The sequence below is a fragment of the Puma concolor genome, chromosome E2, assembly GCF_028749965.1.
Source record: "Puma concolor isolate L17-30 chromosome E2, mPumCon1.1.hap2, whole genome shotgun sequence".
NCBI lineage: Eukaryota > Metazoa > Chordata > Mammalia > Carnivora > Felidae > Puma > Puma concolor.
This window is the reverse complement of record NC_141681.1, coordinates 50,063,387-50,319,796: the sequence shown is the minus strand read 5'-3', so window position 1 is coordinate 50,319,796 and position 256,410 is coordinate 50,063,387. Positions and strand designations below refer to the sequence as shown.

General features: G+C 51.5%; 14 protein-coding genes, 2 long non-coding RNA genes and 1 other non-coding gene across 44 annotated transcripts; 10 read left to right on the top strand and 7 right to left on the bottom strand.

Moving 5' to 3' along the window:
* Positions 1–3,287: 3,287 nt before the first annotated feature.
* Positions 3,288–18,582, bottom strand: LOC147573640 (uncharacterized). Its single transcript, XM_086688537.1, has 9 exons — positions 18,528–18,582; positions 16,380–16,481; positions 15,968–16,111; positions 12,596–12,739; positions 9,157–9,297; positions 7,346–7,477; positions 5,698–5,862; positions 5,284–5,430; positions 3,288–3,797 (listed from the first exon to the last, which is right to left on the bottom strand). The coding sequence occupies exons 1-9, from the start codon at positions 18,580–18,582 to the stop codon at positions 3,565–3,567; spliced, it is 1,263 nt and encodes a 420-aa protein (XP_086544663.1). The 3' UTR covers positions 3,288–3,564.
* Positions 18,583–27,958: 9,376 nt separating this feature from the next.
* On the top strand, positions 27,959–42,164 carry PLAUR (plasminogen activator, urokinase receptor). Of its 3 annotated transcripts, none has more exons than XM_086689991.1 (7): positions 27,959–28,271; positions 30,221–30,331; positions 31,778–31,918; positions 38,154–38,312; positions 38,879–39,013; positions 40,140–40,286; positions 41,601–42,164. In XM_086689991.1, exons 1-7 carry the CDS (start codon positions 28,214–28,216, stop codon positions 41,852–41,854), a joined length of 1,005 nt encoding a protein of 334 aa, XP_086546117.1. In that variant the 5' UTR covers positions 27,959–28,213; the 3' UTR covers positions 41,855–42,164. The 3 variants fall into 3 exon arrangements, with proteins under 3 accessions (XP_086546117.1, XP_086546116.1, XP_086546118.1); XM_086689990.1 differs by having other exon boundaries at positions 27,963–28,271; positions 31,775–31,918; XM_086689992.1 differs by lacking the exon at positions 27,959–28,271 and adding an exon at positions 29,793–29,913 and having other exon boundaries at positions 31,775–31,918.
* Positions 42,165–49,213: 7,049 nt separating this feature from the next.
* Positions 49,214–64,022, top strand: CADM4 (cell adhesion molecule 4). 2 transcript variants are annotated; one of them, XM_086689987.1, is made up of 9 exons: positions 49,214–49,331; positions 59,186–59,332; positions 59,657–59,809; positions 60,051–60,185; positions 60,566–60,730; positions 60,859–60,949; positions 61,324–61,496; positions 62,312–62,440; positions 62,984–64,022. In XM_086689987.1, exons 1-9 carry the CDS (start codon positions 49,268–49,270, stop codon positions 63,091–63,093), a joined length of 1,167 nt encoding a protein of 388 aa, XP_086546113.1. In that variant the 5' UTR covers positions 49,214–49,267; the 3' UTR covers positions 63,094–64,022. The 2 variants fall into 2 exon arrangements, with proteins under 2 accessions (XP_086546113.1, XP_086546114.1); XM_086689988.1 differs by lacking the exons at positions 62,312–62,440; positions 62,984–64,022 and adding an exon at positions 61,658–61,794.
* A 1,999-nt stretch (positions 64,023–66,021) lies between these two features.
* ZNF428 (zinc finger protein 428) lies at positions 66,022–74,158 on the top strand. 2 transcript variants are annotated; one of them, XM_025914955.2, is made up of 3 exons: positions 66,022–66,333; positions 68,859–69,063; positions 73,489–74,158. In XM_025914955.2, exons 2-3 carry the CDS (start codon positions 68,988–68,990, stop codon positions 73,989–73,991), a joined length of 579 nt encoding a protein of 192 aa, XP_025770740.1. In that variant the 5' UTR covers positions 66,022–66,333; positions 68,859–68,987; the 3' UTR covers positions 73,992–74,158. The 2 variants fall into 2 exon arrangements, with proteins under 2 accessions (XP_025770740.1, XP_086546115.1); XM_086689989.1 differs by lacking the exon at positions 66,022–66,333 and adding an exon at positions 66,445–66,784.
* A 988-nt stretch (positions 74,159–75,146) lies between these two features.
* On the top strand, positions 75,147–77,324 carry LOC147573639 (uncharacterized). The gene is made up of 2 exons (XR_015244925.1): positions 75,147–75,707; positions 76,683–77,324. It is a non-coding gene; the product is annotated as an uncharacterized LOC147573639 (long non-coding RNA).
* A 3,749-nt stretch (positions 77,325–81,073) lies between these two features.
* Positions 81,074–84,263, bottom strand: ZNF576 (zinc finger protein 576). 3 transcript variants are annotated; one of them, XM_086689985.1, is made up of 3 exons: positions 84,124–84,263; positions 83,233–83,333; positions 81,074–81,800 (listed from the first exon to the last, which is right to left on the bottom strand). In XM_086689985.1, the coding sequence occupies exons 2-3, from the start codon at positions 83,315–83,317 to the stop codon at positions 81,373–81,375; spliced, it is 513 nt and encodes a 170-aa protein (XP_086546111.1). In that variant the 5' UTR covers positions 83,318–83,333; positions 84,124–84,263; the 3' UTR covers positions 81,074–81,372. The 3 variants fall into 3 exon arrangements, with proteins under 3 accessions (XP_086546111.1, XP_086546112.1, XP_025770741.2); XM_086689986.1 differs by lacking the exon at positions 84,124–84,263 and adding an exon at positions 83,803–84,096; XM_025914956.2 differs by lacking the exon at positions 84,124–84,263 and adding an exon at positions 83,558–83,795.
* Positions 84,086–89,263, top strand: IRGQ (immunity related GTPase Q). Of its 2 annotated transcripts, none has more exons than XM_086689972.1 (3): positions 84,086–84,318; positions 84,769–85,300; positions 86,536–89,263. In XM_086689972.1, exons 1-3 carry the CDS (start codon positions 84,102–84,104, stop codon positions 87,893–87,895), a joined length of 2,109 nt encoding a protein of 702 aa, XP_086546098.1. In that variant the 5' UTR covers positions 84,086–84,101; the 3' UTR covers positions 87,896–89,263. The 2 variants fall into 2 exon arrangements, with proteins under 2 accessions (XP_086546098.1, XP_086546099.1); XM_086689973.1 differs by lacking the exon at positions 84,086–84,318 and adding an exon at positions 84,325–84,467.
* Positions 89,264–94,346: 5,083 nt separating this feature from the next.
* PINLYP (phospholipase A2 inhibitor and LY6/PLAUR domain containing) lies at positions 94,347–99,078 on the bottom strand. The gene is made up of 6 exons (XM_086689984.1): positions 98,713–99,078; positions 98,191–98,337; positions 97,094–97,210; positions 95,138–95,290; positions 94,773–94,916; positions 94,347–94,591 (listed from the first exon to the last, which is right to left on the bottom strand). Exons 2-6 carry the CDS (start codon positions 98,258–98,260, stop codon positions 94,437–94,439), a joined length of 639 nt encoding a protein of 212 aa, XP_086546110.1. The 5' UTR covers positions 98,261–98,337; positions 98,713–99,078; the 3' UTR covers positions 94,347–94,436.
* Positions 99,079–99,472: 394 nt separating this feature from the next.
* On the top strand, positions 99,473–125,430 carry XRCC1 (X-ray repair cross complementing 1). Of its 4 annotated transcripts, XM_086689975.1 has the most exons (17): positions 99,477–99,690; positions 100,041–100,133; positions 108,942–109,052; positions 119,258–119,416; positions 120,287–120,361; positions 120,457–120,562; positions 120,780–120,889; positions 120,965–121,076; positions 121,266–121,524; positions 121,828–121,944; positions 122,506–122,599; positions 122,734–122,866; positions 123,168–123,222; positions 123,315–123,454; positions 124,558–124,648; positions 125,036–125,111; positions 125,217–125,430. In XM_086689975.1, exons 1-17 carry the CDS (start codon positions 99,640–99,642, stop codon positions 125,328–125,330), a joined length of 1,896 nt encoding a protein of 631 aa, XP_086546101.1. In that variant the 5' UTR covers positions 99,477–99,639; the 3' UTR covers positions 125,331–125,430. The 4 variants fall into 4 exon arrangements, with proteins under 4 accessions (XP_086546100.1, XP_086546102.1, XP_086546101.1 ...); XM_086689974.1 differs by having other exon boundaries at positions 99,473–99,690; positions 120,780–121,076; XM_086689976.1 differs by lacking the exon at positions 108,942–109,052 and having other exon boundaries at positions 99,476–99,690.
* A 3,933-nt stretch (positions 125,431–129,363) lies between these two features.
* ZNF575 (zinc finger protein 575) lies at positions 129,364–133,249 on the bottom strand. 8 transcript variants are annotated; one of them, XR_015244923.1, is made up of 4 exons: positions 132,749–133,249; positions 132,354–132,468; positions 131,779–131,976; positions 129,364–129,863 (listed from the first exon to the last, which is right to left on the bottom strand). XR_015244923.1 is itself a non-coding variant. In XM_086689978.1 (4 exons), the coding sequence occupies exons 3-4, from the start codon at positions 131,858–131,860 to the stop codon at positions 130,647–130,649; spliced, it is 741 nt and encodes a 246-aa protein (XP_086546104.1). In that variant the 5' UTR covers positions 131,861–131,976; positions 132,354–132,468; positions 132,749–132,893; the 3' UTR covers positions 130,259–130,646. The 8 variants fall into 8 exon arrangements, 7 of the variants coding, with proteins under 7 accessions (XP_086546104.1, XP_025770737.1, XP_086546107.1 ...); XM_086689978.1 differs by lacking the exon at positions 129,364–129,863 and adding an exon at positions 130,259–131,305 and having other exon boundaries at positions 132,749–132,893; XM_025914952.2 differs by lacking the exon at positions 129,364–129,863 and adding an exon at positions 130,259–131,305 and having other exon boundaries at positions 131,779–131,935; positions 132,749–132,893.
* Positions 133,250–138,522: 5,273 nt separating this feature from the next.
* Positions 138,523–156,113, top strand: ETHE1 (ETHE1 persulfide dioxygenase). 2 transcript variants are annotated; one of them, XM_086689970.1, is made up of 7 exons: positions 138,523–138,679; positions 139,049–139,193; positions 139,303–139,451; positions 153,124–153,253; positions 155,155–155,244; positions 155,646–155,762; positions 155,928–156,113. In XM_086689970.1, exons 1-7 carry the CDS (start codon positions 138,599–138,601, stop codon positions 155,978–155,980), a joined length of 765 nt encoding a protein of 254 aa, XP_086546096.1. In that variant the 5' UTR covers positions 138,523–138,598; the 3' UTR covers positions 155,981–156,113. The 2 variants fall into 2 exon arrangements, with proteins under 2 accessions (XP_086546096.1, XP_086546097.1); XM_086689971.1 differs by lacking the exon at positions 139,303–139,451.
* On the bottom strand, positions 154,092–154,197 carry LOC112851432 (U6 spliceosomal RNA). Its single transcript, XR_015245186.1, has one exon. It is a non-coding gene; the product is annotated as a U6 spliceosomal RNA (small nuclear RNA).
* Positions 156,114–157,485: 1,372 nt separating the features above from the next.
* Positions 157,486–180,749, top strand: PHLDB3 (pleckstrin homology like domain family B member 3). The gene is made up of 16 exons (XM_086689969.1): positions 157,486–157,638; positions 158,149–158,546; positions 159,219–159,401; positions 159,622–159,759; positions 161,108–161,236; positions 161,474–161,635; positions 162,382–162,492; positions 162,654–162,737; positions 163,096–163,206; positions 172,798–172,897; positions 173,065–173,155; positions 173,238–173,325; positions 173,655–173,711; positions 178,155–178,374; positions 178,992–179,077; positions 180,324–180,749. The coding sequence occupies exons 2-16, from the start codon at positions 158,286–158,288 to the stop codon at positions 180,456–180,458; spliced, it is 1,956 nt and encodes a 651-aa protein (XP_086546095.1). The 5' UTR covers positions 157,486–157,638; positions 158,149–158,285; the 3' UTR covers positions 180,459–180,749.
* A 5,470-nt stretch (positions 180,750–186,219) lies between these two features.
* LYPD3 (LY6/PLAUR domain containing 3) lies at positions 186,220–231,032 on the top strand. Of its 3 annotated transcripts, none has more exons than XM_086689966.1 (6): positions 186,220–186,412; positions 186,980–187,111; positions 187,855–188,025; positions 188,315–188,476; positions 214,945–215,113; positions 215,476–215,592. In XM_086689966.1, exons 1-5 carry the CDS (start codon positions 186,328–186,330, stop codon positions 215,082–215,084), a joined length of 690 nt encoding a protein of 229 aa, XP_086546092.1. In that variant the 5' UTR covers positions 186,220–186,327; the 3' UTR covers positions 215,085–215,113; positions 215,476–215,592. The 3 variants fall into 3 exon arrangements, 2 of the variants coding, with proteins under 2 accessions (XP_086546092.1, XP_086546091.1); XR_015244919.1 differs by lacking the exon at positions 214,945–215,113 and adding an exon at positions 231,015–231,032 and having other exon boundaries at positions 186,222–186,412; positions 215,476–215,591; XM_086689965.1 differs by lacking the exons at positions 214,945–215,113; positions 215,476–215,592 and adding an exon at positions 189,296–190,352 and having other exon boundaries at positions 186,248–186,412.
* On the bottom strand, positions 228,184–231,744 carry TEX101 (testis expressed 101). 2 transcript variants are annotated; one of them, XM_086689967.1, is made up of 6 exons: positions 231,634–231,744; positions 231,013–231,208; positions 230,745–230,888; positions 230,433–230,627; positions 228,733–228,861; positions 228,184–228,574 (listed from the first exon to the last, which is right to left on the bottom strand). In XM_086689967.1, the coding sequence occupies exons 2-6, from the start codon at positions 231,074–231,076 to the stop codon at positions 228,441–228,443; spliced, it is 666 nt and encodes a 221-aa protein (XP_086546093.1). In that variant the 5' UTR covers positions 231,077–231,208; positions 231,634–231,744; the 3' UTR covers positions 228,184–228,440. The 2 variants fall into 2 exon arrangements, with proteins under 2 accessions (XP_086546093.1, XP_086546094.1); XM_086689968.1 differs by having other exon boundaries at positions 228,184–228,493.
* Positions 231,712–250,526, top strand: CD177 (CD177 molecule). 7 transcript variants are annotated; one of them, XM_086689962.1, is made up of 12 exons: positions 231,712–231,870; positions 232,457–232,531; positions 239,019–239,205; positions 243,986–244,099; positions 244,713–244,853; positions 245,292–245,477; positions 246,415–246,534; positions 246,731–246,847; positions 248,544–248,681; positions 249,349–249,534; positions 249,668–249,802; positions 250,056–250,526. In XM_086689962.1, the coding sequence occupies exons 4-12, from the start codon at positions 244,063–244,065 to the stop codon at positions 250,274–250,276; spliced, it is 1,281 nt and encodes a 426-aa protein (XP_086546088.1). In that variant the 5' UTR covers positions 231,712–231,870; positions 232,457–232,531; positions 239,019–239,205; positions 243,986–244,062; the 3' UTR covers positions 250,277–250,526. The 7 variants fall into 7 exon arrangements, with proteins under 7 accessions (XP_086546088.1, XP_086546087.1, XP_086546086.1 ...); XM_086689961.1 differs by having other exon boundaries at positions 232,457–232,535; XM_086689960.1 differs by having other exon boundaries at positions 232,201–232,531.
* LOC147573638 (uncharacterized) lies at positions 243,196–244,992 on the bottom strand. The gene is made up of 2 exons (XR_015244920.1): positions 244,657–244,992; positions 243,196–243,770 (listed from the first exon to the last, which is right to left on the bottom strand). It is a non-coding gene; the product is annotated as an uncharacterized LOC147573638 (long non-coding RNA).
* Positions 250,527–256,410: the final 5,884 nt, after the last annotated feature.

Sequence of the window (256,410 nt, the reverse complement as noted above, 5' to 3'; positions counted from 1 at the left end):
CCACATCTCCCAGGCTCCTTTGCCACCTGACTTCTGCAAACGGGAAGCACTCCAGGTCAGGGGGTAAAACAGGCCTTCCCCCACCCCTGCTTCTGGCAGCATCCATGGATCTGGCTGGGATGCCTCCTGTGTGGCCCCAGCCCTGGCCACACAGCACCCCCCCCCCCCAATCCGTGGTTCCGGGACAAGCCGCCCGCAGTACAGCAGCAAGGGGGCTCCTCACTTGTGCTAAGACCACCTGCTCCCTTTGGCTTCCCCAGCCCTGGACGTGGGAGCTGCTTCCTGCATTTGCTAGTCTCTGGGGCGCTTCCTATGGAAATTGCAATTCTCAAAAAAAAAAAAAAAAAAAAAAAAAGACCACGCCAGTATCTATATGCTCTTTCAGAACCTTGTGACTGTCACTTGCCGTGGAATCTTGTGACTGTCACTCGCCATCAAGAGTGGACGCTGTCTCCTCTTCCCTTGAACCTGGACGAATACAGCATAGCAGAAGGGGTGCTTTTCGACCTCAGAGCCTAGGTCATAGTGGGCAGCACGGTTTCTCTCTCTTGGGATGCTCACCCAGGGGCATCTATGGCTGAGTAACAAATCACCCCAGATTGATCCACTTAAAATAGTGCCCGTTAAGAATCTCACAGTTCTGGAGGTCAAAAGTAGGGGTGGGCTCAGCTGGGTTCTCTGCTTAGGACCTCGCAAGGCTGAAAGCAAGGTCTTGGCTGGGCTGGGCTCTTATCTGGGGCTTGGGATCCTCTTCGGGCTCACTCGGTTCTTGGCGGAATCCAGTTCCTTGCGTTCGTAGGACCGAGGTCCCCATGTTCTTGCTGGCTCTCGGCTGGGGGTCACTCTTGGCCCCTGGGGGCTGCTCCTGGGTCCTTTCCACATAACCCCCTCCAACTTTAAACCAGCAATGCCACATCATCCTTTTCATGCTTCAAATCTGACTTCTGCTACCAGCCAGCGAAAACTCTCTGCTTTTCAAGGGCTTATGTGAGTAGATGAAGCACCACCCCCCCATCACCTCTTTGATGATCTCAAAATCAACTCATCTGCAAATCTAATTACATCTGCAAATCCCTTTTGGCATATCACATATTGTCACACGTGTTGAATCTCATCACCTTCACGGTCCCAGGGATTAGGGTGGAAATTGGTGGGGGCGGGGGGGGGGGGGCTTAGAATTCTACCTCCCGCAAGCCAAGACCGCATGTTGTGAGCAAGTCCAAGCCATGCAGCGAAGCCCCCTGGAGGTGTCCAGCTATATATAGCCCCCCAAAGGTCTCAGCCAGCAGCCCGCATCAACCGTCAAAGTTGTGAGTGGATGCGCCTCCAGATGGCCTCAAACCACCCCAGCCAATGCACATCGTGCAGCAGACACAGGCCATCCCCAAACTCCTACTCCTGAGTTGTTTTATGCCGGTTGGTGTTGGAGTGATTTGCGCCTGGAATATCTTCCTTTCTTCCTCACTGCTCTCCAGCTCCCCTTCCTTCCCTCTTTTGCTGTCCTGGTCCTTCCAGCATTATGTACTCAACCCCCCTTATTGAGCCCCTGTTGAAACACCTAGGTTGCTTTTCTTTTCCTCGCTGACCCCTGTTCGTCTATCCCCCGATTCTTCTTTGCTAACAGAACCCTAGTTTGTGCAGAATCTGGGGGCAGCCATGTACCTAATGAGGGGGCTGGGGGCTCTGTCAACCTCACAGACTGAATCTTGATTAGACAAAGGCAACTGGGATTGCCGTCACCTTGACAGGGATTGGCTGGCTCCGTTCTGGACAACGGACACGGGGAAAGTCTGCCAGGGGACGGGGTTTCTGGGAAGACAAGAACGGAGGCCACCTCTTCCAGCTTTGGATATGGTTGCACGAGGGCATGATGCTGCAGCTACAGCCATCATCGTGCAGACACCCACATACTGAGGGCGGCAGGGCAGCAAGATGGGTCTTCAGTGGCTCCTCTGACCTGTGGAATGAATGACCCCTGGGTACCCCTACCTCCATTCTCTGTTCAGTTGTGTATTAGGTATTCCTTAGTGCTCCTTCCTCGGGGCCTCTGCCCTTACAGCTCCCTCTGCCTGGGGTGCCCCCATCCACACCCCACACATCCGCATGGCCCTCTGCTCAGATGTCGCCTTCCTGAGACCTCTCAAAAAACAAACAAACAAACAAACAAACAAAAACACACCCCTTCTACAGCCCTCCCATTTCTCTTCCCTGCACTGTGTTTATTATCTTTCTCTGCCACTGAAACATAAACCCTCCTGAGAGCAGAGAGCTTTCTTTACTATGCACCCTCAGTGTCTAGAACCGGGCTTGATGTGTATCGCCTGTGATCAATAAATATTTGTCCAATTCATGCCATGCGAATGCTCTGAGTTCTTTTTGTTGGACTTTGTATTACGTTCAGCCAAAAGCAAATGGTTCCTGCCCTCCCCCCACCCCCATCTTCACCTCACAGCTAAATCCTTTGGGTCCAATGCTTGCTCTAAAATGACACTCACGGGGCACCTGGGGGGGCTCAGTCAGTTAAGCCTCCCACTTCTGCTCAGGTCATGACCTTGCAGTTCACAAGTTCAAGCCCCGAGTTGGACTCTGGGCTGACAGCCCAGAGCCTGGAGCCTGCTTCGGATTCTGTGTCTCCTTCTCTCTCTGCTCCTCCTCTACTCACACTCTCTCTCTCAAAAAGAAAGAAACATTAAAAAAGAAAGAAATGCAGATTCTCAGGTCCTACTCCAGATTACATTTAGATAAGATAAGATGTAAAATAAAAAATAAAATAAAATAAAATAAAATAAAATAAAATAAAATAAAAACACTCCAGACTGAGCATTTGCTCTCACGCCCACCTTGGCTGCTAGACACGGTCATCTTCAGGTCCCCTCAGGTCCCAGAATCCCCAGAGGAGAGAGAGTAGACCACATCAAGGCCCTGTTTGAGGCTTCGGAAGTCAGAAGAAGGAAACCCAAGCCACTTGGTATTGTGGGATGCGGTTCATTCAGATTTGGTTACAGAGGGGAGGCTGAACCCAGATAGAAGAGGGCCCCTGGTGGGGATAGAATGGGCTGCTCTACAAGCCTGGGAAGGGGGTGTATTTGCTCCTTAAGCCCATCTTGGCTGCCCAGGACTTTGCTAAACCCTAAAGAGGAAGACAGAAGGGGCTGTTTCCCAATGTTCAGGAAAACAGACACAGCCCTAGTCTAAGGGAATGGCCAGGTGTTGGAGACCCCCTAGTTTGAGGAAAGAGGCTTAGTCTTTGCACCCCCCCCCCCCATATGAAGATTGTGTGTCCGCAGAGGCCTCTCTAGTCTGAGGTCTGAGAAGTACAGCCTAGTAGGAGGGAGGAGCTACATCCTTTGGGACCCTGGTGTTAAGAAAGAGGACTTGCCTTGGGGAAGCCCTTAGTCTGAGGGAGGAGGCTCAGTCCTTCTGACTTTTCTCACCAGAAGCTTCCAGGCCTAGAAACGTGGAAGGGGAGGGGAGCCAGGGCGCCCTCTAGCGAGGTGGGAAGCAAGCGGGGTTGAGTGGCTGCGGGGCGAGGGTGGTGGAGGGTTAGAGTGGAGGCGGGACTGCTCAGGAGAGGGCCAGGAAGCCCAGGGCCACCAGCAGCACGGACCGGGCGAGGCGGAGGCCAGGCGGCGTGCCAGAGGAGCACTCGGATTCCAGGATGGCGCGCCGGGTGGTGCTGCAGTGGGGCTGGTGGGCCAGCCGGTGGCCGGGGAACGTCAGCAGCGCCTTGGCGGTGGCGGCGGAGACCCCGCACAGGTTTTGGGAGCCGCAGCCGCGCAGGGTCACGTTCTGGCCGCCTGCGGGGACGCGGGTGAGGACGCAGGTGAGGATGAGCGGGCAGGTGTTCTCCGTGCCCACGTGCGCCTGCCACCGCGAGCCACCCCGGCCACCCCCCTCCCGTCCCCGCACCCGGCCTTCCGGGCTCCCAGAATAAGCCCACTTCCCGGCAACTCCCTCCAGCCCCGTGGGATCTGCCTGCGTCGCCAGGGTTTCCTAAAAGACCAGACTGTCACATCCGACAGGACACATGGCAGCGGGCCAGCCCTGAGGGATGACAGACCCTCGGATCCATGTCTTTGGGGAAAACTCACCGGAAATGTTGGGATCCTCAACCTGGGGTCTGGTCACGGCTGTGCCTTTCATTGTTTTTTGTTTTTTGTTTTTTTAAATTATTTTAAGTTTATTTATTTATTTTGAGAGAGAAAGAGAGAGAGCGAGTGGGCATGCAGGCAGAGAGAGAGAGAGAGAGGAAGAGAGAGAGTCCCAAGCAGGCTCTGCACTGTCAGCACAGAGCCCGATGCAGGGCTGGAACCCACAAACTGTGAGATCATGACCTGAGCGGAAATCAAGGGTCCGCCGCTCAACTGCCTGAGCCCCCCAGGGGCCCCATTAAGTCTTTCTCTTTTAAAGAAATGTCTGGAGGGGCGCCCGGGTGGCTCGGTGGGTTGAGCATGGGACTTCGGCTCAGGTCATGAGCTCACGGTTCAGTGCGTGAGTGACACGTTAGCCTCCCAGCACAGTCTGTATTTTGTCTCAGGGTGCCCTGAACTGGAGTATATTTCCTCACAGAGAGCCATGATGGTCTTAGATTCACTGAAACGCCGTATATAGCACTTACTATCTCGAATTTTCAATCCAGTAGCCACTAGCCCCATATGGCTGTTGAGCGCTAGACATGTGGCCGGTTTGAACCGAAACGTGCTGTGAATATAAAATCCACACCAGATTCCAAAGGCTTAGTAGCCAAAAAAAAAAAAAAAAAAAAAAAGAATGTAACCTGTCTCATTTATAATTTCTTACATCGATCGCATAGCGTGTTGCAATGACAGCTGTTGAATACGGTGGGGCGCACAAAAAATATTACCAAATTAATGTCATCTCCGACTCGTTGCTTTTTAATGTGGCTACTCGGAAAATTTAAATGCTGCACGTGGCTTACCCCGTATTCCTTTTGGACAGCACTCATCCAGAAGTCTCATGGATTATCTTATTTAATTCCCACAACAGTCTTCTTTAAAAGTTTATTTATTTTTGAGAGAGAGAGCTCGTACGTGCGGCCCGGAGGATCCCAAGCAGGCTCCCGCTGACAGCAGCGAGCCCGAGGAGGGGCTCCCACCCACGAGCTGAGCGGTGAGAGCATGAGCCGAGCCACCCAGGCGCCCCTAATTCCCACAGCCGTCCTATAAGTTAGAGACCCCAAACCCAAGCAATGCCCGAATCCAAAACCTGTGCACTCAGGCTTACTCACGGGCACACGCATGCACGTACACACGTGTATATTACCTTCTATAGACAGCAGGTCCAGCTGGACACACTCAGTCTCCCCGACGGGACACTGCACATAGAAGGAGGAATTGCAGGACCCCGGGTGGCCGTTAGGACATGTAGGACACAGGAACCCGCTCAGGGGGTGTGAGGCTGGCACCCCTTCTGTAAAGGGGAGGCTGACAGTCAGGACCTCTCAGGACCTCCAGGACCCTCTGTGCACTTAGGCTCTCCCGCAGGGGAATGACCTTATTGACATTTGCCCAATTAGCTGGGGTCAGGGTGACTTCAGGCAGCCCGGCTGTGGAACTGGGCGGGTGGGGCGGGGGCTCCCGCCTGCCTGCCTTCCTCGACTCAGGACAAACTCTCCTCCAGAGCACCCCACCACTTCCGTGGCCACCCCCTGATGGCTTTCCGGTGGCGGCGGCATACCGGGAGGAGTGAGTGCTTGGCAGTTGCCTTGGCAACAGGTGGAGTTGATCTGGAAGCCAAAGTCCACGCTGGAGGTGAAGGCAGAGACAGAGCTGCCAAATAGGCAGTCCCTGAGGGCCACACAGGAGCCGCTTCTCCAGACGACAGAGTCACCTTTCCCTAAGGCTGAGAGATGTGGGGGGCAGGCTTACGGGAAAGGCAACCATAAGCCACCCCCTCACTGGAAGCTCCCAAATCCCTCTGGGTGCCATTGTTGGCATTCACTTCGCCTGACGGTCCGCCCTAATACACTCAAAGCCTGTCACCGGTCATCAAGACACATGGCTCAAAAGCCTTCCTTCCTCTGCCTTGTCCAGTTAGGGCTCCAATGAACAGGACGTCTCTGTACCTGTGATGTCTCCCAACCTGTCTATGAGAACCTCGAGGGCTTAGCCAGAAAGTTCTCAAGGATCCTAGAACTGTTCACGCGGTACACTACCCTTACCAACCCCACTTACGTAGCTAAAAGACAGAGAAAAGCAGGTTTCCAGTTCAATGCCCCTTCCCAATGACGGAAGGGTCTAGTTTTTCCCTTTATGGGGCAGACGGACAGGGGCCTTAGCAGGCTCCTTGCCCAGAATGTTGACATAGAAACCAAGATGGCTGCAACGGTCTCTCCCACCCCACATGCATCTCTGTATCTTCACTTACCACTCCCACATCAAGAGGTGGAATCCGTTTCCTCACCCCTTAACCTGGAGCTGGCCTTGTGACTTGCTCTGATCAATAGACCCGTGGCAGGAGCGACACTGTGTCAGTTCTGGGCTCCTCTCTTACGAAGCCCGTGGCTTCTACCTCTTCCTTCTCGGAAGCCAGCCACCATATTGGAAAGAGGCTCAGCAAGGCTACTGACTGATGACAGACCACACGGACAGAGGCCCCGGAAAGCAGGAGGCCGTACTGAACATTCCAGCCCCAGCCGGGTTCCCAGCGGAATGCAGCCACAGGGGGAACCTCACCCCTTGGAGGAGGAGACCTGCCCAGCTGGGCCTCGTCAACCCACAGAATAGTGAGAAGTAATAAATCATGGTTTTTTGTAGCCACAACGCGTTTTTTTTCATTGCGCCCTCCCCACCCCCCCAAAAAAAACCCACATAATAAAAAATGTACCCTCCTAGGCCTTTGTAAGTGTACTCTGAGTGGTATTAACTATATTTACATTGTTAGGTAACAGGTCTCTAGAACGCTTTCATTTTGCAATCCTAAATTACTTAAAAATTTTTATTAATGTTTATGTATTTTTGAGACAGAGAGACAGGGACAGAGCATGAGCAGGGAAGAGACAGAGAGAGACAGAGACACAGAATCCAAAGCAGTCTCCAGGTTCTGAGCTGGAAGCACAGAGCCTGACACAGGGCTCGAACTCACGGAGCGTGAGATCATGACCTGAGCTGAAGTCAGACGCTTGACCCACTGAGCCACCCAGGCCCCCCCTGTGTGACATCACATCTTCAATTCACATACTCTGCTGCAACCAGCCTCTGTCCTCCACCACCGGGAAAAGGCCGCCATGGCCGGAGTCAGGGCGGCGAACACGGAGGGCAAGGAGAGATCTTGGTGAGCCTCGTTTCTGCCACCCCCACCCAATCCTGTCTCCGGGGACACTCACCTAGGATGCCTGCTGTCTGAAGGCAGTAGTTCCGATCTGCTGGGCAGAGGACAGGGTCACAACGATTGAGTCCTGAGCAGGTGACACAGACAGTGACCCTATCCGTGGTCAGAGACGTGTTTGCAGGGGGACCTAGGGAGAAAGGAAGATGAGCAGGCTGGAGAGCAACCTGTGCGTGTGTGTGTGTGTGTGTGCGTGTGTGTGTGTGTATTTCTGGGCACATCAGTGTATGTGCACCTCTATAACGATGTAGTTTGTGTGCCCAAGCCTGTTTCCCTGTGTACACATGGGGCTGTGTGTGCCTGTGTTGAACTCTGTTTGTTTTGGAACCGTCGGCAGAGGGTGGGGGCGTTTGTGTGTGGCATCCCTGTGTGAGAAGGTGTCTACATCTCTGCGTGAACAGAGCACATGTTTATGTGTATATACAAAAGGCTGACTTTGTGGGTCTGGATGTGTCTGTGTTCCCAGCAAGGTTTAGGGTGCTTGGATATATATTTGGAGTACAGATGTGAATGTCTGTGAATGTTAGAGTGTTTCGGCACGTCTGTGTATATTTTGTACTTTCGTATATTTGTGTGTTGGTGCCTGTCCATGCACACGGATCTGACAACTGACGAGCCCCCCTGCATGGATCTGTTACACGTCCAGAGGAACTGTATATGCAAAAATTCCATGTCTTGTGTTCCAGTTGTTGGCTAGCCTACTTAGTCCTTTCTCCTTCCATATTTTTTTTTAAAGTTTATTTATTTTTGAGAGAGAGAGAGAGATAGAAACAGAGCACAAGCAAGGGAGGGTCAGAGAGAGAGGGGGACACAGAATCTGAAGCAGGCTCCAGGCTCTGAGCTGTCAGCACAGAGCCCAACGATGCGGGGCTCGAACTCAGGAACCGTGAGATCATGACCTGAGCTGAAGTCGGATGCTCAACCGACTGAGCCATCCAGGCACCCCTCTCCTTCCATATTGTAAATTTTGAGCTCCTGGGTCTTTTTCTTTCCTCTATCGTGATCATTCATTGAACCCACTGTTTAATTTTTTAAAGTAAAACTCCCCCAGGGGCTCCTGGGTGGCTCAGTCAGTTCAGTGTCCGACTCTCGTTTCGGCTCAGGTCATGATCTCACGGTTGGTGGGAATGAGCCCTTCGTCGAGCTCCACACTGAGCGTGGAACCTGCTTAAGATTGAGCCTTCCACATCCCTGGAGCCGAGGGAAGGCCGCTCTACCCACATTTGAAAATTGCCTCTCTCCCCTCTGAAACGTCTGTGATTCTGTTCTGTTGTCTCGCTCAAAAAAAGCTGTTGCCCTGGTCAGTGCTATCTCAATTAGCATCTCTCTTTTCTGGAAGACAAAACTTATTGTCCTTGTTCTTTGTTAGGCCAGAAGAAGACTTTTGGCAAACCTGTCTTCTTACACAAGCAAGGAAGTGAAGGAAAGAAAGAAAGAAAGAGACTTCTTATTTCAACAGAGTTTGTATCTCTAATCTCATTTACATGACAGGATGCTTGTGTTTAGAAATGTGTGCTCCTCTGTACGTGTGTTTGGGGTGCTGGGATACAGATGGGGATGGTTGTGGATGTGATGTGTGGGTGTGTGCCAGTTGGATTTTCTGCTTCTAGGAGTGTTAACTGATTTGTGGGTGTGCACGCGCACGTGTGCACACACGCGCGTCTGTGAGCTTATAAGGGTAACTGCATTCCCTGAGAGCATATTGGGAGGGGGAGGGGATACCCTGGAAACACATAGGATTGGGAAGGGCATGTGGGATCTAGGAAGGGCAGAGAAAGTAGAATCTCAGGAAGTCAGAGTTCCAAGTACCTGGCAGGGTGGGTGTAACCACATAGTTGCATTCAGGCTGGCTGACGAGACGAAATCCAGACGCTTCTGGGCCCAGGGTGGTGTTCACTTGCAGGTGGCAGACATTTGGGGTAGCACAGCCCTTCAGGATTTGGGGACCCCCTGCAGAAACAGGGGGAAGCGGCAGGGGGAGACTCAAAGCCAGAGCCTTCCCACCTTACTGACTTTGTCTAGGTCTGAAAGTTCCCATCTCTGTTGACAGTTCTATATGATTCATTGTCAAATCTGCCTGGTCATTTCGTACAACCTTTTGATGCCTGCTCATTTTTGTGATTCTAATTTTATTCTTTCAGATATACCACATATGGTTACGTTCTGTAGCTGATCATTACAATAGCTCCTCGTGAGTCGAATCTCGTGTTTGTGGCTTTTGCTCTCACTCATGGTAGCTTGTTCCCTTGTGCATTTTGTGAGCTCTGATTGTGAGCTCATATTTGGTTGATGTTGATCTTGGGGGGGGCGGGGTATCCTGAGGGCTTTTCGGGTGGAGAGGATTTGCCTTTGCCTGTACTGAAAACTAGGAGGTACTGCCAACCTGGGATCATTTCAGTCTCCTTCCGAGGTTCCCGCTTATGTGGAGCACTAAGAGTCAGCTCCCCAGCCATGCCACGGACCCAAGACCTAGTCACCCAAAGCAGGGTGTCTTCAGCATTTGCTCTCAGGGCCACTCTGCCTTTTATGTTTGCTTACTGCTCTTGTTCTGAATTCCGCTCACATTTTTATTTTGTTTGGGGATCCTTGGAAATTTCCCTAACTTCCTATAAGCCCCCCAAAGCATGAAGAAATAATTTTGTACATCTAGTTCGTCTGTAAATAATGGCATACCAAGAGGGATGATAATGGGAACAGGCTATAAGGGGTGTATTGTCCATAGAACATTTATTTATTTATTTATTTATTTATTTATTTATTTATAATTGTTTATTTATTTTTGAGAAGGAGAGAGAGAGTGCAAGCAGGAGAGGGGCAGAGAGAGAGAGAGAGAGACACAGAATCCAAAGCAGGCTCCAGGCTCTGAGCTGTCAGCACAGAGCCCGATGCTGGGCTCGAACCCACGAACCGCGAGATCATGACCTGAGCTGAAGTTGGATGCTGGGTTGGATGCAGGAGCCCCTCTGTAGAGCACTTCAAAGCAATAATAAAACTAGGGGAGACTGGCCGGCTCAGTCTGTAGAGCATGGGACTCTTGATATTGGGGAGCTGAGTTTAACCTCCACAGTAGGCGTAGAGCTTACTTTAAAAAAAAATGGGGCACCTGGGTGGCTCAATTGGTTAAGCATCCGACTCGTGATTTCAACTCAGGTCATGATCTCACAGTTTGTGCGATCAAGCCTTGTGTTGGGCTCTGCACTGACAGTGCGGAGCCTGCTTGGAATTCTCTCTCCCTCTCTTTCTGCCCCCTCCCTCGCTCAAGCTCTCTCTCTCTCAAAATAAATAAATAAGCATTTAAAATAATAATAATTATTATTATTATAGTAAAACTGACTAAACATCAACCTGATTCTTTTTATCACCCTATTCCAGCATTTCCAAACAATGGCAGTAATAAAGTACCCCTCCCCCCAGGGTGGACCACTCCCACCACTCATGTCCCTCCTCCCTTACCTCACACCTTCCCAGTATACCACTGTTTGTAGCAGGAAGACCTTCCAGAGGTCCAGTCTACCAGGAGCAGAAGCCCGGACTCTTCCTTCCTGTCGCTTTGTTTGCCTAATAGTTAGACTATGTTCTATTCTAAGCCTTTTGCTCAAAAAGCCTCTGCTCCAACCGTTTGCAAACGCATAGGGGTGATTTTAAAATACGCCTGCAAATTCTTTGACACATCAAGAAGCGAGGGTACTAGGCTTCCTCCTCTTGAAACTGATGAGGGAAACAAAGGCAAGAGAAATGTAGCTTAAATTAAATCTCCTCACAGTTTGTAGCCCACTGATAGACACCTGAAACATGCCATGTGACTTTCCTCAAGGAACTCATGGCTGCCTTAGTGCCTTCATGTTTACATTTTATTAAAAGTAACCTTATCTTGGGGCGCCTGGGTTGCTCAGTCGGTTGAGCACTGACTTTGGCTCAGGTCATGATCTCACAGTTCATGAGTTCAAGCCTGGCATCGGGCTGTGTGCTGACAGCTCGGAGCCTGGAGCCTGCCTCAGATTCTGTGTCTCCCTCTCTCTCTGCTCCTCCCCTGCTCGTGCTCTGTCTCTGTCTCTCTCTGTCTCAAAAATAAATAATAATAAACATTAAAAAAAAAAAAAGTAACTTAATAGCAGCTAGCCCCTCAAGGTCCTGGAAGCCATGCTTCCAAATTCCTTAGAGACTTACTTTGCTTCTATACCCCTCCCTTCACAAACATAAAAATATAAAATCAGTCACCCCAGTGCAGCTCTTCCTGCCCACGGGTCCTGTCCCCGTGCTTTAATATAATCACCTTTTTGCACCAAAGACGTCTTAAGGATTCTTTCTTAGCCGTTTGCTCAAGGACCACATCAAAACCAGATGGATTTTGTGATTGTTTGAACCAACAAAGCATGGTAAAATGACATCATGTGACCTCCAAGGCTAGCTCATGTAAAAGTGGGCAGCTGCCATTTTGTTTGCTGGAATACTCGCCCTTAAAGTCTTCAGTCACCACGCAAAGGTGGTGGCAGCCATGATGTGGGGAAGCCCAATCTAACCAACGTGGAGCAACAACATAGAGAGGCCCTAAGATTACGTGAAGAGAGAGAGAGAGAGAGAGAGAGAGATGCCTAACTAGCCCCGGCCCCTGCCCTGTTTGCTGAGCTAGTCAGTACTGAGATCTTCAGCCAACATATAATGAGCCCTGAGGCGGCCATGCTGTGAGGAAGCCGAGTCTAACCAATGTGGAAAACCCACCCTGGAGAGGCCCAGAGTCTACGTGTGTGAGATGCTCAGCAAACCCCCAGTTGCCCAGTTCCAGCTCCGGCCACACTCTGACTGTGATCCCGTGAGAGACTCAGAACCATCCGGGTGGGCCTTCCACAATTCCCAACCCACAGAAACTGTAAGAGTTAACAAAATGGGGCACCTGGGTGGCTCAGTGGGTTAAGCATCTGGCTTTGGCTCAGGTCATGATGATCTCATGGCTCGTGAGTTCAAGCCCCATGTCGGGCTCTATGCTGTCAAAGTTGAGCCTGCTTCAAATCCTCTGTCCCCCCCCCCCCCGCCCCTCCCCTGCTCTCTCTGTCTCTCTCAAACATAAATAAACATTAAAAAAAAAGAGTTAATAAAATGATGGCTATTATTTTAAGCTGCTACATTTGTGAGCGATTTGCTAATAGCAACAGGTGACCAGAACACCATGCAAATGAACCTCAACACTTGTTTGTGCGTGTCGGAGGCAGGCCCACCACACAAGTGCCTCCAGAAGGGAAGGAACCCTTACCTCCATTCCACGTCCCGTTGAGGGTGAGACACATAGTCTGGTCCCCTTTGCAGTTCATGACCGAAAGGGAGTCACAGGAGGCTGACTCGTCCCCAGAACAGTAGGGACATTGCACTCCGTTGAGCTGGGCTTCAGATCCTGCCTCTGGGAGGAGTGGGTGTGGTTGGTGTGGGGTGAAGGCTGAGAAACACGCCCCCCCCACCCTCATTCCCCCACCAGCCCTCTGTTCCCACCACCACCCCCCAACCACAATCCAGAGCATTTCCTCCAAAGTGGGACCAGCCTGGTCTCAGCCACCTCCTTCCAAACCGTGAAGATATACTCTGAAGAGCAGCAGAGCCGAAGGTGGGGCCACCCCACACCGGTGCTTCGTCTTAAAACCTTCGGGCTAGATCCTGTGGGTTCCTTTACTCATTCCACAAACATTTCTTGAGCACCCACTGTGCCAGGCCACGTTCTGGAGATCCAGTCCTGACCGCACAGAGAAAAGCCCTCCCTTGAACCCACTTAATTCCAAAAGTGATTAAAAAGTAACCCTGAGGGGCGCCTGGGTGGCTCAGTCGGTTAGCTGTCTGACTCTGGCCCAGGTCATGATCTCACAGTTTGTGAGTTCAAGCCCTGCATGGGGTTCTGTGCTGACAGCTCAGAGCCGGGAGCCTGTTTCAGATCCTGTGTCTCCCTCTCTCTCTCTTCCCCTCCCCCACTCATTCTCTCTCCCTCTCTCTCTCTCAAAATTAAAATAAACTTAAAAAAAACTAATCCTGAAAAAAAGATTAATCCTGTTTTTTAGGTTTTAAGATACTGTGGTGTTCTAGCCTCCGGGCTCTTTACCATTTGATCAATTTCAGAGCTTTCTTAGAGGTCTGAAACATTTAAGAGGAAGCTGCTTAAGCAGATTTTTTTCCTGAGTCAAAGCTAAGCCATGACTCGTTCTAAATGTGATTTATGTTGCACTATTGGCAAATACTGAAAAGTAGACCAAAGAAAACATGACCACAGAACTGTGTTGGCTAATACATGGCCCCTGTGCACCTGTAGCTGTTGAGCTCTTGAAATGTGGCCAGTTCTGGGGCGCCTGGGTGGCGCAGTCGGTTAAGCGTCCGACTTCAGCCAGGTCACGATCTCGCGGTCCGGGAGTTCGAGCCCCGCGTCGGGCTCTGGGCTGATGGCTCGGAGCCTGGAACCTGTTTCCGATTCTGTGTCTCCCTCTCTCTCTGCCCCTCCCCCGTTCATGCTCTGTCTCTCTCTCTGTCCCAAAAATAAAATAAATAAACGTTGAAAAAAAAAAATTAAAAAAAAAAAAAAGAAATGTGGCCAGTTCCCCTCGTGCGCTGTTGGTGGGAACACAAACTGGGGCAGCCACTGTGGAAAACAGTATGGAGGTTCCTCAAAAAATTAAAAGTAGAAATACCATGTGATCCAGAGATTTGACTACTGGGTATTTACCCAAAGAAAACAAAAACGCTAATTTGAAAAGATAGTGGTACCCCTATGTTTATTGCAGCATTATTTACAAAGGTCAAGATACGGAGACAAGCCAAGTATCCATCCATAGATGAATGGATAAAGAGGGTGTGGCATATATATATGGTTAACAAAGGGGAAATGGGGGTGCCTGGGTGGCTCAGTCAGTTGGGCAACCGACTCTTGATCTTGGCTCAGGTCATGATCACAGGGTCATGGGATCAAGGCCCACATTGGGCTGTGTGCTAAGCCCGGAGCCTGCTTGGGATTCTCTCTCTCTCTCTCTCTCTCTCTCTCTCCATCTTCCCCTCTCCCCAGCTTGTGCTCTCTCTCTCCCTCTCTAAAACAAAAAATATATAAATAAATAATAAATAAATTTTTAAAAGGGGGGGTGGGTGGAGGGTGGACAAAATGGGTGAAGGGGAGTGGGAGATTAAAAAAAAAAGAAACGGGGGCGCCTGGGTGGCTCAGTCGGTTGACCGTCCGGCTTCGGCTCAGGTCATGATCTCTTGGTTTGTGGGTTCATGCCCTGTGTCAGACTCTGTACTGACAGCTCAGAGCCTGCAGCTTGCTTCAGATTCTGTCTCCCTCTCTCGGCCCCTCCCCTATTCGCACTCTGTCTCTCTCTCTCAAAAATAGATAAACGTTAAAAAAAAATGTGGTAGGTTCCCTTTGAGATGTGCTGTGAGTATAAAATAACCCTAGATTTCAGAAGCTTAGTTTGAAAAAATAAAATACCTCATCAATAATTTTATATTGATTATGTAAAATCAATATGCTTTTTAAATTTTTATTTATTTTTGAGAGAGAGAGCAAGTCGGGAAGAGAGAGAGAGAGAGAGAGAGAGAGACAGAATCCGAAGCCAGCTCCAGGCTCCGAGCTGTCCGCACAGAGCCCGACGCAAGGCTCGAACTCATGAACCATGAGATCATGACCTGAGCCAAAGTCAGATGCTTAACTGACTGAGCCACCCAGGCCCCCCGTGATTTTTAAAATTCAAAAATCGTTACATGTCGAAATAATATTTTAGACATGTTACCTTAAATGAGATACATTATTAGAATTAATTTTGCCTGGTTTCTTGCACTTTTTCACGTGGCTACTAGCAAAGCTTTCATTCCATCTGTGGTTCCCATTACATTTCTCCTGGGGCTGCTATAGATTGCCCACCAGCAGACAATTACTCCAAGTATTTCAAGACAGTCCCTTTGATCTTTCTCTACACACAGGAATGTTTGTTTAACACAGTTATAATCATAATTGGCATTTACAGGCTGAATGGCGTGCCCACCTCTCAGCTTGGGACGGGCTGTTTTATTTGGGGAGAAGTAACAATTTTTAGGAGGAGTCAAACCCCAGTTGTTTGAAAGTCTGGCTCGTAGCCCCCGAGGTGGAGCTGTCCGGGGTCTCCCCGTGGCTACACCTGCCAAATACAAATTCCTTCTTTGGAAAAATAACCAAGCAACAAAGTGATCTTTATCACTGCTCAGAGCCAGGTCTGGAGGAAGGCCAGCGAGGAGGCGCTCACTCTCAAGGGCGCACAAGTGCAGAGTCAGCGCCCGGAAGTAAATGCCTCCTTAAAATTCGCACCCTGGGGCCTCGCTGGCCTCACCCTAGAACCGGGCCCATCGCTACCTGTACATTTCTTGCTCTGCTTGGCTAACCCTCAAGGGGAGCTTCTCTCCTAAGGAGAAATAAAATTCTGGGGCTCCTCTCCAGCCGCCCGATAACTCAGTGAGTACAACTACAATTTCCGTAGTGCCTGCTACCTGCCAGCCTTGTGCTCCAAAGCACCCCCTGCAAAGCCTCTTTCACACCCATTTGGTCAGCCAGGCAGAGCTGGCAAGCAAGGCCAAGTCCCCACAACACCCCACCTGGCGGCCCGACCCCCAAGTGCTGCCAACAAACCTTGTCTGGCGGCCCTGCCGCAGCCGTTTACACAGCAGTCTGTGCTGACCCAGAGGCTCGAGTGGGGGCCGTAGGTCAGGGTGTAGACACCTTCCCGGCATTCCGAGACTACACACGACCCGTTCCTGATGAGGGTCCCATTTTCTAGGGATAGACATTGAGGAGGGGGAGATTAGGGACTCTCACCGCCCTCCCCGGACCTCTGTTCCCCTCTGTAGCAATCCCCAGAGGTCAGTCTGGGACCTCAGCTGGGATTGAAGCCACCCCAGCCCCCCTTCCCCAGCAGCACCGAGCTGAGCGAGTCAAAACTTTGCGACCTTCAGTCCCAGGGTGGTTCTTCCACGCCCCTCTCCCCCACCCCGTGCCCACCCGCTTTGTTGGGCCTCCGCCCAGCCCCCGTCTGGTCCCCCACCCAGCTGCATCTGGCCAAACACGCAGGCTTCCTTGGTGGGAGGACAGGTCATCTCGGTGCAGTTTCCCAGCAAAGAGCAGACTGGACACGTCTTGGAGGTCCCTGCGGGGAGAGAGGAGTGATCAGACCCTGTAATTTGAGGAGAGAACACAGGCGTGTGCACACACACAGGGTTCACAAATAGAATCAAGGGCGGGGGGCGCCTGGATGGTTCAGCAGGCTAAGCGTCCGACTCTGGACTTCAGCTCAGGTCGTGACCTCGCAGCTCATGGGTTCGAGCCCCATGCTGGACTCCGTGCTGACCATGCAAAGCCTGCTTGCGATTCTCTCTCCCCTCTCTCTCTGCCGCTTGCTCACTCTCTCTCTCTCTCTCTCTCTCTCTCTCTTAAAACTAAATAAACTTTTGGTGTGCCTGGGTGGCTCAGTCGGTGAAGCGTCCGACTTCAGCCAGGTCACAATCTCGCGGTCCGTGAGTTCGAGCCCCGCGTCGGGCTCTGGGCTGATGGCTCAGATTCTGGAGCCTGTTTCTGATTCTGTGCCTCCCTCTCTCTCTGCCCCTCCCCCGTTCATTCTCTGTCTCTGTCTGTCTCAAAAATAAATAAACGTTAAAAAAAATTTATAAAAAAAAAAACAACTAAATAAACTTTCAAAAAATTGGATTAAGGGCTGGGGGGCAGGGCGCAGGGAACGGCTGTTGGGAGATCAAGGAACATTTTCCCGGAGGGTGTGTAACTGGCATTCAGGGCGGCAAAACGGCAAAAAGTTTGGAGGCAGAAATCAGCATCTCCAAGCTGAAGATGCTATTGATCCCCATCTGATCTACCGGTTCTCGCCAGGCAACTCTCCCCAAACACCTCCATCGGGAGCCCACAGTTGAACGTATAAAAGTAGAATGTCCCATAGGGCGCCTGGGTGGCTCCGCCGGTTAAGCATCCAACTGGTTTCGGCTCAGGTCGTGCTCTCACGGTTCGTGAGTTCAAGCCTCAAATCAGGCTCCACACTGATAGTGTGGACTTGGGATTCTCTCTCTCCCTCTCTCTCTCTCTGCCGTTCCCCACTCATTCTCTCTCTCTCTGTCTCACTCTCAAAATAAATAAATAAACTTTAAAGAAAAAAAAATTTTTTTAATGGAATGTCCCTTCTTAGTGTAGGCTGGGGAGAATTGTATCCATCCAGGAAGCTGTCTTCTTCTTCTTCTTCTTCTTCTTCTTCTTCTTCTTTTTTAATGTTTATTTATTCTTGAAAGAGAGAGAGACAGAGCACGAGCAGGGGAGGGGCACAGAGAAGGAGACACAGAATCTGAAGCAGGTTCCAGACTCCGAGCTGTCAGCACACAGCCCGACTCGGGGCTCAGACTCAGGAGCTTCAAGATCATGACCTGAGCCGAAGTCGGACACTTAACCGACTGAGCCACCCAGGCGCCCCATGGCAGCCTTCTTCTTCACTTGCAGAGAGGCACCTGGGGCTCTTCCGAGAATCCACAGGCTCGAAGTAGCCCGGTCTGAAGACTGCAAACCGTGCCTCATACCTGCCTCTTATACATGAATAGGAGAGGAGACAGAACACAGATGGGTTTAGAGTCTCACTCGGGGTCACACAGTGCGATCCTGGCTAAGTGCTGGGCCACTTAATCCCCAACCTGGGCCCAAGGTGCAGGTTTAGAACCAAAGAGGAGACAGGCAGGCAAGATAAAGGAATAATAATAACTGCTCCTGGGGCGCCTGGGCGGCTCAGGAGGTTGAGTATCTGACTCTCGGTTTCCACCCAGGTCATGATCTCACAGTTTGTGGTTTCGAGTCCCACGTCAGGCTCTGCGCTGACAGTGTGGAGCCTGCTTGGGATTCTCTCCCTCTCTCTCTGCCCCTCCCCATTCTCAAAATAAATAAAAAAAAAAAAAAGAAAGAAAAAAGAGAATTAAGGTCACAAAGCTAAGAACGGGCAGAGCCAAGATGTGAACGCTGGCAGGCTGGGTCCAGAACTATGTTCTCAAACACAGTTCAGCTGCCTCTGCTAGACAGAAAGCTGAGGGAGAGAGGGAGCCGGACCCCAGAGTCTGAAGCTGGATTCCCACCCCGCATGTGAACACGGACTGTCTCTCTCGCTCTTTCTCTCGTTCCTGCTCTCAGGGACCACACGTAAAGTGCCTACCGGCTGGGGTGGCCAGCGCTCCCAAGAGCGCCAGACTGGTGAGGAGCTGGAGCATGATCCAGGCTGGAGGGGAGGAAGCAGGACACAGGTGACCTGGCCTTTTATGCAAGGGCTAGACTGGCAGACCTAGAAGAGAGAGAGCAAACAGGTGAGGGAGATAGCGGCCCCACCCTCCATCCTGGCCACTGGGACACCTGGCAGTGGGGGGGGGGGGGGGCAGGCAGGGGCGTTAGGGAGGAGCATGGAGATGGGGAAACTGAGTCCTGAGAGGCAAGAGGGAGAAAAAGTCATGAGGCCAAAGAAAGAAGGGCAGGCTGGCATTACCATTGCTATTACGAACGCGTTCCTGATCATTCCATAGAGACGTTAGCTCACTGAATCCCTACCATAGTCTGCAAGCCATTACCCTTAATCCTAGAAGGGATACAGTATTCCGATATTTGACCGTCTATCGGTACAGGTCAGCCTCTGTGACAGTAACCACGAGGCCTGCTGGCCTCCACAGACCTGGTGTTGCTAGAACATGGGGGTGCCCGGGAGGACCCGGGCATGCCACAGGGGCGCTCGGGGTCTCGGGACAGCTAGCAGATTTCTACCAACCAAATCTGGAAGTATTTCCATAGTTTGACGGCTGGTACAGTTTAAATGAGCCCCGAATTTCCCGCATTTTATAGGGAAAGAAACTAAGTCTCAGAGCCATTAAGGCCCTTCTCCAGAGACACCAAGCGAGGACATTGGCATAACCAGGATCTGAACACAGGCCTCTCTGACCTGACTGTTGAGCCTCACAGAGAGGGAAGAGGGAAGACAGCCCTCCACCCTCACCTAGAAAATGGCCTGCCTCAGCCGGATGAGGCCTGCATTTCTCTTCTGCCCCTGCCTCTGACTGGGCAGCCTTGATTTGCACATCTGTTTAATGGGAATAAGGTCGATCTCAAGGACCCCACAAGAGGCCCGCAGCCCCAATGCTTGGTCTCCGTCAGAGTCACCTCTTCATTGCCTCGCCTCCCCACCTGCCTCTCCTTTGACTTATATCTCTGGGGATATCCCATCCTTGGTTTCAGTCCTCATTGCGTCCGTCCACTAAATTGGCACACTCCACCCTCTCCTGCTGACGCTGGGCACATGGTGACCGTGTTCCCATTGGGAGGATTCTGCTCGCGATGTTCCGGCTCTAAGGAAAGCACACACGCTTCCAGAAGAGCATGAGCACTTTGGATCCAGATCGCCTGGGTTCAAGTTCCCGTCCTGCCGCTTCAAGCTCAGTGGCCTCGGGCAAGTCACGTCACCTGCTAGGGCCTCAGTTCCTCTTTCTCAGATGAGGACAGGAGAGGGGCACTTGGGTGGCTCAGTCCATTGGGCACCTGACTCTTGATCTCGGCTCAGGTCATGATCTCATTGTTTGTGGGATTGAGCCCCAGGTCAAGCTCTGCGCTGACAGCTCGGAGCCTGTTTGGGATTCTCTCTCTCTCTCCCTCTCTCTCTGCTCCTCCCCTGCTCACACTCCCTCTCTCTTTCAAAATAAATAAATAAATATTAAAAAAAAAAAAAGGAGAGGAGGGGGACCTATGTCAAGGCCTGCCATGAAGGATTAAATGAGTCAATGTATGTAGAACACTGAGGACAGTAAGCACTGTGTATTGTCATCATCATTTAGCAGTGTGCCCTACAAGGCTGGGGCTGGCCTCTCCCCTTGGCTCAGAGGAGAGATCCCAAACAAGAAAAAGAGCCAGTCCAAGGTCAGCCGCAGGCCTGTTGGGCTCCCCAGAGTCCAGGTGGGGCCCTCAATCAGCAGGTATAATCAAGGAGCTTGAGGGGCGCCTGGGTGGCTCAGTCGGTTCAGTGTCTGACTTTGGCTCAGGTCATGAAGTCACAGTTCATGAGTTTGAGCCCCAAGTCGGGCTGTGTGCGGACAGCTCAGAGCCTGGAGCCTGCTTCGGATTCTGTGACTCCCTCTCTCTCTCTGCCCCTCTCCCACTCGCACTCTGTCTCTCCCTCAAAGATAAATAAACATTAAAAAATTAAAAAAAAAAAAAAAAAAAAGCAGCTTGGGCCTAAGGGAGGAGGGAGCCTGACGGGGTGCTGTGGCAGGGAGAAGCTTCTGGAGGAGGTCTACCGCCTTCTCAGTGGACCCAGAACCCTTTGGTCCAGGAGAAGTGGGAAGAAGGGAGAACAGGTGCCCCAGTCTGGAGTCTGGAGTCCGGGAGGAGGGACTTTTGTCCCTCTGGTGCTTTGTGACTACAAACCTATCTCCTATCTCCTCAAAGGTTAGCTGATAACTCAGGCTCCGCAAACGGGCCTGGAGTTGCGCAAACACGAGGTAAAGTGTGTGAAGGACAGGCAGGCAGGCAAAGGACATGTTCTTGCCCTTACTTTGAAACCTGGAGGTGAGAGGCACCTGGGGGGCTCAGTCAGTTGAGCACCCGACTCTTGATTTTGGCTCGGGCCATGATCTCACGGTTCGTGGGGTGGACCCCCACATCGGGCTCTGCGTTGGCAATGCGGAGCCTGCTTAGGATTCTCTCTCTCTCCTCCTCTCTCTCTGCCCCTCCCCCACTCACACACGCACTCTCCCTCTCTCAATATAAATAAATAAACTTTAAAAATATATATATATTCAGGGGCGCCTGGGTGGCGCAGTCGGTTAAGCGTCCGACTTCAGCCAGGTCACGATCTCGCGGTCCGTGAGTTCGAGCCCCGCGTCAGGCTCTGGGCTGATGGCTCGGAGCCTGGAGCCTGTTTCCGATGCCGTGTCTCCCTCTCTCTCTGCCCCTCCCCCGTTCATGCTCTGTTTCTCTCTGTCCCAAAAATAAATAAAAAACGTTGAAAAAAAAATTAAAAAAAAAAAAAAATATATATATATATATATTCAAAAAAAATGAAACCCAGAGGCGAGGGGACATAGGAGGAATTATGTAATGTCCACACAAGCCTGTGGACCCACGCACACCCCCCTTCAATGCTCAAACCACAGAGTAAACTGAAGCACCGTCCCATCCCTAAAATTCTCCACCTGAAAATAATGTAACCAGAGTTACAGCTTCTTCTTTCCTTCTTTTCTTCCATTCGATAAGTGGACCTTCGTACAGTTCTGTATTTTCCCTCAGTTTGGGATTACAAACTCTGTTGCAGCAAAGAACTTTGCACCACGATCATTTCACACACGCGCCAAGTTCCCCCAAGCGGTAAGTGGTTTGTGTCAAAAGGTTTGTCTCCATTTGTCATTTTGAGAACAATTGCAAAATCACCCTTCCTGGGATTGTACCAATTTATGCTCACACCAGCTGCGTCAGGGAGTGTCGGCTTCCGCACAGATTCACCGACTCTGTGTATCATCACTCAGTTTTATTTTTGCCAGCGTGTAGGGGAAAGGGCCGTGGCAGGAGGGAAATGGCCATGAACTCTGAGTCTACCTGGGCGGCTCCGTCGGTTAAGCGTCCGACGTCGGCTCAGGTCACGATCTCGCAGTTTGTGAGTTCGAGCCCTACGTCGGGCTCTGTGGTGACAGTTCAGAGCCCGGAGCCTGCCTCGGAGTCTGTGTCTCCCTCTTCGTCTCTCTCTCAAAAATAAATAAACATTAAAAAACAGAGAGAGAGAGATGGAGTCTACCGTATGCTAATGGGAATTTAAATAAAAACTTGAAAAAAAAAAAGAGAGAGAGAGAGAGAGAGATGGAGTCTATCTCCCTCTCGTCCACTCTGAGCCAATCTCAGAACTTGCTTTGACCATAGAAGGTGGCAGAAGCCACGTTGCATGAGTTGAGTCTTGGCCTCGGGAGAGTTTGCAGCTTCTGTTGTCAGCGTCTTGCTGCTGCGACCCCTTTGCCACTGTACCAAAGAGCTCCCCTCCTGCAAGGGCGGAGACCACTCAGAGGAAGGCTCCGGGCCTCCCAGCCCGCCCAGCCAGCACCTACGAATGAGGCCATCCAAGACCAGTCAGGCCCGGCCGAGCCAGCCCGGACCAGCTGGGCCCGGCCAACCCGCAGAACCTTCGAGTATAATATGTGCTGTTTTAAGCCACCACATTTTGGGGTGGTGCAACACAGCAAAAGCGAACAGATGCGAATCGCATCATAGTATCGCTTTCATGCTTCCTCTCCGGTCCTCTGCTAATTTTCTGCTGGTTCTTGGGAGCCATTGTTAGTTTCCTGAGGCTGCGGCAACCAGGAGCCTCGGACAGGATGACTCAGAATCACAGAAGTGCCCAGCCGACCCTGCATCGGGCTCCACACGGAGCCTGCTTGGGATTCTCTCTCCCTCTGTCTCTCTACCCCTCCCCCACTCGCTCTCTATCTCTCTTCCCCCCGCCAAAAAAAGAATTAAAAAAAAAAAAAAGTGCCAGGACTAGCTGCTGTAGCCCTAGAGGGCATTACTCTTAATCAGGGAAAAAAACAAAAAAACAAAAACAAAAACCCAGAAATGTGCTGTCTCACAATTCTGGAGGCTGGAAACTGAAATTGGAAACCCAAAAGCAAGGTGTCAGCAGGCCTGCTTTACTCTGAGACCCTCTTGGGTGAGTCCTTCCTGCCTCTTGCCAGCTTCTATTGGTTTGCTGGCAATCTTTGGTATTCCTTGGTTTGCAGCTCCCTGACTCCAGTCTCTGCTCCCTTTATCCCATGGCCTTCTCCCTGTGTCTCTGTCTTCATGCGACAATCTTCCCATGAAGACACCAGCCGCTTTGGATTAGGGGCCCCGCCTCCTCCCCTATGACACCATCTTCACAAATTACATCAACAACAGCCCTATTTCCAAATAAGGTCACATTCTGAGTACTAGAAGTTAGGATTTCAATAGATCTCTTTCTTTCTTTATGGGGGGAGGGGGACTGGAGAGGCCAAGGAAGGAAGACACAGTCAACCCTCAATCAGGGCTCTTTATCTATTAGCAACATTAGCCCTTGAAGTACAATGATTATTTCTGCGGTTGCAACTTAGTGGTGTTACTTGAGCTGCAAGGTGCTAGACATGGGGAAATTGTCTTTGTTGCACTAACTCAGCAGATCTTTTCTCCCCTCCCCAAGTCAGTCCTGCCCCAGAAGCCAGGGGAAGGCGCGGCCAAGAACACCAGTGGAGGACCGATGGAAAGAGGCTGGGGGCTTCTGGCTCCTGGTTCTTGTCCCCTCCTAGAGCGGCAACGTTCACCGTGATGGTTTTGCACGTGGGCCCTGGAGCCAGGCAGTTTGGGTCCAAATCCTGACTCTGTGCCCACAGGCCGTTACAGGCAAGTGACAGCCTCTGGTATTAGTTTCCTGTTGGCTCTGTAACAAATTAGCATCAATTTAGCAGCTTAAAACAACAGAAATGTACTCTCTTACAGCCCTGGAGATCTGAAATCTAAAACCAGTCTTTTTTTTTTTTTTTTTTTAATTTTTTTTTTTCAACACTTATTTATTTTTCGGACAGAGAGAGACAGAGCATGAACGGGGGAGGGGCAGAGAGAGAGGGAGACACACAGAATCGGAAACAGGCTCCAGGCTCCGAGCCGTCAGCCCAGAGCCCGACGCGGGGCTCGAACTCACGGACCGCGAGATCGTGACCTGGCTGAAGTCGGACGCTCAACCGACTGCGCCACCCAGGCGCCCCTAAAACCAGTCTTAAAGGGACAAAATCAAGCCCGTTGAGTGTCTGACTCTTGATTTCAGCTCAGGTCATGATCTTGTGGGTTCGTGAGATCGATCCCCGTGTGGGGCTCTGTGTTGATGGTGCAGGGCCTGCTTGGGATTCTCTTTCTCCCTCTCCCTCTGCCTCTCCCCTGCTCATGCTCTCTAAATGAATGAATGAATGAATGAATAAATAAATAAATAAATAAATACCAGCAGCAAAGTGTCTTTTCTCTCTGACCCTGCTTTCCTCCCCTCTGTGTATAGTCAAATGTCCATGTGCCTCCCTCTGTAAGGACACTTGTGATTACATCAAGGGCCCACGAGGGTCATCTAGATAATGTTTCCATCTTGAGATCCTTAACTTAATCACATCCACGAAGACCCCTTTTACGCAGACGGTAACACTCACAGATTCCAGGGTTTAGGACCTGGAGATTTGTGGCTGCCATTATTCAGCCAATCATGCCTTTTTATTTATTTATTTATTTATTTATTTATTTATTTATTTATTAAAAAAATTTTTTTTAACATTTATTTATTTTTGAGAGACAGAGAGAGACAGAGCATGAGCAGGGGAGGGGCAGGGAGAGAGGGAGACACACAGAATCCGAAGCAGGCTCCAGGCTCCGAGGCATCAGCACAGAGCCTGACGCAGGGCTCGAACTCATGAACCACGAGATCGTGACCTGAGCCAAAGTCGGACACTTAATGGATTGAGCCACCCAGGACTTTTTAAACTTTAGTTCCCCCAACTACAAAACAGGATCCTGTGAGGATTCACCAAGTTATAAAGATAAAGCCCTCAGTGGGGTTCCTGGGTAGCTCGGTCGGTTAAGCGTCTGACTTTGGCTCAGGTCACGATCTCACAGTTTGTGGGTTCAAGCCCCGCATCAGGCTCTGTGCTAGAAGCTCGGAGCCTGGAGCCTGCTTCAGATTCTGTGTCTCCCTCCTTCTTTCTGTCCCTCCCCTGCTCACACTCTGTCTCTCTCTCTCAAAAATAAATAAACATTAAAATTTCTTTTAAATAAATAAAAAATAAATAAACATTAGAACGATTTTTTAAATAAATAAAGTCTCTCCTTTATGCCTCAGTTTCTCTGCCTGGAAAATGGGGAAAGAGGGGTGTGGAGTTCAGGAGTTTCCCAGCTCTTTCACTTCCTGGGGTGGGTGGGTGGGTGGGTGGGGTTCCTCTTTCATTCCCCATTTTTGCAGAGGGAGGCCCTGACAGGTGATGTCACCACATCTGGGAGGTGGCCAGGCCGGGATGGGAAAGCCACATTAGCGTCCCCTGGAGCCACAGCCATGCCCCCACTGACAGCCAGGTCAGGGGCTTCGGGCTGGTGGCAAGAAGCTGAGGGGGTCGTGGGTGTGCACTCACACACGTGGTCTCTGTGTCTTCCCTTGCTCTCTCTGAAGGAACTGGGTGTCGTTCTCTCCAACTCCCTCTGCTTCTGCCTCTGTGTCTGCCTCTCTGTCTCTGTGCCTCTATTTCTCTCCGTCTCTGTCCTCTCAGGTGAAGAGATCTCTCTCCCTGTCTGGCTGCCCCTGAATCAGTCTGTCCATGGCCCCTCTCCTCTCCTCCCCGCCATCTGTCACTCTGTCTCTCTCACCGTCTCTCCCTCTCTGTGTCTCTGTCTCTCACGGTCTTTCTCCCTGACTCTGCATGAGAGTCTCCTCTCCTCAGCTGGGGGAAGCCCCCGAAACCTGCAGGCCTCCCTCAGGGCCCAGCGGTCAGGGAGGAGAGGGGCGAGGCCCAGGTGAGTCAGGAGGAGGAAGGAGCTGACATTCCTGGAGCTTCTCTGGGGTTGTACACGGACCCAGCCTCCTGCCCGCCCCCTCTCATGACACGTCACTGGACCTCACAGGTGTGTGTCACTTGAGAACGAGTCACAGAGAGAAAGAGGCCGAGAGATAGAAAGAAAGGCAGGCATGGAGGGGCGCCTGGGTGGCTCAGCAGGACCAGTGCCTGACTTCGGCTCAGGTCATGATCTCGCGGTTCTTGAGTTCGAGCCCCGCGTCGGGCTCTGTGCTGACAGCTCGGAGCCTGGAGCCTGCTTCGGATTCTGTGCCCCCCTCTCTCTCTGCCCCTCCCCCACGTGTACTGTGTCTCACCCTGTCTCTCAAAAATAAATAAATGTGAACAAAACAAACACTAGGCTCTACTGCCTCTTAGAAGATAGGATTTTGGGGTGACTCTTCTTACTTTACCTTAAAATCATTACCTTAAGGCTTCAATGAATTAGTAAGAATAATAATGCAATACCTGTTATTAGAGCAGTAGAGGGAGTGCTACTTACTCATTGCCTCCTCCTCTTTCCCTCCCTTATTCTGTTCCAGCCACACTGGCCACTCTCCTGTTCTTGATCCCACCAGGACACTCCCACCTCAGGACCTTTGCACTGCCTGCGGCCCCTCCCTGGAACTCTTCCTGGACCATCTACCCAGCTTCTGCCCTCACCACATTCAGCCTCTGCTCACAGGCCACCTGCTCAGGGAAGCTCTTCCGCATGACCCCACTTAAACTAACCGTGCCTCACTTGTACCTTGCACTTCCTTCACCACGGTTCGCTTTCCACCTTCCTTATCACTGCCTGACAACCGTAGATTAAACAACACATGTTTACTCCCCATTGGCAAGGGTAGGGACTTTGCTTTGTTTCCTGCTGTGTCCCCAGTTCCCAGACCAGTGCCTGGTACGAAGTAGGTCCTTGGTAAATGTTGAAGGAGTTTGTTGAGACTTCCTTGGGGACCAGCAACTACTTTAGACATTCCACCTGCATTAAATTGCTCTGATTGGTCGGTCAGAAGCACCCCGAGATGGAGAGACTAGACTGTTTCATCTTTTACATGTGATTTTATTTAAAAAAACATTTTTTTAACATTTAATTATTATTGAGAGAGAGAGAGAGAGAGAGCATGAGCATGGGAGAGGCAGAGAGGAGACCCAGAATCCAAAGCAGGCTCCAGGCTCTGAGCTGTCAGCACAGAGTCCGACGCCGGGCTCGAACCCACGAACTGGGAGATCATGACCTGAGCCGAAGTCGGACGCCCAACCAACTGAGCCACCCAGGCACCCCTATTTTGCTTTTTAAAAAAATCTATTAAAGGGGCGCCTGGGTGGCGCAGTCGGTTAAGCGTCCGACTTCAGCCAGGTCACGATCTCGCGGTCCATGAGTTCGAGCCCCGCGTCGGGGTCTGGGCTGATGGCTCAGAGCCTGGAGCCTGTTTCCGATTCTGTGTCTCCCTCTCTCTCTGCCCCTCCCCCGTTCATGCTCTGTCTCTCTCTGTCCCAAAAATAAATAAAAAACGTTGAAAAAAAAATTTTTTTAAAAATCTATTAGGGACCATTACAAACACACAGAAAAGGAGACAGAATGGCAAGTCAGTTACCCTGGTTACCCTGATATAATTGATACAAGTATTCTGCCTTTCTTGTTTCCTACAGCATTTTAAAGTAAACTCAGACATCAATGACATTCACCTCTAAATATTTAAGTCAGCGTCTCTCAAAACTAAGAACAATTTCTCGCATAACCGCAAAACCATTTTCATAACAGCAAGATCTACTTTTTTGGCTCAAGTGTTTTAAGGCAAATTAGAGACGTTACATTATTCCACCTCCAAATATTCCCGCGTGCATCTCTAATGATAAAGACATTTCCCCACATAACCACAACACCATTATCCCTTCTCACAAAACTAACAGAAATCGTCAACAGTAACTGATGATCAAATGTCCCATCAGGAGTTTTAAGCGGCCCGCTGAGGTCCTTCGCTCGAGGCCCCATAGCAGGAAGCAGGAGAATTGGAATTTGCACCTCGGCTGACTGGAGACGGCCCGTGACCACTACACATGAGTCAGAGCAGAGCCAGCCCCCCTACTCCTGGCCGGCCGCGCCCTGGCAAAGGAAGTTTTTGAGGAGGAGGGGTGTGGGGGGAGGAGAGGGAGTCACCCACGCATCTGGGGCTGACTCGCTCTTTCGCAAAATCTCTGGGAGGAGCCCCGGGGCCACAAAACTGTCTCCTTCCCCAGGCCAGACTGAGAGGTGCAGGGAGGCCGCCGACAGGACCTGCTGCCACCAGACATGGGCCGCCCGCTGCTGCTGTCGCTGCTGCTGCTGCTGTTTCAGACCTGCATTCCAGGTAGGGACTGGATGCCGGAACCTCTGAGCGGGGAGCTGGGTCTTGAACTTAGAGGAGAGGGTGGGGGAGGGCGGTGGGCTCAGAGTTCGACGGGTTGGAGGGCGAGGGCTCAGTCTCCAGCACCCCCCCCCCCCCCGCGACACACACACACTCAAATAATAATCCTTCTGCTGTCTGCAGCCGCACACAGCACCGTACCTGGCCCACAGTAGGTGCTCAGGCAATTATTAGTCGAGCGAAGGCGTGTAGTTAACCACAGCCACCGTTGAGTGAGTGCGTTCTTTATTCCGGCCGCTCTTCTAAGCGCTTTCCTTGCAATTTCAAACTGGACGGGCTGGACTAGTCTTAGCCCTGCTTCAGAGAAGGAAACCGGCACAGAGAGGTTAAGTAACCGGTCCGAGGTCACACAGCCAGCCCTTGAGTAAGTAGGATTCTGACCCCGCAGCAGGAACGTTGCGCAGACTTCTCCACGCTGTCGGATCTCCCCCCACCGACCAGCCGCTTGAAAGACAGGCAGGACGGCGCTTCATTTTACAAGAGGTCTAGAGAGGCCGAACGTCGCGGAGGCAGGGGCTTGGGATCCAGGGCTTGTCCCTCGAGCCTCGAGGACCTTTGCTTTCACTATCCCCTGGCCGAAGCTACCCTCTCTACTCTTTTCCCCCGGAAATGTACCGGAGAGGGTTGAAAAGCGAGAGGAAATTGAGAAGGAACTGAGTCAAGGCGGGGCGGGAACGCGGGTTGCGGGGTGGTTCGACACTGAATAACCCGAAAAGCTCTCCGGATCATTCGTGGCCAAGAATGAGTAATGACTCCAGGGGAGTGCGAATTTGGGGTGGGGAAGGGACTCCCTGCAGGGGAGGCCTGGTAGGCGGGGATAGGAGCTGGGGCGGAGCTAGTGGGCGGAGTTATAACCACAGGACACGCTAGCGGGCCGGGGCTAGAACCTCGGCAGGAACTGGTGGGCGGGGAGAGAGCTTCGTGGGAGGAGCCTGTGGGCGGGGAGAGAGCTTCGGGGAAGGGGCCGGTGGGCGGGGAGAGAGCTTCGGGGAAGGGGCCGGTGGGCGGGGAGAGAACTTCGGGGAAGGGGCCGGTGGGCAGGGAGAGAGCTTCGTGGGAGGAGCCTGTGGGCGGGGAGAGAGCTTTGGGGGAGGAGCCGGTGGGCGGGGAGAGAGTTTCGCGGGAGGAGCCGGTGGGCGGGGAGAGAACTTCGGGGAAGGAGCCGGTGGGCGGGGAGAGAGCTTCGGGGGAAGAGCCTGTGGGCGGGGAGAGAGCTTTGGGGGAGGAGCCTGTGGGCGGGGAGAGAGCTTCCGGGGAGGAGCTCACGGTGAGCCGGGAGAGAACTTAGACCGAGGCTACAGTAGTGGGGGTTAGAACCTCCAGAGGTCTGGTGGGCGGAGTTAGAACTTTGGCCTGGGCTGATGGTCGGGGAGAGAACTTTGGGAAAAGAGTAGAGTTTGGGGTCGTTAACTGGGGGATAGTTGGTGGAAGGCATGGGGAAGTGGGGTAGAACAAAGATCAGCTGCAGTAGGGTGAGCGTAGACCGCCCCTCGGAGGGCTTGAGAGGCAGAATAGACCGAGGCCCGGTGCGGTGGGGGAAAGCACCTAAACTGCAGTTAGGCTAGACGGTCCAGATGGACAGAGGGTGAGGACTGGACTTTCAGGATTGGCCCCGCGTGGGTACAGAATTCAAGGGAAAATGAGCCAGGGCGGGACTTTAGAGAGGTATTGTGGGCGGGGATAGAACTTTAGGGTAGGGGGACGTAGATACAGCGTGGGGCTAGAGATAGACTGGAAGCAGCTGGCCTGAACCCAGTGTTGGAACTAAAGGTCGGGCCGAACGCGGAGCATAAACTTGAGTGCACAGGTCCCGGTATTGGGGCATGAAGGGGAAAGGGGGGGACCCTGGCACGGAGCTATAACAATCTTTCCTCTCCTCTTTCTTCCCCCAGCCTCCTGGGGCCTGCAGTGCATGCTGTGTGGGAGGACCGGGAAGTGCCAGGTGGAAGAGTGTGCCCCGGGCCAGGACCTCTGCAGGACCACAGTCATGCGCATGTGGGAAGGTGAGATTCCCGCACTTGGTTCCTGCAGGGAACTTGAGTGGCCAAGAACCCTCATTTCACCAGTAATCAGGGAAGTGCAAAGGAAAAAGACAAGGAGACCCCATTTCACACCCACCAGATTGACAAGCATTCGAAACACTGACAAAGCAAAGAATGGATGAGAATGTGAGGCTGCAGACCCTGTTAATAGCGGGGGTAAATTGGTGCATCCCCCGCAAAGACCAATTTGGCAATATCTGGTACAGATGAAGATTAGCATACCCCACAGCCAGCAGTTCAACTCCTAGGAATATAGAAAGCCCGAAGAACCTTGGACACACGTGCCCAGAGACACGTGTATAAGAAGGTTCTCAGCAGTGACGTCTGTGATAACAGATTAGTCATCAGCAGAGGAGAAACATAGCATAAGCACACAATGGAATGCTGCAGGCAGTTTAAATGAAGGAACTAGAGCCGTAGGCATTGAAGTGGATACATCTCAAAAACATAAGGTTGAGAGAGAAAAAGCACGTTGCAGAGTATGATACCTTTTAATATAAATAGTATGTAACAATATACAATAAACACTGTCCAAATAAACAACAGCATGTTAGGCACATCTAGTGTGAGAATTATCTGTATCAGTAATTGCTTCTGGGCAGGGCATAAGGGCAATGGATGTGGGGGAGTGATCAGGAGACTTTAAATGTATCTTTAAAAAAATTTTTTTTAATGTTTTTATTTATTTTGGAAACAGAGAGAGACAGAGCATGAGCAGGGGCGGGGCAGAGAGAGAGGGAGACACAGAGTCCAACGCAGGCTCCAGGCTCTGAGCTGTCAGCACAGAGCCCGACGCGGGGTTCGAACTCACAGGCTGAGATCATGACCTGAGCTGAAGTCGGACGCTTAACCGACTGAGCCACCCAGGCGCCCCTAAATGTATCTTTTAAATTTAAGTTCCTTTTCAAAAATATCTGAAACAAAATACAGCAAAATGCTAATACTTTATAAAGTTTGGTGACAGATACACAATATTTATTATATCACTCTCTTATAGTATTTGGCAAGCTTGTAACATTTTCCTTTAAAAATTCCTATTAGAGAGGAGCCTGGGTGGCTCAGTTGGTGGAGCATTTGACTCTTGATCTCAGCATAGTGAGTTCAAGCCCAGCGCTGGGCATGCAGCCTGCTTAAAAAAAAAAAAAAAAAAAAAAAAAAAAAAAATCCTATTAGAGGCATCTCACTGCTAAGCTGGGCAGGAGGGGTAGATGGATCCAGAAGTTCTCCACAACAGTGTTGTCCCTAAGAGAGAGTAGGTTCTCTGTGCTGGGAGGGGGAGAGGGGAGACAGCTGGTCCCAAGAGAAGAGGTCAGCCCCGGAAGTGGGTGACCATATAACCAGGAGTATCAGAGGCCGGTTGGGCCCAGTGGAGCCTTTGGGGTGACAGAGACGCATTCCTCACAGTAGGTGACGAGCTGGAGGTGGTGGAGAGAGGCTGTGCTCACCCAGAGAAAAGCAACAGGACCATGAGCTATCGGACAGGCGTGAAGATCATCACTCTTACGGAGGCCGTGTGTGGGTCTGACTTGTGCAACCGACCCAGAGCTGGTGAGTTGGGCAGCCCTTGCCATCCCCGACCCCCGCACCGTCTCTCTGACTCAAACTCGTCGTTCTCCTGATCCTTTCCCCCCCAGCCCCCATGCAAATGCCCGTCTAACAAAAAGGCTTAGAAAGGCTCAAGTTCCCACAGGAGAGGGTAGGAAGCAACGGATCCATGTTGCTTGGTCATGCATGCCGATTCCTCTTTCTGGACCCGGTGAGGAAGGAAATTGGCTAAGTCCAGACCAGTCACAATGACGTCAGTTAAGCAGAGCACCTGCGTTTGCACTGTTTCTTGTTCATCCATCCTGACCTCAAACTTCCATCTGTTGGTGGGGACTGAATCAGATGTTTATTTTCAGGGAAGGGACACTAGCATCATCTTGCTGTTAGATTTGCACAAGGAAAGCACTAATAATGGAGTAGACTCAATTAATTCTAATTACAGATAATATTCAAAATATTTAACAATATCAGTCGATGCATAAGGCACTGACCAGTCAGAACAGACTTCTGGAGCACCCCCCTCCCACCTTAGCTGATGAATCTTGGGAACATAGGGTTCTAAAGAGAGAGTTGGGGGGGGGGGGTGCCTGGGTGGTTCAGTTACACGATCTCACGGTTCGTGGGTTCAAGCCCCGCGTCAGGCTCTGTGCTGACAATTCAGAGCCTGGAGCCTGCTTCGGATTCTGTGTCTCCCTCTCTCTGCTCCTCCCCCATTCATGCTTTCTCTCTCTCTCTCTCAAAAATAAATAAACATTACAAAAAAAAGTTTTAAGGAAATAAATAAAGAGAGAGTTGGGAGTGGCCAGGGGTCCACCAGCAAGCTTGGGGCAGCAGCTGTCAATTCAGTAATTTAGTAAGTAGTAAAACTATACCAGCCCCATTTCTAAGGCCATTGTATCCTGAATAGTTGGTTAAACCCCATCCTGTACTTATGTGATACTGGGGATACAGAGGTGACCGGGACAGCTTTGGGCCTTACCACTGGGCTTACAGTCCAGTGGGGAGGGAGTGGGGGTGAGAGACCCATCACCAGACAGCGACTGCTAAGATTAGTCAGCGCCAGGATGGGGAAACAGGTCAGAGGGGTCAGAGCTGTAATGGGGAAGCATAGTCCAGAACTTTCAGGGCTGAGATAAAGGAAACAGACACCAGAGTGATCGGGGCTGGGAGGAATGAAGCGTTGGGGCTGTGGGACCCTAGGGGGAAATACTGGACTCAGGTCAGGGAAGTCTTCCTACAGGAAGCAATGACTAGGCTGGATCTTGAGGGATGAGTAGCAGTCAGATTATTAAAAAGACAGTGGGAAGGGTTTTCTGGGGAGAGCGACAGACACAAAGGTGGGTGAAAGCATGGCTGCGGGGAGGAAAAAACCGACAAGAGGAGCTTGTGCACCTGGCAGGGTCATATTACACAGGGCCTTCTAGGCTGTGGTGAGGAGCATAGACCATCTGGGGAACAGTGGGAGGTCATGGAAGGGTTTTAAGCCGAGAGTGTCACCATCAGATGTGGATTGTTAAACAAATTATTCTGGCCTCAGAGGGAAGCAATGATGGAGGGAGAGTAGATGAGGAGAGTCCAACTTGGAGTTGGCTGAGGCTGTCCAGAGGAAGAAGAGGGCGACTGGATTAGAATGTCAGCCATGCAGGGGCGCCTGGGTGGCGCAGTCGGCTAAGCGTCCGACTTCAGCCAGGTCATGATCTCGCAGTCCGTGAGTTCGAGCCCCGCATCAGGCTCTGGGCTGATGGCTCGGAGCCTGGAGCCTGTTTCCGATCCTATGTCTCCCTCTCTCTCTGCCCCTCCCCCGTTCATGCTCTGTCTCTCTCTGTCCCAAAAATAAATAAACGTTGAAAAAAAAAAAAATTTAGAATGTCAGCCATGCAGCTGGAGAGGAGGGGGGTGGATTTAAGAACTATTTAGCAGAGGGGGCGCCCAGGTGACTCCATTGGTTGAGTATCTGACTCTTGGTTTCGGCTCAGGTCACTATCTCGAGGTTTGTGAGTTCGAGCCCCGCATCAGGGTCTGTGCTGACAGCGTGGAGCCTGCTTGGGACTCTCTCTCTCCCTCTGTCTCTCTGTTCCTTCCTCACTCATGCTGTCTGTCTGTCTCTAAATAAATAAATAAATAAATAAATAAATAAATAAACAAACAAAAAGTTTTTTTAATTTTTATTCATTTTTGAGAGAGAGAGAGACAGACAGAGCATGAACGAGGGAGGGAGAGAGAGAGGGAGGGAGGGAGACACAGAATCCGAAGCAGGCTCCAGGCTCTGAGCTGTCAGCACGGAGCCTGACTCAGGGCCCGAACTCACGAACCAAGAGATCATGACCTGAGCTGAAGTCGGCTGCTCAACCAACTGAGGCACCCAGGTGCTCCCATAAATAAATATTCTTTAAAAAAGAACTATTTAGCAGGTAGATGAGCAGGACTTAGTGATGGATTAGACATGGAGGTTGGTTTGCAGTTCTGGTCATGATGGGATCACATGTATTGGACTAATCTGCCAGTCACAGCCAGAAAAGCTGGGCAAATTATAAATAATTATTTGAGGTCACTGGAGAGCAGCAAATGAAGAAAGGAAGTTGAGATGCTACGATCCTTGAAATAAGGGAAGCACAGAAGTTGAGTTATGCAGACAAGCTGGGTGTTTCCTTGGGTACACTTTCCAACTCACTGTTGAGGAGAGGAAATAGAACCCAAATAAGGGAGATCATCACTAGGCTGAGAAGACAAGGGTCAGAGTCTAGGGCTGCCAGAGTGTCTAGAAAATGAGAGGTAAAATCCTGGAACACATGGAACCACAGAAAAGGGAGTCCCCAGATTTGCAAACTTCTTTTAAGTCATTGGCAGGCTGTATGTGCATAGGGTGAAACTCCAAGAAACTCAGCAGAAAATAGTATCTGGGAAGTTACAGAACTGAGCAAAGATTCCAGCAGGCATATGATGCTGGAAAGACCAAAGTTGCCAAGTTGGAGAGAGAGAGGCCTTGGTAACCACCCCACGCTTTCCTCTCAGTCCACACCCGAGGCGTAAGGGCAAAACTGAAATAGACCAGCCCTAAAAATGCCTCCATCTGATCGTCAGCAGGAAGAAAACCTACCCCCCTTGGGAAGAAAATAACATTATTTAGAGCCTTTACAAATTTTCATTGTGATGTCTGGCATCTAATCAAAACTTACAAGGTACCCCGAAGAAAATAAAAAGGACCAATTAACAGGAAACCAAGAGAAAAATCCAACAGTAGAAACAGACCCGTAACGATTCAGATAGTAGAGTTATTAGACAGGGAAATTTATTTATATATTTATTTATTTATTTATTTATTTATTTATTTATTTAAATTTTTAAAAAAATTTTTTTTTCAACGTTTATTTATTTTTGAGACAGAGAGAGACAGAGCATGAACAGGGGAGGGGCAGAGACAGAGGGAGGCACAGAATCCGAAACAGGCTGCAGGCTCCGAGCGGTCAGCACAGAGCCCGACGCGGGGCTCAAACTCATGGACCGCAAGATCATGACCTGAGCCGAAGTCGGACGCTTAACCGACTGAGCCACCCAGGGGCCCCGACAGGGAAATTTAAAATAGCCATAATCAGGGTACCTGGGTGGCTCAGTCAGTTAAGCGTTCGACTTCAGCTCAGGTCTGAACTCACCGTTTGTGAGTTCGAGCCCCGCGTCGGGCTCTGTGCTGACAGCTCAGAGCTTGGAGCCTGCTCCGGGTTCTATGTCTCCCTCTCTCTCTGACCCTCCCCCACTCGCACTCTGTGTGTCTCTCTGTCAAAAACAAACATTAAAAAAATTTTTTTAATGAATAAATAAATAAATAAGCCATGACCAACAGAGTCCAAAAAATAGAGAATAGGATAAATTTTAGCAGAAATGTGGTGTCCCGTTTTTTAAGAGTCAAACAGGAAATACAGAATAGTGACTGAAATTAACAGCTCAATAGATGTGCTTAAAAGATGTGTGCAGTGCGGCAAAAGGATTAAAGAGCTAGAAGACAGGGCAACTAGAGGTATCCAAATTGATGCTGGATGCAGAGGATCAAGGAACCTGCCAGATTTCTGCCCTGGGGGACTGAAGAACTGGGCCACCTCAGAGATGTGGAATTCAGGAGCAAAGGGCCAGTTTAGAGAAGATGGAGAGCTTCCCTTGGGGCACGTAGCGATTCAGGTGTTTGAGGGATGGTCAGGGGGCCTCCAGGAAGCAGTTGGGTGTACAGATGTGGAGCTCAGAGAGAAGTCCTGCCTGGAGTGAGTTCCCGGCAGACACATGGAAATGAAGTCAGGTCGATGAATAGCATCCCCATGGGAGAGCGCGTACCATGAGAAATGAAAACTGCCCAAGACAGAGCCCTGGGGATCACCCACATTTAGAAGAACGAGATAGAAAAGTTCACCAGGGGACCCTAGAGTGGTATGGGAGTGGTGACGGCAAATCAAACCCAGTGGTGTTTGTTGTTGTTGTTGTTGTTTTCATGGAAGTTCATGTTGGAATTTTAGTTATTTTTCTTTAGTGTTGGGGAAGATTTGGCTTTGGATGTAAATGATTCACCTGATTCCAGCAGCTGGCCTGCCAGTTGAGAGAGGGGCCGAGACCGTCCTCTCTCTTATGTAAGACTTGGCCCCAACTCAACTTGGATATTTGGGGTCAGGAAGGGGAGGGCATGCCAGGCTCAGGAATGGTGTGGGCCAAGGCCTGGGCAGAGGAAATGGCTATGGTGTTTCCAGGGAAAAATAATTCATCCTCTTGGCCTGGACCAGAAGGGGTGAGAGGCCGAGTTTTCACAGATCGATCAAGTGAGGCTTGGATCCCTGACACAACTGGGGAGTGTATTAATTATCTGTGGCCGCATTGCAGATTGTCCCAAAACTCGAAACAAAATTAAGCATGTGTTATTTCACAAAGTTTCTGAAGGTCAAGAATCTGGAAGTAACTTACACAGATGATTCTAGATCTTTCATGCAGGTGTAGTCAAGGTGACTGCTGGCTCCAAAGGGAGCTTCACTCTCACGGACAATGTGATCCCATGACTTGGGCAAGGCCTCAGTTCCTCACCATGTAGACGAGTACGCGGAGTATTTGAGTGTCCTAACGATGTGATAGCTGGATCCCCTCCAGACCAAGGAATCCAAGAGAGAGCCAGGGAGGAGTTGCAGTGCCTTTTACGATCTTGCACAAGAGTTATACACCATCATTTCCGCAATATTCCTCTTAGTTATACAGGTCAGCCCCTATAAGGGCACGCATACCAGGAGCGAGGGGTCATGGGGGCTCGGAGATTGGCTACCACAGGGAACGATAGCAGAGTTTTGATCAATTGTTGATTCATTCATTTAGCAAATATTTATTGAATATCTTCTCTGGCCCTGGCCCTGTGCTGGGTGGTGTTGGGACAAGATAATGATGGAGACAGCCCCCCCAGACCTACCCGCTGGGGCTCCCAGGGAGGACCTAAAGTGGGCGTGGCTGGAAGGGGACCCCAGAGGGGCACCTGATCCGGCCTGGGAGGTGAGGGAGGACTTCTTAGAGGAGGTGAAATTTGAGATGATGCCTGAAAAATGAGTAGGAGGAGACAGGGAGAGTAGGGAACAAGGAAGTGTGTTCTGCCTGTACACTCAGGGGCTGTGGGAAGTTGTGGAGGGGTAGAGCCTGAGGGGTAGTGGAGGGCGATGAGGCAGGAGAGGTGGCCAGGACCCAGACTTTGATGGGCCTTGAATGCCGTGCTGAGTAGCTTGGATTTTATTCTGAGGGCACCGGGGAGCCATGGAGGGGTTTTGCGCAGAGCAGAGGCAGGGTCGGATTCATGTATTAGAAGCATCCTTCCAAGCTCTGTGCTGAGAGCTCGGATTCTGTGTCTCCTTCTCTCTCTGCCCCTACCCTGCTCGTGCTCTCTCTCTCTCTCTCTCTCTCTCTCTCTCTCTCAAAATTGAATAAATTAAAAAAAAAAATTAGAAGCATCCTTCTAGGGCTGTGGGGGATGCACTTGGTGGGGTTGGGGGGCAAGAATGGAAACCAGAAGGCCAAAGACAAACCTGGTGTTGAAGGCGGTCTGACCTGGTCATGGGGCTGGAAAGGAGGGGATGGATGCTAGAAAGATTCAGGAGGTGGGATGGGCAGGGCTTTGATGATTGGCTGAAGGGTGAGATGAAGAGGAATTGACGCTAAAGTGAGTCTTCAAGGGAACTAGATCTCTGGGACTCTCCCAGGGAGTCTCACCCTCCCACCCCTCCCCAAACAGGTCGGCCTCCCACCTTTCCCCGAACCCGAAGCCGTTACCTTGAATGTGTTTCCTGCGCCTCATCAGACCTGAGCTGTGAGAGAGGCTGGGTCCAGAGCCTGCAATGCCGCAGCCCTGGAGAACAGTGCCTGGAGGTGGTGACCCACCGGACCCTGGAAGGTGAGCCCCAACCTACCAGCAGCTCCTCCTCCCTGCTTTGTCCCGTCCCAAGGCTGCACTTAACAACCACCCCAGAATAACAAGCATTTAAGCAAGGCAGAAAGTTAATTGTGTCACACAAAAGTCTAGTGATCCGAAGTCCTGGGCCACTAGGACAGTTCTACAGTCACCAGGAACCCAGATGCCTTCTCTTCTCTGCTTCCATTCTCAAGATTGCCTCATAGTCCAAGATGGCTGCCAGAGCTCCAGACCTCATGTCCAAGTTCTAGGAAGAAGAATGAGAAAAAGGGACCAAAAAATAGGCACTTTTCCCTTCGTGAGGGTTCTCCTTTCTGGAAGTCCCATGAAATCTTTCTATTTATATCACATTGGCCAGAACTCAGTCACATGACTACACCTGTGGCGGGTAGAAAATGTGTCTTTTGGCTAGATAATGGCTGCCCCAAATAAAATGAGGGTCCTGTAATGAACCACGAAGCAGGAACCGGGCAGATGACTGCTGCCGTGGGCAAACCCAGTCTCAGCCCCGGGCCAGTAGCCTGATCTCTCTCCTCTGCCCCCTACAGGCAGTCCAAGGGATGAGCACCACACCCGCGGCTGTGGCAACCTTCCTGGCTGCCCGGGCCCCACCGGCTTCCACAACAACCACACCTTCCATTTCCTGCAATGCTGTAACACCACCAAATGCAACGGGGGTCCAGGTGAGGGGCAAGGGACGCACGCCACGCGAGGCCTGGGGTCGGGGCAGGGAGGTGTACCCAGGCTGCTGCCACTCACTCGCAGGCCACCCCTCCTCTCTAGGTCTCTCCGTCCTCAAAGAGGGGTTGTGTGGGAATTCGATGAGCCCGTCAAACCTTTACCAAGACCCATGCTTTATGCTTCCTAGAATCTTTCCACTGCTCACCTCCGTGGTCTGAGCCACCTGGAGCCCTTGCCTACATTGTTACAGTAACCTTGCTGGCCCCCCTGCTTCCACTCCTGCACCCTACAGTCAGTGCCCAGCACAGCAGCAAGAGTGATTTCTTAAAACTGTAAACCAGAGCAAGCATGGGCCCCTCCTTCCTCAAGTCGCTGCAGCGACTTCCCCTTGCTCTCAGAATAAAATCCAAAGGCCGTCCTATGCCCTATGTGATCAGCACCTGTCTGCCTCACAGTCTGCACTGATCCAAACTCCATCCTGCCTCATGGCCTTTGCACATGCAGTACCCTCTCCTCCAGGAACACGTCTCGCCCACGGGAGTTTGCCTAGCTGGCTACTTCTCATTTGTTAGGTCTCTGCTTTAAGTATGGTCCTCGGGGAAACGTGTCCCTGTCCCTCCCCTCCAGTGTAATCCAGCTCCTTCTTGTTATAAACCAGTACTGTCCAACAGAACTTCTCACAGTGATGGAAATGTTCGATATCCGTGCCTTCCAATATGGTAGCCACTGCCTCATCTGGCCATTGAGCACTTGAAACGTGAACTGAACTTTGAATTGTAGTTAATACGAGCTAACTTCAGTGCCCATGTAAACAACCACACTTGGCTGGTGGCCACCATACTGGACAGGGTAGCTGGACTCTGTGGTCTTCCACAGCTGCTTGCCCAGTGCCTGGCCAGATGGGGGCTCAGGAGGAGCCGGGAGGTGGGATTTCTCTCAGAGGTTCTATAAAGAACCCGCCAGAAGAGAGTGTCGTTCAAATGCCTGACCACAAGGTGGCTCCAAGACATCTCAGGCTGCGAGTTGACAGTTCTAGGGAGGTAATACACGGAGGGACACCCCTCCACCCCACCTGCCCAGACCCCCGTGCTAATTTCCTCGGTTTCTGTGTCCTTGTCTTCTTCCAAGTTGTGGAGCTTCAAAACCTGCCTCTGAATGGCCTCCAGTGTTACAGCTGTGAGGGGAACAGCACCCATGGGTGTTCCTCCGAAGAGACTTCCCTGACTGCCTGCCGTGGCCCCATGAGTCAATGTCTGGAAGCCACTGGCAGTAATGGTGAGCCCCTCTAGGAGGCTGGGAAAGGAGACGTGTGGTTGGGAGGCTGTGGGCTAGAGGTCGCCTTGACAGAGATGGGTCTTCCCGTGGAAAAGGTAGGACTTCCTTTGGGAGGGCGCAAAGTGTAGGCGGGAATTAGGGCTTCCATTAGGAAAATGGGTGTTTCAGCAACAGAAATGTGGGCTTCTCTGGGTGCGGGGCTTCCCCAAGTGGGTGGGACTTCCTGCGGACATCAGGGGCTCCCATCCTGTGCCATCCTTTCCAGTCTCTCTATTCCAGTGGTTCTCCACGTTTTTCACCTCAAAATTCCCTCATTCTCTTAAAAACTATTACTTGTGTCCATGATCTCTATAGATATTTACGGCATTAGAAGTGAAAAGTGAGATGTATTTATTAATTTATTTTAAAATTAAACTTCATCCCATCTGAACATATTTTTTATTTAAAAAAAAAATTTTTTTTTTAAATTTTTTTTTTTCAACGTTTATTTATTTTTGGGACAGAGAGAGACAGAGCATGAACGGGGGAGGGGCAGAGAGAGAGGGAGACACAGAATCGGAAACAGGCTCCAGGCTCCCAGCCGTCAGCCCAGAGCCCGACGCGGGGCTCGAACTCCCGGACCGCGAGATCGTGACCTGGCTGAAGTCGGACGCTTAACCGACTGCGCCACCCAGGCGCCCCTAAAAAAAAATTTTTAATGCCACTTTCCACAACGAAAACATTTAATGAGAAGACCAGCATTGGCTACCGTTTTGCAAATATCTTTAATGCCTGGCTTAATAGAAGACAGCTGGATCCTCCTATTTTTTTTTTCACGTTTTTTTTAACTTTTATTTATTTTTGAGAGACAGAGAGACAGAGCATGAGCGGGGGAGGGGGAGGGGCAGAGAGAGAAGAAAACACAGAATCCAAAGCAGGCTCCAGGCTCTGAGCTGTCAGCACAGAGCCCGACGCGGAGCTGGAACTCACGAACCGTGAGATCATGACCTGAGCCAAAGTCGGACGCTTAACCGACTGAGCCACCCAGGGGCCCCAGGAGCCTCCTATCTGCTTCTGTATTCGGTCGGCTGCAAGATCACATATCCCAGGGTTTCTGGAAAACCTCACTGCACACATAAAAGAGCGGAAGAGCCAAATGCTGTTTTAGCATTATTATGGGAATAATTTTGACTTCACACTTCCCCTGGAAGGGCCCGAGGGACCACATTTAAAACTGCCGCTTTCTTCGGGTGGCACCCACCACAAGGTGGCATGTCACCTGGGGAGAATTCCAGGCCTAGCCCCAGGAGCTCACACAGCCTTCTCTCTCCTCAGGCCTGGGCAACCCAAGCTACACAGTGAGAGGCTGTGCAACCCCCTCATGGTGCCAAAGTCTCCACGTGGCTGAAGCCTTCAGCCTGAGCCATCTCAACGTCTCCTGCTGTTCTGGAAACGGCTGTAACCATCCAGTCCTGGATCGCCAGCCACGCACGGGGGGTGCCCCCCGGCGTGGCCCTGCCCACCTCAGCCTCACCGTCACCCTGCTTATAAGTGCCAGACTATGGGGGGGCACTCTCCTCTGGACCTGAAGCCCACACTCCCCCTGCCCTGGCTGGATCCAGGGGAACCCTTTGCCCTTCCCTCGGCTTCCAGCGCTGCAGATTTGCTGTGTGACCTCAGGCCAGTGTGCCGCCCTCTGTGGGTCTCAGCCATCCCAGCTGTCAAGACACCTGTCTCACAGAGTTGCAGAACCAGAGGAGAAAAGCTGGAGATAGGCTGCAGGCCAGCAGGAGAGGTCTTGTCATATTAGTATCGTTGCACCATCGTTGTTATTATTAATTAATATTTGTTTTATTTAATATTTTATACTGAAATAAAGATTTTTATACCAGTGAACAAGGCCCGATCTTCCCGTCTCTGTAGCATCTATCTTTGGGAGGATGAAGGCGGGGTGGGGGCACCTTTCCTGGAATCAGGGGTCACACTGCAGGACCGAGGCATTTGAGGCCCTAGCCTTGGGAACGATCCCATGTAGACTCCCACCCAAAGCCACCTCCACATCGATTTGTGGGCTCCAACTCGCTCACCCAAGCACTCACCTTCCAGTCTCTTCTCCCGAGCTCCAAAAGGTCAAGACTACTTTGTTGTTCTAAGGAGCAGCATCTGCCTCTCCCAGGGGGCTCTGAGACAGGAGATGAATGGGAGGGTTACTCTGACGGCCGGAGCTCCCTGGAGGCACTGCAGTGAGGAATAAGGACAGGATTACATCTCCACTGATGCCCTGGTGGCAGGAGATAGAGGCTGGGCTATATTTCCTAGGATGCCTTCAGACTCACCGAGAAAAAGACACAACTATCATCTCAATGGCACTCTGGGGGCACAACACTGAAGAATCCCATGCTTGCTGAGGCAAGCCCGTAGAGACAAAATTACATTCCCCAGCACCCTATGGCTAATGAACAAAAGGATAAGACATCTTCCAAGGTATCTGGGGGCAGGTAAGGGACAGGGTTTCCTTTTAGGACCTCCTCTAATCACACATCACTGATGGTCATTGTGGTGGCTTAACGAGGTGGGGTGGCATCTCCAGCTCTTGAACGTGAGTGGCTCTGTGACTGCTTTGGCCAACAGAAGGTGGTCTGGAAGCTATGTCATGTCGTGTTCTGGGCCCAGGCTTAAGAAACTGGCTCTGGGGAAGCCAGCTGCCGTGTGAAAGTCCTCCTACACTGAGACTTCCATGCCCTGGGGACACCCACGCTATTCATAACGTGGATGCCATATGGGGAGAGAGCCCCAGATGTTCCAGCCAGCTCAGCCCAGACACCAGACAAGTGGGCAAAGGAGCGACCCCGGACATCACGACCCCAGCTGACGTCACGTGCAGGAGAATCAGGACGCCCAGTTGTTTTCATTTCCTAGGACTGCCAAAGTAACTACAAACTTTCGAGGCAGGTGGCTTCCAGCAACAGAAATTTATTCTCTGAGAGTTCTGGATACTAGACGTTGGAAATCAAGGTATTGGCAGTAGATGTGCTCCTTCTAAAGTCGCTGGTGAAGAATCCTTCCTGGCCTCATCCTCGCTTCTGGGGGTTGCTGACAATCCTGGGTGTTCCTGGGCTTGGAGCCACACTACTCCAGTCCCTGCCTCTGTCATCACATGGCCTTCCTCTCAGTGAATGTGGCCCTGTGGCTCCAAATCTCTCTTGCTCCCTATAAGGACACCGGGTCATTGGATTTAGGGGCCCACCCTAATCCAGTGTGACCTCATCTTAATCACATCTGCAAAGTCCCTATTTCCAAACAAGGTCACATTCGTACCTCCTAGAGGTTAGAACTTCAACGTATTTCTCAGTGGGGACAGGGACACAATTCGATCCACACCACCAGCCAGCAGCGAGAGCCAAGGTTTCAGATATATGGCCCCAAATGAACCATCCCACCCCCCTACAGCTGTTTAAGCCAGCCCATTTGGGCCCCAGTTCATTGTGGGGCAAGATATGCACTGATCCCGCTGTGCCTTGCTCAAATTCTTGCCCCACAGAAATCATAAAATAAAAAGGTGAGGGTTTTCCACCACTGAGTTTTAGGGCATTTTGTTATGCTGCAGTGGTTCACAGGAACAGTCACTGGTTTGGTTTTTTTGCTAACTCTCCCCACTATAACCTCCCAAACGGGCAAGACCTTTATCGGCTCACTGCTGCTGTCTTCGCAGTATCTAGAAGAATAATGCCTGGAACGTGGCAGGTAATTAAGAAAGAAAGTAGGGAAGGAAGGAAGGAAAGATCACATCTTCTAGGGTATTGTGCAACAAAAACGGGGCTAGGGCTACGTCCTCTCCTGATTCCCCACAGCAGAGACAAGGCCAAGGTAACATTTTCTGAGACGCTCTAGAATGAAAATTGAGCGTAGTTTCACCTTTCCCATGATTCCCTACCACAGAGGTGGGAGGCAAGAACTACACCCACCATGAAGCCCTACAGCAGAGATTGGAGGGGAAGGAATACATTTCCCATGATGCCTTACAGCAGGAATGGAGGCTAGGACTGCATCTCCCATGAGACCGTGGGGCAGAGGTTGGAGGCTAGGATTACACCGCCTGGCATGCCCTCCAGTAAGGATCAGAGGTTTGAAATACTCGTCCCAAATGACCAACAGCAGATATTGAGGCTCGGGGATACATCTCTCATAATGTTCTACACCGGAGCCTGTGATCAGGACCTCATCGTTAATGGCTCCCAGGTTTTTGTGGAGGGATTTCGGTTGCAAGAAATAAAACCTGTTTAAGCTGACTTAAGCAAAACGACAATGTTATTGGAAGTTTAGAATCCAAGCAAGAGCTAGTCTCTGGGCCTCACCAGGGACAAGAAACAGAATTGAAAAGCTGCGCGAAATCACAAGGCTGTCTCCCGTTTGCAGAATCTCTCTGTCTCTCTGTCTCTCTCCGACTGTGTGGTTTCCCTCGTGGGCTTCCGCTTTATTTTTCTGTCTCTCCAAAGACCACCTTCTTCTGCTTCACACAGAGGAGCCAAACATGCCCTTGAAATGTCAAGCACCAAGAACGCCTCGTGTCCCGGTTCCAAACTGTTAGCTAGCAGACAGGTTCTGATGGGGTCTAGTTTGGGCCAGGCCTCTGCCTCTGACCCTCTCTGCTACACCCAGGGAAGTTCCTATCTAAGTCACTGAGTACAGTTGTTCAGGCTGTGAACAGGCATCCACTGCTCCTGTGGTCCTACTATGCAGCCCACTCGGCCAGAGTGGGGAAAGTGACCCCTAGGAGAGAGATCCGACCACAAGGTTGGGGGAACAACTGAAAAAGAAAACTATCACTTTAATCGTTAAGCTTTAATGCTTTAATCTGTAAGCAAGGCTGCCTCCATACATTCTGTACGAATCAGAGGCAACATGGAGGCCAGGGATGTGTGTGATAGGGCACCCAACTCAGATGGTTGAAACAAAGAAGAAATTGATTATCTTACATAACAAGCGATCATGAGTCAGGGCAGTGCCTGAGTTGACTAATTCTGCAATGTCCTGAAAGATCCATTCAGGCTTGTCCACCTCATGGCCTCAAGATGGCCGCGGCAATTCCAGACATCACACCCACATTCAGAGGCAATAACAAAAGGCCATCTCTTCGTGGGCCTCTTTTTTGAAACAAAGAAAGCTTAACCCAAAACTCCCAAGCCGACTTGCCCTCACATTGTGCTTGCCTGACTGGTTTCATACACCTATGCCTACAACAACCAGTGGAAGAGGCCGTGGAACCACAATATTAGGCAAAAGTATATTTAGACCGCACTCCTGAGGCTTCCCTCACATCATCTGGCTATTAAAGAAAGGTGGATGCCTGAACAAAATCAGGATTCTCTTAAAAAGGAAAAAGAGGAGGGGCGCCTGGGTGGCGCAGTCGGTTGGGCGTCCGACTTCAGCCAGGTCGCGATCTCGCGGTCCGTGAGTTCGAGCCCCGCGTCGGGCTCTGGGCTGATGGCTCAGAGCCTGGAGCCTGTTTCCGATTCTGTGTCTCCCTCTCTCTCTGCCCCTCCCCCGTTCATGCTCTGTCTCTCTCTGTCCCAAAAATAAATAAACGTTGAAAAAAAAAAAAAAAAAGGAAAAAGAGGAGGGGCGCCTGGGTGGCGCAGTCGGTTGGGCGTCCGACTTCAGCCAGGTCGCGATCTCGCGGTCCGTGAGTTCGAGCCCCGCGTCGGGCTCTGGGCTGATGGCTCGGAGCCTGGAGCCTGCTTCCGATTCTGTGTCTCCCTCTCTCTCTGCCCCTCCCCCGTTCATGCTCATGCTCTGTCTCTCTCTGTCCCAAAAATAAATAAACGTTAAAAAAAAAATTAAAAAAAAAAAAAAAGGAAAAAGAGGGAGGGAATGTGTAAGGAAAAAAAAAAAAAAAACAAACCACCCAGTTCTTCCTACTGTGTCTTTCTCCTGTGTGTCTCCTGTCCCTTCACTGCCACACTGCCGCTGCCACGCTCACAACACTTCTGTTCACCAAATGTGGGGGAGTTTTCCCCGCAGCAAGCGGTTCTCTGTGACCTGGGCCGGGTGTCCTACAACGTCACCCAACGTTGACACAATCGGCCTGGAGATCGCGTCAGATCCCACAGGTTAAGGGCTCAGTCCCACAAACACACTCTCCACTTCAGATGCCAGTCACAAGGGCAGGTGGTCACCTGTGCTTCCGACCTACCGGTTAAAACTCAGAGGTTCCCATGACCCCCTCTTAGGGGTGGGTTAATTTGCTACAGCGGCTCATAGAATTGAGGGAAATAGTTTACTTACATTTACCAGTAGATTGTAAAAGGATATGACAAAGGATACAGATGAACATCCTGATGGAAGTGACTCATAGGACAAGGTTTATGGGAAGGGGCACGAAGCTTCTCCAGGAGCACCACTAGCCCAGCACCTTCTCGCGCTCACCAACCTGGAGGACCCCCCCCCCCCCCATCACATAGGCGTGATCGTTCTCTAACTCCATTTTTCACTCTCTCCCTTCTTGCGGTGGGGGGGGGGGGGGGGGGCAGGACAGAAAATTCCAAGCTTCCCATCTCATCATGGCTTGCTTGCTCTATCCCAGGAACCAACTCTCACCTAGGAGCCATCCAGAAACCCACCCAGAGTCACCTCATTAAAACAAAAGACATTCCGGGGCGCCTGGGTGGCTCAGTCGGTTAAACATCCGACTTTGGTTCAGGTCACGCTATCACGGTCGGTGGGTTCGAGCCCCGCTTCGGGCTCTGTGCTGACAGCTCAGAGCTTTGGATTCTGTCTCCCTCTCTCTGCCCCTCCCCCACTCACACTCTGTGTCTCTCAAAAATAAATAAACATTAAAAAAATTGGAAAAAAAAAAAAAAAAGACATTCCTATCGCCCAGGAAATTACAAGGCTTTCAGGAGCTCTGTGTCAGGACTCAGGGGCAAAGACCATATACATACATATATTTCTATTATCTCACAGAATGATAGCGAGTAAACAATTAACATCCAGTCTGCACCATCCCAACATTTCCAAAAATTTACAATGAAACCCAGTGAAAGGTTTTCTAGGAGCTTCTGGGGAAAAGTATTTCCCCACTCTGCTGAAGAAGCTTAAACCTCTTCTCCCCCTCTCTCTCTTCCCCTCCCCTCAGTCTCTTTCAGTCTGGCTCTCTCCATCTCCTTGTGTCTTGCTTTTTTTCTCTCTCCAGATGAGAAGGAAAGGTGTGGTTGCCAGTCATCTTGCAACATGAGGGGAGTCACTTACCCTTAGGACAGAGAGACAGACGGGCCATGCTGAAGCCAGCTGTACCTGACACTTTTTTCTATGTGGCCCAGTTCTCTTTCTCTGAAGCCACTTGGGTCGGATTTGCTGTCACCTGAATGAAAACCCTAATGGATAAAGTACCCTGATGTACCGCAGGGTGTGGACAGGACCAACACTCTCCTGATATCCTTGGAAGAGAAGAATGGCGGGGCCCAAAGAAGAGAGACGAGAACCAAACCAACATCTACTGGGGTGTCCTTCAGCTGAAGCAGGAGACGTTGGTTGGAGCCATGGGCAAGGGGACCTTTCTCGGGGCAAAGACAACAGTTAGCGACCTACCTCCCAACCCAGATTCCCACCTCCAGGTCAGACATCTCTCTTCCACCCGTCCTAAGACAGAGAATGCGAGGCCTCTTCCCCCAGTTTATAGAAAGGTGAACTGAGAATGGAAAAGGAGAGGGGTTGCTTAGAAGTGTGATCCTGGGGACGCAGAGCTTGATGGGAGTCTGGGTCCCGAAGACAGAGAGGATGCTGGGAGCTGGACACCGAGGACAGAAAGGGTATCGGGAGCTGAAGTCCCCTGGTGGGCCTGAATCTAGAACACTCCGGTAGCGATGGAGGTAAAGAGCAAGGGTTTTCAAAGTTGGGATGTCTCCGTTTATCTGACTGTCAAACGGGCCTGAGGTCGCGGTCTCTTTCTCACTCTTCCCGGGTTCTAAGGGTGATAAACTTGCACCGGGTCTACAAGGTCCCACAGAAGTGGGCTCAGGGAGACCACTCCCCAGGAGGGAGAAGGGACCCGAATCTGGAGGGGTGAGTCAGCAACAATGATGGGAGAGAAGTGGGAAGCGCGCGTGGAAAGTCGGGGACACAAAAGAGCCTGGGGCAGGAAGAGCGGGGGAAGCAGGGGTGGGGAAGCTAGACGCTAGGGCGTGGGAGGCATCCACAGGAGCCTCTCCCTCTCTGGGGCTCAGGACTCAGGCTTCCTTCCAGTTGGTTCCCTTTCAGGGGCCCCTTTCAGGAGAGTGATGCATGATGTGGAAACACTGGATTCCTGGGTCTGGACGGTAGGAAGGGTGGGACCTGACCCCCGCCCCGCCCAGCCCTGCCTGGGAGATCCAGGACCTGCCCAGACACCCCTCTGCCGCCCTCCCGGAGCTCGGGGTGGCTAAGGTCACAATCCGTCATGTGACACCTTCACCTGCACTCACTTGTCCACAGAACACCTCTCACACTCACCTTTCCCACAGAACACTCCTCCCTCCCTCGATGCTCACACCCTCACGCAACACTCCCCTCCACACACACCCAAGCCTTCACACACACCACTCACCTCCTTCCCCTCACGCAACACCTGCACCCTCGCACACCCTTCCACCAACACACTCACACTCACCCCTTCGCACAGCACCCGCAACCTCTGCCCTCACGCAGCACCCTCCCGTTCTCCCGCATCCCCCGCACGCCCCCGCCCGCAACTGCCCCGCTCTTGGGGGGCCCGCACCCCCACCATCCCCCCACCATCCCCCCACCCCCACCGTCTCTCGGCCCCCTGGGTCTCCCACCCCCTACCCCCAGTCCCGGCCTGGGCCCCGCCCCGGCCCCGGCCCCGCCCCGGCCCCAGCGCCCCGCCCCCGGGCGGGCAGGGGGCGGGGCTCGGGGGCGGGGCGGGGCTCGGGGGCGGGGCGGGCGGCGCGGGCTGTGCAGGTGCCGGGCCGGGAGCGAGCGGCGGCGGCGGCGGCGGCGGCGGCACCATGGGCCGGGCCCGGCGCTTCCAGTGGCCGCTGCTGCTGCTGTGGGCGGCCGCGGCGGGGCCAGGTAGGGTCGGGGGCCGGGGTCGGCCGGCCGGGCCGGGGCGGGGGGCGCGCTGCGGTGACAGCCCGGCTGCCGCGGGGCCGCAGAGGCCGAACAATGCGCGCGGGGCCGGGCCGGGCCCCCTCCCCGGGACAAAGCGCAGCGCGGGCCGGGAGCCGGGAGCTGAGAGCCGCGAGCGGGGGGAGGGGGACGCGGGCCCCGGCCGCTGTGCCGCAGCCCCCCCCCCCCCCCACCACCACCCCGCACAGGCCCGGATCCCGGCGGGGACAAAGGGACCGAGACCACCATTACCCACCCCCCCCACCCCTTCCGCAAGCCCGCCTTCTCTGGGCCGGTCCCGCTGTCCTTCTGTTCGGTCTCTGCGTCCCTCTGTCCGCCTGTCTGTGAGTCCCTCAGTCTCTCTCCTTGTCCCCCTACCCTTGTCCTCTGTCCCTCGGTCTGGAAGTCCTGTCCCCCCTGTCTGTCCCCCTTTCTCCTTGCCGCCCTGTCCCCCACCTCTCCATCCTGTCTTTGTCCCCCACCTCTGTCCCTTGGTCTCTGCCCCTTTTTACTGGGTCACTCTGTCCCCCCATCATCCTCTCTATTCTCCTCTGTCCCTCTCTATTTCTGCTGTCCCTCTCTGCCCCCATTCTCCCTCTCTGTCCCTGTCTCACTGTCACCCTTGTTTCTCTGTCCCTTTCCCTCTGTCCCCCATCTGTCCCATCCCCTTGTCTCTATCCCCTATCTTTCCTGCCCGTTTCTCTAGCCCCCTCTGTCACCTCTCTTCTTCATTCCCCCCACTATCCATCCCCGCCTCTCTGTCCCAGTGTCCCCCTGTCCCCCATCTTTCTGCTCCCCCCTTTACCCTTACAACCTCCCTGACCCCATCCTTAATTCCTGCACCCCTTCATACATCTGTGCCCTGGAGAGGAATTGAGTCAGACAGGGCATCCTGAAGGGCCTTGGAGGGAAGTGTGTGTGTGTGTGTGTGTGTGCGTGCGTGTTGGGAAGTGTGTGAGGAACCTTGGCATGTGGGCACACACGTGGATTCAGCAAATGCCTCGCAAATGCTGCCCCCCCCCCTTCACACACCCAGACCATAACTTACAGAGAAGCCCCCCTCCAGGACATCTAGGGAGCCATCCACATAGCCACATCACACACTGTGAAAAGCCGGACACCTCCACGATAGGGTGACCCTGAGGCTGGGGACAAGGTCAGGAAACGTCACCTACACACTCACACTCTCACACTGCGTGTGCCTCAAACCTGCCACAGGTCACCCCCTCCCCAGCGGGTGAGGCCGCTCTTAGGAGGAATGGATGGCTGGGAGGTGGCTGGGCAGAAGTGGAGGGCAGGATGCTACGGAGAGATTTGGGAGAGGTGTGTAGCCAGATGGCACAGGGCCGGGGGCCAGGGTTTATTTACATCCTGCCTCCTGCCATTTGCCCCAGCAGCCGGCCTCAAGTCCCCTCCTCTCTCTGGGCCTCAGTTCCCCTTTCTGTAAAGTGTTGAACCCAGTGACCTGAAAGGGAACTCCAGCTCGGACCTCCCAAGGGGTTTCTGGCAAACTGGGTGCGGTTACACATCCCGCACCGCAGGGTTTGGGGCACAGCCTCCCTCTCCTCAGGACAAGGCCAGAGGGGCAAAGCCGACCTCTCACGCTGCACCTTGCGTTCTTCTAAAGTCTTCTGCCATTGCTTGGAACTTTTACCATTTCCTTCTTTCTTTGCAGCAGACAAGCCACAATCCCCCCGCCCTCCTCCCCATGAGCGCTTTGGTACCTTAGCTACAATGCCCTCCAGTTTTATTATTCTGTCTTCTTTTAGGCTCCTGAACCAGGTTCATAGAATCCTAGAACCAATGAATCCAGTAAACAAAGAACCTGAGGGTGTTTGAAAACACTGGCGTCTTTAGGACTCTAGAATCCCCAAGTCTTTAGAATCTTGCCACCTTTCAAATTCTAGAACCTTGACAGCGTTAGTTAGGATTCTAGCCTCTTGACAGCTTTAAAATTCTGAGATCTTGACCTCCGGGAGATCCTGAGTCTTGACACCTCTGACATCTGGAATCTTGACAGCTTAGAATCAGGGGATGGATTCTCTCAGAATCAGAACCTAAGATGACGGCTTGCCCAGTTCAAGAGTCTTTTCTCCGGCGCTCCTGGGAGGTAGCTCTAGAGGCTTGTTTCTTGTTTCATGTTCAAGTCACTGCTTCCTGGCACCTGCATCCTACTTCTCTAAACTTTCGCTAAATTAAATGGCATGGGGCGTTACAAGTTGGGAGAGAGCTGGGTGTCACGGGAGCACTCTGGACTGGGAGCTGAGGAACCAGCCTCTCTGGTGTGATTTTATGTCAGTCCCTGCCCTTCTCTGAGCCTCACTTTCCCCCTTCCTTACAGCGTGGGCTAGGGGGCTGGGGTACCTGGTATCAGAGGGCCCTGTCTGCTTTCCTTTTCACTGGATATTTCTGAATGACCTTGGCCGCCAGATTTCAGGCGTTGCTCACGGTCCCTCCATCATCTTCCTCTCAGTCACCCCTTTCCTTTCTCACTTTGGCCAGCCAGCACGAAGGAAGATGGGGGTCCCTTTGTGCCCTTCCAAAACCGAATTCTCTTTCCTGGCTCACACATCTGCCAAGAATACCAGAGAAGGAGGAGGAGATTGATGCCAAAGGAAAGAAGGGCCCAGGGTGGGCAGGCGAGAGGAAGCGAGAGAGAGATGCGTTGCCTGACCAGATGCACGCAGGCAGGACCAGAGATCCACAGGCCGGGAATTGGATAGAGCAGAGAGGGGCAGAGGGAATGGATATCCAGATACAGAGAAAAGACAGAGCGACCGTTTAGAGTTAGGGGGCTTTGTAGAGGGGGAGTTTGTTGTTGCCCAAATGTTTTCCTCCCCAGTGACTCACTTTTCCCTGCTAGAGTTCTGACAGGTCACTCTGAGAGCAGGGGGACCTTGCCCCCAATATGAGTCACCCCAGGGTGCAGGCCTTGGATGGTTTCTGTCACTGACCCCCACCCACCCATGAGCTGGATGCCTGAGTCTCCAGAGCGGGGGGTCAGGTTCAGCAATGGATTCCAAGACCTTAGACACAGCAGGGTTGGGGCCCGGGGTGGGTTAATGTCGTGCGAGCCTGGCCTGTCCCCGTCTTGGGGAACACAAAGGCAGCTTTCTCTCTCTGGGTGGGGGAGGTAGGGGGGGGGATGCTTGGAGACAGTCAGACTCGCCAGCGCCCAATGGCCTGTGGCACCAAGACCCAAGCACCCACTGGTTCCTGCCAGTGCAGACCCCAGGCCCATAGTCCTCCGAGAACCAGGCACTAAGGATCCTCTGCAGTAACTCAGTGGGGCAAGAGGGCAGCGACAGAGCCTGGGCTCTCCTGGGAGCGGGTGACTAGAGGGTACTGGGAGTGGAGGGTAGGACAGTGAGGGCTCAGTGCAGGCCTGCACCCTTCCTGAAGCAGGAATTCCCCCATGACCCCACGCCCAGGGGAAACCTCCCACCCCCTGGCTGGGCCTGAGGCCCAGAATCTAGGGAGTTCTGAATATCCCAGGAACGTGGGGGCCATAGGGGGCACTTTGTGTGTGAGGCTGCTGACTCACCCCTACGCCCCCACCTGATGCTTGGTCCCCAGATAGGAGGGGGACGGAAGGCTGGGGGAAGGCAGGACTGTGATTCCGAGGGTTGAGGACTGTGGACCTGCAGTGAAGTTTCCAGGAGAGAAGGGGGCTGGGGGCCAGGACTCCTGGGTCTGAGGGAGGAGGGGTCAGGGTTTTAGACTCTGGGATCTGAGGTAGAAGGCTAAGTGTCTCAGAGGGAGGAGGGGGCTGGGGGCTTGGACTCCTGGGTCTAAGGGGAGAAGAGGGCTGGGGATCCATACTCCTAGGTCTTGTGGGAGGAATGGAGGTACAGACTACTGAGTCCTGGGAGAGGAAGGGACCGGGGGTCCCACTCCAGGTTTCCGAGGGAGGAGGGGCTGGGACCCTGACGCCTAGGTCCTGCGAATACAGGCGCCTTCACAAGGCTGAGCTGGGGAAGAATTGATGCTTTGTGCGAGGATGTTCGGACTCCGCCATTGATGGGGGGCTGAGGGGGGTTCATTCAGGACGAAGGGATGTACCACCTCCCTAGGGGAGGAAGTGGGGGAAGGAGGCATGAAGCCATGAGCCCCCTGGGGAGCGGATACGGAGGGGGTGGCTGTGACCTTCCCGGAACCGTGACCTTGAGACTCCCTTGGGTATTCGCTGACTCAGGACCCAGGAAGTGCTCCCCCTACCCTGTTTAGTCTCCGTGGAAACATCCACCAGCTGTGTACTCTGGACCCCTGGCTCCTGGGTCCTGAAGGAGGAGGGGGCTGGAAGCCCAGACTCCTGGGTTTAAAGGGGGAGAAGGCTGGGGCTCAGGACTTCGGGGGATGAAGGAGGAGGAGGCTGAGAACCCAGACTCCTGGATCCTGATTGGAGGAGGGGGCTAGGAGTCTGGACTCCTGGATCCTGGGGAAAGAGGCAGTTGGGAGCTGGACTTCTGGGTCTAAAGGAGAAGAGGGCTGGATTCTGGGTCTCTACCTATCACCTGCTCAGCCACTCTTTCCCAAGCCCTCCCCAGTCCCTTTTTCCAGGCACCATCCCCATGACGACTCCAGGCTGTCAACACCGTTTAAAGGGCCAGTGCCCAAGTCCCAAAAGCTTAGCCCTCTCGGACTAACAAGTCCCGCCTCACCACCCCCCAACTCCCCAACCCTGAAACAAAAGCTCCTGGGACATTAATATTCCAGGCACGGACACTGTTGGTTACTGACTCCTCAGGAGGGGGAGGGAACAAGACAAAAGCCCCCCACCCTCACCCCATGTGCACCCTCAAGCAGACAGCAGAGGAATAATTTGCACGGTAGGGGCGGGGGCAGATGCAGAGGTCCTGATGGCTCCCAGGAGATGTTGAGTTTCTGCCACTGACTTGGCCTGGGACCCCTGAGCCTCATTCTCCACATCTGTAAAATGGGGGGCTAGCACTGGGTTAGCCCTGAGGTCCAGGATCAATGGCTAGGCTTCAGGATGTTTTTGTTTTGTTTTGCTTTGCTTTGCTTTGCTTTGTTTTGTTTTTTAAGCACCAGGATGTGCAGGCAGGCCAGTTTTCATGTGCACAGGCATGTTTCCGGAGTTGTAATAACAGTAGCTTTGCAGGAAGGGCTCCCTGAGCTTTGGGCACTGGGCTGATCCCTAGGAGACAAGGCACTGGCATCATCCCCATTTTACAGACAGGGCATCTGAGGCTCAGAAAAGTCATGCCGCTTGCCCAAGGTCACAAAGATGGCCAGTGGTCCAGCTGGGATCAACCCAGGTGTCTACCCTGAGGATAATGATGTCACAGAGTCGTTGTGAGGTTGAAATGAAATCGTGCCCAGCACACGCTATTCATCCGTCAATCTCCCAGACACTTATCTAGCTTCAGGGACACTTCTAGGGAGGAGGGGTACAGCAGTGAAACCGATGGATTACATTCCTGCTTGCATGGGGTGTGTATTCTGGTGGCAGGGGACAAACACAGTAAATGAGTAAGCGCATTACCAAGATAATTTCAGTGACATTTCTGTAGAGGAAATAAAACCAGTGGGGACAGAACAGAAAGTGTTCTGGAGGTAAGGGGACGTGTGAGGTGTGAGGGAGGGCTCCCTGAGGAGGTGTGGATGTGAGCAGAGACCTGAACGACAACAGGAGGCAGTGAAGAACATTCCAGGCAGAGGGGAGAGCAAGTGCAAGGGCCATGGGGTGGAAACGAGTTCAGTGAATTTGAGGAAGATCAAGGCCAATGCACCTGGAGGAGAGGGAGTAGCAGGAGGGTGGTTGGAACTGTGGTCAGAGGGGTCCAGGCCACATAGCACCTTCAAGGTCCAGGGAAGGAATACAGATTTTACTTTATTTCCTAAGTGTCATGGGCAGCCTTCCAGGGTTTTTTTGTTTGTCTTTTGTTTTTGTTTGTTGAGAGAGAGAGGGTGCAGGTGAGTGAGGGGCAGAGTCTAGAGAGGGAGAGAGAGAGAGGGAGAGAGAGAGAATCCCAGGAGGGGCAGAGAGAGAGAGAGAAGCGGAGCTCACCCTATGCAGGGCTCGTGTTCACCCGATACGGGGCTCGAACTCACGAACCATGAGATCATGACCTGAACTGAAGTCAGATGCTTAACGACTGAGCCATCCAGGCACCAGCCTTCAGAGGGTTTCAAGCAGAGAGGTGACTTGATCTGATTTACCTTCTGGAAAACTCCATCTGGCTGCTGTGTGGAGAATGGCCTGAGGGGAGGCAGGCGTAGAAGCTGGGAGACCCCTGAGTAGCTCTTAAAGGTCAATGTAAGAGACCGTGTCATTGGACTAGGGTGGCGGTAAAAAGATGATGGGGCGCCTGGGTGGCGCAGTCGGTTAAGCGTCCAACTTCAGCCAGGTCACGATCTCGTGGTCCGGGAGTTCAAGCCCCACGTCAGGCTCTGGGCTGATGGCTCAGAGCCTGGAGCCTGTTTCCGATTCTGTGTCTCCCTCTCTCTCTGCCCCTCCCCCGTTCATGCTCTGTCTCTCTCTGTCCCAAAAATAAATAAACGTTGAAAAAAAAATAAAAAAAAAAAAAAAGATGAACTGATTTGGGATATGTTTTAGAGGTAGATGGATAGATCTTGCTGATGGAATGGATGTTAGAGAGAGGGAAAGGTTTTTGGCTTGAGCAACTGGGTGGATGGTCGTGATATTTACCGAGATTGAAAAAGACATGGGGGGGCGCCTGGGTGGCGCAGTCGGTTGGGCGTCCGACTTCAGCCAGGTCACGATCTCACGGTCCGTGAGTTCGAGCCCCGCGTCGGGCTCTGGGCTGATGGCTCAGAGCCTGGAGCCTGTTTCCGATTCTGTGTCTCCCTCTCTCTCTGCCCCTCGCCCGTTCATGCTCTGTCTCTCTCTGTCCCAAAAATAAATAAAAAACGTTGAAAAAAAATTTAAAAAAAAAAAAAAAAAAAGAAAAAGACATGGGGAGGAAAAAATATGTGGGGCCAGGATTGGACATGTTGATATTCCAGGAAGTGCCAAATCAACCCGTAAGAGTGGCTTAAGTGCACAAAGCATTATATTCAAACCTAAGAGAAGTCCAGAAGTAGGCATCCAGGGCTTTGGAGGCAGCTCCACATCATCACCAGAGACTCAGGTACCTTCCAGCTCTTAGTTCCACTATCTTTCGTGCCCTTGTCCTCTTGGTCAAGTGGCTGCCAGAACTCCAGGCATCACATCCCAGTTCCAGGCAGCATAAAGGCAACCTGGAAGAAAAAAGACTTGTCCCTTTTCTTTAGGAAGTCCTCCTGAAATTACCATATGAATTACGAGGGAAGTCACTTATCCTTATATCGAGTGTGTACAAAACTTTTTATCACGTGGCCTCATTTAGCTGCAAGGGAGTCTGGGAATATCTTTTTCTGCTGGACATAGGGCAACCATAAATATAATCAGGGTTCTTTTACTAAGAAGAATTATGGATGCTGGATTATGGATGCTGGGTAGAAAGCTAGCTGTCTCTGCCTCCATTCTCCAGAATTAATCTTTTCTACCCCTCAGCATCCAAATTGGGTTACCGAGCCCTCTTACAGGGAATATAACACTTCTGACGGTCAATTACAGTGATTTGCATCTACCTCCCTGTAAATCTTGAAGGCCTTCCAGGGCAGGGACCTCATCTGACTCATCTCTGGGCACCCAGCCCCTAAGCACCTACCTACTGCTCAGGAAATACTCGAATGAATGGGACAGAATGCAAGAGACTCGAAGCCAGAGTTAGCCCACATTTAAAGGTAAATAACCAGATCTGATCATGGCACTTTCCTGCTTCAAAACCTCCACTGGCCTTCAGGGTAAAAGCTAATCTCCAGGCTTGGCCTTTGTGGCCCTCCACTAGCACACCCCACACCCCCTCCCCAGGGCTGCACAATTTCACCCAGACAACCAGGAGGTGGAGGTGGATGCAAAATGTGGCACCAGAGAGCTCTGCATGCAGATCCCGGCCCTTCCACTGTCACTCTAAGACCTTGAGCAAGTTCTCTCTCTGGACCAACTTTCTCACCCATGAAATGGGAATTTTAAAAAGCTGGGGATTGGGGCGCCTGGGTGGCTCAGTCGGTTAACCGTCCGACTTCAGCTCAGGTCATGATCTCACGGTTCAAGAGTTCGAGCCCCACATGGGGCTCTGTGCTGACAGCTCGGAGCCTGGAGCCTGCTTTGGATTCTGTGTCTCCCTCTCTCCTGCCCCTCCCCTACTCACGGTTTTTCTCTCTCCGTCTCAAAAATAAAAATAGGCATTAAAAAAATTTTAAGCTGGGGATTGCTAATAGTGCCTAACTATTTGGGTACTCTGATGATTAAATGGAAATTATATAGGTAACACCCTTAGCACAGAGCCTGGCACAGGCATAGCAAGTGCCTAATAAACAGTAGCCATTGTGGTTATTTTATTTTGAAGATGACCGTGACAATGGTGATGGTGATGGTGATGCTGATTAATCCCAGCTTCGAGCTGTACTCTAGGCTGCTGCCTCTGCTGAAAATACCCCCTTACTAATCCCCTACCTTCCTCCTCTGATGGATTAATCAGGGTAGGTTAACCACAATAACAACAGCCCCGAAATCCCAACGGCTTAACAAAAAAGTGAATTTCTCATTCACGTTACAGTCCTGTGCAGGCAGGTCACAGCGGGCAGTCAGGGCCCTGGGCTCCTTCCAGCTTGTGATCCTGTTCTCCTACAGGCTCCTTGGGGTCCTCTCCATTCAGCCAGCAAGAACGACTGTGATTGACATGAGCCAGCCTGGAAGAGGTGTTTCTCTGTTCCACCTACATCCCACTGGCCAGAAACCAGCCACGTGGTCCCAACTAAGTACAAGGGATCTGAGGAAATGTAGTCCAATCGTGTGTCCTACCAGTTAACTTTGGTGGTGTAAGGGACCCTCCAAAATGTAGTGGCTTTAAACAACAATCATGGGTATTTGCTGTGGGAAATAACTCTGGGAGTCAGCGATCTGGACTGAGTTGGTTGGGCAGTTCATCTCTGGGTCTCAGCTGGAGTCACTCATGTGGCTGCAGTCACTTGGGGCTGGATGGGCCAGGATGGCCTCACTCACATGACCGGCAGTTGGTGCTGGCTACTGGCTGGGTTTCTCTCTCCATGTGGTCCCTTACCCTCAGGGAAGCTAGTCCAGGCATCTTTACCTGATGGTCTCAGGGCAGCAAGAGGGCACGAATAGAAATGCTACGCTTGAGAACCCATACAGTATCACTTTTAGGAAATGTGATCAAAACAAGTCAAAGCAAGTGGTTGGTCAAAGCAAGTCACAGGGCCTGCCCAGATCAACAGGATCAGAGTGCCTGCTTTCTGACAGAGGAGGGGCAAAGTCAACTTACAAAGGGCATATACAGGGATGGGAAGAATATTGTGGCCATCACTGCAGACAAATTACAACGGGTGCCCAGGTGTGAAAGGTGGGATTTGGTGAACACATAGCAGTTTCCCACACCTGGTGAACTGCTCACTCTAAAATCTGGATCCAATGGAGCTTTCTTCCAGAACCTTCTCTGATCACCCATCTCCCTAGGCAGCCTTAGTCTCCCCTTCCTCTGGGCTCCTCGTGTGCTCTGTGCTGTCCCCATTAGTGCACATACCACTGGATCGTGACTGTAGCTTCTCTGGAGCAGCTTGTCTTTACCTCCCAGAATCCAGCCCTCGGGAAATGTTGGCTGCAAGGAACTGAATGAGAGGGGAAAGAGAGAGATTGGCGATTTGGATGGGGGAGGAACGGGGGAGAGAGAAAAGACTGAATCGCAGCCCTCAACGAGTCTCCTATCCTGTCTCTCTGTCTGCTGGTCCAGGGGCTGGACAGGAAGTACAGACAGAGAATGTGACCGTGGCTGAGGGAGGGGTGGCCGAGATAACCTGCCGTCTGCACCAGTACGATGGATCCATAGTTGTCATTCAGAACCCAGCCCGGCAGACCCTCTTCTTCAACGGCACCCGCGGTGAGTGCTGGGGTAGGAAATCCTGAGTCTTGAAGGAGAAGGACTGGGGCCTGACCCCTGTGTCCTGAAAAAGGACAGAGGGGAGAGTGTGGACTCGGGTCCTGACAGAGCATGGAGCTAGGGGCCTGGACAACTTGTCCTGTGGGCATGAGGGCCTGGATCATTCTGGGTCCCCAAGGGAGTCACAGGTGGGGGTCCCTGAGATGCACGGGTATGGCTGGATGGGGAAAGGGGCAGAGCGCAGGACTGTAAGCTTCTGGAGGAAGGGCAGGTCCGTGGAGCCAGAATTCCCTAGGTTCACTCCTTCCTGTTCCTTCTGCCTAGCCCTGAAGGATGAGCGTTTCCAGCTTGAGGAGTTCTCTCCGCGCCGCGTGCGGATCCGGCTCTCAGATGCCCGCCTGGAGGACGAGGGGGGCTATTTCTGCCAGCTCTACACGGAGGATACCCACCACCAGATTGCCACGCTTACTGTATTGGGTAACGCCTCTCCCTCCTCAAACATCCCCTCCTCCTTTCTCCTCCGCTTGTCCCTTATCCTGAGACCTGATTTTTAAATCTGGTTGTTTTTAACCTCCTCGACACCTGCCCCCAGGAAACACGGCCGGTCTTCCTGACCTCCAGCCTGTGTTTGACCCCTGCCACCCTTGTGGCACCTAGTTTCTTTGAGTCCACCTCAGTGCCACCGCTGACCGCCCCCCTAACCCCTTTCTCCCTGCAGTGGCCCCAGAGAATCCCGTGGTGGAGGTCCGGGAGCAGGCGGTGGAGGGAGGCGAGGTGGAGCTCAGCTGCCTGGTTCCTCGGTCCCGCCCCGCCGCTGTCCTGCGCTGGTACCGGGACCGCAAGGAGCTGAAAGGTACTACCTGGGGTGGGGTCACCGCGGAAGTGCCGCCGAGGGGTGGGACTGAGAGGAAGCGGGTCTTGGGACCTGCTGGCTTATAAGTGCGCGGGGCTTGGAGAAGAGCGCACAGGTTTCGCTGACCCTGGCCACCCAATATGCTGCTACGAAAGGAAATGACAGATGACAGGGCTTGGGATTGAAAGAGGGAGGGGCTTTGGGAAGAGGCACCTGGGGCTGCGGGCTAAGTTCGGGGAGGGGCGTGGCTTGGAGGACTGCAGGCGAGGCCTGTGGATAAGAGGCGGAGCTTGGCAAACAGCCAGCTCTGGTTTGGGCTGGGGGGGGGGGTGGGCGGGGCCGGAATCCTGGCCTGACCGAGTCCCGGCCGGGCCTGGCAGGAGTGAGCAGCGGCCAGGAAAATGGCAAAGTCTGGAGCGTGGCGAGCACAGTGCGGTTTCGTGTGGACCGCAAGGACGACGGCGGTATCGTCATCTGCGAGGCGCAGAACCAGGCGCTGCCCTCCGGACACAGCAAGCAGACGCAGTACGTGCTGGACGTGCAGTGTAAGTGCCCGGCGGGCCGGGACGCGGGGGGCCGGAGGGTCCCAACGCCAGCCGCTTGCCCCCGGGAGGGTTTCTAGCCCCGCGAGATGACCCAGACCACCACTCTCCCATCTCACTTCCGCCCACAGACTCCCCCACGGCCCGGATCCATGCCTCCCAAGCTGTAGTGAGGGAGGGAGACACGCTGGTGCTAACGTGTGCTGTAACAGGGAACCCCAGGTGAGCTCTTGGACCCGAGACTCCTGGGTCCTGAGGAGAAGAGACCGGGGACCTGGACACCTGTGTCTCGGGAAAGAGGGGACTGGGCGAACAGAGGGGCTGGGGCCCGGACTTCTGCGTCCTGAAGGGGGGAGGCTGTGGGGCCCTGGACTCCTGAATTCTGATAGTGGAACGGGCGGGGGACAGGAGGCTAGGATTCTTGAGACTCCGGTGATGGGTGGAAGCTGTGCCCGGGACTGTTGGTGTTATTGGTTAGGATGGGGAGAGTAAGGACCCTCTTACTGGCAGATACTACATATCTAGATTACCGAGAAGTCAGAATTGGATGCTGGCACCTGTGTCCCTAACTCTGACTATACTTCCCTCACGCCCAGGCCAAACCAGATCCGTTGGAACCGCGGGAATGAGTCTTTGCCAGAGCGCGCCGAGGCGGTCGGGGAGACGCTTACGCTGCCTGGCTTGGTATCCGCAGACAATGGCACCTACACTTGCGAGGCGTCGAACAAGCACGGCCACGCGAGGGCGCTCTATGTACTCGTGGTCTACGGTGAGGGCATGCAGCCGCAGGCCTGGGGGCGGGGCTCAAGGCGGGGGCGGGGCCTCGGAGGCAGGGGGGTCTTGGGAATGAGCGAGCTGGGTTGGATGGTTCAAGGCCTGCAGGGGTGTTTGAGGGGCCTGTTGTAAAGGGTGATTCTTTGGGGTCCACAGCCAACTGAATTCCGGGAGTTCTGCGACCAGACCGACCGCCTGGGTTCAGACTGGGCTCTGCAGCATCCTATTGCGCGTAACTCTGCGCCTTAGTTCCCTCATTGGTTAAGCGGAAATAAACAATAGCACCTACCTCATAGGGGTGTGAAGATTATATATGAGCTAAATATATAAAGCGGTTGGAATGGTCCCTAGCACAAAATAAGTGCTATGTGTTTAGCTCTTATGACAGTGGAGCACGAATTTTGGAAGTTGCTGGGCCCTAGCTCAGCATTTTTAAATACCTGGAGCGTTTTAGACAAGATGGGAAGGGACTTGGACCTCAGGTTCTGTGGGTCAAAGGAATCGAACGAAAAGAGATGTGCTGTTTCTGTTCTTTGGGGAGTGGTGGGGGGAGGGAGTGGGGTAGTACTGGCAAAATGATTCAGGGGCTGGTTCGGGCCAGTGTACAGACCAACACACGCGTTCTTTGTGGAAGTGGAGCATCAGGAAAGAGTGGAACCAGGACAAGGGGCCAGGCGTGGCAGTAGTTTGAGGGGCGTGACACGTAAAAGCGCGGTTAGTTGTGTGGATTGGTTTACAAGAGCAGCAGCGATGGGGCCAGGCTGGGACTGTGCTCTGATGACCTGGTCCTGCGCCCTGTCCCTCTGGCAGACCCGGGTGCGGTGGTAGAGGCTCAGACGTCGGTGCCCTACGCCATTGTGGGCGGCATCCTGGCGCTACTGGTGTTTCTGATCATATGTGTGCTGGTGGGCATGGTCTGGTGCTCTGTACGGCAGAAGGGTGAGTGGGGGCGGGGACTGAATTCTGCAGGGGGTGTGGTTGGTTGTGGGATTCGGGAAGGGCGGGGCCCTAGAGCCCGGGTTGCAAAGAGGGAGGGCGTACAGCCCAGAGGATAAGAGGGCGGAACCTAGAGCCGGGATTCGAAACCTGGCGGGACCTGAGGCCAAGATTCCGGGTTGACTTTTCGGCCTTGACTCTGAAAGGGGTGAAACACTGAAGGTGAAATTAAGGCCAAGAGTTTGAATAAAACAATTCATCTCCCTAAATTGTTGGATTCGTTGGGAGCAGAGTAAGGGGACACCACCAGGAGAACAGATAAGGGCTGGTCTTTCTTTGAACTTTCGGAGTCTTCCTAATTCTGCTTTTACCTCTTTCTCTGCCCCTGTTTTGCAATCCCCTGCACTTGATTCCCTCCCTGAATGTTCCGTTTCTCCCTCTTCCTTCGCCTGGTATGTCTTGTCTGTCTCCCCTTCCCGTATATTTCTGTCCAACTCCTGGGTCCACATATATGTCACCTCTGTCTGGGGGTCTGTCACCCCTCAGGCTCCTATCTGACCCACGAGGCCAGTGGCCTGGATGAGCAGGGAGAAGCAAGAGAAGCCTTTCTCAATGGCAGCGACGGACACAAGAGGAAAGAAGAATTCTTCATCTGACCCCACCTCCACCCGGGCCTGGGCCTGGGCCTGGGCTAGGGTCCACCCCACTGCCAGCTGCAAAGACATTTACCAGAGTCTGGGATGGTGGGCTTCTCCCCCCACCACTAACACCTCAGACGCTTGGGCAGGGATGGGGGGTGTCGGATCCCAGGTCTCTGCAAGGGCCAGAAGCAAGGGCCTAGAGGCCTGGGCCCCCCAGGGGGCAAGGGCCAAAGGTCCGGACCCCCCAAGTCCAGGGAGGGCGGTAGGGATTGGGTTGGGGGAAGATAACTGGGGGAAGGCCAGGGCCCCTAGGCTGCAGAACCAGGTCTTGTGGGGAGGGGGTCAGATTCTGGGAAGGGTGGGGTGGGCAGGGAAGGGGAACACAGATTTCTTTGGGGGTCCCAGACCCCATGCCAGCCATTGTAGGAGTTCCACAGAGCTCTGGGCACCTCTTTGCAAAGCCATGTTTGCACGGTGGGGGTAAGGGTGGGGGGGAGGGCATGGAAACAGGGATTCTGTGTCTTTGTGTCATAACTTTGATGGGGGCGGTGAGGGAGACAGCCCCAACCCTTTTCTCCAATCCCCAGGTTCCTGGGCTCCCCTTCCCCACCTCCTCCCCCCATATCTGTCCTATCCATATTTGTCTCTCTGTCCACCCACTCCTGGGGGGGCCTTCCCCATCTCTCCTCCAGGCCCTCCAGGGAGAGGGAAAGGAGTCTGGGGGGTGCGTTGGTCTCTATGGTTTTATATATAATATATTAAAAAAAAATTAAAAATCTGTATGAAAATATCAGATTGCACCCCCCTCCCCTCATTCCTGGCTTTTGCCCCCTTTTTCTTGTTTAAAAAAAAAAAAAAACACACATTTTGTACGGGGCGGGGAGGGGAACGGGGAGGGGGTTTGGCAATCCCACTAACCACCATTAAACTGAGGAGAGAACAAGTGTCTGGGGTGGCTGTGTGTCTGTCCCTCTGCCCAGAGCTGCACTATGTTGGGAGGGGAACTGAACTAAGGGAGGGAGGAGGGAGAGAAGTAAGATGGTTGTTGGTGGATAGTACCAGCCAGGAGAAGTTCCTTACCTCTTCAGGGGCACCTCCACCCTTCCAAGAAATCTGGTTTTTTCCCTGGCCACTCCTTCGGCCAAAAGCCACCGAGTCTTGAGTCAGTAGCCACTGAGCTACCCTGTCCTCGGCCAAAGGCCCAGATCCTTCCCCTGGTTTACCTCTAACCCGGAAATCAATCTCCAAAGGACCTTTCAATTAACTCACATCTCGCCCTGTCAAAACCTGTGCCTGCTCTGCTCAAAATCTTTCCCTAGCTTCCCCATCACCTCTAGGTCAAGTCAAGCCCCCTTAGCCTGGCACTCCTGGCCCCTCATTCATTCGACTAAATTTTAATTTTAGACCTAATTTTAGATTAAAAAATACACTGACCTCTTTCTTTGTGCCAGGTGCTGCCCAAAGATCTGGAGATGCCATGATGAATAAAATAGGCAAATGTTAGGTGTTCTAGATGGCTTCGTACTAATCTGAAACTTGATCCTGTTTCTAGGCACTGAGGACTGAAGGAAAAAGGGTGACTCCTTTCTTACCCTCACAAAGCTTCCATGAGGGAAACAGGAAGCAAAAAACCTTTAATTTCAGCTTGCCATAAGTACTCTTAAGATAAAATGCAGAGTGAGGGGATGGGGTACTATTAATGTATTATAGAAAACTTCAAATACAGAAGTAGACAGGACTATGAAGTCCCATGCACCCTTCACCCCAGCTCCCACAACCATCAACTCGTGGCCAATCCTGCTGTATCCACAATCCTGCTCATTTCTCTAATGCAAATTCGACGTGCCATCTTTGAAAGATCAGGAAGAGTCTGTTTGACACCTGTGCCAAGATATGAATGATGAGTCAAAGATCAGAGGGAAAAGCATTTTCAGGCAAAGGGAACAGCAATGGCAAAGGCCTGAGGTGGTAGGCACTGGTGTTTGAGGGGAAGTAGAGGTACACAGGGGTGGATAAAGAGGTGAGTGAAGTCAGAGACAAGTAGGAACAGACCACATGTATAGCCCCTGGGCCATGATAACGTTTGATTTAAGTATAATGGGAGCTCTTGAGAGTTTTGAGCTAAAATATAAGTCAATTATAAAAGCCTGGAATACTGCAGTGGCTTCCTATGCCGTCAAACTGTATAGTCAGAGCTCTTAACTCTACCTTTAGGAGCCTTTCCCCTCCCTTAATTCTGTTTTAGGCATACGTAGCTGCTATCACTTTCTCAATCAAACCATGCACTACTTTTTGCCTGTAGGCTTCTGCCCTTGCTGTTCCCTGTGCCAGGACTCCTATTCTATAGTTGGCTTCTATTCATCCTTGGCTTAAAGATCACCACCTCTTGGAAGCCTTTCCAGGCTGGGGCAGGCACTTCCTCTGGCTCCCACAGCTTCCTATGCTTCACTCATCCCAAATCTGACCACTCTGGGTTGTGGTTCTGATTTTGTGTGAACCTCCTTCCTTTGATTGGGGTGCCAGGATAGGGGCCAGGTATGTCTCGTTCACTGCGGAAACCACGGTGCCCACCAACACAGGGCTTGACACAGACGACGACAATAAATATTTCTGATGGTGGTGGGGGAAGGGGTTTGTGAGAGTTAGTAAGTGTCTTGGCCATTGCGCCCCCTCTCCGGATGCGAACTGACGCCAACTAAAACAAGGCCACTCGCTAGTCCGCAATCCGTAAGCGCATGCGCTTTGCTCAGGCGCGCCCCCCGCCACCCCTCTCCCCCTATATGCTAATCACGATGTTTGGCAGTACAGCCTCTCCGGGGAATATGCAAATCACCCCTTCAGCGCCGTAGGGCTCCCATTGTCCCGCGCTAAGGTTATGCAAATAAGCCTCAAATCCAAGATCCAAGCCTAGTTGGCGCCCCCAACCCCTAGCTCATCTCATTTTCTGTAAGGCGCGTTCCTGCTTGCTCACGCACGCGCAAGCCTCGCAGTTTCTAGTTCCGTCTAGCTGCGGACTGTACCAAGTAAACCTGGACAGCAAGGGGCAAAGTCCGGAAGCCCCTGCGCGGGCCTAGTCGATGGCCCGACTCGGAGAGCCCCTCTCCCCACTGTGCAATGGGAATGGTCCACCTCGCCGCGCAAGCGCCCTAGGCGCTTCACGCCGCTTGTACACCCTCCTACCCGACTTGCAGCGCACGCGCAGAGCTCGGGCGTGCAGCCGCCGCCGCCGAGCCAGAGCGGGGGCAGCTAGTGCCGGTGAGTGTCCGGGATAGGGATAGGGGTGCGCGGGGCATGCTGGGAAGCGGGCGCTACGGCACCGCTGCATGATGGGAGTTACGGCTCCCATCACCGGGGCGAGCTGGCAGCGGTCTTGGCCCATCATGGCCGGAGGGCGAGACCCAGGCTCCCTTTTCTCCCCCAACACGGCTCCGTGCAGCCCTGGGGCATCCTGGGGAAACGGGACGCCCCGCCCTAAGGCATTGTGGGAGTCGGTCTGCTAGTCGTTATGGGCCTGGTGCATTCTGGGAAGGATTATTGTAGCTCCTTTTGGGAAACCGGCCCCTTTTGTCACACACCTTCCGCTCAGCATCTTGGACGCTTGGAGTGCTTCGACGCAGAGCACCTTGAAAGGCGGTCATTATAGGCCCAAGGCATCCCGGGAAGAATTGCCGCAGGGCATTGTGGGAACTGGTCCTTATTGTCTGTTGTAAGGTTTTGCTCTGGCCTCCTTGCCCTTGCATTGTGGGAACGGGTGCCTTTTATGTTCTCACAGGGCATCTTGGGAGTTGGTTGCTGTAGGTTCAGAATGTAGTGGGGTCTTGGCACTGTGTTTTCCCTGTGGTAGCGAGGGAGTGTCATTTATAACCCTTTAAAATTGTGGAAGCCAGTATGGCCACCATAGTCCTTATAGGAATGGGACTGCACCAAAGAATGCTTCCACCTAACATCTGGAGTACGCTGGAAGGGTCCTTGTGTGATGTGGGCTTGGGGGAGGGTAGGCTGGACTGGTGAGCAACGTCTCCAGGTAATCTCCTGGGTAGTCCTGATTGTAGTGTGTGGTTGCCAGGTAACATAGAACATCCACTTAAAATTTGAATTTCAGATAAATAATCTTTTAGAAATGTTTATCCCAAATACTGCTTGGAACCTATGTATATTAAATAATTTTCTGTTGTTTATCTGAAATTCACATTTAACCTAGCATTGTCTGCTTTTATTTACTTAATTTGGCAAATTATCCTGGCTTAAAGTAGAACTCCTCAGTTAAATGGGACCCTACAGGCAATAGGGTATTATAAGAACTGTCCTCTGCCAGTTATGAATCTTCTGTCCTTAAAGCCCAGATTCAGGGGTGTCTTTAGAAAGCTCCTTTACCACTGATACCAGCCCTCCCATGCCTCAGCCTCCTCCAGGCTTCACTTTTAATTTTTTTTTTTTTTTCCGTCCCCAGCATTAAACTTGACTTCCAGGCTTTGAAGGGATTGTGTATTTCCCATCACTGTATACCCAGTACCCAGCACGGGCCTTGGCATAAAGAGGCGTAGCTGAGGTTGCCAGTCCTTTCACTGACTTGCTCTTCCTAGCTCTTTACTGCCAAAGATTACAGTGGAAGACAAAAGAACTGCTCTGTGTGTGTGTGTGTGTGTGTGTGTGTGTGTGTGTGTGTGTGTGTAGCGAGATACTGGTGAAGAGGGATAGGAAGGAAAGGACTCAGAAAGCTTGGAAGAGGTGGAGGTGGTGTTTGGGCTGGGAGGAAGTACAGAGGTTCTTGTGTTTGAGGTGGGCTTTGGAGAATGCGTAGGAGTTCTCTAGGTAGACGGTGGGGAAGGAGGACATTCTAAGCAGCAGTAGCAGGATTTGCTGAGACCCTTAGATGTGAAAAGTCCTGGTGTGCACAGGGAGAGATGATAAGTCTGGAATGGCTGGGGTGTATAGAAAGGGTTATGAGTGGGAGTATTAACAGCCACTGTTACTGCAGTAACTGCCACATACCAGTAGTTTATATCGAATGAGCCCTACTGAATCTTCAAAAAAAAATTTCAGCTGAGGGGCCATTTATGAGAGGTAGAATAACATGGCTTCAAATCCTAGTCCACCCATCAACCAGTTGGTGTGACCTTAAGCTACTTGTTAACCCTCTCTGTGCCTCAGTTTCCTCATCTGTACAAAGGAGACAGTCTGTCTCAACGTAGTTATAAGGCCTGCATGAGTTAAGCCCTGGAAGCTCCTTTTGTACTGAGAAGGAAACAGGCTAGAGAGATTAGGTCCTTTGCTTGAAACTACACAGCTAGAATGTGGCAGACTTGGGGTTCAGACCTGGACACCATCTTGCCAAGGTATAGAACTAGGGCTGACGCGAACTAGGGCGGCCGTACCGCTTGTTTAAATATTGAAATACCTCTAGCCCGATTAGTATATCACCACTACGTCAAATAATCCCTACCCCCAACTGCCACTTTGGACCCTCTCCCAGCCCCCAGACTTTCCCACAGTCCAGCAACCAAAGCCTTAATTCCTGGATAGGCCCCTGTTCCACTCTCAGTTCTGATTGGTGCCCCTGCTAGTACCCGCTGCTAAATATTTGGAATGTTACCTTTCCCCATTCCGCTGAACAAGAACCACGGACGGTTTTGTTGCCCAGATGGGGAAATTAAGATCTACAGAGGAGCTGGGGCTATCTTTTCCTTTCCCCCAGCACTGAGCACACAGTTGGGCCCTGAGAGGCAGGTGCTGTGTAAAAATTTATTGAGTCACCGCAAGCCTTTCCTTCCCCTGTCCAGCATCCCGCTCTCTTTGCTGACATCCTGCATTGGAGATCTTGTGGCTGAGGTGTGGCTGTGGAGAGCTGGCCGGGGAGGGACACTGCCTAGCTGCTCCTCTGCTCCTGTCTCCTGTCTCCTCCCCTGGCCATGACAGAGACCCGTGAGCCAGCTGAGACTGGGGGCTATGCCAGCTTGGAAGAAGACGATGAGGACCTCTCTCCAGGTGAGGCAGCCTTAGAGATGGCGGCGTTACCTTGAATATCATCCTGGTTTGGAATTGGGGCTCCACTGAGAAATCTGGAGGGGGAAGGGCACCTTGTCTTGCTAGGTGTTCTGTTCTGACTGGGACTATGTGCCCTGCTAGTGGAATCCTTCTGGCTGAGACTTTTGGGGGTTGTAGATTGGCTAGGATTGCTCTTCTTATTAGGGGTTCTAGATCGGCTGTGGTCTCTTTCGTTGCTGGGGGTTCTAGATCGGCTGTGGTCTCTTTCGTTGCTGGGGGTTCTAGATCGGCTGTGGTCTCTCTCCTTGCTGGGGGTTCTAGATTGGCTGTGACCTCTCTTGCTAGAGGTTCTAGATAGGCTGTGATCTCTCTCCTCTCTGGATTGGCTGCAATCTCTTTCTTTTCTGAAGGTTCTGAATTGGCTGTGATCTCTCTCATTTCTAGGGGTTCTGAGTTGGCTGCGGTTTCTCTCTTTTCTGGGGGTTCTGGTTTGGCTGTGCTCTCTTTCACTGTTGGAAGTTCTAGATCGGCTGTGATCTCTTTCTTTGTGGGAGGTTCCAGATGGGCTATGACTTCTCTCCTGGCTGAGTGTTCTCGATCGTCTGTGATCTCTCTCCTGGCTGGGGCTTCTTTCCCTTCTGGGCATTCTATATTGGTTATAGTTTCCCCCCTTGCTGTGGATTCTAGATTGGCTGTGTCTTCTCATCTGACTGCGAGTTCCTTTCCGGGTACGACTTCTTGCTCTACTGTGACTTCTCTTCCAACTGTGACTTCTCACCATACTATGACTTCTTGCCCTTCTGGGCATTCTAGACCCGCTCTCACTTCGGGTCCTGCTGGGGGTGCTAGACGGGCTCTCACTTCGGGTCCTGCCGGGGGTGCTAGACCGGCTGTGACTCTGGGTCCTGCCGGGGGTGCTAGACCGGCTGTGACTCTGGGTCCTGCCGGGGGTGCTAGACCGGCTGTGACTCTGGGTCCTGCCGGGGGTGCTAGACCGGCTGTGACTCTGGGTCCTGCCGGGGGCGCTAGACCGGTTGTGACCCTGGGTCCTGCTGGGTGCAGTATCCTGGTTGTAACTCTTGAGCCTGCTAGATACTTCACTTGGGCTGTAACTCCATTCCCTGCCAGGGGTGACCATCTGACTATAACTCTTTACCCTCCTTGACGTTGATGGAGACTGGCTGGAACCTCTCTCCTTGAAGGGAGTTCCAGTGGGGCTGTAACTCTTTGCCCTACTTGGGGTTATAGCCAGCCCAGAACTCTTCCCCATGCCTGAGGCTCCTGGTGGGCTGTAACTCTTCTCTCTGCTCACACTTCTAAGCTGGCTCTTATTTCTTTCTCGGTTGTTGTTTCTAGGCCGGCTGCAACTCTTGCCCCCACTCTGTTTTTTCTGGGAAGTAGGAGTTCTCATCCTGTTGGGCACACTTGGGGTGGCACCGTGAGTTCTCATCCTGCTGGTAGTGCTGGCTCTGCTGGGTGACCTCTTGGAGCTGCGGCTTCCCCTTCTTCTGGGAGTTCTGCCCCGGCTGTGTGTGCCCCTCTGCTGGTGGAGTCTTACCCCACTGACCTTGCTGGCCCTGGTGTCGGTGCTGGCCTTGCTGGCCCTGGTGTCGGTGCTGGCCTTCCTCGCCCTGGTGTCGGTGCTGGCCTTCCTGGCCCTGGTGTCGGTGCTGGCCTTCCTGGCCCTGGTGTCGGTGCTGGCCTTCCTCGCCCTGGTGTCGGTGCTGGCTTTGCTGGGTGTTCTTGTCCCATTCCGGGCTCGGGACTTGCTGCTGGACTGTTTAGAAGCAGCTGTCTTCGTACTTGCCCACTTGGGAGACCTAGAACTGCTTGGGCTTGTGACTGAGTTAGGGGCTGTTGATGGCTTGGTGGGCACTGAAGCACTGTTGGTCTTTGCCGATTTGGTGGTCTTCAAGGAGGCGGGAGGCTTGGGAGGCACGGGGGACATCGAGGGTCCAGTGGATGCTGGAGACGTGCTGGGCTTTGAGGGTCTCGTAGCTGGAGAAGGCATGGTAGGTACAAAAGGGCTTGTGATCCTGAAAGTCACAGTGGACATGAAAGACTGGTAGCCGTGGACAACCACCTGACTGCCTCTCACAGGCCAGCTGCATGAAGTCATAGTGGGCATTGAAGCCCCTGGAGGGTGGGTGGTGTGAAGTCAGTGGTAGGAGGAGAAAGAGGGGTGAAGGCCAGAGGGGTTGCCTCCATGTTTTGCCGCCATTCAGCGAGTATCTTCTGAGGCTGACTGGGGATGCAGCGTTGCTGGGGACATGGAGATGGGTCAGACCCAGGTCCTGCCTTCCCGGAGTCTCCAGGTCACTATCCAGGTGGTCAGGATATGTTGGGGTTTGGAGGCGGGGGCAGGGGCAGAAGTTCCCAGACAAGCGACACTAACTACCTGAGGAGGCATGGAGGACCTCACAGAGGAGGTGATGTGTGAGCTGGGACCTTAAAGAGGAGCAGGGGTTTGCTCTTAGAGAAGAAAAGGTCACCAGGTGGGGGAAGAGCAGAGCCAAAGGCCTGGAGCGATGGGGGAGATCAGGGCCTCGGGCCCCCCTTGTTCACTCGACCCGCACGTCCTGGGCTGGGCAGTGTTGGGGACCCCAAGATGAGTCAGACCTGCCCTCAAGGGGTTCCCAGTCTGATGGGGGAGACCTGTTGGGGCCCAGATGGCTACAGCCTCTAGGACAGTCACAAGGGGAGACGCTGGGCCAGCAGGAGCCAGGGTGGAGGGAGCCACCGCCATAGATGACAGAACCTGTTCAGGGTCCTGAAGGATGAGTAGGAGGTCGCCAGGTGGCCAGAGTGGGGAACAGCCTTCCAGGCAGAGGGACCAGCCCATGCCGAGGCCTCAGGAAACATATGTTAAACGGCAGAGGGACAGCAGGACAGAGGCAGAAACAAGAGAGAGCTGCAAGGAGGGACATTAGGCCAAGATTTATAACCCATTCTTCTAAGCTGGGTGATGCCGGGGACCCAGCAGTGAGTCAGACCCGGCCTGCCCGCCCTCTGGTCTGGTGGGAAAGGATTTTGTACCGGCACAGCCCTCAGGGCTGGGTGAGGACAGCCAGAGGGCAAAAGAAAGTGACTGGCTGCCTAGGAGACCTGGGACAATCTCACTGAGGAGGGAGGCTTCCTACGGGGTCCTAAAGAATGATGTGGAAAACCTGGCTGGGCCACTCCCAGCAGAGGGAACAGCACATGTGAAAAGCCTCAGAAAAGGTTTGACAAATTGAATGAACGCCAGGCACAGAGAAGGTGTCCTGGATGCTCAGGATGCAGCAATGAACCAAAGTCCCTGCTTTGGGGGACAGGCAGTAAACACATGAGTAGATGTCACCTACAGTAAGTGGAGGAGAAGAACAAAGCGGTTAAGAGCGTAGGGGGAAGGATTGCTGTTTAGACAGTGTGACCAGGGTGAAACTGAGAAGGTGACACTTGAGCAGACCTGGTGAGGGGAGGGAGCAAGCCTTGTTTATCTGTAAAAAAGGTAGCAAAGGCCCTGAGGCAGGTGTGTGCGTGCAGGGTGGAGGAGCCCCGAGGAGCCCAGTGTGGCTGACTCAGTTCTCACAGGACCCTTCTGGGCTGGAGGAAGAGGGGCCAGGATGGACACAGGGCAAGGCTGTTGCAGTCCTAGGGGATGCTTTTGGCAGACCTGTGCCGCTGTGGTGGGGACTCCCTCCTCCCAGACCCAGGCTCTGCATGCACTGGTGTCACCCTTTCCTGTATGGCGTCTTCAAATCTTTTTCCTTTTTTAACCTAAACTTGTCCTAGACATGTTCTGCATGCTCATGAAATCACAGCAATATATCTGTACTTGCAAATCAATATTTTCATTCACTCAACTGCACACACACACACACACACACACACACACACATTTATCACACATATCATATATGTATGTGTTTTAATTTGCTTGAATCCTGTTCAGGTGTTTGTCTTCCTAAAATGATCTGGCGTAGGCCACTGCCCGTATTTAGCTTTCCCTGTTAGAGCTGTGTGACTGGAGGCGAGTGAGTCGCCTAACCGCCCTGTAGCTCAGTTTCCCATTTATCACTTAGGGATGACAACAGTACGTCCCTCAAAGGGTTGTTGTAAGGATTCGGTAGGTTAATATAGAAGAACAGGGCTCTTAAAGTAGCAGTGGATGCTGTTACTGGTACTGTTTTTATTACTGTTACTTTGTCCTTCTTAAACCCTGGAGATGCAGTTCTTGCAAGACATTCATCTGCTTAATACACAGACACTGAGTGTCTGCTGTGTGCCAGGCCGTGTTCCATGTGACAGGGATTCTTCCATGGGGAAGGGCAGGGTTGTGTCCTGGCTGTCCCCTCCCTACTGTGGTGAGTCTGAATGGGGCCCCGGGAGGGGCACAGCCCTGTCCTCACATGCCTCTGACTCTCCCTGTCCATCCCCCTACAGGCCCTGAGCATTCCTCTGACTCTGAATACACTCTCTCAGAGCCAGACTCCGAAGAGGAAGAAGATGAGGAGGAGGAGGAGGAGGAGGCCACTGACGATCCTGAATATGACCCTGGCTACAAGGTGAAGCAACGCCTGGGGGGGGGCCGGGGGGGCCCGTCCCGCCGGGCCCCCCGTGCAGCCCAGCCCCCGGGCCCCCCAGCCCAGCCCTGCCAGCTCTGTGGCCGCTCACCCCTTGGGGAGGCCCCACCAGGCACCCCACCTTGCCGGCTCTGCTGCCCTGCTACAGCCCCCCAGGAAGCTCCAGCCCCTGAAGGCAGGGCCCTCGGGGAGGAAGAGGAGGAGCCGCCTCGGGCTGGGGAGGGTCGACCAGCTGGGAGGGAGGAGGAGGAGGAAGATGAGGAGGAGGAGGGCACCTATCACTGTACGGAGTGTGAGGATTCCTTCGACAACCTCGGGGAGCTGCACGGGCACTTCATGCTGCATGCCCGGGGCGAGGTGTAGGCAGAGCCCCCCACCCAGGGAGCTTGGCTAAAGGGGTGGGGTGGGAGGAGGGGGCTGAGGAAATTGGGGTGGTCGCAATGGTCATGTGGGACGGGGTACCGCCGATCTGTGTCGTCTTAGCAGTAGATGTGTGAAGGCCAGAATAAAAGCCAAATTCCGTGTGTGTCGGTCCAGCGTGTTTGGTGTGTGTGTGTGCATGCATGTGTGTAAACGCTTGAGTGTGCTTGAGTGTGCGAGGCACGGGGCCTGGGGCATTTATCCCTCCCCCTCCCCCCTCCCCTGGCTCCTCCCTGGGGGAAGCTTAAGATCACTGTTGCCAAGACTATTAACATTTACTAAGGGCTTGTGTTCAGGTGGCTTCTGTATATTTAACTCATAGACCCAATGACTTACAACACAACGGTTTTGCACTCATGTAATAGAGTCCAGGGTGGGTGTTTCCAGTAGGTGGGCAACCCTTCTCCATATAGTGATTTGGGAACCCAGGCCATCCCTTAAGCCTGCTGTCGTCCACGTGGTCATGGCTGAGTGGCCGTGGCCTGGGTCCTGCCGGTGGAAGAGGACGGTGAGCCTGGAGAGGTACACGTGATCTCGGACAGGCCCCCTGCCTGCAAGTAGCACAGCCTGCTCCTAGTTACGTTCCTTTGCTGAGAAATTCGTCACATGACCACAGCTCCCTGCAAGGGAGTCTGGGAAAGGCAGGTCTAGCCAGTGCCCAGAAAGCAGAAAACGGTTTGTGGAGGACAGTCGATGTTCTCTGCCACTGCCTGAGAACCTTTACAAAGAGGACTTTAATTATAATCTGAGCTGTGCTTCCCGGGTGCCAAGTGCCAGTCCAAGAGCTTTATATATATTGAATCATAGAAGTTGTGTATCTAGGAACTTACAAAAATAGAACCTTAATTATAATTACAGCTGCCATTTCCCCAGCACTTCCAGAGTGCTGCATTTTATTTGCATGAGATCATCAGGTCCTTAGAATAACTCTGTGAGGAAGGGATTGTGATCCATTAATTCATTTAAGCAGTATCTTCTGGGTCCCTGCTGTATGCCGAGCATTGGGAATTTAGCAGTGAGTAACATAAAATCCTTGTTCTCCTGGAGCTTACATGGGGCTGAGGCAGGGGGTGGGGGGGTGCAGTGGGCAGGGCCACTGGTAGAGACAGATAGTAATCAAGCTGGAGGGAATGCTGGGTGGTGGTAGATGCCATGGAGAAGAATAAAGCAGAGAAGGGAGAACACTTCTGGAAGGCGGTTGCCATTTTAAATAGTATAGCCCTCCCCGAGGAGGTGACAGCGACCAGAGAGAGCGAGGGGGCTGTGCACTTGGGTGGGAGGAGGCAGGAGCCTGCCACCTGTCAGGGCAGAGCTGGAAGGATGAGGGCAGAGGGGAGCAGAGGGCCAGCTCCTTACAGCTCTGTTGAAACCTTGGCTCTCGCTCTGAGAAGGGACGTGCTACTTCATAGAAGTTTGGCACCAAAGCTCCTTTGAAAATAGAAGCCTAATTATAATGATAGCTGCCATTTATTGAGCATTTACTGTGTGCCAAGCCCCGTTCTAAGGCGCTTTACGTGTGTTAACTCATAGAAGCTTGGCAACTAAGAACCTTCAAGAATAGAACCTGAATGACCATAATGGCCATCATTAAATCAGCACTCACGGTGGACCAGGCCCTGTAAGCGCTTTGTATGGACAATCGCATCGGATCCTTATGAGGTAGGGGCTGTTATTTATTCATTCATTCAACAATGACGTATTGAATACCTTCCAGACGCAGGCACTATTCTGGGAGCTGAGAGTAGAGCAGTAAACATGATGAACAAGAATCCCTGCCTTTGTGGAGGTTCTATTATAGAGAAGACAGAGACTTAGATATTTAAGTAAAATATATAAAAAGTATAGAACGTTAGAAGGTAGTAAGTGCTGTGAAGAGAAACAGAGTGGGTGGGGAGGCTTGTGTGTGTGTGTGTGCGGCAGTTCCAAAGAGGGTGGTCGTGGAGGCTTCAGGGAAAGGGGGACTTCAGGCAGAGATGGGGAGTAGGGAAGAGTGGGGCCCCTGCACTGTCTACAGGAGCGGTGAGTGCAAAGGCTCTGAAGTGGGGCCCTACTTGGGATGTTGGCGGAAGAACACTTAGGGCATGAGACCCGTTGCTGAGGAAGGCAGGGGAAGACTAGGGGAAGGACAAGGTCAGGGAGAGGCAGAGGGCCGGGCCCTGCCGGCTGTTCTACCAGTTTGGGCTCTGCGTCCCATGTCTGAGTCCTCGTCGTAGCCCTTAGAGGCACAGGGGCTATTATCGTGACCATTTCACAGCTGCTCCAGCTGGGGCACAGGGAACTTGACTTAGCTGCTACAGGTCGGTCACACGGCTAATAAGCAGAACGCAGCTGTGATTCCAGACGACTGGATGCGGTGCGTACCTTCTTAACCATGAAGCCACATACCAGAAATGGCAGCCTGGCTCTCCACAGCCACCGTCTGACTGGCCAGGAGCGTGTTTCTTCTAATCATGTGGGTTACCAACATTTAAAACTGGGCAGATTTCACCTCAAAAGGGAGGTTTTTTGGCTTCCCTCGAAAATCGTGAGATCTCGATCGCTGAGCCCACAATCCCAAGGAGCAGTAGCTTTCTGGAGCTGAGGAAGGCTTACCTCCTGCTAATGGGCGTTCCCTCCCACGTGCCCATTCCTCAGCATGTGGCATCTGGACCCCTCACACCTTGCCTGCTTCACTGCTTATGGTACCCTGCTTGGCCACAAAGAGCGTTTGCATCCTGATGCCTGTTACAGGATCTCATACCAAAGCATCTGTCAAAGCCCACACTTTTCATCCTAGAAGCTCAGAATCTGGGAACCTGACATTTATCCACTCTTTGAATTGAGACTTTCATAACCATCACAGCTTAACATCAATGAATCTCAGAATCGTCAAGGCAGAAATTCACAGCTCGTTAAAACACCACGGATGGATTTTAGTTCCTGGAGCAGCATGCTTAAGCCCTCTTCTGCCCTGAGACAGGGCTTTGTTTGTTTGTTTGTTTTTTAAACCAGACTTTATTTTTTTAATGCAGTTTTAGGTTCATAGCAAAATTGAGGGAAAGATAGAGACATTTCCTGTGTACTTCCTCGCCCCCACACACGCATACCTTCCCCTGGCATCCACATTCCCCACCACAGTGGTCCGTTTGTTACAACTGATGAGCCTATATTGACACAGCATAATCACTCAATGTGCATAGTTTACACTGGGAGTCACTCTTGGTGTTTGTTGCACCTTCTGTGGGTTTGGATAAAGCGTAATGACCTGAGTTCATCATTATAATATCATAGACTTTTCACTATCCTAAAATTCCTCTTGTGTTCATCCCCCGACGCAATCCTTGGAAACCAATGATTTTTTTTTTTTTTTTTTTTTTTTTTTTACTTTCTCCATAGTATTGCCTTTTCCAGATTGTCATATAGTTGGAATCATAAGACAGGGCTTTCTAAGCATAGATGTAGAGAATTATCTGTTCATCAGGAAAAATTCCTAAGGATATGAGAGGACTAGGAATCAAGAGACATAGTCTGCTGCCAGGGTCGGCGGGGCGGCGGGGGTCATTCAGTTCCCCAGGGCCTGGTTGAGCTATGGAAACCAAGCTAGGAATTCCAAAGAGAGGATTGAACACAGGGGATTGGGTGTGCAGCTGGTTGAAGGCTGAAAGCACAAATGTGGACAGTTGAGGCCCCCAAGATATTCGTGTCTGCACAAAGCTCCCACCTCTAGGACTGGGCACAGAAAGAGAAGGGACATTACCAGAACCCAACAGGAGTTTGGAGGGACAGGCCATGTGCGGCTGTACCTACACCACAAGAGAGGCACGGTACCTTGTGCTGAGGGTGTAGAAATGCACTGGAGCCTGAGCCGCTGCTGTTAGAGGGGTTCCAGCAGCCCAAAGTGAGGGGAGTTCCTTCCCCCTCTTTCTGTCTACCTTCTGCCCAGACCTCTCTTGGGCAGAACTTGAGGAAGACAGCTCTGGAGGGAATCTGGGAAATACAGTTGCAGAAAGCCCAGCATTACAGAGCATCTTCGGGAGGGCTGCAGGCCGAGAGACTCTAGTGGGCACAGTCGAGCATTTTTTTTGAGCCTCTGCAGTGAACATTGTCCTAGGTACTGGGGAAGTGAGGAAGACACACCGCCTGCCCTCAGGAGTTTGGATTCCAGAGTATGGACACAGATAATGACACGCACAAGCGGGATAGTCCCAGGTGTTGAAGGGTGCTAGGAAGAAATAAAGCCAGGGTGAGGTTCAATGGTGCTACTTTGGCCAGGCAGGTCAAGGAGGACCTGTCTGAGGAAGTGGCATGTGTAGAGTCCTGAATGATGTAGAGACAGCCTTGTAAAGTTCTGGGTTAGAGCACTCCAGGCAGAGGGAACAGCAAGTGCAAAGGCCCTGAAGCAGAAGCCAGCCTGGCATGTGTGGCTGGAGTGTAGTAAAGGCAGAGCAGAGAGGGAGTTGAGACTGCTCACCGGGTGGGGGCCCCATCATTGTTGGATTTTCTGGGCCTGGGTAAGGTGTCTCTGGATGTTACTTATGGAATCTCTTTGGAGGATTTTATTTTTTTTTTTTATTTTTTTTTTTCAACGTTTATTTATTTTCAGGACAGAGAGAGACAGAGCATGAACGGGGGAGGGGCAGAGAGAGAGGGAGACACAGAATCGGAAACAGGCTCCAGGCTCTGAGCCATCAGCCCAGAGCCCGACGCGGGGCTCAAACTCACGGACCGTGAGATCTTGACCTGGCTGAAGTCGGACGCTTAACCGACTGCGCCACCCAGGCGCCCCTCTTTGGAGGATTTTAAATGAGGAGCGATACGAATTGACTTACACAGGGGGTGGTCTGTAGTCCACTGGAGGGGGCAGCAGTGGTGGCAGGTGCAGGGGGAGCAGTTAGGAGAGCGGCGGCTGCGGGAAAGGCCGGTCAGACTCGGGAATCTAGTAGTATACAGTTGACCAATCTGACGGTAGTGGTGTAGGTGGGGGCCGTAGGAGTCACACTGGCCTGTTTTAAGGTTTTGAGACTCCTATTTGTCACCATCCAAATGATTGTCTCATGGTTGGGGGGGCGTCTGGGGTTTGAGCTGAAGATAAAGATTTGGAAGTCACCAGTGATGCTATTTAAAGTCCTGGGAATCTATGACATCTGGAGAGTGGAGAGAACAGGAAGAACACAGGCAGGGCGGCTGTCTGTCTCAGGGGAGCATGTGTGATTAGAGCCTTAGGTTTGGACATCTGGTTTGGAAACTTCTGGGCTGTCACCAGGTGCAGAGGAAATATTTGGCTTTGGTGAAGCCGACATTTTTGGGAAAAGTGATGGCCAACTGACTCCAACCCAGTTTCCCCACAAGTCACCCCAGCAAAGAGATCCAGGCTAGCTAGCCCTGCACGAATCTTGTACAAACAAATACACACACACACACACACACACACACACACAGCCCCCTACCAGAGGTAGTATTTCCCAGGGTGGGAATCCCAGTTTCCAGGCTCAGAGTAGATTGTATGTCTTATCACTTAGACAAGAGGTCAGCAAGCTTCTATTATAAAGGGCCAGATGGCCCTTTACTATTTTAGGCTTTGTGGGCCATACGGCCTCTGTTGCAACGACTCAGATCTGCTGTTCTATGCTGCAAACAGCCTGTAAGTTACGCTGCCTGTGACGGAGACCAAAAATAATGGTGACTTAAACAAGATAGAGGTTTATTTCTCTTACATGGTAGTATGGAAGTGGATCTTCTAGGGGCGCCTGGGTGGCGCAGTCAGTTAAGCGTCCGACTTCAGCCAGGTCACGATCTCGCGGTCCGTGAGTTCGAGCCCCGCGTCAGGCTCTGGGCTGATGGCTCAGAGCCTGGAGCCTGTTTCCGATTCTGTGTCTCCCTCTCTCTCTGCCCCTCCCCCGTTCATGCTCTGTCTCTCTCTGTCCCAAAAATAAATAAACGTTGGAAGTGGATCTTCTAGCGCTAGGATGAGGACTCCGTTCTGTGGAGTCAACAAGTGACGCAGGCTTCTGCTGTCTTGTTGCTCTACCATGGTCCTAGGTGGTTGGGTGCCGTGTCCACACTCCAGGCGGAAAGGTACAGGAAAGGTGTGTCCCTCTCTGAAGCTTGAGCACTCTACCCAGGAAAGAACCTGGGTCACAGGGCCACACCCAGCTGCAAGGGACTTTGGGAAATTGTGTTTGTAGCTACCACGTACATAGCTAAAAATTGGGGGACAGCTATCAGTCTCTACCGTGTCCCCGCTGTGGGTTTTAAAAACATCCATCAGTTCGAATAGGATCTATAATTATTGCATGCAGGGCACCGGCCATTGACTCTAAGGGCAGGGCAGGTCACCCAAAGTCCTGACCACATTCAGCAGTGCCCTGGAGGGACACTCCACAGGGTTAGGCCTTTCAAGAGCTGAAAATAGGATCTTAATGGGAACTCTCCCAATGTTGGCCAAATACAACAGGAAACAGAAGGTATCTCTGTTTGATCCCAAACCAGATTCCCTGCAGGGCCAGGCCAGCTCTGACCTGAGCTCCCCCATCCCTGTGCCCTTATATTTTCTGGGAATATCTGCTCAAAGGCCAGAGTTCCTTGTTTAGATATTTCAATACAGACCTTTTCTGTTTTTAGATACTATTTGTTATTTTATTCATGTCATCTCACCTACACCCAGAAAAAAATACTCTAAGACCAGAATGGTACATAAAATTACTTAAGTGGGCAATAAATTATCGGGGTGTGTGTGTGTGTGTGTGCACCCGAATCCACCCAATACCATGGCCCCTCTGTGAGTGGGAAAGACTGATGGGGGGTGGAGTGGGAGGAGATAAGAACTTGATTGCAACCCCTACATGACTCAGAATACAGCTCCCAACTTGGCTGCCCCATCCCCAAAGGCCCACGTTGCTGCACATCTGGGATCCTTCCAGTGACATTACAGTCCCACAACACCTCGCCTTCCCCTCCCCCATTCAGGCACAAATCTGGGGGAACTTGTTCCTACGGCCCATGGCATCCATCTGGGAAGAATTAAAGGTGATTACACAATCTGTAGCTAGTTGTGATTTCAAACTATTTAATTGGGAATGAGGGAGATACAACAATTTTCCCTTTTGCTTGCTTTTTTTTTTTAAACAAAAGATTTCACTATTGTCTAATTTCACTGTATCCCTGAAGGCCTTTGTGTCCTCCAAAGACTGAAGCTCTAGATGAGAATCTTCTGGGTCCTATTTATCAGAAGTCCTTTGCCTGTCCCGGCAGGGAAGCAAATCCTTCCAAGGCCCCCATCCTATACCAGAGGTGGGTTCCAGCAGCCACAGAACCCCTGCTGCCCTAGGGAGGGCTTAACCTTCACTCAGAGCTCCCCCCGGGCATGCCGGATGTAGTGTTGATGCAGCCCAGCCTCCTGGGCAAAGTCCTGACCACACTCAGTGCAGGCGAAGGGGCCAGGAGGGGTGCGGGTCTCATGCGCCTGGCGGTGCCGCCTCAGAGAAGCAGCCTGCCCAAAGGTCTTGCCACAGTCAGGACAGGGGAAGGTAGGCGGGGCAGCGGCGGGTGCAACTGGCATGGAGGGCCTGGTGGCTGGACCGTGGCCACGCTGATGGGCGATCAGGGCCTTGGAGGAGGGGAAGGAGCGGGCACAGGTGAAGCAGATGAAGAGAGCCCCCTGCAGCTTCTGGGCCACGAAGTCCGCTGGGTGCTCCCGCTTCATGTGACGCTCCTGGAACTTGGAATCGGCGAAGGTGATGAGGCAGCGGGTGCACTGCGGGGCCCCCAGGTGGCCTGAGGGACGTGGGGAGAGGTCGGGGGAAGCCAGCAAGAGTCACCAGGACCTCTCCCAAGCCCCAGAGTCATGCCAACAATTCACATTCAGTGCTTACCACGTGCCAGGCTCTATGCCAGGGCTGGACAGTGGTCCAGACAAACTATTACTGGGCCTGTTTTATGGATGAGCAGACTGAGGCTCAAAAAGGTGAGGCAACCTGCCTACAGTCATGAGGCTAGGTATGAAATGAACCCATGGAGTCAGAACTGGAACCCCGGGGGTCTGCCCTTCCAACAGAGCCGTGAGCACAACCCCTGGAGCGAAACTGCCTGGAACCGAATCCCGGATCTACCTCTTCCTAGACAAATACAATAGTTTCCTCATCTGGAAAATGGGGTAATGACCCTATCAGAATCTACCTCACTGGTAGATCACGGGAGGAGTAAATGAATTACTTTATATAAAGTGCTTAGAACAGTGCTACACAGTGGTTTGCAGTTACTGGTGCTGAGAAAGGGAAGAGCAGCCGGGGCCTTGGTACCTCCCTCCCAGAGAAGATTTAAGATTGCCAGCCTGTCTTTTGCCTCTGCTTACTGGCAACATCCAACCCACAGCAAAACCCTTCCTTGAAGCTTTCCCCAAATCACCTACCACAAAGCCCCAATCCTAGGATAAGTCCTAACTCTTACTGAGCAGACTTCACGGTGCCCCAGGGTGCGTGTGCTTCCTTAGCTGCTATTAGCAATAAACCAACTTGTTCAACTGTAGGCGTGTTCCTGGTGGTCTTTGGCTGGAGGGCCTTGACAGGGTGGCGGCTCATTGTTACAGATAATCTCTTTGCCTCAATTCTCTCACCCGAAAGTAATACTTAACCAAGTTCAAAGGGTCTGTCCGGAGGACTGAGATAATGACGGTTTAACTCATAGAACACGCCTGGCATGTAATAAGCATTCAGCAGAAACTGTTGCCACCACTCTGTCGAACTGGCTACCTTGGTTAACATCAAACCTTCCCTTTCTCTGCCGCTAATCCCCATAACAACAGCCGAGTCACCGGAGTAGCCGCAGCCTCTTGTGACAGACTGGGAAACCCAGGCCCAAGTCACACTGAAAGTCTGGGGGCCAGTTGGGACCGGAACCTTGGGCTTCCTCTCAGTCTCTGCCCTTTCCCAGTCACATCTCCCACCCCAAGCCCCTCTGGATGCTACTCTGTCCCTCTGAACTGTGGCTCCTTGAAGCTAACATGGACAGATCAGAGTGGGTACATCTGAGCAGAATAAGAGTAAGGGTGGAGTGTGGCGGTTCCCGGTAGGGCAGCTCAGAAACCATTTGTTACAGCCCCTCCCCAGCAGGCAAGTCCTTGTAACGACTTGGACATTGAGATGCTACGCAAATCCTTTCAGGAGCCTCAGCCCCTGCACCCCACCCTCCTCTGGCCAGCAGCACTCACACACGTCGCCTCCTGGACTGCGGGGACTCCTCTCCTTGGACGAATCCTGCTGCTCCATGGTCTCTTCAGGATGCGGGTCCTCCATAGTGGCTGGGATCCCTCTGGTCAAGAGTAGCACGCATGACAACAGTAAATCAAGTGAAGTCGCTCATCTGTCTACAGCGTTAAAGGGCCGCAAATCCTATGACCTTTGACGGGCTCTCTTGCCCCCGTAAGACACCATCTTCTTGAACTGTAACCTAATGGAGCTCTGCCCTAGAGAAGTTTCAACCCTCCCAAAAGATTCGACTCCCTAGGTTTGTGACACCCCTTAGAGCCTTCTCACCTGTGTGCGACCTATGACCTACATCAAACTAATTCCGTGAACTCAGGGCACGGAACCCTGGATCTTTGACACCAGCCTCGCCCCCGTCTCCCACGTGTCTTGAGGCAGGTAGTGGCATCCAGGCTTTAGCTCGCCTCTTCCCCGGAGGCATCTTTCTCTGACATCCTGTAACTCTCCTTCCACCCTGAGCCCCCGCCGCCCACGCGCGCCTTCAACCGCGGCGTCCCGCTGCCCCCGAGCACTGCCCTCGGGTCCCTCCTCCCGAGGCGGGTAGCCCAGGCCTCCGCTTTTCTCCAGGCAGCAGAGGGCTGCCTTTCGTTGCGCCGGTCCGTCGCTCGTCACAGCGCCGCCACCCGGAGGGAAGCGGGGTAGGGCCCACCGAGGCTCAAGGTCCCAGTGGCTTCCATGCCCTTTCGCCTGAGGAGCCTCTCCAAGCCGAGATGCCGGATGCCATCCGGCAGTGATGCAGTCGCGCCAACCGGGTCCTCAGAGTAACGGGAGGAGGGGTCCTTCTCTGCACTGGAGTGCGTTATGATGACGTGACATGACACCCTTGCCGTACAGACCTCAGCTTCTGGCGCACGTGTGGCTAGGTGCTCATGGAGCGCAGGCGCTCTGGTTCCCTCATTGTTCCCAGCCCCGCGGGCTGCAGGAGCTGAGGAGCAGGCGTACGTCTGTTGCTTTGCGCAGGCGCCGCGAAGGGCCGTATCCCCGAGGTCGCGCTTCCAAGACACACCCCCTCCTTAAAGGACTGACGTCAGGTAAGAGCCCCTGGAACGTGTCTGGACGTTCCCAAATCCGGGCGCTCTCACCTCTTCGGCCTCCGTCCGCCGGACCCTAGGGGCGGGGCTTCTCAGCGGCTGATCAGCCGCCGCCAGCTGTGCTCTCGGGTGTGCCGGCTTTTTGCCCGGTTAGTGATTTGGAAGGGAGGAGCGGGGGATAAAAACATCTTTGTGTCTGAGGGAGGAGGGGCTGGAGGCCGGATCTTTGAAACAGAAAGATAAAATGTATCCAGAAAAAGGGCGGACAAGACGCCCGGATCCCTGGGGAATAGATAGGGCCTGGTCGCCGGATTTCTCCCTGGGAGTGACACCCAAGAATGGAAGGGGACAGGGTGAAGGACTGAAGTCTGACACCAGAGTGGGATGACTGGGAAAGGAAAAAGCTGGGTACTCCCTGACCCGTGTCCGCCCCACCCTTTTGCTTTCCAGTTATGCCACCGCCGCGGGGCGACGTGACCGCCTTGTTCCTGGGGCCTCCGGGCTCTGGAAAGTCCGCTCTGATTGCAGCGCTGTGCGACAGAAATGTGGAGACGATAGAGATCCCCGAGGGACGGCCGTACTCAGGGATCCCCAGCCTGCGAGCGGCGGGCCCCGGCCTCTTCCTGGGCGAGCTGAGCTGCCCACCCGCAGCGCCGGGGCCCTGGGCGGCGGAGGCCGATGTGCTGGTACTGGTCCTGCCCGACCCCGAGGGGAATGGGGAGCCCCTGGCCCCAGCGCTGGGAGAGGCGGCGCGGGCCGCCCTGGCCCGTGGGACCCCGCTGTTGGCTGTGCGGAACCTCCGTCCTGGGGATTCACAAAATGAAGACCAGGCCCGGGATCAGACAGCGGCCCTGCTGAACAGCGCGGGGCTGGGGACCGCGGCTCTCTTCGTGCTGCCGGCGGACTGCGGCAGCCGAGATGACTGTAAGGAATTGGAGCGCCTGCGGGTGGCGCTGCAGAGCCAGGCGGAGGTGTTGCAGAGGTAAGCGAGGAGTTTCCCGGTGGGTTGGAGACCGGGTCCTTTTAGGCCCAGAAGACGTTCTTTGAGATCCGCGAGATCCCACCCCCAGCGAGTTTGGGGCAGGCCTTGATCGGATAGCTGCGGGAGGGCCAGTTCTCTCGTCCAGGTCCCGCCCCTCATTGCAGGTTTTGCGGTCACCGAGGCTCTACCCCAAGCCAGTGCTGAGTGCTGGACCCTTTCCTGTCTTCTAGGCCCCGCCCCATCCAAGGGTCAGCTAGAGGTTCAGACCTGTTCTCCAGGTTCAGCCTCCTGTGAGCGTTCTGAGGTCACAAGCCCTGCCCCAGTGAGAATTTTCGGAGAGGAACTAACACCCAAATAGCAACGCCCCACCCCCACCCCCGCCCCCGCCCCGGGCAAAAGTTTGAAGGAGGGCTCATTCAGCACACAAGCTTGCGATCCCCGCGAAAATTTTACCCAAGGGTTCACTCTTTCCAGCACTCCTCATCCTCCACACCATCAGCTTGGTCGTCAAGCTATACCAGTCCACACCTTCAGTGAGCCTTGTTATTTCTGGGTTAGCTCTCCCACTTCCTTTCAATAACCCCATCTTGTTTCTGTGCCCACTTGCTGCCTACCTCCTGATTTTTCCCCCCAACCCCTGGCCACCACCTATTTCATAGTCAAACTGAGGCTCGGTGCTCATTTTTTTTTTTTTTTTTTACCTTAGCCACATCTCCTTGATGAGCACTAGTAGGTGAGGCTTTCCCGGTCATTGGCTCTTACTCCCCTCCTTACACCTAGTGTCAGCAAAGAGTGCCCTGGTGACCTTGCTCCTGTCGACAAGTGCTCCGCTTTCCTTTAGTCCACAATACAGTTGCAGGTCTGTCTTGGCCCAAGCTCGACCTTCTGTGAGTTTTGCGTGGCCTTTCTTAATCCTGCAGATCCCTTGGAAAAGGCCCCCTTGCCCCGCCCCCAGCCTCAAGACTAAATCCAGGGGATGATTTAGCAGGTTCCCCTTTTTAGCCTCGTTTGGAAACCTGATCTCAACCAACCCGCCCCATCCCTGCTTTAAGCCCTGGTTTCTTTGTGCTGTACCATCAGTCTGGCCCCTCCCTTTCCTGCTCCCTCTTCTTTCAGAGATTTTTTGGGGAAAACCCCACCCCTCGTCATCGTAGCCTACTCCGGTCCCCAGAACTCAGCTCTCTTGCGTTTAGATCCTCTTCTGCCCTTTATCCTCTGTCTTCCTGTCCCCTCAGGCTCCTGCCACCGGCTCAGGATGGCTTCGAGGTCCTGGGTGCAGCAGAGCTGGAGGCTGTGCGGGAGGCCTTTGAGACCGGTGGCCTGGAGGCGGCACTGTCGTGGGTTCGCGCTGGCCTGGAGCGGCTGGGCAGCGCGCGGCTGGACCTGGCCGTGGCCGGCACGGCTAATGTGAGCCTTGTGCTGAACACGCTCCTCGGGTTGGATCCCGGCGATCCAGATGCGGAGCCTGTTTTCATGCCCGCGGGGCCCACACCCTACCCGGCCCCGGAGCGTCCCAATGTGGTGCTCTGGAGTGTGCCTCTGGGCTCCGCGGGCATTGCTGCCGCCCCCCATCCCACCCACTACGACGCCCTCATCCTCGTCACCCCGGGAGCGCCCACTGAGAAGGACTGGGCTCAGGTTCGGCCCTTGGTGCTGCCAGATGCACCGCTGGTCTGCGTGCGAACAGACGGCGAGGGCGAGGATCCAGAGTATCCCGAGGAAGAGGGAAAGGCAGAGAAGCCCGGCAGCGAGAGCTTAGAGAACGCTGGCGGAGGGGAGTTGAAGAATGCACGCGGTGAGGGAAGGGAGAAACGTGACGCTGGATTGCAGAAAGGTAGCGGGGAAGGTTCAGAGAAAGCAGGCAGCGGGGAAGGTTCAGAGAAAGCAGGCAGCGAGAATTTGCCACGTGTTGGCGGCGGCGCGAAGAAATCGGGCAGTGGGGACTCAGAGCGTGCGGCCGCACTGAGCCCCGAGGATGAGACGTGGGAGGTGCTGGAGGAGGCACCGCCACCTGTGTTCCCCCTGCGGCCCGGCGGACTCCCCGGGCTCTGCGAGTGGCTGCGGCGCGCGCTGCCGCCCGCCCAGGCGGGGGCGCTGCTGCTGGCGCTGCCGCCCGCGTCTCCCCACGGGGCCCGGATGAAGGCCGCGGCGCTGCGGGCCGGGGCGTGGCGTCCGGCCCTGCTGGCTAGCCTGGCGGCGGCGGCGGCGCCCATACCGGGGCTAGGCTGGGCGTGCGACGTGGCGCTTCTGCGGGGTCAGCTGGCGGAGTGGCGGCGGGCGCTGGGGCTCGAACCCGCGGCGCTGGCTCGACGCGAGCGCGCGCTAGGCCTGGCCCCTGGGGAGCTGGCGGAGCGGACGCGCTTCCCGGGCCCGGTGACGCGCGCCGAAGTGGAGGCGAGGCTGGGCGCGTGGGCCGGCGAGGGCACGGCCGGGGGCGCGGCGCTGGGCGCGCTCTCCTTCCTGTGGCCCGCGGGCGGGGCAGCGGCCACCGGCGGCCTGGGTTACCGCGCGGCGCACGGCGTCCTGCTGCAGGCCCTCAACGAGATGCAGGCCGATGCCGAGGCGGTGCTGGCACCCCATGTGCCCGCGCAGTGAGGGGTGGGATGAGGGCCGGGGCTTCCGGGCTCCCAGCGTCCCAGCTGCTTGGCCCCGCCAGGAGCTGAGGACTCCCAAGTCCCGGTTAGAGGGAGGGGGGTTAGGGGTACAGGCTCTGGCCTGGGATGTCTCGGCCACTGGGGTAAGGGAGCTGGGGGCCACCGCTCAGAGTCCCGGATGCTTGAAGGGGATGGGGGCTCTGACTACTGATTGGGATGTGTGGCTTGTAGTCACCCGAATTCCTGAGTCCTGAAGGGGAATAGAGTCTGGGGGACAGAGCCCTTGGTTTCCCTGGAGACCACAGGGCATGACACCAGACTGTGGCCTGAAGGAAACAGGGGTCGGCCTCCTAGAAGGGGTTATATCGTGGTCTTCAAGGGAAAGGAAACCGGGTCTGTTGGTCATCTAGCCCCCAGGGGAGAGAAGAGGTGAAAGCCTGGTCTCTACCCCAATAGAGATTCCAGTATGGAGGATGGGGTCCGGGTACCCCCGGGAGCTGGAATCTTTGGATCCTCTAGGCTTCCTGGAGGAAATGGGTCTGCATCCAGCCTCCCAGCTCCTCAAGAGGCAGTGGTGTGGAATCTTCATTGGGGGTCTCACACTCCTGGCTCCCAAGAGGGCGGTAGACCTTGGTTTCTAATTCCTTGGTGGTGGGAGGTCTCCATCTACAGAGGGGAACAGGGCCGGGGCGGGGGAGGGGGGGGGTTGTGCGAAAGAGCTGGAGAACAGCTCTTGGGGAATAGATGTCTAATATTTGTTGTTCTAGGGGCCTGGCGACCCAGATTCCTTTCCCAGCTGTTGTGGGGAGGATGGTCCCACAAAAATGAAGAGGGGGAGGCAGGAGGTCCGGGCATGGTGGGGCCTGCGGGTAGCCAGAGACCGGGAATGAGGCCTTCTGAGTGTGGAAGGGCAGAGACCTCAGAGGTCTCTCCCACAAATCCCTTAGGGATTTGGATCCCAGCAATTGCCTTTCTCTGTGTGAGTTTGACTGGGAAAGAGATATGACTGCCCCCATTTTATAGGTGTGGAGTGATTCAGGGGGTCTTTGGGGAGTCTCTAACTTTGTCCCTCTCTCCTCCAGCGGTTTCTATCTCTTTTTGGTCTTGATTTCTTTTGTCACTAAACCTAACTCTTTCTGGCCTTGGTATTTTGTACTCCTGCCTTTTTGGGCTAAAGCAGCCATAGTGCTGCACTAACCCAGACACTTCTGTGTTGGCTACCTCAGGTGTCCCCAAGAGGTTCTGCCTTCTGGAGTACACAGAGTGCCGCAGAGAGCAAGAGGCCCACAGAACAGCTAGGTCGTGTTCCAGACCGCGGGAGTGCGCCGTGAGTGAAGCAAAGGCAGAAACCACAGTGCCTGGCTATGTTCTAGACTGCCAACCATGGGTAGAAAAGATGCCACAGGTCACAATTCTTCAGTGTCAAAAAACAGAAGGGGGGGGACCTGAGAGTCCTTTCAATAGAATCTCTTTTATGAGAATGGGGGAGAACAGAGCCCAGGGAGAGCAGACTCTAGGCCCAACAGCACACAGGAAGGTCCTATGTGGTCTGGCCCCTGCCTATTCGAACTCCCTGCCCCTCCCCCATCTCCCAACCAGCGTGATCTTCCTTGCAGTGCCTGGGTGGGCCATATTGGGTCCTACCCCAGGACCCTTGCATTTGCTGTTCTTTCTGCCTAGAATGCTCTGCCCCCAGATCTTCCCATGACTGGTTCCTTTTTGTCTGGCGAGTCTCAGCTCAGATGTCCCCTCAGAGAGGCCTTCCCTGACCACTGTAACTGGAGTAGCCCACACTCCCCCATTACTCATCTCGGCCAGTTGATATTTCCCTTGTAGCAATTATTACTGTAACAAAATTACCTTATTTATTTATTTATTTACCTATTTAATGGCTATTACCCTCTTGCCTGTCCTGTTCTCTTCTGTAACCCCAGCATCTAGAAGAGTGCTTGACACACAGCAGGTGCTTGTAAATATTTATTTTAATTCATTAATCCATGGCAGACCTGGGTGTAGATTGTCAGCCTCTTGCCACAGGACAGGGACAATGCACCGGGTGGGGAGAAAGAGAAAGAAGCATCTGATGGGAGAGAAAGCTCCTGTCTGAGATTAGGGGACCTGGAATGCAGGCCCGGCTTTGCCACTGTCGCTCTGGGTGACTTGGACCGGTGCTTTGTTTTCCCATCTGTGAAATGAAAGGGCCTGACGAGAACCATAAATACTTCCAAGATCTTATCTCCTTTGACGGCGGGAGACAAGGGTGACCACTCCGAGGGGTAGACACTTGGGAGATGGTATCCCCATGTCCAGCTTGAACCCCTCCCAGTGACACAGTTTATCCCATCAACGTTGAGATGGCCGTGGGGCGCCTGGCTGGCTCAGTCAGTTGAGCGTCCGACTCTTGATTTCGGCTCAGGTCATGATCTCATGGTTCGTGAGTTCAGCCCCCGCATCAGGCTCTGCACTGATAGCGGGAGACCGTGTGGGATTCTCTCTCTCTGCCCCTCTCCTGCTCACGCTGTCTGTCTCAAAAAGAAACATTAAAAAAAAAAAAAAGTTGAGATGGCCTGGCCGAGAGGAGATACTGAATGGCTTCCGGTCTGTAATCTCCAATACCACACTGTCTCTCGGTCTCATGTGCCAGCCGTGGGAACGCAGGAGAGGAAAGCAGTGCTGTCCAATAGAAACAGTGTGAGCCACATCAATCATTTGAAATTGTCTGGCAGCCACATTAGAAAGGTAAAAGGCGGGATGCCTGAGTGGCTTAGTCAGTTAAGTATCTGACTTCAGCTCAGGTCATGATCTCACGGTTTGTGAGTTCAAGCCCCACATGGGGCTCTGTGCTGACAGCTCAGAGCCTGGAGCCTGCTTCAGATTCTGGGTCTCTCTCTCTCTCTCTCTCTCTCTCTCTCAAAAATAAATGTTAAAAAATTAAAAAAAAAAAAAAAAAAAAGAAAGGTAAAAGGAGACAGGGTCAAACTACTGAGAATATGTTTTACTTAACCCAGTATATCCAAAATATGATTTCAACATGTAGTCCATATAGAAAAGAAAGACACATTTTACATCCTTTTATGCTGCCTTTGAAATCTGGTATTTTACACTTCCAGCACCATCTCGTTCAGAAACTTTCAACAGAAATAGTTCTGTTTAGCTTTCCTAAAATGCGTTGTTGGAGAAATGGATCCACGTCCCCAAGTTGTCCCACTGATATTGAACGGTCTTCCAGCAACGGAGACGTGTATCAATTTTTAATGAAAAGTAAATGAAATCTAAAACTCCCTTTCTCAGTGCCACGAACCCCGTTTCCAGTGTTCAGTAGCCACATGACCTGGAACACTTGCACTATCCCAGGAAATCCCATTAGCATAGCTCCAGGGTCAGACAGCCCTGCTGACATTGGGGTGACCTTGGGCAAGTCCCTGAGCAAGTGGCATCTACCTCACAGGGTAACTAAGAATAGTGTGTGTACAGATGTGCAGCCCTCTGGAGAAGCCTGGCCCGCTGGGAGCTCAAATGTGAGTCTGGTCCATGCCTCCAGCCCCAGGCTGAGCCGACTCTAGTCTAGGCGCCTGTCTCACACCCAGAATGCCTTTGCTCACAGAGTGCCCTCTTTCTCCCACTCTCACCTGTCTGACACCTGCCCTGTGCCTCGCTACTCCAAACTCCCTCTGCCCCATGCCAATAGGGATCGTGCCAGAGATCCTATCTGAGGAAGCAAGACCCAATTCCGTTTGCCTGTGTCTCTGTCGGGGAGTGCTGATTGTGTCTGTATCATCGTGTATCGCCACGGGTTGGGCGTCGTGACTAATCTGGAGGGTGGTTGTCTTTTAAATTATGACTTTGGGTGGGAGGCGTAAGGTGGCCAGTGAGGCATGTGTCCCGGGTAGCATCCAAGCAGAAAAGACCAAGACTCCCTTGAGAACTGATTGCTGGCTCCCCGTGGGGCGTGTCTACATCCTACTTCTGGCTGGAAGACCCTCGAAGGCAAGAATTCAAGGAAATGTATGCTGAGTCTTGGCGTTGCCACTGCCAGCAGCAGAAAAGGCACAAAACAAAAAACTTGAAGAGACAATCTCATCACCTTAGCTGAGTTTCAGATATTTCTGGGTTATGATGAAGACACTTGTATCCATTGGGGTGGGGAACCGTGGAGGGCTAATCAAGGGTGTGGTTGGCCTGTGGTGCTTTCTTGCAGGAGTGAATAAAGACGAGTAGAAATCCCACTGTGTTGTCTCTCCTTTGAGGGTTTGAAGGGGTAGGAAGATGCTTGGGATTTCGCCTGGGTCTGAGGAAGGGGCTGGAGATAGTACTGGGTCTGACGGAGAAAGGGACCAAGGGTGGGGACTCCTGGGCCCTGGGAGAGGAGGGATGGTGAAGGTCTGTATGGGAAAGAACCCCTTGAGCTGGAACCCAAAGACTCATGTGCCTGAGTTTTGCCACCCTGGGAGTGGGGGAGAGGAGAATGGAGGTGGAAAAATGACATTTAGACCTTAGGAGCTTGTGACGGTAAAGCATCCTAGCTCTGGAAGCAGCTTGGCCCATTAATGCCTCCAATTTGTTCAGCTTCTTTGTAGCTGTGTCCTTGCAGAGTCCGTTCTCTTGACTCGAAACCTGGCCGTGTGATTTGCCTGACCACAGGAACAACAGCAAACGCGATAAAGTAGAGGCTTAGAAAGGGCTCACATACAGGGGTTCCTCTCTCACCGCCCTTAGAATCCCTTCCGCCACTGGGACACCAAGTCCAGGCTAACCTGCTGGGTGAGTAGAGGCCAGGTGACCCAGTCAGCCTTGACACCCCCACTGCCAGCCAGCCAACCCTCTGAAACCGAGCTGCCAAGCCGACAGGAGCCGCACCCAGCAGAAGAACCACCCAGCTGATCCCAGACCAAATTGCGGAATCATGAGCTAAATAAAAGACGATTGATTGTTCAAAGCAACAAAGTTTTGGAGTGGTTCGATGTATAAAGATACAGCCAAAGATCACCGATGCGGGCTTTTTCCCTCTGTGCTGTGGTCCCTTCTCCCCCTCAACACGACCCGATGATCAGATCTTAAGCTCTGCCACTTTGTAGTTGGCGTGTAACATCCCGCGTCTGAGCCTCAGATTTTTCTGAAAACAGAGCCGAGAGTAACAGTCCCTATATCACAGGGAGTCTTTATGAAGAGAAAATGAGAAACACCTGCTAGGGGGCCGTGACAGCTTTGTGCCTTTTACAAAATATGTCCACACTGGGGAGCGACTTCCTAGCCCCCCGTGGGGCTTGGGGGCCATGTGATTAGCTCCATCCCATGAGTTGTGTCAAGTCATTTCTGGGTCACGGCATTTCATCACCCGTGTGAGACTTTTCCGGTGCACAGAAATCAGCAACGCTCGAGCTGGAGGCTGCTCTATGATTACCATGAGCAGAACACCCCGTGGACAGTGCTAGACATGGGGGGTCGGAGGGAAGCGAGTATTTGTGAGTGGGACTTGTTCGACAAATCCTACTCTTCTCCCTCCCACCGGAAGGGTAGTACACCTCCTTGCCTGGTTGATGTTGGCTTTGACCACAGGATTGCCTTCAATCAGTGGAATGTTAGCACACCTGACCTCAGCAGGGGCTTTTAATGCACTTGGTTACTGTGCTCCTGTGCCTGCTGTCAGAGCGTTAGCCAGGGAGCCACTGATCCCAGAATTTGAATCCTCCCCAACTGGAGCCAAACCAGCTAATACAAGGCCAGAAGCAGAGCTACCCCAGCCACCCACAAACCCTCAGCAGAAAGCATGCTTGTTGTTTATGGCTCGGTTTGGGGATGGTTTGTTACGCAGCGTTACTCCAGCATTAGTCGACTAATACAACTTGGTTGCTTTAAACCACTGAAATTAGGGACTTGCGTGTTACTGCAGCATACTGATTGATGACAGTGCTTAGCACCTTCCAGATAATGGGCACTCATTAAGAAGCAGCTGTTCCGATGATTATTATTTACAGATGTATTGTTTCCAGAACCGACATTGTCATAAAGGTGCCAGGCACTGCACTAAGTGCCTTTTTTGCTTTTCTTTCATTTGATGCAACAACCCAATGAGGTTATTACTATTAATACCCACATTTTGCAGATGTGAAAACAGGCAAAAAGAGGGAGAGGGTTAATCAGGAGAGATGATCATGGACTCTGGGGTCTGACCCTCCCTAGAGGTTTGCCCCAAAACAAATGGCCACACAACCCGTGCCTCAGTTTGTTCATCTGTAAAATGGGGATAGTAATATCAAGTTCACACAGTCGTTGGGGTTATGAAATGAGGTACAGCACGGAGAACACTGCACAGGGGCCCAGCGGGGAGGAATCCTGTAATAAATGGTGGGATCTTCTCTCCCTTCCTTGCAAAGAGAGGGTTCGCAAGGGTTAAGACCCTTGCTTTCTGCACCCTCGCTTCCTGAGATGCAACACATCACAAGAACTCGGGCTTGCTTTGTTAACCTGTTTAATTTATAGGCACATGGGCAGGTGTAGACTGAGGACAAAGGGAGACTTCAAGCCACATGATCCTCAGCGCTTTACTCCGCCCTGCTAGGGGCCTGGCGGGCTGGAAGGCAGTCTGCTCGGCGGAGGAAGTACAGATAAGAGGCTGAAGGCACCTGCGCCCCCGCCTTGGCGAAGCAGGCACTCTCCGTAGCACAGCCCCGAGTGGCAAATTTGGGGGTGATGAGACCTGGGAAGGGGGTTTCAGAATGGAATCGGCCCCTAACTCCTCCTTCCTCATGACCCCGTCCTCCCTCCCCCACCCCTGTCCTCACCCAGTAACCTGGAGCCACCATCTCCCCTAGAGCCTGGAAGCATGGGCCTCCAGTTCTGGGGCCCCTGCCCCCTCTAGAGATCCGGGTTCCCCTCACCGGCCTGCACGTTGCCAGCGAAGTAGACGCAGTGGGTTTCCTGGCCAACGCAGCGGGCTGCCTGGGTCCCGGGGCATGTCTCCTGAAAGGGCGCGATGCAGGCCGGGCACTGGAGGCCGTTCTCCGTACGATTGTTCTGGGGAGCTGGGGATGAGTGGCGCGTGAGAAGCAGGGGGACGATTCAACCCTTCCCTCACCTCACAACACCCCTGGGGAACACGGGTTGCCAATGGATGACGGACACTGCATTTGGCCGTAAGGAAATCGGGTCGCAGCAAGCAAGTTGCCCCGATGCGGGGCAGAGCACACACCGCGGGCTCTTGGGGCGAGCTGGAAGCGACTCCCGATGCGGGGCTGGCACTTACGGGGCACCGAGCCCTGGTTGCAGCCGTCGCTCTGGCAGCAACGCGTGTTGGACACCATGTAGTCCTTGGGGCCCATCGTGGTGGACACGAATCCCGAGTAGCAGTCGCTGTACTTCATGCAGGCCTTGTAGGTGTTCACCGCGTGACGGCCCTCTGAAGGACGCGGGACAGGAAGGGAGGGCTCCGGCAGCGCCCGCTGACCCCACTCTGGCGTGGACCCCGGCCTCGGGGTCTCTCCCAACCCCCGCCACTGCCTAGAGTGGTCTCTTCCGGCGCCCCAGAGCCACGCCCCTTTAGCTACCCGGGATCCGGTCTGGATCGTTTATTAGGTGACGCCCCCCCCCCGCCCGCCCCCCGCCGCCCCATTATCCTAGCCCCCGGCCTGGATGGTCTCTTTCAGCTCCCCACTGCCAAGCCTGACTTGGGCCCTTCCGCCCAACCCCGCGGCTCTGCCATCCTCCAAGGGTCCCTGCCCCAAAGCGTCTTTGGCTACCCCCATGCTTGTGTGAAACGGTCTTTCCCAGTCCTCTTCACCTTCGCCCTCCCTCCCACCTTCCAAATCCCTTCCAACAAACCCTGGGAGGCCGCCCCAACCCCTACCCTGCAACACCCATATCCTCTAAAGTGGTCTCTTGCCTCCCTCCCAGGCTACCCCCAGCCTTGCCTGCAGTGGTCTCTTCCAGTCTTCCCGGCCTTCCCCCTCCCCACCGTGTGGTGGCCTCTTCCATTCCAATCCAAGGATTTTCCTCTTCACCCCCGAAGGGCTTTTCCCACCTTCCTCTCCCTCCAACCTCAGGGTCTGATCTCCCTCATGTATGCCTGGGGTGGTCTCTTCAAGCCCTTCGGGTCCTTTGGCCCACCCGCCAACGCCACCACTCTCTGTCTCACCCTCCTTACACGCACACCCCCACCGGTCCGGGTGGCTTCTTCCTACCCTCCTGGCGGCCTTCATCTCCTGCCCCAGCCCCATCCTCTCTCCTCAGCTTTGAATCAACACTCCATCGCTCCCCTTCTCCCCAGCCTTCCTCAGGTCTGGGACGGTCGCTTCCATTAAAGTCATGCCTTCTCCCATGTCACCCATCTGCCTCCGGCTCTCTACCTCTACCTTTCTTCCTGACGATTTGCTCCATACTTCAGGGTTACCGTTCCTCTCCTGCCTGGCACGGTCCCTTTTATGTCTCTTCCTCTACCTTGGTGTCATATCACCTCCTCCCGTCAGGAATGGTCCCTTTCCCGGGTGCCTGGGTGGCTCAGTCGGTTAAGCTTCCCACTTCGGCTCAGGTCATGATCTCACGGTTGGTGAGTTCGAGCCCCTGTCGGGCTCTGTGCTGACCGCTCAGAGCCTGGAGCCTGCTTCGGATTCTGTGTCTCCCTCTCTCTCTGTCCCTCCCCCGCTCGTGCTCTGTCTCTTTCTCTCTCAAAGGTAGATAGACATTAAAAAAAAGAAGAAGGAAAGAAAGAAAGAAAAAAAAGGAATGGTCCCTTCCAGCCCGCACCACCCCAACCATCCCCTGGTATTTGGGACGGTTCCTCCCTCTCACCCAAAGCGGTCAACCTGATCACATTCTTCCAGACCCACCCCAGCCTCTTCTCTTCGATTCCTCCTCCCCTTCCATTCTACCTCCTGCCTATTAGATACTTACCCCTCACCAGTTCTGTTCCCCTGTGTCCTTTCCTTTCCTCACCCCCTCCTGCCTAAGAAAGTCTCTATATCTGCCCCCCACCCACCATCTAATATTTTGGAGAGTCCCATTTTCAGAAATCCCTGACAACAATGGCTCCCATCATCCCATTGACTTCGCTTTTTTCCACCCACCACCTCAAGACAGTCTTTCCCTCTTCCCTGACCTCCCACCACCAGAACCGTGACCGTGACAGTCCCTCCCTGATGTGGCGCTATCTTCTACCCTTGAAGGCACAACCCCCTCCCCAGGGTGGGACGCCAGGCTGTCATACTTGTGCAGGACTCCCCCACGACGACCACGCATGCGTCCTTGCCGGCCTCGCAAGTCTTCATTTTTCCGCTGCACGTGGGCCCGGAGCCCCTGCACACTTCACAGCTCAGTGGGCACCCTGCGGTGTAGAGAGCCAGGCTGTAGTCATGAGGGGTGTGGTCAGCGGAGCACGGGTTTGACTTCAGAGTCCAGAGGGAGATGGAGGCACAGGGGACCGGGTTTGGAGTCCTGAGGGAGGAGGGACAGGTGTCTCTTTAATTGCTCATGGGTGGGGCACTGACCGCTGTCCAGGGAAATGCCCACTGCTCTGGCTGGGACGCGGTGGTGATGCCAGCAAAGCTGCTTCCACGGGCGGGAAGCGACTCCACCAGGGAGCCTGTTTACCTAATTAGAAGGCTGGGGACTTGGGATGCTAGGGACTCCTGAGAAAGCTCGGGGACAGGGAGGGATCCTGGCGAAGGTTTCCATGGGCTTTGGGAAGCTTCAGGTCCAGCTGTTTCTTGGATGCAAGACCAGATGTAGGTCTTGGAGGTGGCAGGAGCTCAGGCAGGGGAACCCGAGGCTGGGGTCTTCATCCCAGATCAAGAAGGGAGAGTCAGGACCAGGAGGGCTGAGGGCATGGACTCCTTGGTCCTAAAAGAAGACAAAACTCGGGGCCCAGACACCTACCTGGGTCCTGGGAAAGGTGGGGCTTGTTAGAACTCCTGAATCTAAGGGAGGAGGGGCTGGAGGTCTGAATTCTGTAGAGTCCAGGGACAAAGGAAGTCTGTCCTCCACGCCTTCTTCCCATGGTTTTTTGTTTTTTGTTTTTAGATTTCCATTTCTAATCATGCTCTCTTCCAATTTCCTAGATTCATATGTCTTATTTTGAGACCCTGCCTGGGGGGGGGGGAGGGGATAGAGGATTCGGAGCCCCCCCAAGCTCCCCCAGGGAGTCAACCACATGAGCTTCTCCTTTGGGGCCCCAGGCTTTCTCTTCCTTTAGCCTCTGCCTTCACCATGAATCTGCATTCCCAGGACACCTCCACTTTCCTCCTCAAGGACTGTGGTGAGTGCTCTCTCTCATGGTCCTCATGGTCCACACCCCTTCTCACTTACCCAGACCTAGGAGGGTGCAGAGCAGAGTGAAGGCCAGCAAGAAGGTCCCCGGTTTCATGGAAGCCCTCATGATGAGTGAACCTGCAGTCCTGGGTCCTCAGCCCTTATAGGGAACTGAGGAGGGGCGGGTCTGTATCCACCTTCACCCTGGGGTGAGAAATAGCTGAGGTAAGATCTCAGGGCGGGCCTTTGTGGCTCTGGGTTGGGGATATGGAACCAGAATTCAAAAGGGACATGGGCATTTCATGCTCAGCCCCCTGCTCCACAGGGACCCCAGGAGTCTGGGCTTCTAGCCCCCTCTTCCATCAGGACCCAGAAGGTCACTTTCCTGTTTTCTCACATTCTCATGGCCCTTCTCCCCACACACCCCCCCCCCCGCCTTTTTTTTTTTTCTGGCCTGAAGCCCAAGGTCAGAGTTGGGTCACTTGATTTCCTGTAGGTGTAGAGTGGCTGCTAGGAGGACTGAGATCCCCTCTCTTCTCTCTCTTTCCAAGGAGTTACCCAGCGTGGGTGAGGCCCTACCTGGGAGCGCCCAGCATGTCCCGGCTCGTTCTGCGGGGGCCTGGGCGCCCTGTTTCTCTTCCTTCTTCGTGTGCTTGGCTCATATTCCCTGTCTTGTGTTTGGGCTGTCCCCAGCTCTGATCCTGCCTGGGGCTGCACCCCTAGGTCTCACAGGGACCAAACAGAGGGATGCCTGTCAACGGTCAGGGGCGGGTGTGGTAGGAGACAGATGCCCACAGGTCACATATTGGAAAACTGAGGCATGGGTGGAAGCACTCTAGGCTCCGTGTGTGGATCTGGTTTGAATGCGTGCTTTGTGTCTTATGTAGGTCCTTGACGCACTCTCTCTTGGCCTCGGGCATAACCCTGGAGAGATCGGAGATTTTGTTCGCGCGTGTGTGTGTGTGTGTGTGTGTGTGTGTGTGTGTGTGTGCGCGCGCGCGCGCATGGTGTGAGGGTAGCAGGGAAGAGCGTAACCGCAGGAACTGGTGGAGAGGATCCCGCTGAGGTAGGCTCCAGACTCCCTAAGAAAATCGACTCAGGTTTGTGCCCTCTCGATTTCTAAGGCTTCAGTTTGGGCGGTGACTGCATTGTCCAATGAGAATGGCGAATTTCTTCTAGGGGCCAATCCCGGAGGCCGCTCCTGTTGCCAGGCGCCCAGAAAGCAAGGAGTGAACGTCACCGGGAGGAGGGGTTAGAGAGTGGTGAGGCCGGGGAGAGGCGGGGCTTAGAGGAAAGCCGGTTGCTAGGGGACTAAGCGCCTCGTTCCCGAGAGGCGCGACTGGGCTTGCGCAGTATTTACGCGAGCGCCGGCGCGCCGCGGTTTGAAAGGCCCGAGCCCTGTGCGCTTGCGCACTTTAGCCCGCGCAGGGAGCACCCCCCTCTTCGCTTCCCCCCAAACTCGGACTTCTTTCATCTTTCGCGCCTGGCGAAGCCCAAGACGTTGACATGCCGGAGATCCGTCTCCGCCATGTGGTGTCCTGCAGTAGCCAGGACTCGGTGAGGAACTGACATGGGGGGAGGCTGGAAGACGTAAGGGAATCCCTGCGGGGGCACTGCGAGAACTTTGGGAGTGTAAAAGGGAACTTCACGGAAGTCCACGGCGGGTCAAGGGGAAATTCCAGGAGGCTATAAGGGAACTCTGGCAGAGGTGTGGAATGGGGGAACTTGCGGAGAGGACAGGAGGAAGTGGGGAGCTTCCAAGGGAAAATGTTGTACGGGACTCAAGCAGAGTGTGGTGGGATTAACGGGGAATTTTAACTCTGGGGGATAGCAGAGGGCTCTGGAGAGCTGGGGACCGAGCTCTCATCCCTGTACCCTTACTTTCCTTTTTCTACTCTTCTCTGCAGACCCACTGTGCAGAAAACCTTCTCAAGGCGGACACTTACCGAAAATGGCGGGCAGCCAAGGCAGGCGAGAAGACCATCTCTGTGGTGCTCCAGGTGATCCTGCCCTCCCCCTGTCTCCTTCCTAGTAGGAGTCTGGAGACTCAGGGTCCAGACACAGCTCTTCAGTCAACTGGCAGTGGGTTAAGCCTTCTGGACTTCAGCTTCCCTACCTGGAAATGGGCAGTGTGACGGCTGTGCCCCTTAGCAGAGAACAAAGGTGGTCCAAGGACTAGGCCTAGGGTGACTATAGGAATCAGTGTGTGGCCTGGGTAGGTTGCTTCTGCTTTCTGAGCCTCAGTTTCCTCACCTGGAACAGAGTGAATAGTTTTCATGTATCTTGCCTTCTGAAGTCCTTGGGCTCCAGGTTGCAAGGTGTTCTGGAAGATCATGTAAGCCAATCAACCCCATTGTAGAGATGGGAAAACTGAAGCACAGAGAGGGGAGAAGTGAAATGGCCGGTCTAAGCACCATTTCTGGAATGCTTGCCAGGTTCTTCTGAGTGCTTTTGTACGTGCTCTCACCCAACCTTCAGCCCAGGCTCTGAAGTTGGAGGGAGGCTCAGAGGAAAAAGGGTGGTTTGACCCCAGGTGGTGACAGAATTCTAAACGGGCTAGTGGAAGGAGAGAGCTGAGTGTGTTTGAAGCATCTGCTCTGTGCTGGATCCTGGGCTGGGTGTTTTACCTGCGTGATCTCACAGGGGCCGTTAGCACCATCAATAAATAGCTTGCTAAGACTCGAACCCAAGTGGGCACTCTGAGCCACCTTGTCACACTTGGTATGTGTTCATACGCTGGCTTTCTTGATTTTGCCCATATTCCTTCTGAATGGAGGGGTGGGGAGGGATGTTGGGGAGCAAGGCTTTCATGATTGTGTTGGACATATTCTCAGTCTCTCTCTTGCCCAGTGGTTCCAAAAGAGTTTTGGGTCACAGACCCTTTTAAGAATTAGAGAGAAGCTGAGGATTCTCTTCCCAGGAGAAGTAAGACTCTAAGACTTTCTGATTTTAGTTGAAACATCTAAGTGTCTAACATAGTAATAATAATGAGAGCTAATATTTATTCAACATTACAACTGCCAGTTACTGTTCTGAACTCCACACATGGCTTAAGTCATTGAATCCATAAAAACCCTATGACCTAGAGTCTGTTATTACCTCCATTTTACAGATGAGGAAACTGAGGCCCAGGGAGGTTATGCCACTGGCCTAGAGCCAATGCCTTAAACTGAGAGAGGTACAGGTTGCTCACGATCTAGTCTTGGGATCTGGGTTCAAGTCCCCAGCTCTCCCTCTTACTCATTCTGTGACCTCAGGCAAATGTTTGCCTTTCTCTGAACATCTTTTCTCATCTGTCCATTGGGAATAATGAGATCTAAGCCCAGGGTTATTGTGAAAACTCGGTGACATAATGTCTGCACAAGTGCTCCATCAACATGTAGATGTTTGTGTAAAGGGAGGGATTCATGTTTTTATTACTGGGTGACGATTCTGCTGGGCCCTCTGAGGATCAGGTGACCCCAGGAGAATCACATTCCAGTCTATACCCCAGTTGCAGTGGGAGCAGAGAGACCAGAGGCAGAAGAGACACGACGTGGGGAGGGGCCACAGCAAAACACAGGATTCTCTGGTCCAGGAGACAGGGAGGTATTGCAGCTGTCACCGAAATGGGAAACCCAGAGAAGGGGCAGCTTGAGAACCTGTAGGTGGAATGTCTGGTGTGCTGTGACTTTGGGACATCCAAGGGGAGGTACTCAGGAGACACTTAGGAATCGGAACTGAACCCGGAGACAGAGGTGTGGAAGTTGTCAGCACAGGGGCAGGACCTATAGACTCAGGAGTGAATGGATTCTTTTTTTTAAGTTTATTTTGAGAGAGAGGGAGCGGGGGAGGGGCCGAGAGAGAATCCCAAGCCGGCTCCGCACTGTCAGCATCGGGCTGCCACTGGCAGTGTGGAGCCCGACACAGGGCTCAATCTCACAAAACCGTAAGATCATGACCTGAGCTGAAATTAGGAGTCAGATGCCCAATCGACTGAGCCACCCAGGCGCCCCAGGAGTGAATGGATTCTTATGTTCATTCATTCATTGAGTAATTTTTTATGAAGCACCTCCTGTAGGCCAAGCACTGTTTTAGGTCCTGGGGACAGGACAAGACACAAATATGTCAGTCCTGTGGAGCTGTCACGTTAGTGGGAAAAGTGACCTAACTTTTCTAACATGTCAGATGGTGGAAGAAAATTCACCCATCAAGAGGAACGGAGAATGCTGCAGCTGGGGGAGGAGGCAGTGGCAGGAGGTTTTTATTTTAACAGGGATCCAGGAGGGCCTCCCTGAGAAGGTGACATTGAGCAGAGTGAGCTGTAAATATCCAGGGAGGAAACACAGACTGTGAGGCGGCCTGGCGCCTGGTGTGCCGGAGGAGCCGCAGGGGGGCTGGTGTGGGTGCAGTGGATTTAGCCTGGTGGGGGGGGGGGCAGGTGGGACATGAGCTAATGGGGTGGGGGTGGAGGGCCCCCAACACACCGAAGGCCTGAAAGCCACCGTTAAGTACTTCAGCTTTTACTCTGGACGAGACAGGAGCCACTGAAGGGCTCTGAGCAGAGGAGGAGCAGAGTCGGACTTCGGTTCCTACAGAACCCTGGTGTCCGTGTTGAGAATTAAAGCACGGGGGGTGAGTACAGGAGCAAGCTGCACAGCACCAGCCACGTTAGAGACACTTCGGGAAATCTGACCGCATTCGGCGACTGCCAGGATGCAGGGCGACTCCAGATTCACGGTAACTTTGGGTCTTTTCAAGCAAGTGAAAAAGGCAGAACTTTCTGGACACCGATGCCCGTAGACTGATCTGTGGCACGTTCTTCTCCCCTGTTTTTTTTCCTCCAAACAATATGATGCAACATCTGGATATTGCCACACAGGGTTCAACCCTCTGCTCGTGACGGCCACACACACCTTTTTTGTTTGCGGCAGCTGAAGGAGGCTCCGTGGATAACTTGCTCCCGGGAGGGGAGTTCCAACTTCTTGGCTAACCGCTCCTGGGCCGGAGGGGATGGCTGGGACCAGGTCCAGATTGCTCCGCTGCCCCACTGACATGCGCTCTTTGAGAGAAATGCTCAACCGGGGCGCCTGGGGCTCAACAGGGGCGCCGGTTAAGTGTCAGACTTCGCTCAGGTCATGATCTCACGGTTTTTGCGAGTTCGAGCCCCGCGTTGGGCTCTGTGCTGACGGCTCAGAGCCTGGAGCCTGCTTTGGAGTCTGTGTCTCCCTCTCTCTCCCCCCCTCCCCCAACTCACACTCTGTTTCTCTCTCTCTGTCAAAAATAAATAAACATTAAAACCAGAGAGATGCTCAACAACAGGGTGGCACACGTTTGGATTTTGTTGCTCAGTGGTTTTCCAACCACTCAGTTGGCCCCCATGGTGTTTCAAATCGGTTTTTATTTGTGTAACGTGTACAGCAAAGCACACGGTTCAGTGAACCCTCACACACGACAACCTAGGTGCCCCCCCCACATGGGTAACAGAACATGCCCAGCCCCCCATCGCCCCCTGCACTCCTTCCTGTCACCGCCCCCCACAGGGTAACCACCATCCCTGACTTTGAACCGCACAGATTCGTGTGGCCTGGTTTGGGATTTTACATAGATGGAAGCATGCAGTATAGACGTCTGTGTCTGGCTGCTGTCACTCAGCATCCTGTTTGTTACTTTGATCCCTGTGGGTGGGTGTAGCCGTGGATGGTTCGTCCTCATTTCTGTATGGTGCTCCATGGTTGGTGATAACCCTTGGACTTTATTTCTTTTAAAAATTTTTTTCATTTATTTATTTTTGAGAGACACAGCCCAAGTGTGAGTGCGGAAGGTGCAGAGAGAGAGGGAGACACAGAAGCCGAAGCGGGCTCCAGGCTCTGAGCTGTCAGCACAGAGCCCGACCCGGGGCTCGAACTCACAAACCGCGAGATCATGACCTGAGGCGAAGTCGGACGCTTAACCACTGAGCCACCCAGGAGGCCCCGTCCATTGCCCTTTTATTAGCTGAACTTTTTGAATGAGTATCATGTGTATACAGTGCGAAATTTAAAGGGCACAAAAGGGTTTACACCTCCCTCTCCTTGCTTCCACCCCCTCCCACTCTGTCCACCGGCAACCACTGTTAGGAGTTTCTCACGTGGCCCTCCTGGGTCACTGTGTACATACAAACACGTTAATATCCACCTCTTCCACCAAGTGCCTAGTATGGACACTATTATCCCCCATGCTTTCTTTCAAATGACAATGTATTTTGGAGACCTGCTGGCACTGGGCAAAGTTCTACCTTACTCCTTTAATTTTTTTTTTTAATGTTTATTTTTGAGACAGAGAGAGAGAGACAGAGCATGAGCAGGGACGGGGCAGAGAAAGAGGGAGACACAGAATTTGAAGCAGGCTCCAGGCTCTGAGCTGTCAGCCCAGAGCCCGACTCGGGGCTAGAACCCAGTAACCTAGGTATCATGTCCTGAGCCAAAGTCGGATGCTTAACCCACGGAGCCACCAGGTGCCTCTACCTTATTCCTTTAAATGGTGCATAACACTACCTTTCTTGGACATGGAACCTGTTTGTTTGATGTTTTGTTTTGTTTTGTTTTGTTTTGTTTTGTGAGGGAACAGGGAGGGGCAGAGGGAGAGAGAGAGAACATTAAGCAGGCCTCGTGCTCAACACAGAGGCCGACGCGGGGCTTGATCCCATGACCTGCGATCATGACCTGAGCTGAAATCAAGAGTCAGATGCTCAACCCGCTGAGCCACCCAGGTGCCCTGGAACATTTTTCTTTTTTAACACAGTGTCTCTCAGGAACTCTGTGAACCTTCCCAGCTGCATTTGTTTTACTGTCATGAGTTAGGTCTTCCTGAGAAAGGTGCACATGAACCTGGCCGCAGAGGACAGACAGTTAATGCTTAAGCTCTTCTCCTAACCACTGACCCTAAACAGTCATTTTTTTTTTTTTTTGAGATAAAATCCACGTAACATGAAATTCACCATTTAACCATTTCCAGTATACAGTTCAGTGGTTTCGGCATATTGACAGCGTCCTGCCATCACTGCCATTAATTGAGAACATTTTCAGTGCCCACAAGAAACCCCATAACCGCTCCATATTTACTCCCAGTTCCCCTCTCTCCAAGCTGCCCCCAGCAACCGCTGGTCTACGTTTTGTCTCTGTATATTTCCGGACATTTCACATAAATAGGATCACATGCTATGGCCTTTGTGTCCGGTTTCTTTCACTGAACCACGTTTTTGAGGTTCCTCCGTGTCGCGTGCATCATTACTCCCATGTCTTTCTACAAGAACACTGTTCCATTACGTGGACATACCCTACAGTGTACATCCATTCAGATGAGCTATTTATTTGACCTCTGACCTTTAGTTCCCCCATCTGTAAGACTGGGATAGTAACAGACCCTTCCTTCTAAGGTGGCTGTGAGGAGTGATGGCTGGCCCAGGGAGAGCTTAGCTAGCCGTGATAGACAGAATAATGGCCCCAGAAAGATTTCCCATCCTGATCCCTGGGACCCGTGAATATATGTCAGTGAACACGGCAAAGGGGACTTTATAGATCTGATCAAGTTAGGGATCTTGAGACGGTGAGATTGGCTTGGATTATTTGAGGAGCAAGGAGACCCAATATCATCACAAGGGTCCTTATAAGGGCAAGAGGGGGGCAGGAGAGCCAGAGAACGAGATGTAGAGATAGAAACAGAGGTCGGCGTGATGCTGTTGCTGGCTTTGAGGGTGGAGGAGGGGCCACAAGCTGAGGGATGCATGTGGCTTCTAGAAGCTGGAAATAAGGCAAGGAAACAGATTCTCCCATAGAAACTTCGGAAGGAATGCAGCCCCGCTGACACTTGGATTTCAGCCCACGTAAGACCAAATTTCAGACTTCTGACCTCCAGATCTGTAAGAGGTATTGCTTTCTGCCAGTAAGTTTGTGGTAATTTGTTACAGTAGCAGCAGGAGCCCCTGCACACCGAGCCCCTGGCAAGCAGTGAGAATCTGAAAGTGTTGGCCATGATGACCCCTTTGTGACAGATGGGGACACTGAGGCAAATGCCTCACCAAAGCCACCTGGTCAGGAAGGGCAGAGCCCGAGTTACGATTCAGGGGGCATTTGTTCCTTCAGCAGGTGGTTAGTAGGGGCTTCCCGTCCATCTGTCCATCTGTCCACCAGGCGCGTATCGAGGTAACAGTAGCAGCTGATATTTATGGAGCACTTGCTCTGTGGCAGGCACTGTTCGAGGGGCTTTGTGTGTGTTCCTCATTGGAACCTTCACACGACTCTGAGTTAGAAGTTGCTACCGTCCCCATTTCACAGGTTAGGAAACTGAGGCACAAGGGGTGAAATGAAACTATTTGCTCCGGGCTCACATAGCACTAAGTAAGCAGAGCTGGGAAGGGCCAGACCCTGTCCTCGGTGTTCAGGACACAGTGGGGGGTGGCTTAGATCTCGTGTCTGCCCTCGTGGAGCTTAAAAGTCTGGTGGGGGGAAACAGATGGGCGACAAATGGAACTAAAAAGTGTAGTTACGTACATAATATTGAGTGGGGATACTGAAGAAAAATAAAGCAGGGTTAGGGGTAGAGCATAGCACCTGGTTAGGAGGTGAAGGGCCAGCCTACTTAGGTTGGCCTGAAGAGGTGACATCTAAGCAGAGACCTGAATGACGGAAAGAGCCGGCCGTGGGAAGGTTTGAGGGGAGAGTGGTCTGGGCAGGGGGCATGGCAGGTGCAAAGGCCCCGCGGTGGGAAGGAGCTGGCCTCTTCTTGGCACAGAAGGAAGGCCCGCGTGGCCGGAGGAGAGCCACCCGGTGTGGCAGGAGGCTGAGAAGTCAGACTAGGACTTCCTGGGCAGCGCCACACACCGTCCCAGGACTCAGAGCTGGAAAGGCAAGAGGCCAGCTTGGCTCAGCCTTGGGAAGCCCCTTCCCGCAGCACCGCCTCTTTCTCCGACACACCTGTGATGTGGTGGAGGCGCACGTGTGGGACGCCAGCCAGCCTGCCTGGGCTCCAGGCCCCGCTCTGCCACTCGCCAGCTGTGTGACCTGGGGGGCGTTACGTAACCGCTTCCTGCCTCCGTTTGCTCACGTGTTAAATGGAGATAATAATAGCCCCCTGCCTGGCAGAGCCGTTGTGAGGAGAGAAGACAGACACATGCGTGACGTGTCTGGTGCAACGTGAGCACTTAGGTGTTTGCTGCCAGTGTTACTGTGGTTGTTCTTCTGAGTCATCTGAGCCCCCTTCAGGAGGAGGGTTATTATGACGGCCCGCCCATCCCCCACAAAAGGAAACTGCCGCTCAGAGAGGTTGCGCGTCACCCAGGGTTGCACAGCTTAGAAAAGGCAGGGCTGGATTTGCACCCAGGCTTGCCTCCCCCAAGGCCAGGCTCCTTCCTCCCATGTAGTGATGTCCCTATTTCTAGCAGTGTGTGGGTGAAGTCTGGGCGACCTCCTGACTGGGGCTGATAGAGCCGACTAGAGCGTCAGACGATCCTGGGGGTGGTGGCCTAGGTACCTTTGAGTGTTGTTAATAACTTGTCACTCTAGGAGCCAAATAAAAGAGCCCCAAACTGGAAAGAAGACTGGCCTCAGCCGTTCCTAACTGCCTTCCACCCCCACATGGCTTTGTGTGCTTTAACTGTCAGCGGGGAATAGCGGAACGTTTGCAGGAAGCCCTCCTACGGGTAGCTCTTTTCTTCTTTCAGCACATAATTAAATTGTCCAGCGTTGACTAATAATGCCTCCTGATTGACAAGGGTAGAGTGCCTACTACCTGCTGTGCAGTGTGGCCTTAGTCTTCATGTGTATGACCTTGGGTCTGGTGATTATCCCCATTTTACAGATGAGCAAACCGAGGCTCCAAGAGGTAGGTTATATGACAAGGTCGTATAGCTAGTGTGTGGCAGAGCTGGGATGCAAACCCAGGAGTCAGTGGTGAGCAAAACCACACTGGGCTCCTACCCTGAGGGAGCATCCATGGAGTCCTGTGTGACTGGGGGTAAGAGTGACACACGTGCCATTTGTGTGCATGATTAAAAAGAAAAAAATTTTAGGGGTGCCTGGGTGGCTCGGTCGGTTAAGCGTCCGGCTTCGGCCCAGGTCATGGTCTCGCGGTTCGTGAGTTCGAGCCCCACGTCGGGCTCTGTGCTGACAGCTCGGAGCCTGGAGCCTGCTTCAGATTCTGTGTCTCCCTCTCTCTGCCCCTCCCCCACTTGAACACACACACACACACACACACACACACACACACACGTGCTCTCTCTCTCTCAAAGATAAACATTAAAAAATATTTTAAAAATAAAATAGAAATTGTTTGAGAGAGAGAGGGAGCATGAGTGGGGGAGGGGCAGAGAGAGAATGGGAGAGAGAGAATCCCAAGCAGGCTCCACGCTGCCAGCGCAGGGCCCGATGTGGGGCTCAAACTCACAAAACCATGACATCACGACCTGAGCCGAAGCCAAGAGTCGGATGTTTAATCCACTGAACCACCCAGGCGCCCAGTGTGTGTGACTATTCGAATGACGTTGTGACTCTGGCAGGTGCTACCAAGGAGGGCTCCGTGGTGGCATGTTATACACCGATCTGGCAGAGTCTGGAGGAGTTGGGAGAACAAGTATAGGGGCTTACACCTTCATTCAGTGAATATTTTCTGAACTCCGACCCTGGGCCATGCCCTGTGCTGCATGCGGGGGACACGGTGGCCCCACTCACCCTGGCCTCCGCGGTGTCACAGAGTTGACATTGCAAGGAGCCCAGAAGGGGGTCGTCCCTCTCCCGAAGTGCCACAGTGAGTGGCAGAGCAGGCACTGACGGCGGGCTCTCCCCCTCCCACAGCTGGAGAAGGAAGAACAGATACACAGCGTGGACATCGGCAATGACGGCTCGGCCTTCGTGGAGGTGCTGGTGGGCAGCTCGGCCGGAGGGGCTGGGGAGCAAGACTACGAGGTAAGCAGGGCCTTGAGATGGGCCCCACGCTGTTCCCTGCCCCAAGCAACCCCGTCACTGCTCCCCGCCCCCCCGCGCCCAGGTGGAGATGAGTCACACTGCCCTCTGCCTCTGGAGGAGCAGACCCAGGTGATCCACTGCACACCAGCACAGACACCCAAGTGTGCATCGGGGTGGTGTGAACAGCCAGAGGCGCTGGATTGTTCTAAGAGGCCGTCGCTGCTTGAGAGCAGAACTACTTTTCTCTGGTCCCAGAGGTTCTCACAGATGTCCTGGCAAATTGAGATTCCGTGCTGTTTGGGATGCCTCTGTTAGTCACTTTATACGCGCAAATGTTTACAAGGAGGAATGCCTTTTGCTCTATTACAAGTATTTTAAGAGTTGGCAGATCTTTTGTTACTGGTTGAATTCATTAGCGCTGGGCTGGGGAGATCATAGTTAGCCAGCTGGCTAATTCACAGAATGTCTTGGGGTAGAAATAAACCTACTTGAAAAAGCAAGTTTATAATTATAAGTAAACAAACCAGTTTTCTACAAGGTGAGGATTTTTCTTACAGTGACTAATGGTTTTTTTTTTTTTTTTTTTTTTTTTTTTTTTTTTTTTTTCAACGTTTATTTATTTTTGGGACAGAGAGAGACAGAGCATGAACGGGGGAGGGGCAGAGAGAGAGGGAGACACAGAATCGGAAACAGGCTCCAGGCTCCGAGCCATCAGCCCAGAGCCCGACGCGGGGCTCGAACTCACGGACCGCGAGATCGCGACCTGGCTGAAGTCGGACGCTTAACCGACTGCGCCACCCAGGCGCCCCTGGTTTTTAATGGAAGTATATTTTGCATCCGATAAAATGAACAGATCTTTTTTTTTTTTAATGTTTATTTTTGAGAGAGAGAGAGAGAAGGAGAGCACACATGAGCGAGGGAGGAGCAGAGGGAGAGGGAGACACAGAATCAGAAGCGGACTCCAGGCTCTGAGCGGTCCACACAGAGTCCGACGCGGGGCTCGAACTCACAAACCGTGAGTTCACAACCTGAGCTGAAGTTGGATGCTTAACCGACTGAGCCACCCAGGTGTCCCTAAAATGCACAGATCTTAATGTACAGGTCAATGTGTTTTGACAGCTGTGTACATCTGTGTAACTGGCCCCAAATGAGGACACAGGGCAACAGCCCTGGAAGGTCCCTCACACCCCTTTGCATTCACTCCCCAAACCCACACCCTCACCAGCTCAGGCAGCCTCTGGTCTCTTCTCTGTCACGACGGGCTAGCTTTGCCTGTCCTAGAATTTCCTACAAATGGAATTTCACAGTTTATACTCTTTTCTCGTGGCTGGCCTTTTTCACTCATCGTCCCGTTTTTTGAGATTCTTCCCTATGGCACGTCAGCTAAGTAGTGTTCACTGTAGGCAGAGACCATGATTTATTCCTCCATTCTCTTGTTGATGGGCATCTGGGCTGTGGCCACTTTCTGATTATTATGAATAAAGCTGCCGTGAACGTTTTCGTACAAGCCTCTGCATGGTGATCTCTTTAGGGTAAATACCCAAGAGTGGGATTGCGTGGTCTTAGGGTAGATGTAGGTTTTAACCTTCTTAGATATCGACAGTTTTCCAAAGTGGTTGTACCATTTTATATTCCCTTCAGCAGTAGATGAGAGAGTTCTAGTTCCTCCACATCCTTACCTATATTGATGTTGCCAGAGTTTTTAATTTGTTAAATTTCAGCCATTCATATGGCAGGTGGTGGTATTTTAATATGGATTTAATTTGTATTTTCCTGGCAAGTAATGACATCGTATAACCCTTCGTGTACTTTTTAGCCCTTCATTTATCTTATTCTGTTTAGTGTCCATTCAAGTCTTTTTCTTGTTTTTTATTGGGCTGTCTTTCTGTCATGGATGTTAATGATGGGTTTGTTTATTTTTTTCCGTCTTTTTTTTTCAGATACGTATGTTGCAGACTCCCCCCTTCTCATTATCTTTAAATTTCTTGTATTAAAGTATAATTAACATACAGCTTAATATTGGTTTCAGGTGTGCAGTGTAATGATTCAGCAATTCTATACATCACTCAGTGCTCATCATGATCATTATCTAACAGTGCCTTTTGATGAGCAGAAGCTGATGAAGTCCAGTCGATCAAGGTTTTTTGTTCTTTTTTCTTTTTTTTTTTTTTACTTCATAGTGCCTTTTGTGTCCTATAAAAAACATTCACCTGTCCCAAAGTAATGATGATAGTCCCTGTATTAATTTCTCATTGCTGCTACAACAGATGACCACAAACTTGGTGGCTTAAAACTGTAACACAGACTTACTGTCTCACAGTTCTAGGCGTCAGAAGTCCAAAATCAGGTTCAGGGGACTGAACTCTTGGTGTTAGCAGGACGGCTCCTTCTGAAGGCTCTAGGGGAGAATCCATTTCCTTACCTACTACAGCTTCTAGAAGCCACATGCATATCTGTTTCTTGGCCTGTGGCCCCTTCCATCTTCAAAGGTAGCAACCACAATACTGTAATATGTTTCCATCCTCACTTTGACTCTGACTCTCCGGCCTTGCCCTTTATTTATTTTTTTTAATTTTTTTTTTTAACGTTTATTTATTTATTTTTGAGAGAGGGAGAGAGAACACAAGCAGGGAGGGGCAGAGAGAGGGAGACACAGAATCTGAAGCAGGCTCCAGGCTCTGAGCTGTTAACATAGAGCCTGAGGTGGGGCTCAAACCCACGAACTGACGTTGGGTGCTTAACCCCCTGAGCCACCCAGGTGCCCCTCGCCCTTTCTTATAAAGACCCTTGTGAAGACACTGGGCCCACCTGGATAACCCAGGCTTATCTCACCATCTCAAGGTACTTAATCACATCTGCAGAGTCCCTTTTGCCATATTCACAGGTGCCAGAGATTAGCACATGGCCCTCTTTGGGGTGCTGGCATCTTCTGTGTTTTTTTTCTAGAAGCTTTATAATTTTAGATTTTACGTTTATTTATTTGTTTGTTTTATTTTGAGAGAGAGAGAGATAAAGAGCTAGAGGGGAAGGGGCAGAGAGAAAGGGAGAGACAGAATCCCAAGCAGGCTCTGCACTATGAATGCACTCATAGTGCAGAGCCTGATGCAGGGCTCGAACTCATGAACCGTGAGCCAAAGTCAAGAGTTGGATGCTTAACCGATTAAGCCAGCCAGGGCTCCCTAGATTTTACATTTAGATCTCTGATCCATCTCAAATGAATTTTTTTATATTGTATGAAGTAGAGGACAAGGTCCTTTTTTCCATTTTTTTTTATGTTTGTTGAAAATACTAAAAAAAAAAGATTTTCCAGGCACCCATCCTTGGGTCAGCCCATTCCTCTGTCTCTGGAGTGTACTGTCACTTTTTGCTAAAAAAAACAAAAACAAAAGCAAAAACAAAAAACTTTGCTGCTTTAACTCTAAAGAAAGGAGAGAAAAAAAAAAAAAGATTTTCCTGGGGCACCTGGCTGACTCTGTCAGTGGAGCATGTGACTCTTGATCTCAGTTGTGAGTTTGAGCCCCCCGTTGGGTGTAGAGATTACTTAGAAATAAAATCTTTAGGGGCATCTGGGTGGTTTAGTCAGTTAAGCCTCAGACTTTTGATCTCGGCTCAGGTCACGATCTCACCATTTGGAGTCTGAGCCCCACATCGGGCTCTGCACTGACAGCATGGAACCTGCTTGGGATTCTGTCTCTCCCTCTCTCTGCTTCTGCCTCCCTCTTTCACCCTCTGGGTCTCTCAAAATAAATGAACTCCAATAAATAAGTAAAGTAAAATCTTTAAAAGAAAAAAGGATTTTTCTTTTCCTACTGAATTGTTTTGGCTCTTTTATTGAAAATTAATTGATCATAGATATGTAGGTTTATTTCTGTACTCTCTATTCTGTTTCATTGATATGTATGTTTATCGTTAGGCCAGTACCCCACTGTCTTCATGATAAATATTGAAATCAGATTGTGTTGGACTTCCAACTTTGGTTTTCAAGAGTCCCTTGATTATTCTAGATCTTTAACATTTATTTCCATGTACATTATTAAACCAGCTTGTCAGTAAGTTTATTTCTGACTTATAGAAAACTTACAAAAGTAGTACAAAGGATTCCCCTATAATCTTCACTCCGATTTCTCAAATGTTAACACATATGTACGTATTTTTTACTGAACTGAAAGTCATTTGCCCATGTTATTCCTGTTAACAACAGCGGATATTTCCTAAAAAGAGGGATATTCTCTTAACCTCAGTACATTTATTAACGGTAGGAAATTAATGTTGATCTAGTCCTCTGCCATCTGATCTCAGACCTTTTTCAGATTTTCTTCATTATCCCAGTAACGTTCTTAATAGCAGAAGAAAATTCAGGATCATGTATTGCATTGATTTGTCATGTCTGCTTGGTTTCGTTTCCCTGGGAGCGGTTCTTGTGACTTTCTTGGTATTTTATGCCGTTGACATTTTGGAAGAGTAGAGGTCAGTGACTTTGTAAAATATCACTCATTGTACAGACTGTGTGACGTTTCCTCATGACGAAATTTAGGTCATACAGCTTTGGCCCGAACACCACAGAGGGGATGTTGCGCTGTCAGCGCGTCGGATCACAGAGCACACGCTGTTGAGCTGCTCTAACACTGATGGTGTTAACTTGGGTCATTTTATTAAGGACCAGGTTTGGCCACTGTGAAATTATTGTCTTGCCCTTTGGACATGAATAAGTATCGTTTAGGGAAATACTTTGAGGCTGTATAAATACCTTGTTTCTGCACAAACGTGTAGTCACGAGTTTTCGCATCTGTTACTGGTTCTTGCCTAATTATTGCTGCTGTTTGAATTATATTCTAAAAAAATTTTTTTTTTAATGTTGATTTATTTTTGAGACAGAGAGAGAGCATGAACAGGGGAGGGTCAGAGAGAGGGAGACACAGAATCTGAAACAGGCTCCAGGCTCTGAGCTGTCAGCACAGAGCCCGACGCCGGGCTCGAACTCACGGGCCGCGAGATCATGACCTGAGCCGAAGTCAGCCGCTCAACCGACTGAGCCACCCAGGCGCCCCTGAATTATATTTCTTAAAACAATGTCATTTCCCAGTTGTTGATAGTACAATAACAACACAGTTGATATTTGTGTATCGACCTTGTATCTTGTGACCTTGCTAAATTGAGTTACTAATTCTTGTAGGAGAATCCTATGGAATTTGTGTAGATCCCTGGGGATATATATATTTTTTTTTAACAAAGATAGTGACACTGTATGTGAATAAAGATAGCTTTCTAACATTTGCGCTTTTGTTTTTCCTTTTTCTCATTTTCTCACCCTGGCTAGTATCTCTAGTACAATGTCAAATAGAGCTGGTGAGGGCACACATCCTTGTGTTGCCCCTGATCGTACAGGGAAAGTGTTGAGTCTTTACCACGAAATACGATGTCCGCTGGAGATTTGGCTTACCCATGTCCATTGTCAAGTTGAGGACGTTCTTTTCCAGACCTGCTTTCATGAGAGCTTTTTCGTGAACATGTGTGGACTTTAATCAAGCGCTTTTTCTGATCTGTGAGGTACATTTTCACAAACGAGTGTGCCCTTTAGCAAACATTCTCGTTCTCAAGGTTATATTAAGTTGTAAAAAGGTAAACTGAAGCACGTTGAATTTTGGCCAGTTTATTTGAGCAAACCATGCAAATCGGGGGCCCAAACTGAAAATGATTAGGAGTGCTGTGTGGGCAGGCTAGGGCAGAGTTTTTTGTTGTTGTTGTTGTTTATAATTAAGCTAGCTCCTGCTGCCACAACTTTGTTTTTAAATGTTTATTTATTTTTGAGAGACAGAGAGCAAGCAGGGGACGGGCAGAGCGAGAGGGAGACACAGAATCCGAAGCAGGCTCCGGGCTCTGAGCTGTCAGCACAGAGCCTGACACGGGGCTCGAACTCACAGACCACGAGATCATGACCTGAGCCAAAGTCGGACGCTTTACCGACTGAGCCACCCGGGCGCCCTAAGCAGAGGTTTTTGTAGAGAAGATGCCAAAGCAAACCGAAGAAATGACTTAACTGGCTATAGCTTTAAACGATTGCCTCGTTTGGAAAAATCTAGTTACTTGGTAGCTGTTAGAATAGTTGTTCTTGAATTTCATTCTCTCAGACTTGAGAAATTGAGTCCGCTGTTTATGATTCGTTGTGTATGCATTTAATTTTCTGACTCTGGCTTAGGTTTGGGTTTATTCACAGAGGCTCCCTCATCACTAGAGTCACCCAGTCTAAAACCCCCACTTGGTAACTGTTTTAACAAAGTCAGCAGTCCTTGGAACTATTAAGAAAAGTTCTCTGTTCTTCTTGGCATAGAGATTTGGATCAACATTCTATTTATAACGATGACAACTGAGGAAGTGTGTTTTTAGCTAAAATTCTATCGTATCTGTGTAGGTGAATGTCTATTATTCGCCCTCTATCTAGCAAGATGAAATGGCTACTCGGGGCTTTATCTTTTCAAAGTCTGAAAATGCCTATGCCCAAGAGTAACTCCTAACCAGGACTGAATTAAAGACTCCAGGACTTGTGATGTTTGGCTTCCACCCAGAGACCAAGTAGGGCTGGAAGAGTCAAGGAAGAAAAGGAAATTCAAGGGCAGAGCAGGGCTAGTCCACTTTGGTGTCGCCTGTCCAAATCAGGCGTAAGGCCCCGACTGTCATAACCAATACCACTTTCTACAAAATCAATATGTTCTTTTCTTCCCTCTCCAAATTCTCCAAGGGAGATACATAAGCTTTCGAGGTTAAAACAGTCTAGAGGATAAAGGTTTAACCCCAGAGCCTCAAACACAGTGTTGGATAATAAAACAGTCTGGACAGCTAGAGTTGTTTTCTCCTTACAGTGAATGGGAGGAGCCTGTATTGAGGAAAGGAACCTCCGAGTGCGGACCACAGCTGCCCACCACAGTCTACCTTGCCCCTTCACCGTAGTTACTCAATGGTAAATTCAGCTCCCCTGTCAGCTCATAATCGGGCCCTTTGCTAAACAAGTCAAGGCCAGGGAGATGGCTTTCCTTCTGTATAACGGCCTTGTCTTTGTTGTTTCCTTTTCATAATCAGAGCTGAGCACAAAGAGACTGATAGATTCCATGCTTTCCTCAGCGAAAGGCTTTGTTTTCTGATTTCACAAATCTCACGGCATGTCCGTGAGAAGACACTAAGTAAAACAGAATATACCCACCTCAAATTGGATCACTGTGTAAGAAAATTTATCGTTTCCTGAGGAGGGGAGTACAGCATTAGGCAGACCCACAGTTGATATGGCAGTCGGAGGTGGAGGGGGCTCGGTTGGCATCTGTTGTTTCTTTTGGACTTGCCTGCGGGATTACAAAATGATTGCTGCTGCTCCATCCATCACGTAGTAGCACCCAAAGCAGGAAGTGGAGGAAGTAGAATGGCAGAAATTCAGTGGCTCTCTTCCGTCCTGTTTCTCCGTGTTGAGGAAAGAAGATCTCTCCTAGCAGCCCCCGGCACCCTTCCTCTTACCATCCCATTGGTCGACTGGGTCATGTGCCCGTCCCCAAGCAGCCATTGGCAGAGGGAATTGGATTGCTTGGACCAATCCTGGTTCACCCCTTAGTGTTGGGCACACAGCTCTCCCACTCTTTTTCAAAACTGCCTGGACCGTTTGATTCTCTTTTGTCCCTTCATTATGCTGTCATGATGGAGCTCCCTTTGTTTCTTTAAACTATTAAATATATTTTCTTTGTGGCGCCTGCGTGGCTCAGTTGGTTAAGTGTCTGACTCTTGGTTTCGGCTCAGGTCATGATCTCACAGTCTCATGAGTTCAAACCCCATGTCCGGCTCTGTGCTGGCAGCACGGAGCCTGCTTGGGATTCTCTCTCTCCCTCTCTGCCCCTCCCCAACTCGCACTTGTCTCTGTCTCTCTCAAAATAAATAAACTTGGGGCGCCTGGGTGGCGCAGTCGGTTAAGCGTCCGACTTCAGCCAGGTCACGATCTCGCGGTCCGTGAGTTCGAGCCCCGCGTCAGGCTCTGGGCTGATGGCTCAGAGCCTGGAGCCTGTTTCCGATTCTGTGTCTCCCTCTCTCTCTGCCCCTCCCCCGTTCATGCTCTGTCTCTCTCTGTCCCAAAAATAAATAAAAACGTGGAATAAAATAAATAAATAAATAAACTTAAAAAAATTAAAAATGTATGTATATACACTTTCTTTTTTATTGTGCGTCTGATCATTTCAGTGTATGCAGCCTTTGTGAGTCTGAGTCTATACTTTGTGGTTTCTGTTGCTTGTTTCCACGTGCCTCACAGCAGTGTGTGTGTGTGTGTGTGTGTGTGTGTGTGTGTGTGTGTGTAACTGTCAACTTCTGTACTCTGAGAAGGCGTCTGTGGGAAATCTCTGAGGACTGGTTTGAAGTACATTCCTCCAAAGAGGATTTGCCATGGTGTCAGGTGACCCTGTCTGTGTACGTGGGACCACTCAGAGCTTTCAGCTTGGGTTTTTCCATGCAGATAGCTAATACGAATCTTTTACTCCAAATGCTCAAGAGCACAGACTTGTGCTTAGGAATCCTCCAGAGAAACTGTTCATCTTTTCTCTGCTGTCCTCCAGAACTAAGGCCTCCCACTGAGTCACTCCACAAGGCACATTTTCCCCTAATTTGTTCATGGAGGGTATTGCCCTTCAAGGTGACTCAGCTCTGTGTGATTTGGTGGTGGTAGCCTCTGAGCTACTCTTCTTCCTGGCTTGGAGCCCAGTCTTTGTCCTCTGTCCCCCTTCTGCCCCTGCCACCCATTAACATTAAATTCACAGGGCGCCCGGGTGGCTCAGTTGAGTGTCGGACTTTTGATTTCAGCTCAGATCGTGATCTCACGGTTCGTGGAGCCGAGCCCCGCGTCGGGCTCTGCACTGACGGTGCGGAGCCTGCTTGGGATTCTCTCCCTCTGTCTCTGCCCCTTCCCGCTCTTGCTCACTCTCTCCCCAAATAAATAAACATTAAAACAAAATTTAAATTCCCCGGCACCCAGAGTCAGCACTCAATGCCACCCGCCCTATCAGTCAGGGTCCTGCCAAGAGACTGAGAGTCACCAGTTATTTTAACAGAATTTAACATAAAGAATTAGCAACTAGGTATTGGACCAGAGAGGCAGGAAGAGTAAGGTGTGGTGAGGTAATGCAGGGAGCAGCTACCTCCCCTAGGGCTGGGGGACCGGAAGGACAAGGTTGGAATTACTGAAACTTTGACGCTTAGAAGCTTCGAAGTGGGGTTCCTCAGAGCTGAAACTCGGACCCTGAGGGGCGGGCGCTGGAAACCCTGGGAGAGGCTGCGGGATGCCGGTTCTGCAGCGTTAAGAAGCTGAAACCAGATTCATCTGCTGCCCTGGGGAGGGGCAGCTGCAGAAGCAGGAGTACGCGAGGGGTGACACTCACGGGAGCTGCTAGAAGGAGGGAGCTGGTCCCTCCACCCACCTCCCTCCTCTTGCCTCTCAGCCTCTCTCTCTCTCTCTAGCTCCCCCTGTTGGCAGTGCCCTAGAAGGAGCGGCAGGAGAAGCAGAAATGTCCCCGAGCGAATCACTTAATAACTGGTGCAGCTCCCCTACCCCATTGGATTCTGCTCTCTCCTTTTTTTAAATGTTTGTTTGTTTAGAGAGCGAGAGCCCGAGCAGGGGAAAGGCAGAGAGAGACAGACAGAGAGAGAGAGAGAGAACACCCCAAGTAGGCTCCACACTGTTAGCACAGAGCCAGATGCGGGGCTGGATCCCACAAACCGTGAGATGGTGACCTGAGCCAAAATCAAGGGTTGAACGCTTAACTGACAGAGCCATCCAGGCGCCTCACTTCTCTCTCATTTCTGGCCGCTGATCATTCCTCTGCCTTTCCATTGACTCAGCCGTGCATTTCCAAAAGGTGTTTGAATATTAGGCCAGTCGTTGTGATTATTCTGTGCTGGGGGTTCCTTAGGTGGTGTAGCTGGCTCTGTGGCCGGATATAGAAGACTCCGTGAAAGAGTTTAGAGGAGGTTCATTCAGACTTGGCAGTGGAGGGCTCTCACTGGAGCCTGTGTCAGGGAGGAAGTGACTGGAGGCCCAGAAGCAAGGGAAGGGACAGATGTTGAGGTGCAGGCTGGATCTGGCCTCCCTAGCCCCTACTTGGGCCCCTGTTCTTTTTCCAGCCACTAGGAGGTGTCATTGAAATCAGTCAGCCCTAGTTCTCCTTCGATGTTCCTTCTTCCAGGTCCTGCTGGTCACTTCGTCTTTCATGTCCCCTTCTGAGAGCCGCAGTGGCTCAAACCCCAACCGCGTTCGCATTTTTGGGCCCGACAAGTTGGTCCGGGCAGCAGCTGAGAAGCGCTGGGACCGCGTCAAAATCGTTTGCAGCCAGCCCTACAGCAAGGTACCTGGGGTGGGAGCTGAGGGTGCAGGGTCCTCGGTCCTGGGCAAGGAGAGGGGCGAGGGGCCAACACTGAATCCCAGAGGACTGAGCTGGGAGGACGGGGCATCTGGTCTCCCTGGGGGATTATGAGGCGGCTGGGTCCCGGAGGTTTCTGAAGTGGGTTTGCGATCCTTCTCACAGGTGAGGCTTCATTTCCTAGAGGATGTCTGAGAAAGGCAGACTGCAGGACCTCAGGGGAGAAGGGGGGCTGCTGACTCGTTAGAGGAGTAGGTCTAATAGTTACCATCAGGGGACCCGGGGTCTGACGCTGGGCCCACCGCTTCTTAGCTGTGTGACCTTAGGCAAGTGACTTAACCTTCTGGCCTCAGTTTCCTGATCCTAATAGGGTTGCTGTGGGTTAGGGATGCTAAGCTGTGCTACCAAAGAGACTCAAGTATATCATGACACCACACAGTAGAGGTAGACTTCTTACCCATGGACCTGTCTTTGGGAGTGTCTGGCCGGTCATCCAGGCTCCCCTAGCAGGTAGAGCGGGAAAGAGCCTGGAGCAGTTCTGTGCTCCCGAAGCGGTGCACAGTGCTCCCTCCCATTCTGTAGTCAGGAATTTGAGCATGTGGGAGAGGATTCGCTTGGACACCGGCAGCCTTTGTCACTCGCTTTGAGGCTGACGGAGCTGATGCACGTAAAGGGCTTGTCGCCGCACCTGGCCCAGAGTTAGGGCTCACCGCCAGCTTGATGCTGTATTGTTGCCATTGTCCTCTGGGCACCTCCCTAGACATGTGTGGCCATAGGAGGGAAAGAGCCAGAAGGGGGTTTCCCCAAGGGGCTCTGCCTTGGCCACACTTCTTGATTCCCACCCTCCTTTCCCAGGACTCCCCCTATGGCCTGAGTTTTGTACGGTTTCACAGCCCCCCAGACAAAGAGGAGGTGGAGGCCTCACCCCAGGTAAGCTCTGCCCACCACCTCCCGGAGCCCTCTCCCTACCTCTTCACCCCCACCTGCCAACAGCCACTCACCGTACTGACCTTGTGAGACCTTAGAAGGTGACCAAGCTTGGCCAGTTCCGCGTGAAGGAGGAGGATGAGGGTGCTAACTCCCTGAGACCCGGGGCCCTCTTCTTCAGCCGGATCAATAAGACATCCCCCGGTGAGTGTGGAAACGTGAGTCCCCATTGAGTCCAGGGTTGGAACCTGGACTTGGGTCTGAGGGAGGAGGAGGCTAGAGGCTCCCAGGTCTGAGGGAGGAGGGGGCTGGGGCCTGGATCACTACCGCGTTACGAGAACAACGTCCTGCCCCGTGGGTAGGAGGTGAAGGGTCTTAGGGCCCAGCCCCCTCACCCTGGATCCACTTTCTCCCTCTGTAGCCACAGCCACCGACCCAGCAGGACCCAGCTACGCAGCTGCGACGCTGCAGGCCTCTAGTGCCGCCTCTTCGGCCTCTCCAGTCTCCAGGGCAGTGGGCGGCGCCTCCAAGGTGAGATTATCAGACCCTGGTGGGGTGGAGAAGGAGGGGAGAAGCCACAGGCCTCGACTCATCCCAACCCCTCAGCCTCAGGAGTCCCCCAAAGGGAAGAGAAAATTGGATTTGAACCAAGAAGAAAGGAAGATGCCCGGCAAAGCATCAGCCCAGCCCTCACCACCTGCCCTCAAGAGACCCAAATGTGAGCCCTGGATTCCTTGTTGTCACAGGGGCCTGTGTTCCTGCCTCCTGGGAGAGGAGGGCTGGGGGCCTGGAATCCTGGGGTCTGTGGGAGGAGGGGCTGGGGGCCCTAGACTCCTGGGTCTGCGGGAGGAGGGGCCGGGGTTTAGTCCCAGCAGTACTAAGTGAATCTACTCTTTGGCTTCCCCAGTGCCGGCTCCCACCCGTACCCCAGCCAGCAGCACCCCAGTCCCTGCTTCAGCACGAGGCACAGTGCCAGGGAAGACCCGAGAAGCCACGGAGCCCAGGGGGCCTCGAGCTGGCCCGCAGGAGCTGGGGAAGATCCTTCAAGGTGTGGTGGTGGTGCTGAGTGGCTTCCAGAACCCCTTCCGCTCAGAGCTCCGGGACAAGGCCCTGGAGCTGGGGGCCAAGTATCGGCCAGACTGGACTCCAGACAGCACCCACCTCATGTAGGCCGGCGCCCTCCTCCCCGCCGTGCTCCCCGCCACCCCTCTGTCTCCTCCATCTTACTTTCTGTTTCTTCCTGTCTGCCCGTCTCTGCCTGTGTCTCTTCAGTTCTCTGTATCTTCTGCCTCTTTTCTGATTCCTACATCTGTCCCTTGGTCTCCTAATGTCTTTTTCTGTTTCTCTCATGGCCTTCTCTTTCTCTTTTATTCATGTCATGTCTTTCTTCCCCTCTGTCCTCGACCCTCTTTCCCGTTTGCCCCTCAGACCACACCTGGCTGACCGCACCTTCCTTCTTCCCCCACCAGCTGTGCCTTTGCCAACACCCCCAAGTACAGCCAGGTCCTAGGCCTTGGAGGCCGCATCGTGCGGAAAGAGTGGGTGCTGGACTGTCACCGAATGCGGCGGCGGCTGCCCTCCCGGAGGTGAGGCCTCGCTGGATTCATGGCTACATACGCGCATGTGCGCGCACACGCCATTCCTGCCCCGCATCCCGTGGCCCGTGCCGGGCAGAGCTGGGGATCTGGAAGGAAATCAGACTGGGGCCTCCGTACGTGGAGAACACAGGGCGGGCTCGCCCAGCGTCAGCAGGCTTCTGAGAGGAGGGGCGGGGGCTGCGAGGCTGCGGAGGAGAGAGGACTCGCCTGGCGTCCCCGAGGGCTCCGTGAAGTCTGCTTCGGGAGCATGAGAAGCGTGGCAGGCTGGAGAAACAGCATTCGAAAGGCTCTTGTGCCTGGCACGTAGGAAGTGCCGCGTGAGCAGGCGCTGTTAGGGTCCAGCTAGGGGAGCCCCTTTCCTGGAGTGTCAGCCACGTAAGGAACCGTGAATGTGGCCTCAAGGTCTTTGAAACAGGTTCGGCGGGGCCCTTCCAAAGGTGGAAGGTGAAGCATCCTGAGTGCTTCACAAATGCCAGTCCCCGTGGCTTCCTGAGCACCCCTCCGCAAGACAGGATGTGCTGTTTATCTGAGGCCTGATTCCTCCCCTAGGTACCTCATGGCAGGGCCAAGCTCCAGCAGTGAGGATGAAGGGGGCTCTCACAGCGGCAGCAGCGGGGATGAAGCCCCCAAGCTCCCCCAAAAGGTCCTATGCCCCCTGTCTTGGTGGGGGAGGTGCGGTGGGAGGAGGACATGGGTCTGTGGTGGTACCCCAGACTCTCCACTCCTGCCTTCTGTGAGAACACACGCTCACGCCCGTGCTGTCCCCTCCCTCCTCAGCGCCCTCAGACCAAAACCAAGCCCCCTCAGGCAGCAGGACCCAGCTCACCCCAGAGACCCACAACCCCAGAAGAGACCAAACCAGCCTCACCAGGGCCTCGGGAAGATACTGACACTGAGGGGGAACAGTCAGGTCAGAGCCTGAGAGGGGAGGGCCCTGGACTCCTGGGTCTAGGGAGGAGAAGGGGCTGGGGGCCTGGACTCCTGGGTCTGAAGGAGAATAAAGCTGGAAACCCAGATTCCTATATCTAAGGAAGGTGGGGCTGGATCCCAGACAGTGGATCTGGGGGAGAGGAGGCTGAGGGTCCCAGGTAACTGGATCTGGAGGGCCCTTGAGCTTGGGGGTTGGCATGCCTGCATCTGTGTTTGGGCAAAAGACTGGAAGGGAGGATTACCAAGCACGTGCCTTGCATTGACTAAGCTTCCGTCTGCAGAAGAACTGGGCAATGGGGCAGAAGATTCTGGGGATACTGAGGATGAGCTGAGAAGGTAAGGCAGGGCTGGGGGTCAGGGTGGCCCCAGGCTCGGGTGGAGGGGATCTGATCTGCACGCTCTTCCCCCACCCCTGTTGGCTCTCTCAGGGTGGCCGAGCAGAGAGAGCAAAAGCAGCCCCCTGACCAGGGGGAGAATGGCGAGGACCCGTATGCAGGATCCACAGATGAGAACACAGACAATGAGGGTCCCCCAGAGTCTCCCGACCTGCCAGTTCCGGAGCTCCCAGGTAGGAAATCCCTCCCTGCCTCCCGAAGTGGGATTGGTCTTTCTCACTTCTCCGCCAGCCCTGGGATCGCTGCTGCTCCCCCTGCTCCTCGTGACTTGTGACTTGCCCCCCCACCTCCTTCCCCCGCAGTTCCTGCCTCTGCTACCTTCTTGTTGCCTTGGGCCTGTTCCCTTCTGCTTGGCATCCTCCCACGACTTCTCTCTCGGTTCCCCCTCCTGACTTCCTGCTGTGACCACCTCCATCATAGCCCAGGGCTTTCCACCCAAGTGCGAACGGCACCTCCCTCACCTGCCCCCCCGGGTTCGGTTCTGTTGGTGTGGGATGTCACCCAGGCACACAGACGATGTGGGCACCGATCTCTGTTGGGACCCGGGTGGTGTTGGCATTGCTGTTTGTCACCCCAACATGAATGCAGGGGGCGCAAGCTGGGGGGCAAGGGTCAGAGCTTCGGCCAGTGGAGAATGGAGGGAGAAGATGGGCAGCCAGCGTCTGAACAGAGGTGAGGGTCTGTGGCCACTGGAAGAGGCCGTTTCCACCCGGTTCCTTGTGGGTGATGGGCACGTAAGTGCTTTGATCTTCCGTGGCCCCAGAAGTGGCATCAGCAGATTGATGGTCTGGAAAGTCCTACTAAAATGGAACAAAGGAAAGAGGCATCCAGAAGGTCAGAGCCAGAGAAGGCACTGGCTGAAAAGGGGCAAGGCAGCCAAGGTGAAGAAGTGACAGGCTACAAAGCTTTTAACTGCACGGAGCTAGCTAAGTGCCACCTGCCCATCTGGGATTTACCTCATGTAAGAAACACATTGCAGTAATAGTAATTCGTCTTTCACCATTAAAGAAAAAAAAAAGCTCCAGAAACACATTGCAGTAATAGTAATTCGTCTTTCACCATTAAAGAAGAAAAAAAAAGCTCCAGAAAGGTTCTGATGGGCCTGCCCAACTGGGAACCGTCTGTGAGCGACATCTCTGCCAGGGTGTTCACAAACACCCCTCTCCATCCACTACACTGGCCTTCCAGTCCTGCCTCCAAGTGTTCTGCGGCTCCTGGCTGGTGCTTTGAAACTCCAGTGGCCTCACACTTGACTCTCCCACCATCTCCCCTGCAGACTTCTTCCAGGGCAAACACTTCTTCCTGTACGGGGAGTTCCCTGGGGACGAGCGGCGGAAGCTCAGCCGATACGTCACAGCCTTCAATGGGTCAGTCTCCAGGGGGTGGGGGCGAGGGTAGGGAGGAGGGGTTGTGGGAAGGAAAGCGATCGGGCCCGTGGAGGAGGTGAAGGGCTGCAGGGTGGGCACAGGCCCTGCTCGCTCTGCTGGGCATCCCTGGATAGATCGCTTCCCCTCCCATCCCCTTCTCTAAGATGAGGCTCCCCTGACCTGCCTTCTGAAAGGATTAGCAACAGTGGGAGGCCTCGGTTTTAGCGCTGTGGCAAGGGTGGCACGTGGGAGAACGGAAGGGGGTGCCCAGGTAGCCCTTGGGAGATGTAGGTGAGGAGGGAGGGAGGACGGCCTTGGAGAACAGTTGGGGGCTAAGATGTCCAGAGAGGGGACACCAATCCTCTGCTTCTCTCCTTCTCTCGCCAGGGAACTTGAGGACTATATGAGCGACCGGGTCCAGTTTGTGATCACAGCACAGGAGTGGGACCCCAGTTTTGAGGAGGTGAGTTCCAGCAGGGCAGGGAAAGGGCCACCCAACCCGCCCTTGTGTCCCCTCCGTCCCCTCCTCACTCACATGTTCCCATGTGCACCCCACTCCACCCTGCAGGCCCTGATGGACAACCCCTCCTTGGTGTTTGTCCGCCCCCGATGGATCTACAGTTGCAACGAGAAGCAGAAGTTACTTCCCCACCAGCTTTATGGGGTGGTGCCCCAGGCCTAAAGTATGAGCCTGCGTGTGTGTGCACGCGTGTACTCAGGCGCACACACACCCATGTGCGCACACACACAAGATGAGCTTAATAAAGGTGACCTGTTTGGAACAGCTGGCCCTCTGTCTTACTTGGAAGTCTCCCAGAGGCTCCCAGCTTTCTGTCTTATGTTTGGTTTCTCCTTCCCTCTGAGGGCCAGGTGTCTCGGCCACCTTGAGACTCCTGTCCTGGGGTCCTGGAGAGAACGAGCAGCTCTCCATCGGGGGGTTGGTCGGGAAGAAGCTCTTTGTTACTTCTCCCTGGCCGTTTACCCCTATGGTGGCAGGGAATTGAAGTTCTGAACCTCTGAGCCCATTCCTGGGTCTTGTTGGTCCCTTGTGGGCCCTGGGCTGGAGGCCCGGGTGCTCATGAGGTATGCCTTTCTCTTGAAGTCCGTCTCAGCCCCCCCGGGCCAGGGACATCTCCCTTTCTCAGGGCTTTCAGAAGTGGCCGTATAACTGTCACCAGGATGTTTTACATTACCTCATTTGGGAAGTAAAATGGGGGAAGGGGCATTTTAATCAACCCACCCAAATCCTGGACCCCCTTCAAGCCTGCACCACATTTAAGTTGGGAACTGAGAGTGTGTTAGAGAATCTGGGCAGAAGCTGGGATGGCGTTCTGGGCAGAGGCCATGGTGTGGGCCAAGGCCAGGACATGGGAACAAGCCTGGCTCCCCAGGGGCAGTTGCTTAAGAGACTTTAAGGGCAGATCTGTCTGGAAAGGTGGACGTAGCCCTTGCAGCTGTGCTGTCTAACGCGGATACAGGTAGCTATTTAAATGAACTGCACTGAAAGGAAAGGAAAAATTTACTTCCTTGGCCACACTGGCCACACTTCAAGTGCTCAGTGGCTGCTGTAGTAGAGCGTACAGATAGAGAACAGTGACATCACTGCAGAAAACAAGAGGACAGGGCTGTCCCGAAGGTCTGTGAACGCCAGGTCGAAAAGCTTGGACATTGTCCTGTGGCCAGGGAGGTCAGGAAGGGGTCTGAGCAGAGCAAAGGGCAGTCAGAGGTAACAAATTAGCCCAAACCCGGTGTCTTAAAACAACAGAAATGTAGAACCTTCCAGGTCTGGAGGTCTGAAGTCCAAAACGGGTCTTACTGGGCTAAAACTCAGGATGTAGGCAGGGCCGTGTTCCTTCTGGAAGCTCTGGGGAAAATCTGCTTCCTTGTCTTTTCCCCAAATCCCCGATTCCCCTTCTGTATTCAAAGCCAGCAGTGGCAAGGGGAGTCTTTCACATCACCCTGACGTTGACTCTCCTGACTCCTGCCACCTTTAAAAGATCCTCGTGTTTACCTCGAGACCACCTGGATACTCTGGGATAATCTCCATGTTTTAAAGTCAGCCAATTAGCAACTTTGATTTCTTCAACCGTAATTCCCCTTTGCCACATAGCATATTGGCGGGTTCCAGGGATTAGGATGTGGATGTTTTTGGGAGGCCATTGTTCTGCCCACCGCGCCCGCTATGGGTGAGGCCGTGGAACTGCAGTGTGAAAAACAGATGAGGCCCCACTCACGGGGTGACATTCCTCTGGGAGAGAGACTGCAGCACTGAGCAGTGATAAACGTGTGAGGCAGATAACGCAGGGCAGTGTTACAGTGATGGGCAGGGTGGCGTGGTTTAGATAAGGTCAGCGGGGGAGGCATCTCAAGGGACTGATTCCTCTGCAGGAAGAATTCCTCTGCAGTGAGAAGTAGGGGAGGTCTGGAAAAGAAGTGCAAAGGCCCTCGGGCAGGAGCTGGCCTGAGCTATACACGCGATCCACCCTGGCTCATCAGGTCCCGGCCTGCTGGCCTTGTTTGGGTACAGGCAAATCCCATCTCTCCGGGCCTCTTTCCCCACCTGTACAATGACGTTTAGACCAGAGATCAACACCCCTCAAGTGCGTTTGCGTTCCTGAAACTTGGATGGTGGTGTGGTTGCTGCGGAGGGCATCTTCCAGAACAGCTCTGTATGTGAACATTGATACAAACCGCACTTCCGGGTGTGGAAGGACTTGAATCCTCACCCTCGCCCACCCCTCCCCCAAGGCTTTGCTGAGTGGACTGTGGTCTGGCGGCCTGCTAATTTGCACTTGCCTGCTCGGTCCTACCCCTTATGCTGGATACTTCCACAAAGCATCTCTCATTCCATCCACACGTTTTGGATCTGAACTCAAACACTCCCTCCTCAAACATATCTTTTCTAACCCTCTATATAATAGTATGTGCTAGGGGCGCCTGGGTGGCTCAGTCAGTTAAGCGTCCGACTTCGGCTCAGGTCACGATCTCACAGTCCGTGAGTTCGAGCCCCACATCGGGCTCTGTGCTGACAGCTCAGAGCCTGGAGCCTGCTTCAGATTCTGTGTCTCCCTCTCTCTCTGACCCTCCCTCGTTCATGCTCTGTCTCTCTCTGTCTCAAAAATAAATAAACATTAAAAAAAATTAAAAAGGGGCGCCTGGGTGGCGCAGTCGGTTGGGCGTCCGACTTCAGCCAGGTCACGATCTTGCGGTCCGTGAGTTCGAGCCCCGCGTCGGGCTCTGGGCTGATGGCTCAGAGCCTGGAGCCTGTTTCTGATTCTGTGTCCCCCTCTCTCTCTGCCCCTCCCCCGTTCATGCTCTGTCTCTCTCTGTCCCAAAAATAAATAAACGTTGAAAAAAAAAATTTAAAAAAAAAAAAAATTAAAAAAAAAATAGTATGTGCTAGGTATATATCCACTCTTCTTGTATCTCTTGTCATAGTTGTCACTTGATTTATGGTCAAATTTACCAGTCTTTTCCTCTACGATGTGCATTTCTCGTGTCGTACGGATTCCTTCTGTACCTCTGAGGTTACTAAGATATTCTCCTTTATTATTTCCATCTGTTTTGCTTTCCCAACTTAAATCTTAACTCACCAGAAACTTATTTTTGTGTATGGTATGAGACCGGGATCTGTAAGATTCCTATTGCTGCTGTAGCAAACTATCCCAAGCTTAGGGGCCTCAAACAACACACATTTATTTTCTTACAGTTCTGCAGGTCAGTGGTAGTCCAATGTCAGTCTCAGTGGGCTAAAATCATGGTGTGCAAGGCTGTGTGCCTTCCGGGGAGGATCCATTTCCTTACTTTTTCTAGTGTCTACAGGCTGCCTGAATTCCTTGCCCCATGGCCCTGCATCCCTCCAGTCTCTGCTCCCATTGTCACATGGCCTCTGACTCTTCTGCTTCCCTCTTTCCCGTAGAAGGACCCCTCTGGTTATGTTGGGTGGGGGGGCTGGAATAATCAGGATAACCTCCCCATCTCAAGGGGATAGATAATCTCCCTCCTTTAAAGTCAGCCGATTAGCAACTTTGATTCCTTCATCCATAATTCTCCTTCGCCCCATAGCATATTTGTGGGTTTCGGGGACTAGGGACTGAACATCTTTGGGGGGCCAGGATTCTGCCTAACCATGCCCAAGATCCTTAATCACATCTGCAAAGTCCCGTCTGCCATGTGTAAACTAACATGCTCCCGTCCTGGGGATTAGGACGTGGACCTCTTTGGGGGACCGTTATTCTGCCTCCACAGGGTCCCACTTGGTTTTTTTTCCCGTACCTCTCAGCTGGTTCACAGATTAGCCTGTCCTTTCCCCACTCACCGACGGCAGAGATCTGCAAACGACATCCCATGGGCAACACCCAGCCCACCTACTATTTCTGCAGAGTTTTACTGGACCACAGCCACACTCATTCACCCATGTATCATAACGTGTACAGCTGCTTTTGTACCACAGCGTCAGAGTGGGGGGGTAGTTGTAGCAGACACCGTGGCCTACAAAACCTACAAACACATACTGTCAGGCCCTCATGGACATGTGGGGATTGTCACTAGTCAGGCCCCCCGGTAAGCACAGGTCTGTTTCTGAGCTCCTGGTTCTCTTTCACTGGCCTGTTCCCAAGCCCATGCCACGGATGTCATTCATTGAATGGCGTCTTTGGCCATGTCAACATTGAAATAATTCTTGGTGGTGGCTGCCTCCCCTACCCCCCCCCCCACCCCTCTTTAGGTTTTTTTTTTTCTTTTCTTTTCTTGGTCCCTACTTGATTAGTGCCCGCTTCCCTCACTAGACCAGGCTTGTCTTGTTCACTGGTGTGTTCCTACCACCCTGGGCAGGGGCCAGCACACTGTGGGCACTTAATACACATCTGAAGAGTGAGGGGCAGCTCCAGGTTAGCTCAGTCATTCTTACTTTATAGCAGGAGAAACAGGCTTCAGGAGGGAAGTGACTGCCAGAGATGATGCCTGCGTCCTTATAAAGGCCTTATAACACTCCCATGTTCTAGAGAAGGCATCTGACTCCAGAGAAGGGTCAAAGCTTGTCCAAGGTCCCCCAGTAGTGGTTCAGGTCTGGCTCTAAAGCTTGAGCTTTAAAAAAAATTTATGCTGGGGTACCTGGGTGGCTCAGTCGGTTGAGTGTGTCCGACTTCGGCTCAGCTCAGGTCGTGATCTTGAGGATCAGGAGTTCGGGCCCTGCATCAGGCTCGCTGATGTCAGCCTGTCAGCACAGAGCCTGCTTCAGATCCCGTGTCTCCCTCTCTGTGCCCCTCCCCTGCTTGTGACCTCCCCAAAAATAAATATTTAAATTTTTTTTTTTTTTTACTCTTGGTAGTATACCCTTTGTTCTTGCTTTCACTATTTAGTATATTTAGGGACTCTTTCCCCATCTATACAAATAGACTTTTTTTTTTTTTTTCTCCTACAGCAACATAGTCCATTCTGTGGCCCTACGGGAATTTATTAGCTGGTCCCCTACCAGTGGGCACTTGGATGGTTTCCCGTCTTTGGCCACAACCATCCCACTGTGGACATCCTTACCCTTACGCCTATTTCAACGTGCTGAGTTTATCTACAGGATAAGTTCCTAGAAGTGGAATAGTTGACACGACCATGTGTGCATTTAAAATTTTTTATAGATACAGTCAAAACGGCCAAAATGCAGGCACCAATTTAACTCACAATAAGGAGAGACCCTGTTTCCCCACATTCCTCACCAACCCCCGGTGCTAGCAGACTTTTTACTTTCGCCTTATGAATAGGAGGGAAAAAACCGGAGCCAGGACTTGCTTTCAACCCACAGCTCCAAACCCATAGTTTGGGGCCCAGTGCTAACTATGGGTGACACCTTTCCCTTCCCCAAACAGGTGAGCAGAAGTCCTCAGCCCGGTAAGTTTGAGCCCAGCGTGGAGCAGAGGCAAGTCCATACAGCCCAGCTTAGAAATGCCACCTCTTCATTGACCTGGGCTGGCGGCAGGGGGGCGCTGTGAGCCAAGGGGAGGGCTCACTCGCGCTCCCCCTGGCTCTCAGCCTGGTGGTGGCCGCGTTGGTGAAGGAGCAGGAGGCGTCTTTGGCCAAAGGCCTGATCGCAGCTGGAGCAGCGATGCCGGGCCGTGGCCTGGCTGCCCGGCGCCGTGGGGGGGTCATGACACAGGCGATGGGCGGCCAGTTTGGAGGGGAAGGAAAAAGCCTTGGGGCAGTGCGGGCAAGGATAAGGGCGGGCGTCAGTGGCGTGGTGGGTGTGGCGGTGGGCTGCGAGCTTGGAGGGGTAGCAGAAGGACTTGGGGCAGTCCGGGCACGGGTAGGGGCGGGCAGGCGCATGGGTCCAGAGGTGGGCGGCCAGCTTGGAGCGGTGGCCAAAGGCTTTGGGGCAGTGTGGGCACGGGTGTGGGCGGGCACCACTGTGCGTGAGGCGGTGAGCTGCCAGCTTGGAGGGGTAGGAGAAGGCCTTGGGGCAATCGGGGCACGGATGCGGGCGGGCGCCGCCATGTGCCAGCCGGTGCGTGGCCAGCTTGGACGGGTACGAGAAGGCCTTGTCACAGTCGGGGCAGCGGTGCGGGCGCTGGGGCGGGGGCCGCCGGCGGGGTCGAGAAGGCGCCCCCGCGGACGTGGCAGGCCCGGGAACCGACTGGCTGGGCTTCTGCGGCGAGCCCTGGTGGGGAGCTACAGGACAGGAGGGCGGGTGGGCTCCAGGCATCAGCCAACAACCTGAATTTAGGCCAGGCTTCCCTCCCCCGCCCCCCCACCCCGTCCCAGCCTTGATACTTGGAGTGTATCTGGACACTCAAGGGTCATACTGAGATTCCTCAAATGATCATCCTAAGGGGCTCCAAAGGATTACGGAGCTGGAACCCCAAAGCAACTAAGATGTTCGTTTCTAGTACATTCCCAAGTGATCACCCTGAAATTCCACATATCAACCGCCCTGACCCTCCTTGAATTTTCTGAGCCCCAAAAATGATCACTGAATTTCCCCAACGCCAAATAGTACGATTCCCCAGAACGCGATTCGGAGCAACCCAAATGGCCATCACCCTAGGCCTTCAAACTTTCGCCCTGAGATTCCCTTAAAATGTGATTCTCTTGGCCCCAATTCCTGTAGAGTGCCCCCTACTCACAGGCGGGACTGCTCTCACCTCCTCCTTTGGTTATAGGTTCCTTGCCGGTGGGACTAGGATCCGTGTCCCCGGCCGCGGACTCCGCATCTCGTTCCAGCATCTTGCTGGCCCAGGAACCCAGAGGGAGCTAGGCCACGCCGGTGATGATCAGGCTGATGGGGATAGGCTATAGGGCCTAAAATCACGGACCAGTGTTTTAGGAGCGAGGTCTTAAGTCTGGCATCCAAAGGCAGGGCAGGTGTTGCTTGCGGGCCGGCGGAGCCTAAAAGCACAACTAGCGGGGGTTTATGCAAACGTGACCCTTTGCAACTTAGACCCAGGCTTGGAGCCCTTGAACGGAGTGGGCGAGGCCTCTACAACTTAAACTCTGGGGCTGTCCTGAGCGCAGAGCTGCCGAAGCCTGGATCCACAGTGGGCGGGACCTCCCCCCATTAGAACCTCCCAGCAGTGGAAACTAAGACGGGAATGGGCGGGGCCATATAAATAGGCTCCAAAGCCACTCAGACCCAGGGGAGGGGCCTTCCAGCGGGGTGGGCGGGTCTTTTACAACTCTGTCCCAGGGGAGGGGCCTGAGCTCAGTGGGCGGGATTCACCTCCAATAGGTAGCTTTACCGGAGTCGCGGTTTAGTCTCAGTCCATGGACGCCGCGTGAACTGCTTCCTTCTTGTTGCTAAATTTCATCCCCAGCGTGGAGGGTAGAGGGGAGACCTGGAGGGAGATGCAGAAAGAATGTGGCCTGTCTTGCGATTAAGAGACGCCTAATGGATTTCTCCTTCGGGGTCTCAGGCGTCCGGGCCTCAGTGCACCCCTCGGAATCATGGCATTCGGGCACCAGTGCACCCTACCAAGGCTCAGGCACCATTGCAGTCCCTCCGGAACCTATGCATCAGGACTCCAATCGATTCTTTTCCGGGAGATCCTGGCGTCCAGCCCCCAATCCACTTCCCGAAGACCCAGGCATCCAGGCCCGGACCCGAGCCCGGCTCACCTGCGGAAGGCCCCTCCCCGGGGGCGGGGCTCCGGGCCCCTCCCTCAGCGGCCGCTGCAGCTGCTGCGCTGCCCTCGGACGCGGCGGAGCTGCACCTCCCGGCGCGCGCCCAGCGACGGGAGGGGAGGGAGGGTGCGCGAGTTGCTCTGCCCAGCCTCATTTCCATCCACTCCTCCCACGCGGGGCCCGGTGGGGGCGTCAGTACGCATGCGCAGTCGCGGCCAGCTGAGGCTGCCGCGGGAGAAGAAATCGAAGGGGTGGGTGCACGAGGCAGGCAAGTTGGTGAGCAAGCGCGGAGCTAGTCTAAGGGCTATGGGAAAGTGTACTGCGGCTTGCGGGGCCTACGGTGGCTGAGTGGAGTCAAGCACGTGCAGGACCTAACTCGGGGAAACTGGGTTTAGAGATCACTGAGACACTGCCCAGCATAGGCGCCTTCCCTCTCTGTGTCCCCCTTCCTTTCGAGAATTCGTTGGGAGCCTGAGTTCACTCTCCGGAGGGAATTGCAAGAAACGTCTGCCCAAGGCTTTTGCAAAGAAGTCAGGCCAATTTTTCGTGAGTGGGCGGGGTGAGACTCCAGGTTCAGAGAGAGCTGAGGTCCAATAAAAAATGTGTTATTTGCATAGGCCCCCGGCACCCTTCGCCATTGGGTGATTCAAGAATCTCAGCCCCTCCCACCCCAATGCCCCGGCCCAGATGTGGTAAGGGGAGGGGGACGGCGGTTCCCGAAATATCCCAGCGGGAGTTCTTGGGAGGGTTGGATCTCCTGGTGCCAGGCCCTGGGTGCCACGCTTGGCATCCTTCCCCGGGCCATGACGGTGCACTTTCCCGCCCAGCACGGGAATGACCGTGAAGTGCCCATAAAAATGCCCTGCATGGGTGGGTCTTCAGTGTGATAAGGTCTGGCGAGTCCTGGGAGCCCTGGGTGTTAGGTGTAGGGTTATTCGAACTCTGGAGCCGGATTGCCTGGGTAACCAGTTTGGAATCTTGTCTTGGCCACTTTCTATCTGTGTAACCTTGGCCAAGTCCCTTCATCTTTCTGGGATGTTAGGATTAAATTCAGTAATCAATGGAAAGTTTAGACCAGTGCCTACAGTGCTCAATGCATGTTACCAATATTACTTTTTGTTTTTATTGTGCATTGAAATAGGCCATGATAGAATCAAAGTTGTCCCAGAATAGCAAGTTCAGAGAGCTCAAGGTGGGAAGGAACATGCTGCGTTCAGGGGATCTTTCCTACCTCCATCCTCCAAACTCACCTTCTTTCCAGGGCTGGTACATCCCATGGTCCATCATACTTCAGGGCTTCTGCACTAGCGGTTCCCTATGTCCTCCCCCAAGGTCATTCCTCCATCAACATATTTGACTCCCCACTCTGATCTCATTTCAAATATTACCACTGCAGAAGGCCTCCCCTGTCCACCGTAGCTCATGGTGCTCCCTTCCCTTCATTATTCTGTTGTCACATCTCCCTGGTGGGCACTTAATACAGTATTCCTGTCCTCTAGAATGTATTCCCTGTTAAGACGAACAACTTGTCTGCCTTGTTCACCCTCTGTCCAGAACAGGGTAGGTGTCCAATAAATCTGTATCAAATAAACGCTGGAAAGGATTAACAGCCAGAAGTTCTCTGTGATGAGTAGATAGACGTTGGGGACAATACAGAACTTGAGGTCAAGGAATTAGAAAGGTCTAGCTGAGTGGGAAACCAAGGAAGGGTTTTAAATATGGGAAGTGGCATGAACTAGTTTAGGTCTTCATATTCTCTCTCTCTCTCTCTTGTTTTTTTTTTTTTTTTTTTTTTTCAACATTTATTTATTTTGGGGGGACAGAGACAGAGCATGAACGGGGGAGGGGCAGAGAGAGAGGGAGACACAGAATCGGAAACAGGCTCCAGGCTCTGAGCCATCAGCCCAGAGCCCGACGCGGGGCTCGAACTCACGGACCGCGAGATCGTGACCTGGCTGAAGTCGGACGCTTAACCGACTGCGCCACCCAGGCGCCCCTCTCTCTTTTTTTTTTTTAAAGTAGGTTCCATGCCCAGTGTGGACTACAACATGGGGCTTGAACTCATGACCCTGAGATCAAGACCTGAACTGAGATCAACAGTCAAGCGCTTAACCAACTGAGCCACCCAGGGGCCTCAATATACTCTTTTTTAGAAAATTGTTTTAGTTTATGGAAAATTTCAAACATGACCAAAAGAAAGGAAGGGGAAGAGTATAACCAGCCCCTCACGAATCCATCACCCACATGACCAATTTTGTTCCATCATCCCCTCCCCCATTGAGTCCCTTGAGTTATTTTGAAGTAAATTCCACACATTTCATCCAGAAACACTTAAACCTGTGTTCCTAACAAATAAGGACTCGAGAGATCTTTGAAACACAACTAAAATATCATTATCACAACTTTCAAACTTTAGAGTCATTTCTTTTTACTTTATTATTATATTTTTTAATGTTCATTTATTTCTGAGAGATGAAGAGCGACAGAGAACGAGCAGGGGAGGAGCAGAGACAGAGGGAGACACAGAAGCCGAAGCAGGCTCCAGGCTCTGAGCTGTCAGTACAGAGCCTCACGTGGGGCTTGAACCCACGAACTGTGAGATCATGCCCCGAGCCAAAGTCAGACCCTTAACCGACTGGGTCACCCAGGCGCCCCAAGAGTCATTTCTTCACATTATCACATTTCTGCGATTGTCCCCTGCATATCTTGCTTTTCATTTTTAAGAATAATGTTTTATTTCAAACATACAGAAAGCGTGAGAATATAATTGTTTTTTTTTTTAATTTTTTAAAATGTTTTTATTTATTTTTGAGACAGAGAGAGACAGAGCATGAGCAGGGGAGAGGCAGAGAAAGAGAGGGAGACACAGAATCTGAAGCAGGCTCCAGGCTCCGAGCTGTCAGCACAGAGCCCGACGCGGGGCTCGAACTCATGAAGTGTGAGATCATGACCTGAGCTGAAGTCGGACGCTCAACCAACTGAGCCACCCAGGCGCCCCTAGAATTGTTAATAATAGAAGTGGCTGGTATCAGCAATTATCTATTGATGGCCAATGTTTCACTCCCCCACCCACTCCTCCCAGATGATTTTGAAGCTACATGCCGGACATTATATCCCATAAATATCTTTTTATCTTTTTATCTTGTTGCATCTGCATCAGAATTTAAACAAGCTCCACATATTGTGTTTGTTTTCTGTGATTCTTTAATCTGTCATTGGCATTTTATTTTATTTTATTTTATTTATTTTTTAATTTTTTGATGTTTACTTATTTTTGACAGAGCGGGGCAGGGGCAGAGAGAGGGGGAGACGCAGAATCTGAAGCAGGCTCCAGGCTCTGAGCTGTCAAGGCACAGCCTGATGCGGAGCTCACGAGCTATATCATAACCTGAGCGGAAGTCAGGCGCCTACCTGACTGAGCCACCCAGGCGCCTCTTTTGACTTTTTTTTTTTTACATTTATTTATTTTTGAGACAGAGAGAGACAGAGCATGAATGGGGGAGGGGCAGAGAGAGAGGGAGACACAGAATCGGAAGCAGGCTCCAGGCTCTGAGCCATCAGCCCAGAGCCCGACGCGGGGCTCGAACTCACGGACCGTGAGATCGTGACCTGAGCTAAAGTCGGATGCTTAACCGACTGAGCCACCCAGGCACTCCTGTGATTGATATTTTATTTTATTTTATTTTATTTATTTATTTTTTTAACGTTTATTTTTTTGGGACAGAGAGAGACAGAGCATGAACGGGGGAGGGGCAGAGAGAGAGGGAGACACAGAATCAGAAACAGGCTCCAGGCTCTGAGCCATCAGCCCAGAGCCCGACGCGGGGCTCGAACTCACGGACCGCGAGATCGTGACCTGGCTGAAGTCGGACGCTTAACCGACTGCGCCACCCAGGCGCCCCTGTGATTGATATTTTAAAAGGCTCACTCTGGTTGCTGCATGGAAAACAGACTGTAGGGAGGCAGAGCAGAAGCCAGAAGCCCAGCGAGGTGGCTGCTATATATTAATTATAATATTAACTATCAGCATTTAGTTAGCACTTCTATTTATTTATTTATTTATTTATTTATTTATTTATTTTTTATTTATTTTTGAGACAGAGAGAGACAGAGCATGAGCAGGGGAGGGGCAGAGAGAGAAGGAGACACAGAATCTGAAGCAGGCTCCAGGCTCTGAGCTGTCAGCACAGAGCCTGATGCGGGGCTCGAACTCACAGACTGTGAGATCATGACCTGAGCTGAAGTCGGACACTTAACCGACTGAGCCACCCAGGCGCCCTAGTTAGCACTTCTTATATACCTGAAACTATCGTGAGTGCTTGGTATACGTTCTTTCATTTCATCCTGAAAGCAAGTTTTTAAGAGGAGGCGATACTATTATCCCCATTGTACAGAAAAAGGAAAATGAGGCACAAGGAGGGAGGTCACTTATTCAAGGTCACACAGGGTCAGGGTCAGGATTTAAACTCCTGCAGCCAGGCCCTGGAACCCACGTAATTTGCATTTATGCTTTGCTGCCTCTTGACTGGGGCTGAGGGCGTGATGGTGGAGAAGTGGCCTGATTGGAGAGGTTAACTTAACAGAGCCTAGATAGGGGTACCTGGGTGGCTCAGTTGGTTAAGCGTCCGACTTAGGCTCAGATCACATGATCTCACGGTTCATGCGTTTGAGCCCCGCATCAGGCTCTGTGCTGACAGCCCAGAGCCTGGAGCTGCTTCAGATTGTCTCCCTCTCTCTCTGCCCCTCCCCCCACTCGCACTCTGTCTTGTCTCTCTCTCTGTCTCTCTCTCTCAAAAATAAATAAACATAAAAAAATTTAAAACAGGGCCTAGTGATGAATTGGAAGGAGTTGAGGATGGTGATGAAATCACAATAATAGTTTTGTTCTGTGCCAGGCACTCTCCCAGACTCTTTACTTTACATGTCTGAACTTATTAGATCTTCACAATGAGGGAGGAGCTCTTTTCAACCTCATTTTACAGATGAGTATACTCATACTGAATGAAGCCCAGAAGACGGTAAGTTTTGAGCCCAAGGTCGCACAGTTGGGAAGGGGTATGCCCAGGTTTCTACCTCTTAGAAACCTCTTCTAAACCTCTTCTGCCGCCTTAGGGCGGCATCTCACAGCTGACCCAGAAGGTGTGCATGCCTTCAAGGGACTGGTGAACAGTCTAGCAATCCTACAGAAACAGCAAGAATGGGCCCCAGAGTGAAGAGGTCTTATTTGGGGGGAACCTCACAGTAAAGAGTGCTTGAAGATCCCTGCTTTCCGGTTTCCTCCTTCCCCTGAGCTCCTGGCAATCCCTGAACCTTCTTTTGTTTCAGCCCTGATGTCTGCACCATTCCCCTCACCGACCGGACAGGGCTCACCTCCAGGTCCCCAGCTTCTCCCAGCTTGGGCCAGGCACACAGGAGACCCCAAGTGAGGAATAAATGTGCAAAATTCTCTCCTTGACTTTGAGCTTTTCTGTCTGCCTGTTTCTCTCCTGAGAAAAACCACCGGAAATACACAAGGAGTCCCGCTATCAGTGTATTGGGGCCTCCTGTTGGGTTTTCATTTCTCTCTCTGTCCGTGCTTCTCCCAACGTCTCTCCCTCGCCTTTTGAGTGTCTCCCCGTTCGCCGTTTCTCTGTCTCACCTTCTTCTCGGTCTCTGAAGTCTCTTCGCCAGACTGGACCCCCACCCCCACCCCAGCGGCCGCGGGCGCGGCCCCTTTAAGACGGCCCCGCCCCCGCCCCGCCCCGCCCGCGCCGCGCCCCGCCCCTCCCCGCCCAGGTCAGCCAGTGGGCACCGGGCTTCCGCAGGCGCTGCGCCTCGGCACGGTCCCACCCGGCCGCGAGCGCGATGGCGGGGGCTACACTGAGGTTCGCCGGGCGGCAGCTCAGCCAGCGCAGCGGGTCTGGAGTCCCCATCCTCCTACGGCAGGTGCGAGGACGCTGGACCCGCAACGGGACTACTGGGCTCTGGGCGGCGGCAGGGGCGGGACTCCGGGTTCCTTGAAAGGGAGGAGATCTGGGATCCCCGGGGCTTGGGGCCGGACTCCTGAGTCCTAGACGGAAGAGGCTGCTGGAGACCCTGATTTGGCGGGGGGGGTGGGGGGGGTATTGGAAAGTTGGGACTCATTGGTTCAGATGGAGTAAGGTGCAGGGGCCCCAGACTCCCGACGCCGAGGGGAAAGAAGGGTTTCTGCTTCTGGATCTTAGGAAGAGAATCGAATCGAGGCTCGGAGTCCTGGGTCCCCAGTGAGTGGAAGTCTGGTTCTGCGCTCTCACCTGTCCCACGCCCCCTTCCCAGATGTTTGAGCCCAAGAGCTGCACCTACACGTACCTGTTGGGTGACAGAGAGTCCCGTGAGGCCATTCTGATCGACCCGGTTCTGGAGACAGCGCCTCGGGATGCCCAGCTGGTCAAGGAACTGGGGCTGCGGCTGCTGTATGCTGGTCAGTCTGGAGACCGAACTCCTGGGTCTGAGGGAGGAGGGGGTTGGGGGCTGGGAAGCCTGCGTCCTCCTCTGTGCCCTCCTGGACCTGGCCCTCCTTTCTCCCCCAGTGAATACCCACTGCCACGCGGATCACATTACGGGCTCAGGGCTGCTCCGGTCCCTACTCCCCGGCTGCCAGTCTGTCATCTCCCGCCTTAGCGGGGCCCAGGCTGACTTGCACATTGAGGATGGGGACTCCATCCACTTCGGGCGCTTCGTGAGTTGGATCCTGGGTCCCGAGAGGGTGGTGGCCTGGACTTCTTGGACCTAAGGGAAGAGGGGGCTGGAGGCTTGCGCTCCTGAATCCTGGGGTAGGAGGGGCCTCTGGCCTGGATTTCTGATCCCTGAGTTTGTCTCTGGGAGGAGGGCGCCATAAACCCAGGTGGGGCACTGGGGCAAGAGGCTGGGCAGGTGTGTCTTTGGCCAGGCCCCTTAAGTCAACAACATTTGTGGAGTTTCCTACCACCTTGGAGCAGCTCTTTTGGCCTGACATCTCCATAAAAGTTGATCGAGGGCTAAAATTCTGAAGCCAGGGCTGACGGAGAGACCCAGCGCTGTCTTCTAGAGCCGCTGTTGGAGGAAGGAGCCTCCTGTTGCCCAGAGCCAGGATCAGGGTGAGGCCATCGAGGCGCCTAGGGCACAACATTTAAGGAGGTGTCCGCTCTCAGGGCCAGGCAAGGGCAGGGTGGGCACCTTCAAGCCACCACCTCCTTAAATGTCTCCCCCCACCCCCCCCACCCTCCCACCCTCCCCCCCCCCCCCCCCCTGCCACGTGCAGGCTTGTCTCACCCTTGGCATGGCTGTTGCTTCACACAGGAAGGGTCTGAAGGTTCCTACCTCTTTTTCGCTGTCACAGGCCTAGTCAGCAGATTTCCAGCCAGAATTTCAACCCAGAGCAATAGATAGAGGTGGAGGGGGTGCTGGGGGGAGGAGAAACACCTAACAAAGCTTTTGTTTTTCTGATCAGACTGGCTAAAGATACGGAGAGTCTGGCTGACTTTGGGGACAGAATGGTCAAGGGATAGGATGAAGTCTTGGCCTCCAGGTTAGAGGGTTTTGCTAAATGGGGATAGTTTATATGAGTCAGAGCATTTAGAGGAAATGAGGGCTTAGCTACATGGATGTGGCCTCTTCATTTCAAGTCCTCTTCTGGAAGCGGGTAAAAAAAAATGCACTGTACTTTTACATACACTGCACGTAATTGTCAGGTATTAGCAAGCACTTCTTGAGTTGAGAAGGCTTAGAAGAGTGAAAAACTGTTGGGATTTTGTGTCAAGATGAGCCCTTTGTTAGACTGACTGAATGAATGCATGCATGCATGTTGAAGGGTTTAGCTGTGGCGAATTTAGCTTCAGGGTCTTTTTTTTTTTTTTTTTTTTAAGTTTATTTATTTATTTATTTTAAGAGAGGGGAGGGTCAGAGAGAGAGAGAGACAGGGAGAGAGAGAGAATCCCAAGCAGGAGCCACACTGTCCACGCAGAGCCCGATGTAGGGCTCGGACCCAGGAACGCTGAGATCATGACCCGAGCCCAAGTCAAGAGTTGGATGCTTAACTGAAATAGCCACCTAGGCGCCCCTTCTGTGTCTGTTTTTTTAAACAACTTAATTGGTATAATTCACAAACCGTCCAATTCATCCACTGGAACTTTACACTTCTTAGTATATTCAGAGTTGAGTCCATCCGTCACCACAATTAATTTTAGAATATTTTTGTCACTTCCAAAAGAAATCCCACTCCCCCTGATTGTCACCCCAGCCCCCTCCCCTCTTGCCCCTACAGCTTTAGGCAACCACTAATCTCCTTTGTGTTTCTACAGGCTTGCCTATTCTGGGTATTTCCTAGAGATGGAATCATGTATTATATGGCCTTTTTTGACGCGCTTCTGTTGCTGACCCTACATGTTCAAGGTTCACCTGTATTGTAGCATCTATCAGCATTTCATTCTTTTTTATGGCTGAGTACTCTTCCATTGTGTGAATATACCTCATTCATTCATCCATCAGCCAATAGACATTTTAGCTCTTTCCACTTTTTGGCTATTATAACTGATGCTGCTAAAATACTCATGTGCGAGTTTTTGTGTGTCCCTCCATTTTCATTTCTTTTTGCGTATATATATATGTACCTAGGATGGAATTGCTAAATCAATAATCACTCTATATATTTAATACTTTGAGGACCTGACTGACCGATATCCAAAGTGGCTGCACCATTTTATGTTCCCACCAGCAGCGAATGAAAGTGCCAGTTTCTGGGCATCCTTGCCAACCCTTGCCAGTACCTGTCTTTATGATTATCCAGTGTTCTGTGTGGTTTTCATTTGTGTTCTTTAGATACCTTTAGCGATGGCCACATTGTTTACCTCCCTCATTTTCTTCCCCCCATTTAATTTATTTGTTCATTAAAAAAATTTTTTTTAATATTTATTTATTTCTGAGACAGAGAGAGACAGAGCATGAGAGGGGGAGGGGCAGAGAGAGAGGGAGACACAGAATCCCAAGCAGGCTCCAGGCTCTGAGCTGTCAGCACAGAGCCCGATGCGGGGCTCGAACTCACGGAGTATGAGATCATGACCTGAACCGAAGTTGGTCGCTCAATCGACTGAACCACCCACGCTCCCCTCCTTCCCCCCATTTTAAAAGAATTGTAGCGTGCATGTTGTGTGGTAGAAATTGCACATATTGTACATGTGCAGCTTGGTAATTTAAAAAAAATTTAATGTTTATTTTGAGAGAGCTAGAGTGCACGTGCGAGTGGGGGGGAGGGGCGGGCAGAGAGAGAGGGAGACAGAAGATATGAAGCAGGTTCTGTGCTGACAGCAGAGAGACCAATGCAGGGCTCGAACTCATGAACCATGAAATCAAGACCTGAGCCAAAGTCTGATGCTTAACCGACTGAGCCACCGGGGCACCCTGTAAATTCTTACATATGTTTACACTTGAGCATCCATTGCTAAGATCCAGATACAGAACATACCTATCACCCCAGAAGTTTTCCTTGTCTTTCTCCCTGGCCCTTGACACCCCCATCAAAACACCATTCTTCTTACTTATTTTTTTATTTCTAATTTTTTTTTCCCTTATGAGAAGGACTTTTCTTTGATGAATTTTTTTAATTTTATTTTTTATTTTTTAAAATTTACATCCAAATTAATTAGCATATAGTGAAACAATGATTTCGGGAGTAGATTCCTTAGTGCCTCTTACCCATTTAGCCCATCCCCTTCCCACAACCCCTCCCATAACCCTCAATTTGTTCTCCATATTTAGGAGTCTTTTCCATTTGGTCCCCCTCCCTGTTTTTATATTATATTATTTTTGTTTCCCTTCCCTGTGTTCATCTGTTTTGTCTCTTAAAGTCCTCATATGAATGAAGTCATATGATTTGTGTTTTTCTCTGACTAATTTCACTTAGCATAATACCTTCCAGTTCCATCTACGTAGTTGCAAATGGCAAGATTTCATTCTTTTTGATTGCCGAGTAATACTCCATTGTGTGTGTGTGTGTGTGTGTATACACACACCACATCTTCTTTATCTGTTCATCTGTTCATCCATCGATGGACATTTGGGCTCTTTCCATACTTTGGCTATTGTCGATAGTGCTGCTATAAACATGGGGGTGCATGTTTCCCTTCGAAACAGCACACCTGTATCCCGGGGATAAATGCCTAGTCGTGCAATTGCTGGGTCGTAGGGTAGTTCTATTTTTAGTTTTTTGAGGAACCTCCATACTGTTTTCCAGAGTGGCTGCACCAGCTTGCATTCCCAGAGAAGGACTTTTAAGATTTACAATATTAGCTCCTTCCTTCCTTCCTTCCTTCCTTCCTTCCTTCCTTCCTTCCTTCCTTCCTCCCTCCCTCCCTCCCTCCCTCCCTCCCTCCCTCCCTCCCTCCTTTCTCCTTCCTTCCTTCCTTCCTTCCTTCCTTCCTTCCTTGGCTGCATGCCTAACGTGGGACTTGAACTCACTACCCTGAAATGAAGAATCACATGCTTTACTGACTGAGCCAGCAGGCGCCCCTCTTCTGACTTATTTAATCACAGATTAGTTCTACGTGTTCTGGACCTTGTCAACAGGAGTCATACAATGTGTGTTCTTTTGTGCCTGGCTTCTTTTACTCCACACAATGTTGTATATAGTTGTAGTCCTTTCCTTCTGTTGCTATATAGCAGAGATTGGCAAACTTCTTCTGTAAAGGACCAGACAGTAACTGTTTTCGGTTCTGCAGGCCATATGGTCTCTATTGTAACCACTCAGTCGTGTTGGTGTGAAAGCGGTCGTAGACAATGCATAAATGAATAAGCATGGCTGTGCTCCAATAAAACTTTATTTATGGCCTCTGAAATTTGCATTTCGGCATTCTCATGTATTATGAAATACCACTCCCATTTTTATTTATTTTTCCAACCATGAAAAAAGTGTAAAAACCATTCTTAGGGGCGCCTGGGTGGCTCAGTCGGTTGAGCGTCCGACTTCAGCTCAGGTCACGATCTCACGGTCCGTGAGTTCGAGCCCCGCGTCGGGCTCTGGGCTGATGGCTCAGAGCCTGGAGCCTGCTTCCGATTCTGTGTCTCCTTCTCTCTCTGCCCCTCCCCCATTCATGCTCTGTCTCTCTCTGTCTCAAAAATAAATAAAAATGTTAAAAAAAAAAATTCTTAGCCCTCAGGCCATACAAAAACAGGTGACAGGCCAAATTTGGTGCAGCAGCCATAGTTTGCCAACCCCTGATGTAGAGCATTTCACTATATGAATTTATGGCAGTCTATCCATTTTCCTTTTGCTGGTTGATTCCAGTTTTTGGCTATTATGAACTAATGCGACTGTGAGGGTCCTTATACAGATCTCTTGGTGGACACTATTCTCAATTCCAAGGAATGGACTTTCTGGATCATAGGACTGACATACGCTTAACTTCGGTAGAAATTGCCAGTTTTTTTTGAGCTGGTTGTATATTTTACGTTCACAGTGGGCCAGATTTGGATGGTTTCACTGCAGAAATAAATTTCTGTTTTAATGAGCAATGAGATGTGAACATTTCAGCTCCCACGAGGAGTGGCAGATTCAGAAAGTTAGTCTTGTTTGTTTAATATGTTAATTTAGAGCATTGCCAGATACTGATCCCCCAGATCCCACTTTAGAGATTCTGATTTAATTGTTAGGGGTGAACACAGGGAACCAGTATATTTTAAAAGCTCACAGGTGGGGTGCCTGGCTGGCTCAGTCAGCAGAGCTTGTGACTCTTGATCTCGAGGTTTAGTCCAAGCCCCACGTTGGGTGTAGAGATGACTTAAAACTAAAATATTAAGAAAATAAAATAAAAGCTCCCAGGTGGTCCTCTTGTAGTCCAAATGAGGATTTCAGTGCTTCCTTCTATTTGGAACTATTTGAATTGGGGAACCCTCCCAACATTTTATGAAAAATGTCAAGCATAAAGAAAAGTTGAAAGAAAAATTGACCGTGTACGTCGGGTCCATCCATCACCTGTCTTAATTTTTGACTCATCGTCAAGTTGTAGATATCTGTACACTGTCCTCTGAACATCACAACTAATGTCGTTGTCTTTCACAAAGGAAAGGAAGGCTGATGGAGGTTCAGAGTATTTAGCTGCAGTGGGAAAAGACATTTTGGGTTTTTGAGTTCAGAGTGCACAGAAATAGTGGTTGGTTATATCAAGATTAAGTGTTTTGTTTTGCTTTGTTTAAGTTTACTTATTTATTTTGAGAGAGAATCCCAAGCAGGCTCTGCGCTGACAGATGCGGGACTCGAACTCACAAACCATGAGATCATGGCCGGAACCAAAATCAGGAGTCAGATGCCTAACCCACTGAGCCACCCAGGAGCCCCCAAGGTTAAGTGCTTTTGAATAAAGGAGTCGTGGCATGAACCTGGGGACCAAATGGAATAGGAGGCAAGAGTTCGCCTGCCACCAGGGGGCAGTGTGGGCCGTGGGAACTGCAAGGCGAGGGAGCTTGCGGGGCGGGTCCCTTTCCTGTTGGTTCAGCGGATGGGACCGAGTTTGAGAAGCTACCCCTGCAGCGGAAAGCTGGGGAAGGAGCACCTGCTGAAAGGTGTCACGTATTTGCAGCACCGTGGATGGGAAGAAGAAATGTGAAAGAATGTGCGGTTAGGCAGGCCTATCCCTGCAGAATATTCTGCCGCTGAGATTATCCAGTTTCAAGAACAGGTGACCTGCGTGAGGTCAAGATATTAGGTGCTTACCCCCACAACTTTTTTTTTTAATTAATTTTTTTTTTTTTTTGAGAGAGGGAGGCAGAGGGTCTGAATGGCACCCCTGAATAAAAAATAAATAAAACATACCTATTCAGAGACCCAACAAAATTTACTGCATTAGAAGTTAAAACTGAGACTTTTTTTTTTAACACAAGAATATCCAAGTACTCCCATCAGCCGTCAGAGCAGTGACGTCATCACCAGCCACGGAGCTTCTAGAAAACACCACCGAGGGGCGCCTGGGTGGCACAGTTGGTTAAGCGTCCGACTTCAGCCAGGTCACGATCTCGCGGTCCGTGGGTTCGAGCCCCGCGTCAGGCTCTGGGCTGATGGCTCAGAGCCTGGAGCCTGTTTCCGATTCTGTGTCTCCCTCTCTCTCTGCCCCTCCCCTGTTCATGCTCTGTCTCTCTCTGTCCCAAAAATAAATAAACGTTGAAAACACCACCGAACTCTGATGGGAGAATGACAGTAAGAAGGGTGGAAGAAGTCTTCCTACTCTCGTGAAAATAGTTCACCTCGCAGACCCTCAAGGTTCCCTTGACCACACTTTGAGAAGAATTCTTTTACAAAATCTTTGTCACAGAAAATATACAATAATTCTGAAATCATTCTTAAATCCAGGCCACGTTCAAATTTCTCCAGGTGCCCAGGAATCATTGTTAAGGCTGTTTTTAGGAACCAAGACCCAACGAGGTTCATGTAAATCTAGAACACTTTACGGCCACCTGGGTGGCTCAGTTGGGTAAGCGCCGACTCTTGAGTTCTGCCCAGGTCATGATCTCATGTTGTGGGATTAAGTCCCATGTTGGGCTCTGTGATGAGTGTGGGGCCCGCTTGGTCTTTCTCCCTTTCTCTGCCCCTTCCCCTCTCACTCTCTCTCTAAATAAATAAACGTTTTTGTTTTTGTTTTTTTTTAATTTTTTTTTTCAACATTTATTTATTTTTGGGACAGAGAGAGACAGAGCATGAACGGGGGAGGGGCAGAGAGAGAGGGAGACACAGAATCGGAAACAGGCTCCAGGCTCTGAGCCATCAGCCCAGAGCCCGACGCGGGGCTCGAACTCACGGACGGCGAGATCGTGACCTGGCTGAAGTCGGACGCTTAACTGACTGCGCCACCCAGGCGCCCCAATAAACGTTTTTTTAAAGCTACAACAAATAATTCTACAATAGTTTCATACCCTTTCTGCACCATGACATTGACTTCTGAAGTTTCCGGCCTGTTGTCTTGTAGAACGTTCCACATGCTGGGTGCGTCCGGTTGTTTGCTCGTGGTGTCACTCAACTTCTTCTTCTTTGCTGGCAACTGGAATAGATGGTATATATTTTGATATCGGTTAGTGGTAATAATGAGAATTTAACAATAGTTAACAAGCATTGTGGGTTTGCTTCTTGCCACACACTGTGCTGAGGTCTGTAAGTGCATTTCCTCAGCTTTTGTCTGGAAGGATTTTCATAATCAGACATTGCTGCAGGCAGCAGGGAGTGGTGGGGCCTGTGGCAAATGTTAGGGTGTGTGTTCTGTGTATGAGGCGGGACACCCACTGCACAATTCGAGTTGATTATGCATGTTTAGGAATGTAGTCTGTCTACTGCCAAGCCTTCTCTCTCTTTTTTTTTTTTTTTAATTTTTTTTTCAACGTTTTTTATTTATTTTTGGGACAGAGAGAGACAGAGCATGAACGGGGGAGGGGCAGAGAGAGAGGGAGACACAGAATCGGAAACAGGCTCCAGGCTCCGAGCCATCAGCCCAGAGCCTGACGCGGGGCTCGAACTCACGGACCGCGAGATCGTGACCTGGCTGAAGTCGGACGCTTAACCGACCGCGCCACCCAGGCGCCCCTCTCTCTTTTTTTAATAGAAGCTGCAAATATACGTTCTTCAGAAATCTTCCACTTTTTTTTTTTTTTTTTTTTTTTTTGAGAGAGAGAGAGCGCACAAGTGTGTGTGAGCTGGGGAGGGGCAGAGAGAGAGGGAGACACAGAATCCGAAGCAGGCCCTGGGCTCCGAGCTGTCAGCACAGACATGGGGCTTGAACTCACCACCCATGAGATCATGACTTGAGCCAAGGTTGATGCTTAACCCGCTGAGCCACCCAGGCGCCCCAAGAGAGAATGTTAAGCAGGTTCCGTGCTGTCAGCGTGGAGCTCGACAGAGCCCAATGCAGGGCTCCATCTCATGACCTTGAGATCATGACCTGAGCCGAAATCAAGAGTGGGATGCTCAACTAACTGGGCCAGCAGACACTCCCAAAATCTTCTACTCCTTAAGGATAGACTACAAATGCAGACTTCTCATAACTCCCGAGCAGTCCGAACAAAACACTTCTATGGCTGAATCTGGCCCTTGGGCCTTTGCTGTTTCTTCTCTGACAAACATCTCAACCTTCATAACCACATAGTGAGATCAGAAATATTTTCCCCATTTTACAGAGAAGGAAATATTTTCCCCCTTTTATTTAAAAAAAAATTTTTTTTTTTAACATTTATTTATTTTCGAGACAGAGAGAGACAGCATGAACGGGGGAAGAGCAGAGAGAGAGGGAGACACAGAATCGGAAGCAGGCTCCAGGCTCTGGGCCATCAGCCCAGAGCCCGATGCGGGGCTCGAACTCACGGACCGTGAGATCGTGACCTGAGCTGAAGTCAGACGCTTGAACCGACTGAGCCACCCAGGTGCCCCTATTTTCCCCCTTTTAAAGAGGGGAAGTGACTTGCCCCAAAATTACACTGAGAAAGTGGCCAAGCGGGGATTTGAACCCAGGAGCCCTTGTGGTTCCAGTAGATCAGTGTTTTTACAAATTTTCAAACATCATCATGATTATGTTACTTTTATTATACAGCAATTATTGTGTGCTTGGCATTTTTCTAAGTGCTTTACAGATACAAAATAATTTGATCTTTGTAATAGCCCTATGGGGTGGGGACAATTATTATCCCCATTTTACAAATGAGTAGAGAAGCCCAGAGAGGTGAAGTTACTTGTGCAAGGACACACAGCTAGTAATAGCTGAGCCAAATTTAGAACCCATGTCACCTGGCTCAGGAAACTGTTCTTGACCACTGGTCCATGCACCTTCGCCATGAGATGGGATGTTTTCCTTCTGGATTCGTCAATGAAACCTCCACTTCATGAAATACCACTTCCCTGTACTGTGTAGTGGGCACCCTGAGATTTCTCACTTTATCCTATCCCCCTCCTTGCCCCATCCATCCTATTCCATTCCACACCTTTCTGCTCTTCTGTGTCTAGTGCATTTTATTTGCTTTTGTCTTATCCGTGAGATTCGTTCATATTCTAGTATATGGTTATAGTTGGCACGTTCTTATTCTCATCCTGTGCCTCAGTTTCCTCATCTGCAGAATGGGCGCAGGAACGGTACCTACCTCATAAGGGTGTGTGTGGAGTGAATGAGTTCAGTCGAGTTGAACACTTAGAAGAGAGCCTGGCACAGGAGAAGGGGTCAGTCAATGTCAGGGCTCTTGGAAATGAGTCGATCTGACTAATGGGTGAAGAGGGAAGGGTGTACCTAGCAGAGAGAATTGCATGGGCAAGAGGTGTGGAAAAACCTGGTGCTTTCTGGAAATGACCCTGGGTTTCAGAGTAGCTGGGCGTGTTGAGAAATGGAGGATGTTATAGGACATTGGGCTGTGAAGGTGGACAGGCACCAGAACAGGGGCATTTCAAAAGTTAGGCCGAGGACCCAGAACCCTGCCCTGGGGACAGTGGGAGCCAAGGAAGAGTCTTGAGCAGAGAGGAGCAGGTTTGAATCTGGGCAATAGAAACCCCCTTCAGGGTCATGCGGGAGATGGATGGAGGCTGGTGGGCCAGGGAGGATTGTGGTTGTTCCAAGCAGGAGAGGATGAGGTCCAAGATGGGTGGGACGGTGGGAGGTACATGGTGGTGGAGGACGGATTCTAGATATTCCAGAGATGGGAATGGCCAGGGATACTGCTCACTAGCCAAGCCACTTGCCACACAGATTCCATCACCAAGGGCCTGAGGAATCTTGATCTACGTGGCAAGCAGGATTTTGCTCAATTGATATTAAAATTTTGTCCAATTTATATACATACACAATTACATATATCATATATATACTTTTACCGTACCATATAGAGCATACACTTTCTAACTGTACTGGTTGTTCATGGCTGATGTCCTTCTGATTGGTCAATACCCATTGCTACAACTGTGATTCACTACTTTGAACACTACTCCTGATCATCCATCACAATATTTAGTTTAAAAGACACCCATGTCTTTTGTTTTAAAAAAAAATTCAGAGATACAGGGTTAGTATCCAAAATCTATAAAGAACTTATCAAACTCAATACCCAAAAAACACATAATCGGTGAAGAAATGGGCAAAAAAGATGAATAGACACTTCTCCAAAGAAGACATCCAGCTGGCCAACCGCCACATGAGAAGATGCTCCACATCACTCATCGTCAGGGAAATACAAATCAAAACCACAATGAGATACCTCCTTACAGCTGTCAGAATGGCTAACATTAACAACTCAGGCAACAACAGATGTTGGCGAGGATGTGGAGAAAGGGGAACACTTTTGCACTGCTGGTGGGAATGCAAGCTGGTGCAGCCACTCTGGAAAACGGTATGGAGGTTCCTCAAAAAACTAAAAATGGAACTTCCCTACGACCCAGCAATTGCACTACTAGGCATTTATCCGCGGGATACAGGGATGCTGTTTTGAAGGGGCACGTACACCCCCATGTTTATAGCAGCGCTATTGACAATAGCCAAAGTATGGAAAGAGCCCAAATGTCCATCGATGGATGAATGGATAAAGAAGATGTGGTCTATATATACAATGGAGTATTACTCAGCAATCAAAAAGAAGGAAATTTTGCCATTTGCAACACTGATAGAACTGGAGGGTATTATGCTAAGTAAAATTAGTCAGAGAAAGGCAAAAATCATATGACTTCTTCACTTATATGAGGACTTTAAGACACAAAACAGATGAACACAAAGGAAGGGAAGGAAAAATTAGATAAAAACAGAGAGGGAGACAGGTGATAAGAGACCCTTAAACACAGAGAACAAACTGAGGGTTGCTGGCGGGGTGTTGGGTGGGGGGTGGGCTAAATGGGCAAGGGGCATTAAGGAGGACACTTGTTGGGATGAGCACTGGGTGTTCTATGTAAGTGATAAATCAGTAAATTCTATTCCTGAAACCACTGTCACACTATATGTTAACTAACTTGGATTTAAATAAAAATAAAATGAAATAAAGGCTCCTGAGAAAGAAAAATTCAGAGAGTACAGAAACAGACCAAATAAAAAGTGAAAGATCATCCCTTTGCTGCCACCAAAAGGTGTTAATTTGGTGCAGGATGCCTGCGATTTTTCCCACAAGCTTTTGCAAGGTCTGTGATTTTGCTTTGCATTTGTTTGGCATTGGACATCTATCCTATTATATATGAGCTAGGAAGGTGTTTGGCTGAAAAACCAATACATGACTTAAAAAACCATACAGTGGCTTAAATAATTGGGTGTTCAATGTTCTCCTGTAATAGAGTCTGGAAGAAGGCAGTCATGGTCCGATTAAGCAGCGCTATCATTTTGGGGATTCTTTTTCATGGTTGCAAGGTGGTTGCTGCAGCTGCAGCCATCACGCCTTTGTCCAGAACCAGATGAAGTGGGAAGGAGAGGTGCCAAACTCTTGTATCAGGAAGGGAAAAGCTTTCTCAGACATTCTCAGACATTTACGGAGATCTTGGTGGCCAGAGAACCGTGTCAGAAGCCACCCAAGCTACCATGGAGGCTAAGGAAGTGCTTGGCTAGGCACACGGATGCCCCGAGCCAAACTGGAGACCTGTGAGTGGGGAAGGGCAGAATGGGTGCTGGGTGTGGACACAGGGTCTGCACATGGTGCCCTTCTATAATCTGCTGATTAGACTGACCTGGACCAGGATGCTAATTGGTGGGAGGGGTGCTATGTGAGCGGGAACTAATCTTCTAAGTGGTTGTTAGATCATTAGGGTAACAACTGTTTTCTGACAGTTGCTTCCCTGAACTGAGTGTGGGAATTTAGATAATGAGGATTTTCCTGAGTGGGCGTTTTTTGCACATGTGTCGGAAGTTCTTAACAGCAGCGTCTTAGCAGTAACTTTGAGGGGTCAGAAAGAGTGCACATTTGAGATGCTGGTAAACACGACAAACTTGCCCTCTGAAATGGCTACATGGAGTCATACCCGCGTCCCAGGAAACAAAAGGGCTTGCCTCAAACACCCTGAGCAATACCCTAACAATTGCCAATCTGGTACGTGAAAAGTGAGGGTTCTTAACATTTAAATCTCCCTCCTTTTCTCCCAAAAAAGGGAGATCAAATATTGTTTCAGATGGTTTTTGACTATTTGTTTCCTCTTCCATAATTGCCTCTTTTTTTTTTTTCTTTTGTGCATTTTTCTTTTGGGAGTTTTTATTGATGCTTAGGAGCTGTTTATATATGATGGCTATTCACACTTTATAATACTTTCTTATAAATGCTGCGACTATTGTCTGAGTTTTTTGTCTTTTAACTCTTATTTTGTTCTTTTCTATGATGAAGTTAAACTATGTGGTCATCCTTGTCACTGTTTTTCCGTGTGTGTGTGTGTGTGTGTGTGTATGTGTGTGTATAATCTCCTTATGTATTTATAAGATTATATACATCTTTGGGGTGCCTGGCTGGCTCAGTCGGTTGAGCGTCTGACTTCAGGTCAGGTCATGATCTCGCGGTTCGTGAGTTCCAGCCCCGCGTCGGGCTCCTTGCTGACAGCTCAGAGCCTGGAGCCTGCTTCTCATTCTGTGTCTCCCCCTCTCTCTGCCCCTCCCCGCTCATACTCTGTCTCTCTCTGTTTCTCAATAATAAATAAACGTTAAAAAAAAGTCATGTTTAAAAAAAAAGATTATATATATCTTTATATGATTTTATATATATTCTTATATACTCATAATATCCTTATATATTTTCCTCTAGAATTCTTTTTTCTCTCTCTAGAATTCTTATGGTTCTTTTAATGTTTACATCTTTAGTTTATCCTGAATTTTGTGTTTTACTTTTAATTATAAAATGACATGTTTTCTGTTTAAAAATTGTTAATGTAGGAAAAGCCTAAAGAAAAAAATATATTTTGAGTGAATGAATAAATTTTTTTTAAAAGATGACACTGTACAAGTTTTTTTTTTAATCTGCTTTTAGCACTTACCAGATATTTAACATATTTTCATGTCATTAAATATTTGTGTATAGCATCTTTAATTTCATTTCAATAACATAATTTTATTATTTAATTTTTTAAATGTGTATTTATTTATTTTGAGAGAGAGAGAGAGCGAGCGAGCATGTGCGTGGGGGAGGGGCAGAGAGAGAGGGAGAGAGAGAACACCCAACAGGCTCCATGCTGTCAGTGCAGAGGCAGACGATGCCTGGCTCGATCCCATGAACAGCAAGATCATGACCTGAGCTGAAATCAAGAGTCAGGCGCTTAACTGACTGAGCCACCCAGGCACACCTAATCTTTTTGCAAAAAACTATGCTAGCTAGATGTAATCCTGAGGTGGGATGGGTGCTTCTGGGGTCAGTTTTGCCATCAGACCAGAGTCCTTGGCTTATTGATAACTGTCTGTACTCTCCTTCCCCACCAGGCCTTGGAGACCCGGGCCAGCCCCGGCCACACCCCAGGCTGTGTCACCTTCGTCCTGAATGACCACAGCATGGCCTTCACTGGAGATGCCCTGCTCATCCGAGGGTGTGGGCGGACGGACTTCCAGCAAGGTCACAGGCCCCCTTCTCCAGCCTGAGATCGTAGGATGGTTATGCGTGGGCCAGAGTTTTAAGTACCTGTTGTAAGAATGAATGAATGGGTGTTAGAATGACACCAGAGTTTTAAGGACCTGTTGTAAGAATGAATGAATGGGGGTTTTAGGGGGTCAGGATTAGATTCAAGAAGTTTAGATGCTGGAGTCGGGGAGGGTTAGAGTCATGACCCTTGGGGGGGGCAGATGCAGTGGTTTACTGTATTGAGGGACAGTTAGATTCAAGGGGGGGCGTTAGTTATCTATCGCTGTGAAACAAATGACCCCAGAGTGTAATGACTTAAAACAATGATTAACATTATCTCGCATAACTTCTGAGAGTCAGGACTCTGGGAGTAGCTTAGCTGGGTGGTTCCGGCTCAGCATCTTTCATGGAGGGCACAGTCAAGCTAGGGCCTGGGCTGCAGTCATCTGAAGGCGTGATTGGGGCTGGAGGGTCCACTTCCAAAGGCGCCTCACTCACATGGCTGGCAAGCTGGCTCCCACTGTTGGCAGGAGGCCTCAGTTTCTCACCATGTGACCTCTCCATGGGGGTACTTTGTCTTCATGACCTGGCAGCGGGGTTCCTCCAGAGGGCATGATCAGAGAGATGCAACGGGCAAGCAGTCCGAAGCCCTAACTTTTTCTTAATGACCTAGTCTCAGAAGTTAACCTCTGTCATTTCTGCAATATCCTGTTTATTCGTTGCAAGTCACTTAGTGGAGACCACTAAGTCAAGGCGAGGGGAAGGATCACATTTTGAACAGAAAAGTGTCAGTGAGTTGGTGGACATATATTTATTATTTATTTTAATAATATTTTAATATTTATGCTTCACGGAATTTGTATGTCACCCTAGCACAGGGGCCACGCTAACCTTTTCTGTATCATTCCAATTGTAGTGTATGCACTGCCCAAGGGAGCCCTTTTTTATTTATTTATTTATTTATTTATTTTTTTAAGTAATCTCTACATCCAACGTGGGACCTGAACCCACAACCCCAAGCTCAAGAGTCACATGCTCTACCGACTGAGCCAGCCAGGCGCCCCTGTGGACATATTTTTAAACCCCATAAGGAGCTTGGCTGCTGGAGGTGTCGCAGCGGGGAGGGGTGTGAGTTTGATTCAGGAGTTCAGCTGCTAGGGGGGCAGTTAGATTCAGGAGTTTCACTGTGGGAAGGGAGTTTAGTTTCAGAATCTCTGGGTGTGCCTGCCCTTGAGCGTGTGTGCGTGCGAATACGGGGCTGACACTAGATTGGGAGGATTTAGCTGCCCTGATAAAGACAGAGCAAAGATAGGACAACCATGAGCTGGAAGTGTGTAACCAGAGCCCCAGGCTGCCTCTTGCTTCCTCTTCCTCTCCTTATGTCTCCGTCTGTGTCTGTCTGTCTCTCTTTCCGAGGTGCCTCATCTCCCATTTATCCACTCCCTGCACAGTTAGGAAATTGAAGGATTGGGCTGACATGAATGGCGGGAATGATGGTCTAGAGAGGTTTGCCCCCGCCCCAGTTGAGGACTCAGAGGGTGTTGTTGGAACCATTCTCTTTGGCCTCATGTCTTCAGTTTCTTACCTTCTAGTCCAGCCTCCCTGCCCTGAAGCTTTTCCAGGCTGAGGGCACAACTCCCTGGTGCTTCAGGATCTCATCCCAACCTTATTTACCACCATGGCGAATTTCTCACCATTCCTCAACTCTTCGCCTATGCTGTTCCATCTGTCTAGAACGCCCTTTCCTCTCTTTCTGTGCCTAGGCAGGGCGGTACTGGCAGGAAATGAGGGGGGCAGTTTAGCTATGTGATTTTATCCTCCCACCCTTTTCTTGAAGGAAGGGATTAGAGGGCTCCTGTCCTGTTGATTCACTCCTCTGAACTTTCCCTCCCCAGGCTGTGCTAAGACCTTGTACCACTCAGTCCATGAAAAGATCTTCACGCTTCCAGGAGACTGTCTGGTCTACCCTGCTCATGATTACCATGGTGAGGGCTTCCTGGGGGAGGTATGGGACTTCTATAACTTTCCGTTTGAGAGGGCGTACCAAACTGCTGTAGTCCTTGTGGGGCATGGAGACTACAATTCCTAGAAATTTCTCTGGCCAAAAAAGATTAAGTGCTTAGGTGTGCCGAGTGTGGATGGAGAAACTACAACTAGAATTCCGGAGGGCAAGAGTTTTCCCGGGACTTCCCTATAGAGCTTAGGGAAGGTGGGAAACTACATTTCCCATAGTGCCTTTTGAGGAGAGCCAGCGACCTCAGGTACATTCTGGGAAGAGCCTATTAGTCCCAGGCCCGAGATGCACCCTAAGCCTCCTGGGAAGTGTAGTCCTAGGAAGCCCCAGGCACTTGCCAGGTTGACATTCTTCCCCTCCCTCGGCCACTAGGGCTCACAGTGTCCACTGTGGAGGAGGAGAGGACTTTGAACCCTCGGCTCACTCTCAGCTGTGAGGAATTTGTCAAGGTCATGGACAACCTGAACTTGCCCAAGCCTCAGCAGATAGGTGAGCATTTGGGGGCCGGGACTGCTGGGTCTGAGGGAGGGTGGGGCTCAGGGCCAGAACTCTAGTTTCCCAAAGAAGAGGGGCTCCTAGGATTTCTGGGTCCCCAGTGGGGCATGAGGGGTTCTGCTGGAGCCCTTTGTTTTAACCTTGGTTTCTTCCTTTCAGACATTGCTGTTCCAGCTAATATGCGCTGTGGGATCCAGACTCCCCCTTCCTGACCTGGCTTTGTCAGGTGCTCATATCCGTTAAGAATGCACTAGGTGGGGTACAGAGAGGGGCGCCATCACCAAAGCCTCTCTTCTTCCCCTCCCTCACCAGCCCTTGAGCTTCTTAAATAAAATTTAAAACATTGCTTTTTGTTTTGTTTTGTTGTTGCTCTGAATCTTATTTCTGTCCATTTTCTGGGGGAACCAGTTGGTTTTCTGGGCTGAGGTGTCTGGTCTAGAGAGGCCAAGGGGGTGAGCAAGGTCACTGAAGATCCAGGGTGCCTGCAAGGAGGAAATTTTCCAACTCACGAGATCAGAAACTCGTATCCGGGGCAGGGCTTCTCACCTCCTTGGATTAGAACACTGTCTTGAGTTTGAACCACTTCTACCTGTAAGACCCAGGATAAGGTGCTCCACTTCTCCGCGCCTCAGTTTCAATCTGTAAGATAGAAATAATACTAATAATAGGGTGTCATGACGACCCAAGGAATCCACATGTATGAGGCGCTTGGCACCCTCCCCTCATGGCCGGGTTCCTATCAGTGGTGACAATTATTGTAACTATCGTTTGGAATGATCTTCCAGGCACTTCCTGGCTGCGCCAGAGTGACAGCATGTCTAATGGTTAAGAACACAGACTTTCCAGAGAACAACTCCAGCTTTAAGATTAACAACATGTATAGGGGCGCCTGGGTGGCGCAGTCGGTTAAGCGTCCGACTTCAGCCAGGTCACGATCTCGCGGTCCGTGAGTTCGAGCCCCGCGTCAGGCTCTGGGCTGATGGCTCAGAGCCTGGAGCCTGCTTCCGATTCTGTGACTCCCTCTCTCTCTGCCCCTCCCCCCTTCATGCTCTGTCTCTCTCTGTCCCAAAAATAAATAAACGTTGAAAAAAAATTAAAAAAAAAAAAAGATTAACAACATGTATAGACTTTGTGCACATTTGTCCCTCTCAGCCTCAGTTTCCCCAGCTATAAAATGGAGATGGTAATCCCTTTCTCATTAGGCTACTGTAAGGATGAAATTAACGTGTATAAAGTGTTTAGCACAGCTCCTGACATCCAATAATCCTTTCTCACGTGCCAATAATTTTCCTGTTTTTGCCCAGAGAGGAAAGGGTCTGGCTGAGACCTTTAACCTCTGCCCTCCACCCCATAACAGATGGGGGGGGGCACACTTTCCCGGTCTGTGGGCGGGTCTCTGACTCAGCTCAGGGCACCCCCTCCCCTTGCCCAGCTCCCCAAACCGGTCGGAGCCCTTCTAAAGGGCTCATTAGAGGGGAGAGGCCCCTATCTCCCTTCCCCCCCTTTTCTTTCAGGATTCCCGGGGTCTGGGCCTTAGGGAGGCATTTATACATAGGTGATCAAGACGACTAGCCCTTTAGGGGACAGGAACGGGGGGTGCTGGAGGCAGAGTGGGGGGTCGCGATGCTGGGTTTTCCAAGGGTGGGGCCGGTGGGGCCGGGATGGCCGGATGCCGCGGCCGCGGGCGGGGCAAGCTGGTCTCTCCCTCCTCCCTCGGGAGCTGTTGGACCTGTTGTCCCCCCCTCCACTTCCGGGCTGCTGGGGAGGGGGACAGAACAGCTTCTCTCCTCCCTCTTCCCCAGCCACCTGTCCTCTAGACAGAAAAGGCAGCGCCCGGAGCGCAGAGGGAAGCGCGCCGAAGCCTGAGCTGGTGAGGGGGCCGGGGCTGCGGGGGAAGACGGGGCTGGAAGCTCGGCCTTCTGGGCGCCCGGGGGAGGAGGGAGGCTGCAGTTTGGGAATCTAGCCCCGGGGAGGAGCAGAGGACGCAGACTCTCGGTTTGTGTAGAGAGGGAAACTAGGAGCCCCGACTCCCGGATCCCTGAGTGAGAAGGCAGGGGCGCTACTCCCTCCTCAGGTAGAGTCGGAGCCAAGTCTACCAGGCTCGGGAAAGGAGGATACGGGAGTCCGGACGCCGGAGTCCCGGAGGGAGAAGGAGATGGGGTCGCTCTTGGGTGGTCTAAGGCATTGTGAGGGGCTGCCGGGAGGGTCCGAGGCTAGACCCTTGGGTAGGAGGGAGAGGCCAGTAGGGGGCGTGCTAAGACCCCGACTCAAATTCCGGTCTGGCCTTCGGGGGTGTGGCGCCCTGGGAGCCATCGAACCCCGCCCCCAGAAACTCCAGGCCACGCCTCCGAGTGCTCAGTTCCAGTCTTTGATCTCCTAGACCCGCCTCCTGGAGCTCTTTTCCACGCGCCCGAGCAGTCGGGAGCTGCTCTGGCCTCGTGGGCCACACCCCCACGCTGCCAGACCACGCCCCCGGAACGCAAGGGCCAGCCCACTCCGCCGGAGCCCGAAGCGGCCATGGGGACGCCGAGCGGCCCGGGGGAGGGGTGCCAGCCGCCTCCGGTACCGGAGTGCGACGCGGAGGACCGGCCCCATGGGGCTACGCAGCCCCAGGTGCACGCGGGGGACACCCACAAGCCGGAGGCGCCCGAGGTCCCCGAGGCCCCCGAGGAGCCCCAGAGAGTGAAGGAGCTTCCCAGCGGCCGAGGAGCTGAGCAGCAGGCTGAGGAAGAGGAAGAAGTGGGAGAAGGCAGCAGCACGGAGAGCAGCCGCGACGCGGTGAGGGACCTGGAGGGCGAAGGAGGGGTCACGGGGGGACCCAGAGAGAGGCACTGGCGGGTGACAGAGGGACAGGTATAGAGAGACCCGGAGACAGGGAGACAAGGACAAGGACCCAAGAGAGACAGAGACACAGACCAGAGACAGAGGCTCAGAGAGATGAGGATAGAGACACAGACAGAAACCCAGAAACAAAGGACAGAGATGCTCAGAGAAACAGAAATCTTGAGAAAGGAAAATACTCTGAGAGGGACAGACATAGCGATTCAGAGATAGAGACTAAGTCGGAGAGACAAAGCCCAGAGAAACAGAGGGAAAGACTCAGACCCGGGGGGGGGGGGGGGGGGGCGGGGAGAGGGAGAGAGGCAGAGAGACAGAGAGACAGAGAGAGATCCGGGTCTATGAAAACGCAGCGCCGGGAATGGGACCTGGGTATGGAAAAAGGCACCTTCTTTGAGTCGGCCACATACCCCCTCCCCTATTGCCAGCCCCTGGGCCTCCTCCCAGGTGGGGGGACACCGCACCTACACCCTCCCCCACTTGAATAACCGGGCGTGGCGACTGACTGGGGCTGATCAGGACCCCCAGTCCGGGGAATGCGGTGGGGAACGGACCTACCCGGTGGCTGAGGGGTGAGGCCTCCCCTCTTGACCACGCACCCTTCAACCTCAGGGGGAGGCTCCGCCCCCAGCACAGATCCCAGCCACGGCCCCCGCATCCACCCAGCCTGGAGAGAAGGTGCGAGGGGCCGCGCGGCGGCTTCGAGAGCAGCAGCTGGAGGCACTGACCCGCGTGGCCCTGATGGAGCAGCGAGTGAAGGAGCTACAGCGCCAGAGGAAGGAGCTGAGGATCGAGGTGAGGCCGCGGACCTCGTGGGAAGTCTGGCCCCAGCTCCAGGGAAGCCCTCAAGGCCAGGCTGCCAGGCCTTTCCTCCTGCAGAATCCAATTCTTAGGCCTCCGGTCCTATCCTCCCTCCGAATCCAAGAGCTCCGATTCCCAGGCGTCCGAGTGCCCCGCCTCCACACCGTCCTCGGACCCAGGCCTCTGGGCCCCAGTCCTTGCATTCTCTCCACAGATGGAGGTGGAGGTAGCCCTTCTGCGGGGTGAGCTGGCTGGGGAGCGAGTGGCTGCCCGGCGCGAGGAGGAGCAACTCCGGGAGCTGCTTGGACAGCAGGTGGAAACGGAGCAGGGCAGCCGGGAACAGCGGGAACAGGTCTGGTCCTGCTGGACCTTCACCACCAGTTTCCTTCCTGTGGGACGGATATTCCTGGTGGTGCTCCTGGGACCCGAGCCCCAGGGTTATCCCCGTTCCCCAAGTGGGGATACTTGGTCTGGGTGGGGTGGGGAATGGGCAGATGTAATTGTTTTCCTTCTCCCTCCCTGACCGTGATTCTAGAACCTGACTCACGGCAGGGGTCGGGGGGGGGGGGGGGGGGGGGTTGCAGGAGTGGGGTCTTCCTTCGCCCGGCCTCTTTGGTCTTTAAATGTCATACTGGGAAAAATGTCAAACCAACAAACAGAATAGTCAGATGGTGGCCGTGTGGTTGTGCCCACCGGCTTCAGCAGTGATTAATCGTCCCGTTTTGTTTTCTGTCCCCCAATTTGCTTCCCTATCCCCAGTTTTAAACACCGATCCCAGCTATGATATTGTATGTAAATTCTTTAAGAACCTATTCGTTCTCTTTTTTTTTTATTAAATTTTTAAAAATTTTTATTTATTTTTAAGAGAGACAGAGCATGAGCGGGGGAGGGGCAGAGGGAGAGGGAGACACAGAATCCCAAGCAGGCTCCAGGCTCTGAGCCGTCAGCACAGAGTCTGATGCTGAAGTCAGTCACCCAGGCGCCCCTCATTCTTTTTTTTTTTAAGTTTATTTATTTACTTTAAAGTTTCTTTATTTATTTTGAGAAAGAGAGAGCTCAGGGGAGGGACAGAGAGAAAGAAGGAGACAGAGAAACCCAAGTGGGCTCCACGCTGTCAGCACAGAACCCGATGCAGGGCTTGAACCCACAAACTGTGAGATCATGACCTGAGCCAAAATCAAAAGTTGGATGCTCAACCAACTGAGCTACTCAGGCGCCCCCTAAGTTGATTTATTTTGAGAGAGAGAGCGCGCAGGGGAGGGGCAGAGAGAGATTTCCAAGGAGGCTCTGCACTGTCAGCACAGAGCCCAACGTGGGGCTTGATCCCACAAACCATCAGATCATGACCTGAGCCGAAATCAAGAGCCGGAGGCTTAACTGACTGAGCCACCCAGGCGCCCCTAAATGTTCCCTGATTTTTGAGGCTTACCTTAAACTCCTCCCACCCAGGAAGTCTTGGATCACCCCTGTAGAAATTGCTCCCGACTCTCGATTCCCGGTCTCTGTGCCCCACTGCCCTGATTGTCTCAGTCTGTTCTGAGTGTAATGGACCCAGCCGTTACAGATAGACAGAACCAGACAGATAGGGTCCCTGCACTCTTGGCCCTGGCACCCAGGCAGGCTTCTGAGTTCTGGCTGGGCTGGCCTCTGTTTCACTTCCTGTGTCCAGACTGTGGCTCAGAGCCCGGCTGTTGTTTCAGGAACAGAAGCAACTGAGCCAGGAGCGGGATCGGGTGGAGGCTCTTCGCCAGCGACTCCAGGAGGCCCAGGGACAACTCGACTCACAGCCAGAGGACCAGCGTGAGCGACTTCTGCAGGGGGTGCAGGAGGTGAGGCTCCTCCAGATACACTCGGGGACCTGGGGTCTGAACCGTTCTTTCCTTCGGACCCAGACGTCCAGGCCCTCAGTCCCCTCCTCCCTCCCTTAGGAGTTCAGGCCCCAGCCCTGTAAGCCCCAGGACTCTGGAGGCTAGACCCCCAGGTCCCTCTTACCTCCTTGACCGGGACTCCTGGCCCCGGCCCACTACCCCCTGGGCCCCAGTCTTTTTTTGCATTCCCACCCGCAGATGAGGGAACAGCTGGATGTGGCCCAGCATGCCTATGAGGACCTAGAGTTCCAGCAGCTGGAGCAGGAGAGCCGGCGGGAGGACGAGGACCGGGACAGCCCCGGGGCCCGGGCACTGGACCCCAAGGTCCGGGAACTTCAGGCCAGCGTGGCGCAGCACAGGGTAAGTCGGGCCGGGCTGACCCTGCCTCCCCCGCTGCTGCCCTCTGTCTCCTCCATTCCACGACTGGCCCTTTCTCTGTCCTCCTTTCCCGCCTGGGTCCCGTTCTTTGGAGCAGGGACAAGCGTTGATGTTTATGGAGCATTTACTATGTTCCAGGCACGGTCCTAAATGTTTCATGAGTCTTTGCTCATTGAATCATTCAAGAATCCTAGGAGGCAAACCTTACCTTCTTTCCACTTTATAAGTACAGGAACTGAAGGTCAAGGTGCTCGAGTAATCTTTTCCAAAGGTCACTCAGTCTGTAGAGGATAGAGCTGGGATCTGAACCTACTCGGTCTTGGCCACTGCGTTCTCTGCCTCTCAAACCCAAGTCCAAAAAGAGAACCCTGCCGGCCCTCTCTGGGAGTTTCGTATTCAAGGGTCGGACAGGTCCTACTGGAAAAAGTGACATGTTTTGACTATATTTAACACAAAGTTTTCTAAAGTTTTCAATTAGAAGGGTCTGACATGGGTCTCCTTTGCCCACCTCCACTTCTGGATCTTCTTCCTGTCACTGTCTCTTCTCCCTTCCTGTCTCACACAGCTTCTGTCTGTCTCCGTTCTGTCGCATCCTGTCTCTTTTCTCTGCATCTTTCTCTTGGGGGTCTGTCTCGGTCCCGGGCTCTCGAGGAGGACTTGGCTCTGTGGGAGCCAGCCGGGAGCCCTGGGGCAGCTGAGTGACCAGGTCACTCGGGTGTGCCCTGCAGCGCCGGATCCAGGTCTTAGAGGAGCAGCTCAAGGCGCTGGGGGAGCAGATGGCAGCTGAGAGCAGGGGGCTGAGCCAGAAGAAGGAGGAGGCCCTTGAGGCCCTGACGCAGGTAAGTCCTCCTGGAGGCCTGTGCAGCTGTCCTCACGTCCCTCCGGGGGCATCCCGTCGCCACGCGGCCCCCCAGGATGTCTCCTGGCGTCAGGGAAGGCTGCTGGGACATCCCATTTCGACTGCGATATGGGAAGTGGTGATCACTTTGCTCTCCCTTAGGAACGGAGCCGACTGCTCCAGCTTAACTGCCTTCAGGGAACCCCTGGAGGGGACTTCTCTGAGTCCAGCCAGGCCCTCACTAAGGTAAGGGGATGTCCTGCACCTGTCAGCCCCTCCCCCCTCAGACCCAGGAGTCCAGGCCCCCAGACCCCTTCTCCCTTGGGATCTGCATTTCTCAGCCCCCTAAATGCGTTTACCTTTGGGACCCAGGAGTTCAGGCCCCGGAGCCCCCCCTCCACCCCCCCCCAGGGGACCAATAAACAGTCTCTGCCCAGAGCCCTTGTTCCCTAAGACCAGGGTCTAGCTCTCTTGTCACCTTGAGCCTTTGTTTCTCCGTCTGAGAGATGGGCTGACGCTGGAGCCATGAGCCAGAGCACCTGGGAACTGGTGGGTCATCTGTGATCTTTGTGGCTCCCATTAACCTTCCGCCCCTCTCCCGAAGCTCCTGTTCACCCAGAAGACAGACCGCCAGCTGCTGGTGCTGCAGGACCCCGCCGCCCACACCGCCACTGCCACTTCTTCCTGCCTCTTCTCTGTTCACAGCTCTCTGCAGGTACCTTCCCCCCCATGTCTTCCTGTCACTGCGTCTCCAGACCTTTCACGGTGGCTCTCTCTGCCACGGGGGCATGGGGGACAGGGAGGCGTGATCGAGGGATATTTTAATTTAATTTTTATGAGGCTCAAGCTTCCTGTATTGATTTTCTTTCTTCTGCCTGATATCCCCCCCTCCCCCCGCTCCCCTGGCAAAATGGAACTGGCTGCCTCCAGGAGGACATTTTATTTTTATTATTATTTCAAAAAATTAATTAATTCCTTTTTTTTTTTTTTAATTTTTTTTTTTTTTCCAACGTTTATTTATTTTTTGGGACAGAGAGAGACAGAGCATGAACGGGGGAGGGGCAGAGAGAGAGGGAGACACAGAATCGGAAACAGGCTCCAGGCTCTGAGCCATCAGCCCAGAGCCCGACGCGGGGCTCGAACCCACGGACCGCGAGATCGTGACCTGGCTGAAGTCGGACGCTTAACCGACTGCGCCACCCAGGCGCCCCAATTAATTCCTTTTTTAATAGAATTTTTTTTTCATTTAAATCCACATTAGTTAACATATAGTGCAGTAATCATTTCAGGAATAGAATTTAGTGGCTCATCATTTACATTGAACACCCAGTGCTCATCCCAACAAGTGTCCTGCTTAATGCCCCTCACCCATTTAGCCCATCCCCCTCCCTCCAGCACCCCACCAGCAACCCTCAGTTTGTTCTCTGTATTTGTTCTCTGTATTGTTCAAACCATCTCTTACAGTTTGTCTCCCTCTCTGTTTTCTTATTATTTTTGCTTCCTTTCCCTTATGTTCATCTGTTTTGTATCTTAAATTCCACGTATGAGTGAAATCGTGTATTTCTCTGACTAATTTCGCTCAGCATAACACACTCTAGTTCCCTCCACGTAGTTGCAAATGGCAAGATTTCATTCTTTTTGATTGCCGAGTAATAACTCCATTGTATATAGATACCACATCCTCTTTATCCATTCATCCGTCAGTGGACATTTGGGCTCTTTCCATAACTTGACTCTTGTTGCTAGTGCTGCTATAAACATGGGGGTGCGTGTGCCCCTTTGAAACAGCACACCTGTAGCCTTTGCATAAATGCCTCGTCGTGCAATTGCTGGGTCGTAGGGTAGTTCTATTTTTCAGTTTCTGAGGAACCCCCACACTGTTTTCCAGAGTGGCTGCACCAGTTTGCATTTCCACCAGCAGTGCAGAAGTGTTCCCCCTTTCACCCAGGAGTGCATTTTAAAAGCAGCATTTTATTTATTTATTTATTAAAAAAAAATTTTTTTTCAACATTTATTTATTTTTGGGACAGAGAGAGACAGAGCATGAACAGGGGAGGGGCAGAGAGAGAGAGGGAGACACAGAATCGGAAACAGGCTCCAGGCTCCGAGCCATCAGCCCAGAGCCCGACGCGGGGCTCGAACTCGCGGACCGCGAGATCGTGACCTGGCTGAAGTCGGACGCTTAACCGACTGCGCCACCCAGGCGCCCCTAAAAGCAGCATTTTAAAAGATTGATAAAAAGGCCTCCTCTCTCCACCCCACTGGCCCCAGCCCCCCTCCCTGGCACAGCTACTTGTTTCTTGGGTACCCCTCCTTCCAGCTCTCCCTAACACTGGGGGTCCCCACTTATTAACGGGTTACAACATTCGTTGAAGGGGTTGTTGCTAACTCTTCAAAATGAAACAGAGTAGAGAGTGTCAGAGGTGGGCACGGGGTAGGGGTGAATATTAGGTGAAAAGCTTTGTTTGAGGGGCGCGGTCGCGTCGTAAGCGCTTAGACATTGGCATATCACGTAAGCGTTTTTTTTTTTTTTTTTTTTTTTTAAGTGTGTGGGGCGCCTGGGTGGCTCAGTCGGTTGAGCGGCCGACTTCGGCTCAGGTCATGATCTCGCGGTCCGTGGGTTCGAGCCCCGCGTCGGGCTCTGTGCTGACAGCTCAGAGCCTGGAGCCTGTTTCAGATTCTGTGTCTCCCTCTCTCTGACCCTCCCCCGATCATGCTCTGTCTCTCTTTGACTCAAAAATAAATAAACGTTAAAAAAAAAAAAAAATTAAAAAAAAAAAAAGTGTGTATATCAGCCACTCGTTGGCTAACTTTTTTTTCCCTAACTTCACACTCTACCATGGAGATTGTTTTCCACTGATACGTTTAGAGCTGCTCATCATTTTTAATGACTCTAACGACAACAGTATAAGCAATAGTAATGGTGACAGCTGACATTTGTTGAGTCCTTGCAGTGTGCCAGGCACCGTTTTATTTTATTTTATTTTTTTGTGTTGTTTTTTTTTTTTTTAATGTTCGTTTATTTTTGAGAGAGAGGGTGCGCGTGAGCTGGGGAGGGCCAGAGAGAGAGGGAGACAGAGGATTCAAAGCGGGCTCTGCGCTGAGGGGAGAGCCCGATGCTGGGCTTGAACTCGGGAACCATGAGATCATGACCTGAGCTGGAGTCCAATGCTTACCCGGCGCCCCCCAGGCACTGTTTCAAATGCTTCGCATGGATTCACTCATTTGGTCTTTGCAATGATACTACTAGGTGGGTTCTTGCCTCCATTTTTTTTTTTTTTATAGGTGAAAAAATGGAGGCAGGGAGGTGAAGGTAGTTAACTCACTGGAATGCAGCAGGGATGGGATTTGAATCCAGGCACTGTTTTCAGTGCACTAACCGCTCCAGGCTCTGGTGGGGTACAGAGGTCTACACGGCGGGGCATTGAGCCTGACCTCAATGGGGCTTTGGGGATTTGAGGCCTCTGTAGTTTACGCAGTGCTGTTGTGAATACCCGTGTGTGCATGTGTCCTTTTTTGTACACACAATGATACCATTAGTTAATATTAATTATTATTAACGTTATTGTATTGTCTGATATAATTATATGCAGCGTGTAATATGTAATATATAGTATTTATTAATCAGTAACAGTAATGATTTTTCAAAAAAAATTTTAAGGTTTATTTTTGAGAGAGAAGGAGAGAGTGTGAGTGGGGGAGGGGCAGAGAGAGAGGGAGACACACAATCCGAAGCAGGCTCCGGGCTCTGAGCTGTCAGCACAGAACCCGATGCGGGGCTCAAACTCACAAACAGTGAGATCATGACCTGAGCCAAAGTCAGATGCTCAACCGACTGAGCCACCCAGGCGCCCCAACAATCATGATTTTTGAAGGCTTAAGGTAGGCCAGGGTCTGCTCTAAGCCATTTTATCTTATTTATTTATTTATGCACTCATTCATTCATTCATTCATTCATTCTTTTTAAGTAGCTCCACGCCCAATATGGGGTTTGAACTCACCACACTGAGAGCAGGGGTCACATGCTCTACCCAACTGAGTCAGCCAGGTGCCCTCTAAGCCATTTTATCATTTCGAAGCTATTATTTGGGAGTGAGAAGCAGTCATATATTGGCAGTGTGACATGGTACCATCTAATACATATATCATGAAATAAATCTATCTATAAAAAATATTTCCTTCTTTGCTCAGAAGAACCCCCAGAAGTAGGTCCCATCATTATCTGGGTGAAGGGTTTGCAGCTCTTCCGTATGGGAAATGAACTCTCCAGCTGGTTCCCCTGGCAGCCTGATAAAGGTGAAGTGACATCTGGGTTGCCAGGCAACACGACGTCGAGTAATTATGATCCTTAGAAGTAAATTGCATATCTATAAATACTTGCTGGGAGGCCCCGTCCATTCCTATGGAGTTATTACCTGAGCTGTTGGCTCCCGTGGGTCCTGTACCCACTGCGTGGATCTCATACCCGCCTTGCGCCTGGATGTCACCTGGGGGAACGTTCCAGGCCCTCTCCTGGGTGTTCTGCACGAGGTCACTCACATCATCCTTGCACCAACCGCAGCAGCAGGATGGTGGGACGGCGCTCACTTTACAGAGAGGAAATCAAGCCTGAGAAGACAGGAATTGCCAAGGTCACACCCCCAGGAAGTGGCCGAGATAGCTTTGAACCAGGTCTGCCTGTTTCCACGGCCCATGCCTTTCAGGAGGCAAGGGTGTCTCAGGAATCCTTCAGAATCCAAGTGGGCAATGTGGCTAATACTAGCTCGGAGGGAGCAGCTGGGGACCCCCAGCCGGGCACAGCTTGAGCCCGGGGAGTATTTATTTACTCAGCCAGGTAAACAGACAAATGAAGAGTATTAACCAACAATACCCTTCCTGGCTCCTTCCTCTCTGTGCCTCCAGGTCCTGTTAAATCCCTCCCAAGTCCAACCCTCCCCCCACCTTTCCAGGCTCACGCGATAGCTGAGAGTCCTGACCCTGCTTGGGTCCAGCTGTTCTCCCACTTCCTAGGTGGTTGAACTGAGACATGTCTCTTTGCCTCAGTTTACTTAGCGGCCGAATGGGAATCACAGAACCCACTGGTTAGTGGCTAAAGTGCTCAGCATGATGCCTGGCACGCAGTAGGTGTTCGGTGAACGTGCTGCTGTTACTATGATTATAATTACAATTATTAGTGGTATTATAATTATTAGCGCCCTTCTTCCGCCTACTCCCACCCTCATCTTTGGTTTGGGGACCCTAGACCAGCCTCTTCATTGATAGCTCTCTCCACCTTACTTTTTGTCTCCCAGCAGTCTGTTTCCCACACAACAGCCGGTGATCGCGACCCCTCCTCCTTCAGTCCTCCCCACCAAAAGCTGTCAGCGGCCCTCTGGGCCTCCTCACCTCAGCCTATGAGTCCTTCCATGATGTGGCCCCTGCCCGCTTCTCACCACTGTCCCCCATACACGCTCTGCTGAGCTGCAGGAGCGCTGACCTGCCAACATCCCATACTTGCTCCTGCCTCAGGGCCTTTGCATTTGCTGCTGCTTCTACCTGAAACACTGTTCCCCTCAGTCTTCCCTGGCCAACTCTCATTCTTTGGGCCTTAGGGTCAGCATCCAGACCCACCCTTCCAGTTGGAAGATGATCCTCCTTTCTGACACCTTGTTATCTTTACTCACAGCAATTTTTTTTTAATTTTTTTTTTTTAACGTTTATTCATTTTTGAGAGACAGAGCATGAGTGGGGAAGGGACAGAGAGAGGGAGACACAGAATCGGAAACAGGCTCCAGGCTCTGAGCTGTCAGCACAGAGGCCGATGTGGGGCTTGAACTCACAAACTGTGAGATCCTGACCTGAGCCGAAGTCGGACGCTCAACCGACTTAGCCACCCAGGTGCCCCATCTCACAGCAATTTCTGATGATGCACTTACTTGTATGATGGTTTATTTAGTTCCTACAACATAAGTGCCATGCAGACAAGGCTTGAGTCCACCTTGCCAACTCACTTCCTCAGTGCCAGGTGTCTAAGGTCTCAGCGAGGATGTGCTGGGAACATCTTTTGAAGCAAGGAAAGAGTGAACAGACATGGGCTCAGTTTCCTCCCTGTGAAGGGGAACGAAACTTTCCCAGCTCCTTGGGCTTTTCCTTTTTTTTTTTTTTTATGTTTATTTATTTATTTTTGAGAGAGATAGCATGAGCGGGAGGGGCAGAGAGAGAGGGAGAGAATCTCAAGCAGGCTCCCTGCTGTCAGCACAGGGCCCGATGAGGGGATCGAACTCACAAAGCCGTGAGATCGTGACCCGAGCCAAAGTCAGACGCTTAACCAACTGAGCCACCCAGGAGCCCCCCTGTGGGCTTTCAGAAGTTTAGGTAAGTCTGCAGAGTGCCAGGTACATCGTTAGGCATATAATGAGCACTTGATAAAGACTCGAAGTTCTTATTTTTTCAAACTTAAAAAAAATTTTTTTAAATGTTTATTTTTGAGAGAAAGAAGAGAGGGAGTGAGAGCGTGAGCCAAGGAGGGGCAGAGAGAGAGAGAGAGAGAGAGAGAGAGAGAGAGAGAGAGAGGGTCTGAAGCGGGCTCTGTGCTGACAGCGGACAGCCCAATGCGGGGCTCGAGTTCGCAATCCTCAAGGTCATGACCTGAGCCACCCAGGCGCCCTGGAACTTTTTTTTTTTTTTTTTTTTTTTTTGGTTAGAGATAACAGTGTAGAAAATCACGTGGAACACTTGCACAGCTTAATGATTACATGGGAACATTCTGGAACTGCCAGCTATGTCAGGAGGTAGACCCAACAGCTGCTCCAGAAACCCGCCGCATGCCCCTGAATGATGACCCCCTCCGCCTCCTAGAGAATGGCCACCAGCCTGACCTTTACAGTATCTATAGCCTCTCTCTTTGCTTTAAAGTTCTGTCAGTTAAGTGTTTGTCCCTACACACTATAGTTTAGTCTTCCTTTTTCTTTCTTTTCTTTTCTTTTTTTTTTAAGTGGCTGTATGCTTTAAGTCTTTATAGACTTCCCCCTCTGTTTCTTTTTTCTGTCCCCTTGGCAATTTACTTGGGGAGGAAACCAGATGGGCGTTTTGTGGAGTTTCCCAGGCAGGGTTTGCTGATTGCCTCGTGGGGGTCATTGTCACCTCTCTGCCTCTTTGTATTTCCTGTAAAGTTGACTGTGGGGCCCTGAGCAGATGCAGGCTCAGCTTTGTGCTGGGCGCCGTGCACCTGTCTCTCTTTTTCTGGCGTGGGTGCCTCCATCTTTCTGAGGGGTCTCAAGTGCTAAAATTCTAGTCTGTTCCTCTTCACCAATTCATTGCAATACTTCTGTCGAGAGACTTGCCTTCCTTTACTGTTATTAACTCACGGATTAAATTTTTTTTTTTAATGTTTATTTATTTTTGAAGGAGAGAGAGACAGAGTGTGAGTGGGGGAGGGGCAGAGAGAGAGAGAGAGAGAGAGAGAGAGACAGAATCCGAAGCAGGCTCCAAGCTCCCAGCTGTCAGCACAGAGCCCGACATGGGGCTCGAACCCATGAACCAAACCGCGAGATCATGACCTGAGCCGAAGTCGGATGCTTAACCGACTGAGCCACCCAGGCGCCCCACAGATTAAATATCTTGATGAGTTGTGATCTACAGCAGTGAGTACCCTTGCTGGTGCTCAAATTATGCCGTGTATTGTTTTTATTATTCTTCTAAAAAATCTTTTATTTTGGGGGCACCTGGGTGACTCAGTAGGTCAAGCGTCCGACTCTTGATTTTGGCTCAGATCGTGATCTCACGGTTGGGAATTTGAGCCCTGCATGGGGCTCTGCGCTGACGATGCGGAGCCTGCTTGGGATTCTTTCTCTCCCTCTCTCTCTCTCTCTGCCCCTCCCCTGCTCAGGCTCTCTCCATCTCTCAAAACTAAAAAAAAAATAAACATTAAAAAAACCCACACATCATTGTTTAAGGAAAGGTTTTATTTTGGGGGCGCCTGGGTGGCTCAGTTGGTTGAGCGTCCTACTCTTTAGTCTTGGCTCAGGTCATGAACTTGTGGTTTGTGGGAACTGCTTGGGATTCTTCTCCCTCCCTCTCTCTCTGCCCCTACCTCACTTGTGCACATGTGCATGCTCTCTCTGTCTCAAAATAAATAAACTTAAAAAAATAAATAAAAATTTTTATTTTTAAGTAATCTCTATACCCCACATGGGGCTCAAACTTACAACCCCGAGATCAAGAGTCACCTGCTCCACTGGCTGAGCCAGCCAGGAGCTTTTATGATTATTTTTTTTTAATGTCTGTTTGTTTTTGAGAGAGAGACAGAGAGAGAGTGCAAGCAGGGGAGGGACAGAGAGAGAGGGAGACACAGAATCTGAATGGGGCTCCAGGCTCAGCTGTCAGCACAGAGCCCCACGTGGGGCTCGAACTCACAAACTGTGAGATCATGACCTGAGCTGAAGTTGGATGCTTAACTGACTGATCCCCCCAGGCGTCCCAAGGCGCTCCTATTTTTATCATTCCTTATTATCTATTCAGAGTTGCTGTTTTTTCTTTCTTCTTCTTTTTTTTTTAAGTTTATTTATCTTGAGAGAGAAAGCAGCAGCAGCATGGGGGGGGCGGGGCGGGGCAGAGAGAGAAGGAGAGAGAATTCCAAGCAGGCTCCGCACCCTGAGTGCAGAGCCCAATGTAGGGCTCTATCTCTCCAACTGCAGGACCATGACCTGAGCCAAAATCAAGAGTCAGACACTTAACAGACTGAGCCACCCAGGCAACCCTGTTTTTTCTTTTTAGAATGATTTCATTGTTCTTTCTTTTTCTTCCTTCCTTCCTTCCTTCCTTCCTTCCTTTCTTTCTTTCTTTCTTTCTTTCTTTCTTTCTTTCTTTCTTTCTTTCTTTCTCTTTCTTTCTTTCTCTTTCTTTCTCTCTCTCTCTCACTGTCAAATAAGTTTGTCTTCATTTTTTAGTAACTTTTTATTTTGAAGTAACGTAAGACTTACAGAAAAACTGCAGAAATAGTAGAAAGAATTCCTGTACACCTGGCATTCAGGTTCTGTAATTAACATTTTACCACATTTGACATTTGCTTTCTTATCCTTTCTCTCCATACACACACACACACACACACACACACACACACACACACACACTTTACTATCTTTCTCTGCAGCATGATTCCCCTTTACCCTAAACCCTTCCTACATTTATTACCTAGGGTCAAGGTCACTCTCTTATAAAACCACAGTGCACTGATCAAATTCAGGAAACTAACACTGAGATAATACTAGTAAAATAACCAGATCCTATTCGTATTTTGTCAGCTGTTCCACCGTTGTTTTTTCTAGCAAAAACCAAAGTTTTTTCTGGTCCAGGAGCACAGGTTACATTGGGTTGTTATGTTTATTTATTTAAAGCCAAAATTCCCCTTGTTCAACGTTTGAAGGGTATGGCAGGATATTCAGAGAGATGACTCTCCCACCCTTGTTTCCATCCATCAGTCCACCTCCTGGGCACAGCCTGGGTTACCAGTTTATTTATTTAGAGAGAGAAAGAGATAGAGCGAGCAGGGGAGGGGCAGAGGGAGGAAGACAGAATCCCAAGCAGGCTCCGTGCTGTCAGTGCAGAGCCCGACACCAGGCTCGAACCCACAAACCGTGAGATCGTGACCGGAGCCAAAATCAAGAGTCAGCAGCTTAACCACCTGAGCCACACAGGTGCCCCTAGAGTTCATCCATTTAAAGTGTACAATCCAGGGGCGCCTGGGTGGCTCAGTCGGTTGGGCGTCCGATTTCGGCTCAGGTCACGATCTGTCGGTCCGTGAGTTCGAGCCCCGCGTCGGGCTCTGGGCTGACAGCTCAGAGCCTGGAGCCTGTTTCAGATTCTGTGTCTCCCTCTCTCTCTGACCTTCCCCCATTCATGCTCTGTCTCTCTCTGTCTCAAAAATGAATAAACGTTAAAAAAAATTTTTTTTAAATAAAAATAAGGTGTACAATCCAGTGGTTTTTAGTATATTCACACACAGAGTGGTGCAGCCATCCCCACGATCTGTTTTACAGCATATTCATCACTCCCAGAAGAAACCCTGAATCCTATAGCTGTCACCCCTCAATGTCCTCCTCCCGCATCCCCTGGCAACCACGAATCTACTTCCTGTCTCTAAATCTGCCGTTCCGCGCCTTGCCCTGTGTGGTCCTTGGTGACTAGCTGCTTTTCCCCAGCATCACATGTACAGTGGCTTTCTGATAGGAGCCGAGTAGCTACTGGTTTTCCTTGGCGGTCCTCTGGCTTAACAGTTGAGACTGAGTGCCTCTTCCTGTGTGCATGGGCCTTGTGTGTTTGTTTGTAGGGCTCCATCGGCCTCCAGAGGACTGGAAGCCTGCCCCGGAAGAGGGGAGAGAGAGCGAGCCAGAGGGGATCCCCCCGACCTCTATCCCTCCACTGTACTGGTGAGGGTCTCCCCGCACCTCCCCCCCCCCCATTATTCCCACGTACCTCCTTCCCCACCATCACCCTTCCCCTGGCAACGATGGAGGAATCTGGATGCCTGTAAGGGGTGGGGGGTGCTTAGACAAGGGAGCATCCTGGTCCCCTAGCCCCAGCCCTTCTTTTCCAGGACCCCTGCAGGCCTCGGCCCTCCCAGCAACATCGGAAGACTCTGGAAGACACCCACTCTATCAGCTGCTGAACTGTGGCCCTGGGAACAGGTGAGACGTCAGGGAGAAGGTGGGGAAACGGGAAGAGGCCAGGCCACTGGAGCCTGCCCTGGTCTCTGTTCCCTCCTCCCAGCTGTGGGGCCCTCCACCCAGACATCGCCCGCATGGAGCGGCTCCTGCAGCAAGCTGTGGCGGAAAGGGAGCGACTGCTCAAGGCCAGGGTGAGACCCCAGCCCCTCCTGCTTAGGGTCAGGAGATCCTACTCCAGCCCCTCCTCCCTCAGACCCAGGAGTCCAGGCCCCCAGCCCCTCCCGTTTCAGACCCAGGGATCCAGGCCCCCCAGCCTATCCCCCCTCAGACCCAAGGGTTCAGGCCCCCCAGTCCCCTCCTCCCTCAGACCCAGGAGTCCAGGCCCCCAGCCCCTCCCCTTTCAGACCCAGGGATCCAGGCCCCCCAGCCCATCCCCCCTCAGACCCAGGGATCCAGTAAGTTTTCCCCCACTTCTTATTGGTTAGCATCCTCATTTGAGTCCTTCCTCCTGAACCCACAGGAAGGGATGAGAAGAAGCACAGAAGGTTCCTCAGGCCCTGTTGTACCTGCCATCATGGTCAGTCCACCCCTGCCCTCAGCCTCACCTCCCTGCTCTGTTTCTGCCCTGGCCTCTGCCCTTTATCTCACCCTCTCCTCTCCTCGAAAGGCATAGAAAAGGGACCTTGGCAAGGGGAGGGGAACTAAAAAGGCCTGGTTTCTGTTCCCACTATATCCATGACATGTCCTCGGGTAACATGCTCTACTTCTCTGTGCCTCAGTTTCCTCTTCTATAAGTAGGTGACAATGTCAGCAGTTACTGTAGAATGAGGGCAACTATATGCCGAGGCTTTTCAAAACTTTTAAAAATGTGTTTGATTTTTTAAAAAAACTTCACTATACAAATATTCAAGCATATGCAGAGGTAGAATAGATTGATAAGCCCCTGTATGGGGCGCCTGGGTGGCGCAGTCGGTTAAGCGTCCGACTTCAGCCAGGTCACGATCTCGCGGTCTGTGAGTTCGAGCCCCGCGTCGGGCTCTGGGCTGATGGCTCAGAGCCTGGAGCCTGTTTCCAATTCTGTGTCTCCCTCTCTCTCTGCCCCTCGCCCGTTCATGCTCTGTCTCTCTCTGTCCCAAAAATAAATAAAAGTTGAAAAAAAAATTAAAAAAAAAAAAAAAAAAAAGATAAGCCCCTGTATACCCAACATGCAGCTTTGGTGATTATCAGTCTTTTTTCTTTTTCTTTTTTTTTTTTCCTTTTTTAAAGATTTTTTTTTCTTAAGTAATCTCCACACCCAACGTGGGGCTTGAACTTACAACCCCAAGATCGAGAGTTGCACGCTCCACCAACTGAGCCAGCTAGGCGCCCCAGGGATAATCAGTTTTGAATCTTGTTTGACTTGCCAGCTTTGTTTTACTGATCCCTCACCTACTTCCCATCTTGCACTGGAATATTTTAAAGCATTTTTTTTTAATGTTTATTTATTTTTGAGAGAGAGAGAGAGAGAGAGAGAGCATGAGCAAGGGAGGAACAGAGACAGAGGGAAACACAGAATACAAGCAGGCTCCAGGCTCTGAGCTGTTAGCACAGATCCCAATGCAGGGTTCGAACCCACAAACCATGAGATCGTGACCTGAGCTGAAGTCCCTCGCTTAACTAACTGAGCCACCCAGGTGCCCCATGCACTGGAATATTTTAAAGCAAATTCAGACATTGTATCATTTCATCCGTACCTCACTGTGTATCTCCAATAGGTAAGTTCTCTTTTCAACATAACAAAAATCCCATTGTCATACTTTATGAGATGATTAATAATTCTGTAACATTCTAATGTGTGATCCATATTCACATCTTCCTAATGGTCGCCGAAATGTCTTTTTATGGTTGGTTATTCAAATCTGGATCCAAACAAAGTACACACAATGCGTTTAAAATGTCTCCTAAATCTCTAATACTAAGAACCCTCTTGGGGCGCCTGGGTGGCTCAATCCGTGAAGCATCGACTTCGGCTCAGGTCATGAGGATCTCCAGGTTCACGGGTTGAGGCCCCGCCTCAGGCTCTGTGCTGACAGCCTGGAGCCTGCTTTGGATTCCTTGTCTCTTTCTCTCTCTCTCTCTCTCTCTCTGTCTCTCTCTCTGCCCCTTCCCCATTCTTGCTCTGTATCTCTCTCAAAAAATAAATAAAAACATTAAAAAAAAAAAAAAGAATCCTCCCTCCCTACTTTTTAAAAAATGCCATTTATTGGTGGGAAAAAAAAATTGAGTCATGTATCCTGTAGAGTTTTGCATATTCTGGATTTAGCTGACTGTTCCTCATTAAAATTTTATTTTTATCTATGCTAATAGCATGAATACAAATGCTTTGCATTGGGGGAAGTGAGGGTCGCCCATTGTACCTCTGGAGGCCCAAGCGTTTTCTCTTGCTGAGAAGACTTCGAATCTTATTCTATACTTCTCCAAGTGCACCGATCGAACCATATTTTGTGAATTTATTTTTCCCATAAATGATCACTTTGTTCCCAACCTGCCTTTTGTTTTCTCAACCATCTGTCCTTTCCTTATTATTATTACTTTGTTTTCAACCAATATTTGAGCGCCTACTGTGTGGTAGACCCTGGGGTATGGCAGTGACCCAAATGACAGTCCCTGCCCTGGGGGAAGCTGGCTTTTAGGGAGGCACATCGAAATAACACCAGCATCAATAAGTAAAATAAACAGCGTGTCAGGGGCTGATAAGAGCCAAGGAGTAAAATATAGCGGGAAGGGCAGTGGAGCCTTCGGGCTGTCAGGCATGAGCTCTGCCTCATTAAAAATGAAGCAGTCCTGCTTTGGAGCATCATCATTTATTCATCAGCCCCCTGCTTTGTGCCTGGTCGCGCCTCCCCCACCCCCACCCCAGTTTCACCCCAGGCCGCCTTCTTGTGCGCATGCGGAGCTGGGACCCTGAACAAGAGCTCGAGAGCTTGTCCTTGAAACACCCTCGTGAGGAGGGTGCTGTGATAGCTCCGAATTTCAGCACAGGGGAACCGAGGCTCCTAGAGGGGCAGGGGTTCCGTGGGGGTGACATGGAGGGGCAGCGGTGGAGTCGCGAGTCCCGAGCCCGTCTATTCTCCTGGATTGGGGCCCCGCTCTGCCACGTCCTACCTGGGTAACCTTGGTGAGTCACTGCCTGTCTAGAAGCCTCAGTTGCCTCATCTGGGAAATGGGGACAATAGACGGTGTTTTGGTTTTGGTTTTTATGTTTTGTTTTTGTTTTGTTTTTGAGAGGAAGGAAGGTGATCACCACTGTGATCACTTCCCACAGTGCTGAACACGGAGTGAGACCTTTCATACACGTTGGTGACCGTTAGTGTAACTGTCTGGATTTGGTGACAGGACCCATAGAAGATTCCAGGCCCCGCTGGCTGACCTTGTAACTGCTTCTTCCCCTCCTATGCATTCCTCCAGCTCCTCTGCACCTGCCCTCCACCTTCCCCATCTCCATGCAGTGAGTCTCCTCTATTTCTCAACCCTCCTTGCCTTACTTCCGTTTCCTCAACTCGTTTTCTCAGCCCTTGATACCCAAGGCGTGGCCCATGGGCCAGCAGCACTGACCCCTGGGAGCTTGTTAGACATGCAGAACCTCACACCCACCCCTGACCGAACCCGAGGCAGCATTTAAAAAAAATTTTAATTTAATTGTATTGTTTTTATTTTAGAGAGAGAGAGAGCAAGCATGTGATCGGGGGAGAAGGCAGAGGGAGAGAGAGAAAGAGAATCTCAAGCAGGCTTCACGCTTGAGAAGGGACTCCATTCCACGACCCTGGGATCATCACTCCAGCTGAAATCAACCGACTGATTTCAGTTGGGACGATCAACCTACTGAGCCATCCAGCCACCCTCCCCCCTCCTCCCCTGTGGCTGCATTTTTTTTTTTTTTTAATTTTTTTTTCAATGTTTATTTATTTTTGGGACAGAGAGAGACAGAGCATGAACGGGGGAGGGGCAGAGAGAGAGGGAGACACAGAATTGGAAACAGGCTCCAGGCTCTGAGCCATCAGCCCAGAGCCTGACGCGGGGCTCGAACTCACGGACCGCGAGATCGTGACCTGGCTGAAGTCGGACGCTTAACCGACTGCGCCACCCAGGCGCCCCTGTGGCTGCATTTTTAACGAAATTCCTAGGGGGTCTGCCTGTGCGCTCAAGTCTGAGACACAGTGCTCTGAGCCTCAGCGTGACTGTGGGGGATTATACCATTCTTTGCAGGGAAAAGAATAGGTGCGATCAGGCTGGGCCTTACGAACAGTAGACACTTTCATTGCCTTAATTTTTTTTCCCTTCTATGGCCGCCAGAGATGATCGCTGTGCTTGGTGAATCCTGGCTCTGTCGGCTCTAGCTGTGTGACTTGGGCCTAGTGACTTAACCTCTCTTGAGTCTTGGTTTCCACATCTATAAAATAGGGGTAATAATGTACTTACGTCCCAAGGGAGTTTGAGGGGGCCGAGGGATTGTCCCTATAAAGCGCTTAGCACAGGTAAGAATTGCTGATTTCATCACAAGAATAACCACAATAGTAGTAGAAACTGCTCTCAAGTATTGATCACTGACTTGGTCCCTGTTGCACAGGATATGAGGGTCCCACTGGGCTCCCTCACTTCTCTGACATAGCTCTTGTGTTTCAGAGTGAACTCTAGGGGCGGGAAGACCTGGATTTGTGTTTCAGCTCTGCCACCTAGAAGCCCTGTGATACCTCGGGTGGATTATTTTATATTTTTTGTACCTCAATTTGCTCATCTGTAAAATGGGGCTCCTAGTAGCCCAGTTCCCAAGGGCAGTCCTGGGGAGTCAAGTTGTTGCTGCTAGAAAGCCCTGGGCAAGGTGCCATGGTCCAGAAACGTAGCTGCCGGATCACGATCATTCTCATGATGGCCACTCTGGATATTGCTGTTGAAAGGCTGTGGCGGGCCTCACAGGTGAGCTGCAGGACCGCCCCCTCCCTGACCCTTTGATGTCAGCCGCCCCCTTCTCTTCCTTCCTCAGGCCCCGCCCACGCCCCCACCCCGCCCCGCAGGCCCCCGGGTCTTGGATCTCAGGCAGCACCTGGAACGCTGGGGCCACAACCCGGAGAACTGCCCGCACGTGAGGGTGTCGGGGGGCTGCTGCCGCGGATCCCTGGTGAAGATGGGCGGCCGCATTAAGACCTGGAAGAAACGGTGGTTCTGCTTTGACCGCCAGGCGCGCCGCCTGGCCTACTACGCCGGTAAGCCCCGCCTGGCCGCCTGGGACCTGGGACCCCAAGACCCTGGAAGTGGCCACAGCGGAGGCCTTCCCCACCGGACGCCTAAGAGACACCCCCCCCCCCCGCCCCCTTCTATCTTAAGCCCACGAGTCTGGCTCCCCAGCCCTAGGAGCAACCTGGAATCCAACCCCCCAGCCCTCCTCGGTAACACGGGTGACAGTTTCATACAATTCTGGCCCCCCAGACCCCATTTCCCTAAGACACCCGGGAAGAGTCCGAACCGACATTGTCCGGGTCCTCCCCCACCCTCAACACCCAGGGGTCCAGGCCCCTCACCCTCCCTCTCCAGGAGAGCCCATGATTCTGAACCTCTCCTTGAGTCTCTTTTCTTCTCCAAGACCAAGGCACTCAGAGACCTAGGACTCCAGCTCCCCAGACCCCATTCCCCAGTCCTGTCAGTCTCCCTTCCAACCTCAACATTCACCCACCTCCCAACCAGGGTATTTTAGGGACCTTCAGACTCTGTCACCAGTCCCTCACCCCAGCACCAGTCTCTGGACTTGGGTCCGGCCATCCCCGCTCTGACGCACAGATGCAAACCTCTCACTGGCTGTTTCTCCCTCACCTCCCTCCATCAGACAAGGAAGAGACCAAGCTCAAAGGCGTCATCTACTTCCAGGCCATAGAGGAAGTCTATTACGACCACTTACGCTGTGCCTTCAAGGTGAAGCCCTCGTGTGGGACCCCCCTGCCCTCCTGGTCAGAGCCCCTGCAGTCAAACCTTAGCTTGTCCCTGGGAAAGGCCACCCAGAGATTGCACCATCAGGGTACTCTACCCAGCACAAGAGCCCACCGGTCATCTCACTGTAGCAACCAAAAATTAACAGCCCAGTCTCTGGCTCTCTGCCACTGTTACTTGTCTTGGGGCAAAAAAAAAAGATCTAGAGCAAAAATTTGGCAGGCTCTGATGCCAAGCTGGGAAGGAATAAATGACTGAAGACGGCAGGGTGAGGACCCAGGCGGCCTGGGACCATCTTAAGGAGATGATCGTTTCTCAGCCTCTGCCCATAGTTGCCAAATGGGAATGGGCCACATGGTGTCACTTCATACTCTATTACCCTAGAGGACTCAGGAATTCGAAACTTGTACAAGTGCAGTGCCAGAAATGTAAATGTTGGCAACTGGTATAGTATTTAGAGAGCTCTGGAGAGCAACCGAACATGGCCTTTTATTTTTTAGGAATGTTTATTTTTAAGGGAAGGGAGGGAGAGAGGCAGATAGAGAGAGAGTGGGAGGCACAGAATCTGAAGCAGGCTCCAGCTCTGAGCTGTCAGCACAGAGCCCGACTCGGGGCTCGAACTCACGAACCTCGAGATCATGACCTGAGCCGAAGTTGGACGCTTAACCGACTGAGCCACCCAGGCGCCCTGACTATGGCCTTTTAGAGCTTAGATTGGAACCCCAGCTGTGGGACCTCAGGAAAGTGACTTCCCTTAGCCAGCTTTATTTTTCTCACCTCCAAAATGAGCATAGTTCAACCCCGTTTCCTCAGAGTTGAGAAGGTTAACAGCAGGCAATGGGCGTAAGGGATTTACTCAGTTCAGGGCTGGCAAGTAGGTACTTAATAAATGGAGTGTAGATACTAGTTTTCCCCAGTGACAAACCAGGAGAACCTAGATTCTGGAAAGGGGAAATTTGAAAGCTTGTATTTCTAATATATAGGGTAGACTACAAAGGGGACATGAATCCTCCATCTAAATTCCTCCTGCTCCCCAAATTCGAAGCCTCCAAATGTTAATTCGTTTGGTTTTCATAACCCAGTGAGGTAGGTAGCATTATTTACGAAGACAGATGGGGGACTTGGTTCAGAGAGCCTAAGTAACGTGTCCAGTGCCACACAGCACATAGGTAGCAAGGCTGGGATTCGAACCCCAGTGCCCTCGTAACCACCTTCACTCTGCTTACTCCAGAGCCCCAACCCTCGCCTGACGTTCTGCGTGAAAACCTACGAACGCCTCTTCTACATGGTGGCACCGAGCCCCGAGGCCATGCGCATTTGGATGGACGTCATCGTGACCGCCGCGGACGAGAATCACGCCCCCTGAGGGGCCCCGCCCTCCCGGGGGGCGTACTGGCGAGGCTCCGCCCCCGCCCCGCCCGCGGCCTCGCCTGCTGTTGAAAAGCCCCGGGCCCACCCCTTCGGAACTTCCGGGAATCCTGCAGGTGCCGCGGCTCGGCGGGCCCGAGCCGCGGCGTTTGGGGCTGCAGGTGCCTTCCCGCTACGGGAAGCCAGCCTCAGGGGCCCTGCCCCGGGCAGGAGGAAGATTGCAGGGGCGGGAAGGAACTATTTATTGGTGCTCCTGTGATACCGAATTAAACACGGAGGAAAACAGTGATTGCTGCCGTGGTTTCTAGCACAGGCGTCCTGGGCCCCTTCCTAGGCAGGATGTCCGAGTTATAGGTATCTCTGAGCGCGAAGCATCCCACGGCCGGTTCTCCTCTCTTTAGGAATGGAGGACTTCATGATTAAGGTCAAGGCGGGGAGAAGGAGGTGGGGAGGCATGCGTCTTTAGTCTTTGGTAATTTTGCTATTTTCAGTTTGTGGGACCCGCCCCCCCCTCCCGCTTCCACCCTTTTTGACTTGACTGAGCTCTTGGCAATTTCTAGGAACTTCTAGGCTCCTGGCCTCCAGGCCTTGGCACATAATTATTCCCTGTACCCTGCCCTTGACCAGCTAGCTCCTCCTTCCTCAGGTCTTCTTTGGGATGTCCCCTCCTTCAGGAAGCCCTTCGTGGCTCCCTCAGCTGGGCCAGGCATCCCACTTTGAGCTCCCCTCTCCCATCCCTGAACACCCTAGGTCATCACTGGTAATGGGTTTGCGTCCCTTATGGACTGGGAGTCCCATGAGGTCAGAACCAGAGGTGTCCTGGTTACTGCCATGTCCTCAGCACCATAGGACACGTTTCATTCCATGAAAGTGGAGGAAAAATGCTTCCCTTTCACCTCTTGGTCTTTGTTCATACTGTTCCTTTTGCTTAGGCACTTTTCCTCAGTCCACCCTACTACTCATCACTTAGGTCATAGCTCAGGTGGTTCCTTCTCCAGGACGCCTTCCCTGACTTTCCGGGCTGAGACAGGTGCTTCCTCTGGGCTTCCTCTGTGCCAGCCCTGATCACTCTGCCTGTGCTTCTCCCATCACAGCTTTGAAGACACTGGGTCCTCACTGCTGATGAGCGTGTCTTCCTGTGCTGAATGGGAGTCCCAGGAGGCAGGGGTTGGGGCTGTTTGGGTCACTACTGAGTCCTTGGCACAAGCTCTAAGTGCAAACAAGGTGTTGAAGGAATGTCTGCTAGCTGAATAAACTGACGAGAAAGAGCTGCTGAGGACTGAGGGACAGTGGAGAACAGTCAGACAAAGGGCTCTTCATTCTTTAGATCTTCCTCAAGGTGCTCCTCCTTCAGGAAGCCCTCCTTGATCCACAGTCCCCTGGGATCACTCTGGCGTGGACCACTCACCAGAGTGTAGAGACAGGTCTTCACCCACTGGGAAGACCTCTCTGGAAGTAGGTACTCAGTCCCTCTGGTCCCCATTTCCCCAGGACCTAGGTGTCCCGTTGCAGGATTTTTTGAGGATCCAGATGTGCTCCTGAGTCCTGGGAATGCAAACACCCCAATCCTCAGGCCCTCAGGGATCCCCGGTGTCCCTTGGCCTTCACCTCCAGGTGCGAGACATCTGGATTCTTGGATCAATCCATTCCCAGCCCCTCTACAAACTGAATGCTCACAAGAGCTGGAATTGTTAATTTTCTCTCTCTCTCTCTCTCTCTCTCTCTCTCTCTCTCTCTCTGTGTGTGTGTGTGTGTGTGTTTTGGAAAGAGAGAGAGAGAGCACATGAGTGGGGGAGAGGGACAGAGGGAGAGAGAGGATCCAAAGCAGGCTCTACACTGAACGATGAACATAGAGCCCGACGCGGAACTCGATCTTACAACTCTGGGGTCATGACCTAAACTGAAATCAAGACTCAGACACTCAACCAACTGAACCACCCAGGCGCCCCCTTAATTTTCTTTTTGAATTTGTGTTTTGTAGGTGAGGTAGGAAGAGATATCATGCATTGAGTTGGAGGGATTGGAACCTTGGCTCACACAAGGTTCCACCTCCTGCCACCTCCCACCTCCCTGGGACAGGTTCTGTCTGCCCTACCCTCCCTGCCCCTGCTCTGTGATCATTGCCACCCTCCAGCTTCCGCAGGGCCTGGGTGCACCTGGGACAATCAGGGCCATGCGCTTGTGCCTCATGGCGTCTCAGGGTGGGGCATGGCAGCGGGCAGCTGCACACTAGAAGGGGAGCCCAGCAAACCAATCGCTCTGGTTGCGGGACAGGGTCTGTAGGCACCTGTGAAGGTCTGGGCTCTCAAGCGCCCAAGATGTTTGTCTTTGGGAACATGACATTGAACACCAGGAGGGGTGGAGAAAGATGGCAGAAGAAAGGAAAAATGCAATTCTGTTTTAGTACCTTTAATGGCACTCTTTCCTGCCTTTTGAACCCGGTCCCCCTATTTACATTTTGCACCAAGCCTCACAAATTAGGTAGCCAGCCCTGCCCCTTGACCCCACCCCTTCCCAAATTGTGTGTCCCAGAGGCAGTGGGTCTGAGACAGGCTGGGAATACCACTGGCCTCCGAGCCTGCCTTGGCCCAGGGGACAGGAAAACATAGTAAATTGGGCCCCAGGGTTGTCTGAGGCCCAGGCATGACCTCCACGGCCAGAGAGCTGCCTCCACGTTGACCCCTGCGTCCACCTCTCTGGGGAACCAGATTCTAAATCACTTTGCAGTGACCTCCGTGAACAGGAGCAGGGAAGAGTAAGTGGAGGCCCCACATTCACACCTCCCTCTGCTCTCTGGTCTTGGGCCAGGTGGGGGTCAGCGCCCGGGATCCAGGCAGGCCTGAGCAAGAGGAGGCTCCCCACCCTTGGGTACCACTCCCTCCCAAGATGCTAGTTCTTCTGGTCTGGCCAGCTGGGGTTCCTCCCTGAAACTCTCCCACGCGGCTGGAGCCTACAGGGCCTCCTGCTCCTGAACGCACAATAGTTACAGTATTATTACCCTGCCTCATTCTATGTCTCAGGAGATAGGGGTTTTCAGACCCTTTTGGCAAAGGAAGCAGCTGAAGTTCAGAGAGGGAGTCCCAGTTGCTCAAGGTTACACAGCAAGAGGGCGCAGGCAGAATTCAGTTTTCAGGTTGTCTGATGCCAGAGTTGATACTTTGCCCACTGCCTCATCCCACCATGAAAGACACTCCTTCCTTTATTATAAAACAGATATCTCAGAGCCTCAGAGAGGTGAAGACACTTTCTCAGGGTCACACAGCAAACCGTAAGTGGGGCTGGGATTTCAAGGCTGAGAGGCAGGGGCCCATGCTGGATGACTTCAGAAGTAGTCATTCACTTTCTCTCTGTGAGCCTCAGCATGATCCCAAGTGACCCCACCTATATGACTGAGGCGCTAGTCATTATTGGGAATGGGGGTGCTGAACAGGGTCTGGGGAACAGGTAATATTTTTATGAACACAGCTGCTCGTTTTCCCAGCAGAGATAAATCATCTGAGCCGGCAGAAACAAAGGAAGGTGAGAGATGTAACTTATATAATGATGTAATATAGTATATAATATAAATAATACATAGTCTATAAATACTATAACATAACAGTATAATATACCATAACATAGCAGTCACTTATATTGGCCTGGATATGGGGACGCTTAGTCATTTTGTGGTTTGCACAATGTTCTTGTTTGTTTCTGAATTCAGACACGGTAATGCAGCGGTCTTGAGTGTCTCGCTCCCCCAGGTCACAGCGTGGCCCCGTCTGTGTTAGGGTGTAACAGAACACCATGGCCTCGCTGTGGGTGCCTGGCCAGCTCCCTGCTGTCCGGGGATGCTTTTCTTCCTTACCTGGAAGACTGTCCAGCATCCTCACTGGTCTGCTGCATTTCTCTCTCCTTCCAGAGTCTTGTCCTGCTTTACACAGAGGCCACAGTGACATTTCTTCTTTCTCCCCACCCCCTACTTCCTTTTTTAATAATGTACACTTAGTGAAATATGTAAGTATACAGCTGGGTAATTCTTTTTTTTTTTTTAAGTTTATTTATTTATTTATTTATTTGTTTAAAAAAATTTTTTTTCAACGTTTATTTATTTTTTGGGGGACAGAGAGAGACAGAGCATGAACAGGGGAGGGGCAGAGAGAGAGGGAGACACAGAATCGGAAACAGGCTCCAGGCTCTGAGCCATCCGCCCAGAGCCCGACGCGGGGCTCGAACTCACGGACCGCGAGATCGTAACCTGGCTGAAGTCGGACGCTTAACCGACTGCGCCACCCAGGCGCCCCGAAGTTTATTTATTTATTTTGAGAGAAAGAGAGCGCGATCAGGGGAGGGGCAGAGAGAGAGAGAGAGAGAGAGAGAGAGAAAGAGAGAGAGAGAGAGAGAGAGAGAGAGAGAGAATCCCTATCTGCATTGTCAGACCCGCCAAGGGGCTCGAACTCACAAACTGTGAGATCATGACCTCAGCCCAAATCAATAGTAGGATGCTTAACCGACTGAGCCACCAAGGCACCTCTATAGCTGGATAATTCTTCACATATTTGTACACACATGTAACTATTGCCTGTGTGAAGATAGTGGGGGCTCATCACTATTGCCCCTTTGGGACAAGGTAACCCCTGTTCTAGAACCTCATGTAAATGGAGTTCACTGTATGTTTTATTTGGGTAAGTCTCCTTCTCCTTCTTCTTCTTCTTCTTCTTCTTCTTCTTCTTCTTCTTCTTCTTCTTCTTCTTTTTAAGTTTATTTTTTTTTTTAGTATTCTCTACACCCAACATGGGGCTGGAACTCACAACCCCAAGGTCAAGAGTTGCATGCTGCACCCACTGAGCCAGCCAGGTGCCCCTGCATAAGGTTTCTTGAGCTCCACATAAAGTTTTTGAGATTCATCCACGCGGCTGCAGATGCCAATAGTTGGCTTGTTCTCACTCCTGTGTAATATTCCATGGGGTGAGTGAACCACTATTTTTTTTCTGCTCTCTTCTTTGTGGATATTCACATTAATTCCCAGATTTTGATCATATTAAAAAGAAGTCTGATTGTGTCCTTCCCTGCTGCCAGATTTAGACCCTCTCAAAGCTCATCCACCTTTCTCAGAATTAATTCAAATCTCTTCGCTGGGCCTGTAATGTCCTGATCCGTCTAGCCCCTGCCTGGCTCTTCAGCCTCAATTTCCACCTTCCTCCTCTTTGTTTCCTGAGCTCCAGGCACACAATGGTCCAGGCTACTCCTACCCCTAGGTCTTTGCACTGCCCCCCTCTGCTTTGTAATCTGCTCTGCCCCCAGGGTCTTCGAGAGCACAACTTGAATGACATCCTCAGGGAAGCTTCACTGACCAACCAGCCCCCACTTCCAGACTCCATACCTCCTTGGAGCTACCTACACTTCTTCCTTCATTGTTCCAGTTGTATACAACAATTTGTGTGATTACTTAATATCTGTTCCCCCCCCCCCCCCCCCCATCAGACAGTGAGCTCTGTGAGGGCAGGCACCGTTCTGTCTTAACCTCCAACAGCAGTCCGGATCAAAGCTGGCACATGGTAGGTACTCATTAAATATAGCAAGGGCCCCGTGTTGAGTAGACCCTTTCCCCATTCTGAGCCTCCGTACTTTCCCCTCTACCCCCCAAACACACAGACTTTCTCCGGGGAGCTGTCGGGGAACCTTGACTCCCACCCTTTCCCTCCTTGGCAGCTGCTGGGTGACGCACCCAGGGGCGGGTGCTCCGCCCCACAGCGGACGCTGATTTAGCCCGGTTGGGCAAGGCCAGGGTTGCCTGGGGGGAGGTTACTCATCCCGGGCTCAGGTAAGAGGGCCCAGGTTGGGAGGCGGCACACCCAGGGGGGACGCCGAGGGAGCAGGACCTAGCCATGGACCCTGCCAGGAAAGCAGGCGCCCAGGCAGTGATCTGGACCACGGGCTGGCTGCTGCTGTTGTCGCTGCTGCTTGGAGAAGGTGGGTCTGCTGCGGGAGGGGATGGAGGAGGTCGAGGAGGGGCTCTAGGAAGGAGGTCTCTCCTACAGGGAGATCTGTGGGGACGATCTCCCATTCTGAGCAGAGGGGACCTGTGGGAAAGATCGTCTGTCCGGGTCGAGGGGGCTGTGAGAGAGGTCCCCCAATCTGGCCAGAGGGGACTGTGGGAAGGATCCCCCGCCCTGGTCCGAAGGAGCAGTGGGAAAGGATCCCTCACTGAGCTAACTGGACTGCGGGAAAAGTTCTCCCATTCTGAGCGGAGAACCGGGCGGGGGCGGGGGGGGGGGAAGGTGTCCCTCCCTTCCATAGCAAGGATCCCCCCATCTTGGGCAGAAGGGGCTGTGGGGAGGATGCTCCCACTGTAGGCATAGGCGGCTGGAAGGAGAGCGGCACCAGACTTGTGGCGAGATTTTTACTCCTGTCCCGGAAAATGGTGGGCAATAGCATTGTCACGTCCCGGGAACAGAGGGCGTGGGAAGGACTATTTCTCCTTTCGGGGACGAGGCTTCAGTAGGAATCGCTTAGTTCTGCTCGGCCCTGCGCCCCCAGGAGCGCGGGCCCTGGAGTGCTACAGCTGCGTGCAGAAAGCAGATGACGGATGCTCTCCGCAGAAGACCAAGACCGTGAAGTGCGCGCCGGGCGTGGACGTCTGCACAGAGGCCGTGGGGGCGGTGGAGACCAGTGAGTGGGGCCCTCGGGTCCATTCGTACCCCTTCGAAGCTCCTCCAGCCAGGCCCCGCCTCCTTTTGCCCCGCCCCTTCTTTTGAATTTGTCCGCACCCATTCAACGCCCTCCAGGACTCCCTATCATCCTGGCTGGAGCCCTTTAACACCACTACAGTTAGGGCTTAGATGGGTGAGGGGCTGCCCTTCGAGGGCACACCCTATCCATTTCTGCTCCACCCCTGAGACCTCCCTACCCACTCTGTCCCTGCCAGAATCCTCTATCCAGGTAGGCCCGTGGTGATGCAGACCTTTCTAGGGCTCTCCTCCTAGGTTCCCTACACTGAGGCTCCGCCCCGCTGGCCCACCCCCGGGGGAAGCCCGCCCTTCTCTGAGGCTACAGTTCCCGGAGACCCCACCTCGGTCTGACCCGGTGCCCTTTCTGTCAGTCTCCCGGTTCCTTTATAGGATGCTTTCTGCGGTTCCGCCCCTCTGCCGCCGAGCCCCGTCCTAGCTCCACTCTTGGCCCTCCTCCTCGATTTTGTCCAGAGTCTGTCAGCCTGTCTGTTCCCTCGGACTCAGCTCTTTGAGGTTCTGCCCCTCCGTCTGTCGTCCTTCCCCCGGCGATCGGCTTTCTGAGGCCCCTGCCGTTCGACTCTGGCCTGGCTACCGTCTGGCCGTGGCGGGGGGAGGGGGAGGAGGAGGAGTCACTCGAGGCCCCGCCCCCCGCCTCCGCTCACCCCCGCCCCTTCCTTTCCGCAGTCCACGGGCAGTTCTCGGTGGCAGTGCGGGGCTGCGGGTCCGGACTCCCGGGCAAGAATGACCGCGGACTGGATCTTCACGGGCTTCTGGCCTTTATGCAGCTGCAGCAATGCGCCCAGGACCGCTGCAACGCCAAACTCAACCTCACGTCGCGAGCGCTCAACCCCGCAGGTCGGTGGAGGCGGGCCCTAGGCCCGAGGGCGGAGCCACACCGCGGCTGAGCCACTGGGGTGATCCCCAGCTGGAGGCGGGAGAACTGCGCACGGGCCGGGGGCGGGGCCACGCGGCGGCAGGCGGGGCCTCGTCGCTGTAGGCAACGTAGCGGGGACGCTAAACGCGGGGCCAGGCGCTGGGGCCCGGCTAGAGGCCGAGCTCGGTGTACTAGGCTGGAGGGACTTTGGGCGAAGCCGTGCTGCCTGAACCTTCTCGACCCCTTCCTTCCGTCGCGCTCCCCTCGCAGGCAATGAGAGTGCGTACCCGTCCAACGGTGCCGAGTGTTACAGCTGCGTGGGGCTGAGCCACGAGGCGTGCCGGGGCACGGCTCCACCTGTCGTGAGCTGCTACAACGCCAGTGAGCGCGTCTACAAGGGCTGTTTCGACGGTAACGTCACCTTGACGGCAGGTGAGCGAGCCGGGAGGAGGGGGCCTACAGGATTTGTAGTGGCCTCTGGCCTCATGGGCGGTGGGTAGTCCCTTTACCCAGAGGGACCCATCTCCAGCGCATTCTGGAAAATTGTAGGCCCAAGTTCTCGTCTCACCCTAGAGCGTCGTGAGAAATGCAGGCCTATCCCCAACGTAGCGTGGGGCTACGGTTTCTTTTGTCCTAGAGGTTTTTTTTGGGAAATACATTTCCATAGAGGTCTGCCTGGTGCAGAGTGGGACGACGTGCTTTGGGAAATGGAAGCCTCCAAGCTTCTAGAATCCAGGGAGTCTAGTTGTGACTCCTCAAAACTCAAGGGGTCAGGGTCCCCACCCAGCCACCTAGGAGAGAGGCCACCTCCTGGCCTCTGTCTCAGGGAACCCTGGGAGACATCCTTCAAACGCCTTTTCTGCCAGGTGTATTATGGGAGATGTAGTTCTGATTCTTAAGACTAAATTTTGGCAGGTGCAGGGAGATGGGAAATACGATGAGAGGGATGTTTGTTTTGCTGTTTGGTCTCATGAGAGGTGTATCTCTGTCCAAAGTCTCCAGACTTTCTTCCAAGGCATTGTGGGACTTGTAGTTCGTCCTACACACCTTTCCTCTCTAAAATGGAAAACGTGGTCCACCAAGTGCCAAAGACAGTGGGACAGTGTTTCTCAAAGTGGCGCTTTTTGGATTAATGGATGTAGAGCCCCCTGTCCCCTGTTTTGGGGGTTCTTGCCCTGGTCTTGCCTTTTAAGTTTCCTTCTGGCTCTGCAACCCTCCAACCACCGACCTCCCTGTGTCTCCCTCCTGCAGCTAATGTGACTGTATCCTTGCCTGTGCGGGGTTGTGTCCAGGACGAGTTCTGCACGCGGGATGCGGTGACAGGCCCAGGGTTCACACTCAGTGGCTCCTGCTGCCAGGGGTCCCGCTGTAACTCGGACCTCCACAACAAGACCTTTTTCTCCCCTCGGATCCCACCCCTTGTCCTGCTGCCCCCTCCTAAGCCCACCACTCAGGCCCCAACCACCTCTGTCACAACCTCTGCTCCAGCAGCAACCACTCTTGTCTCTGCCACTAAACCCACCACGGCCAGCCAGACTTCCCCACGGGAAGTACATCCTGAGACCTCTCAGAAAGAGGAATCTAGCTTGGCTGGAGGTGCCGCTGGCCACCAGGACCGCAGGAATATGGGACAGCACCCTACAGGAGGGGGGGCCCATAATAAAGGCTCTTCAACTTCCTCGGCTGGGTTGGCAGCTCTAGTGTTGGCCTTGGCTGCTGGCACCCTACCATGAATTTTGCCATCTAGAAACTTCCGTCTTGCCTTATTCCCCAGCCCTGGGTACCCTCTCTTCCCATGACTTCCCTTTCTCCTCACTGGACTGGGCTGGCCCAGCCCCTCTTCTTCCAATCTCCCCCCCCCCCCCCCCCCCACTATCCCCAGCTTCTGCTGCACTGGTTTGCGGCTTTGGGAAATAAATTTACCGTTGTATATATATCCTGCCAGGGTGTTGTAGGCAACAGGTGTATCTCCCTCTTCTTTGTCTCTCCCTGGTCTCCTCATGGTGTCTCTGGGCAGAGAAAAGTCAGGGCTGTCACAGGGAAGATGGGAGAGACACTGATAAGCTTTCTATTCACCTTCTTATAGCCAGTCCGGAATTTGGGGGGGGGGGTGCGGAGCAGGATAATGGTTCCCTCCTCTGCTGGCTGGTGTCCCTGCTCCCCATCCCCTCTCTGTGGGAATCGGTTCAGCATCTGACTTCCTTATTAGACTGTGAGCTCCTCAAGGGCAGGGACCGCGCCTCAGGCCTCCGTGTGGTCAGTTTCTGGCACATGAAGGTCTCAATAAAAGTTTAATTCCTTTGTATAAGCGTTTCGAAGGACTCATTTCTTATACTGACCTCTTAGTGTCGCCTCTTAGCTGAGCTAGGGCGGGAGTGTCGAGACCGGTCGCAGAGAAGCTGAGACCTGGAGCCACAGCCCAGGGGGGAGGTTGGGGTTGGAATTCCTGTGCTCTCCTGGGGTTTAGCCAGCTTGTGGGCGATCCCACCACTGGTGAAGGGGATGCCAGGTGAAAGCGTTAGGCAGTGGCGAGGGTGCCTGGGGCTTTTAGCAAGTTTTGGGCTCAGAGGGGAACTCTGCTTAATGGGTTGTCCTCCATTGTCAGGCCCCACCCACCTTGTCATCTGTTTGGTTTCCCAAGGATTGTGTGGTGGGCTTAGCCACTGCATCGCACCTGTCCAGAGGTCTCAGGGGTGCCGCTGTCAGTCTGTGTTCATCTAAGCTCCACCTCCTTCTCCTCCAATCAGATGAAGGTGTAGGGGCCCCAGGGAGGAAAAGCCTGGCTTGAGCCTGAGGCCCCGGCAGGCTTTGCAACTGCTTGATGGAAGGGGCACCAGATGTGGGCAGGAGCGAGATAGTAATAGTGATATTTCCAACATCACTATTTTAATTTTTTTTTTTAACGTTTATTTATTTTTGAGACAGAGAGAGACAGAGCATGAACGGGGGAGGGGCAGAGAGAGAGAGGGAGACACAGAATCGCAAACAGGCTCCAGGCTCTGAGCCATCAGCACAGAGCCCGACGCGGGGCTCGAACTCACATACCGCGAGATCGTGACCTGAGCCGAAGTTGGACGCTTAACCGACTGCGCCACCCAGGCGCCCCTGATGGGGAGTAGTAGTATGACAAAACAATAGTAAATAATGATTACAGGGACAAAATAGAAAATTAATAAGAGCACGAGCAACAGCAATAATAACTAGTTATGGAATGTTAATCATTTACTTTTTTAAAAGATTTTTAATGATTATTTTATTTATTTTTGAGAGACAAGAGCATGAGCGGGGGAGGGACAGGGAGAGAGGGAGACCCAGAATCCGAAGCAGGCTCCAGGCCCCGAGCTGACCGCACAGAGCCCGATGCGGGGCTCGAACCCATAAACCGTGAGATCCTGACCTGAGCCGAAATCGGACGCTTAACCGACGGAGCCACCCAGGTGCCCCAATTTTTTAAAAAGTCTTACCACGTGCCAGGCCTGTACCAAGGATGTTTGCGTCCACAGTCTTATTTTCCATTTACATTCTCAGAAGGGATGGCTGGGGAGACCAAAGCTCACAATTGGTAAAGTGATTTAGCACCACAGCAGACCATCCATGTATCCGGTACTGTGTTAAGTGCTGTACTTGCATTAACACACTTAATTTGTACAACCATTCTGTGAGGTAAGTATTAATCATCTGCATTTTACAAGATGAAGAGACGAGACCCAGAGAGGTTGAGACACTTGCCCCAGGTCACCCAGCTAAAAGTCACTGGAACCCAGATGTGAACCCAAGAGGCGTGGTTTGGCTTTACTGAGCGTGGCCAAGATAGCTGTGACTTTTCCCTCAGCTGGACTAAACTTTAGATAGTCTTCTCTCTGTTTTTATTTTATTTAAAGGTTTTTTTTTTTTTTTTAGGGGCGCCTGGGTGGCTCAGTCGGTTAAGCGTCCGACTTCAGCTCAGGTCATGATCTCACAGACCGTGAGTTCGAGCCCCGTGTCGGGCTCTGGGCTGATGGCTCAGAGCTTGGAGCCTACTTCCGATTCTGTGTCTCTCTCTCTCTCTCTCTGCCCCTCCCCCATTCATGCTCTGTCTCTCTCTGTCCCCAAAATAAATAAACGTTAAAAAAATAAAATAAAAAAAAATAAAAGTTTTTTTTTTTAACGTTTATTATTTTTGAGACAGAGAGAGACAGAGCATGAATGGGGGAGGGTCAGAGAGAGGAAGACACAGAATCCGAAGCAGCCTCCAGGCTCCGAGCTGTCAGCACAGAGCCCGACGCGCAGGGCTCGAACTCACCGAGTGTGAGATCATGGCCTGAGCCGAAGTTGGATGCTCGACCAACTGAGCCACCCAGGCACCCCTACTTCTCTCTGTTTTTATTTTATTTTATTTTTTTTTTTTAATTTTTTTTTCAACGTTTATTTATTTTTGGGACAGAGAGAGACAGAGCATGAACGGGGGAGGGGCAGAGAGAGGGAGACACAGAATCGGAAACAGGCTCCAGGCTCCGAGCCATCAGCCCAGAGCCTGACGCGGGGCTCGAACCCACGGACCGCGAGATTGTGATCTGGCTGAAGTCGGACGCTTAACCGACTGCGCCACCCAGGCGCCCCTTCTCTCTGTTTTTAAACCGCTGACCTCCCTCTCACCCAGGCCCTTCCCGAATCCACATGGCCTAACCACAGGGGTCCCAGACCTCGCTTTTCTTAGAGCATTGACTTTAGAAAACTTGTCATTATAAATTCTTGCTCCCTCCCTTTGAGAGATATGTAAATATCTTTAAAAGCCGCTTGCCAGTTTTACAATCCAGGAAATGTCGGTCTCAGGGGACCTGGGAACCATCTCTTTGGAATGTAAACATCTAAGGAGATTGCCCCCCTATCTCCCAGTTTCCCTAAGGGGGTGAGAGCCTAACTTCTGTGGGCACCTTTTTCCCAGTTGTAAAACTGCCTGCTGTCACAGAGACACAAGCACGTTTCCTTTTCCTTTGGGGAAAGCCAGTTAGCAAACACAGATGATCTAAGATCTCCCCTTAACTCCAGCTCTTAAAAACCCACCTTCTCTTTGTTTCAGTTGAGTTCAGACTGAGCGCTGGCTTCTTTTCCCTCCTGCAGTACCCTCCCCCCGCCCCCCCCAATAAAGTCCTCCTTCCCTGTTTAACGCAGTCAGGTGCACTTTTGTTGGGCAGAAATCATTTACATCCAAAATCATTTGTGGCTTACCAAGAAAAATAGTTTCCAGTGTATCAATCTTCTTATCATTAGCAAAAATCATTTGCAGAGTTAAATCTAAACTTTACAGAGTCTGGGTCCTAATCAACAATAAATAGGACATCCAGGGGCGCCTGGGTGGCTCAGTCGGTTGAGTGTCCGACTTCAGCTCAGGTCATGATCTCATGGTTTGTGAGTTCGAGCCTTGCATCAGGTTCTGTGCTGACAGCTCAGAGCCTGGAGCCTGCTTTGGATTCTGTGTCTTCCTCTCTCTGCTCCTCCCCTACTCACGCTCTGTCTCTCTCTCCTACAAAAATAAATAAACATTCAAAAAAATTAAATAAATAAATACAAAGCTACATTAACCAGATAATCCTTGAGTGGTTCTGTGAGACAGTGCTCCAGTAAGATGTGAAAAATTTTTAAGGTTCTGCTTTTGTCTAATTTATACATTTTAGATCAAGCATTGCCCCACAGAAATACATTGCAAGACACACATAAGCTACATGTAATCTGGGGAGTTAAGCATCCGACTTCAGCTCAGTTCATGATCTCACCGTTTGTGAGTTCGAGCCCCGCATCGGGCTGTCTGCTGTTAGCGAAGAGCCTGCTTCAGATCCTCTGTCTCACTTTCTCTCTGCTCCTCCTCTGCTTGCTCTCTTTCTCTCTCTCAAAAATAAAATAAACATTAAAAAAATACATGTAATTAAACATTTTTCTAGTATCCACATTAAAGAAGTAAAAAGATGTGGTCAATTTTCGTAATTCATTCAACCTCGTATATATGAACATTATCACTTACAAAGTTAATCAATATAAGACCATTATTAATGAGATATTTTGTGGGGCTTTTTATACTAAGCCTCTGGAATCCCGTGTGCATTTTATGCTTATATTACGTTTCAATTCACACTAGCCACATTTCAAGTGCTCAATATCGAAAGCTTTGGAACTTTGTATATAAGTGTAAGGCTTCACTTACTCAACGTGATGTATATCATGGTTTGTTTATTCTTCTATTGATGGATACCTGTGCCGTTTCCAGTTTGAGGCTATTACGAATAAAGCTGCTAGGAATATTCTTGTACGCTTGCTTTTACAGACAGAAGCTGTCATTCTTCATGCATAACTTCTTAGGAGTAGACCTGCTACATTAGAGGATGTGGGTATGTTCAGCTATTAAGAAACTGCCAGAGGGGCACCTGGATGGCTCAGTCGGTTAAGTGTCCAACTTGGCTCAGGTCATGATCTCACGGTCCGTGAGTTCGAGCACCGTGTTGGGCTCTGGGCTGATGGCTCAGAGCCTGGAGCCTGCTTCCGATTCTGTGTCTCCCTCTCTCTCTGCCCCTCCCCCGTTCATGCTCTGTCTCTCTCTGTCCCCCCCAAAAAATAAATAAACGTTGAAAAAAAAATTTAAAAAAAATTAAAAAAAAAGAAAACAACAAATGATTGGGGCGCCTGGGTGGCTCAGTCGGTTAAGCGTCCGACTTCGGCTCAGGTCATGATCTCGCGGTCCGTGGGTTCGAGCCCTGCCTTGGGCTCGGTGCTGACAGCTCAGAGCCTGGAGCCTGTTTCAGATTCTGTGTCTCCCTCTTTCTCTGACCCTCCCCTGTTGATGCTCTCTGTCTCAAAAATAAATAAATGTTAAAAAAAAAAAAATTGAAAGAAAAAAACAAACGATCGATGCTGACCTTAGTGGGTTTACGTTGGAGAAGTAACAGGATGTTTACATGGTCACAAATGATCTCCCTGTGAGATCTCCCTCACAGGAGGGAATATTGACATAAAAAGAAAATACCCTAGGGCACCTGGCCAGCTCAGTTGAGGAGCAGTGCGACTCTTGATCTCAGGGTTGTGAGTTCGAGCCCTGTGCTGGATGTAGAGATTACTTAAAGATAAAATCTGTAAAAAAAGGGTTGGGGGGTGCCCAGTGGCTCTGTCGGCTGAGCGTCCAACTCTTGATTTTGGCTCTGGTCATGATCCAGGGTCATGGGATCAAGCCCCGCGTTGGGCTCCACGCTGAGTATAGAACCTGCTTAAGATTCTCTCTCTTGGGGTGCCTGGGTGGCTCAGTTGGTTAAGCGTCCAACTTCGGCTCAGGTTGTGAGCTCGTGGTTTGTGGGTTCGAGCCCCACGTCGGGCTGTGTGCTGACAGCTCAGAGCCGGGGGCCTGCTTCGGATTCTGAGTCTCCCTCTCTCTCTGCCCCTCCCTTCCCCTCTCTTAAAAATAAACATTAAAAAAAAAAAAAGATTCCCTCTCTCTCTCTTTCTCTCTCTCTCTCCCTCTGCCCCTCTCCTCAGCTCAAGTGCTCTCTCTGTCTAAAAATTAAAAAAAGAAAAGAAAAGAAACGAAACCCCGGAAGGACCACTTTAACCGAATGATCAGAGTTAACATCACTAATAATGGGACGGACACACAGCTTGGACCTCCTGATACGATACCCGAGAAAGGACAGGCCTCACTTCTGTGCTATTGGGCAAAACGTGCCCAGCCTGAATCTAACTGTGTGGAGGCATCAGACGAGCCCAAACTGAGGAACATTTGACAAAGTGGCTGACCTCTGCTCCTCAAAAATATCCCTGGCAGGAAACGAAGAATGACAGAGGCCCTGTTGTACATGTAAGGGGGATAAAGAGGCCTGACAACAGAGTGCGTGTATGAGTCAGGATTTTCTTTTGCTACAAGAGACATTATTTAAGCAATTGAAAAGAATCTCAAGGAAGTCCACAAATTAGATCATTTATGTTCCGTGTTAATTGCCTGATTTAGATAGATACCCTATGCTTATGTAGGAGGAATGTCCTTGCTTTTAGGAAATCCACATCAACCTGTATTTGGAGGTCAAGGGGCAACATGTCTACCACTTACTGTCAGGCTGTTCAGGAAAAAAAATATTTATACAGAGATAGTGAAAGTGATAAAATAAATGTGGTAAAACGCTAACTCAGGGTAATGTGGTTGAAGGGTAGGTAGAAATTCTTTGTTGCATTGTTATAGTTTTTCCTGTAAGTCTGAAATTATGTCAAACACTTAAAAAAATTAAGAGGGAACCATAGTACCCCAGTAAAGCAAATAATAATAATGTACCTGCCTCAGAGAGTTGTGAGGATTAAAATAAGTTCATATATATAAATGGCTAGGACAGTACCTGGCATCTAGAAGGTGCTGGCTACGTGTTATTATTTCTTTAAAAAAAATTTTTTTTAACGTTTATTTACTTTTCAGAGACAGAGAGAGACAGCACGAGCAGGGGAGGGGCAGAGAGAGAGGGAGACACAGAATCCGAAGCAGGCTCCAGGCTCCAAGCTGTCAGTGCAGAGCCTGACGCGGGGCCTGACGCGGGGCTCAAACCCACAAACTGCAAGATCATGACCTGAGCCGAAGTCAGACGCTTAACCAACTGAGCCACCCAGGCGCCCCTATTATTTATTTTATCTTTATGCCTCTGGAACATTACAGAAAGTAGATGTTTGCCAGGTAAATGCTTGCCCCTTAAGGCATCCATTGTTTCTACGTGCCGGGCACTGAGGTAAGCATTTTATAGGCACCACTGAATGCCCTGCGCAGTCTTGTAGAATAGAGCTAGCATTGGTTTTCCAACTTTTATTATAAAAAAAAAAAAATCTCGGGGCGCCTGGGTGGCGCAGTCGGTTAAGCGTCCGACTTCAGCCAGGTCACGATCTCGCGGTCCGTGAGTTTGAGCCCCGCGTCAGGCTCTGGGCTGATGGCTCAGAGCCTGGAGCCTGCTTCCGATTCTGTGTCTCCTTCTCTCTCTGCCCCTCCCCCCTTCATGCTCTGTCTCTCTCTGTCTCAAAAATAAATAAACATTAAAAAAAAATTAAAAAAAAAAAAAATCTCACCCAGACCAGTTGGAAAGATCATGCAATGCACATTCCTTTGTGCTTCACTTAGATTCAGTAACTTCTAACATCTTTTTCAGGCCTACTTAATGATGCTCCATTTTATAGATGCAAACACTGAGGTGCAAACTGAGGTGCAAAGATTAAGTCACTTCCTGAAGGTTTTCCTGAGCTGGGATTTGGACCCAGGGAATCTGACCCCAGAGGGTGCCCCCCAGATATGTTCAACATTGCGGGACACAAATGGGGAGGCCCTGCCCTGCCCTTCTACAGTTCCCTGTTTAGCGCAGCACCATTCAGTATGGTGGCCACTAGCCACGGGCAGTGTATGCTTTTAAGTCTAAACTCATTAAAGTTAAATACAATTTAAAATTCAGTTCCTCAGGGCACCTGGGTGGCTCAGTCAGTTGAGTGTCTGACTCTTGATTTTGGCTCAGGTCATGATCATAGGGTCGTGAGGTCAAGTCCCGCTTCAGGTTCCACACTGAACCTGGAATGTGCTTGAGATTCTTTCTCTCTCTCTCCCTCTGCCCCTGTCCCCAACTCTCACATGCACTCTCTCTCTCAAATAAAATAAAATAGAATAATAATTAGGGGTGCCTGGGTGGCTCAGTCAGTTAAGCGTCCGACTTCAGCTCAGGTCATGATCTCGTGGATTGTGAGTTCGAGCCCCGCCGTATGGATGGCACAGATATCAAAATTCTCATTATTAACACACTGGATTCCAGTGGAAAAGACCTGTGATTTCAACCCACGTGACAGTGGTAATGGCAGTGAGCATCGGTTAGAGAATATGGCAGCAGCAGACCGGGGGGAAATCTAACCAGCGGGACATTTCCTCTCCTCACTCTTCACTCTATTTTTAAACCTTCCATCTGCCCTCATATGCCTGTTACTTTTTCCTAGTTTCCACCCTACCTCTGACCTATCATTAGCATGAATTCAGTCGTTAGCACGCTGTAATCCTTTCTTTTTTAAATGTGTATTTATTTTTGAGAGAGAGAGAGAGAGAGAGCAGGGGAGGAGCAGAGAGAGAGGGAGACACAGAATCCGAAGCAGGCTCCAGGCTCTGAGCCGTCAGCACAGAGCCTGATGTGGGGCTCGAACTCACAGACCGCGAGGTCATGACCTGAGCCGAAGTTGGACGCTTAACCGACTGAGCCCCCCGCCCCGGGGGGCCCCAAGTGTGTTCTGTGCCAATGGTCGTGACTGAACTTTCCCAGCCTTCCCGTGGGCTGAGTCAGAATTGCTTTTGTGGCGGAATCCGTGTCTCTCCTGGGCTTGCTTTAGATTAGGTAACTCTATTCATGGGAAGAAGCAGGATGTGGAGTTTGAGGTGGGACCGATCCAAGCTCATATTCTCTGTTTATTACCTGTGTGAATTTGGGCAGTGACTTCACTTCTGCGAGACACCTGTCGTATCTGTAAAACGGCCGTGATCACGCGTGCTTCCTAGGGGTAGCGTGAGAATGATGCTTAGGTCTGTGAACAGCCCTGGCTGGAAAGAGCGATTAGTTATCGGTCGCTGCTGAAACTCTGTTTCTGTTTTCTCCACTTGGAGTTCTTCAAGGCAATAGGTACCTTGTGTGACACACAATGTCAAATGCCAGAGCAAGATCCCGGGTTTCAGTGCAATGGATTAGAAATCTCCCAGGAGTGGGGGGCGGGGGGGGGGGGGAGGGGGCGCCTGAGTGGCTCAGTCGGTCGAGCGTCCGTCCGACTTCGGCTCAGGTCATGATCTCAAGGTGTCATGGGTCCGAGCCCCGAATCGGGTCTCTGCTGTCAGCACGGAGCCCGCTTCAGATCCTCTGTCCCCCTCTCTCTCTGCCCCTCCCCCCCACTCCCCTTCTCTCAAAAATAAAGAAACATTAAAAAAAAAAAATCTACAAAGTGAGTGTTCATAGGTACCATCAGGTGTCATGACCATGGTTTGAAACCCACTGGGGGTTTGTGAGCCAGTGGGCATTGTCCCCTGACTTAACTCGTTTATGTGAAAAATCTGACCGTGTTACCTCAGTGCAAACACGATGGAATGTGGTTGTTAACCCCCCAGCCTGATAGAATGTGCTCTTGCATTTGTCATTTCATCAAATTTGTCATTTAATTAATCTGGAATACTCCATCCCCCTGCCCCCCTTTAGAAAGAATCATTGTTGAGCCCTTGAAAAGTAATCTCTAAAAAAAACAAAAACAAAAACAAAAAAACGACAAGAAAAGTAATTTCTAGATTCCACCCTAATAGAACTTCCTGTGGTGACAGAGATGTCCTGGAGTCTGTGATGTGCAGCCCAGTGGCTGTGAGCGCATGTTGAAAAGCAGTGAGAGGCGCCTGGCTGGCTCAGTCAGTGGAGTGTGCAACTCTTGACCTCGGGGTGGTGGGTTTGAGCCCCACGTTAGGTGTAGAGATTACTTTAAAAAAAAAAAACAAACGTGTTTTTATTTGAGAGAGAGAGAGCAGGAGTGGAGAAGAGTGGCAGAGGGAGAGAGAATCCCAAGCAGGCTCCATGTCCAGCGGGGAGCTCAATGCGGGGCTCGATCCCATGACCCTGGGAGTATGCCCTGAGCCCAAATCAAGAGTGGGTTGCTTAACCGATTGAGTCACCCAGGTGCCCTGGGTATAGAGATTACTTTAATTTTTTTTTTGATGTTTATGTATTTTTGAGAGAGACAGAGACAGAATGAGAGTGGGTTGGGGCAGAGAGAGAGGGAGACACAGAATCCGAAGCGGACTCCAGGCTCCGAGCTGTCAGCACAGAGCCCGTCGCGGGGCTCGAACTCACGAGCTGCGCGATCATGACCTGAGCCGAAGTCGGACGCTCAACCGACTGAGTCACCCAGGCGCCCCATATAGAGATTACTTTAAAAAATAAAATAAAATCTTTAAAAAGAAAAGCAGGGCGCCTGGGTGGCTCAGTCAGTTAAGTGTCCAACTTTGACTCAGGTCCTGATCTCACCGTTCATGAGGATGAGCTCTGTGCTGACAGCTCAGAGCCTGGGGCCTGCTTCCGATTCTGTGTCTCCCTCCCTGCCCCTCTCCCGTTCATGCTCTGTCTCTCTCAAAAATAAATAAACATTTTTTTAAATTTAAATTTAAATTTTAATTGAAAGTTTTAATTTTAATTAATTAGAATTACATAGCCACATATGGCTAGTGGCTACTGTATTGGATGTCAAAGCTCTAAACTGACCTCCTGGGTATTGGTGAAACTGACGTACTCTCTTCTCATAATTGGGTTCGATGAACAAATAGAGGTTCCTGAACTGGGGTTTAACATGCACATCCTGTCTCCCTGACTCTGCCAAACTGTTCCTGGGGACTAGTCTATGCTTTTCAAAATCAGCATGGCTCTGGGCTGGCCATTTAGTTGCTCCGAAACTCAGTTACCCAGTCTGTCAAGTGGGGGATGACGTCCCTTCTGCAGGGTATTGTGAAGTCAGGCTAAAATTCTAAGCCAACCCCACCTTTTCCTAGTAATGTGAGTTTGGGCAAGTTGCTTAACCTTTCTGCAGCTTTAGTTTCATTAAGTTGGGAGTAAGACAGTCCCAAGGAGTAAGCAGTAGCTACAAAGTACTTACAACAGTGCCCGGGGCCTGAAGCAACCTATATACGTGTATGTCCTTATTATAATGTCCTTGCAAAAAGACTGGACAAAAATTGTAGGTCATGAAGTCAACTTAGTCTCCACCAGTGTTTTGGGGGTTTGTTTCTTCACTGGTTTCTCTTGGAATTATTTTCCTGTGTTATGTTAATAATTTATAAAAAAAAAAACACAACAACCCATATTTGATATTATCTTTCGAAGCAAGGATATGTTTCATTTTGTGACATTTTTATTTCAGTGTTGCAAATGTGTTTCACAGTAGTCTTGATGTCGGATCTATTTCTGACTCCCAGTGTGCTCAAACAAGTTTTAAAAGCACTGCTTTAATATTTTTTTCAGTGGCAAGATCTCAAAATTACAGAAAAGTTGCAATTGTGTGGTACAAAGAAATGATCTTTCCTAAACTGTCCAAGAGTGAGTTGCCGGTGTTATGCCCCCATCACCCCTGGATAGGTTGTTCAATGTGTGTTTCCTACGAACCCAGACCTTCTCCTGTATAACCAAACTAGAGCCTCAAAAATGAAAAGTGTTAGCATCATTAAATTACTGCCACTCAATTTTTATACTCCAGTTTTTGCTGGCTATCCCAATAATGGCTTCCGTGGCAAAGATTCTGATCTAGACTCTTGTATTTCCATTTCCCTGTCGTGACTCTCTTTAAAAAAATTTTTTTTAAGTTTATTTTGAGAGAGAGAGAGAGAGAGAGAGACCATGGAGGGGGGTCAGAAAGAGAGGGAGAGAGAGAATCCCAGGCAGGTTCCATGCTGTCAGCGCAGAGCCCGACGTGGGGCTCGATCTCATGAACCATGAAATCATGACCTGAGCTGAAACCAAGAGTCGGATGCTCAACCAACAGAGCCACCCAGGTGCCCCTCCTCCCTTGTCGTGGTCTGTATCTTCCTTTAGTCTGGAAACATTCTGCATTCTTTCCTTGACCTTCATGACTCCCGTGAACAACATTAAAGGCCAGTTTGGGGGTTGGGTGTCCATGAATGTGTGTTCGCCTGGTATCTTCCCACAACCAGAGTCTGGTTAAGCGTCTTTGGCAGGAGTGACACAGAAGCGATGTGGGGTCTTCTTATACCCCTATCGGGACTTGTGCTTTGCTACTTCAGGAAGGTGGCGTGTTCCAGGCCTCCCCACTGTAAAGTTACTCTTTCTCCCTTGGTAATTCGTGTGTGCTCTAGGGAGATATTTTCGGGCTATGCAAATATCCCATTCCTCATGCAAACTTTTGATTTATTCATTTAGTCCCCTCAAAATAGACTCAGCATCAACGGATTCCAATGTATTATAACCATTGTTTACTTTGATGTTCAAAGTGTCCCCACTTGGACCAGAGGGAGCCCCTTGGAGCTGACTTTTGTGTCCTTTTGGCCTGACCCCCTCATTCTTGGAGCATTTCTTTGCTTCCTGGCGCAACAAGATGTGCTTTCCCACCCGGCCCAGTCCCGGAAGTAGCCTTCACCCCAAGAAGCCTTGCTATATTTTGCTGGAGACTGAGATTCAGAAACCTGAATTTGGCTGCTACGTGGGGTTGTTGCCATGGGTTCTTGCTGCACCCAGGCTCTCTCAGTGGACAGAGGTAGGGAATATATACTCATACACTTACATATATACATGTACCCAGACTTACGTCTATGTTTATTTCTGCATCTGTTTTTACACATCGAAAGCCATGAGCATCCCCTGCTCTCTCCAATCCCACCTCCACACTGCACAGTCCATTCTCCTTTTCTCTGTTTGCATAATTGTAGCTCATGTCTCCATCAGTGAGAAATCTTTTTCTTAAGTTTTATTTATTTTGAGAGAGAGAGAGAGAGAGAGAGAATGTGAACAGAAGAGGGGCAGAGAGAGAGAGAGAGAGAGAGAGAGAGAGAGAGAATCCCCAAGCAGGCTCCGCACTGTCAGCGCAGAGCCTGATGTGGGGCTTGAACTCACGAACCGTGAGATCATGACCCGAGCCAAAATCCAGAGTCGGATGCTTCACCGACTGAGTCACCCAGGCACCCCTCCATCAGTGAGAAGTCTTAATACGTTTACTTATTTGCTTGATCCCCCTGAATGTAGCTAATCTCTTGTGGTTGCCATCCGCCCACGCCACCAGCCCCTGGGACGTGCGCCCTGCTGATCCCACTTGTCTCTGACACCCAATTCTGGACCCTGTGCCCCCCTGCTCTGATCTCTCTTCCAGACCTGCTTGCTTGGGTGCAGGAAGGGAAGGGAAAGGAAGAGATTAAAGGATTTAAAATAGAATAGATGATTGTTTTTGCTCTTTGATTTCTACTTCTAAGCTCCTAGCTCTGCTTTTCTTTCCTCTTTCTGGTGAAAAAAGGCCAGATTCTGCCTAACTTAAGCCTTCTTTTATTGAACTGGACATAGCTTCAAAACGTCTTCAGTCTAGTGCTCACCAAAACAGAGGTTTGAGCGAGAAGAAGAGGGAGGAGAAGGAAGAAGAACATGAGCAGAAGAATCTAGCTCAGATGAAAAGCAACAGAGGGTCGCCTGGTGGCTCAGTCGGTTAAATGGCCGACTTCGGTTCAGGTCATGATCTCGCGGTTCGTGGGTTCAAGTCCCGCGTCAGGCTCTGTGCTGACAGCTCAGAGCCTGGAACCTGCTTCGATTTCAGTGTCTTCCTCTCTCTCTGCCCCTTCCCCTGCTCATGCTCTGTGTCTCTCTCTCAAAAATAAATAAACATTAAAAAAAATTTTTTTTAATTAAAAAAAAAAAAAAAAAAAGCAACAGAGGCAAAAATGGCGTCATCTCATCCCCGCATTTTCCCCAAGGTCTTTGAGGCCCATGTTTGTGCTTGAGAAATGGATTTCGCCATCAGGCAGGTCTTGCTGGAGACAAGGCAGGTGTGACAGGGGACAGGGTGGGAGGCTCTGAAGGGACTGGCCCTTCTGGTTTCTCTCCTTCCCAGGTTTGTGTTTTTAATGAAGGGCTTATTTAATTTTAATTACATAAGCAGTACGTGGATACCTTCTCCATGTGAAACATTTAAACAACACAGAGAGAGCCAAAGGCCATTTTGAGAGACCGGCAGTCAACCAGCAGCGGAGGGGAGAATTTGGAGCGTACCCAGCAAACGTTGTTCAAAATGACAAATGCACATCCCTTTGACTTGGCCGTCTTCCTCCAGGGAATCTGTTTTACAGGTGCGGCCTCGTGGCTGGCGGCTGGCGGAAGGTCTGCCCAAGTGACACTGATTCTAGCTCGGCTTCTAATGGCAGAAAACTAGGGATAGCCTCAATGTTTATTAACAGTGCGCCTGTTGGGGCTCTGGGGTGGCTCACTTGGTTAAGCGTCCAGCTCTGGATTTCGGCTCAGTTCATGATCTCGAGGTTCGTGAGTTCGAGACCCACGTCCAGCTCTGTGCTGACAGCTCAGAGCCTGGAGCCTGTTTCTCTGCCCCTCCACCCCCCTCTCAAAAATACATACACATTAAAAAAAAGAGGAGACTCTTTCATGTCTACGGGCATTAAGAAAACGCACATCTAGATGTATTAATCTGGAGAGATCGTGAAGATAATATCGCTCAGTGACAAATAAGGAAGATGCCGAGTAGGGTTCCACTTCTGTGTAAAAGCGATGATCCAGGCGTGAATGTTTATATAGCCTAAAATATTTCAGGAGATACCCCCAAGGCAGTGAGTACCCTTGCCTCTGGAAAGGGAAAATTGGGTGGCCATGGGATTCATCCTTCCTGATGCATCCTTTCCGTTCTTCCTGTGTGATCTTGGACGGGTGGTGGGGCTTTTCTGAGCCTCAGTTTCCCCGTTTGGAAAGAGACGGTCATTAAAATGAGAGACCCGGGCTCTCGCTGGGGAGTTGTACACCAGGTGGGCCAGTGAAGAGACAGGCCTTCCCACCCTGACCCTCCTGGATCTGGGCCTTCGTGGGGACTCCCTCCAACTTTCCGCTTCATCCCCCACGGTCCGTGGCACCGCAGCCCGTGGTCTGTAGCCAGATGCACAGGGGATTTTCCTAAGTCCTGGGCGGTCTGGGGCAAGTGAGGGGGCAGGTGATCCAGTCCTTCCCCACGGCTCTTCATCCCACCCACTCCCCCACGCTTGGGTCCAGTGCAGTTTCTTCCGGTTTCTCCAGGATCATCCTCTTCCTCTGCGGGGCCCTCCGGTGAGCGTGGGTGGGGGGTGCTTCCGGGGCTCTCGCTCACCCAGCCTGTGTACCAGCCCATCTGGGCTCCACATACAAGGAGCTCCATTGCCTGGGTCCAAAGCCCTCCTCCTCCCCCAGTTTGTGACTTTGAGCAAGTCGCTGCGTTTTCTGTGCCTCAGTTTCTTCATCTGTAAAATGGAAGCAGGAACTACTTTTTGGGCCGTCGTGAAGACACGGTAATTGGTGAATGTGTCTACATCTGCACTGTGCAATACGGTGGCCGCATGTGGCTACTGAGCCCTTGAAGAGTGACTGGTCGGAATAGAGATGTGCTGTGAATGTAAAATACCCTGCAGGTTGTTTTTTTTTTTTTAAGTTTATTTATTTATTTTGAGAGAGACAAAGACAGTGTGAGTCGGGGAGGGACAGAGAGAGGGAGAGGGAGAGAGAGAATCCCAAGCAGGATCTGTCCCATCAACACAGAGCCCGATGCGTGGCTTGAACCCACAAACCACCAGATCGCGACCTGAGCCGAAACCGAGTCAGACGTTTAACTGACTGAGCCCCACCCCCACCCCGCCCCGGCGCGCCCCCACATTTCATTTTGAAGACTTAGCAGGAAAAATGAAAGAATGTAAAAGACTTCATTAATACTTTTTATATTGTTCACATTCTACAATGATAATGTTTTGGCCATGTTGGGTTGAACTGAGTAATCTCACCTGTTTCTTTCCTTTTTCTAACATGGTTACTAGAAAACTTAGAATTATACATGTGGCTCACATTATATTTCTCTTGGATGGTGATGGTCTATTTATTTATTTTTTAAAGTTTATTTATTTATTTTGAGAGAGAGCGAGCGAGCACGAATAGGGGTGGGGCAGAGAGAGAGGGGAGGGGAGAGAGGGAATCCTAAGCAGTTCCTGCGCCATCAGTGCAGAGACTGATGTGGGTCTCAGACCCACGAACTGTGAGATCATGACCTGAGCCAAAGTCAAAAGTCAGACACTCAACCGACTGAGCCATCCAGGTCCCCCCGCCCCTCTTTTATTATTTATTTTTTTATTTTTTAAAGTTGGTTTCGGGTGGTGCTGGTTTAGACAAGTGCTGGGTGTACCAATTTTAGCTCCTGTCATGGGCAGCACTAGTCCATTTTTGTTTCAACAGCCACCTGATTGGCTTTTCCAGCTTTATTTAGGTATAGTTGATGATTAAAACTTGTATAGATTTCAGGTGCACAAAAGGATGATTTGACACACGTGTGCCTTGAAATGTACCACGTTCAAGTTAATTAACACGTCCGTCACCTCACATGGTTAACCACGTTTTGTATGTGTACTGAGAACGTTTAAGATTTACTCTCGTTGGGGCGCCTGCGTGGCTCAGGCGGTTGAGCACCGGCTTCAGCTCAGGTCACGATCTCACCGTCCGTGAGTTCGAGCCCCGCGTCGGGCTCTGTGCTGACAGCTCAGAGCCTGGAACCTGTTTCGGATTCTGTGTCTCCCTCTGTCTCTGACCCTCCCCCATTCATGCTCTGTCTCTCTCTGTCTCAAAAATAAATAAACGTTAAAAAAAAAATTAAAAAAAAAAAGATTTACTCTCGTTGACAAACAAAAAGCAGAGGCTCTTAAATACAGAGAACAAACTGGTGGTTTCCAGAGGGGAAGGGGGGGGTGATGGGTGAAATAGGTGATGAGCACCAGGTGTGTATAGAAATCTTGAATCACTATATTACACACCTGAAACTAATAGAACATTGAATGTTAATTATACTTCAGTTAAAAAAAGAAAAAAAGGGGGGCACCTGGGTGGCTCAGTTGGTGAAGCATCTGACTCTTGATCTTGGCTCAGGTCATGATCTCACAGTTCGTGAGTTTCGAGCCTCGCGTCGGGCTCTTTGCCGATAGCTTGGAGCCTGCTTCAGATTCTGTCTCCGTCTCTCTCTCTGCCCCTCCCCCATGCGTGCTCTGTCTCTCTCAAAAATAAATAAACATTAAAAAAAAATTTAAGACCTAGACACATAGTTCACTGTGAGCATCATGTCCTTCGGCACCCTCCTGCTTTCCCGTGTGCCGTTCCTTCTGCCCAGGATGCTTTTCCCTTGTCCTCCCCTCTCTCTACCTGGCCGATACCCCCTCCTTCTTCAAGACTCAGCTCTGGCATCCTCTCCAGCAGGAAGCCCTCTCTGACCTCCGTCTGGATCGGGCGCCTCCTCTGGGGCTCCCACAGTCCCTGGGCTTCCCCCATAGGTGTTCTGACACTCTAGATGGTCAGAGGAGCGAGTCTGGCTCTGCCACTGGACCCTGAGTCTCCTGAGGGCAGCGCCGGGCTGTGTTTTTAACACTGCCCAGCTCAGGACCAGGCACAGAGGAAGGTTTCAGTAAATGTTTGTTGAACGAGAAACAAATGAGCTCAGAAGTGAGACGGACCTCAGGACGTGATGGCGGGACTCCTGAGAAGTGGGAGCATTGTCTTCGCCCCTTCTCTTCGTTTTTCCTGCCATCAGGCTTCCTCAGGAGCCGAGGCTTGATGGTTGGCCTAATTCATTCCTGAACGCTGCAGGCTGTGGTTTCTGTGGAAAGTCCCAGTGAAATTCTTTTTTTCTTGGCTTCTCTCACCAATTCCGTCCACATTTCTTTGCTGACTCAACATCCTCCCCAGCTTTTATTTTTACATTTTCCCCAAACTCTTTTAATGAAAAATTTCAAACGTACAGAGGAGTCGGAATAATTTTACAGTGAAGTCTTGCATACCCGTTACTTAGATTCTACAGTTAACATTGTACTCTGCTCGCTGTATCACATCCACCCCTCTTTCCATCCCTCTGTCTGTCCATCACTCCTTCCCAGCCCTGGGGCTTCGGAGCCACCTTTTGTGGTTTCCCTGCTCACTGCCTCTGCTCTTGTGTTAGCCTCTAACTCTCCCCAGTCGCTCAACTTGAGTCTGCTGTTTGCTGCTGAAAAATAGTATATAACTAATAAATAAAAATAGTACAGCTAAAATAGTTAGTATAACTAAAAAAATTAGCATATAGCTAATAACTAAAAACAGTAAATAACTTAGGGATGCAGAAGCCAGCATGTGCTGAGAACGTCCTACGTGTCTGACACTTTTCCAAGTGCTATAGGAAACCATCCACTTAACCCACCTGACGACACTGTGTAGAACAGAGGCCTGGACAGGTGATGCCACTAGCTCAGAGTTTCAGAATAAGTGGCCCGCCCAGGGTTTGAACCCAGCAGGTGTCTTAACTGGTAACCGGAAGAGCACCTGGGAGACACTGGGGGTTTTGAAACCAAGAGGGCCGGTTGGTGTTTTGAAAGCGCCCTCTGGTGGCTGCGAGGAGCGTTGTCCGCTCCTGGCTTCTCTGGCTGACGCGGGGAACACATTCAACTAAATCCTGGGGCAGAGACACTGTGTCCACTCGAGAGTGGCTCTGCCTGGGCTCTGGGATGTCTTCTTGGAGGAGGCGACGTTGGAACAGGGCCTTACCCCACACGTAGCAAAGGCGCGGGAGAACCCGCCTTGTTCTGGGAAGAGTGTGCAGCTTGGCGTGGGAGGGAGTCACCAGATGCGGCTGCAGAAATAGGCCACGGCCCATTTAGCTAAAGAACCTTGGCCTTGGGATTTTGTTCCGTCACCCAGTTTGGAGCTTGGGAGCCGGCAAATTGCGAAGACAAGATTGGAGGGTCATACATGGGATTGTCAGCTTTTTATGCTGCCAGTACAGACTTCAAAAAAGAAAGAGACTATTTCTGTTCATTCTAAAAGCTGTTATGGAGCACCTTCTGTTTGTTTCTTTTTAATTAATGTATTTTTTTTTTTTAATTTTTTTTTTTCAACGTTTATTTATTTTTGGGACAGAGAGAGACAGAGCATGAACGGGGGAGGCGCAGAGAGAGAGGGAGACACAGAATCGGAAACAGGCTCGAGGCTCTGAGCCATCAGCCCAGAGCCTGACGCGGGGCTCGAACTCACGGACCGCGAGATCGTGACCTGGCTGAAGTCGGACGCTTAACCGACTGCGCCACCCAGGCGCCCCAATTAATGTATTTATTTTGAGAGAGAGAATGAGTGGAGGAGGGGCAGAGAGAGGGAGAGAGAGAATCCCAAGCGCCCCGTGCTGTTAGCGCAGACCCCGATGCGGGGCTCGATCCCACGAACCGTGAGATGGTGACCTGAGCCAAAATCAAGAGTTGGGCACTTAATCGATTGAGTCACCTGGGTGCCCCATTTTGTTATTTTTTAAATCTCATAAATAATACATGGACTCAGTCTTTCTTAAAGGATTTTATTTTATTTACTTAAAAAAAAATGTTTATTTTTGAGAGAGAGACAGAGAGAAAGAGCATGAGCAGGGGAGGGGCAGAGAGGGGGGGCAGGAAAGAGGATTGGAAGCGGGCTCTGTGCTGACAGCAGAGAGCCCCATGTGGGGCTCAAACTCACGAACCGAGAGATCATGACCTGAGCGGAAGTCAGATGCTCAACTGACTAAGCCACCCAGGTTCCCTGACTCCTTATTTACTTTTTGCTTTATTTTAATTTATTTTAATTTATTTTTTATTTTTTTAATGTTTATTTTTGACAAAGAGAGAGAGACAGAGCGTGAGCGGGGGAGGGGCAGAGAGAGAGGGAGACAGAATCCAAAGCAGGCTCCAGGCTCTGAGCTGTCAGCACAGAACCCGATGCGGGTCTCCAACCCACAGACCGCAAGATCAGGACCTGAGCTGAAGTCGGACGCTCAACCGACTGAGCCACCCAGGCGCTCCTCCTTATTTACTTTTTAAAGTAGGCTCCATGCCCAACATGGGGCTTGAACTCATGACTCAGAGATCAAGAGTCATAGGCTCTACTGACTGCGCCAGCCAGGCACCCCTGGACTCAGTCTTACAGGAACTCAAGCGGCACCAACTCAGAGTCAAAAGTGCATTTCCCTTGTCAGGATTCCCTCAGTGAGCCTCTTTCTCCTTAGTTCCAGGAAAGGGCAACCATCCCACGGGGATTTTCCTCTTAGGACCCCTGAGCAGGGAGACACCGCATTTTGTGGATAAGGTGTGGATAGGAAAGTAAAGGCCGTCACTTCCTGGACACTCACCACGACCCAGGCACTGTCCTGAGCGCTTCCCACATATTAACTGGTTTCACTTTCGCAACGACAATGTGCAAGCTCCTGGTTCCTCATGATCCCATCACTGCGGGCCGCTCGGACACTCACTTCCTCCTGCCTCTCTGCTCCGTGCCCACCTCACCCCAGCCTTCTTCTGTCGTTCAGGCTCACCACCTGCACGCCCCCCTCCTGGCCTTTGCACTGGCTGTGTGCTCTGCTGGACAGCTCTCCCTCTCCAGCTGCACGTCGCTTCCTCTCCCTCTTCTTCCCGTGTCTGCTGGCAGGTCACCTCCTCCGAGTGGGCTTCCCTGACCACCTTATCAAAAGCAGCCTGCCTCCCTCACCCCCAGCCCCCCATCCCTTCGCTCGGCTGTACTTCTCTACACAGCAGTTCGCTCCACCTGACGTTTTCATGCATGTGCCCCGCTTGGGTGTCCCTTCGCGAGGGCCTTGTCTCCTACTCCTGACACGGTGCGGTAGGAACGCCTCCTGAATGCCAAAACAACCCTTAGAACCACTACCACCCCATTTTACAGATGAGAACATCGTTTATTTATGCATGTATTTTGGGGGGGGGAGAGAGAGAGAAAACCCACGAGGGTGGGGGAGGGGCAGAGAGAGGGAGAGAGAGAGAACCCTAAGCAGGCTCTGTGCTCAGCGCAGAGCCCGATGCGGGGCTCGATGCGGGGCTCGAACTCACGAGCTGCAAGATGATGATCTGAGCCGAAGTCGGACGCTCAACCGATTGAGCCACCCAGGTGCCCTTGGAGATAAAGAATCTTAAGACAACTCAGCTAAGAGTTAACTTGTGGAGATGGGATTCCCATCCCAGCAGCCCGGCCTAAAGGTTTGACCAGGGTCTGCAGGTTTCCTGCCGCAGGCTCTGTTGCTACGGTAAAATGCTCTGTAACAAACCGCCCCCACACTCGGTAGCCTTTATTTAAGCTCACAAGGTCACGGGTGGCCAGTTTCAGCGGGGCCTGGATGGAGAGGTCTCCTGGACGCTCGTATGTCTGCGGGTCAGCTGCTCGCTGATCTAGCTTGGTCTCGGCTGGGGTGGCCGGGAGACTTGGTTTTACTCCAAGTGTCTGTCACCTTCCAATAGGCTAGCCTGGGCTTGTCCTCCCGGAGGTGGAGTGGAACCGCCCAAGGCCCCTCACATGACACCTACAATTGTAAGCGGCCGGTCTGTTACTTCCCCCTCGTGCTGTTGGCAAAAGCAAGTCACAAGGCCAAGCCAGGGTCCTGTAACCGTGGCGTTGGCGTTACATGGGGACCGACCGGGGCCAGCCGTGCAATCTACAGAGTTGGTCATCAGCTCAGGGTCTCTGGGGCGGAAGAGGTGGGAGGCCATTTGAGAGAAGACCCCAGGAGCTCCCGTGCAGGGCTTCTTTGAAGGGAACTCCCAGGCTCCAGGCGGACAGGCTTTGGGTGGGGGAGGGGAACCAAGCAGGAGAGGATGGCCGGGCAAAGAGGCTGTTGTGTGTGCATTTCTTACTTGGGTGTGGTTGTCTACAGGAAGTTGGCAGGAAGCTTTGAGAACATCCATGTTTGCTGGTTGATGAGTGACTGCCTTGATATTTAATTGTGGTCACTTCATTACCTGTTTTTGTGTTTTTCTTTTTAAGATTTTATTTTTTCAAGTAATCTCTGTACCCATTGTGGGGCTCGAACTCTCAACCTCGAGATCAAGAGTCACATGCAACACCGACTGAGCCAGCCAGGCGCTCCTGGGATTTTTCTTTTTAATGTTCTTATTTACTTTTGAGAGGGAGAGAGAGAGAGAGCAGGGGAGGGGGCAGAGATAGAGGGAGACAGAGAATCCAAAGTGGGCTCTGTGCTGACAGCACAGAGCCCGATGTGGGGCTCAAACTTACAAGCCGTGAGATCATGACCTCAGCCAAAGTCAGATGCTTAATCCACTGAACTACCCAGGCACCCCGCCCCTGGGAGTTTTAATCTAGATTAATTTATATCTATCAAATATACATCAATCTAGGTTTTCCTGCATTCCTGTATTTCCTGTACTCCCGCCTGGTTCCGTGCACACGACGTGAGGAGGCCGCTTAATTGTCACAGAAGCTCTGTAGAGCCAGAACTATGATTAACTCCAGTTTACAAGTGAGAGATATTTAGAGGCTTGCACAAGAGTTTCCCAGGACTTTTGCCGCTTGTAAAAATAACTGGACCCAGATGGTCCTGGAATGTCTGTGGGTAAAGTGAGGCTGGCCGGGCTGTCACCAGCAGATTAGAGATGGCCTGAGGCCAGGCCCATGTCTTCAGCAACATGCAGAATAGAGCTGTCATTTTTTTTTCTTTTGAGAGAGGGAATGCGTGTGTGTGCACAAGTGGGGGAGGGGCAGAGAGAGAGAGAGAGAGAGAGAGAGAGAGAGAGAGAATCTCAAGCAGGCTCCATGCAGAGCCCAGCGCGGGGCTCCTTCTCACCAATCATGAGATCATGACTGAGCTGAAATCAAGAGTCAGACGCTCAACGGACTGAGCCACCCAGGCACCCCCTAGCTGTCATTCTTACAGTAACTCTGGGTGTGGGTTTTCCCCGGTTCCTGGTCTCCTGGAGTGGCCTCCCTATCCTCAAGGCTCATGCCTGTAATAACAGTGAAGCTTTTACAGCTGATGTGGCAAACCCAAACCCGGTCTTCCACATTTGGAAGATTTATCGTTCCTCCCGATGCATTTGGAGTGCTAATTAATTTCCCTGTGTTTTACCCATCGGAACTCGATTTTTCTGCTATGTCCTGGCCACTGAGGGATGGTATTCTGCCCCAGCGCTAACCACCTGGCTCAAGTGTTAGGCTTTTGCAATATTGAAGATACTCCTGGCTACCCCTTGCTCCACGGTGCCCATCACTGTGTCCCTAAGGGCGTCCCCAGCACTGACCATCGGACCGGGAACAAAGGTCCTGCACCCAGTCTGGAGCTGGGATGGACATTATGAGTTCCGACTCTGGCACCCTCAGCCTATGCCCACCAGCCTCCTGGGAAGGCTGCCCATTTGTAGGGACAGCCCACGGATTAGAAAGTGCTTCCAGACAGGGTCTTGAGGTAGCTGGCCTCTTGTGGTTTGGGCCCTGAATGTTCTACATTTCCCAGCTGTCAGGGGACAAGCTTCCGGCTCCCGGGCTGCATCTGCTGTGACTTTGCATGTCTCCTACAGTAGAGCCACACTGCTTGGGTCCAAATACCCGTTCTGCCCTCGTAAGCATGCCTTGGCATCTTGTTTAGATGACCCGTGCCTCAGTTTCCCCATCTGTGAAGTGGGGATAATAAAGGCACTGACCTTATAGTGTTGCTGTGAAGATGAGATCAGGTGACATCCGGAAAGTGCTTCAAACCTCCCCCTCCGCCCTGCTCGTAAGCACCCTAAATACTGAATGTTGATATTATAAGTGATTACTAAGGGTCATAGCCTTCCAGGCACCCCTCCCTGCTGTGAGCACCGAGAAGGGCAGATTCGGGGCCCAAGGTGGCCGCGTATTAAATGACGAGTGTGTTTCTTTATTCCACTGCCGACAGGCATTTGAGTCACTTCCAAATTTTGGCAACAACAAATAGCGGTGCTAGGAACGTTCATGTAGAGGTCCTTTGGTGGACACACCTGTGCATTTCTGCCGAGAACGTAGGCAGAACGGGCAGTGCAGGGTCCGGGGGTATGCAGATGGTCAGCCAAGGTGGTTGTACGTACTTACTGAATGTCGAACCATGCGATTGCATGTGCCGTTTTAATAAATGAAGGAAATTCAGATGTACAACTATAGATGCCACCGGGTTGCCCAGACATTGCTTGGACTCGAGTGTATTAGTTCCCAGTTGCTGCGTAACAAGCTGACCACAAGCTTAGCGGCTTAAACGAACACAGCTGTGCTACCTTATGGTTCCGGAGGTCCCAAATCTGAAATAGGTCTTACGGGGCTAATGTCAAAGGCTGTGTTTTGCCAGGGAGCAAGAATTCCTGTCCCTTTCTAGCTCCTTCTAGCTGGACTAAGAGTCAAATTGACATGAGACAGGCTAACAGGAGAAAATCAAATTTAACAGGTGTACATACAGGAAAGCCACACAGACATGGAGATTCCAGACACTCAGGCAAAAATGAGGTCTGTGTGTCCTTTTTTTTTTTTGAATATTTACTCAGTTTTGAGAGAGAGACAGAGACAGAGTGTGAGTAGGGGAAGGGCAGAGAGAGAGAGAGAGAGAGAGGGAGACACAGAATCCAAAGCAGGCTCCAGGCTCTGAGCCGACAGCACAGAGTCTGACGTGGGACTTGAACCCACGAACCGTGAGATCATGACCTGAGATGAAATCAGTCGCCCAACCAACTGAGCCACCCGGGCCCCCCTCTATGTATCCTTTTGAATGGAGGAGAAGGGAGCAGGCATGTCTGGGATTTCAGAGGAAAGGGATGCAATTCACACAACGATGAAACAAAGAGTAATGTTTGGGAAACAAATGTTTGCTGGGCCACCCAGAAACAATGGGACAGAGAGAGGGCTTTGATCAGAGTGGCCTTGCCAGTAAGTTCCTGCCCACCATACCTAGTTCATATCATAATGTAATTATCTATTCTGATGTCTCTCTTCCTGCATCAGGTCCTTGATCTAAATTCTTTTTAGTCCACTGAGGGAAAATTACAGAGCCTGAATCTTCTGGGTTTCCATTGCTTTATTTTTTTTTAAGTTTTTATTTATTTATTTTGAGAGAGAGAGAGAGAGAGAGAGAGAAAGCAAGTGTGCGAGCTATGGGGGGAGGGGCAGAGAGAGAGAGAGAATCCCTCGGCACTTTCAGCGCAGAGCCCGATGCGGGGCTTGACCTCACGAACCGCGAGATCGTGACCGGAGTGGAAATCAAGAGTTAGACACTCAACCGACTGAACCACCCAGGCGCAGCCCCTCCATTGCTTTTTAATTCAAAAAGTCTCCATGGCAAAGATCTCGGGGCGGCCTGGCCCCCACAGTTCTTACAGAGGCTCTAGGGGAGAATCCGCTCCTTGCGTTTTCCAGCGTCCAGCATCGGCCTGTGTTCCCTGGCTCCTAGCCGTATCACTCTGACTTCTGCGTCTGTTCTCGTTTCTACTTTTCTGACTCTGATCCTCCTGCCTCCCTCCTATAAGGACCCAGGTGATTACCTTGGATCTTTCTAGGTAATCCAGGATAACATCCACGTCTCAAGGTACTTAACGACACTGACAATGTCGCTTTTGCCCTGTCAGGTACCATATTCACAGGTCCGGAGGGGATGGGGGTGTAGAAATCTCTGGCGGGGACCGTTATTCTGCTTCCAAAACTGAGGTACAGAGCTCTGAGAGCTACAGAAAGACCAGCCAAACCCCCTGAGCCACAGATCTGGACCGGTACTCGCTGGGGCCACCGTGAGTAGGTCATCAGGTTCTAGAAAAGACCATAGAAGCCAGAACAGGCTCTCTTCATCTCCAGCTCAGCCAGGCCTCCAGTACCTGCTTGGTCCCCGAGGAAGTGAGATACCAGGTGTTCCCCTATCCGTTACTGACATTTTGTCTCTTAATATTAACTCAGGTAATGACATTGACCTCTTCCGTGCCGGGTGAGGTTCTGAGAGTTCCGTGAGGGTGAACCCGCTTCACGCCAACAACAGTAACAAACAGCACCACCACCACCAACCACGCCACAAGGTACGCACTATTATTATTTCTACTGTACCAATGAGGAAACTGAGGCATAGAGAAGTTAAGGAACATTCCCAAGGCCACAGAGCTAGAAAATGGTGGAACTGGGATTTGAGGCTTTGCTTTGAAAGGGCAATACTCTTCTGTAGTGAGGCCGCCGGCGTCATTACACAGCATTCTTGTCCCAGGTCCCACACTGTGGTTTCCAGAGCACACACTCCTCCTCTTCCTGGGAGATTTCCTGAGTTTTCCCCAGAGGATCGGGAAGGAGACTTGAGGGGAGAGAGCCACCTTGTGGAGAGAGAGGGGATCCTAGAACCTGGCCCTGTTCTCCACGGGTACACCTCACCAGGCCAGCCCTGCATTCTGGCGCTTCAGGTCTTGAAGGTACTAACAGTAGCAGCCATTATTCTATTTTCTTTATAATTTTTAAGAATTTTAACTTTTTTGTTGGGGTATGACTTAAAGCACAAAGCTGAGGTGTGCAGCTCAAGGAATTTAGGTAATTGTATACATGTACATACATATGTGTATATATATATATATATATATATATATATATATATATATGTAATTACCACCTGGGTCAAGATATAGAATCTTCCTTTTCTTTAATTTTGTTTATTTATTTTGAGAGAGAGCAAGTGTGAGTGGGGGAGGAGCAGAGAGAGGGAGAGAGAGAGAGACTCAGAAGCAGGCTCCACACTGCTGTGGGGCTCGATCTCACAAACCATGAGATCGTGACCTGAGCCGAAATCCAGAGTGGAAAACCCACTGAGCCACCCGGGCACCACTAGAATATTCTAATATTCTAGAAGGTTCCCTCGTGCCCCCTCCTAGTCAACACCATCCAGAGCTAGCCACTTTCTGATTTCTCTCACCATGAATTGGGTTTGCTTGTTTCTGACATTTATATAAAAGGAATCATACAATTATGTATTCTTCTGTCTCTGGCTTCTTTCAACATTATGTCGTAAGGGTCCACCATGTTGTTGCATACGGCAGTATTGTTATTTTTAAAAAATTGCCGGGAAGCGTTTCATTTTACGAATATACCACATTTATTTCCCAAGTCTATTGGTGGTGGACATTTGGGCTGTTTCTAGTTTTTAGCTATTATGAATAGAACTGCCGTGGGCATTCTTGTATGTGGATATACGCAATCACTTTTCTTGGGGATATACCCAGATGTGGAATTGGTAGGTCATAAGGCACCCATATGCATAGTCTTGGTAGGTCCTGCCAAATGGTCGTTCCAAAGTGCACACTGGTATTTTTGATTTCGTGATGTTAAGTATGTCGGTATTTTAAAAAGAGGCAGAGATCGGAGGCATCTGTCTGAAGACGTGCCCAGAAAATCAAACGCTGCTTTAAAAGTGTGCCTTGAGGGGTGCCTGGGTGGCGCAGTCGGTTAAGCGTCCGACTTCAGCCAGGTCACGATCTCGCGGTCCGTGAGTTCGAGCCCCGCGTCGGGCTCTGGGCTGATGGCTCGGAGCTTGGAGCCTGTTTCCGATGCTGTAACTCCCTCTCTCTCTGCCCCTCCCCCGTTCATGCTCTGTTTCTCTCTGTCCCAAAAATAAAATAAAAAACGTTGAAAAAAAAAAATTAAAAAAAAAAAAAAAGTGTGCCTTGAACAAAGTTTGCTCATTTCTGCCCATCGCCTTCCCTTGTTTGTAAAGCTGCCAAAGTAACTTATTGTTTCGTTTGCATTTTGTGCGTTCCTAGGAGGAGAAAGTGCACACTTTTTCCAGTCTCCCAGCACACCGGACGATTTACGGGTGGTGCCACGGTCCAAGGGCCTGGCCCCAGCGGCACCCTTCACAGACTCTGGCTCCCAGAGAGCGTCATTTACACAGACTGCTGGGCTAGGACCCTACCTCTCTTCCCTTAGGATATATATTTATACATATATATATATATATATATATATATATATATATGTATATATGTATATATATACACACACACATATATATACATATACATATATACATATACATATATATACATATGTATATGTGTGTATATATATTATTATTATTATTATTATTATTATTTATTATTATTATTTTTTTAATAAAGACTTTCGGGATGCCTGGGTGGCTCAGTTGGTTAAGTGTCTGACTCCAGCTCAGGTCATGATCTCACAGTTGAGCTTGAGCCCTGCATCGGGCTCTCTGCTCTTAGTGCAGAGCTCACTTAGGATCCTCTGTCCCCCTCTCTGCCCCTCCCTCACTTGTGCTCTCTCTCTCTCAAAAATAAACATTAAAAAAAAAAAAAAATCAAGGCTTTTTTTCCCCTAATTATCCCATCGGGACCTAACAGCTAACTTTTAACCCCAGAGGAATAGTGCAGTGGCCGAGGACACTGTACAGAAGACACTAGTGACCACAGTCACTGGATAAATATTGACTGGGCACTTATTCTGTTCCCGGCCCTTTCTAGTCACTGGGGCTACAGGAGGGAACAGAACAGACTGAAATCCCTGCTCTCGTGGGGCTTGTTTTAAGGAAAGAGACAGTACTGTAGACAAGCATGATGTATAATGGCAATGAGTACAAAAGAAAAAAAAAAAAAAGATGGGGAAGAGGGAGTGTCTGGGTGGGGGGACAGGATGTTTGCAATTTTAAATGAGGGGCGGGGTCAGAAAAGGCCTCATTGAGAAGGGGACATTTGTGTAAAGACCTGAAGGAGGTGGCATCATAGACCAGAAGGAGCGGTAAGTGCAAATGTCCTGAGGGGGGAGCATGCCTGGTGCATTGGTGGAACAGGACGGCGGCCAGTGTGACTGAAGTGGCCCAAAGGGTGTGACTTAGGAGATGAAGTCAGAGAGACAAAGGGTGGGGGGACAGAGAGTGTAGGACCTTGTAGGCCATTGTAAGAACTTTGAGTGAGAGGGAGAGCCATTGCAATGTTTTGAGAAGAAGTTTTAAAAATTGTTTTAATGGTTATTGATTTTTGAGAGACAGAGCACAAGGGGGGGAGGGGCAGAGAGAGGGAGACACAGAATCCGAAGCAGGCTCCAGGCTCTGAGCTGTCAGCACAGAGCCCGATGCGGGGCTCGAACCCACGAACCGCAAGATCATGACCTGAGCCGACGGACGTTCAACCGACTGAGCCATCCAGGCGCCCCTAGACTTATTTTTTAAGAGGATCACTCTGGCTGCTGTGTTGAGAACAGAATGGCGTTGAGGGAGGGCAGGGGCTAAAGCATGGAGACCATTAACTATTGCAATAATCAAGGGGGGAAATGGTGGTGCTTGGGCGGGGAAGCAGAGGTAATGCGAAATGGTCAGGTTCTAGAGGAATTCTGAATATCTGTAGGATATGCTAATGGATTGGCCACATCATAGGAGAAGAAGAGATGATTAAGCGTAACTCCAATGTTGTGGTCTGAGTAGCACACTGAATAAACCTTTTTATTACAGACAATTTCAAACATGTACATAAGTAGACAAAAGGAGTGTAGGAGACCCCATGTAGCTACCAACAAGCTTCAATAGTGATCACCTTATGGTCAATTTCATTTTCTCTATGCTCCACCCGTTCTCGCTCCCATATGGTACTGAAGCAAGTCTCAGTCTTATTTTCATTAAATATGTAAATCCTTCAATATATGCCTTCAAGGAGATAAACTTCCCCTTTTTAAAATAAACGTGGCACAAAAAACTATTATACCGGTTCACAGTTGACCCTCTTACAAAGACCACCAGAGTCTCAGTGGTGCCACAGAAGGCAAAGTGAAGTAAGGCTGTTTGAGGCAGGCTCTTCATAGCAAGAAACTGGCCAGGATTAGGCAAGGATTGGGACAGAATAGTTTAGGATTAGGGGCACCTGGGTGGTGCGATCAGTTAAGCATCTTGATCTCGACTCAGGTCATGATCTCACGGTTCGTGGGTTCGAGCCCCCCATCGGGCTCTGTGCCGGCAACTCAGAGCCCAGAGCCTGCTTTGGATTCTGTGTCTCCCTCTCTCTCTGCCCCTCCCCCTCTCACACTCTGTCTCTCTCAAAAATAAACGTTAAACATTAAAAAAAAAAGTTTAGGATTAGTGAACACAACAAATGGGGGTCTTGAAACAGTCTTGATAAACAAGCTGTTGTCTGATAAGTGAGTTTTTACAGCCTTTTCCTTCTAGGTAAGACTTTCAAGGAAAAAACCATTGTCATGTTGAAATACGTGGTTTCAGTTCTTATATCTAATAGAATTTAAAATATCTAAGATGGTTAAATAGCCAGTCAATTAATAGATTTCCTTTTTGGTCTCATAAAAATATTTTTCCTGGTTTTTCAAGTCAGGCTCCAAATGAGGTCCACACATTGCACTTGGTTTTGTGTGTTTAAGTCTCTTTTAAGTTATAGCTTCCCATCTTTTTTTTTTTTTCTCTCCTGTAAACATAATTTTTTACAAAGCCAAGTCATTGTCTTGCAGAGTCCCCACAGTCTGGATTTTGCTGACTGTATACATTTGGTGTCACTTAACACATTCCTCTGCCCCACGAATGCCCTTTAACGTGGTAGTTAGGACTGTTGATCTAAGCTTACAAAAATATGACAAACCGGGGCGCCTGGGTGGCTCAGTCGGTTAAGTGACTGACTCTTGATTTTGGCTCAGGTCATGATCCCATGGTTTGTGAGATCGAGCCCCACCTCAGGCTCCCGCTGACAGTGCCCAGTGCCCAGCCGGCTTGGGATTCTCTCTCTCTGCCCCTCCCCTGAGCACATGCTCAGGCCCTCTCTTTCTCTCAAAATAAATAAATAAAACTTAAAAAACATAAGACTAACAGTGGGAAGATGGAAGAATAGGAAGCACCAGGAATCTGTCTCTCCACCTAGACTACAATTGCACCGGCAGAATCTGTCTGATACGATTTTGGAACTCTGCAGAGTCTGTTGAAGGCTTTCAACTTCCAGGGGAGGGCTTGGAGGGTAAATTGTGGTTAAGTTTGGCCAGTTTTAGTTCTCAGCACAGTTGCGGCTACCCATCCACCACTCCCAGCCATGTGACAGGCTGTTGTGCGTGTGTTTCTGGAGCAACTTGTATGCAGCTGTGGGAGCCAGTGTGGGCAATAAGGGCTCTGTTCTCCAAATATTGGGGGTCTGTGCTCTGATCGCTGATTGCTGCTTCTGATAATGTGGTGGTCAAAGGAGAAAAAATAAACCAACAGAAACTGTCTTCAAAAAAGACCTAATGGCAGATATGTTAGGCAAAGACTTTAACTGTCTTAAAGATGCTCAGGGAATGTGGAGGAAGTCAGGAAGAGAGCGTGTGAACAAAATGAAAATTGCAGACAAAAGAGATGGGCAATCATCGTTGTTGCACCTCCCTTTTGTCGTAAGCCCCTTTCTCTCCCACTGAAGTGACTTCTGGGGGATGTGAAGGGCTGACACCTTTCCTCCTCCCTTCATTTTCACTTTTTCCCCTTTGGGAGCTTGACATTAGACTAGGATATTCAGGGGCACCTGGGTGGCTCAGATGGTTAAGTGTTTGACTCTTGGTTTTGGCTCAGGTCATGATCTCATGGTTCACAAGTTCAAGCCCCACATCGGGCCCTGAGCTGACAGTGTAGAGCCAGCTTTGGATTCTCTCTCCCTCTCTCTGTCTCTATCTCTGTTCCTCCCTTGTTCATTCTCTCTCTCTCTCTCTCTCTCTCTCTCTCTCTCTCAAAATAAATAAATAAACTTAAAAAAAAGAAGACTAGGATATTCAAAAAACAACTACATATATGGGGAATATTACATGCACAAAGAAAGCCTCAGAAAACACCCAAGAGGACCTAGAGTTTATACCTCAGGCTGACCCTCAGCAAAGAGACAATCTGCAACAATAAAAATATATATAAACAAAAACAATAAAAACAACAAACCCTATGAAAGGGGAGAATCTGATATCCAGAGTTACCATATTATTAGACTCAAATGTCCAGTGTTGAACAACAACAACAAAACATCACAGGGCATACAAAAAAACAGGATAATGTGGTACTCAAAGGAGAAACAATAAACCAACAGAAACTGTCTTCAAAAAGGACCTAATGGCAGATATGTTAGACAAAGACTTTAACTGTCTTAAAGATGCTCAAGGAATTAAAGGAGGATGTGGAGGAAGTCAAGAAGAGAGCATGGGAACAAAATGAAAATATCAATAAAGAAATAGAAAACCTAAAAAGAAACCAAAAAGAAATTCTGCAGCTGGAAGTTACAATAACTGAAATGAGAAATTCAGTAGAGGGATTCAAAGGCAAATTTGAGTAGGCAGAAGAAAGAAACAATGAACTTGAGTGTAGGATAATGGAAATTTTCAAGTCTGAGACAGGAAAAAAAAAAAAAAGGTTGAAGAAAGGTAAACAGAACCTAAGAGTCCTGTGGGATACCAGCAAGTGAATAAATACACATGTTGTGGGAGTCCCAAAAGAAGGAGAGAGAGAGAAAGTAGTAAGAATATTTGAAGAAATACTGGTGGACATTTAGGTTGTTTCCAAGTTGTGGCTGAAAACTTTCCAAATTTTGATGAAAGACATGAATATAAACATCCCAGAAGCTCAATAAACTCCAAATACAATGGACTTAAAGAGCCCCTCACTGAGACACATTATAACCAAGCATTCAGAAGTCAAAGACAAAGAGAAAATCTTGAAAGCACCAAGAGAAGCAAATCACCAATGCAAAGGATTCTCAATAAGATTACCAGTAGATCAGGGCACCTGACTTCGACTCAGGTCATGATCTCACAGTGCGTGGTTTCAAGCCCCAAGTCAGGATCTGTGCTGACAGCTCAGAACCTGGAGTCTGCTTCGGATTCTGTGTCTCCCTCTCTGTCTGACCCTCCCCCGCTAGTGCTCTGTCCCTCCCTCCCTCAAAAATAAACAAACATTAAAAAATAAAATAAAACAAGCACCACAGTAAAGAATGGGCAACAGATTTGAATAGGTATTTCCTATTGTTTAGACCTTTGTTGTCCATTGTGGTAGCCACTAGTTACCTGCAGATAGTGAGCGCTTGAAATGTGGGCAAATCCAAATTAGGATGAATGTAAAATACTGCATTTTTAAGACTTAGTATGACAAGGATGCAAAACATCTCATTAAATTTTTATATGACACGTAGAAATGGCAATATTTTGGATATATTCAGTGAAATAAAATAGACCTCTTCTCAACAATTTTGCATTTCAAGAATGTTACATAAGCATAGTTGTATAACATGTGACCTTTTGAGATTGACTTTTTCCATTCCGCCTAATGCCTTTGGGATCCACCCAAGTTGTTGTGTGTATCTTTAGTTCCTTTAAAAAAAATTTTTTTTAACGTTTATTTATTTTTGAGACAGAGAGAGACAGAGCATGAATGGGGGAGGGTCAGAGAGAGGGAGACACAGAATCCGAAGCAGGCTCCAGGCTCTGAGCTGTCAGCACAGAGCCCGACGCGAGGCTCGAATCCACGGACCGCGAGATCATGACCTGAGCCGAAGTCAGCCGCTCAACTGACCGAGCCACCCAGGCGCCCCTCTGTAGTTCCTTTTTAATTACTGAGGTTGTTTAACATCTACCTATTAGAAGGTGTTTTGACTATTACAAGCAAAGCTTCTATGATCAATCGTGTACAGGATTTGGGAGGGACATAAATTTTCCTTTCTCTGGGATAAGTGCCTGGCGATTCTTTCAGTTTTTGTTTCATGGATTTAAAACTCTATTACCGAGGACATACATCTTTAATAGTTACGTCCTTGTGATGAATTGACTTGTTTTTCATATGAGATAACCTTCTTTATCCTTGATAGTGTTCTCTGGTGTGAAATACACTTTGCTAATAGTAAAATAGCCACTCCAGCTTTCTTATAACTAATAGTAGCATGGACATTGTGAATTTTACCTTTGTTTGGTGCTCAATATTTTTGTGTACCTGTAAGTCTTCTTGACCCTTGTTCTAGAATTCGGTTTAGCTATTTGGAAACAGTTTGATACTTTTGGGTCTTGCTTTTATGATTTGTTAGGCAGGTCTGGAACACTGCTTGCCTGGGGCTAATTATTTCTATTACTGAGGCAAGAGGTTCCTGAGTCCAGTGCCCCAGGGGTTATGAATATTTCAATTCTGGCAAATCAGGGGTTATGAAGCAATTCAATTCAATACTCTGGCAACAGTCATTATTCCCTGCCCTACGTGAGTGCCAGGACTCATGTCTGATCCTTTCAGGTTGTTTTTACCCCAGTCCTGCTAGTTTTCTCACACATGTGTGATGATTAGCACTCAGCTGCATGGTCAAGGGGGACCCTCTGCGGATCTCCAGAGTTCTCTCTCTACATTGTTCTCTCCGCAGTGGCATTCTGTCCTGCAAACTCTAGCTGCCTCGATTTCCTTAGATTCTGAGTTCTGGATTATCCTCAACTCAGATAGGGAGCCAGGCACCCCCTGAGTTCTCGCTCCCTGTACCATGGTCTGGAAACTCTCAAGATAGAAAGTTGATGTAATTGATAGGGTTTGCCTTGTTTCCTTTCCCACTTCTCAAGGATTACTGTCCTTTGTTGTTTTTAAATTGTTATTTCAGGGTGCCTGGGTGGCTCAGTCAGTTAAGCGTCCAACTTCAGCTCAGGTCATGATCTCGTGGCTCGTGGGTTCGAGCCCCGCATCAGGCCCTGTGCCGACAGCTCAGAGCCTGGAGCCTGCTTCGGATTCTGTGTCTCCATTTCTCTCTTGTCTCTCTCTCTCTCAAAAATAAACACTAAAAAAATGTTTTAAAAGAAAATTATTATTTCATGTATTTTCTCTGCTTTTTTGGCTGTTTTATGTAGGAAAATAAATCCAGTCCCTGTTACTCCATTTGAGGTAGAAGTACAAGTGTAGCATTTTATCATTTTGCTTCTCTCCTACCTGCATCATTGTATTTGCAATGATTTCTTATAGACAGTTTATGGTTGGCTCATGTTTTTAATCTATTCTGATTATTGATCTTTTAATAATAGGTCTCTTGTAATTTTAACTTACTGGTCTTTTATAATAATTGGTCATTAATAATTAACCTTGTGTCATATTTCTAGTGATTGCTCAAGGGAGTATAATATTCATACTTTACTTTTCACAATCTCTTTAGAATCAGAATTTTACCATTTCAAGCATAATGTAGAAATTTTACCACTATACAGATCCTATTACTCTCTTCCTTTATATTATAGTTGTTCAATGTGGGAGGCATTTAATTGACATTCCAAGGTTGGTACATTCTTTTCTTTTTTCTTTTCTTTTCTTTCTGCTTTAATAGCCCCTTCCATATTTATTTTTTATTTTTATTTTTTTAAATATAATTTATTGTCAGACTGGCTAACATACAGTGTGTGAAGTGTGCTCTTGGTTTTTGGGGTAGATTCCTGTGGTTTGTCACCCACATACAACACCCAGTGCTCATCCCAACAAGCGCCCTCCTCAATGCCCATCACCCATTCCCCCCCTCCCCATCCACTCTCAGTTTGTTCTCTGTATTTAGGAGTTTCTTGTGGTTTGCCTCCCTCCCTCTCTGTTTGTAACTATTTTTTTTCCCCTTCCCGTCCCCCATGGTCTTCTGTTAAGTGTCTCAAGATCCACATATGAGTGAAAACATATGACATCCGTCTTTCTCCGACTGACTTATTTCACTCAGCCTAATACTTTCCAGTTCCATCCACGTTACTGCAAATGGCAGGATTTCATTCTTTCTCATTGCCAAGTAGTATTCCATGGTACAGTATTTTCAATGGACTTGTGATGACAATGAGGAAGAGGACAGAAAGAAAAAGGTCAGTAGAGAGGAGGTGGTTAAGGAGAGAGAGCCAGGTAGCTGAGTAGTAACAGTAAATAATGGAGAAGAAGGCAGTGGGCAAGTGTGAAGTTATAAACTGATGAAAGGACTTCAATTTTTTTTTAATTAAAAAAAATTTTTAATGTTTATTTTTGAGAGAGAGAGTGTGTGTGTGTGCACACACACGAGAGCGGGGGAAGGGCAGAGAGAGGGAGACAGAGGATCCGAAATGGGCTCCACCCCTGACAGCAGAGGACCCGATGTGGGGCTCAAACTCAGGAGCCATGAGATAATGACCTGAGCCAAAGTCGCGCTTAACAGACTGAGCCACCCAGGCGCCCCTGATGAAGGGGCTTTTAAAGGAGATTGGTTGGTGCTGACGACAAGGAAAAGTAGCATGTGATCGCGTGATGCTGAAGGCACAGAAGCAAAACACCGGCGAGTGATATTTAATTAGGACCAGAGACTCCACGTTCTCAGGCTAGACACACGTTGAGATTATGGTTTTGGCCTGGGATGTGGGAGCACATGGAGGACCTTCAGTTCTGGGACGGCACCAAGAAATGCCGAGATACCGCGCAGTGTTCCACACGGCCGACGGAAGGTTAAGGAGGAATGGACGCAAGGAAGTGCTGCCGATTCACAGAAGGGAGCCCTTCGGCGGAGAGCGAGCTGTGGTCGCCTCCCGAGGCCAGGCCGACGCTGGCTTTGAGAGCAGAGAAGTGGAGGAGAACATCCGGGAGATTTTCCTGTGTTGAGAAGAAGCCAGTTGACTCACTGTGGGGACAGTAGGAAGGAACGGGATGGATTGACATCTGGCAGGCCAGCGAACACAGAGTTAATTTTCTTGGTGTAACAGCCCTCTCCTCCATCTCTGCTCTCACTCGTCAAGAAATGGTAATTTAAGGAAGGACTGAGAAACAAACTGTTACCGTGTGACGGTTTGTGCTTGCTTTCTTTTTGGTTTTTACAACTTTATGGAGGCGTGATGGCCAAGCAGTGTACTGCATATATTCAGAGCATAACACTCGATGACTTTTGACCTGTGTATACCTTGAAAGCTCTACTCTTACCACAGTCAAGATTAGGGACATACCCACCACTCCAAAAGTTTCCTATGCTCCTGAAGCACCGCAGTGGCACTCGAAAGCGGTTGGGAGAGACCCCGATGTAGCCGAAAGGGATGACCGAGCTGAGGGGACCCGCGTGGGTGCCCATCGGTGCCCAGACAGGTTTGGAGGTTCCCGGTGGGCACCAACAGGAACGGGAGCCAGCTGCCAGGCAACCGCAGGAACTTGGACATGAGCAGCAGGGAGGCGAAAACCAGACCGTCACCTCCTTCCCACCAGTCCTGTAGCCACGCCCTGGGTGAGGAGGGTAGAAAAGGAGAAAGCCCTGAACTGACGGAGCTGAAATTGGAAGTGACTGGAGAAAACCCCGGGGCGGCTGAGTTTATTCAAACTGGTTGAGTTTCTGCCTACCGCTGGGTTGGATGAGGGATCGTGATAAACAAAGGTATCCTAAAAATAAATAATATATTGTAATATTCTCATATTATGTATATTTACCTAAATATGTTTTTGGAAAGTTTACACACTTGGGTTTGTGCCCTGAGAAATTTGCCCATGCTGCCTGAAGTTCTGTGGCATATGATACATAGGATTTGCAAGATACCAGAGTAATCCACAGGCCAGCTTTTAGAAAATGGTGTCATTCTTCCATCCACTCAGGGATTTCTCCTGTCACTGTCTTCAGTGCCATCAGAAAGCCATTGTCCTATGGGAAACGTCTACTTGGCTTTTTTGTTTTTTGTTTTATTTTTATTTTTTTGCTCTAGATGGCAGATGGCGTTTGCCAGCCATGGCTCTGAATACTTATCGTTCAGAAACTCTTAAGTCCCCTCATGAACAAATTTGAGTTGTTTGTGATTTCTTCTGCAAACTGGCAAACTGACACAATGGGGAGCTGGAGGCCTAGTGACAAAGATGAAGAATTAGCTGGAGTGGGGCTCTGACTCAAAGAGAGTCGGTTTAGAACCAGAGAACTTTCTAGAAAGAACTTGGCTGGACTATACTATGGCCAGACTCCCCTGTCCTTTGTGGGAGGGTCAGTCATTCACATTGTCTCCTTCCACCCCTGGTGCAATTGACTATGTCAATTAAGCCTCGATAAAGCTATTCAAAGAAAACAATAAATATCTGTTCCTCCTTACCCTTACCCCACCTTTTTACTTTTCTCTATAAGCTCCTATGTCATTGGAGTCTTTTCTAAGATGGGTTTTATGTGTTCTTGAGTAATAAATAAACAAGCATGAGAAGCTCAAAACAAGTCTTAGGAGTCCCAGGCCCCCAGTCCTCATACCCTGCTGGGTCCCAGCTGCCTCCTGCGTTCCCTCTGCCCACTGAGGATGATGACGTAGGCAGCAGAGAAGGGAAGGGATGATGTAAAGGGGCAAGAGACAGGACATAGGAGAGGGGGCCCATTATGTAACGGAAGAATTTGGAGTCTGATTTTTCAAATTCTGCTATACCTCCCAGGGAAATGTTAGAACCAAAACAGCCAACTGTGGCCTTAAGGTTGGGCCGGGAGTGCTCTGGAGGAGTCTGATGCCGATCTCTTGCCCAGCCAGCAAGAGAAGGTGACCAATAAAGCAAAAGCAAAACCAGACTTTAGGTCGAAGTATCAAAGTTCTGGTCTTGCTCTGCCCAGAGCTACATCCGTGTGAGAAACTCACTAAAGTTTTCCAGATCTCTGCCTCCCTTTCTGCAAAACGTGTGGGTTGGATACGATGAATTTTAAGGGCCCTTTCAGCACTAAAATTCCACTTCTAGGCTTGAGGTATACACAAATTACAGTAGAAACTTTATTAGAAATATAAAACACAACCACAAGAACGCTCCTTTCTTCAAATCTCAACTTGTTGGTGACCAGCAGTCAGAAGGCTCCCGGTCAAAACAGGTGTCCTGTGATCCAGGACCAGAAGTGTCTCCACAGGAACAATGGACAAGTTAGTTATTGCAGTAACAGCAGCAGCAGCAGCTCGAACCTCCAAACTGAAACAGGAAGCCTGGTGGCCCCATTTTCAGTCTTTCAGGGTTGAGGGAGAGACTGGTACGGACAAACTTCCTTCACCCACATGGGTCCTATGGTAAAGAACCCAGCCATCAGCCTGCAACCAGTTATGGATGTACAACCTTTCACCTCCAAAAAAGAATTGATGCCTCCTGTGGAAGAAGAAAGGTCGGGGAGGCACATAGATGTTTTGGGAAATCAGAGAGGAATCATTCCTCCCTCATTCCTAGAACCCTGAGTATCAGAACCTCTTGGATCCACTCAGATGTCTGGGTTTCCAGCCTCTGAAACCACCAGATGTTCAGTTTACCTCCAGTGATCTGAAGTCTTCCTTGGTAGCACTGAGTTGTATCATTGGGACAGGGAAGGGAAGGAGCCGTCAGACAGGTCCCCAAAGCCACACAGGTTGGGCAGTAGAAGGGTACTGATGTACTGGGAGCTGGAGGGGGAAACAGAGGGACAATCAGGGTGTGTCCAGCCTCTGGAGTTGTGTCTTCTTGCTTCCCTCCCTTTCCCAAGTCTTTGCTGCTGACACCACAGCAGTCATGACCTATCACTGCCACCTCCCCCCACCCTGTACCCCCCCCCCCCCCGCCCCGCCGCTGGCTTCTCCAGCTGTTTTTCTTCGCTGTCAGAACCCATCCATTGTGACTTCCAAACTGTGTGCTTGGGTGTGGAGACAGAGATGAAAAGGACACGGTTCCTGCCATCGAGGACCCTTGTCTAGAAGGAGAAGGATGTGTCAGGAATTATAATACATCTCAGTAGGCACTGCGTCCAAGGTATGATGGCAAAGGAACGGAGGACAACCTAACTCTCCGGAACAATTTGCCGAGTATTTTCACAGAGCGGACACCTGAGTTGAGGTGAAGGGTGAACAGAGGTTAGTTAGCTGCGTGAAAGTGGAGGGGTGGGTGGGGTAGCAAAGGAATCGGCGAGGACAAAGGCCCGGAGGTGGGAGCCAGCCGGGTGGCTTTCCGGGACTGGGAGACACTGCAGGGCTGGTGTTCAGTTGGTGGGCACAGGAGGGCTGGGCCGGTCTTTGTGGCCAGCACCCATGCTGGTTGGGCCAGGACCATATCTACACTCAAGCATTTTTTTGTTTTGTTTTTTTTGTTTTTGTTTTTGTTTTTTTCAACGTTTATTTATTTTTGGGACAGAGAGAGACGGAGCATGAACGGGGGAGGGGCAGAGAGAGAGGGAGACACAGAATCGGAAACAGGCTCCAGGCTCCGAGCCATCAGCCCAGAGCCTGACGCGGGGCTCAAACTCACGGACCGTGAGATCGTGACCTGGCTGAAGTCGGACGCTTAACCGACTGCGCCACCCAGGCGCCCCGACACTTAAGCATTTTGAATACCAGCCCCCCTCCCCCCACTGGACCACAGTAAAGGGGGAGGAGAGAGAAGGAAGTGAGCTGAGAGCAGGCAGGGCCAGATTGCTATAGGCCCCCGGCCACATTGGCCACATTGGCCACATTGGGGAACTGGGGAAGCAGTAACTGCCAGACTGATTAGGCCACCCCGCCCTGCTCAGAAACCTCCACTGACACTTCATTGCTTAATAAATACAAAAGCCATGGGGCACCTGGTGGCTCAGTCGCTTAAGCAGCCACGTCATGATCTCACTGTTCCTGAGCTTGAGACCCTCATGGGGCTCTGAGCTGTCAGCTGCAGATTCTGCTTCAGATTCTGTGTCTCCCTCTCCCTCTCCCCCGCTCGCACACGGTTTCTCTTTGTTTCCCAAAAATAAATAAACGTTAAAAAATAAATAAATAAATAAATAAATAAACACAAAAGCCAACTTATACCCCAGCCTTCGTTGACGTCCCGGTGCTCCGAGCGGCGTTTAGACCCCAAGGTAACCATTTAGAAAAAGCCTGGCGGAAGGTCTGAGGTTCTTTTTCTGTGTGTGGCCCCCCAAGGGCCTGAGCCAAATAAGGACACAGAGAAAGGAGGCATACCATCTTTGCAGGGGCTCAGATGGCTTCTCCGCGTCCCCATCTCTCACCTCTCGAGGCTTCTAGGGTCTCTGCCGGCCTCCAGAGCTCCTGGAGGTCCGTTCTGCCGTTGCAAAAGGAATCCTCACAAGAGCTGGTGTAGGAGACTGTGATTATGCCTGGGGGTGGGGAGTGCTGGACATACGTCACCGCCTGCGTCCCATCGTGGATGCAGCCCTTAGTGGCCAAAACTGCGGTCTTGGCCCCTGTTAGGAGACGGGGTGGGGAAGAAAGCGGAGGGTGGGCCTGAGGTTTCGGGGAGTGGGTGGGAGCAGCACTGACCCGGACATACTCACCCCTCCTCCCGCCCTTTCTCACTTCACCTGCTTTGACCATCAGAAGGGATTCCTGGCAGAATGACCCGCCCTCACAACGCTCAACCTTCTCCGTGGTCCAGTTAAACATACTGCTTGGGTCCTCTTCTATACTGGTGAGCACGCCCTTGTGACAATTTAAGTTTTGCACCGCTGGGGAGAAAAGGAGATCTGGGTGAGCGCCTGCTCTTCTCTGTGGGGCCCCCGTCAGCCCTCCTTTACCAGCGATCCATCCCCTGTGAACCAGCTCTCCCCACCCCCCGGCCCCCGTTCTCACAGGCCAAGGAGGGGACTCCCAGGAGGAGGAGGAACAACAAACTCTGGGCACGACGGGTACCCATGGCTTCCTTTAGAGAGGGCTGGAAGCGCGGCTCAGGATCAGAAAACGAGATTGCAGGGACCGTCTGGCAAGTACGGGCACGTCTGCGCTACAGAAGACCGTGACCTCCAGCGTCGGCGTGTCCCGATCGAGCCTGCAAGTTTGCACCACATAACGCGTTCACTGCGCCTCAGTTTCCGCAGCTGCAACTCTCCGACCCAAACACCTGTCCCCCGAGGACAGAGGACGTCAACAACCCAGTACCCTCCAACCACGGGATCCGGGAGTCCGGCCCACAGGCCCCTGCTCCCGCACACTGGGGAGGCCGGGTTCAAACCTACATTCTCCCGAGGCCGGGGATTCTCAGCCCCCAGTCCCCGCCCCCCGAACTCCGAATTCTGAGATCCCCGCCCTGTTCTATCTAGGGATCCAGGGGTTTGGGTTCCAGCCGCCGCCATTTCCCGCAGGGCCCCCAGCCTCCTCCCCTCTCAGGCCCAAGAGTCCTGGCGCCCACCCTCCTTCCTCAGGACCCAGGATCCCCAGCCCCCCCCTTTTCTCTTTAAGGAACCCAAATTCCACCTGGCTTTGGATAATCTCACAAGAATCCTACCGGAGCCGAAGGAACGGCCCGGAACGGCTTTCTCGTTCCACTTGGCCTTCGTTTTGTCTCTCGGAGGCACGGAAGGCGGGGCCAGCTTCGCCCAGCGGGTCACTCGAAGCCCCATTGGTCGATGTGAAAGCATCTGATGAGCTCATTGGATGAGCCCGAAGGAAGGCCGCACCCCCTTGGCCCCGGAGAAGAGGCAGGCCTGGGAGGTGCGCATGCGCAGGCTGGCGCGCGGCGAGCAAACGGGAGGCGGGTGGGGTGTGAGCCCAGGGACGTAGCCGGTGTTTGTGGTACGCGTCGTGCGAGGCAAGATGGGCAGCCCGTCCTCAAGAGGCCTCGTTGACACTTTTCTCTCATTGAGCTGTGGAATCTCTTCTTCTCCAGCCAGGCTAGGAGGTCAGACCCTTGGCCATCACCCACTGAAGTTCTCTCCCTGTCCGAATGGCCTCCCATGTTCCCAGTCTGGCTCCTGCCCCAGCACCCACCCGATGGCCATAGGCACTGGGGAGGCAACGTGATCTCATCACCCTCACTTGCAGTGGTTCCTGCCCAGCCCGGGCGCCTCTCTCTGATCGCATCACAGCACCGGCCCCTCCATGGCCTTCTGGAAGGCCGAAGAGAGAAATGCCGGCTTCAGGGTTCCTTCCAGCATCCCCGAATGTGTGCATGAGCCTCAACTCTGAAGGCGCAGATTGCCGTTATGGCCGACCCACGTGGCCCTGTCACTGCCACGACTAAGACGTGCCTTTCATTCAGATTTCTTGTTCCTGGCTGAAAATTCTATTTCGTCTATAGGTGAGCTTTCCAGATATGTATGCAACAAGAAGCAAAGGTGCCCTTTTTTGTGCTTTCCGACTTGGTGCTGTTTCTGTAAGTGAGTTTTTATTTTGAATCGAGAAAATACTACAATGAGAACTGAAACAACTAGGAACAGTTAATGCAAATGTGAAGCGAAAACAATTTGTCTAGATTAGGAAGAGTATTCTGACCTTTTAGAAACCACCCCCCCAAAATTTTTTTTAATGTTTGTTTATTTTGGGGGGGGTGGGGGAGGGGGAGAGAGAGAGACACAGGGGATCCAAAGCGGGCTCCTTGCTGACAGCAGCGAGCCCAACGTGGGGCCCCAACTCCCCAACTGTGAGATCACGACATGAGCCGAAGTTGGATGCTTAATCGACTGAGCCACTCAGGCACCCCCCAAAATGTTTTCAAAGATTAATCCAGGACAAAAAAAAAAAAAAAGCTGCCATTAGGTTATAGTGTAGCTCTAATTATTTCATGTTTTAACGCTCAAAACACTAAGAAGAGGCATGTGATTCATGGGATGAGAAATAATTAGGTGTCAGATGCCTTTAAGTCCTGGACTACAGGACAGGCTGGGTTGGGATCATTAGGAGGCAGGAAAAATAAAGCACCTTACAGCAGGGCCATGGCCAGTCCCAGCCTTGCCCCAGCAACCAGTCTGGGGGTAGAGCCCACAGATTTCAGGGGGGGAAGTCTGTCTGTTATGATGGTGGGGAGCCTGGCTATTCTGTCCACACTGTCGGGTCGGAATACCCTGGAACATTTGGAGGTTCTTAGAATAAACGAAGGGACCGTCTTGGTTGATGCCTTTTAACAAGGAGCAGACTTACGGGATAAGCAGTTTTTAGTGCTTACTGTGGTTTTGATCCCACCCCAGGAGCAAAGAGAAAAGATAGCAAGAAATTCACTTCAAACACGGGGTCCCTGATGCCTCGCCCCGAGTTTTCTCATCTCTCAGGACTCTGAGGGTCCCTATTCCCAGCCCTCTCCTCCCTTGGACCCAGGAGTCCAGGCCCCCAGCCCCTCCTCCCTCAGACCCAGGGGTCCTGCCCCCAGCCTACTGTCACCTGGACCCAGAAACCCAAGCCACTACCCACCTCAACTCTCAGCATCTAAATGTAACATAAAAATAAGGTACCCTTTGTGAACTTTCAGGATTGGTACTATTACTGGAAGTAAAGCTATATAAATGAATACTTTTTAAATTAATTATATTTTAGAGAGAGAGAGAGATAGTGGGGGAGAGGGCCAGAGGGAGACGGAAAGAGAATCTTAAGAAGGCCCCACATCCAGCGTGGAGCCGGACACAGGACTCGATCCCACGATCCTGGGATCATGACCTGAGCCGAAATCGAGAGTCAGATGCTCATCCGACTGAGCCAGCCGGGTGCCCCATGAATATTTATTTTTAATAGAGAAAATGCCTCAGTAAGAATGGTGTTAGTAAAAGCTCTTAATTTTATGTAAACATATATTAAGAACTTTCAACTGGGGACAGTTAGTATTAAATATAATTACTAATATGTTATTAATGAAGACATTAGGGACAGTGAATATAAACATGAAGAGGTAGCTCTGGTCCCAAGGACCCTGTCCCTTAGGCCCTGGGGGTCTGAGCCACCCTCCCATCTTTTCAGGACTCAGGCTCCAGTGCTCACAGCTCTCGGTCTCTAACAGTGCTCCGGTTTCCTGCAGCACTGTGTAACTACGGGGGAGGGGCTGGGTCCCAGTGTTCGGTCACAACTGCCAGTATGGGACCAATGGGGTCAGAGGGAACCAGAGGGCAGAGAGGGTGGTTGGGAGCTACACAGCCACCTGCTTCGAGCTCCAGAATCTTATCTCTGTGCCCTCATCCCTCCCCATCCCTCTGACTAGCACTTGTCCTGCCTCCTGTCCCGGTCCCACAGCTGGCTTCTAGTTTCTGTCATGAACATCATCTTAAATTGGCTCTTGGCCTGGGAATTTGTTTGTTGGGTCGTAGTAACTAAGTGCCACCACCTGGGAGGCTTTGGTTTTGGAGAAGCGTGTTGTCTCTCACAGTTCTGGAGTCTGGAAGCCCACAGTCAAGGTGCTGGCAGGGTCGGTTCCTTCTGAGGGGTGGGAGGGAAGGATCTGTCCCAGATCTCTCTCCTTGGCTTGTGGCTGGCTGTCTTCTCCCTGTGTCTTCACATCCTCTGCCCTCTATGTGTGTTTGTGTGCAGATTTTCCCCTTTGTATAAGGACACCAGTCATGGGGCACCTGGGTGGCTCCATCAGTTAAGCGTCTTGACTTCAGCTCAGGTCATGATCTCACAGTTCGTGGGTTTGAGCCCCGCATCAGGCTCTGTGCTGATGGCTCACAGCTCAGAGCCTGGAGTCTGCTTCAGATTCTGTCTCTCTCTCTCTCTCTGCCCCTCCCTGCTCTCTCTCTCTAAATATAAATAAACATTTAAAAAAATTTTTTTAAAAAGGACACCAGTCATACTGGCTTGGGCCCCACCCTAATGACCTCATCTTAATTTGATTGCCTCTGTAAAGACCTTGTCTCTAAATAAGGTCACTTTTGGGGGTCCTGGGGGTTAGGACCGCAACATATGAATTTGGGAAGAGGGGGGACACAGTTCAAGCTATCTCAGACTGTTCGATTTGTGTTGCAGTCGAAGTGGTTGAGGGTGGTATAGTGCTCCACGGGGGTCCCAGTGCTGTTTTGTCATTCCTTCTGTCTTAGCATCATTCCTGATGCAGCCTTTGCCTCCCAAGGAGGCTGCCTTGGTGAGGGATGGCGTGAAGACACAGGATCAAGGGGGCATCCCTGGAGCAAGTCAGGGGCCCAGGGGCTGCGCTCGGGGATCCCAAATCAGCCAGCAAGCAGTGAGCTGAATTCAAGGTTCTGTCAACACAGGATGTATGTAATGCCTCCCAGTGGGTGACTGTGCAGAGATCATCCCTTCCTGTCCCAGCCTTTCACCCGATTCCATTGCGAGATGAGTGACGGGAGACAGCTTCCAGGCACTAGGTCTGATTTTGAGGGGATGCTGCGGGATTTCACCTGCCTGCAGCTCTGCCCCATCTTTGACATCTTTGAACCGTGACATAGTGAAGCATCTGCGATCAGCCCATGTCTGTCCCTCCAGGTTCCAGGCTTGCAAAGGTGATCATATTCTTGAGTCACGGTCCAGGTGACCTGACCACAGAGTCCCTCAGTCTTGGATTTAAAAGGGAACTTGGGGGCATCTGGGTGGCTCACTCGGTTGGGCGTCTGACTCTTGGTTTTGGCTCAGGTCATGATCTCACGGTTTCGTGAGTTCAAGCCCCACATCCGGCTTTGCAATGACAGCATGGATCCTGCTAGAGATTCTCTCTCTCTCCCTACCCCTCCCCTGCTCGTTCTCTCTCTCTCAAAATAAATAAAATTTTAAAAAATATTAAATTTTGTTTAATCTTTATTTATTTTTGCGAGAGAGAGAGAGACAGAGGGTGAGCAGGGGAGGAACAGAGAGAGAAGGAGACACAGAATCCGAAGCAGGCTCCAGGCTCTGGGCTGTCCGCACAGAGCCCGACGCAGGGCTCGATCCCACGAACTGCGAGATCATGACCTGAGCCAAAGTTGGACGCTTAACCGACTGAGCCACCCAGGCGCCCGAAAATTTTAAAAAATATTAAAAAAATAAAATAGAAGGGAACTTGGACCTCTTTTTAAGAACACATGTAGCACCACTATTGTTCACCTGGAGTATTGCAACAGGCCCTCCCCCTGCCCCACGGTGATCTATTCCCTACCTGGTATCAGAATGATCTGTTTAAATATAAGTCAGATTGTGTCACTTCTCTGTTTAAAGACTTCCAATGGTTTTTCCCATTTTACAGAAAGGGAAGGAAGGAAGGAAGGAAGGAAGGAAGGAAGGAAGGAAGGAAGGAAGGAAGGAAGGAGGGAAGGAAGGAAGGAGGGGAGGAGGGAAGGAGGGAAGGTGGGAAGGAAGGAAGGAAGGAAGGAAGGAGAAGGGAGGGAAGGAAGGGAGGGAGGGAAAGATTCTAAATACTTGAAATGGCCTTGAAGGTTCTCCACATCTTGCCTCCCCTACCTCCTCATCTCCATGTTCTGCCCTGCTTTTCCTCATTCTGCTCCAGCCACACTGGTCTTTCGGCTGTTCCTTGGATTCATGGCAGGCACATATCCGTCTCAGGTCCTTTGCATATGCTTCCCCCACTCCCTGAAGGGCAGAGAGAGAGGGAGAGAGGGAGAATCCCAAGAAAGCTCCATACTCAGCCTGGAGCCTGGTGTGGGGCTCAATCCCGCAACCATGAGAACATGACCTGAGCCGATATCAAGAGTCAGACACTTAACCGCCTAAGCCACCTGGGCACCCTGCAAATGGTATTTTATTTTATTTTAAGATTTTATTTTTAAGTAGTCTCTGCATCCATCGTGGGGCTTGAACTCACAACCCCAAGGTCAAGAGTAGCATGCTCCACCAACCAAGCCAGCCAGCCACACCCCTGCAAGTGGTATTTAAAAAATACATATTTCACTTTCCAGTTGTTCATTGCTACTATCTGGAAATATTTAAGAATATGTAATACAGAATAGTGTGGAATATTTAAATTTTTTTAGCATGGATATAGACTAGTTTAGCCCTACTCCTAAGGTATAACTTTTCTGGGGTCTCTACTGAATGTCCTATATGTTCATTGAGGTCTGTCTGCTCTGGTTTATTGGAATTTGAATGTTTTCTTTCTGTGTGAGCTTTGGATATTGTTCTACATATAGCCCCCTGGAAGGTTTTTTTAGGTTTGTACCAGAATTCACAAACTTAGATAAGGGGCTTCCCCTGCTCCCCCATTCTAAAGTAAATTGCCTGTATGTATCCGCTTGCTTAACCCTAGTCAGGTAGCATGGCATTTTTATTTGTGGCTTTTTAAATTCATTTTTGGCATTGTAAAGATAGCCCCGACCCACTTCTATATCACGAACACAAAAGGAGGCATTCAGAGTTAGTGTGGCTTTAAAACTATTCACTGATGTCAATAAAGTAACAGTAGATCTTTCCTGAGGTTCAGTTTTTAAAACCATCAAAAACTCGGTGGAAATTCTTAATAGTAAAGATGACAAAGAGGGCAAAGGGGAGTCAATGAATTCATTCCCCTTTGGCCTCAGGTAATTCAGATTTTACGTTCTTTGAGTGAAGTGTTCACAAATCTCCGGAACTCTCTGGAACTCAAGGAGCCGAAGAGAATTCTATAAAATGCCAGCTCTCTGTGTCAGGAGATAGCTACAGAAAACACACTCACCTCTTCAATTAAAACTCTTACATAGTTAGGGGCACCTGGGTGGCTTAGTTGGTTGAGCATCTGACTCTTGGTTTCGGCTCAGGTCATGAGCCCAGCGTCCCTGACAGCACAAAACCTGATGTGGGGCTCGATCTCACGAACCAAACTGTGAGATCCTGACTGATCCACCCAGGCACCCCTATTACCTATGTTCTTGAGGTTATTTTTATAAATCTATTATATCTGTAAGTAGAAATATTATATGATGGTTGCCACGGGGCATTTCTTCCCAACTCCCTGTTCTGTGACATCGTGGTAACTTGAAATCAGTCATGGTGGGAATATTTACACCATGGGAATAGGCAAACACTACAAGTCAGAGCTTTTATTTCTCCCCTCAGGGAAGCAGTTAAACATTTACCAGCACACCATGAGGGTGCTTGGCCTTATGTTCAGAGGCAGATATATGTAGAAGGGAGCTTTCTCCCCGTTTCAGTATTGAGCCTTTTCATACAGGTTATATATCTATGACGTGCATTGCGTCCCCTAGATGGAGAGCATTTGTGCAGTGCACAACCTGACCTACGTTCTCAGTGGTCCTGACTCTTTGTTATATATTGTCACAGCAGACAACATATTTAAAATACAGGCTTGGGGCGCCTGGGTGGCGCAGTCGGTTAAGCGTCCGACTTCAGCCAGGTCACGATCTCGCGGTCTGTGAGTTCGAGCCCCGCGTCAGGCTCTGGGCTGATGGCTTGGAGCCTGGAGCCTGTTTCCGATTCTGTGTCTCCCTCTCTCTCTGCCCCTCCCCTGTTCATTCTCTGTCTCTCTCTGTCCCAAAAATAAATAAACGTTGAAAAAAAAATTAAAAAAATAAATAAATAAATAAGTAAATAAATAAATAAAATAAAATACAGGCTTGCTCCCAACTCTTGCCCATCCTTTGTGTTTCCCTGGATCCAGCCTTACCATTGTAAGCAGCGGTTTCTTTAATAAATTCTGCTCAAATCACCCAAGTTGGGGTTGTACCATTCATTTCCTTCTGGGACCGTGACCGATTCAACAATCAGTAGGATCAGGAAACAAATCTGCATTCGGGGCGGGGTATTCTACCACACGGAGGAAGCACAGGCAGAGCTCGACCGGGGGTCCGATGAAGCACAGGTAACGCCAGTCCTATGATCATTTCACAGTTGCTCAAATGATCACTTGGTGGTGGCAGTGACAGAAGCGGAAAGTGCAGTATTGGGGGGTGCGGTGGCTGTGGCACCGTTCTGCGGCAACGGTGGTGAATGTGTTGGTGCAGGCGTCAGCCGGTTCCTTCGGATGACCCCACAGAGCAAACACGGAGCAACCGGAACATGAGAATGTCCAACTGGAAAAGCGATGGGCGGTCAGAAAGCTTCCTTGGCGGAGTGTCCCTTCCTGCTCGGCAACTCTCCATGGCTCCCTGCCCTCCGGAGACAGGCCGACCCCTCGGTCTGGCTTTGCAGGTACTTGACCAGCCCCGGCCCCCGCCGCTAGCCATTCCCAAGGTCGTTGCTGCCTCCTTGACCCTGCACTGCTGTTCCTTCTGCTTAGAATGGCTCTCCCTTTGTTGCCCACACCCACCTTGTCTACCTGGAAAACTCGTAATCACCCCAGTTCCAGCTGCACCCCATCCTCTTGATGATCCCTTCTCAGGCAGACCCTTTTTTTTCTTTTAAAGTTTATTTACTTTGAGAAAAAGAGCGAGCACACAAGGGGGGCAGGGGCAGAGAGAAGGAGAGACAGAACCCCAAGCAGGCTTTGTGCCATCTGCGCAGAGCCGGATGCGGGGCTCAAACTCACAAACTGTGAGATCATGACCTGAGCCGAGATCAAGAGTCAGATGCTTCACCGACTGCGCCCCCCAGGCGCCCCTCAGGCAGACTCTTCATGAAAACAGCAGGCTTGCTCTTTCCTCCGGGTCTTTGACGTGCTGTTTCCTCTGCCTGTTACCATCCTTTCTTCTGCCAATAAACTGCAGCTTATCTGTAAGACACAGCTCACGGGTCACCTCCTCTGTGAAGCCCTCCTTAATGCTCCCCCCTACCCGGGACATCAGTAGCTTCCTCCCCTGAGCTCTCCCAGACTCCCTTCGCCACAGCCTTATGACCACCTGTATCTCTGATGTCTCCCCTCCTCCTGGAAGCCCCTTTGGGGCAAGGACGAGGTGTGAGTCCTCTGGGGTCTTCAGGGAGACCTTGGAATCCTGCATGAACTCACTTCCCATCCACAGAGAGGAACGTTGGCTGAACTCTCTGGGCACCTGTGTGTGTGTGTGTGTGTGTGTGTGTGTGTGTGTGTGTAGGGGGGTTCAGAGCTAGAGGGTGTGGGCAGCTTCTTGTAGTAGTTGTCAGGACACATGGACGCAGAGGCCGGGGGCTGCCCTGGGCTCCGGGACGTGGGCCTCCTGGCCCACTGCCACGGCGCAGCCCTCGGTGAATACTACGTTTCACCACCTGCAGGATTTCCCTACATCTTTCAGGGCCACCCGAGTGCTGTGCTAACCCAGCAGCTACCCACTGCCTGGCCCCGGCCCACCGTACAGATCTGCCCTTAAACCTGGGCTGTTTTACCCCTTCTCTGTAAACAGATCACAGAGTAGCCTCGTGAACACGCAGGTGCGTGTGGAGGGACGGGCGGCAGAAGCGGGTACCGTGGGCACCTGAGCCACCTGCCGAGGCGTTCCCCTGTGCCCCCCACCCCGTGAGAGCCTGATCCCATACGCACCTTTTCCTGGGTGGTGGCTGCCCCCGTGCCTGGCCATGGTTTGGTAGCTCAGACACTACCCGGCAGGTGATGTGCAGTGCAGGTCACAATGGTGTCCCATAGGCCAGTAGCCAGACTCCCCTGGGACACAGCAATAAGCCAGGAGCTGCTCTCTAACCGGAGGATAGTTATTTGCAAAAGGAGACATACGTACCCTTTGCTCCCAAACCCCGACTTTCTCACTGACCCTCTTAGCTCTTTCTGTCACAGAAACTTTTCAAAGCCGTTGGGTCTGTTGGGTCATATGACTTTAGTTCCAGACCCTTCCTACTCTAGGATCTACTCAAAACTGGCGGTCTTGTGGGTTCCCTCAAAAGTGAGTAGGAGTAACACGTCAAAATGTGCTACATTTCTGTCCCCCACCCCCCAAATCTTTAGGGACCTATCTTTGTTCTAAAGGCAGCCGCATAAGGTGTAGCAAATTGTCTCAGAAAGAGTGCTGCAATTTCAGTTACCTGCCGTAAGCCGTGGTTTGGAAGCAGCTGATCCTTCTGACACAGGGTCAGAAGGTCGGTCCTCGCTTAACACCCTGTCTCAGTCCCCCGGTCGTTCCCCTGACTCGTCACGGGGGCATGTTATCATCTCACATCATCACACAGAGAAGGGTGAGCCCAGTACAGTAAGATATTTTGAGAGACACGTTCACATGACTTCTCTTACAGTATATTGTTACGATTGCCCTATGTAAACATTAGTCATTGTTGTTAATCTCGTATTGCACCTAGTTTATAAATTAAACTTTAGCGTGGGGGGTGCCTGGGTGGCTCCGTCGGTTAGGCGTCTGAATCTTGATTTCGGCTCAGGTTGTGATCTCACGGTTCGTGGGTTCGAGCCCCGTGTTGGGCTCCGGGTTAGCAGCGCAGAGCCTGCTTGGGATTCTCTCTCTCCCTGCCCCTCCGCCACCCCTCAAAATAAATAAACTTAAAAAAATGAAACTTTAGCATAGGTATGTATGGGTAGGAAAGGAACAGTATACAGAGAGCTTGGAACCACCGTGCATTCAGGCATCCACTGGGGGCTTTGAAATGTATCCTCCGTGGATACAGGGGGGGCTGCTGTTTGGGGACATGCCCTAGACCTATGGGGCCCCAGGGTTTACACCAATATGATGGGGTTGCTGGATGTGGCCCCGTTGATCTCTCAGCCTCTGGCACACACATGTCTCATTTACTGAATCATCAAGGGTGTTTGCTACCTCTTGTTCACTGTGTCCAAGTCAATAACACAAATCCATCAATGCAGTGGGTGAGTGTGATGTTCTGTAGAAAATCAGATGATCAAGGTCCCTCTGAACCATATTATAGGACAGAGCAGGAGAGCCGACCTCCGTCATGGCGGGGATTAACGTCCACCCAGAGCCATCATCCAAATAGTCCCTGCAAGGTCTGAGCATTTATTTGCCTTTGACCGGTGCCCAGCTGCCCCGGATAAATAGCCTCCAGTCTTTCTGGTACGGGGGATCAGTCACTGTCTACACCCGCGGTGGCATTGCAGGGTCCTTCTCAAATGGATCCGGCCTCCTCCCCCTCATTTGTGAAGTCCCAGGTCTATGAACAACCCATGAGCTGAGGATAATCATCACCCTTTCTGTACAGAAGAGGGTGAAGCAATTGGAAGGGGGGGAAGGGAATGACCCAAGGCTACACAATCAGGGAGCGACAAGATCCGGCCTGGTAGCAAACAGAGTTTCACACACCCGAAACTGTAAGCCTTTTTGCTAAATAGCTCCACGCCCAGCCTTGCATTTGCTACTTGAAATACACAGGACTCCCAGGAAGGTTGCCTTAATATCCTGACTCGGTCCTGCCTTGCCAGGCCCCTGCCAACCTGCCACTCTCAACACCCACTACCTCCTCCTTGCTCCAGCCTAGCCGCCTGCTTTCTTTCCAATCCTCTCCATAAACCAGGCATGGGCCCACCCCAGGGCCTTTGCACCTGCTCTTGCCTCTGCCTGGAATGCATTTCGTGCATGTCTTCCATGGTAAGCTCTTTCTTTTCATCCTGCTCTCAGCTCACAGGCCACCTCCTCCTGGAGACCTTCCCTGATCCCAGTTCAGTCACTTAACTTTCACATCACTTGGTCTTCACCCTGCCCAGCACCCAGCACCATTTGCGTGTCTGTGTGTATGCTCATGTGTTTGCTCCATGTCTCTCTCTCTCGATCAGGCGTGAGCTGAGCAGAAGCTGGGCCTCATTCTTGTTGGTCTTCCTGAATCCCCAACAACTGGGATGGTGCCTTGCACAGAGTCCAGCTTTAATAAATATATGTTGACTAAAAGCAAGACATCGAATTGACTACCTATGACCCTATGTGCCTCTTTGCCCACCCTTCCTTCTCTTCCTCCAGAAACACTGCTTCAGAGGGGTGCCTAGGTGGCTCAGGTGGTTAAGGGCCCAACTTCAGATCAGGTCATGATCTCACAGTTTGTGAGTTCGAGCCCGGCGTCGAGCTTCCGCTCTCCGTGGGAAGCCTGCTTTGGGTCCTCCGTCCTCCCTCTCTGCCCGGCCCCTGCTCACTCAGAAACACTGCTTCAGGCCATGCACATCTCCAGAGGGCGCCATTATTCCCACAGCAACAATGTGACTCATTGGGGAGGGGGTGGTGTTTCTGAGGCCCACAACCGGTACAGATGTAGTGATGGCTCTCTGGCCATCTTTCACTGTGCATTCATTCATTCATCATTCATTCATTCGTTTATCCAATCAGTATTTATTGAACACTCATTGTATACCCCACTGGTAGTGTCGATGCACTGAGAGATGGGGAAATGTGACTGCCCGTGTGGCAAAGTTTAAACGTGAAATAGAATGTATAAAGATGTCAAAAATAAACATAGAGTTGTAAGTTACACGTTAGTCTCTTTCTCCTCTGCTATGGCTCCTCCCACTTTCCTCTTCCTCATACACACACGGGCAGATAGCCCTATATTCCTCCCCGGCCCCTCCTACCCAGTGTGCTAGAGCTGGTTTGTACAGGCTTGCAAAAGCCGATTGTTAAATATTTCAGAATGTTTCCAGCTATTTGTTAAATGACTGGTAGCTTGAAATCAGACATGGCAGAACTATTTATACCACAGAAATAGGCCCACGTTGGGACGCCTGGGTGGCACAGCCGGTTGAGCATGGGACTGTTGATTTCGGCTCCGGTCATGATCCCAGGGTTATGCGATTGAGCCTCGCATTGGGCTCCCCGTGGAGCTTGCTTGAGATTCTGTCTCTCTCTCTCTCTCTGCCCCTCTCCTTTGCTCATACTCTCTCTTTCTGTCTGTAAAATTAAAAAAAAAAAAAAAAGGTAAATAAAAAAGAAATAGGTCGACGTTACAAGGCACAGCGTTGAGGCTGTTTTTCTGAATAGCTGCTTTTCTAGCACATCCCCCTCCCCATCTCTCTCTGGCAAAGAAACGTGTTGTTGTCAAGGAACATCCTGTCTTGGACAGAGATTTACTTTCCACTACAACCCCTCCACTCGCCATACTTCAGCTCCCCAGTGGGTGGGTGGCCGGGAGGTGGAGACGCGGGCCTGGATTTATACGAGTGGGGAGAACAGCGGAAGAGAAATGCATGAGGGAAAATCATGGAGAAGGGAACATAAAGGTAAACAATGGAAGAAAGAAGTGAGAAGCCAGAATCCGCATTGGGCAGAGGTTAAAGTAGAGAGTAGCCAGTATGCGCCCAACAATGTCCTCATGGGCTGTTGGGCTATTTCCCCACGTGGGGCCACGTTGCAGTGAGGAAACCGCCTTCCCAAACTACCCTGAGACAGGGTGGGGGAGGGCAGCCTTATAGCTGGGCTCGGAGGAAAGGAGGAGAAGTGGCTGGACCAGTGGGGCCTGGGGGCCCGGATGTTTCTGATTGCTGGGGGGGGGGGGGGGGGGGGGCGGGGTCAGGGAGCCTGGACCCCTGGGTCCGGGGAAGGAGGGAGGATCCGGATTTCTTATCCAGTGAGATTCAGAGGGTGGGCCCAGACCTCCTCTCTCAAGGCCCTGCCTCCCGCCCTTTCCTGGCTGCCTGGGGTGTGAAGAGATATAAAAGGTCTGGGCCCCCAGAAGAAGAAGGAGCCAGAGTCCCAGCTGCCCTGACCATGAGCCCTGCGCTGCAGCTGGCTCTCCTGGGCGCCACCCTCGTGTTGCCCCGTGAGTGAGGACCCCGACCTGGGAGGGCGTTTTCCTGGAGGATGGGCTCAGACGGATTTCTCTCCCCGTCTCAGGAGCGCAGGCCCTGACCTGTCAGAGGGCGACACGTGAGTTTCTGATTAATGTATCGGAAATGCCCTTTCCGTGGAAGGTGGACCACGAGGTATGTGCCAACGGCTGGGGCTGCCAAGACACGCTGATCCTCATTGACAACGGTGAGAAGAGCCCCGTGGGCCTCAAGGGTGACTCTCACCCTTCCCTGGGAGAGACATCCCTCCCGTCCCAGTCCTACTGTGTTGTGTAGGGACTCAGCCAAGGAGCCGTCCCCTCCTTGGCAGGAACAGCCCCTGGGGCTCCCAGTCGCCTCTCCAGCCTCTCACCCCAGACTACCATCAGACCCTCCCTCTAGGACCCAGGATCCAGGGCCCCAGCCCCTCCTCCTGTCTCAGACCCAGGGGTCCAGGTTTCCAGCCCCTCCCCCCTCAGACCGAGGAGTTCTGGCCCCCAGCCCCCTCCCGCCTCAGACCCAGGGATCCAACTTTCTAGTCCCTCTTCCCTCAGACCCAGGATTCAGACCCCCGGCCCCTCCTCCCTCCTGGGTCCAGGGCCCCCAGACCCAGGGGTCCAGGGCCTGCCTCTCTCTCTTGGTGCAGGACTTAAAGTGAACATAGTACTCACCAAGGGCTGCACCCCGGTGGGGAATCAGGATGCCCGCATCACGGAGCACAGGGCAGGCCCCGGCCTCTCCATCCTCTCCTACACCCACGTGTGCCGCCACGAAGACAACTGCAACAACTTGTCCACTGCCCTCCCGCTCTGGGCCCCGCCCTCCACCGCAGGTGCGGGGGGGCTGCGTGGGGAGGCGGGACTCGGGAGGCACAGGGGGCGAGAGGGGCTGTCAGGAGCACTGGGAGCCGGGAGCAGCAGGGCTGAGGGGCAGACGTGAGCACAGAGGGACCCTCCATTTAGCTCCCTCTTCCCTCCCTCCTCCCTGTCCACTCCCCCTGCGGCTCCCTCCCTCAGCACCCCTTCTGTCCGTCCTGGAGCAGCAAACCGCACTCATTTTCTGGTGTTGGAGCACCTGGCGTGGCCTTCACCTGGCGCCTGCTCCTTTCTCCTCCTTGTTTCTTTTTCTCTTCAGAATTTGGTCCACTCACGTTTTATTTTAGGCTTTTGGCATTTCCTCTTCCAAAGTGAAATTGGCCCGTGACATTTTTTTTGTTGTTGTTTTTTGAGTCGAGCTGACACACAGCGTGACGTTAGTTTCGGCCGTACAGCACAGGGATTGGACAACTCTGGACCTTACGCTGTGCCCACCGCAAACGTAGCTCCCACCTGTCGCCATACATCGCTATCACAGCGCCATTGACTATATTCCTATCCCTGCCTGCCCTGTGTCACCAGTCAGGTCTGGGGCCACGTGGTGTGTTTCTCTACCCTCTGGAATCATTTGTGAACTTAGGTGTCTGATGTTCTCGCACTGTTTCGTGGACCCCGGGGGGTGAACCACGTGGGTTCCTCCCAGGGCACCCCTCCACCACCGCACCCCCTCCTGTACTCGGGCCCAGGCGCCCCTCCACGGTCCTCTGGTTCCTTCCCTTCCTTCCTTGCTCTTTCCCATACCACCCGCCCCTGATTCCCTGGCGTGTCTGCAGAGAGGAGCCTGGGAGGGCACACCGGTGGGAGATTGGGGAGGTCGCTCCTTGGGACCAGCAAAGCCAGGGTGGAGAGTCGTAGGTCCCCATCCGAATCCAGAGCCCTCCGTCCCCTCACCAGGCCCGGGCTCCCTGCGGTGTCCAGTCTGCTTGTCTAAACAGGACTGCGAGTCTGCGACAAAGGTGACCTGCCCGGCCGGGAGCACGCACTGCTACCGTGGCTCAATCCAGCTCAGGGGAGGTGAGCCAGGACAGGAGGTCCCCGTGGGGCGCTAAACCGGTGGTGGGGGAAGGGTCTGAAGACCGAGATCTGGTTCTCTGGTGGGTGCCAGGGGAAGCCGAGACCTGAGAAGGGTGGGTCTGGCCTCCGGGAGCTGCGCCACCCCCCCCCCCCCAGGGCAAAGCCTCCCTCACCCTCTCCCTGCCCCTGTCCACAGGGGGTGTCTTCACCGTTCTGAGAGTCCAAGGATGCATGTCCCAAGATGGCTGCAACGTGCTTAATGGGACTCGGGAAATCGGGTCCATCATTGTGAGTGAGGACTGCAGCCCTAACGGTGAGTGTCACGAGAGAAGCGCAGCCTTGGGCGCGAGGACCCGCTGGTAACCTAAATGTTTGGTTTTGTTTTTGTTTTGAGAGAGAGAGAGACAGACAGAGAGACAGAGCACGAGCAGGGGAGGGGCAGAGAGAGAGGGAGACACAGAATCTGAAGCAAGCTCCAGGCTCCGAGCCGTCGACACAGCCCGACGCGGGGCTCGAACCCACGAACCGCGAGATCCCAACCTGAGCCAAAGTCGGATGCTTAACCGACTGAGCCACGCAGGCGCCCCCTCTAAATGTTTATTAAGGCCAGATTGCGTGGGTCTTTGGAGTTACAGTTTAGGGACTAGGGATTTTATTCGGAGAGGGATGGGGACCTTTTTGGATGGAGCCTTCTGAGCAGAGGAGCTTGAATCGGCTTTCCCCTTACGAGGGGTGCTGCTGGGGGGCGTGGGCCAGAAATCAGGGTGGGGGAGCAGATGAGGGCGTGTGGTCCCGGGCCTGGCGGAAGCAGTGGAGATGGTGAGAAGCCGTCAGGTTCTGGAGGTAGGTTTGCAGCTTGAGCCACAGGATTTCCTGATGGGTGCAACCCAAGAGGAAGGCAGTTGTCGAGGATGACGGCAATGTTTTACCGGAGCCTTTGGCCAAGATGGGGAGGACGGGGCCCAGAGAAGCGGGTCCGGGCTCGGGGCAGGCAGCAGAGGGTGATTTGGTCGTCTGCGTGGTGGGAAGATGGGCAGGCCTCCCTCGTGGGCTTGTGGCGAAGGTCACGTGTGTGGATGCTGCCTCGCCAGCCCAGGTGTTTCAAGGGACACATCCCTCCTGGCCACATGAGGGCCAAAGAGAAGGTCTAGGCTCATGGTTTTCAAAGGGACTCCTGAGGGCGCAGGGGCCCAGGTAGCCGAGGACGGCCGTCACCCCCCCCCACCCCCAGCCGAGGAGCCAGAACACCTGAGTTCCCAGCTCAGCTCTGCCAGTGACCTGTGGTGGGACACGGGGCAAGCTACTTAACGAGTCCTCTACCTCTGTTTCCCATCTTTTTTTTTTTTTTTTTAATGATTATTTGTGTATTTGTGAGAGGGAGCTGGGGAGGGGCAGAGAAAGAGGAGAGACGGAATCTCAAGCGGGTTCGGTGATGTCCCACGTGGGGCTCGATCCCACAAACCGCGAGATCGCGCCCGGAGCCAAACCCGAGAGACAGACAGTTAACCGACTGAGCCACCCAGGTGCCCTCTTTCCCACCTGGACAATGGGGCGATGATGGTGGCTGGAGGTGGCTGTGAGGTAATCCCGGTGGCCGCAGGGGGGCGGGGGGGTGGCTCAGACGCAGAGTAAAGGCTCCGTACGCCCTAGGCATTTTGAGTATTTTGCTCCGGAACAGGGTTTCTCAGTGGAAAGAAATCTATGGGGGCAGGCTCCCCTCCTCATCCAGGTGAGAGCCCTGAGTGCCACACAGGAAGTGGAGCCGTTGTCCCCGTCACGCCCAATAGCCTTCCTCAAGGGTCGTGGAGAAAGGCTCCTGCAGACGTTCGGGCAAAAACAGGGCGAAGGATGTGGATGGGACTCCGACTTCCAAGGTCCCTCCTAAATCTAAGGTGGCAGGACTCTGTGGCCGGGTCACCTGGAGAATGCCTCGGGGACGCATGGGACCCGGAGGGAAGGTGTGGCCGATTCCCTGGCTTACACGGACCCTGCCATCTCCTTCTCTGCAGCTTTTCTGACCTGTGAATGGGGGAGCGAGTTACACACTGGTCGAAACCTGTCTCGGATGCCCATCAGGTGGACCACAACTCAGAAGATTTGTGACCCTGGGGAGGTGTGTGAGGAGACTCTTCTGCTGGTAGAGGCAGGTGCGTGGGCTGCGGCAGAGGGCGATTCTGGGCTCCCGAGTCTCCCCGCCCTGGGTCAGGTCCCCCAGCTTCCTGCCTGGTTCCCCTCACGCCCAGGCCTGCCTTCCTCTTTCCGTGCCTGGGTTCCCCCTTCTGGGAACGGGGCAAAGTGACAGCAGCGATAGTACCGCCCTTGCTACCTCGCGAGAGGCCACGTGAGGGAGACGGAGAACAGAGCGGGCACAGAGTCACCTCGCCGGTCTCACTCGAGATCTATCGAGCGCCTGCCGTGTGCCAGGCACTGTTGGTGGCACCGTGGACCCTTCGTATCCTCCTTCCTCCAGCGTTACGTGCCAGTGGGGAGGCAGCGAGAAATACAAACGCAGCAGAGTAAGGTATGGGAGTGAAGACAAGAGCAACCCGGCCGGGAAAGGAGGCAGGGAGAGCGAGGTGAAGGCTGCCGTTGGAAAACAGGTGCTCTTGGGAGGCCGTACCGAGCGAGTGACATTCGAGGAAGAACGAAAACGCCACAGAGCTGACTCTGGCCCCAGCCTTCACCCTACACTCCGTGTGCCCTGTAATCAGGCACTGGCATTACCCCTCCATCCGCCTGCCGGGCGTCAGGGAGCCCCTGGCTCATCAGAGCCCGACTCCCCCAGCCCAGCTTCTGCTCTCTCTCACCCCTCAGGACAGAGCTCAGTCATAGTGGGAAGCAAAGGCTGCACCAAGGGCAGGCCGCAGGATGCCCCGACTGTCTCCATACACTCGGGGCCCCCCGGAGTGCTGGTCGCCTCCTATGCCCATTTCTGCTCCTCCAACAGGTGCAACAGGGCCAGGAGTACCAGCGTCCTACTGAACTCTCTCCCTCTTCCAGGTATGGAATCCCAGGGGGTCGGGTGGGACTGGGGACGCTGAGAGATGGGGAGGCACAGAGACTCTGGGGATCGAGGAGGGTGGCTACAGCTAGGAGCAGAGCCGTGCGCCCCAGCCTTCTCTCTACTTTTCAGCTGCCCCCACCCTGGGAGACTTGCAGTGTCCCATCTGTGTGCGGGGCTCTGCCCCGTGCCCAGAAAACCCGGAAAACGTTACGTGCCCTAACGGCACGACTCACTGTTACAACGGTTACATTAGGCTCTATGGAGGTGAGTCCCGATGGCCAGGTCCCAAGCATGCAGGGTTGAGGGCCTGGATTCCGTGGTTCTGAGGTGGGAGGGTGCTTGAGGCCCTGACTCATGGGTCTGAGGGTACAGGGGCCTGGGAACTCAGGTTTCTAGCTCTGAGGGAGGAGGGGACTAAGCCCTGCCTCCTGATCTGAGGGGGCTGGGATTCCGTGGGTCTCAGGAATTTAAGGGTATGGTCCTTTGAAACCTCTCTGACTCAATCTTCACTCTCTAGGTGGGATCACCTCTAAAATCCATATTCAGGGCTGCGTGACCGAAGCTTCCAGCTCCTTGTTGAACCATACACAGAAAATTGGGATCTTCTCCGTGGCTGAGAATTCGGAGGAACCGCTCGGGCCCTTTCTCCAAGATGGAGCTGTCCCCACCCGCCTACTGGCTTGGGTGGTGGGACTTGGCTTGTCCCTAGCCCTCTGGTGTGGGATGCCTCTCTGCTGAGCCCATTTCCCGATGATTCTCAGCTCCTTGCTGATTCCCCGAGCCAACTTTTCCTCTGACCTCATAACCAAACAGCCTTGGGCGTTGAATGATTTCCTTGTCCTCTCCATGAATGATCATCCCTCGACACCCCCACAGACCTCCGTGACCTGATAACAACACGCTGCTGGGAGCGGCTGAACTTGCCCTCTGGGAGAGTCAAGGAGTGGCCACTTGTGTCCGATAATAAAGGCATCGTCCTTTCCCTGAATGCTGGGGTCTGTCTATGACAGGGGAGGGCAGGACCCACAGAGATCTGACATGGGGAGGACAGGAGCTCGGTGAGAGATTCACCATCTCAAGCCCTTCCTTCCCCGGCCTGCTGCCCGTGCCTCATTCCAGACTGAGTGGCAGCAGGGGCGTCAGGATGTTCCGGCCCAAGGAATCTGGGCATCACCATGACCTGAGAGGAGGCGTTGCACTACAACCCGTGAGGCTTCTCTCTGAGCAGGCAGGGCCTCAGCACAAAGGGGGCTCCGCCCCCCTGAGGAACTTGACTTAGGGTTTGTGCGGAGTAGAGAAACAAAAGGTTGGTGCGGTTTCCTGAGGCTGATCTCACTGGGTCTCTGTCGTCCCCCTGGGCCCCGAGAAGGGCGAGGAGAAGTCATTACCATTACTGGACTCTATAGGGAGAAGGGTAGGTGGGGGAGGTCGAGAGAGGGCTGCCTTGTAGGCGCTCTGATCTCAGGCTAAAAGGGCGCCTGGGCGACTCAGTCGGTTAAGCGGCCGACTTTGGCTCAGGTCGTGATCTCTTGCGGTTCATGAGTTTGAGCCCCACGTCAGGCTCTGAGCTGACAGCTTGGAGCCTGGAGTCCGCTTCAGATTCCGTGTCTCCCTCTCTCTCTGTCCGTCCCCCGCTCGTGCCCTGTCTCTCTCTCTCTCTCTCTCAAAAGTGAATAAAATTAAAAAAAAAAAAAAAAAGCCACCCAGATCACTCTGTAGGGAGGGAGCTGAGGAATTACCACCCCAGCCTTACTCAGTGTCCTCCCTCTGGTCTCCTGTTAGGGGCTTCTGTTGACTGAGCCCTCCTATAGGAGGTCCCATGGATCTGCCGCGCAAGGCGCAGAGCCCGGGGAGAAGGGGAGACGGAATCTGGAGAAGGAAGCCAAGTGTCCAGCCCGGTCCACGCTCTTCCCTCCTTTCCTTTGTCCAGGTGAAAACCAGAGCCCTCAATTTAGAAGACACGCAATTCTCATCCATTACTTAACCACAGGAACACGGTGTGCTAATGACGATGCGTCGGACTCTCACAGTGATAGACACCTGTTTCTTCAAGTGCTGTGGGGAGAGGAAGATGGGGGGAGGGGGAGAAGATCACGTAAAACGAAGCTGCAAAGGTCCTGGGTGCATAGCGGGAGGTGATCAGAACTGCCTTCTCCCCCCGCACGCTCCATATCCTCTTGCCACCTGCCAACGCCTACTCACAACAAATTGCTGTGTGGCACAAATCATTCTTACGAGGGGTGGGTGTCTGATGATCTCATTTTCATTGGCTGTCTGCAGTTTTCCATCGAGCAGGGCCACTGGCCCCTGAAATACGAAGTTGTCATCCGGTTTCCACCCTCTGGTGGTCAGGTTCCATCTGGCGACCAGCAGAATGACCCCACCTTCTGTTACAGCGGCGCGGGTAAGCACAAAATGGCGAGGTTGCAGTCGTGGCTTCCAGTTGCTTAGAACTACAATGGATTCCCCACCCACCTCAATCCCAAGGCCACAGAAGCCAGAAGCAAGAATCCTTTTTTTTTTTTTTTTATTTGTTTATTTTGAGAGAGAGAGACCACGCAAGTCTGGAAGAGACAGAGAGAGAGAGAGGGAGGGAGAGAGAGAACCCCAAGCAGGCTCCACACCACCCCGCAGAGCCTGATGCGGGGCTCGAACTCACAAACCGCGAGATCGCGACCTGAGCCGAAGCCACACACTTCACCGACTGAGCCACCCAAGCGCCCGGCAAGAATTCTTTAAGTGGGTCATCGAGTGCACTAGTGGGAGGGGCTCTCCCTCATTCTTTTTTTTTTTTTTTTTGACATTTATTCATCTTTAAGAGACAGAGAGAGACAGAGCGCGAGTGGGGGAGGAGCAGAGAGAGAGGGAGACCCAGAGTCCGAAGCAGGCTCCAGGCTCTGAGCTGTCAGCACAGAGCCCCATGCGGGACTCCAATTCACTGACCGCGAGATCATGACCTGAGCCGAAGTCAGACGCTTAACCGACAGAGCCGCCCAGGCTCCCCATCCCTCATTCTGATCTTGTTTCACGGGACCCCTGCATGCTGGCTATGGGGGATATCGCACCACAGACTGAGCACTGGTTTGAGACATCCATTTCTGATAGATGACAGGGTGCGTCTCTCACCTGGTGTCCTCCTAAGCCATCGTAGGCCGTTCCATCATTCCGATGAGCCACCCGTCTCTGTATAATGGGGCACCTGGGAAGGTCTTGAGCTCCATGGTTGTGTAAGTTAGTTACCTCACTACCTCGTGGGATACTGTAGGCATTTTCTTTAAAAAAAAATTTTTTTTAGCGTTTATTTTTGAGACAGAGAGAGACAGCATGAACAGGGGAGGGTCAGAGAGAGGGGGAGACACAGAATCCGAAACAGGGTCCAGGCTCTGAGCTGTCAGCACAGAGCCCGACGCGGGGCTCGAACCCACAGACCACGAGACCATGACCTGAGCCGAAGTCAGCCGCTTAACCGACTGAGCCACCCAGGCGCCCCTGTAGGCATTTTCTAAGTTCCCAAATGGTAGTGTTGGCAGAAGCACTGAGTACAAGGAAGGCAAATGGGAACCCATGGTATGTGCCAGTCCCTATAAGGGTGAAGCTTAGCCCTCTCCACGATGGGGTATGTCCTGTGTAGTCCTGCTGTAGAACGACACCATGAGGCACTTTGCACTGGCCTCTGCCTCTGTTGGTTTGGGCCCTGAGTTCAGTCAACACCCAGGTCGGCCTTGAGGAGAGGTAGCCCATGTGTTGTAACTGTGTGGAGCTTCCACCCCTGCCCATGGGACCGCTCCTCAGTGCGTGCATTCTGGTGGGCATCGGCGTGGGTCGTGAAGATTCACGCTCCGTGTCTACCCCCAGAGGACCATCCACGTATCTTCCCCAGTATCCATTTTATCCTTTTAGTCTTTTCTTTCTTTTATATACTTTTATTCTTTCCAAGTCCTTGGCTAGGTGGCTCATATGGATCCGTGCATCAGTGGACCTAAGGACGTCCCTCTGTCCCGCAAGGTGGAGCCCTGAGGTTTTGCCACCCGAAGGACTTCCCTACATTATTCTTTCAGGACCACATGGGTGCAGGGCTAACCCAGCATCTACCCACTGCCTGGTGCCAGCCCATCGTACAGATCTATCTATAAACCTGGTCTATTATTTCTCTTCTCTGGGATCACAGGGACTATCCGTAAGCCCATAGGTGTCGGTGGAGGGAAAAGCATCAGGAGCAGGTGCCATGGGCATCTGAGCCATCTGTCGAGGCATACGCCTTTGCCTTGTATTAGTGCTTGAGTCGGATCTCATACATGCCTCTTCTGTGGATGATGGATGCTGTGTGCACACCCAATGTCATGGCTTGGTAGTTTTCATCCAGGATGTGATGCGCAGTTCAGGTCACAATGCCCTTGGCGTTCGTGGCCAGGTGACCCTGTCAGTTTGGCCTTCTAGAGCTTATCAATGACAGACGCTCACTTCTCACAGTTTGGGAGGCTGGAAGTCTAAGGTCAAGGTGCCTGCATGGCTCTGGGGAGGCCCCCTTGTGGGCTGCAGATGATACACTTCTCACTGCATCTTCACGTGGCTGAAGGAGAGCTAACCAGTTTGGGCTTGCTTCCTAAGAGGGCGCTGTGATGGTTGATTGTATGTTTAACCTGATTGGGCTAAGGGATGCCCACATAGCTGGTAAGATGTTATTTCTGGGTGCTTCTGCAAGGCTGTTTCCAGAAGCCTTCAGAATGTCACTTGAATGGATGTGAGGGGGCCTCTTCCAATCTGTTGAGAGCCTGAATAGAACAAAAAGGTGGAGGAAGAAGGGATCTGAGCTCTGCAGGGGCTGGGACATCCAGCTCCTCCTGCCCTTAGGCATCAGCTTTCCTATTCTCTGGCCTTCAGATTTGGACTGGGGATTTAGACCATTGGCTCCCTGGTTCTTAGGCCTGAGGTTGGATTGGAATGACACCACCTGGCTCCCTGGGCCTCCAGCTCACAGACGGCAGATCATGGGAGTTCTTAGCCTATCTCTCTCTCTATATGCCCTGTTGGTTTTGTTTCTCTGGAGAACCCTGACTAATACAGGCACTAATCGCATTCACGAAAACTCCACGCTTATGACCTGGTAACTTCCTGAAGGCTCCAGCATTAAACACCTTCACACTGGGATTAGAGTTTCAACATACGAATTATCGGGTGGGACCCACACATTTAGTCCAGTGCACCCAGCATCCAGATTCCAGTGGCCCAAAGACAAGCCAGGAGGTCATTTTCAGGTTGGTATCTGCAGAGGGAGGCACGGATTTTCTCCAAAGCCTGGAGTCCTGCACTGTGATTCTTCCATTGGAGATTGTAAAATAGTCCATAGAAAGTGGGCTGGGTTTGAAACAGATGCTCTTGGGGCGCCTGGGTGGCTCAGTCAGTTAAGCGTCTGACTTCGGCTCAGGTCATGATCTCACTGTTCATGGGTTTGAGCCCTGTGTCAGATTCTGTGCTGACAGCTCAGAGCCTGGAGCCTGCTTCGGATTCTGTGTCTCCTTCTCTCTCTCTGCCCCTCCCCCGCTCACGCTCTGTCTCTCCCTCTCAAAAATAAATAAACATTAAAAAAAATTAGAAACAGATGCTCTTACTGCCATTAATTTCTAAATATAATCACCCAGGAGTTATTTTAGAAGACTATTTTGACATTTCCAACTGGAAGACTTTTGTGGCCGAAGTCTAAGGGTTAATTTCTAATATAATTCCTTTGAGGTTTTTAATGGTTGGTCCTTCTCCTAAGTTATGGCTATTTCCTATATGGCTTATCGTTTGCTGTCCCTACCATTTAGTATTCAAATGTATCTGCACTTATGAACATGGCAATTCTCCTTCTTTTAGCGCCAGCATGAGGATTAGTCAAGTCTGATTTCCCCTTACAGGAAGTAAGGTTTTTGCCTAATTGGATTTGTGAAACCAGTCACAAGATTTTAAAAATCAATTGCAAGTGACCGATCCATTGCAAAAAAAAAAAAAAAAAAAAAAAAAAAAAGGGAAAGGAAAAAGGAAAAAAAAAAGTGAACTGTGGGCTACACCAGAAGAAAAAATAATTGGAATTTAGGTTTTATTTATTTGCAGAGACTTCAGCCAGGTTATGGTCATTTGATTTCTAATTCACATTGGGTCTAAAGTCAATTTCAATCAACAAAGAACCAACTTTTTAGAAAAATATTTTGGGTTTTTAAATCTGAGGACATTCTTTTTTGTTTATTTATTTTGAGAGAGAGAGAGAGAGATGTGAGCAGGTTAGCAGCAGAGAGAGGGGAGAGAGAGAATCCCAAGCATGTTCCACACGGGCAGCACAGAGCCTGATGCGGGGCTCAAACTCATGAACCATGAGATCATGACCTGAGCCAAAATCAAAAGTCTGAGCCACCCAGGCACCCCAACAAAGAACCAGCTTTTAAAGCTGTTTAAATTCTGTGGGACAGGAGTTGCAAAAGAAAAGGATGAAGGAGACAAGAAAGGGGTTAAGAAAAAGAGGTGGAAGGAGAGGAAGAGAGAAAAAGCAAATGGAAAGATCCGAGCAAAAGAAAATTAGCTACAGAATGGAGAAGGATAAACAGACAGTAAAAAGCGACAGCGTGAAGTTTAGGTTTATAGTAGCTGAAGACCAGCCTCTGTCCTCTGGACGTTGACCTCTAATCTGATCCCAGAATCAGAAGCTCCTTAACTCCGACCCCACCCAAGTTCACATTCTGACCATGACTGTGCTCTCACAGCCAGTTCCTGACCAGGCTGAGCCCTGACCCTGGCCCTAAACCCTGACTGTTTGCACCACAGACTTGAACTCTAAGGAACCTAAAATGGCCATTTCCCAAGAGATTCCCCCAAGATGGTGCCTCTTGGGATAGCGG

Excerpts from the sequence above, each read along its gene's own strand:
- LOC147573640 (XM_086688537.1), bottom strand. The coding sequence starts at position 18,582 with ATGCTCCAGCTCCTCACCAGTCTGGCGCTCTTGGGAGCGCTGGCCACC. Across the intron at positions 7,478-9,156 it reads GGTTACACCCACCCTGCCAG|GTCCCCCTGCAAACACGTCT; the intron begins GTACTTGGAACT and ends CTTTCTCCCTAG. Across the intron at positions 5,431-5,697 it reads CCAAGCACTCACTCCTCCCG|AAGGGGTGCCAGCCTCACAC; the intron begins GTATGCCGCCGC and ends TCCCCTTTACAG.
- PLAUR (XM_086689990.1), top strand. The coding sequence starts at position 28,214 with ATGGGCCGCCCGCTGCTGCTGTCGCTGCTGCTGCTGCTGTTTCAGACC. Across the intron at positions 28,272-30,220 it reads GTTTCAGACCTGCATTCCAG|CCTCCTGGGGCCTGCAGTGC; the intron begins GTAGGGACTGGA and ends TTCTTCCCCCAG. Across the intron at positions 31,919-38,153 it reads GTGCAACCGACCCAGAGCTG|GTCGGCCTCCCACCTTTCCC; the intron begins GTGAGTTGGGCA and ends CTCCCCAAACAG.
- CADM4 (XM_086689987.1), top strand. The coding sequence starts at position 49,268 with ATGGGCCGGGCCCGGCGCTTCCAGTGGCCGCTGCTGCTGCTGTGGGCG. Across the intron at positions 59,810-60,050 it reads TGCCACGCTTACTGTATTGG|TGGCCCCAGAGAATCCCGTG; the intron begins GTAACGCCTCTC and ends TTCTCCCTGCAG. Across the intron at positions 62,441-62,983 it reads GTGCTCTGTACGGCAGAAGG|GCTCCTATCTGACCCACGAG; the intron begins GTGAGTGGGGGC and ends GTCACCCCTCAG.
- ZNF428 (XM_025914955.2), top strand. The coding sequence starts at position 68,988 with ATGACAGAGACCCGTGAGCCAGCTGAGACTGGGGGCTATGCCAGCTTG. Across the intron at positions 69,064-73,488 it reads CGATGAGGACCTCTCTCCAG|GCCCTGAGCATTCCTCTGAC; the intron begins GTGAGGCAGCCT and ends ATCCCCCTACAG.
- ZNF576 (XM_086689985.1), bottom strand. The coding sequence starts at position 83,317 with ATGGAGGACCCGCATCCTGAAGAGACCATGGAGCAGCAGGATTCGTCC. Across the intron at positions 81,801-83,232 it reads CAGTCCAGGAGGCGACGTGT|GCCACCTGGGGGCCCCGCAG; the intron begins GTGAGTGCTGCT and ends CACGTCCCTCAG.
- IRGQ (XM_086689972.1), top strand. The coding sequence starts at position 84,102 with ATGACACCCTTGCCGTACAGACCTCAGCTTCTGGCGCACGTGTGGCTA. Across the intron at positions 84,319-84,768 it reads CCTTAAAGGACTGACGTCAG|TTATGCCACCGCCGCGGGGC; the intron begins GTAAGAGCCCCT and ends TTTGCTTTCCAG. Across the intron at positions 85,301-86,535 it reads CAGGCGGAGGTGTTGCAGAG|GCTCCTGCCACCGGCTCAGG; the intron begins GTAAGCGAGGAG and ends CTGTCCCCTCAG.
- PINLYP (XM_086689984.1), bottom strand. The coding sequence starts at position 98,260 with ATGAGGGCTTCCATGAAACCGGGGACCTTCTTGCTGGCCTTCACTCTG. Across the intron at positions 94,917-95,137 it reads CAACCAGGGCTCGGTGCCCC|CTCCCCAGAACAATCGTACG; the intron begins GTAAGTGCCAGC and ends ACTCATCCCCAG. Across the intron at positions 94,592-94,772 it reads CGCTGGCAACGTGCAGGCCG|GTCTCATCACCCCCAAATTT; the intron begins GTGAGGGGAACC and ends CCCCCTTCCCAG.
- XRCC1 (XM_086689974.1), top strand. The coding sequence starts at position 99,640 with ATGCCGGAGATCCGTCTCCGCCATGTGGTGTCCTGCAGTAGCCAGGAC. Across the intron at positions 109,053-119,257 it reads CTGGGGAGCAAGACTACGAG|GTCCTGCTGGTCACTTCGTC; the intron begins GTAAGCAGGGCC and ends TCCTTCTTCCAG. Across the intron at positions 123,223-123,314 it reads ACTGAGGATGAGCTGAGAAG|GGTGGCCGAGCAGAGAGAGC; the intron begins GTAAGGCAGGGC and ends TGGCTCTCTCAG.
- ZNF575 (XM_086689978.1), bottom strand. The coding sequence starts at position 131,860 with ATGCTGGAACGAGATGCGGAGTCCGCGGCCGGGGACACGGATCCTAGT. Across the intron at positions 131,306-131,778 it reads ACCTATAACCAAAGGAGGAG|CTCCCCACCAGGGCTCGCCG; the intron begins GTGAGAGCAGTC and ends CCTGTCCTGTAG.
- ETHE1 (XM_086689970.1), top strand. The coding sequence starts at position 138,599 with ATGGCGGGGGCTACACTGAGGTTCGCCGGGCGGCAGCTCAGCCAGCGC. Across the intron at positions 139,194-139,302 it reads GCTGCGGCTGCTGTATGCTG|TGAATACCCACTGCCACGCG; the intron begins GTCAGTCTGGAG and ends TTTCTCCCCCAG. Across the intron at positions 153,254-155,154 it reads GCGGACGGACTTCCAGCAAG|GCTGTGCTAAGACCTTGTAC; the intron begins GTCACAGGCCCC and ends TTCCCTCCCCAG.
- PHLDB3 (XM_086689969.1), top strand. The coding sequence starts at position 158,286 with ATGGGGACGCCGAGCGGCCCGGGGGAGGGGTGCCAGCCGCCTCCGGTA. Across the intron at positions 162,493-162,653 it reads CCCTTGAGGCCCTGACGCAG|GAACGGAGCCGACTGCTCCA; the intron begins GTAAGTCCTCCT and ends GCTCTCCCTTAG. Across the intron at positions 179,078-180,323 it reads ACTTACGCTGTGCCTTCAAG|AGCCCCAACCCTCGCCTGAC; the intron begins GTGAAGCCCTCG and ends TGCTTACTCCAG.
- LYPD3 (XM_086689965.1), top strand. The coding sequence starts at position 186,328 with ATGGACCCTGCCAGGAAAGCAGGCGCCCAGGCAGTGATCTGGACCACG. Across the intron at positions 187,112-187,854 it reads CGTGGGGGCGGTGGAGACCA|TCCACGGGCAGTTCTCGGTG; the intron begins GTGAGTGGGGCC and ends TCCTTTCCGCAG. Across the intron at positions 188,026-188,314 it reads GCGAGCGCTCAACCCCGCAG|GCAATGAGAGTGCGTACCCG; the intron begins GTCGGTGGAGGC and ends CTCCCCTCGCAG.
- TEX101 (XM_086689967.1), bottom strand. The coding sequence starts at position 231,076 with ATGGGTACCCGTCGTGCCCAGAGTTTGTTGTTCCTCCTCCTCCTGGGA. Across the intron at positions 230,889-231,012 it reads GGGAGTCCCCTCCTTGGCCT|CGGTGCAAAACTTAAATTGT; the intron begins GTGAGAACGGGG and ends TTTTCTCCCCAG. Across the intron at positions 230,628-230,744 it reads CCTTCTGATGGTCAAAGCAG|GGGCCAAGACCGCAGTTTTG; the intron begins GTGAAGTGAGAA and ends GTCTCCTAACAG.
- CD177 (XM_086689958.1), top strand. The coding sequence starts at position 244,587 with ATGAGCCCTGCGCTGCAGCTGGCTCTCCTGGGCGCCACCCTCGTGTTG. Across the intron at positions 246,535-246,730 it reads CTCAATCCAGCTCAGGGGAG|GGGGTGTCTTCACCGTTCTG; the intron begins GTGAGCCAGGAC and ends CCCTGTCCACAG. Across the intron at positions 246,848-248,543 it reads TGAGGACTGCAGCCCTAACG|CTTTTCTGACCTGTGAATGG; the intron begins GTGAGTGTCACG and ends CCTTCTCTGCAG.